Genomic DNA, 288,358 nt, shown 5'->3' on the forward strand with positions numbered 1-288,358 from the left:
TGATGTGATGTGCCGCAATCGCTGATTTTCTCGCTCGTTGTAAACGTGTGTACCGCTTATGATATACACAACGATCTCCTGCTATCCTTGCACTTACAGCGCGTCAACAACTCAAAGTGTTCACTGTCTGCCTCTGATTGTATCTGTTCTGGCAAAAAGTGAACTTCAGTCAGTTCACGTAATAGGTTTCAGAGTCTGAGGTGGCATGGGTCCTGTTCACCAAAATACGAAATGTCCCACCACGGTGGGTCAGTCACAGTTTAGTACGACTTCCTATAAACTTCATGCCCCAATGTCCAAGCAGCCTTGCTGGTAACTCAAGGAAAATGAATCCAGGGATAGATTATAGTTTGTAGGAGAAATTAGGTTGCCCCAGTATCCGCAAGACGAAAGTGTGCAGTCACAGTTTGCCAATTTCCTTACATTGTGTTTTTACTCTCAAGCGATGTTTGCTGTCATCTTTGCTCCCTCTGAGAGATTTTCCTGATATTCACTGCTGCTTCTGATATACTAGTTCGTCTTGGTTACGATCTTTGTTGTAAGAGTGGGCTCAGTCAGTGGGGACAGACGCGGTGTTACGGTCCACCTGGCTTACAAATATAAAGTGGAACATAGTTCTCTTCTTATTTCTTTCCGTTCGATTGTGTTAGGGAGTGAGAGTGTGCTTTTCCTTGTGTATGATGTATTTTAATGAGCTTGTCTGCACTGAATTGTACCGGGAAGGATGGCTACATGAAATCAACCTGCAGTTTGTATTCATAAAGTAATTCAGATAGTTATACGCAACATTTCCCCATGCACCTAATGTGGAAGACAAGGTACTGGCTTCTTTGTATATGAACTTGGTAAGCCGCGGTGAAAATGTAATAATCTGTGTTTAGCAAAACGGAATGGGTAGTAGAGAGATATGTGTAATTATGATTAATGTTACTTTTGCCTTCAGCTCAGTTGAAAGTTACGTGGTAACAACTTCTCATACTGAAAACGCTGTAGGGACCGTAGGATTTCTGTTACACTAATATTTTGTTTCAGATTCCAGAACGTACCTTTTGCCCGAAAATTCTGGACCAGCGTTGTTTCCTCGTTTGAAAACCACGTTTTGTGGGAACGATATACAAACATCCAAAAAAGTTTTTCACACCCCGGTTCCAAAAACTCCTGAAAATAGGCGTTGACTGTGGCTATTATATTACAGACACAGTCCCTTTGACTGTTCACAGATGTCATTAAACCCGCCCAAAGATGTAAACAAACATGCATGAGCAGCGCCTATTAGACGGAGGTGTTCCGAAAGCCGATCACTTCCAGTCATTCCACCAGTACGGAGGTAAGCGGCTTGTGTTGTCTGCAGTTCAACGATGCCTATACAGTCAATAAAGCGGTTCTATCGCGTCCGCGTTGTTACTTTGTGCCTGGAAGGGCTCCCAACAGGGGAAGTGCCCAGGCGTGTCGGAGTGAACCAAAGCAATGTTGTTCGGACATGGAAGAGATAGAGACAGGAACTGTCGATGACATGCCTCGCTCAGGCCGCCCAAAGGCTACTAATGCAGTGGATGACTGCTACCTACGGATTATGGATCGGAAGAACCCTGACAGCAATTCCACCATGTTGAATAATGCTTTTCGTGCAGCCACAGGAAATCGTGTTACGACTTAAGCTGTGCGCGATAGGCTGCATGATGCGTATCCATGGCGAGGTCCTTCTTTGCAACTGCGACACCATGCAACGCGGTATTGATGGGCCTGATAACATGCCGAATGGACTGCTCAGGATTGGCATCACATTCTCTTCACCGATGAGTGTCGCACATGCCTCCAAACCAGACAATCGTCGGAGACGTGTTTGGAGGCAACCCGGTCAGGCTGAACGCCTTAGACATATGGTCCAGTGAGTGCAGCAAGGTGGAGATTCCCTGCTGTTTTGGGGTGGCATTATGTGGGAACGATGTACGCCGCTGGTGGTCATGGAAGGCACCGTAACGGCTGTACGACACGTGAATGCCATCCTTAGACGGATAGTGCAACCATATCGGCAGCATATTGGCGAGGCATTCGTCTTCATGGACGACACTTCGTGCCCCCATCGTGCACATCTTGTGAATGACTTCCTTCAGGATAACGACATCTCTCGACCAGAGTGACCAGCATGTTCTCCAGACATAAATCCTATATAATATGCCAGGGATAGATAGAAAGGGACTGTTTATGAACGAAATAACGCACCAACGAGAGGGATCTACGTCGAATCGCCGTTAAGGACTGGGAAAATCTGTACCAACAATGCCTTGATGAACTTGTGGATAGTATGCCACGACGAATACAGACATGTATCAATGCAAGAGGACGTGCTGCTGGGTATTAGAGGTACCGGTGTGTACAGCAATCTGGACCACCACCGCTGAAGGTCTCGCCGTATGGTGGTACAACATGCAATGAGTGGTTTTCATGAGCAATGAAAAGGGCGGAAATGATGTTTATGTTGATCTCTATTTCAATTTTCTTACAGGTTCCGGAACTCTCGGAACCGAGGTGATTCCAAACTTTTTTTGATGTGTGTGTTACCACATACAAACAGTTAAGTTTTACAATTCTTAAATGAATCCAAGATTACGATACGTGCCTTTCCTACAACGCGCAATCTAAGAGATGCTTATGGGATCCAAGGTTAGCCTCAATGATGAGAAATTTGCTAAGTTAACTATTTTAAACCATTACAGATTCTTAAGAATATCCGTTGCGCTAAGTATGTTTCTTTGTATGGTTTGTTTCTGAAGGGCAGCCCGATAATATTATCTCACTTTCACTTCAGAAATACTAAAGGACACATCCAAGATATACGACAACATTCGAAAAATTCGACTGAGAAACGATAGTATTCCTCCATTTTTCTTTGACCTCTGTTGAGTTTACCATATACGCTTGGCATCAAACGTAAGTGTTGCAAGAAGGGAAACTTTTACTACCGAAAGTAGTTAATTAAATAAGTTGGCGTCCTTGTATAAGGCAATTATACATTCTCGTTACAAGGCCTAAATTAGTATTACAAACATTCCGCTTCGTAACTAGAGTCGGATCACAGCGCGCGTCCATGCAATGTTCACTTGCACTGATCTATGTCTGAACACTGGTGTAGACCTAGATACACTGACTATACCTAAATCGTTTCTAGAATGTTTAGTTTTACAGCTTCTGCGGCGACTGTAGTCTGCCGATTTTCATGTTCTACTGTGCTAATGCTTTTTGATCCTATTTGATACTGCTGCCACTGTCTCTTACTTTCTGGGTAGTGTGGTATCTCTGTTTATATCCGCGTTTCGCGGAGATGTTTGAGTGACGTCAAGCAGCTTCAGAAAATAGATCTTAGAAATAATAACGCATTTTCCAATATGCATACTACGAAGGCGTGTGGGGCGTAGAGTACTTCATTATACCACAAAAAAGTGAGAAGCACAAGTTTCGTTAATTGTCGTCGATTTTATACACAACATACTTTTTAAAGATATAGTGTGTGTTAGAAGGCTCCTCAACCTGAAAATATGAATATGATGTTTGTTGTATTAAGTCAAATCTGTTACGTAGACTTATATTTTTGTTTTAGGTTGTACTGAAAAACGTAAATCGTTTAAAGGCTTAGGTATGGGAATTCTTACGAATAAAAAATTATTTTTTAACATTTTATAATAAAATGTACAGGACTAGATTACAATGTTTTCAAAAGGTAGGCATAAAATATCCCTGTATTATTTGGTACTGCGCTCTTCTGTGAAGGCTGTGTTCTGTATCCTGCAGGGGACACAGCAATTTCTATAGTGGCATAGTCTGTTACCTTGATTACCTCCATTGTGGGACATCACGTAGACGATGTCCCTGATGTTGAGCTTCGATCGTTCGGACATCAGAAGTCCTTCTGGAAGGAGTGTAACGTAATGCTCTAGGTCTTAGCATCAACCTGAGACATCTATATAAATTCCCGGTAACTCGTATGTTTACGCTGTGCCCATAGATCGAAACTTCGGGTACTGTACATATTTTGCTCTCTTTCCGGAAGGTGTTCATCTGTCTGAAACTACAATGACGAGTTACAGTTACTGTTACCGGTAATGCGAAATAGGTGGAATGAGAGCTTGTTGTTTTTCATAAAAACTCCCCACAAAGATTTATACATATTTAGCGTATAATTAAGAGCCACTTCCTACGGTGAAAAATGATGCGACACGGTGTATTGAACGCTAAATATTGTAGGACTGAATTCAGTGACTGAATGGTTCGGAATTTACAAGATAAGATAGGGGTGAATTTTGTAGTGTAGGAGTTCGATTCACTCAAATAGTTGATTGCACGTGTAAAAATACTATGATCAGCGTTCGTCTGCAGGGAGGAGTTATGTACTGGAATCTGACTAATTTATTCTGACTTAAGCAAATTCTTTAACTATAAGAAGTGGGAAGTAACTATGGGCGGCTAATCTTATAGTTTTCCGAAAATTGAAAGATAATTAAAATAGGATTCCCGAAAGAAAACCTGAAGAATTTCATTCCTAAAAATATTTCAAAGTGTTCTCAAAACATTTTATAACTGAAAGTTTCGCTAAGCCTCCAAACATTAACGTCCGCGACAACGTGCAATGTGTCTGCCTCTCTCTCTCTCTCTCTCTCTCTCTCTCTCTCTCTCTCTCTGTGTGTGTGTGTGTGTGTGTGTGTGTGTGTGTGTGTGTGTGTGTGACAGAGAGAGAGAGAGAGAGAGAGAGAGAGAGAGAGAGTCGACAGGAACTCAACGCAGCACGAGTAATAATAAAAGGAAACAGAAATCAGATAAGAATAAAAAAATGCTGTGTAATCATTTTAGAATTTCGCTGGAGAGTTGTTTTCACAGTTTCACATTATTTTCTTCGCCATTTGATTCAGTATATTAAACGTTACTGTATAAAATGGTACTCCCATCGTTAATGTGATTCTGCAGATTCTGCTTCGGTGCTTTCTGTGACCGTTCAGTAAATAGACGACACTGGTCAACTAAAATAAATATTGCAACGAGCAGTTTTAATGTAAGAGGGTTATGAAAACTTTATTCCTGTGAGTGTTCGCATAACAGAGTACATCGAATTTTTTTAATTTTAATTGTTTTTTTTCTAGATTTATTCTACCATTCGAATTTTTCCCCTCCATGTTTCTTCTGCAATGTAGTGTTATAACTGCACTTGAAATGAGCCAAATAAATACGTTAATGTGTTAAGTACTATTGTCCGCCTCTAAAGAAGGGCAGCAACTAATTCGCAAATACACATTTAACTATACTGAAAAATGTTAAATTTATAATCGATTACTGACAATATAGAAACTGACCTATAGTCCAAAATTTGTATTTTTATCTCCAAAGAAAATATTGTCTTCTTTTCTGTCTTAGAATCTTCGAAAACAATGCTCAAGAAAAGCCCGTGATTTTCACCTACATTTCTAAAATTTTTTCTTAAATTTGAATGAAGGTATAACTCCACATGCCTGAAACTGTAGTGTCACCGCCAGACACCACACTTGCTAGGTGGTAGCCTTTAAATCGGCCGCGGTCCGTTAGTATACGTCGGACCCGCGTGTCACCACTGTCAGTGATTGCAGACCGAGCGCCACCACATGGCAGGTCTAGAGAGACGTTCTAGCACTCGCCCCAGTTGCACAGCCGACGTTAATAGCAATGGTTCACTGACAAATACTCTCTCATTTGCCGAGACGATAGTTAGCATAGCCTTCAGCTACGTCATTTGCTACGACCTAGCAAGGCGCCATTACCAGTTTATATTCAGAGTAATAATGTCTAAACAAGAGCGATGTTCTCCAATTGTGGATTAAAGTTAAGTATTCCAAGAACTACGTTCTTTTCTTTATAGGATAATTACTTTACCTTGTTCCAGACCTCACGCCAATCTGCGTGAGGTTAACGCGTGCCTTTCGGCTACCTCCGAGTGGCTTGGCTGTCTTGCCACGCCACTACAGAAACAGCTGATGCTATTTCTTAACGTATTGGTCTGAAACGAGATGCAATATTTAACGACGTATTAGTGGTTCACCAACAATTTTCTACAGAAGCTCATCATTTTTTGTGCCTTCTGCCAGAGAAAGTGCACTATAAGCATGAGATAGGTTGGTATAGGGAAAGCGTTTATATACTATTCGCCAACACACTGAAGGTACTATATGGCATCAAATGCTTGTTAATAATGTGATAGCTGGTTTATTTAATCAATGTAAAGGAAGATAAATGTACTTGTAAGGCGAGAACAAAAAAGCAGTTATATCTGAAGCAGATAAAAAACGTAAAGTATTCGTGAAAAATCTGTAGAATAATAATAATTTGCTTGAATGATTGCTAAACGATCACCAGCATTATACGTTTATGCCATTGTTGACATAATTACAATATCTGTACATGAAAAGGAAACGTCAGAGTTTCAATGTATCAGATTCAATTTATCACACAGGAACATTTCCTTTGTAAAGATAACGATGGGATTTGCCTCTGCGATCAGTACTTTATCCTTTTCGCAAACCGCTGCCATCACTCGCACCCTCCTATCCAGACAAAACGTTGTTGTTGTTTTTGTTGTTGTTGTTGTGGTCTTCAGTCCTGAGACCGGTTTGAAGCAGCTCTCCATGCTACTCTATCCTGTGCAAGATTCTTCATCTCCCAGTACCTACCGCAGCCTACATCCTTGTGAAACTGCTTAGTGTATTCATTCCGTGGTCTCCCTCTACGATTTTTACCGTCCACGCTGCCCTCCAGTACAAAATTGGTGATCCCTCGATGCCTCAGAACATGTCCTAACAACCGGTCCCTTCTTCTAGTCAAGTTGTGCCACAAACTCCTCTTCTCCCCAACTCTATCCAATACCTTCTCGTTAGTTATATCACCTACCCATCTAACCTTCAGCATTTTTCGGTAGCACCACGTTTTGAAAGCTTCTATTCTCTTCTTGTCCAAACCATTTATCGTCCTTGCTTCACTTCCATACACGGCTACACTCCATACAAATACTTTCAGAAACGACTTCCTGAGACTTAAATCAATACTCGATGTTAACAAATTACTCCTCTTCAGAAACGCTTTCCTTGCCATTGCCCGTCTTCATTTTACATCCTCTCTACTTCGAACATCATCAGTTTTTTGCTCCCCAAATAGCAAAACTACTTTAGTACTTTAAGTGTCTCATTTCCCAATCTAATTCCCTCAGCATCACCCGATTTGATTCGACTACATTCCATTATCCTCGTTTTGCTTTTGTTGATGTTCATCATATACCCTTCATTCAAGACACTGTCCGTTTCGTTCAACTGCTCTTCCTTTAGTGTGCTCTGTCTGACAGAATTACAATGTCATCAGCGAACCTCAAAGTTTTTATTTCTTCTCCATGGATTTTAATGCCTACTCCGAACATTTCTTTTGTTTCCTTTGCTGCTTGCTCAGTATACAGATTGAATAGCATCGGGGAGAGGCTACAACCCTGTCTCACTCCCTTCCCACCCACTGCTTCCCTTTCATGTTCCTCGACTCTTACAACTGCCATCTGGTTTCTGTACAAACGGTAAATAGCCTTTCGCTACATGTAATTTACCCGTGCCACCTGCAGAATTTGAAAGAGTGTATTCCAGTCAACATTGTCAAAAGCTTTCTCTAAGTCTACAAATGCTAGAAACGCAGGTTTGCCTTTCCTTAATCTTTCTTCTAAGATAAGCTGTTGGGTCAGTATTGCCTCAAGTGTTCCAACACTTCTACGGAATCGAAACTGATCTTCCCCGAGGACGGCTTCTACCACTTTGCTCACCAGATGGTACAGTTTTGTCAGGACTGCCTCTACCAAGGCCGTCAGTAGTTCTAATGGAATGTCGTCTACTCCCGGGGCCATGTTTCGACTCAGGTCTTTCTGTGCTCTGTCAAACTCTTCACGCAGTATCATATCTCCCATTTCATCTTCATCTATCTCCTCTTCAATTTCCATAATATTGTCCTCATGAACATCGACCCTGTATGGACCCTCTATATACTCCTTCCACCTTTCTGCTTTCCCTTCTTCGCTTAGAACTGCGTTTCCATCTGAGCTCTTGATATTCATACAAGTGGTTCTCTTTTCTCCAAAGGTCTCATTAATTTTCCTGTAGGCAGTATCTATCTTACCCCTGGTGAGATAAGCCTCTACATTCTTACATTTGTCCTCTAGCCATCCCTGCTTAGCCATTTTGCACTTCCTGTCGATCTCATTTTTGAGACGTATGTATTCCTTTTTGCCTGCTTCATTTACTGCATTTTTGTATTTTCTCCTTTCATCAATTAAATTCAGTATCTCTTCTGTTACCCAAGGATTTCTGCTAGCCCTCGTCTTTTTACCTACTTGATCCTCTGCTGCCTTCACTATTTCATCCCTCAAAGCTACCCATTCTTCTTCTACTGTATTTCTTTCCCCCATTCCTGTCAATTATTCCCATATGCTCTCCCTGAAGCTGTGTACAACCTCTGGTTCTTTCAGTTTATTCAGGTCCTATCTCCTTAAATTCCCACCTTTTTGCAGTTTCTTCAGATTTAATCTACAGTTCATAACCAATAGATTGTGGTCAGAGTCCACAAAACAAAAAATGGCAGGAATCAGCAATGAAGAAAGATATGAGGTTGCAGAGGGCGATGGAAACTACTGCATCATGACATATAAACTGTGTCCAAAGAACATGTAGCGCGTAGAAAAGATTTCGGATAAGTTCTGTCATACGCATCTCCGGGAGGATTCAAAATGGCTCAAATCGCTCTGTGCACTATGGGACTTGACATGTGAGGTCATCCGTCCCCCAGAACTTAGAACTACTTAAACCTAACTAACCTAAGGTCATCACACACATCTATGCCCGAGGCAGGATTCGAACCTGCGACCGTAGCTGTCGCGCGGTTCCAGACTGAATCGCCTAGAACCGCTCGGCCACAACGGCTTGCCTCCGGGAGGGGACCGCCAAGGGGGAGGTGACAATGAGAAAAAGATGGAATAACGTACGGAAGGATAACATACGACTAGTCAGAACATGAGAATGAAGAAGTCTGGACTTTGTAGGGAACCTGGAAAACCCGAAAAGAGAAAAGGGAAAGCTCAATCAGGAGGTGAAATGTAAATAAGATAAACATTTCTGATCAGACAAGTAAAGAGTCTTTTGAACAGCAACAGGAAATGGTACTACGAGAGTAGGATTCGTTACGAATAGAAAATTAGGACAGGGAGTGAAACAATGTAAACAATTCTCAGATTGGATTGTTCTCATCATAATCGACAGCAAACCAACACTGACAAAAGTCGTTCACGTGTGCAAACCGACGACGCAAGGAGAACACGAAGGATAATTCACAGGTAATGCAATATGTACAGAGAGATGGGATATTGGAATGCGGCTAGAGGGGAAGGTTGGTAGTAGAAATGTGAGGAGAAATAATAATTGAGTTCTGCAATAAATTTCAGATGATATTAGCGGGCTATAGGGGAAGGTTGGTAGTAGAAATGTAAGGAGAAATACAAATTGAGTTCTGCAATAAATTTGAGATGATATTAGGGAATGATCTGTTCAAAAATCTTGAGAGGAGGAAGAGTAGTTGGAGAAGGCCCGGAGACAAGGAAATATTACGGTTGTATTGCATCACAGTCAGAAAGAAATTCCGAAATCAGATATTGGATTGTGTGGGGTACCCAGGAATAGATAGAGGCGCAGATCGCAATTTAGTAACTGTGAAGAGTGGACTGAAATTTAAGAGATTCGTTCAGAAGAATCAATGTGCAAGGAAGTGGGATACTGAATTATGAAAGAGAGATGAGACGTGTATGACGTTAGCGAAGGTTGTAAATACTGTGTTAAGGAATACCGCTGTGGGAGGTTCACTTAAAGAGGAATGGAAATCTCTATAAACGGCAGTCACAGATATTGGACAGACAAAAACAGTGCAAGGAAGGCATCTGTGAAGGTACCTCGAGTACCAGAAGTACTTCATTTGATCAACGAAAGAAGTAAGTCTAGAAATGCTCAGGAAAATCCAAGAAGAAGGGACAGGATGACGGGACAGCTGTTAAGGCATCGGGGAACAATCTCCACGATGCTAGAGGAAATTGTAGAGGAAGGCAGAGGGAAGACAGAGACTGGAGTGCAACCAGCAAAGAGTTAAGGATGTAGGGTGCGCCCATCGTCTAAGGGCACAGTCTGCTTTCGGCAGGTGAGTGGCGAGGACGTTCTTGTTTGCGTCCCTTGCACAGAGTTGCGAGCGCCAGTAGTTTGTTTACTTGCTCGCTGCAGCTAGTACTTGCGGCCGTTGACAGTGAGTCGTTAAGGCTCATTCCTAAAGAAAAGCTTCCATCAACATTAGATTCCAGCCCGACCATGCAAGAACACGAATCTCTGAAGTCGAGAAATTCATCTGTGACGAAGTTCAAATACCACCACAATACATCATTAGTATCCACCTATCCATCACAAGTAGTGTCATGGTCGATGACGAGTTATGTCACGCTGTTGTGGGCAGATGTGCTACCACCCTCAAGTTCAAACACTCCGATGGTCACATCACGACGGTTACTGTCGACCATGCAGAAGCAGGATTACGCACACTAATAGTCATTGGACTCCCTTTCGAAGTGCCGTCGGACGTACCTATCGCAGCTCTCCGCTCCTATGGGACGGTAATCAGCCACATGGCCGAAAAATGGAACACCTTCGAGACATAAAGGAACACGTGTCATCCTGCTTAGTGACAGGTGGACGTCGAGCAATCGCAATGTGCGAGGGACAGCCTCGAACTTGGTCTGATGCGGACAGGAAGGGCATGTACGCTCTGCGTGTATTCAGTGTCTTGTTACACAAATCCTATTAGATTACGCGGCACCACCTCGTATTCTCACAGCCCTCCTCTTAAATTACGCAGGGGTGGCATGATCGACGGTCACGGAAGACGAAAGACCACTTGGAAGACATGAAGCGTTAGAATGCGTACCCGTCGCAAGTCCTGGGTTGACTAAAACCATTAAGGAGTCCACAGAGACTACAGATAGGCGCCCATCGACTCCACAAGAAGATTCGGACGAAAGAATGGGACTCGACGCCAGGGTGTTCCAACCTCTGCCCTGAGGGGGATCCAGTGCGGGAATCACACACTGTTTCTGACGCAGAAACCCACGTCCACACACAAAGGTCACCGAGGTAACATAAAAAGCGACATCGCACACACTCAGACGATTGCGTCCAGCGGACTTCTTCTCCAGTTGACGACCAGACGGCCGACGAGACGAGAAAAATGGATGACACAGGATCACCGTCACCTGTCACTTTCCGTGATTTGGACGCACTCGGTTCCGCTCTCTGGGACAAACAGATCACAAACACAGCGCCCGCCGCTGGTACATAACGAGAAACAACTGCTGATTTACCCTTAGTTATTCAGCTCACAAGTTCCCACCGCAGCCTCGGTTAACCTACGAACCTTGGGCAGACATATAGCGCGTAGAAAAGAGTTCGGATAAGTTCTGTCATTCGCATCTCTGGGAGGGGACCGCGAAGGGGGAGGTGACCATGGGAAAAAGATGGAATAACCATTCTACAACCGCTTGGTGGATGAGGAGAGGTGTCTTTCCTCCCACACCTCGGCTCCTACCGATTAGCAACAGATGACGGCGCGGACGCGGTCTGCAGATTCCAAGCCCCAAAATTTACGACGACGCTGAATGCGAACCCTTGCAGGAGACGATCTACAGACATATCTGAGCTGGTGTCCTGCTGGCGCCAGTCTCCATCGATTGTCATCCCAATCGTTGTGAGTAGATTTTCGATGCCTGCTTGTCTTCTTCGCCTCTTTGGCGGATGGCTATTTAACTGCGGCGCGCGCGCTCTGCAGGGGCTTTAGTTCGTGTATCAGCTGTGTGAGCGACAGTGACGTGAGGAGCTGGCGAGTGACTGAGTCGGTACGACGAAGGAGCGTGGGCAGCTGCTGCGGCGTGTTTCGCCATTGGAATGCAGATCTGCTGCCGATGGTGACTGGGATTTCCTGGAGATTTGAAGGACAGATTTCCTTCGCGTCTGTTACATGTTACTCAAAGTGAACGAACTGGAGTCGTCGAATTGTTTCTGTTCACGTTAATTAAATGCCCGAGTGCACTGAAAACTATCTTGGTTGTTTCAGTTATTTGTTACTGTACTTGGTCTGGGCACCTGATAAGTTTATGGAATTTAAGGGAGTGCTAGCCACGCACAACAAATAGACATGAAGCAGTGCTTGATGCGTAGTTAGAGGTCATGTCAAATAGTACGCAAGTCTGTGTCTGACGTTCAAGAACGGGCAGAAATAATTTTCCTATTTCCTGTTCCTATGTTATTGTTTTATTTCTTTGTTCAGAGAAAAGTGGCTAATCAAATTTTAAGAGCCGTTAAAGTGCTCATCTAGATAAATCAGACTGGGGTTCACTGGTGCCGTGTATAATCAAAGGTTTATTTATAACCAGTTGGGCAGATATGATTGTCTATCTGAGGCGCCTGGATGTTGTCTGCCGCTGATGTGATTATGTTTCAGATAATTGGCAGTGGTCGACGCGAGCAAACTCCAATCGGGGTATCACGGTGGAAGAGGGAAATTTAAGGACCTGCATCGGTGTATGTGGTTACGTTGTTAGTGTCCTGCATTTTCAACCCTTCCGGTCGAGAGTTCTGGTTTCCTGGAAGCATAATTGCAGCTCAAAGTTGAGTATAGCTCCATTTTTGTCTTCTCGTCCGTGAATATCCTCTATCTGGTGGCAACTTTCGGTCTGCTCGTTTTCATCACTAATTTTCAACGTGAAAGTTGTAATGACTACATGTTAAGACTATTTAATATCGTATTATTATATTGTGGCCATGAAATGTATGTGAACCTCGTACTAAAGAGGAGCTTAGTCGTGTGTATTAATCTGATAACACTTTTAATTTGTTGCAATTGCTTAAAATCAGTCCATGGAAGCAGTTTTGGAATTTGATATGAGGTGTGTGAAAGCCAGTTCCTATGCAAGTCATGAAGCCTTTAGTTATGTCAGTTAAATTTGATTAATGGTAGTTCGATGAACATTGTTATAATAAGTGAAAATTGCTTGAGTAGAATTTGAAAGAGTTGAAACTGCTCCATGTTAAGAGTATTTCATATGCTCTTATTACACGCTGGCCATGGGCCATGAAATATATGTGAACCCTGTACCTGTGAGTAATACTAAAGAGACGCTTAGTCGAGTACATTAATTTGATAATACTTTAATTTGTTACAATTGATTAAAATCAGTCCATGGAATCAGTTTTAGAATTTAATATGGAAGATAATTGCTATGTAAGTCACGACGCATTCAGTTATCTCAGTAAAATTTTATTAATGGGGTTTTATAGAACTTTGTTTTAATTAGTGAAAATTGCTACTGTAAATTTTGAAATATCTGGGTCTGTAACATTTAAATGCATTAATGTTCCAGTCTGAGTACTGCTGCGGGTTCTGTAGGACAGGTGCCTTTCATTACAATCGCGTTACTCTTGGTTTCATTAACAACATTTGTTTCGAATAAAGAAGTGTTTGGCACCTACAACTGGTTATGTGTTTAATTTCGATGTGCCGAAAGGAATGACACATCACTATCGCTTAGCGACAATCAGCGTTAACACCATTCGGAGACGTACGAAGTTGTCGTTGCGCCAAGACATGCTCAGTGATGCAGACGTTGACACTGTCTATCTTCAAGAAGTCTTCGTCTCCGATTTTCCGGGTGTGTATGGTTATACGGCTCAAGTGTCCCACGCTTCGCCAACTGTGGAGTCGCAGTTCTCCTCAGGGAGGGCCCCGAGGCGGAAGAAGTCCGATATCTCCCCGACACTAGAGGAGTGGCCGTAACAGTGCTAGGCGTCCACTTCATCAATGTGTACGCCCCTTCTGGAACGATAGCTCTTCTTCGCGGAAGGACTGGCACCGCTTTTTCAGGGCAGGCACGATGACTTGGTATTAGGGGGTGATTTCAATAGCACCCAAGCACCTAAAGATCACCTGCCAAGCCATTCACCGTGCCGCGAACTCTAGACACTCATCAGCGATCTTCAACTGGTAGATACATGGCAACATGTCCAAGGAAATCAACCGGGATACACTGATTTCACGAGTCACTCGTCTAGTCGCATAGACAGGATTTACGTCTCCCGTTCTCTGACAGCAACAGCGAGAGACGCGGAGGTGTGGCCAGTAGCCTTTTCTGATCACGAGGCATATATATGTGCCGTCATGCTTCGTCGCCAACGGGTGTGGCGCAGCCGACATCTCTGGAAGTTAAACCTTGCTCATCTCTCTTCTCCGGATTGTCGACGCGGTATCGAGGACAAGTGGATTTCGTGCGCCCGCCGCCTCCCGACGTATCCTGCAGGGATCAGTTGGTGGTTGAACTGCACCAAGCCGCCCCTACGGAGAACCTTGATTACGTATGGTTGTGAGACTGCTGCTTGGAGGCGGCAGACCCTCTATTTTTATTTCACCGGCCTTCGCAAATGTGCCTCATTGCCACCCACACCGGAAAGACAGAAGACAGTACAGCGTGCGAAGACACAGATCGTTGTCAATATGCGAGGACGCCTCGAAGGAAGGATCGTTTGAGCAAGAACACATGACAGAACGACCCACCATGCACCACTTCATTCGAGAACGTAAACTGCGAAGACGGGCGCTGAAACAGGCCATCATCACTGAGGACGGCCGTCGCTACACAATGCAGTGAGATACTGATGCAGCCTTCTTCGACCATTACGCACGTCTTTATTCTGCTCAATGTTCCGACCCGACGACAGTGACAGGAGTCTCACGAGTGGTTTACGGCATTGTCGCACAGGATTTACAAACTGAATTACTGAACGACAGTACGGAAGACGACTCTATCGACGCCATAGATAAGGGAATGGCGAAGTATTCTCCTGGCCCCGACGGGCTTCCTGTGGAATTTTCCAGTATTTACTGGCTCCCAAATTGACAGACATCTGTCGGGAGCTTATGTCCTCCCGCGGTGCCGCTCCCCGTGGCATTCGTAAAAGGAATGATTACACAGATTCACAAACCTAAAGGTTCGGCTCGAATACATGATTACCGCCCGCTAACACTCGTCAAATGCAACACGAAGATATTTGCCAGACTATCAGCAAACCGTACACGACCGACCCTGCCTCACGTCAGCTCACCAGATCAGATTTTCCTAGTTGGGGGTACGCTGCATCCCGGGAGTCTTGGCATCACTAGATTTTAGCCAAGCTTTCGATTGAGAGGATCACGCGTACCTAATTTCCGCTCTCCAACACATGCAGTACCCACAGCAATTCACAGATTTCGTGGTGCTCCTCTTTCGAGGGGTGACTTCTAAGGTGCTCGTTAACGGACAATCGCGACGATGTAACCTTCGCACTAGAATGGATTACCACATCGTTGTGTCTCAACGTCACCAAATCGGATCCCATGGCCATAGGAGACCGGTTGACCCCATCCTACGTCAAATGTCTCTGACTAGGGTTCCACGACGACATACGGCGCAGTGTGGCCCTTAACTACCGTCTCTTATTACAGCACTTTCGGGTCCAGATCTCCAACCTTCGTCTGCCTACCCTTGACATTCTTCAAAAGACACATTTCGTCAGTATTTACCTCGCATCGCCCCTTCCACACATAGCGCGTAACCCTCCAGTACCGCTACTGGTGGCTCGACGTCTATTAGAGGCAATCGGAGCCTATGTAAATACAGGCATGCTCTTCAAAATCATGAGTCGCTGACCCTTCCCCCAGAAAGGGGAGCTCTTGGCCTATTTGTCAGCTCGCACGTCAAGCTGTGGCGCCACCACTCGGAATGTTTGACAGGTTTGGTGCTGGAGTCCTTATCTCCATCCTCCCTTATGCCCCTGCTGACGGCGCAAGACGTACCCCACCCTTCTACTACTTGGGGCACGTTTACATTGAAAACAGTTATGTCCGTATCGCAGTACAACTGACGAAACAGGCGACAGTGCGGGATATATATCGCGTCCCACAAACATCGTGGAGGCCAAAAACCCTCTTGTTAGATGAAAGGTGGTGTGGCGGACGATACATGCGGTTACAGACGTCCTATCAACGTGGTACATCATAGTCAACAGTAAACGGATCACAAGATTACGCCGCCACAAGATAAACATGGCGGACTCGCCTGTCTGTGCAGACTGCAGAGAATCGGACACGGGCGAGCACCTTCTCACACGTGGCGCGGCAGAAGACGTATGACGCTTGGTGAGACAAATTTTATCGTATTTTCTACGACTGACTCCGGGACACATCACACCTCGGTTTCTACTGTTTCTGGATGTACAGTATTTCCCGCGCATCAAAACCAACGCAGTCACGTGGGTCCGAGGGCATGCGGTACAATACTTATTTCACGATGGACCTAAAGATGTACTGGACTTTTGGAACTACCTACAAGAACGTCAGAGGGTGATTGTACGGAAACCAACATATGGACAATATTTTTCTAATTACTTATGGAATGCTCTACGCGACCCTCCACGCAGCTGCGTCATCAACAGGTAGGTGAAGATCCCCATTGACTGAGCTGTCATGAACATGTGCGATTATAGGTGGAATAACATACGACATGCGTGAAGACGGACCTGCACGACGAAGCGTAAGGAGAGTAGCGACACGCCCTTCTGCGTCGTGTACGAAGCACATTTTTTGTTTCGCCATATGTATTACCACGCTGTAAGAAAGTACCGAGATATTTTCTTTGTTTACTTAGTGCACGAGCAGTGATAGGTACATTTACTTTCGGTGTGGTATAAAGGAAATACAAATTACAAATATATTAAAAAACATAATAAATAAATAAAAATAAAAAATAAGAATTTCCCACTATTGATTTCCCCTCACAGTCTCTCATATCCTGAAAGATGAGGGGGACACTTTGGCCATACCTCGGGTTACGACCTCTGTCCACTCTGCCCTCCATGCCATCCCTTCCAATCCACCCCTCCGTGAGAAAAAAATTAAGGAAAACCTGATATGAAAAAGGTCGTGGGATCGAATCTACGCAAAAAAAAAAAAAAAAAAAAAAACGGTAGCGTCTTCTGTTAGTAGTAAAACTCTCTCGCTCCCGGTTCGAAACCACCACCGCTTATGTAATTTTGATTAGTTATCAGCATTGGCGGCCGAAGAATCCCGGCATAATGAGTAACTCGACTCTGGGGTTGTACCGACCTCTGCTTTTCTCCCTGAGGGGAATGCGATGCGGAAATCACACACTCTTTCGGACGCAGGAACCCACTTCCACAAACAAAGGTCACCGAGGAAACATAAAAAGGCCAACGTCCTTGTAAAAGATGGTAGAGGAGCGGACAGAGGTTCAGGGCACTGCCTTTTCCTTGGGGTGGGAAATTGACCCTAAAGACGGCAGAATCGGCAATGATGAACGGCATGAGGATGTAGAAGGAAATGGAAACTATTGTACTGAAGACATATAACATGTATCCACAGGCCTGTAATTGAAAAGATTCCGGAATAGTCCCCCTTTTGGATCTCTCCGAGGGGACTGCCAAAGTGTAGGTATCATGAGAAAAGTATTGAAGAAGAAACGAAATCATAATGTTCTATAAGCCGGGGCGTGGAATGTCAGAAGCTTGAACGTCATGGGGAATCTAGAAAATGTAAAAAGGGAAATGCAAATGCCAAATCTAGATGTAGTAGTGACCAGTGAAAAATGGAAAGAAGACAAGGATTTCTAGTCATATAGGGTAATATCAGTGGCATAACGGGAGTCGGATTCGTTATGAACAGGAAGGTCGGGCAAAGAGTGTGTTACTGTGAAAAATTCAGTGAGGAGTTCGGCAACACCGACAACGATAGCTAAGGTCCACATGCCGACGCCACAAGCTGAAGATGAAGAAGTAGAGATAGTATATGAGGATATTAAAGAGGTAATACAGTTCATAAAGAAAGATGAAAATCTAATGCTGATGGGGGACTGGAACGCAGATGTAGGGGAAGGAGTAGAAGAAAGGGTTACAGGGGAATATGGGCTTGGGGCAGGGAATGAGAGAGGAGAAAGCCTAATTGAGACCTGAAATAAATTTCAGCTAGTAATAACAGATACTCTGCTCACGAATCACAAGAGGAGGAGGTATACTTCGAAATGGCTGGGTGACATGGAAAGATTTCAGTTAGATTACATCACGATCAGACAGAGATTCCAAAATCAAACACTCGATTGTAAGGCATACCCAGGAGCAGATATACACTCAGATCACAAAGTATTATTAATGTAGAGAAGGCTGAAGTTTAAGAGATTAGTCAGGAAGAATCAATATGCAACGAAGTCGGATACTGAAGTATGAAGGAATTACGAGATAAGCTTGAAGCCCTACAAGGTTGTAGATACAGCAATAAGGAATAGCTCAGTAGGCAACTACAGCTTAAGAGTAATGGACATCTCTAAAAAGGAATAAAAAAGGTACAAGGAAAGTAACCGTGAAGAAACCATGACTAACAGAAGAAAGAGTTCCGTTGATCGATGGAAGAAGGAAGTATAAAAATGTTCAGGGACATACAGAAATACAAGTTTCTGAGGTATGAAATAAATAGGAAGTGCAGGGAAGATAAGACAAAGCGGCTGCATGAAAAATGTGAAGAAATCGAAAAAGAAATGATTGTCCGAAGTAGTGACTCAGCACATATGAAAGTCAAAATAACCTCCGGTGAAAGTAAAATCAAGAGTGGTAACATTAACAGAGCAGCGGGAATTCCACTGTTAAATGCAGAAGAGAGAGCGGATAGATGAAAAGTGTACATTTAAGGCCTCTTTGAGGGGGAAGATAGGTGTGATGTGATAGGAGACACGTGTCGATTTAGAAGAGCCTGGGGGTCGAGTATTAGAATCAGAATTCAAGGTAGCTTTGCAAGACTTAAGATCAAATACGGAAAACGTAATAGATAATATTCCATCAGAAGTTTTAAAATCATTGGGGGAAGTGGCAATATGACGACTATTCACGTTGGTGTGTAGAATATACGACATACCATGTAACTTTCGGGAAAATATCATCCACACTATTCCGAAGAGTGCAAGAGCTGACAAGTGCGAAAATTATAGCACAATCACCTTAACAGTTTACGCATCCAAGACGCTGACAAGTATAATATACAGAAGAGTGGAAAAGGAAATTTAGGAAGTGTTAGATGGCGATCAGTTTGACTTTAGGATACGTTAAGGCACTAGAGAAGCAATTCTTACGTTGCGGTCGATAACGGAATCAAGACTAAAGAAAAATCAAGAAACGTTCATATGATTTTTCGACCTCGAAAAAGCGTTAGACAGTGTAAAATGGTGCAAGACGTTTGAAAGTCTGAGAAAAATAGGGGTAATCTATAGGGAGAGACGTACAAGAGCCAATAGGAAATAATAAGAGTGGGCGACCTAGAAAGAAGTGCTCGGATTAAGAAAGGTGTAATACAAGGATGTAGTATTTCGCACCTACTGTTCAGTCTGTGAATCAAAGAGCCAATGATGGCAATAAAAGAAAAGGTCAGGAGTGGAATCAAAATTCAGCGTGAAAGCATATCAATGTACCATTCGCTGATGACATTGCTATCCTGAGTGAAAGTGAAGAAGAATTACAGGACCTGCTAAATGGAATGAGAATTCTAATGAGCACAAAATATGTACTGAGAATAAATCGAAGAAAGACGAAAGTAATGAAAGTAGGAGAAATGAGAACAGTGAGAAACTTAAAATCAGGATTGATGGTCACGATTAGATAATGTTAAGGAGTCCTGCTACCTAGGCAGCAATGAGAACATGAAAAGCAGACTAGCACTGACAAAAATGGTATTTCCGACCAAGTGAAGTGTACTCGTATCAAACTTTGGCCATAATTTGAGGAATAAATTCCCGAGAATGTACGTTTGGAGCACAGCATTGTATGGTACTGAAACATGGACTGTGGGGAAACCGGAAAAGGAGAGAATCGAGGCATTTGAGATGCAATGCAACAGACGACTGTTGAAAATTAGGTGGACAAATAAGGTAAGTAACTAGGAGGTTCTGCGCAGAATAGGAGATGAAAGGAATATGTGGGAAAAACTGACATAGAGAAGGGATAGGACGATAGGACACCTGTTAATACATCAAGGAATGACTTCTGTGGTACTAGAGGAGCTGCAGAGGGCGAAAACTGTACAGGAAGACAGAGACTGGAATACGCCCAACAAATAGTTGGGGACGTGTGTTGCAAGTGCTGCTCTGAGATGAAGACGTTGGCACAGGAGAGGAATCCGTGGCGACCGCGTCAAACCAGTCAGAAGACTGATGACTCAAAAAAGAAAGAAAGGGTGCAACTTAACTGATAGTCGGAGATGAAGAAGTTGACACAGAAACTGAATTCGTGTGAGGCCGCATCAAACCAGCGAGAAGGAAAAAAAAGAAAAAAATTAGGTTTCAAATTATTTAAGTAAGAGAAGCTAATATAATTCCCCAATCGTTCAACATAACTCTGAATTTTGTAGAACAGCATGTTTTCTTTTGGTATCAAAATCTACGTATCGATCCATGATTACTGAATAAAATATTTTGCAGGTGCAAACTATGTCAATGATCACCTCGTATGGCTGATGATGAAGTCTTGGGAAATTAGAAATCGACAGCGATTAACAAACAGCGTTAAATGCAGTTGTGGGAAGTGGATATCGTAACAAAGAGAGTCAATAAATATTCCCGGCAACATACTTTCTGGTTTTGCCAATCAGGTACGAATTCCTAAGAAACAGGATCTGACACTGACGACGACATCAAATTCCCCTCGCATTTCTAGACAATGTCAGTACGTAGAACCCGCATGCGGGTCACAGGTGCAAGAAATACGATTGTTTTTCAGATGCGAGGCTTTACAAACATGAAAGTGTTGAGTTTACTGTAAGAGACTGACGCGCACAAATTATTGATCACGTTTCAAAGTTTCTACTAGGGCGTTAAGAAAGTTTTGAAGTATTTATCAACTGTAATGTGACTACATACAATCTTAAGAAAGTGCATTGCTTGATGTATTGATATACGATATTTGCGTGAGCAGAATTAACCCAGAAAATAGTATGAAATAAATATTAATATACAGTTTGTTGAAAATCACGTACTGGTTCTTATACCAATAACGAAATTTAAGTGGATAGAGAAAAGAGTATCACAGGAAATTTTGAACGTGGCTATATACGAAGGTCAGTTGCAATGTTATCAGACAGAAACGAGTAATTGAGGAAAGTAATGAACTGAGGAAATCTGGTATAGGGGAGTTTTTAACAGTCTTATAATCAATGTACAGAACATTTAAGTTATGTGTATCGTCTAACTTGCAGCAACAAGTGTCTGTAATCGACCATTTGCAACTTTCACTTGCTGCCATCCCATCCTTCGGAAAATAGGTGATGATGGGGACGTACAGCATTCATGTATCAGCACTGCATGGTACAATATACGTCTGCTGTCACTCTGCAAACTAAAGCGAGGCCCATTCATCAAAACAACGGTGCCCCATTGATCCGCACTCCAGCGTATATGTTCAAACGTCCACTACAAACACATCGCCGTTTCAGCAGTGTACAGCACACACACCCTCGACCGATACGGCCAGTATGGGTATAACTCTGCGCGGATGTGGACGTCCGTGTATGTTTCTCCGGGTATAATTACTTCGAAGGAAAATTCCATCTCTGGTGTGAGTGTCACCCGCTGATATCCGCAACTGCAGTTCCTTTGTGGTTGAAAGATATACGTTGCTGATAATATTAATATTGCTTTTAATTGGATTAGATAACATTGATAGTAACAATTAATATTGTTGTATTAACTTTTCAGAACAGAGAACCGCTATCTTGGAGAATGTAAATGCGTTGTTGATTTCTGTAGGATCTAAGGATGCTTTTTTTCCTGCTTTCCCCCGCAAATGCACGTGAATTCTATTTCTGTCATAGTAGCAGTTGCATTCAGTCTGAGTCATGCCTTGACCTTCACTTTCGTTAATAGCTGTCACTAATGCAATCACCGAAAGCCCACACAAAGTCAATTTAAGATCATTATAGGGCACTCCATTCTTCACTCTATGTTCTTACGTCAGTGTGTATTTCACGTAGGAGATAAAAATATTTTCCTTTATATACATTTACAAGGTCTCCATGATAGTGAATTAATGGCCATTTGCTAACGAAATAATTACAAACTTTTGACTGTATGCAGTATGTCACGAAATTTAACAACTTTATTTAGATTAGATTAGATTTACGTTCATTCAATCTGATCCGTAGTGAGGAGATCCTCCAAAATAGAGAAAATGTCAGAAACACAATAATACATGACAAACATTTACAACCGAAACAAATAATGTAATATACCTTTCACAGGTCCCAAGTTGAATGACCATCATTTTTTTAATGAGCACTATATGAAAGAATCATTTTACAAACACTCATTTAATAAGATCGCATTAATGTACTGAATTTAAAATTAATTTTTTTTATTATTATTTATAAGGTAATAAGCCCCCCATGAACCATGGGCCTTGCCGTTGGTGGGGAGGCTTGCGTGCCTCAGCGATACAGATGGCCGTACCGTAGGTGCAACCACAACGGAGGGGTATCTGTTGAGAGGCCAGACAAACATGTGGTTCCTGAAGAGGGGCAGCAGCCTTTTCAGTAGTTGCAGGGGCAACAGTCTGGATGATTGACTGATCTGGCCTTGTAACATTAACCAAAACGGCCTTGCTGTGCTGGTACTGCGAACGGCTGAAAGCAAGGGGAAACTACAGCCGTAATTTTTTCCGAGGACATGCAGCTTTACTGTATGATTAAATGATGATGGCGTCCTCTTGGGTAAAATATTCCTGAGGTAAAATAGTCCTCCATTCGGATCTCCGGGCGGGGACTACTCAGGAGGACGTCGTTATCAGGAGAAAGAAAACTGGCGTTCTACGGATCGGAACGTGGAATGTCATATCCCTTAATCGGGTAGGTAGGTTAGAAAATTTAAAAAGGGAAATGGATAGGTTAAAGTTAGATATAGTGGGAATTAGTGAAGTTCGGTGGCAGGAGGAACAAGACTTTTGGTCAGGTGATTACAGGGTTATAAATACAAAATCAAATAGGGGTAATGCAGGAGTAGGTTTAATAATGAATAAAAAAATAGGAGTGCGGGTTAGCTACTACAAACAGCATAGTGAACGCATTATTGTGGCCAAGATAGACACAAAGCCCATCCCTACTACAGTAGTACAAGTTTATATGCCAACTAGCTATGGAGTTGATGAAGAAATAGATGAAATGTATGACGAGATAAAAGAAATTATTCAGGTTGTGAAGGGAGACGGAAATTTAATAGTCATTGGTGTCTGGAATTCGTCAGTAGGAAAAGGGAGAGAAGGAAACATAGTAGGTGAATATGGATTGGGGGGAAGGAATGAAAGAGGAAGCCGCCTTGTTGAATTTTGCACAGAGCATAACTTAATCATAGCTAACACTTGGTTCAAGAATCATAATAGAAGGTTGTATACCTGGAAGAATCCTGGAGATACTAAAAGGTATCAGATAGATTATATAATGGTAAGACAGAGATTTAGGAACCAGGTTTTAAATTGTAAGACATTTGCTGGGGCAGATGTGGATTCTGACCACAATCTATTGGTTATGAACTGCAGATTGAAACTGAAGAAACTGCAAAAAGGTGGGAATTTAAGGAGATGGGACCTGGATAAACTGAAAGAACCAGAGGTTGTAGAGAGTTTCAGGGAGAGCATAAGGGAACAATTGACAGGAATGGGGGAAAGAAATACAGTAGAAGAAGAATGGGTAGCTCTGAGGGATGAAGTAGTGAAGGCAGCAGACGATCAAGTAGGTAAAAAGACGTGGGCTAATAGAAATCCTTGGGTAACAGAAGAAACATTGAATGTAATTGATGAAAGGAGAAAATATAAAAATGCAGTAAATGAAGCAGGCAAAAAGGAATGCAAACGTCTCAAAAATGACATCGACAGGAAGTGCAAAATGGCTAAGCAGGGATGGCTAGAGGACAAATGTAAGGATGTAGAGGCTTGTCTCACTAGGGGTAAGATAGATACTGCCTACAGGAAAATTAAAGAGACCTTTGGAGAGAAGAGAACCACTTGTATGAATATCAAGAGCTCAGATGGCAACCCAGATCTAAGCAAAGAATTGAAGGCAGAAAGGTGGAAGGAGTATATAGAGGGTTTATACAAGGGCGATGTACTTGAGGACAATATTATGGAAATGGAAGAGGATGTAGATGAAGACGAAATGGGAGATAAGATACTGCGTGAAGAGTTTGACAGAGCACTGAAAGACCTGAGTCGAAACAAGGCCCCGGGAGTAGTCAACATTCCATTAGAGCTACTGATGGCCTCGGGAGAGCCAGTCATGACAAAACTCTACCATCTGGTGAGCACGATGTATGAGACAGGCGAAATACCCTCAGACTTCAAGAAGAATATAATAATTCCAATCCCAAAGAAAGCAGGTGTTGACAGATGTGAAAATTACCGAACTATCAGTTTAATAAGTCACAGCTGCAAAATAATAAGGCGAATTCTTTACAGACGAATGGAAAAACTGGTAGAAGCTGACCTCGGGAAAGATCAGTTTGGATTCCGTAGAAATGTTGGAACACGTGAGGCAATACTGACCTTACGACTTATCTTACAAGAAAGATTAAGAAAAGGCAAACCTACGTTTCTAGCGTTTGTAGACTTAGAGAAAGCTTTTGACAATGTTAACTGGAATACTCTCTTTCAAATTCTGAAGGTGGCAGGTGTAAAATACAGGGAGCGAAAGGCTATTTACAATTTGTAGAGAAACCAGATGGCAGTTATAAGAGTCGAGGGGCATGGAAGGGAAGCAGTGGTTGTGAAAGGAGTGAGACAGGGTTGTAGCCTCTCCCCGATGTTATTCAATCTGTATATTGAGCAAGCAGTAAAGGAAACAAAAGAAAAATTCGGAGTAGGTATTAAAATTCATGGACAAGAAGTAAAAACTTTGAGGTTCGCCGACGACATTGTAATTCTGTCAGAGACAGCAAAGGACTTGGAAGAGCAGTTGAACGGAATGGACAGTGTCTTGAAAGGAGGATATAAGATGAACATCAACAAAAGCAAAACGAGGATAATGGAATGTAGTCAAATTAATTCGGGTGATGCTGAGGGAATTAGATTAGGAAATGAGACACTTCTAGTAGTAAAGGAGTTTTGCTATTTAGGGGGAAAATAACTGATGATGGTCGAAGTAGAGAGGATATAAAATGTAGACTGGCAATGGCAAGGAAAGCGTTTCTCAAGAAGAGAAATTTGTTAACATCGAGTATAGATTTAAGTGTCAGGAAGTCGTTTCTGAAAGTATTTGTATGGAGTGTAGCCATGTATGGAAGTGAAACATGACGATAACTAGTTTGGACAAGAAGAGAATAGAAACTTTCGAAATGTGGTGCTACAGAAGAATGCTGAAGATAAGGTGGGTAGATCACGTACCTAATGAGGAGGTATTGAATAGGATTGGGGAGAAGAGAAGATTGTGGCACAACTTGACTAGAAGAAGGGATCGGTTGGTTGGACATGTTTTGAGGCATCAAGGGATCACAAATTTAGCATTGGAGGGCACTGTGGAGGGTAAAAATCGTGGAGACCAAGAGATGAATACACTAAGCAGATTCGGAAGGATGTAGGTTGCAGTAGGTACTGGGAGATGAAGAAGCTTGCACAGGATAGAGTAGCATGGAGAGCTGCATCAAACCAGTCTCAGGACAGAAGACCACAACAACAACAACAACAACAAGGTAATAAGCATATAATAGAACTACTGCAATCCTTATTTACTATGAACACATTACTGGACGGAAATGGTGTAGAAGTTATGGTATATATTTGGTTCTACTGAGGAATTCATCAATGGAGTAGAAGGAGTTGGCCACCAATACATCCTTTAGGCTTCTCTTAAACTGAATTTCATTGGTTGTTAAGCTTTTTATGGCTGCTGGAAAGTTATTGAAAATGCGTTTTCCTGGATAATGCACATCTTTTTGTACAAGAGTAAGTGACTTTAAATACTGGTGAAGATTATTCTTATTGCTAGTACTGATTCCACGAACTGAGTTGTTGGTTTGAAAAAGTGATATATTTTTAATGAGAAATGTCATTAAGGAATAAATATATTGGGAAGCGGTAGTTAGTATCCCTAGTTCCCTAAACAGCTGCAAATGGCTCTGAGCACTATGGGACTCAACTACTGTGGTCATCAGTCCCCTAGAACTTAGAACTACTTAAACCTAACTAACCTAAGGACATCACACACACCCATGCCCGAGGCAGGATTCGAACCTGCGACCGTAGCAGCATCGCGGCTCCGGACTGGAGCGCCTAGAACCGCACGGCCACCGCGGCCGGCTACCTAAACAGGCTTCTGCAGGATGTTCTTGAGTTCACACCAGAGATAACTCTTATTGCACGTTCTTTTTCACGGAAAACTTTAGCTTGGCTTGATGAATTAGCCCAAAAAATAATCTCATATGACATTATGGAATGAAAGTGAGCGTATTATGCCAGCTTTTTCATTTTTATATCCCGTACGTCTGACACAATTGGCATTGCAAATAGAGATTTGTTAAGACACTTCAGCGTAAGTTCCAATATTACGTTCCAATATTGCAGGTGTGTTTCGCAAACAAAATTATAGTATCAGTTCAAAATGGCTCTGAGCATTATGGGACTTAATTTCTGAGGTCATCAGTCCCCTAGAATTTAGAACTACTTAAACCTAACTAACATAAGGACATCACAAACATCCACACCCGAGGCAGGATTCGAACCTGCGACCGTAGCGGCCACGCGGTTCCAGACTGTAGCGCCTAGATCCGTTCGGCCACCCTGGCCGGCGTAGTATCAGTTTCAGTAATCGTGGAACGTATCAAGACTATGTCAGAATATGTGGTACTAGAATGTGGTCATGATCGGCTTGTACATTATTAGTGAATGTGATATAAATTACGATGTCCGACTTCTAGTTAAGGCTACCACTCAATCCTGGCGCCAGAGTTTCGTCGTAGATAAGTAATAAAGTGGCTTCGTATCCACGAAGGCGGGTAAAAGGCTTTCGTATGCGTGTGCGTTTAAGTCACTTTTGGACATGTTGCTCGAAGGCTTCTGTGTACAGTGATCAAGGCTCTGCCGGCCGAAGTGGCCGTGCGGTTAAAGGCGCTGCAGTCTGGAACCGCAAGACCGCTACAGTCGCAGGTTCGAATCCTGCCTCGGGCATGGATGTTTGTGATGTCCTTAGGTTAGTTAGGTTTAACTTGTTCTAAGTTCTTGGGGACTAATGACCTCAGCAGTTGAGTCCCATAGTGCTCAGAGCCATTTTGATCAAGGCTTCAATCCTGTGGATATACCAACGGCTGTCGCTAACATGTTCCTTCCAAGTCAGTAAACAGAGGGAAGTGGCACAGTGGTTAGCACACTGGACTGGCATTCGGGAAGACGACGGTTCAATCCCGTGTCCGGCGATCCTGATTCAGGTTTTCGTTCATTTGCCAAAATCGCTTCAGGCAAATGCCGGAATGGTTTCTTTGGAAGCGCACAGCTGATTTCCTTCCGCATCGTTCCCTAATCCGAGCTTGTACTCCGATGACCTCTCTGTCGACGGGACGCTAAACACTAATTTCCTTCTTCTTCTCCTCCTCCTCCTCCTCCTCCTCCTCCAGTCCAATCAAGGAAATACCCACCGTTAGCCTGCGTCACGGCTGAAGCTCGTCGGTGACCGAACATTCTGGATGTCACATCTGTGACTAGATATTAATGCCACAATGATCAGTACAGGCACCATCCTCTACCAACCTGGTTACCTCTAATGTAGATATGCCTCCAATCATCCCGTGGCTCCCTATTGACGTTGAGACAGCATACTACTCTAACAATATTTGTATACTCGAATTCTTCCGATCCAACAACAATCCTTGTCTCCCTTGAAAAATGCATATGGCTGCTATGCAAGATGAAGCTACGCTGACCGCGGTGGAGTTTAAGAGCCGGAAATAATTTTGTGCACCACTCTTGCTCAACTAACATGCTTCAAGTACGGTTTTTTCTGTTTTGTTCTTTTTCCCTTTCTGGATTGAAAATAAATGTTGATCAACTTTTTCTCTATCTTTTGTATTAATTTTCAGAACTCAGACGTTAGGAGTAACAATTTTCTCTCGGTGCTACGGCAACGATAACAATTGCTGTGATTAAGTGTTTTCACGTACAAATATTGTGTCAACAAACTTCTTGAAATTTGTAAGAGAAACATAAAATTGCTATAATTCGTATTTTACCGGTGTTTAATTTACCTGTCTGCATTTAGGTCTGCATCTCCTTGTGGTGTATGGCGGAGGATTCTTTGTAAATATTTTTCACTTCCAACCATTCATCTTCCAGACACGAAACGTGCGCCGAGAGAACGTTTAACAGCGAGCCTCCGTTTGAGATCGCCTGCCTTTAATTTTGCGTTTGTGTCCTTCTAGAGAAAAATACACTGGAAGCAGTGCTATATTGGTTGACGTTTCTAGGAATGTAATGTATGGTATCGGAATTTTATCAGTAAACGACATCTTTCAGATGGTCCGCAGTCGATTGTGGGCTATCTTGCTATCGGCCTGTGATATCCATAACTTGACACACTAAACAATACGTTTAGAATAAGTCAAATTTATGGGAACAGATGTACTGCTGTGTATTATGTTTTTGTGATGTAGCAAGAAACTTCGAGACTAATGTGCATATACGTAAAGTGCCTAGTGCAAGAGAGCATATATATATATATATATATATATATATATATATATATATATATATATATATATATATATATGATCTTTTGCACAAGGCACTTTACGTATATGTACACAGACACACACACACACACACATATATATATATATATATATATATATATATATATATATATACTCCTGGAAATGGAAAAAAGAACACATTGACACCGGTGTGTCAGACCCACCATACTTGCTCCGGACACTGCGAGAGGGCTGTACAAGCAATGATCACACGCACGGCACAGCGGACACACCAGGAACCGCGGTGTTGGTCGTCGAATGGCGCTAGCTGCGCAGCATTTGTGCAACGCCGCCGTCAGTGTCAGCCAGTTTGCCGTGGCATACGGAGCTCCATCGCAGTCTTTAACACTGGTAGCATGCCGCGACAGCGTGGACGTGAACCGTATGTGCAGTTGACGGACTTTGAGCGAGGACGTATAGTGGGCATGCGGGAGGCCGGGTGGACGTACCGCCGAATTGCTCAACACGTGGGGCGTGAGGTCTCCACAGTACATCGATGTTGTCGCCAGTGGTCGGCGGAAGGTGCACGTGCCCGTCGACCTGGGGACCGGACCGCAGCGACGCACGGATGCACGCCAAGACCGTAGGATCCTACGCAGTGCCGTAGAGGACCGCACCACCACTTCCCAGCAAATTAGGGACACTGTTGCTCCTGGGGTATCGGCGAGGACCATTCGCAACCGTCTCCATGAAGCTGGGCTACGGTCCCGCACACCGTTAGGCCGTCTTCCGCTCACGCCCCAACATCGTGCAGCCCGCCTCCAGTGGTGTCGCGACAGGCGTGAATGGAGGGACGAATGGAGACGTGTCGTCTTCAGCGATGAGAGTCGCTTCTGCCTTGGTGCCAATGATGGTCGTATGCGTGTTTGGCGCCGTGCAGGTGAGCGCCACAATCAGGACTGCATACGACCGAGGCACACAGGGTCAACACCCGGCATCATGGTGTGGGGAGCGATCTCCTACACTGGCCGTACACCACTGGTGATCGTCGAGGGGACACTGAATAGTGCACGGTACATCCAAACCGTCATCGAACCCATCGTTCTACCATTCCTAGACCGGCAAGGGAACTTGCTGTTCCAACAGGACAATGCACGTCCGCATGTATCCCGTGCCACCCAACGTGCTCTAGAAGGTGTAAGTCAACTACCCTGGCCAGCAAGATCTCCGGATCTGTCCCCCATTGAGCATGTTTGGGACTGGACGAAGCGTCGTCTCACGCGGTCTGCACGTCCAGCACGAACGCTGGTCCAGCTGAGGCGCCAGGTGGAAATGGCATGGCAAGCCGTTCCACAGGACTACATCCAGCATCTCTACGATCGTCTCCATGGGAGAATAGCAGTCTGCATTGCTGCGAAAGGTGGATATACACTGTACTAGTGCCGACATTGTGCATGCTCTGTTGCCTGTGTCTATGTGCCTGTGGTTGTGTCAGTGTGATCATGTGATGTATCTGACCCCAGGAATGTGTCAATAAAGTTTCCCCTTCCTGGGACAATGAATTCACGGTGTTCTTATTTCAATTTCCAGGAGTGTATATTCTTTTGCACAAGGCGTTTTAGGTTTTGAAAGTATTTTAGCTACGACACAATTTTCATAATATGCTGATATTTTTCCACTTGGCAACTTGGCATGAGGGTCAACTTGAAAAGAACACGTTTTCTAGCAAAAAGGTTTTTAAGGCCGGAAGATGACAGCAATGTCTGTCAAAACCGGTTGTGTTACGGAAATATTCTATGCCATCTAGCCTATAGAATGATTTTTACTTAGTGTATATTGGGACAGTAATGGTCCTATAACAGTACCTTGGGGTACATGTGAGGTTTCACCTGAGCCTTCGACACACCTCTATAGACGTCCGAATGATACACACTGGTTCAAATGGCTCTGAGCACTATGGGACTCAACTGCTGTGGTCATAAGTCACCTAGAACTTAGAACTACTTAAACCTAACTAACCTAAGGACATCACACACATCCATGCCCGAGGCAGGATTCGAACCTGCGACCGTAGCGGTCCTGCGGTTCCAGACTGTAGCGCCTTTAACCGCTCGGTCACTCCGGCCGGCTTACACACCGGTTGAACACACCCATAACCATCACATGAACTTCACGGAAAAGGTATCATGCAACGGTTAGTTGACGATACATTGTAGCAAAGACGAGATATGGTTACTGTAACTCACACAAGTTAACAAAGGGAGTGGTCGTCTAACTATGAAATGAAACAGTTGACTACATTTATCAGTGTTCATTATAATATACTCTGGTGACATATGTAAGGTGCCTTTTACGTGAGGAAGATATTTTTACGAGTTTTAATAAATTATTGTCTCTCATTGAAGTATTCACGATAGTTAGGAAGTGCTGAAGTCCGTAGCCGGCCATGAGTCTGAGAGCATTTCCCACGCTGGCTGGCTAGGTGACGAAGCAACCATATGTCGCGCGTAGTGGGGTGGGGCTCGGCGCTGTACCGCAGCAACAAGCGTTAGCCTGGGAAACATAAATGACGGGAAGTACCGCCATCTTGGCGCCAGAGTCACCGATTTTGTTTATTTATATATAATAATTAAAGTCATTTATGACAACATGAATACTAGGAGGAGCGTCTGGATGTTTAAAGCTATTTATCATAATTTTGCCTCGTCAAAATTCATGCCCGTTCATTAACAAATGCATATCTTAGTAAGTACGAACTTGCTCAGAAATCCACGAACTGTGACGAAACTAGTATGAGATACGGACTGCGCGCCAAAGTCGGCACTCGGCGTTAAGAGTTCTTCCTGTCTTGTTCGATGGTAGCCATGCTCTCGGTTACGAGTAATTTGTGACATGAGTGTTTCATTACTGATCTAATAGGAATAAAAGTGATATTACGGCATTCTGAATGTTAATTTCGAGTAAATAGATACCCCAAAGTTGATCGACAGCAATTTCAGATAATTAGCTTCCACCGACAGAGACATCCAATGCGCCAACGAAGAATCTGCACGGGACGACATTTATGAGAACTGCACCGCGCACAGTTAGGAAGAAATCCGACGACACCACCCACCAAGGCGGATCAAGGAATGTCCGACTTACACTCGCAAATTCCGGGTGGAAATGCTGACCAGTTATACTGTACGTCACATATACCAACCTCTCCTGATTCGCGGCTAAGCTGAGTAATAACAGTATCAGTTTAGAAAAGTGGGGATCTTGCACATACTTGAATAACAAATGATTGTTGGATTAATTCGATCATAAGCAATGCAGTGAGTGATACAGGTATTAACTGTTAACCTTGGGTCACTATAAATCGTACACGTGAATACCTCAAGAATGACTGAACATTTATGGATGGTATAATCTGCCACTGATTTATTGAAAGAAAAATCCACAGTTATCGCTCAGCAAGTGCTGGTGTCAACTAAAAGAATTACATACGCAACTCACATTTCCGATTGATTCCTAACGCTTCCAGAAGTATTGGTTTCTGTAAAGTCTGTAGCTCCAACAACGTGTTAGTAACCGCACATCCACTTTCGCACCCTGCTCGCCAGTGCTGTATTTCTCACCATACTTAACTTTCTGGTGTGTGAAGTGGCCGCCAGGCTCTGCAGCAGATTTTGACATATCAACTGAAGTCTCTATGTCAAGTGTTCTCTTGAGAGAACCAAAGTGAGGTCTCCCCTCTATCGAATACCATAAAGAAGTGTGATGTGTTCCCTCCCAGGAAATGTGCAAAATCTGTCCCCTAGTGGGAACTGATATCTAGTGAGGTTCCTGTCTCTGTCTGAGTCCATTCTCTGCCAGGCTGTTCCAAACAATTCTAGGGTGCCAATGGTAACAGCTGTGCTAAACGCCTGCCACTCATATATTTATTAGCAAATCTACCACTTCCTCCTCATGAAAATGACTTACAATATTAACCAGTCATAGCGCACCTGGACCTGGAGCTCTTAGACAATTGTAAGTTTGTTTCCCATTTCCCACAATCTCAATTTTCCTCATATATACCTCACAAAAATTGTCGCCTGGGCTCTCCCACTCTGCAGTTACCAAATAATGAGGCCCTCACAAAATTTTAGGGCAGGGGTCATCGACCTTGCTTAAACTGGTGTCAGAGGTGACCAGAAAACAAAGGAAATTTGTCTGTTTTTCTTCATTACAATTGATAACCGTGACCAAATGCAGTGCTACATTGTCACCATCATGTCCACTATTTCCACAGACATTGACTTAATTCCTGTATAGAAATGTTTGCATAGGTATTTGATTTTTACTATTTCAATAGGAAGTGAGTTGGTACAGGTTTATGCTGCAGATACGTAGATCTGTCTTCTTGCACGTAAACATGGGGCAACATTACATATATCAGCAGTTTACAATTAATTTTCGGCTACTGCGACATTTCCTGATAATCTCTGACACTATATTTTTTAGTCTTAACAGCTTTGACTAATAGAACTTTTACTTCCGCCATTTATATAGACATTGGGCTACTTCTGATAAAAATATTGACTAACGTGCGATGTTCCCTATGATGTGCACGTCATTTTTACCCACAGGTATATACTTTGTGTTCAATACTGAGTCACTTATATATTTATTTACATCTTAACAATATACCATGACCTCAGTACCTATTTCATGTAGGCGTTGCAAACCATCACTTTTCTTAATTCATAAGTAAATGTCCGAGTGATTCTAAATGTTATTAACTTTACACAAAGAATAATATCTTCTCAGTACCCTTCAAATCGTGAGTAAAACACTTAATTTTTACATATTAAATTAGTTAATTTACTCATGGCAAGTCTGTTGTCTTTCCCTGTGGTCACTTTCAGCAATCTACTTACTAATCAAATTAATTAATTTAGTAAGATTCAACCTTGAATTGCTGATGTACCCTTGTACCACCACAATAAAATTAAAAAAAAAAGTGAGTAGTTGAGGCACTGTGACTGAGAACATTCGCGTACCTAAGTTTACAAAGTTTATTAATCGTTTTATATTTCATAACTACGATGTGTTGATAAATCTTACCAAAATCAGAAAAGGTTCTAATGGCTCCAAGCACTATGGGACTTAACATCTGAAGTCATCAGTCCAATAAACTCAGAACTACTTAAACCTAACTAAGGACATCACACACATCCGTGCCCGAGGCAGGAATCGAACCTGCGACCGTATCAGCCGCGTGATTCCGGACTGAAGCGCCTAGAGCCGCTCGATCACATGGGCCAGCTCAGAAAAGGGATTGTGCTTGAATGGCAAAGCATTCTTTTTGGTGGGCGCTATACAAATTCCCCCCTGAATTACTCCCTTTTACAAAGCAATCTGACAATGCTTATACAGGGTGCGTCACCTAACGTTACCGCTGGATATATTTCGTAAGCCATATCAAATACTGACGAACCGATTTCACAGACCGAACGTGAGGAGAGGGGCTAGTGTAATTGTTTAATACAAACCATACAAAAATGCACGGAAGTATGTTTTTTAACACAAACCTACGTTTTTTAAATGGAACCACGTTAGTTTTGTTAGAACATCTGACCATATAAACAAATACGTAATCAGTGCCGTTTGTTTCATTGTAAAATGTTAATTACATCCGGAGATATTGTAAGCTAAATTTGACGCTTGAAACCTCCGACGTTCAGTTGCGTGTTGTAACAAACACGGGCCACGGTCGGCGAGCAGCATCTGCAGGGACATGTTTACGATGACGACCGTGTTTACGAGTGTGGCTGTAGTGCACTGTTGTGGTTTGGTCTAGCTGTCGCAGTGTCCACATGAAGCGCTTGCTGCTATTGTTATTCTGCATTCGTCTACGCACGCAGACTAACTGTAGTACACCGTGTTACCAGACGTCTGTGATAGTGTAGTGTTGTAGGAACTGTGACCATGGTGTATTCGAACTCTGAAAAGGCGGAGATGATACTCATCTATGGCGAGTGCCGACGAAATGCAGCTGAAGCCTTCAGGGTGTATGTAGAACGGTACCCGGACAGAGAGCATCCAACGTGCCGCACATTGCAAAACATCTACCGCCAACTGTATGCAACAGGTATGGTCGTAGCACGCAAACGTGTCCGTAACAGGCCCGTCACAGGAGAAGCGGATGCAGTTGGTGTGTTAGCTGCTGTTGCCATGAACCCACACATGAGTACACGGGACATTGCGAGAGCCGGTGGACTGAGTCAGAGTAGTGTCATGCGCATACTGCATCGTCACCGCTTTAACCCGTTTCATGTCTCGCTACATCAGCAATTACGTGGTGATGACTTTAATCGTCGAGTGCAATTCTGTCAATGGGCATTAACAGAGAATGCGTTGCAGTTCTACCTGTTTACCGATGAAGCGGGTTTCACAATCCACGGGGCAGTGAATCTACGGAACCTGCTTTACTGGTCCGTGGACAATCCTCGCTGGCTCAGACAGGTAGAGCGACAGCGACCGTGGACTGTAAATGTATGGTGCGGAATCATTGGTCCTCACTTCACTGCAGGGGCCTAAACAGCTGCAACATACATCGCGTTTCTACGGAATGATCTGCCAACGTTGCTCGAAAATGTCCCACCGGAAACGCGTCGACGTATGTGGTATCAGCATGATGGTCCACCTGCACATTCCTCTATTAACACTAGGCTGACCCTTGACAGGATGTTCTACGGGCGTTTATTAGGACATGGAGGACGCATAAATTGGCCAGCCCGTTCTCCTGATCTTACACCTCTGGACTTCTTTCTGTGGGGTACGTTAAAGGAGAATGTGTACCGTGATGTGCCTACAACCCCACAGGATATGAAACAACGTATTGTGGCAGCCTGCGGCGACATTACACCAGATGTACTGCTGCGTGTACGACATTCATTACGCCAGAGACTGCAATTGTGTGCGGCAAATGATGGCCACCACATTGAACATCTATTGGTCTGACATGTCGGGACACACTCTATTCCACTCCGCAATTGAAAACGGAAACCACGTGTGTACGTGTACCTCACCCCTCATGGTAATGTACATGTGCGTCAGTGAAAAAGACCAATGAAAAGGTGCTACCATGTGGACGTAATGTGCCGTTCCAGTCTCTTCTGTACCTAAGGTCCATCACCGTCCCCTTTGGATCCCTACGTAATTCGGTGCTCTCCGATACACACGATCGAACAGCGGAGAAGTGGTACTCAAGCGTCAACTTTAGGTTACCCCCCCCCCATCTCTGGATGTAATTAACATTTCACAATGCAACAAACGGCACTGATTACGTATTTGTTTGTATGTTCAGATGTGCTAACAAAACAAACAGGGTTCCATTTAAAAAAACGTAGGTTTGTGTTAAAAAACATACTTCCGTGCACTTTTTATGGTTTGTATTAATCAGTTACACTACCCCCTCTCCTCACGTTCGGTCTGTGGAATCGATTCGTCAGTATTTGATGTGGTTTACGAAATATATCCAGTGGTAATGTTAGGTGACTCACCCTGTATAGATCCACAGTGGAGCCCAGCTCTATTCAAATGAAATGAATGAAGACCAGGTATACCACAAACTATGGTTCACCCGAGAACAGGGAGCTGTGAATATTATTTAACAAGCCTACACCGGTGCAGCAATACTTTACCCTTTCACCTTGTTTCAAGCTGCATCAGAAAACGGAATGATGTTACCGAGGAGCGGCGCCCTGTAGCAGATGTAATGACCTGTTGCATCTATGGAAATTTGCAAACTACACACTGCAATCCCTGCAGATTTTAATCTAACGTACACTTGTTCGCTGGTCTTGGCAAACGTATTTGACTCACAGGCACGATGGTGTGCGTTGGATTTGCCAAACGACAGATGGCTGACTCAGGATGAATAAGTTCATCCCTGTGACACGCAGTATGTCCAAGATGATATGCATTTCCACTGTGAGTTCATTTGGAAATCGTCACTGGCTCTCAGCCCACCACAAAATAGGGACTGCAAGATTCGCGCACTAGAAAAAAAAAAGTTCGCCACCAAGGGAGGACCAGGAGACAAAGAAGGCAAAGAATCACAGTCATTTTCCACCAAGCCTTCGTATGGGGAAATTAGCAAAAAAGAAATCTCCCCCATATTGCACAAATCAAGCGAACTATTCTCCATTAATTGAATCTCCCCTCGTGACTGTTCTGTTGCCAGCCAGATAATCAAGACACAGCAAGGAGTTCCCGCACTGGGGGAATGAGCCTCTGCTTTTCATATCCTGAGAGGGGCCAATCAGCGAATCAGAATCTCTCTTGAAAGAAAAAGAAGACCTTAGGATATGCAGGCGTCCTTCTCATGGTAAACTTGCCCATGTTTTTGGCAAAAGAAAGAAAGAGAAACATCTTTGTAGATGGGACCACAGTCCCTCATGTACAGAGAAATGTAATCTTTCTGTTTGACGATTTCTAACTTCTGAAAGAAGGCTGTTAAGCTTCCCAGAGAGTCATACCCATGAAACACATATGTTTTGCCGCTCGCTAAAAGAGCCTGGCAACCTCTTGGTGACCGGGTAGTTACGGTCTTGCCTCCACAAACATGTGCACCAGCCGCTATGTATTGTCTCAGTTTCTAATGTGAGAATGCATGAAATATTATGACCTTCCCACCATTTGCACGAAGGCTCCATTTACAGCAATCTTTCATAAATGGATTCATCCACCCACTGCATGCCAACTGGCTACCTGGCTCAGTAAAAAATTTTTTGCAAGCCTGCGCCCTTCTGCTCTAAACCTAAATGGAAAGAGGCAAATGCTACACACAGAACACCCTCTGTAGGTACGGTCCTCAGAGCACTGCTTCCCATAATCAGTCACACAGACAAGTATCTGCATTCAGCGTTTATAGCTCACAATCAATCTCTCTCCCTGTTCTCTGTCACCTCTACTATGGCCCCTTGGGCACAAGTTCTCTACAGGTTACACTCGCTGTTAAATGAACATTCTACCGATAATTTCCTCTTGTAAAAAAGTCAGGAACCACAAATACCAAATGTATTACTAGGAACACCGAGATCACGGCCTAAAATATGAACATTGTTGTGACTGACAGTGTTGACAAAGTGAGAGACTGGCATGCACCTCTCACTACCTCCCCATTGTCCAATAATTTCTAAATTGGGAGTGTCACACTTCAATCAAGAGTTTAGTGTGACCCCCAGCAGAAGAAATTATGTCACTCTACGCCTTTGTGAATGACATGCAGGACTGTGACAGCTATGCCAACCAAAAGCCATTTGTAACCACATCCTATCACAACTTTATTCAACTAGTGGTCATAAAACGCTCACTGCTGTATTAATCCAAGGGTTTTGTGATTTGCTGGGTGTCAGAATTGTTTCTGTGGATCCTCAGGTTTTTGACATAACACTGGACCGTAGATAGAATGATTAAATGGTTGAAAGGTCATGCAGACATTTAACTAACCCATTCAAATCAAAGCAGCGATCAGGGATGATTCGGTTCACAAACCACAATGCAATATCGTTGAGGATTGAGCTTCCTTTGGCTCCGAGATTTTGTTACTCCTGCCCAAGAATTCACAGTGATTCAATCTTCCATAGAGACAATAACATGAGAAATTCTATACAAGTATTCAGTTAATCCTGTTTCTTCAGTACGGTGGAGTAAATGGTATTAGCACAAAATAAATAACATTTAATGAAATGTGTAACACAGTGAGACTTTACGCAAATGTCAAAAACAAAATAAAAAACACGAATCAATTTCAAAAAATGGTTTGACAATAATGTATTTGTTATGTGTGATCTTTCGCAAGAGACTCATCATTCCTCTACTGGTGATAATCCATAAGCGATATCCACTGACGAAAGCATACCACCACCATGAAATATCGCACATCAGGTGATTATCCATAGTGTAACCATACTCGAAAAGCACCAACGACAACACATCGCCTCATTGGCTATAACTCTAATCGAACCACAGCGAGAAAAATAACCATACTCGAACGCGATCACGCCTCTGGCATGGACAACCCATGTCCATCTCGCACGATACCCCCAACGGTATCGGTGACATGATCCAAATCCCGCCAAGATCCACTATTGGATCACAAATCTACTTTTGGGTACTACTATCGCCTCCTCACTCCGAATGGTGGAACAGACCATGCATATGCCCCGCCGGCAATGCACACAATATCAAAGGAAGAGATAAAATCATTACCACATAACAATATGGATTCTGAAAATAATTTTGCTTCCAAGACTTGTGCTATTATTTATGGACCGAACATGTAATTTTCACGTTTTTTCAACGAATACCTTTGTACTGACGTGACAAGCGACTAACACAATCTATTAATACAGTAACGCGTTTTATCATAAACCCAAGAGATTTCAGCCGAGCAGTCGGCATATTCCTATTCAAGAAATAAATTTCTACCTGTGAAACCTGAAAGAATACCAGTACGCCACAGATCTTTGGTAAATTGTCAAAGTGGAAATGCTGGACTGAAAACTACGAAAACAAAACTCATTCACCACATGCGACAGGTGATCTTATCAATTAATTATAATAATAAATCATCCTAAATGTGTAAGTACAAGTAAATAAAGAACAATACACTAAGATCCTAAATAAATGCAATAGAAACAAATGATTCTTAACACTAACTTCACAATATAACGAGGCCACAGTGGCCGACTGTCAATTCCTATGCGGAATTCTGCTGCGGTTTTTGAGGATTAAAGTGGTCTGCTTTCCACTGCGACATTCTGGCGATCACGTTGCACTCTTCGACTACCAGGCCTTCCATTATTCCTTGTTTGCTCTGAATTGCAGATCGGCAACAGGGATGGGTTAGAATTTTCCATTTCCCTCCTGCTGCTATTTCCATTTTCATGAAACTTACCGCCCCCGTTCCCCATCTGCTTCTACCATTCCATTGAGGCTCATTATTAAATTTTTGGCCTTGACCCTGATTCCTTGTTGTCCAGTTTCTGCTTGTATATTGTCCATCAACTTTTCCGCCAGATACACCTTGAGAATTCCGTTTATTATAACTCATTCGGTTCCCCGTGTTTTGTGCTTTCTTGACGAAGTCTAACTCTCACAGAGCGCTTTCGAATGACGTTACTATCTCATTACACCTGCCAAAAAGCAGTTCTTGGTAGCCCAGTGACACAAACAATACATACACAGAAATAAAATAGCTGCAACATACCACACATTACTGAGATACAACGCATAGCACCAAAACCAGATCGGGAGGCCTCACTTTGGAAAAAAAAAAAAATGTGTATCTGTTCCGCTAGCTAACGCTCAAACTATCTCGCGAAAGGGCCATGATTCGAGATCCTGCCACAGTCGCGTACTGCAAGCCGTCGCTTGTTTTAAATCATAAATTACGCCTGAATGATGCTAAATGAACCTTGAATTGCAGGTGTACCCATGTACCACTACGACACAATAAAAACAGTGGATATCTGAGACAGTATGAATGAGTACAGTGGCTTACTTCGGTTTACAAAAATAAGTACAAGTTTTATTCATGGTGTTATAACTACAATAAGCTGATACATCTTACACAAAACGAAACAAACACAAATCAACATGGTTCAAATGGCTCTGGGCACTATGGGACTTAACATCTGAGGTCATCAGTCCCCTAGAACTTAGAACTACTTAAGCCTAACTAACCTAAGGACACCACACACATTCATGCCCGAGGCAGGATTCGAACACGCGACCGTAGCGGTCGCGCGATTCCACACTGAAGAGCATAGAAACGCTCGGCCACATCGGCCCGTAAACACAAATCAGAAAAGGGATGGTGCTTGATTGGCAAAGCATTCATTAGATGGAAGTTATACAAATTCTAGCCTGAATTAACCCCTTTTACAACGCAATCTGTCTTTGTTTACATGAATCCACTGTGAGGCCCAACTCTGTTCAAAGGGAAAGAACTGCAACCAAATACACCACAAACTATGGTTAACCTGAGAACGGGGCCTGTAAATGTCATTTAACAACCCTACACCAGTGCAGCAATACTTTACCCTTATATCTTGATTCAGATGGCGGCAGAAATCGACGATATGTGGAAGAGGAGAGGCGCCCTGCGGCAGCTGTAATATTCTGACGTTTCCATCAAAATTTGGAAACTACGCAGGCTGGTGTTCTGAGTATCAGATTTCCTGTCAGAGCCCTGAAATCACGGCAGATTTCACTGTGAGGTGCACCCGTTGCCTTGTGTGGCCAAACGAATTTGGCTCACAGGCACGGCGGTGCATGCTGGAAATGTCAAACGTCAGACGGCCAATTCAGGATGAATATGGTTCAAATGGCTCTCAGCACTATGGGACTTCACATCTGAGGTCAACAGTCCCCTAGAACGTAGAACTACTTAAACCTAACTAACCTAAGGACATCACACACATCCATGCCCGAGGCAGGATTCGAACCTGCGACCGTAGAGGCGCGATTCCAGACTGTAGCGCCTAGAACCGCTCGGCCACCCCGGCCGGCAAGGATGAATAACCTCACCCTAGTGACACATGACCGAGCGAGGTGGCGCAGTGGTTAGCATACTGGACTCGCATTCGGGAGGACGACGGTTCGATCCCGCGTCTGGCCATCCTGATTTAGGTTTTCCGTGATTTCCCTAAATCGCTCCAGGTAAATGCCGGGATGGTTCCTTTGAATGGGCGCGGCCGATTTCCTTCCCCGTCCTTCCCTAAACCGATGAGTTTGGTCTCTTCCCTCAAAACAGCCCAGCCCAGTGACACATGGTATGTCCGAGATGATATGCAGTTCCACTGTTGGTACAGTTGGAAACTGTCACTGGCTCGTAGTCCACGACAACACACAGACAGCAAGTCTAACCTACCAGGGAAAGAGCGGAAGCTCTCCACCAGCAGACGACCAGAAGACGAAGAAGACAAAGAATCACAACCACTTTTCACCGAGCATTGGTACGTGAGCCGAATGAGCAAAAACGAAACCGCCCCCACACTGCACAAATCAGTCGAACTATTCTCTATTAATTGAACCTCCCCTCATGACAATTCTGTTAGTCTGGTAGCTAATCCAGATACAGCGCTGGGGTTCCCACGCTGGGGGAGGAAGCCTCTGCTACGCATATCCTGAGAAGAGCCTATCAGCGACTCAAAATCCCTCGTCTGAAAAAAGAAGGGCTTAGTCTACAGAGGCATCAATCTTACGATGAGCATGGCCATGTTTTTGGGGGAAAAAAGAAAAAAGAAAACAGAATCATCTACCTACATGGAACCACAATCCCTCATTTACGGAGGGATGTAATCTTTCCAGTCTGACCATTTCCAGTTTCTGAAAGAAGGCTGTTAAGCTTCCCAGACAGTCGCATCTGTGAAATACGTATGTTTTTGCCACTCGCTAAGAGCACCTGGCTTCTTACAGTATTGCCTCCACTAAACAAATACACCAGCCGTTGTGTCTGTATCGTCCCAGCTTCTGACACGAGAATGAACAGAGTTATATGACCTTCCCACCGTTTGCACGAAAGCTCCATTTACAGCAGTCTCTCTTAAATGACTGCCTCCACCCACTTTCAGCCAACTGACCACCTCCATGTCAGACTACCACCTGGTCCTGTTCAAATATTTCGCGAGCGGGCGCTCTCATGCTACAAACAGAAAGAGGAGACTGCTACACTCAGAAGACCCTCTACAGGTACAATCCACATAGCGCTGCTTCCCAAAGTCACTCACACAAGCAGGTCGCTGCACTCAGCATTTATAACTCACAATCCATCTCTCTCCCTGTTCTCCATCGCCTAAACTACTGCTCCATGGGTTCAAGTGCCCTACAAGCTACACATGCAGTTATATGAACATTCTGCCCACCATTTCCTCATGCAAAAAAAAAGTCGTGAACCACCAAGATAATAACCATAAACATGAATGTTAATCTGTGAGACAGCGTTGTTAAAGTGAGAGGGAGGCGTGCTACCTCTCAATCTTATACACAATCAATGGGTAATCTTGTTTAATACTTCACCAGATGATACTGTGTCTGTTTTTTATGATGCAATTCTCATTTAGGACCAGTTGTAGTGCTACATTGTTTCTAATATTTTTACTATTCCCACAGATTACTTCTTCTAAGTAATGCATGTATGCCAGTGTTAATCACATGACACTTCTGACTTTTCAGTTGTGCTACTTTAACTGGTAGGTAGATGACATTGCTTCATCTTATGATCATCTGTATACAGCGTAATGTGTCTGTGTCTACAAACTCACAGAACTCGATCTACATGCCACCTAAGGTTGTGAAATATTATTGGCTAATATCACACTGATAATTTCTGCTACACTGTTGTTAGTTGCAACCTTGTCACATCATTTACGTAGATATTGAGCTACTTGCCGTAGACATATGGATTAGTGGTTCAAATGGCTCTAAGCAGTATGGGACTTAACATCTGAAGTCATCAGTTTCCTAGACTTAGAACTACTTAAGCCTAACTAACCTAAGGACATCACACACATCCATGCCCGAGGCAGGGTTAGAACCTGCGACCATAGCAGCAGCGTGGTTCTGGATTGAAGTGCCTAGAACCGCTCGGCCACAACGGCTGGCTTATGGATTAATGTATAGTGCTTACTGTTATATGTGGATCTAAGCATGATACTTCCCACTTATTTTCCGTAGTTGTTTACTAGGTTCTGATTCATTATGTCTCTTTTAATTTAATTGCCAAACCAGTTTTGTGTCCTATGATCAAATTTTACACTAGCCACTTGAAGCTTGTCATTATGTACATGTTGTTTTGCCACTGAAGAGTGTGGAGGTCTGTCATTTGCTTAGCTGATGTAGTGTTTATTAAATACAAATAAACTGCATAAGGTTTACAAGATATGTAGTCTACAAAACATGTATCAGCGGACACAGTTGCTAAGAAATCTGATGCAATAATCATGACATACTTCCAAATTGCTTGTGGCACCTCTTTACTACGGGACATATTACTGTGGGGTTCATGTCAATTTTACACTTTCATTTGATTAGGTATTCTATTAAACTTAAATATTTTTAGTTATTCATACTCTGTTACATAACACAGTTAACAAGTATTACTACTTGTACTTTCAGATAAATGTATACGCCACAGTGTGACAGTTAGGGAATTAATTTTTATTTGTAAGGAGTTTCCATATTGTTTCCTGAACAGTTTGTAATTCGTTGTAGTTCTGCTTCAGTGAATGTGAATAATGTCCAAGTAGTATTATTTGGAAGAACACTGCTTTCGAGTAAACTCTAATATATAAAATCTTTCAACATCCTCCCTTCAATACTGCAGGCGGGTCCTGGTTGTTAACCGATGCTAGGTGTAATGGGTAACACATTCTATAAACTGGATTGTTCGTGTATCACATGTGAAGTCTGTGAAATACAGTACTGTCAATTGACAGTTGATGATTGGAGTGCTGACATATTATCTGCGAATCCAGTAATGCTGGCAACTGATGGGGATCGTATCAACTTGTACCGCATCAAAACAGCCTGAAGATGACGAAATGAAGCGTCGAAACTGGTAGCGACAAAACAAAATAAAATCATAAGGACGGCTGTAGGTGTTTTAATTTTTGCCACGCTGGTAAACGGCCGTCTTCCCAGAGACGTCCTGCTAAAAGGATGGACAAAAAAAGGATATATCCCGAAGCAAATAAATGTAAACAATTACTGATCGCTTATATACAGTTTGACCACGCCAAGTAGCAACAGCTTCAGAACTGCATCGAATGCCTTGAAGGAACAGGGGTTAACTTGTTCACTGGTATCTATTGCCTGGTGGATTAACACAAAGTTCTAAGTTCCTCATTACTAAATCTACGTTAATTTCTACAGAGAAGAATTTGCGGCAAACGACTCACATCATCATTACAGACCAATAGTGATTTGTGTTTTTGCGCGACCTTTCTTGAAAATGGAAAGGATTCTATATTGTTCCAATCACATGGACTGCTCGCGTCCCCCATAGCCTCACCTCTGGCGGGATAGCAGCAGCTGCCACAAGGGCGGAAACTGCGCACCAGGCAGTCATAATGAGCATCCAGCATTTGTTAAATTTATGTTGGCCTTTCGCGTGCGCTCTCCAGCGGTGTGTATGGCTATGAGATCGTGTGTCTTAGTTTTACTTCACTGTCAGCACTTCTAATGACTTCAGACATTCGCAGCTACACCTTTCAGGGGATCTTTTCTGCTGGCTTGACACCTGAATTCATAAGTTACACTGGACCTAGCTTTCTTACGGACTGTACTTTGTCACTGGTATGACGGTATCTCTCGGTTTCCATGATGTGATTAGGATTCGCTTGCAGTCTTGGCCGTTCCTCCATGCTACAATAGCTTCTGTTTTTTTCGCAAACTCGCTAAGCATTTCCTTACAGTCCGCAGTCTGCTGGTCATTGACACCAATAGTTTGCCTTCTTTGAGTTTCCAGGTAGAAGATGGACCAATTTTAGTATCTACCGAGGTTTCTGCCCTGGGGCGTAACAGTTTTTCTGCTTAAATTGTTCTTTCATTCATTCATACCATTCAATAATTGCTTTTCCTACGTCCTTTTATGTATACTGAGAAAGATAATCAGCTCACACATATTTACGGTAAGACTCGTGACTGAACACGACAATTGATTAATGGAGGGCTGTAGTGAGGAGGTTAAATACGTTCCCCCACCCATTTTTAGTATTACCTGAGACACATATCTAGTAAACATAATTTAAAGTGATAGAAATTATAGAAAAATTTACTTTAGTTGCTCGCGATCACAGTATTAAGAATACACATACTGTGACGTTTTCCAGACTCACCAGTAATTTATTTTCAGTCATTTACAGCGTAGTTTGGGACGCGTAACTCACATGCAGTAAACAGACCTACAGGGAGCATTGTCTCGCAAGAGCAACCTGTAATGAGTAGATCTGATGCCTAACAAAGCGTCTTATTGGGTAGAGAATGGCCTGAATCACATGACCTGTCAATAGAGAGGTGACAACGTTCTAGAACACCTGCACAGGCGCGGAATACCTGCGGTAAGTTATTCATAAGTGTAGTAATTGTTTTTTTTTCAACAATAAAATGTGGAAAGCAGTTCACATCAAAATACAAAAGTGGAAGGAAAAGTGTTTTTTGAGTGAGCATGATTATGGGCTAACAGATGCAAACATTCGCAACTGTAAATGCTATTGTACATGTAGACATATGACTCCTAGACCTCATTCAGTAACACTTTCTTAGACACGTATCTTAGTAAAATGTAACAATTTTTCAATGTCTGCAAAAGTTTTGGAAGAATAGTGTAAGAGAGTGTTATAATTGCAATTAAAAAACTAAACTGTGACCAAACAGGCCTCCGAAGGGCCAACGGAACAGCCAGACCGCTGCGTCATTCTCAGCCTATACGCGTAACTGGATGAGAATTGGAGAGGCATGTGGACAGCACATAACTCCCTCGGCCACTGTCAGTTTTCATGACTGGAGACACTACTTTTAAGTCGACTTGTTGCTCGATTTCTCTCAAGGGATGAGTGTATCTCGCTTGCCAACAGCGTTCGGTAAACTCGGATGGTCACCCATCCAAGTTCTAGCGGAGCCCGAGAGCGCTTAATTTCGCTGATCTGATGGGAACCGGTGTTATCACTGTAGCAAAGCCGCTGGATTAGTGGCGATACAGGAAGTAGTAAATTCATATAATTAAACCGTATTTTCTTTAAAGTGATATCTTGAACATCCAGTAAGTGAGGACTAGTAGGTATGAACTGCAGAAACAAAAGAGAAAGTTTAACTCAAACTCTTGTAATTCTAAGGGAATGATAGTTTCTAGTCTCTACTCCCGTACAGTAAGTTTAGCATGAGTCAGAAACATAGTCCTGCGTGTGGCTCTATAGAGATACCGGGTGATCAGAAAGTCAGTATAAATTTGAAAACTGAATAACTACAGAATAATGTAGATAGAAAGGTACAAATTGACACACAGGCTTGGAATGACGTGGGGTTTTATTAGAACCAAAAAAATAGAAACGTTCAAAAAATGTCCGACAGATGGCGCTTCATCTGATCAGAATAGCAATAATTAGCATAACAAAGTAAGACAAAGCAAAGATGATGTTCTTTACAGGAAATGCTCAATATGCCCACCATCATTCCTCAACAATAGCTGTAGTCGAGGAATAATTTTGTGAACAGCACTGTAAAACATGTCCGGAGTTATGGTGAGGCATTGGCGTCGAATGTTGTCTTTCATCATCCCTAGAGATTTCGGTCGATCACGATACACTTGCGACTTCAGGTAACTACAAAGCCAATAATCGCACGGACTGAGGTCTGGGGACCTGGGAGGCCAAGCATGACGAAAGTGGCGGCTGAGCACACGATCATCACCAAACGACGCGCGCAAGAGATCTTTCACGCGTCTAGCAATATGGTTTTTTTTTTTTTTTTGTTCTAATAAAACCCCATGTCATTCCCAGCATGTGTGTCAATTTTTACCTCTCTATCTACATCATTCCATGGTTTATTAAGTTTTCAAATTTATACTGACATTTTGATCACCCGGTATGTGGCACCGGGTTGAGATAAAACTCGGTAAGTGACACTTGCTTCGGTAGTGCCTTTTTCGTGGACGTGAAGGTTAACTTCTGGTCAGAGCGCCATCCAAACTGGACTCAAAAACTAACTGCCCATAGATTTTTTTCTGTAACTTCCTGTCGAGTCCACCCACTCACGAAACACGCCCCTTATTGTGGTGGGGCAGCTCGTTTGTCTCAACGATACAGATTAAAATCTGAGTAACACGTCAGAGGGGTATCTGTGGAGCGGGCAGACTGTTATCTGATACCTTTCAGCAGTTGTAGAGGCAACAGTCGTGGTAACTGAACTTGCCTAATAACATATCTTTTTATTCAGTCTGCAGATAGAGCAAGCGTAAAATAAGGAGAATTTTGGAAAAGGAGTTGGCCGTTCGGGGAGAAGAAACAAAAAGTCTGAGGTATGTCCTGGATATCGCAACTATGGAAGAAATGACAAACGACTTAGAAGGTCACTTTAACGTGGTTCACAATGTCGCAAAAAGAGGTAATAAGCTCATAATGAACGAAACTAAAAGAAGTGCAAAGGACTGTAGTCGTATTACATTAGGAGATACTGAAAGAATTAAATGAGTAAATGTGACATTAAAAATAGTGAACAAGGTATTGCTTTTGGAGGAGCTCCGGGAAGAAAAATGTTGTCAGTAAAGGACACAGTCAAGAAGTGAAGCTTTCGTTATGTGGTCTACCGAGGAATGATGAAGATTAGGTAGGTACATCGACTAACTGTTGATGAGTTACTCAATCGAAACGGTGGGAATAGAGATAATGGCACAAGAACTTGACGAAAAGAAGGGTATGATTCATAGTGATATTCGTGAGGCACCAAGGAATGATTAACTTGGTAATGCAAAAAGTACAGGGTGAAAAATCCATGAGGGAAACAAGTAGTGGACTACTTGAGCTGATTTAGATGAGTGTCAGTTGCATTATGCCGAGATGAAAGGACATATTCAGAATATACTAGCGTAAAGGTCATCATCAGCCTAGGCCCCAAAGTGAAGATCACAACACAAACAAAAATTTAATCTAGAGGAATTACATCAATAAATTTGTCCTATACAGTTTAGTATTCTGGCCGAGGAAGCATAGTTTTAAAAAAATGTTGATCGCTGTAGCGTACTCACAGATAACGTTTCGGAAACGGATTGACTTACTATTACAAGCAGACGATCACTATTCACACAGTTGAAAAGAGATTACAGATTTCTTTAATGAATCAAAAGTTTGAGCGTCACCGTGTATAAGTGACAGAAGAAAAGAATGAAGACCTGAAGAAATTTTGGCCGGTTGATGTATAATGGCCTACAAACGTCGAGATTGTAGCGAAAGTGGGGTTTCATTTGTATGCTGCCTCGCAGGCAACACCGGAGCGTTAAGACAGGCATCAGCTTGGGTGAAAAGCGAACGGTAGTCCGAGGGCAGTCCCGGCCAGCTCTATTTCCTCCCCTGTCACTGTCCTGGCATCCATTTGTGTAAATACTGCACGGTACTACTTCACCACTCCTACAGTCCTTTCAGCGCAGCGTGGGCGAGGCTTAAACCGGGACACCATGTTCGTGGCGCTCCGTTTGGACTTGATTGCCGCGCATTACCGTCATTCCGACAGCCCGCCTAGCGGCGCTCGCTAACGTGAGTTAATGGCAGCTAATGGAAACAAAGTAAACAGAGGAGACAAGAAATACAGAAAATTAAATAAGATGTTAACTAACAGTCTTGTTCTGAGGGAAACAGATAAAGAAGTGAAGATAACTATAAGTTGCATCATTGTCAGAAGTGTACTATGTTTTAGCGATTGGAGAAATGAGATAGCAGCAGAGCAAAAATCCTAAAGGAAAGTTACGTTAGAATGCAACAAGCTAAATTAGGTTTCAACATGAGTAGTACAACTTCAGCGACTCTGGCCTATTCTCATTACATTTGTGAAGTCAACTGAGCAGGTAATTGCCCTATCCGTTACATCGAGAGCTCCGTCCTCGTCGGTGACATATTTTTTTATCGATGACATCATCAGCGTCATCAGTGACATCATCATGTGACAAGCCGCGGTCTCCCAACCCTTCCCTCGCTCCCCATTCCCAGCCCTACAATGAGGCTGTGAGTCAGAATGTTAGCAGTGAAATTATATACGCGTCATCTGAATTGTGTATAAATGGCGCCAAGTTCGAAGATATGCAGTATTTCCGAAATAATTATCGTAAGCTTCATTTGAACTGGCGTTATATTCAAAAATATTGTGTAAAATGACATTATGTTGAAAGCCACTTGCCTTTGAATTGCGTAAATTGTCAGCCTCATTCACTCACACCTCACACACACACACACACACACACACACACACACACACACAAGCGCGCGCGCACGCACACATGCAAGCCTCTGTATTTGACATCTCTGTGTTTTCATACTACAAATACTGTGCTCCATATCTCTCTTCCTCTCTCTCTCTCTCTCTCTCTCTCTCTCTCTCTCTCTCTCTCTGTTTGTCTCTTACTCTTAAAACACTTGATAATGGCACTTTGAAGTCGAAATCATGATTGTGTAAGTGTAAATGTAGCACTGTAAATAAACAACAGTCTAATGGCGGAATTGACTTGAAAGAAGTCTTACTGAGTAGTTCAGGAACATTTTGTTTTTATGAAAGCTTTATTTGCTTTGCTTCTCCATACACTGAATAACGTTCCACCATCGTAAGTACCGTTCTGTCTCATCATTACATGTCGTCTTTACATTTGACTTCCAATCAAACTGCACGCCTGTGGGCTGTCGTGTCAGTTGTGCTATTGTGGTCGTGATTTCCTGTCAGAAATGTCATGGTTCGTAGTAACTGACGAAAAGTCGTCGGGCAGAACAGACATAATATCCGGTGTTCCCCAAGAAGGTATTACAGGCCCTCTGCTCTTTCTGATCTACACAAAGGAGACAATGTGAGCAGCCCTCTCAGATTGTTTGCAGATGGTACTATCATTTACCGTCTTGAAAAGTCATCAGACGATCGAAACAAATGGTTCAAATGGTTCAAATGGCTCTGAGCACTATGGGACTCAACTTCTGAGGTCATTAGTCCCCTAGAACTTAGAACTAGTTAAACCTAACTAACCTAAGGACATCACAAACATCCATGCCCGAGGCAGGATACGAACCTGCGACCGTAGCGGTCTTGAGGTTCCAGGCTGCAGCGCCTTTAACCGCACGGCCATTTCGGCCGGCGAAACAAATAGCAAAATAATTTACAGAAGATATCAGTATAATCTGAAATGGGGCAATTGACTCAAACTAATGAAGTCATCCGTAAGATTATTGAAAGAAATCCACTAAATTTCAGTTTCACAATAAGTCATACCAACCTAAAGGCTGTCAATTCAATTAAATGCTTACAGGCTTCAATTATGAATTACTTAAACTGGAAAGACCACTTTGGTAATGACGTGGGGAAGGCACATCGAAGACTGCGATTTATTGACAGAACACTTAGAAAGCGTAACAGTGAAGCTAAAGAAACTGCTTACACTATGCTTGTCTCTCCTCTTCTGGAGGACTGTTGTAGGACGTGAGATAGGAAATAATCCAGACAAGGGCGTCTAGTTTTGTATTATCGCGAAACAGGACAGAGAGTGCCACGGATATAATACAGGAAATCGGATGGCAGTTATTAAAACGAGGGCGTTTGTCGTTGCAGCATGATCTTCTTATGAAATTTCAGTCAACAAATTCTACGTAAGAATGTGAAAATATTTTGCTGGCACTCATCTACTGAGGAAGAAATGACCGTCATAATCAAATCAGAGAAATCAGAGCTAGCACAACTTCATATTTCCCGAGCGTACTTCGAGAGTGAAATAGTAGAGAAATAGCTTGAACGTTGTTCGATGAGCCTTCCTCCAGGCACTTAATTGTGAACTGAAGAATAATCATGTAAATGCAGAATTACATGTTTGTACGAGACAGCAGTTCTGCTTCCTCATCATCCACCTCTCAGTTTTTTATCTACTGTAAATTTCCTTTTTCTCTCTGTATCTATCAATCATTCACTCTTTACTTCTTATTTGAATGAGACAGTCTCAGTGTGACATATTTCAGTGGGATTGAATGGAATACAGTTTCCTCTGTTAGCTGACATCCTCGAGTCACTCATACCGCTCAATCCCAGCAGCTGACACCCTAGACGTAAGTAGGCTGTTTACGTTTTTATGTGGCTGTTTAGGCTTTTATGTTGGTAACGCCACGTAGCGCTCTGTATGAAAATCACTGACTGTACTGTGTGCACTCTGTAGCTGGTTGGCATTGTTGCAGTATTCGCTATGGTCGAGTTGGACAGTCGGATATGAACAGCACCTAGCGTTGTGCAGTTGGCGGTGAGCCGCCAGCAGTGGTGGATGTGGACAGAGAGATGCCAGAGTTTTGAGAGGTTACTATAAACTGCCGATCTGGACGTGTGTCCGCCAGAAAAAGGAATTTTGTAAAGATGGATATCATGAACTGATAGATGTATATATGATGACCTTTGAACATTATTAAGATAAATACATTTTTTTTTCTCTATCAAAATCTTTCATTTGCTAACTATGCCTATCAGTAGTTAGTGACTTCGGTAGTTAGAATCTTTTATTTAGCTGGCAGTATTCGCGCTCGCTGTATTGTAGTAGTTCGAGTAACGAAGTTCTTTGTGAGGTAAGTGATTCATGAAAGGTATACGTTATTTTTAGTCAGTGCCATTCTTTTGCAGGAGTAATTGAAAGTCAGATTGCGGTGTGCTAAAACTATTGTGTGTCAGTTTAGTGATGATTAGAATAAGTAAAGAGAAAACTGTTTGAGTACGTTCAGTTTTGCTCAGCTGTTTGAAAATCAAATACCGTAGAAGTTTACCAGCACAGTTATTCTTAAATTTTCAAAGGGGGCGTTTCAAAGGTAGATGATATCTCCCAGCGACGAACACCTACTAAACCTCAGTTTCTTGCATCATATCAAACAATTATCAACGTGCAACATTTTTCATAAGTAGACACACACACACGCACACACACACACACACACACACACAGAGAGAGAGAGAGAGAGAGAGAGAGAGAGAGCGACAGAGAGAGAGAGACACACACACAGACCCACATCTTATGTCAGTTACTGCATTCCTTACACATGTGCAGCTTCTTCTTGGACAGGAGGAGTTATCTGTCAGCAGTAGAGGTGTCTTCAGCTCCTACGAGAGATGGCGCATGTCAGATTCCATATACCTCCATTCGACGATGTGCAAACAATATGATACAGTACAAAAGGGAGTAAATCTCTCAAACAAAAAGCAGTGTAGATATTAAAGTTTTTCTTAAATGAATTCATTAGTTTCATCTTCATCCAGATAATGATCAACAATGTGTTGCTCTTCCTTATGCCTGAGTGCCTGTTAATGATTTCAACATTAACTTCATCAGTTTTGTTTTCTCCAGATCTTCGCCTACATTGTCATTTTGCGAAAGATCGAAAGCCGTAAAGAGAGAACAACCAATAGCTTATGCATTTTCCAGTCACAATGTTAATACGTTACAAATTTCAATAAAAATGATCTCACTTTCACGGCATGGCATATTAATCTCCTGTATCTCCTTCTCCTCCTCTACCTTCATAACTTTATAGGGAATAAAATAACGCACAAGTGGGAGTAGGGCTTTGAGGGTTTCGCACACCCTTAGTTATGTTTATTGATAATAACAGTAATGTGTAACTGAGGCTCGGACGCCTTCTGCTGGACGCCACTTCGGCGACTTGCATGTCCATAACCTGCCCCAGTTCTCAAACCAGGGAGTGGAACCTCGAGTTCAAATTCAGTCAAATATGGTAACTCTTCATATCTGTGGCAGATGGAGGCTAGGTTAAAACTAAGACTGAAAAATATATGGGTTGACTGAGATTAGATTCCGTGACCTCCCAGTTTCCAGACAACCGTGCCTGACATGTGTGCAGACGTTCATCTTTATGTTTACATGAGAGTTTGCGAGTATGAAAATATGTGACATATATGGCCTTTTTTTAACACAATTGAATGAGAAGTTTCAGTAAGTTATCCCGACAAGTGAGCGTACACCACAGTATCTGATATAAGATTCTGCTTGGTACCTCAACCCGTTCCTGAGGAAAAGTGGTCTTAAAAGGTGGGCAGACAGGCAGACTGACAACAATTGACAAAAAAATACTTTTTTTAGATGATATAATTACGCATTAACAATTTTCAGATTTTTTTCTTTACATGTACTGTGAAATGTTCCTTTTTGTCAAATTTTGTGATTATAGGTCGACAGTAAGGACCTCTGAAATTTTAATGAGTGGTTTCGTGAACATCAAAAAACGAGGCACAAATGACCGTATCTTTTGACCGCCAATGATGTGGATCCTTAAAGTAACTATATTGCTCAGGAACCTTACACCTCTCTACCTGTGATCAGTTTTAACTTGATACCTATATCTGTTTCTGAGAAACAGAGCCTCAACATGGACAGACAGACAGACAGATGGGCAACAAATGGGAAAAAATATTTTTCTGTAATATAATTACAACATAAGAATTATCGGGTTTCGTAATTTACTTTCGCTATGAAGTCCCGTGTGTTGCCAAATCTTACAATTTTAGGTCAACAGGAAGCATCCTAAAGATTTTGATGAGCTATACTCAGAATATAAATATAAATGACATAAATGGCCTTACCTTTTGATAGCATTGACTCAGAAGCTTAAATTTTAAACGCCGCCAAGGGACTATGTGACATAGATTTTAACTTGATACCTCAACCCTCCTGAGAAAAAAAAGTTTTAATAGTCATACAGAGAGGGAGACAAAGAGAAAACAAAGAGTTCCTATAAGTGATCCATTTATATACAGGCAAGAGGAGAATGAAACGTACTGAAGTGTGGTATTCCTGAAGAATAGTGATTAATTACGTACATTAGGTAACTAATGAAGGTGCACAGCACAGACTGGTACATAAAAGACTGTTATAGCATAACGTAAATAAATGAAGTGTTAGGATGATAGGACATAATTATTCTGAATTGTCGGTGAATAGTAAAATTGCTAACAGAACGAGAGCAAATCCTGAATACAGTAAGCTGGTATAAAGGGACGAATGTCCTGGTAATCGTACAGGGATGATGAGGTTTTACTGGGTAGACTAGTGTGAGAAGCAGTCCATTGTCGTTAGTAACAGAACAGTTGGGCTTGTTGTCTAGACTACTACTTATGCTGTCACTACAGCAGTAATAGACCAAATACAGAAAACTCTGGGGCAAATGCTAGCGAAATCTGTGCCTCGAACTCATGATTAAAAGAAACTGAGAATATTGCATGATTACTCAAAAAGAAACTGGCCAAGAAATCTGAAGAATTTGAACAATGTAAGAGAAGTAAAAACCTCAGACTGTTCTCGATTCCAGAGAATAACAGAGAATTTACAGACGAGTTTGTGACATGTACAGTCTGTGAGAAGCTAGGCCTACAGGTGACGCTTATGTACTTTGACTGAAGTCGTAGAGTGGGATGTAGGGCACAGGGATTTACAAAACTAGACGAACAAAAGGGACGTTCTTGACGTTCATAAAAATATCTGAAATTTCCAGAGGGAAGAAGAAACTCATTATGTCAGCTCTGACAATACGGAGAATCGCATCTCTGGAAGATTAAGCGTTTCGGAAAATGTGTTTCCAAGATTTGGGTTACAAAACATACGGATAAAAGGTGGCATGATAATAGTGAAGACCGAATGCTGAAAAGGTCAACCTGCAGTGCAACAAGGCCCGTGCCTTAGTAGCTATGAATATGTCAACTCTTGCAGCAACTAGTTTGTGTGTTTGTATTATTATTGCAGATCATAACTTAACTAACGTGTTAACTGTTTTGATTCATTTCAACGCTAATTCCGGTTTCACATTTTTCTTATTTCCTTTGTCGCTTACCAACTTTGTCTTACTTCCATTTTTGTTTAGCAATTTATAGTTACACTGTTGTTGTCACTCATCATTAGTGCCATTTTATCCTGTTTATCTTGCTTTCAGTACTGTTGCTCACAGATTTTAACTCTGTTTAGCGAATTTCTTTTCGTGTTACCAAACGGCTGTTTAATGACTTCTACTAAGCCTGACAATCCTGGGCACAATACCTACCTCATTTCTGGGACCTTTCACTCCCTTACCTCAGCGACTTCGCTATGCGATGTTCCCTCACGAGCCCTGCCCCTGAGTCGCTAATGTCCACCAGCGGCATCCCCACGAACTTTGCACCTGAATTTACAAGTTCTGTATTGTACACGCAAATTCCGTTTCTCTATCAGCTCACCTCGACGACGTCTGCCATATATTTCAAGATATAGACATCCATGTGATACGTTGGAGACTTGGCTCAAACCAAGTACTCCTACAAGTTGGGTTAATCTAGAAGGCTACATCCTTCTTACACACAGTAAGTGTAACAGATGAACGAGTAGGTGTAGGGGCCTACATACGCTCCGATTTATCTCCTACTGTGGTACACACATCCAACAATGTTCGTATGGATGGAACCCCATAGCACAAAGTGCCCTCTACAAACCCCCTAATGTAGGCTTGTTTGCTTGCTTCGAAACTCCTATTTCAAGTCTCGACGTGACATACAAGCTTGTAATTACAGCTGGTGTCACTAACATAAACTTTCTATACAATAGCCCCTCTAGAGTGAAATTGAAGTGGATGCCACCTCCTTCAAAAGTGTCCCTACTTCAGCTTGTTTCTACCCATCATACGAACTGTGTCATACATTCATAGATATGTTTGCAACAGAATCCCCAAACAGACTAATTCGTGCCTCATAAATATCTGGACCTGGCGTATCTGCCCATGACGAAATTTTCATGACGTACTCGCTAGAATCTCCCAGAAAGAAACCACAAGTGATTTAGATACCGAGACTTCAAACGCGTTAATTTATCTGAATTTGCCACTGAGGCTCAAGAAATAGTTTTGGGACGTTTTCTTTTCCCATCTCGGATATAAACGAAAAACTATGGATTTACTAACGCCGGCCGGTGTGGCCGTGCGTTTAAAGGCGCTTCAGTCTGGAACCGCGTGACCGCTACGGTCGCAGGTTCGAATCCTGCCTCGGGCATGGTTGTGTGTGATGTCCTTAGGTTAGTTAGGTTTAATTAGTTCTAAGTTCTAGGCGACTGATGACCTCAGAAGTTAAGTCGCATAGTGCTCAGAGCCATTTGAACCATTTTTGATTTACTAACAAAATTTACTCAATTATATGAGAAAAATGCTCCCTTAGAAACCGAAGAGGTGAGGAGCAAACCTGCACCTTGGGTAACGGAAGAATTGAAACAGCTCGCGAATCTAAAGGACGCAGCATATAGGGCATAAAAGCTGCGCCCCACGTTTGGGCATCTATTACTAACAAGCAGAAGCGGAATAGAGTCAGTGAAGCTGTGAGAAATGCTAAACCCAGTTATGGCGATACGTTAACTGACATCAGGAACAGACTAGGTTGCCTAAGAAAAAATTTGCGTTGTCTTGATATGAGCAAAGTAAAAACTACATTTCATCCAATTGTGCCAGCCAAGGAAGAGCAACCAGTTCTTTCCACAACCTACAACGACAGTTGAACCACAAACGCAACAGAGACCCATTGATTACTTAATAGGGGTAAAGGACAGTAGCCACGAAAAATTCTGTCTAAAATAGTTGATGTTTTATTCTTCGGTGATTTTTCTTCTTCACACTCACAGGTATCCTGGCTGTGCGCAGACTAGCGTGCGAGATTTCCATGCTCTCTGTCTTCTTTACCGTCTTATCAACGTACACTTTCAAAAAGTGGCTCTGAGCACTATGGGACTTAACTTCTGAGATCATCAGTCCCCTAGAACTTAGAGCTACTTAAACCTAACCAACCTAAGGACATCACACACATCCACACACAGCGACCGTCGAATGTCTTTCTTCGGGGATCCAAAAACATGGATCTCACATGGTAAGGGACTGAGACTGTGTGAGGGATATGTAAGTGCTACTCAGCGCAACTTTTGAGATGTGCTGGAAACAACCTTGGTAACCTATCGGGTCTTTCTTTTGTTTGAAGCTGTTTTATACACCGGAGCTCAGTTCTTCAAAAAATTGGGTACGAAACTGCTGGTATACGTCTAAGAGAACATCATCTGGAACTCGACATTAACGATCTCCTGAACTTACCACATTCTGGTCCTCCTCGCCTATACCTACATTCCAGTTTCTAGCAGCTACTAAACGCATCCTGTCTAAGCTCCTTAAACTTTCTGGGCGTAGTAATTGCTGATATCCATCTTGAGTCCTAAGCAGGAACATAATGTCATCTTGACACAATATACCACCTGGTCGCCATCTTCAGGTAAGCCGTCGCACAAACTCGCTGGCTAGTCAGTGCGACGGCTTTGTCACCTGAAGATGGCGGCCAGGTGGACCACCGAAATAATATGTCTAGATGACATTACGTTCCAGCTGGGGACCCGATATGAATATCAGCAATCCTGTCTACATTGCTTTTCCTTATGATGAACAAGCAACCTTCATACTACAAGCAAATAAACACACGAGGCGCACGAAATATACGAAAGCTAGAATCGTATTAGGGTTATTGATAAATTGCTCCTATACGGGGGTTGGACGAAGAATTTCGGAGTACAGATAGACGATGGCGCATAGGGAGAGTTTCATTTGGAATAGTACTCTCGGGGTGTACACAGACCGTTACACTGTGGGGCTGTATTTTCCAGGTACACTGAGCGCAATTTTGCCAGATGTTTGTAAGAGTGCAAATTTCACTTGGCGCAGCTTTCACATATACATCCATTTCGGTATTTGCCTTCCGAAAAGTCTTAGTCAATACCTATGAAAGTATTTATTGGAAGATACATCCCACACAAAACATGAACGCCTTGCTAGGCACTGGAGATGGCAATTCATTCATCAGATAATAACCTTCTAAGAGAGGATGAAATAATGAAAAAGAAGTGCAGAACCGTGTTAGAGCTGCTGGTATAATAGGGAGGTTTTCATTTCACCAAAAAGAAAGTATCCACATTCTCATATTTGTGCTTTGCTGCATTAGATTCAGGGTTACCTCCGCGTCTGAGATAAAGTTTTACCTCCGAGGAATCCGACTCAGGTTGGTAGAAACAGGTGGTTTCCATCTCAGGGTGGGTCTCATAATTTAATTTACACCTTACGAACATGAGAGATGTTCTGCGCTAAATAATGATGTGCATGCATTTCGAGTCTCGTACCTTTCAGTTAACTGCAGTCGCTCTGTGGCATTTGGAGGGACTGCAACTGGATACTACATGATTTCATATAGGAAATAAATAATATCTTCTGACAATCAGTACTCCATTACCTTTTTAGTGCGTTAATTACGACACATTGAAGAAACATGTTCCAGTTTTCAATACTAACTGCTTAGATTATTAATTTTTTGTGTGCATTTTTTTCGGGGGAGGTATTGCATTTTAATGTTTTCTCCTGTGCAAAGGGAAGAGAACATAAGTCGTAAGCAGTAAATTGTAAGTGTGTGTTTACGACTATGTTGTCATTTACTCACCAGAGACGAGACATTTGGCGTGACAGTAATGCTTTCGTCATCATTATCACCACATAACATATACCGGGTGATCAAAAAGACAGTATACATTTGAAAACTGAATGAATCACGGAATAATGTAGATAGAGAGGTACAAATTGACACGCATGATTGGAATGGCATGGAGCTTTATTACAACCAAAAAGAATACAAAAGCTCAAAAAATGTCCGACAGATGGCCCTTCATCTGATCAGAATAGCAATAATTAGCATAACAAAGTAAGACAAAGCAAAGATGATGTTCTTTACAGGAAATGCTCAATATGTCCACCATCGGTCCTCAACAATAGCTGTTGTCGAGGAATAATGTTGTGAAAAGCACTGCAAAGCATGTCCGCAGTTATGGTGACGCATTGGCGTCGGATGTTGCCTTTCAGCTTCCCTATAGATATCGGTCGATCACGATACACTTGCGACTTCAGGTAACCCCAAAACCTGGGAGGCCAAGCATGACGAAAGTGGCGGCTGAGCATACGATCATCACCAAACGACGCGCGCAAGAGATCTTTCACGCGTCTAGCAATATAGGTTGGAGCGCCATCCTGCATAAACATCGTACGTTCCAGCAGGTGTTTATAAGCCACGCTGGGGACGATGCGAGTCTGTAACATTCCGGCGTACCTCCCACCCGTCACGGTAGCAGTTTTGCTGTCGAGCGCCATCTGTCGGACATTTTGTGAACTTTGTTTTCCTTTTTTTTCTTCTAATAAAACTCCATGTCATTGCAAGCATGTGTGTAAATTTTTACCTCTCTATCTACATTATTCCGTGGTTTATTAAGTTTTCAAATTTATACTGACTTTTTTATCACCCGATACATTACCGGAGAAACTCATGAATACAATCGATACCAATCGTACAGAAAACTACAAATTTACGACGTTACATTGAAAGTTCTTTGTCAAACAGCCACCTTTAGTTTTCAGTTACATTATTACTTAATTTCGTGAACTATGAGTTGTGACTGTAAATCTGTCGCGTACTGGTCGGCGTGCAGATGAGTCGTGCTGGGTTGAGTGCAACCGGTCGCTTCTTCTGCTTTTTTATGGGGTTTTCATAGGCGTCGCCTGTCTGCAGAGTTCTTTCATCAAGCATTGTTAAGAGATCCGGATTTAATGGTTAAATTTTCGCTGACTTACGTTGCGAAGTTGCTATGATCGGTGGGAGTAGAATTACGTTCCGCGTCCTTTTGCTTATTATTTATGAGGTCAACATCAACAATGCTTGGTACAGAGCCTCGGCTTAGTCATTTAATCCGAAGAGTAGTACAGTCAACTAAAGCACAATTCTATTCAGTTTAGCGTATCAAATGATTTATGCCGTGTGTAGAATTTTGGTTCATATGGTGTTACCACAAGTCTTTGTCCTGTTAATAGACTACGTGTTACCCCGTTCACGTGATTTTTGAATCGATTATATGACGCATCACTTAAACATTTTGTCTCATTTTAACTTTTTTGATCATTAACTTGGTTCTGAAGGAGCCTTGGCACAACTTTTATTCCGCCGGCACTGCGTAATGGAACTCTGTCTCTGATAACGGATGACTTTGACAATATTTTTGTGATATTTCATGTCATAAATGACAATATCCCCCACAAATGACCCATGGACCTTGCCATTGTTGGGGAGGCTTGCGTGTCTTAGCGATACAGAGGATGCCCTACCTAGGTGCGACCGCAAAGGAAGGTTATCTGTTGAGAGGCCAAACAAATGTGTGGTTCGTGAAGAGAGCAGCAGCCTTTTCAGTAGTTGCATGGATCAACGACTGAATTGACCATATAACATCAATCAAAATGGCCTTGCTGTGCTGGTACCGCGAATGGCTGAAAGCAAGGGGGAACTACAGCCGTATGGTTAAATGATGATGGCGTCCACTTGTGGAAAATATTCCGGAGGTAAAATGGTCCCTCGTTCAGATCCTCGGGTGGGAAATACTCAGGACAATGTCTTTATCAGGAGGAACAAAGCTGTACAGATGGAATGTGGAACGTTGGATCCCTTAATCAGGCAACTGGGTTAGAAAATCTGAAGAGGGAAATGGATCGGTTGAAGTTAGATGTGGAGGGAATTAGTGAAGTTTGGCGGCAGGAGTAGGCTTAATCATGAATAAGAGAACAGGAACATCTGGTCATGAGAACACAGGGTTATAAACACAAAATCAAACAGAGATAATGCTGGAGTAGGCTTAATCATAAACAAGAGAATAGGAATGCGGGTACGCTACTATGAACAGCATGGTGAACGCACTATCGTAGCCAAGATAGACACGAAGCCCACACCTACAACAGCAGTACAGATTTATATGCCTGCTAGCTCCGCAGATGATGAAGAGACAGAAGAAATGTATAACGAGATATAAGAGTGATGAAAACCTCATTGTGATGGGGGTTTGGAATTCGATAGTAGGAAAAGGAAGAGACTGAAACCTAGTATGTGAGTATGGACTGGGGTATAGGAATGAAAGAGGATGTTGAATGGTAGAATTTTGCACAGAACATGTTTAATCATCGCTAACACCTGGTTTAAGAATCATAAAAGAAGAATACATACGTGGAAGATACATGGGGACACCAGAAGGTTTTGAGATTGATTATATACTGGTAAGACAGGGATTTCGGAACCGGATTTTAAGTTGTAAGGCGTTCCCGGTGACAGATATAGGCTCTGATCCAAATTTATTGGTTACGAACTGTAGATTGAAAGTGAAGACAGTGCAAAAAAGTAGGAAATTAAGGAGATGGGACCTGGATAAGCCAAGAGAACCATGAGTGTCAGAGGGAGGATTAGGCAGCTGTAGAGTGGAACAGGGAAAAGAAAGACGAACGGGTAGTTTTGAGACATGAATGGCAGCAGATCGTCAAATAGGTAAAAAACAAGGCATACTAGAAATCCTTGGTAAAACAAGATATATTGATGAAAGAAGGAAACACAAAAATGCAGTAAATTAAGCAGGCTAAATGGAATACAAACCTCTAAAAATGAGATTGACAGGAAGTGCAAATTGGCTAAACAGGACTAGCTAATGGCCAAAAGCAACGATTTAGAGTGATATTTTGCCAGAAGAAAGATAGTTACGGCCTACAGAAAAATTTAACAGGCCTTTGGGAAAAAGAGAAGCAGCTGTGTGATTATAAAGAACTCGGATGGATAACCAGTCCTAAGGAAAGAAGGGATTGCTGACAGGTGATAGGAGTATTTAGAGGATCTATACAAGAGAGGTGAACTTGAAAGTAATATTACACAAAAGGGAAGTAGACATAAATGAAGATATGAGAGATATGATACTGCAGAAGAGTTTCTCAGAGCACTCTAAGCCTTAACTTGAAATAAAGCTCTGGGAGTAGACGGCATTCTGTTAGAATTACTGATAGCCTTCAGAGAGCCAGCCATTATAAAATCCTTCCATCTGGTGTGCAAGATGTATGAAGCAGGCGAAATACCATCAGACTTCTAGAAAAAATGTCGCAATTCCAATTCCAAGGAATGGAGTTGCTGATAGATGTGACAGTTACCGAACTATCAGTTCAATAAGTCATAGTTGCACTATTCTAACACGAATTCTTTAGAGAAGAATGGAAAAACTGTGAAGGTAGTAGGCATAAGATACAGGGAGTGAAATGCTATTTACAACCTGTACTGAAACCAGATGGCAGTTATAAGAGTCGAGGGGCATGAAAGGGAAGCAGTGCTTGAGAAGAGAGTGAGACCGGTTTATACCATATCCCTAATGTTATTCAGTCTGTATATTGAACAAGCAATAAAGGAAACCAAAGGAAAATTTGGAGTGGGAATTAAACTTCAGGGAAGAGAAACAAAAACTTTGATGTTTGTCGATGACGTAATTCTGTCAGAGACGGCAAAGGACTCTGAAGACGGAATTGACAGTTTCTTGAAAGGAGGATATGAATACCAACAAAAGCAAAACAAGGATAATGGAATGTAGTCCAACTAACTCACGTGATAGTGAGGGAATCAGATTAGGAAAAGACATACTTAACGTAACAGATGAGTTTTGCTACTTGGGCAGCAAATAACTGATGATGGCCAAAGTCGAGAGGGCATAAAATGCAGATTGGCAATGACAAGAAATGTGTTTTCGAGAAAGGAACATAAGAAATTTGTGACACAATTTGACTAAAAGAAGCGATCGGTTGATATATACATTCTGTGATATCAAGGGATCACCAGTTTAGTTTTGGAGCGAAGTGTGCGTGTGTTGTGGGGGTTGGGGGTTAAGAATAGTTGAGGGAGAACAAGAGATGAATACAGTATGCAGATTCGGAATAATTACTCGGAGATGAAGAGGCTTGCACGGGGTAGAGTAGCATGGGGAGTTACGTCAAACCAGTCTTCGGATTACAGACCACAGCAACAATAAATGACACCCCACTATTCTAAATATTACGTATTCCTGTCCTCTGCGTGTATTTCACAGCAAATGACGTTGCTGATGGCAGTGCTGCAACTTCGAGATTTGCTGCATGTCATTTTGCAGCAACATATATATTAAATGTTTCGTATTTGACTCCATCAATCACGAACGAGGATTTAGATCCGCAGTGCACTACGACTGTCTACCAGTCGAATTGCTGAAATGCATTAAGTACAGCTGTAGTCTTACAGACGATATTCGTGTTCACTTGCGTACAACTAACTGATGCTGTGCCAGTTATTTTCCAGCTGTGCTAATAACGTAAGTGTGTTTTAATCGCTAACTTTCATTGGTCTTGTTAAAGTCAGACTGCACTCGTTAATTAATTCTATAGGTCTATGTTGGGGCATATCTTGCCCAGTGCAGGGCATGCTGGATTCTGTTTCCACTATGTAACAAATTTCAAACAGAGCAGACTACTTAAGAGTTCTTTAACGATAGTGCAGTTTATTCTCTTTATATTGAAACTAACCAGGAAAGTACTTGGGCTCGAACAAACACAAATACACCAAAATCGTGTGAGAAATAATACAAAGGTACCTTATTGCACTAGTGATACTCCCGCATCTGCAAAATTCTGCAGTCGTCCGTTAGAGGCCTCTGCGTATGCCATGCCGCATTGCACAGTGACCTGCCGGTACACCAGTCGGACCAGTAGGGACGGTGTAGTGTGCCTCTGAAGTTGCGTTTTGTGACATTATTTGTGTATTGAAGCGTCAGATGGCTAGGCGATTGGTAATCAATCCTGCTAATGTATTGCTATTGTTGTGTCGGCAGCCGGGCCGACACTGTGAAGCTGAGGTGGCTGAAAATGCACGCGAGACTAACGCAGACGGACGTGAAGTACTGGAACAGGATACGTAATTAATGTTAGGAAGAAAAGTACGGAGCAGGTTTAATACTTAACTTTAATTAATCCTTGTGGTACATCGATCTTCAGAAACACAGGAGACTTTAAGTACAATCACTGTATGGCTGATGGCGCCTTGCTAGTTCGTAGCCATTAACTTAGCTGATGGCTATTCTGTCTCTCGGCTAATGAGAGAGAAAGGCTTCGTACAACTGGGCGGTAGCTAGGTTCTCGTACAACTGGGCGGTAGCTAGGTTCTCGTACAACTGGGGCGAGTGCTCTCTCGTATCACGAGACCTGTCTTGGTGGTGGCGCTAGGTCTGCGATTACACAGTGGCGACACGCGGGTCCGACATGTACTAAATGGACCGCGGCCGATTTAAGCTACCACCTAGCAAGTGTGGTGTCTGGCGGTGACACCACAGCTATTGGTTGAGATGAAGTTAGGAAGAACCCTTCTTCGTGAAGATGGTATTGGTGTAGAAGACGAATCATTCGCATGTTTTCTGGCATCTATTACAGTGCAGAAATACGAGCATAAATTAGAAACAGATACTGTTGTAACACTAACACATAATGATGATGATAGGGATGATAATGACGAACAACTCATTGCAAACGGTAGTGCTACGGCAAGTGCGGGAAGAGGCGATGGAAGCAGTGACAGTGAATACCAACCGTATCCCAAGAAGAAGGTTAAAGTTGCAAGTATCATCACGGCGTTTGATGACAACACACTGGAGAACATGTACGATGATTATTACTTAAGAGGTTTCGACACATACGACAAGCTTCTGAAAATATACTCTAAAATGAAGTCTAAAAGCAATATTAAAACATACTGGATTATGTGGCAAAGAAAAGAGAAGGAAATACAGTTTTCAAAGGAAATCGTACACTGCTGTTCAAGACCATCTAGGAGCGTGTAATGGCGAAATTCGATGAAGCGCGAGAATGCGGTTCCGCCGTTCATTATTGGCATTTACAACATTGGGCATTGGACGTAGCCAGAAATCTCGGGTGTACAAACTTAACAGCTTCACTAGGATTTATTACTAATTTGAAAAAGGAGTTTAGGATAACATCACACCGTATCACTATGCTCCAAGCCCGAAAAGATAAGGATGATGAAGAAGAGCTGATTGAAAGAGCTCAAACGTTTGTTGCTGACGTCAATGAGCATATCACGAGAGAAAACATCGATATTAGTTCTGTATGGAACTGTCATCAGAGTCGGTTCAACTATGAACTTTCTTGTGGCAGAACACTATCCATGAAAGGGGAGAAAAACACTGTCGCGATGTTGCAATCAGTTAACTGTGCAACACATAGTTTCACGATCGATGGTGCTATATCAATGGACGGGCGATTGGCAGACAAATCCTATATTTGCTTCCAAGAACCCAGTGGAAAGTTTGGACCCCGCGTGTCAAGGGAAATAGAAACGCGGTGCCCTCAAAATGTCGTCGTCGATACAAGTGTGAGTGGGAAGATGACGAAACAACATCTGAAGACGTTTTTGCTGTCTGTTTTGAATCCACAATTGCCGAGAAAGTCATTAGTACTTTGTGACTCCTGGTCTGAACATAAGGATGAACGAGTACTACTGGAAGCATCTGGGGGAAAACGTGTAGATTTAAAAATCATTCCGCCTAAAACTACAAATTATGCGCAACCTCTGGATATGTATTTCTTCAAGCAATATAAAATATATGCCAAGAGAATAACATACTTCACTAAACTACGTTCCAGTAATATGCAGCCGAAATTGCACGACAGATTCTTTATCATGAATATGCATTCTGTTATTTACAATCAGTTATCTGCGGGAGTATACAGACCAATGCTTCGTTACGCGTTGCAGAACGCTGGCTAAGATATTGGTGAACCAGTGAACAACTTCAAAAGTGTCATTGACGTGGCGTTCAACACTGATATTATAGAATGTGCAAATACGCCATGCGATCAACTTGCATTACTTCACTGTGCGTTTTGCAGTCATTCGTGTTGCTCGGAGCATTTTATTGACTTTCCGCATTTACATTTATAGTTAAGATTGCTGCATTGCGTATGACGTCTACAATTACATCTACAGTGATACCTAGAGCATGACAGCAGAGTTTTGCAGAAAAACGACACCCACCAGCACATCCAGAGGTACATAATGGTCCTGTAACCAAAAGTTCGTACAGACCTGTTTGTTCGAGCCCAAGTACTTTCCAGGTGAGACGAACGACATTACTTTTAAAGGCAGAGCTGAAATGTCTTTTTATAAACGCTTACTGTCGCTTATCCGGATGAGGTTAAACCCAACTGGTATTTCACTGTTTTAGTTTCGAAAGACGTGAGGAGCATGTAGCAGCAATTCAGTTCACACTTGAGTCTGTGAGTCTCTCTCTCTCTCTCTCTCTCTCTCACACACACACACACACAAACACACACACACACACACACACACACACACACACACACACACACACACACACACTCTCTCTCTCTCTCTCTCTCTATCTATCTCTCTCTCTATGTCTGTGTGTGTGTGAGAGTGTGTGTGTGTTTTACCGGGAGCGAGTTTCAACGAGAACATAGGAGGTAAAGTTTTATTCAGGATGCCGTAGGTAAAGAGAAATCCCTGATGACATTACTTGGATACATGTTACAATATGGAAAGTTTAGCTATTTGCGTCGTGTCTCGTGTATCAGGCACCAGATGATGAGACCAAGAATATAGTTTGCGTGAGATGAGAGCGGAATAAAGGTTTCTGTTTAGGTCTTAGCGTTTTGCGTGGGTGATAGGTACCTCATAGTCCGGGAACGCGTAGAAAGAAAAATGTCTGAATGTCAGTTAAGTCACCGAGGTACAGACACAACAGGGTCGCAAGAAACGAAGCGAAAATTTATTGTGGTATAACTCAGCCACGATTATTTTGTCATTATGTATCATAGATAAAATATATTTGAGGTCGTAGCATATGTGGAATTCTTTTCATAGGGAAACAATGAGTTTCACAAGTGAGGAATATGCTGAAGAGGTATTCATAACTAGCCCGTTTCCGAAAAGTAATAGCTTACCAGTTCGTCGTCCATTTTTTAAAAATCTGTTGTGCAGAAGTGGTCCACGATTTTTGAAATTTTGGACGCATGATGATGTATGTAAGTGCTTAGCTTTTCTCAGATTTTTCAAAGTGTACCTTTCCCATTTATCACATTTCTCTAATTTAATTATTTCGTACGGGCAACAACTCTTGTAGGCCTTCCAATTACAAACAAAAATATATCAGAGAGTAATTTCGCTTTAAGAAGGTAAAGTGTACTATATTTCATTTTGTATCATTACTTAGTAGATACATGGATGAAACTAAACTTTTTGAAATGCTGTTGTAAATCAGGAACGTTTCAAGCACGTATATAGTGGAGAGCTCCCTTAACTTATATCATTTCTGATTTCAGTATATTGTCGATTTTAATTTCTTTAAATTTGGCACCGTCCCTCATAATTTTAATCTGTTCCGTCAAGTAAATGACAAACAGTAATCATTAAATGCTTTAGACGAAAATTACTGTTCCCTGCATTCTGTACTGCAGTCTTTTTTAAAGTCAGTTTTCATGATTTTCGAATTTTTTTTTATTAGAGAATATACTAAAAGTGCAGTGAGGGATGTGGAAGAATTATCACTGCTGCAGAAGATGCATCGTTTTGCGCTGTGCAGGTGTTGTGATAATCGAAGAGAGATTTGGTAACGGTAATTAAAGTGTTCTGCGTACCCCTCGTCGACACAAAGAAACACGATTTATTTCCGTCCCGACATAACGATGCGTCAGTGACTTTTTAATAACAGTTGGAGTAGTTTCAATTATACCATAAGGTCAGTCATTTTAAATAGGGAATATGAGAAATTAATTTCGGAATGCATTACTGAAAGCTAGATAAACGTCGGGAGTGTATGAACTCCATTCACTAAAAAATTCCGAATGTCATTATGCCACTCATCAAATACTCGTATCTAATTGGGCGTCTAAAACACTGTTCTCCAGAATTCAAGAACGAAGTATGTAAAATAGCGTAACATATGAAGTGCTTGGTGGAAATGGGTGAAAGTGCGGGAACATGTTTCGAGAGGCTTAACAGACGTGCACAGAAAGCTTGACGTCAAATGGTGGGAGTGAGAGTGACTAAAGAGCCAAACGGAGACTGGCCCAGCAACACGACACTGTTGAAGGAAAGGGAAAAGACCGTGTTTGTCAATCAGCGAGGAGTTACGGAGCACTGTAGTATTGTTCATCATTACAGCGTAGCCTGGAGACACATTTGGATGACTTCAAGGGGGAAGAATCACAGAAAAACTGGAAGAGCATAAACCAGGAGTTTGGTATTGCTCACAGCATTGTTACAAGTGCGTGGGGAGAGTTACGAATCACAGGCACTGCTGCCCGAAAGAATGGAGTTGCTCGACGAAGGTCAGCTACAGCAGCAGATGATCTCTGCACTGAACAACAGACACGAAGGGACCTATGGCAAACGCAGAGAGCAATTGCTACAACATTTAACAGGACTGCAGGGCACGCAGTCGGAAGCCCCAAAGTCGCACACTAACTGCTGTGGGGTAGTCTCTTTGCCTGACAACCAGTACACTGCATTACGTTGGCAGCCTCACATCAGCGGCCCTGTCTGTGATTGTGACATACTGTAGAGGCTGGCCCAACGAAGTGAGGATAAGAGCAGGTTCCGTGCGAGTAACGATTCTGGACATGTCATCATGTGGAGAGAGGTGTGAACACGTAATGAATACAGATACATTGTGTAACATGATCGTTTTGGTAGTCCAGGTCTTAGGGTGCTGGGTTGCATAATGTTACGTAGGTGTATTGATCTCAAATTATGTGGATACGATACGTTCGCCAGTCAAAGTTACTGTGACACTGCACTCCTTGTATCTTTTCAGGGGTGCATTCATTCTTGGCTTCATTTTTATGGAAGACAGTGCGCGACCTCTTCGAACAGCACTGGTGGAAGAGATCTTGAAACCAAAGGGTATTCCACGAGTAGACTAGTCTGCCCATTCCTCGAACTTAAATTCCATGAAATACTTGAGGGATGCGTTTGGGAGACGTATTGAAAGACGTCCACATGCATCACCGCCCATCCAGCAGTTGTGTTGGTGGTGGAGTGAAACGCCCTGCCATAATGACTTCTTAATGACCTAGTGGCCAGCATGGGAACGCGCATTGCTGTCTGTGGTGATCACAGTATTTAGAAATATCTCTCGTATTTGAAATTTCCTGTTGGCTATCATGAATCACTGTGACTTCAGCGTAATTATCATCTTCGAATAAAAGTGTCAATTCTGTTCATCTCATTCTGCATTTCTTTCATTTACCTTTTGTACTGAACTGTAACTATTCTTGCTAAGTACGCTCCAAGTTCCAACAGGCTATGTTACATGGAATGACACGTCATTGGAAAGTTACTTTCATCCTTAAGTTTTGCGCACCAGTGATTTTGCTTTGAGAGTGACGCAAGCGTTGAGAGATGAGCATGATATCGCAGACGGAATTATTCTTTAATTTGAAAAAAGCTTTTAAAGAAACTTGTATTTTCTAACCAAAATATAGATTAGGGCTAATTAAAAATAACTTGGGTATCGTATCAACGTCAATAGCTCACGTATTCACTAGGTGTCCCTGTCCACCATCTGTGACTAGTTCCAAGCTGTCCATCCCAATTTCCTCTCCCGCGCACAATGGCTTCGTCTCAGTCTAGGACCTATCCCACTGTTATCAGTTCAAAGTGTACTCTATTCTGTGTCTTCCGGTACAATATTGCCCTTTATAGCTCCTTCCAATTCGATGGAAGTTATACTACATTATTTGAAAAATTGTCCTCTCATTCTATACATTCCAGTACACGCCTGTGGAGAACCTTTCTTATCAGCCCACTTAATTTTCACTATACATCTACACCACCACATCTCGAACTCTTTGATTGTCTTCATTTCTCGTTTCTCCACAGTCACTGAGTAATATCCATACAATTTAACTCCACTCTTAAACTATTATTTTACCGTCTTTTTTGCTCGTTCAATATGTAAGTTGAACACTAGAGACAAAAGTCAACCTCCTTCTTTTCTGACGTTTCGAAGTAGAACTTCACAGACTACTAGCTCCATATTATGTACTTCTTTGCTTTCCCCAACATCTCTGTCGATTTAAGTTTCCTTTAATTAATAGTGCTACTGACAACATGACTCGGACATATGATGTTATTTATACGTATTTGACGATGCTGGTGCTAATGTTTTTTCGCGACGCCCGCATCTCGTGGTCGTGCGGTGGCGTTCTCGCTTCCCACGCCCAGGTTCCCGGGTTCGATTCCCGGCGGGGTCAGGGATTTTCTCTGCCTCGTGATGGCTGGGTGTTGTGTGCTGTCCTTAGGTTAGTTAGGTTTAAGTAGTTCTAAGATCTAGGGGACTGATGACCATATATGTTAAGTCCCATAGTGCTCAGAGCCATTTGAACCATTTTTTTTTTTTCGCGACAATGTCGCAGCTTGTGATTTCTGTCGATTTCCTGTAGCCTGGAGTATGTGCCACAAACTGTGTTCGTGGTTGTAGATTTCATTTCAAGACCAAGATGAGGAAAAAAGGCTAATTAAAGTAACGTCTGCGTGAGTCACTTTTTTTAAATTTTGGTAAGGGTGTGGGCGATAGATGACATGTAAACTGCCAGACATAAATTTATTTGCTAGGAATATCGTACAAGATTGTATTGACAATTGTTTAATGCACAGTTACAAACATTTATATCCAAAATATCTACAGATAACCTTTCCAAATAACTGAAGAAAATTCCGAGATGAATACAGGAAACACAGTAGGCGTTGTAATACACATCTACAAAAATTTTTTAGTAAAAAGGTAACTAGATAAATTTTTAAAATAACTGAAGAAAATTGAAACAGGATAACAGACTTCACAGAAGGCTATCACGAAAGACAAGGCAGTGCAATACAGTCACCATTCGGCAAGACTGCACAGGAGGTGCATTTTAGAGAATAACACACTTACAAAAATTTTAGTCGAAGTGCATACACAATAACCAAAAAATTTAACCAACATGCCAGCAGATTAAAAGAAAACACAAGAATTGATCAGATAAGTATCCTAATTTAATCTATGGTACCGTTATTCAATTACAGTTTGCAAGGTATGCTAAAGTTTCACCGAAATGCGAGATAACTCGGATTACGCAGAAGCCAATTTACAGCGTTAAGAAATACTGTTACGAAAGTGAGAAATAAAACAGTAATACCAAAGATGGCGAAACGCCCAGTTCCAGCGAACTGAATGTCATATGCCTTGCATAAACGAAGGCAGATAGTAAAATTAATATTATTTCAACTGCAAGGACGATCAGTATCCGTCACCAACTTCCTGACTCCCTGCCAATATCCTTTCACGAATTCATCCGCTCTAGCAACATCAGATTAACTACAGTTGAATTGCCGACCAGCAAAATCCTCAAAACGGTGTTTTCAGGGCAGAAAACAACGACCTCTGACAAGCACTACGACAGATAAAACACACAAAAACATAGGCTTAAAATTTGCATTACTAAACTCTGTTGAACTAAGATGAGATGTCAGGGGAAGCACATAGATCCAGTTAGTATACATAAGTTTTATAACTCGACCCAGAAGGAAACAGGACTACCAGGATAGTGGAACTACAGCATTATTTCTTTGGTTTAACAACATAGCCTCTCGATATTGAAGGTAAATCAGCTACTCAGCCGGTGACGCCGTCTACAAACGTCTGCCATTCTGAACATTAAAAATCAGCCTTGTTAACCACTTTCGACAACAAAGAGAGTATAAGTTTCAAACTGCTCGCCATTCAACCTTTTCTTCGGTACAACCAGTCCACATTCGTTACAGCAGTTGAACAACATTCATAAGTCCAGGCTGTGTTCTTCCTGAGAGACACTTCCACACAAAAATAACCACTGCCCCTTGAAAATCAACATCAATGTAGATCCACGTTCGCTGCGCAGCCTCTTACACAAGCACGGGCCAAGCCGACTCACGGTGTTGTGACCACACGCCAGCAAACAGGAGAACTGTCCATAGCCATTGCAGGTGGCAACATCCTTCTCGTCGCTGGTGGAAAAGCATATATCGTCTACCCCGGCCACGCGCTCTTTTCTCTGGCCAGGGAACTCGTAAAATTCTCTGAATAAACTTAGGCGAGCTAGTAACTATCGATATGCGCTTTCGCACGGATCAGATTTAATGCTTATTTCTTAAGATTCATTTACACAGTTCTAACGCGCAAGTGCGTGTGTTTCCTTATAATGAATGTAGTCAGTTGTCTGCCACGTTTCATTTCGTTACAGGGGAGTTACTATGTGACCCTTCTCGTTACATATGTTATAGAGAATAAAGGAGCTGATATCAAGGCGTATACATTCGCATTTGTGAACCCAGGACTGCACTGAAACGCGAAAGCAAAACATCTCAGGGTTCATAGAAGCATAAAAAGCAAACAGGAGGAGGGAATAAGGCTATTGATGACTATCGTCAGTACAAGTGACAAGTTAGTGTGACGTCTGCTACGGCATTCAGCAACAGTTAGCTCGGTGTTTCAAGGAGCAGTAGAGGGGAAAAGATTGTCGGATCAGACAGAGACTGGAATGAACGAGACAGATGATAGAGGAAGTTGGTTATTGCAACTCTGTAGAGACTTCTGTTTTTCTATGTCAGTATGTTTTATAGACTGCCCTTGTTTTGTGTTTCTGTGGGATGTTATTTATTACAAATGTATCTATACGTAGTGAGCTTTCCATAGGGACATCTTGTAAAAAGCTTTGCTATGGATTACAATGACACGTGACAAGTAATTGGTAGTGAAATGAAACTTGAGGCGAACATATTGAGAAAAAACGTAGGCATTTAAATCACTACTCAACCTAATGATGACAATGGAAGAAAGAAACAAGTGACTGATATGAATAACAGTTTCAATTTATTTTTTGTATTAAAAACAGGCAGTTTCAATATCACAGTGCAACATGAGCGAAGGATCAGGGCTGACATCTCTCTGTGACCTTGACGATTTATGTTTCCAAAGTAATGCTGAGACGCTCCCTCCAGTAAGTCCACAGTTCACTTGCTGCACCGTTATGATGTGGCAGTGATAAAACACTATACTTAAAGCCTTCGAGCAATCAACAAATTATTACGTCGTCTATTTTAATTTCAGTGTGTAAAATTACCGATAATTTCCATATATTGAGCAGTAGTCATTGTGCAGACATGGATGCATGGAAAGTACAACGCTGATACTGATCAAGTTTACATACACTGATGAGCAGAACCACAGGCTTAAAAGCGTGTTGATACACCTTTGGATTGTGCGTGGCACGGATTCGACAAATCTTTGATAGGTTTTTGGAGATATGTGGCACCAGGTGTCGCGCAATTTCCATATATTGTGGAGCAGTGTTTGTGAATGCACAGCTGGCGCCCTACAGGTTGATTTGGTAGCCAAGATGTTAACATAAGTTCATTATCACGTATCTGAAAGAACTGTAGCACGGTTACGGCCTTATGACAAAGATAGTTATCGAGTTGGAAGATACCTCCACCTTCAAGCATCAGGGGGTCTATGACGTCCGTAACTATATTCATGTAGTACACAGCTGTTAATGTGCCTTCTCCACATGGTCTCATGGAAGGCCAGGTGAACGTCTCCAATAACATAGTGAAGATCCCACCAGCCTGCATCTGTGACACAGTGCATACTTCAAGCAGTCTTTTGCCTGTTTGCATATCCGGACGTGTCCATACATATGGTGTAGCAAAAATCGTCTTTAATCTATGTGTCATTAATCCAACGCCCAGTTTCGATTATCTCCTGCCCCTTCACTGATGTAGTTGTGTAAACATGGGAATGTGTGCTACACGATATACTCCCAAATATATCTGCATATATGAGCACTGTACTTTGCTATCAGATTTGCCACAAATCTCCACCTAGTTGACGTCTTGTATGTTATCTGATGAGACGTGGACATCCAACAGTCTGTAACCTACCCATGGTTTCACAGTTCTTCAGCTACTTTCTATAAACGCCAAAGATAGTAGCATGCCAACAATAAAGATTTCCAAGGTGCTGGGCCATAACAAACTGCTCTTTGTCAAAGTAGCTTATATCAGCCGATTTCACCATGTTTGGCCTGTATCTCTCTAGAATGATTCTCTACTTGTCTCGCTACAGGTATATATTTTACTTGTCATGTCAGTTGCACCAAGGTAGATTTCAGTTTTTCGATGGACAGTGACCACAAGGTTTTCGTTCGTCAGTGTAAAGAAAATGCAAGGACTGTGAGATGCAAAATGTTTGTAAGAAATAAAATTATGAGAGGTATAGATTGGAACTTATCATATAGTGATGATGTTGAGTAGCAGATAGGCACAACACAAAGTCTGCTAAACAAACGAGTTTTCGGCCAAATAACATTTTTCTAGTGTAGGCAACACTCACATATTGATGTAAACACAACTCACACCCACGTGACCACGATCTCTGGCCGCCAAGGCCGCACTGGGACCAACTCCGCGTCGTGGAAGAAGCAATATAGGTGATTGTGGTAAGGAAGAACCTGGGGCCATGGGGGAAGGGGTAGTAGGGTAGGGGTGGGGGATGGTAAATTACTGCTTGGGGGGGATAGAGTGATGCATTGCGAATAAGGTAGGGCACGTAGGTGGAGCTGGGTAGATTTGCCAGGAGTGGAGGAGTGGAGGATGACCGAACGAGGTGGCGCAGTGGTTAGCACACTGGACTCGCATTCGGGAGGACGACGGTTCAATCCCGCGTCCGGCCATCCTGATTTAGGTTTTCCGTGATTTTCCTAAATCGATCCAAGCAAATGCTGGGATGGTACCTTTGAAAGGGTACGGCCGACTTCCTTCCCCATCCTTCCCTCATCCCATGAGACCGATGACCTCGCTGTTTGGTCTCTTCCCTCCAAACAAACAACAACAACAACAAGTGGAGGATGAGGGAGTTCAAAAGGACAGGACTTGGTGCGCTGGTGAAACAGAAGGCTGTGAAGTGCTGGAATTGGAGGAGAGAGGGGGATAGATGGATAATTGACAATGATTAAGGAATGTTGAGGCCAGGTGGCTTACAGGAAAGTAGGATATATTGCAGAGAGAGTCCAGAAAAGCTGGTGTTGGTAGGAATGATCAAGAGGGAACTCTCTGTAAGACAGTCATTGAAGCGAAGAACGTTATGTTGGGCAGCACTCTCAGCAGCTGTCTCTTGGCCACAGTTTGTCAGTGGCATTCCATGTGGACAGACAGCTTGTTGGTTGCTGTGCCCATGTGGAATGCAGCATAGTGGTTGCAGCTTAGCTTGTACACCACATCACTATATGGGAATTTGTTACGCAGAGACTTGGGGTGTGCTCTTAAATTTCTGGAGAGGAAATTCGAGATGTTCCGTACCACGTGGTGGCTAGTGAACTCCAAGTCCTTTTCTATTCTTTGTAGTGATTAATGAGGCTACAATTTGTGAGGCCAGGATGTGGATGGGTTTTATGAGATAAAAAGCTCTCTTCTATGGTACCGGAACTTACGGTTACTCTAGTCGTCTTGGAAGTGTTTTAAGTCAGTTAATTGTGAGAAACAGAGGCCTTCATGATGAGTGTGTGTAGAATGCGACGAAGTCTGAAAGACGCCTTAAAAAATTACACAGGCCAACGATGGAATAACTTTTTTGCAAAAAAATCATATTCTTATGTTTTTTAGGGTTGGAAATTCAAATGTAATACTTAAAAAACTGTATCATTCACCTTTTCCTCACATTTTACAGTTAAATTTATAAAATTGAGCGATTTTTCAAGAAATTGAAAGCTTCTATATAGTTAAAATAATTTGAAAAGGATGTGTCATGAATGTAGATGACATTGGTAACACTGCTGAAAAACATTTACTGGGAAAAAGAAGTCGATTCCATTTTTGTGTTAACATATTGTGTTTTGTTTATTGTCAGCCTAACCTCACTTTCCCGTTTCCTGTACACGTACACAGTACAATGCCTAGTTTTGTTTGCAAGAACTCTCCTGACAGTTTTTGTTATATTTGTCGTGAATTTTTTATTAAAAACACCAAAGAAACATTACAGACTTTGTGAAAAAGGTTTATCTATCTCTCTTTAGATCTAAACTTGGTGATCAAGATAAATCTTGGGCGCCACATCAGGTACGTTATGTGTGTGTTGAAGATCTGAGAAAATGGTCCTATGATATGGAGGCCACCATGAAATCATTCAGATGATTGCTACTTTTGCAGTGTTGATATTAGTGTACATAATTCGAAAAACAAGACGGTAATAAGCTACCCTAACCATCCGTCCCCCATCCGACCAGTAGTGTATGGTGTAGATTTGCCGGTCCCTGAACCACCAGATGATTTAAATTCTTTTCCAGCAGAAATATTTTCTGGCGTACAATCTGATTTACATGAACCAGATGACGATGAATTCCATTGTAATACAGAAAGTCTAGAGCCCAAATTGTTCACTCAGATCGAGCTTAACGAAAGAAAAAGCTGAATTGCTTGGCTCTAGGTTAAAAGAAAAGAACTTACTGGCAGTTGGAACCAGCATATGCATGTATGGAAAGAGACAGCAGCGATTTTAGATTTTTTTGCTGCTCAGACATTCCCAGTCTAATGAATGAGTTTGATATTGAATACAAAAAGGAAGACTGGAGGCTGTTTATTGATTCATCCAAAACTAGTTTAAAGGCTGTTTTATTACACAATGGTAACATGTATTCATCTACAACTGTTGGGCGTTCTGTACATATGAAAGAAAGCTATGAAAACTTAGTGCTAAATTAAATAGACTATCCTGTTCATGGTTGGATGATATGTGGTGGTCTAAAAGTAAGATGCGTGCTCCTTGGTCAGCAAGGTGGCTCTACCAAATTTCTATCTTTCTTGTCAATGGGACAATATGGCTATCGATTAACACCGGTGCAGAAAGAACTGGCCTGCCAGGGAGTCTTTAAAACCTGTTGAGAAGAATATTTCACCCAAAAACATTGTAGATCAAAAAAACGTATTCCTAGCACCTCTACATATAAAGTTAGGCCTAATGAAACAGTTTGTAAAGGTTTTGCCTAAATATAGACCATATTTTAAGTATCTCTGCCAAAGTTTCTAAATCTTTCAGAAGCTGAGCTAAAAGAAGGCGTCTTTTTCAGACCTCAAATTCGAGAATTGAGGTTTGATGTCAACTGTGAATCCACAATAACCTTAAATAAGAAAGAAGCATGGTTATCATTCAAGTAAGTCGTTACAAAGTTCTTAGGACATGAGAAAGACCCAGGGTATGTTTCTATTATAGCTTCAATATTAAAAATTTTATACCTTTAGGATGTTTAATGAACCTGAAAGTTCACTTTTTGAACAGTCACATCCCGTACAATATGGGAGATGTTAGTGAGGAGCAAGGAGAGCGTTTTCATCAGGACAATAAAGAGATGAAAAAAAGGCTACCAAGACTGCTGGAACACCAACATGATGGGGTACGACTGCTGGTCACTTCAGTGAGAAGTTCAGAAAGCGACTCAACGTAGAACAAGCTAGACAAGAAGCTTCAAAGAAAAATAAAAAATAAAATACAAACCAATTCCAGCTGACAAGTGAAAGCTCTATTAACGTACATCACTGTTTTGAGTAGCTTACTGTAAATACAAACCATGCTTATGTTGTAGCAAAGCGTTTCATTAATTTCCCCCTTCCACTTTATAGCATAGGATTTTTATACTATATAATAAAGAGCACATTGTTCGAAATCTGTGGGTGACACAAAAAACTAAAGCTAGATTTGGATTCAGCTCATAAAAATCTGTAAAGATCAGATGTAGTTGTTGTTGTGGTCTTCAGTCCTGAGACTGGTTTGATGCAGCTCTCGATGTTACTCTATCCAGTGCAAGCTTCTTCATCTCCCAGTACCTACTGCAGCCTACATCCTTCTGAATCTGCTTAGTGTATTCATCTCTTGGTCTCCTTCTACGATTTTTACCCTCCACGCTGCTCTCCGATACTAAATAGGTGATCCCTCGATGTCTCAGAACATGTCCTACCAATCGATCCCTTCTTCTAGTCACGTTGTGCCACAAACACCTCTTCTCCCCAATTCTATTCAATACCTCCTCATTAGTTATGTGATCTACCCATCTAATCTTCGGCATTCTTCTGTAGCACCACATTTCGAAAGCTTCTATTCTCCTCCTCTCCGAACTATTTATCGTCCATGTTTCACTTCCATACATGGCTACACTCCATACAAATACCTTCAGAAACGACTTCCTGACATTTAAATCTATACTCGATGTTAACAAATTTTTCTTCTTCAGAAACGTTTACCTTGCCATTCCCATTCTAGGTTTTATATCCTCTCTACTTCGACCATCATCAGTTATTTTGTTCCCCAAATAGAAAACTCCTTTACTACTTTAAGTGTCTCATTTCCTAATCTAATTCCCTCAGCATCACCCGACTTAATTCAACTACTTTCCATTTTCCTCGTTTTGCTTTTGTTGAGATTCATCTAATACCTTCCTTTCAAGACACTTTCCATTCCGTTCAGCTGCTCTTCCAAGTCCTTTGCTGTCTCTGACAGAATTACAATGTCATCGGCGAACCTCAAAGATTTCATTTCTTCTCCAAGGATTTTAATACCTACTCCAAACTTTTCTTTTTTTTTCTTTTATTGCTTGCTCAATATATAGAGATTGAATAACATCGGGGATAGGCTACAACCATGTCTCACTCCCTTCCCAACCACTGCTTCCCTTTCATACCCCTCTACTCTTATAACTGCCATCTGCTTTCTGTACAGATTGTAAATAGCCTTTCGCTCCCTGTTCCCTGTATTTTACCCCTGACACCTTCAGAATTTGAAAGAGACTATTCCAATCAACATTGTCAAAAGCTTTCTCCAAGTCTACAAATGCTACAAACGTTGGTTTGCCTTTCCCTAATCTTTCTTCTAAGGTAAGTCGTAGGGGCAGTATTGCCTCACATGTTCCAACCTTTCTACGGAATCCAAACTGATCTTTCCCGAGGTCGGCTTCTATGAATTTTTCCATTCGTCTGTAAAGAATTCTCGTTAGTATTTTACAGCTGTGACATATTAAACTGATAGTTCGGTAATTTTCACATCTCTCAACACTTGCTTTCTTTGGGATCGGGATTATTATATTCTTCTTGAAGTCTGAATGTATTTCGCCTGTCTCATACATCCTGCTCACCAGATGGTGGAGTTTTGTCAGGACTTGCTCTCCCAATGCTGTCAGTAGTTCTAATGGAATGTTGTTTACTCCGGGGGCCTTGTTTCGACTCAGGTCTTTCAGTGCTCTGTCAAACTCTTCACGCAGTATCATATCTCCCATTTCATTTTCATCTAGATCCTCTTCCATTTCCATAATATTGTCCTCAAGTACATCGACCTTGTATAGACCCTCTATATACTCCTTCCACCTTTCTGCTTTCCCTTCTTTGCTTAGAACTGGGTTTCCATCAAGGCTCATGATATTCATGCAACTGGTTCTCCTTTCTCCAAAGGTCTATTTAATTGTCCTGTAGGCAGTGTCTATCTTACCCATAGTGAGATAAGCCTCTACATGCTTACATTTGCCCTCTACCCATCCCTGCTTAGCCATTTTGCACTTACTGTCGATATCATTTTTTAGTCGTTTGTATTCCTTTTTGCCTGCTTCATTTACTGCATTTTTATATTTTCTCCTTTCATCAATTAAATTCAATATTTCTTCTGTTACCCAGGGGTTTCTACTAGCCCTCGTCTTTTTATCTACTTGATCGTCTGCTGCCTTCACTATTTCATCCCTCAAAGCTACCCATTCTTCTTCTACTGTATTTCTTTCCCCCATTCCTGTCAATTGTTCCCTTATGCTCTCCCTTATGCTCTCCCTGAAACTCTGTACAACCTGTGGTTCTTTCAGTTTATCCAGGTCCCATCTCCTTAAATTCCCACCTTTCTGCAGTTTCTTCAGTTTTAATCTACAGTTCATAACCAACAGATTGTGGTCAGAGTCCACATCTGCCCCTGGAAATGTCTTACAATTTAAAACCTGGTTCCTAAATCTCTGTCTTACCATTATATAATCTATCTGATACCTTTTAGTATCTCCAGGGTTCTTCCATGTGTACAACCTTCTGTCATGATTCTTGAACCAAGTGTTAGCTATGATTAAGTTTGCTCTGCGGAGAATTCTACAAGGCGGCTTTCTCTTTCATTTCTTAGTCCCAATCGATATTCTTCTACTATGTTTCCTTCTCTCCCTTTTCCTATTCTCGAATTCCAGTCACCCATGACTATTAAATTTTCTTCACCCTTCACTTCCTGAATAATTTCTTTTATCTCGTCATACATTTCATCAATTTCTTCGTCATCTGCAGAGCTAGTTGGCATATAAACTTGTAGTACTGTAGTAGACGTGGGTTTCGTGTCTATCTTGGCCACAACAATGCGTCCACCTTGCTGTTTGAAGTAGCTTACCTGCACTCCTATTTTTTTATTCATTATCAAACCTACTCCTGCATTACCCCTATTTGATTTTGTATTTATAACCCTGTATTCACCTGAACAAAAGTCTTGTTCCTCTTGCCACCGAACGTCACTAATTCCCACTATATCTAACTTTAACCTATCCATTTCCCTTTTTAAATTTTCTAACCTACCCGCCCGATGAATGGATCTGACATTCCACGCTCCGATCCGTAGAAAGCCAGTAGTCTTTCTCCTGATAACGACATCCTCTTGAGTAGTCCCCGCCCGGAGATCCGAATGGGGGACTATTTTACCTCCGAAATATTTTACCCAAGAGGACGCCATCATTATTTAATCATACAGTAAAGCTGCATGCCCTCGGAAAAAATTACGGCTGTAGTTTCCCCTTGCTTTCAGCCGTTCGCAGTACCAGAACAGCAAGGCCATTTTGGTTATTGTTACAAGGCCAGTTTAATCAATAATCCAGACTGTTGCCCCTGTAACTACTGAAAAGGCCGCTGCCCCTCTTCAGGAACCACACGTTTGTCTGGCCTCTCAACAGATACCCCTCCGTTGTGGTTGCACCTACGGTACGGCTATCTGTATCGTTGAGACACGCAAGCTTCCCCACGAACGGCAAGGTCCATGGTTCATTGGGCGGGGGGGATATCGAAGTAAAAAAAGTTTTTCAAAAAAAAATTTTCATTGGCGTCTGTTGTCTGTACATTATGCACCATCTAATTTCTATCTTTTGATTCGTCTTCTTTTGAATACACAGTCTACAAGCATAGTTAGAGGATTATTGTTAGTGTTCTCTTAATCGTGAATGCTTTGTCTTTGGGCAAAGAAAGTGTGAGGGGTGACGAACACGACCGCCTTTAGTTTAAGGTATTTCGAATACACATTTAGGTGTATGAGGATTATGCAATCGTATTTTCCTCCTCTTGTGTTTTTATAGTCTGATTGAAGTTAACTTGCACTTCAACACAAGACAGCTATCTCAACAACGTCGATTTTGTTTCTAATCAGAACGTACATGTCCGAATATTTAATTACTATGCCCAGTGAGTATAAAATGATTATACTATTTTAGTAATAGCAGACGTTCTGATAATTACATGATCAGGACAAAGTTTAGTCCATTGCTCAAATACTGATTACGGGACGAAGTACAGAATCGTTCTCGTTTACCTTTCCGTTCCAGAATGAAGTACGTTGCGAGCAAGATTACAAATGAGTGCCGAACGTCCACTAACTCCAGACGGCTGCTAGAATGTTCCAGTTTTGGTTGGATACAGAACAATAGATCATGCTTTAGGTTGTCTTCAATGTAGTCAAAAGTGTTTATTTGGTTTAAACAACAGTGAATCAACCCTGTTACAGTTTCGACATCCGTTACAGCCAATTTCGTATTCGTTATCGCTTCGTTCGGCTGGTACATTTAGTCAAGTACTTTGCTTTGATATGTTCAGCAGTAGGCAGTATAAGACAAATTTGCTCGTCTAATCACTCATTATTCAGATAGGCGTAAATATCAAGGTTAGTAAGCTGCACTCCCCCCATGAACCATGGACCTTGCCGTTGGTGGGGAGGCTTGCGTGCCTCAGCGATACAGATGGCCGTACCGTAGGTGCAACCACAACGGAGGGGTATCTGTTGAGAGGCCAGACAGACATGTGGTTCCTGAAGAGGGGCAGCAGCCTTTTCAATAGTTGCAGGGGCAACAGTCTGGATGATTGACTGATCTTGCCTTGTAACATTAATCAAAACGGCCTTGCTGTGCTGGTACTGCGAACGGCTGAAAGCAAGGGGAAACTACAGCCGTATTTTTTCCCGAAGTCATGCAGCTTTACTGTATGATTAAATGATGATGGCGTCCTCTTGTGGAAAATATTCCGGAGGTAAAATAGTCCCCCATTCGGATCTCCGGGCGGGGACTACTCAGGAGGACGTCGTTATCAGGAGAAAGAAAACTGGCGTTCTACGGATCGGAGCGTGGAATGTCAGATCCCTTAATCGGGCAGGTAGGTTAGAAAATTAAAAAAGGGAAATGGATAGGTTAAAGTTAGATATAGTGGGAATTAGTGAAGTTCGGTGGCAGGAGGAACAAGACTTTTGGTCAGGTGAATACAGGGTTATAAATACAAAATCAAATAGGGGTAATGCAGGAGTAGGTTTAATAATGAATAAAAAAATAGAAGTCCGGGTTAGCTACTACAAACAGCATAGTGAACGCATTATTGTGGCCAAGTTGGACACGAAGCCCACGCCCACTACAGTAGTAAAAGTTTATATGCCAACTAGCTCTGCAGATGATGAAGAAATAGATGAAATGTATGACGAGATAAAAGGAATTATTCAGGTGGTGAAGGGAAACGAAAATTTAATAGTCATGGTGACTGGAATTCGTCAGTAGGAAAAGGGAGAGAAGGAAACATAGTAGGTGAATATGGATTGGGGGGAAGAAATGAAAGAGGAAGCCGCCTTGTAGAATTTTGCACAGAGCATAACTTAATCATACCTAACAACTGGTTCAAGAATCATAAAAGAAGGTTGTATACCTGGAAGAATCCTGGAGATACTAAAAGGTATCAGACAGATTATATAATGGTAAGACAGAGATTTAGGAACCAGCTTTTAAATTGTAAGATATTTCCAGGGGCAGATGTGGATTCTGACCGCAATCTATTGGTTCTAAACTGCAGATTGAAACTGAAGAAACTGCAGAAAGGTGGGAATTTAAGGAGATGGGACCTGGATAAACTGAAGGAACCAGAGGTTGTAGCCGGCCGCGGTGGTCTCGCGGTTCTAGGCGCGCAGTCCGGAGCCGCGCGACTGCTACGGTCGCAGGTTCGAATCCTGCCTCGGGCATGGATGTGTGTGATGTCCTTAGGTTAGTTAGGTTTATGTAGTTCTAAGTTCTAGGGGACTGATGACCACAGCTGTTAAGCCCCACAGTGCTCAGAGCCATTTGAACCATTTGAACCAGAGGTTGTACAGAGTTTCAGGGAGAGCATAAGGGAACAATTGATAGGAATGGGGGAATGAAATACAGTAGAAGAAGAATGGGTAGCCCTGAGGGATGAAGTAGTGAAGGCAGCAGACGATCAAGTAGGTAAAAAGACGAGGGCCAGTAGAAACCCCTGCGTAAGAGAAGAAATATTGAATTTAATTGATGAAAGGAGAATACAAACGACTAAAAAATTATATCGACAGGAAGTGCAAAATGGCTAAGCAGGGATGGGTAGAGGGCAAATGTAAGGATGTAGAGGCTTATCTCACTATGGGTAAGATAGACACTGCCTACAGGACAATTAAATAGACCTTTGGAGAAAGGAGAACCACTTGCATGAATATCATGAGCCTTGATGGAAACCCAGTTCTAAGTAAAGAAGGGAAAGCAGAAAGGTGGGAGGAGTATATAGAGGGTCTATACAAGGTCGATGTACTTGAGGACAATATTATGGAAATAGAAGAGGATGTAGATGAAAATGAAATGGGAGATATGATACAGCGTGAAGAGTTTGACAGAGCACTGAAAGACCTGAGTCGAAACAAGGCCCCCGGAGTAAATAACATTCCATTACAACTACTGACAGCATTGGGAGAGCAAGTCCTGACAAAACTCCACCATCTGGTGAGCAAGATGTATGAGACAGGCGAAATACATTCAGACTTCAAGAAGAATATAATAGTCCCGATCCCAAAGAAAGCAGGTGTTGAGAGATGTGAAAATTACCGAACTATCAGTTTAATATGTCACAGCTGTAAAATACTAACGAGAATTCTTTACAGACGAATGGAAAAATTCATAGAAGCCGACCTCGGGGAAGATCAGTTTGGATTCCGTAGAAATGTTGAAACATGTGAGGCAATATTGACCTTGCGACTTATCTTAGAAGAAAGATTAAGGAAAGGCAAACCAACGTTTGTAGCATTTGTAGACTTAGAGAAAGCTTTGGAACAATGTTGATTGGAATAGTCTCTTTCAAATTCTGAAGGTGTCAGGGGTAAAATACAGGGAACAGGGAGCGAAAGGCTATTTACAATCTGTACAGAAAGCAGATGGCAGTTATAAGAGTAGAGGGGTATGAAAGGGAAGCAGTGGTTGGGAAGGGAGTGAGACATGGTTGTAGCCTATCCCCGATGTTATTCAATCTGTATATTGAGCAAGCAATAAAGGAAAAAAAAACGAAAAGTTCGGAGTAGGTATTAAAATCCTTGGAGAAGAAATAAAATCTTTGAGGTTCGCCGATGACATTGTAATTCTGTCAGAGACAGCAAAGGACTTGGAAGAGCAGCTGAACGGAATGGAAAGTGTCTTGAAAGGAAGGTATTAGATGAATGTCAACAAAAGCAAAACGAGGAAAATGGAAAGTAGTTGAATTAAGTCGGGTGATGCTGAGGGAATTAGACTAGGAAATGAGACACTTAAAGTAGTAAAGAAGTTTTCTATTTGGGGAACAAAATAACTGATGATGGTCGAAGAAGAGAGGATATAAAATGTAGAATGGGAATGGCAAGGTAAGCGTTTCTGAAGAAGAAAAATTTGTTAACATCGAGTATATATTTAAGTGTCAGGAAGTCGTTTCTGAAAGTATTTGTATGGAGTGTAGCCATGTATGGAAGTGAAACATGGACAATAAATAGTTCGGACAGGAGGAGAATAGAAGCTTTCTAAATGTGGTGCTACAGAAGAATGCTGAAGATTAGATGGGTAGATCACATAACTAATGAGGAGGTATTGAATAGAATTGGGGAGAAGAGGAGTTTGTGGCCCAACTTAACGAGAAGAAGGGACCGGTTGGTAGGACATGTTCTGAGGCATCAAGGGATCACAAATTTAGCATTGGAGGGCAGCGTGGAGGATAGAAATCGTAGAAGGAGACCAAGAGATGAATACACTAAGCAGATTCAGAAGGATGTAGGTTGCAGTAGGTACTGGGAGATGAAGAAGCTTGCACAGGATAGAGTAGCATGGAGAGCTGCATCAAACCAGTCTCAGAACTGAAGACCACAACAACAACAACAACAAGCTGCAGTATAATCTCTTAAACCTTTCAGTGTTTCCGTGAACGAATGGCGTATAATGGGTTTGTAGTTTCAGTGTGTATAACAAATGCAACTTATTCTTATAAGACAACCGAAGCCATACTCTGTAAATCAATGTGAAGCGTACTGCAGATGATAATTCCAACTGTACCGCGTAACAGTGTTTCTTCCTACGCCATTCGCATATGGGCATGGGAAATCTGATTTCTTGAAAACTTCTGTACTGACACTAAGTAATTTAATCCAGCCATCACGGATTTCGGAAACGTCGATCATACGAAAACAAATCCACACGTTTCTCACATTGCATGAGTTCCAGAGAAGCTACAGAAAATCAGATAACAGCATGAAAATCACAACAAAGAAATGCATTCAGTAAAATTCGTATCATGTTAATACAACAAATATTATGAAATTTATTGACTCTATTGTGTATAACTGTTTACGGGAATAACTAAAGCAGCAAATGATACATATTAAATATGCATATCACAAACGATTGAATACGAACTGAAATCATCTACAAAATAAGCACATTTGACATACCGATGAGCAGAACAACAGTTTGTTATAAACAGAATATTGTATTATTACTACTGTGTAGCAAAACAAACAATACAAAATTGTTAAGGCTTTCGTGGCCACTTGTTGACAAACTGCCTATTGGCTTCTGTCTCGGGTTCTTCGGCCGACGTTCATCTAATGATTTTTCTGACGTTTCGCCAGCACGAGTGGCTGGCATTGTCAAAGCTTCACCCTCCATTGCCGGTGGTGAAGCTTTGACAATGCCAGCCACTCGTGCTGGCGAAACGTCAGAAAAATCATTAGGTGAACGTCGGCCGAAGAACCCGAGACAGAAGCCAATAGGCAGTTTGCCAAAACAAACAATCCTTTACACCTACACGTGGATGTTAGCCTCTGCATGGATCATTTGTTTATGATTATTTCATAAGAAATTTGTGAACTAATGTTCGTAAAGAAGTTACTTAAATAACATTGTGAGGAACCGGCAAGAGAGAATATAGCTTTACTAGCGACTGCTATTCGCTTTCATGCAATGTACAAAACTTATTTGAAGTTAATTATGTGGCAGTATTTGACTGTAATGAAATTGCTGAATCATATCTAACGTAAACAGGTTGTTGAGAATTTTTTCGTTCAAATTTATACAGGAAGTAGGGAACATCAAAACAAATGTTTCCATATCAAACACAGTCTCTGAAGTCAACTTGTAGTGTTATGGAACATATTGTTAGTGGTGCTGACATGAACTGCCGTGTCAGTGTCGTTGACTGGGAATTTGTACAGACATTCAAATATCCGTAATTCGCATGTATGGGCACAAAATGTGAATCAACAAGGTACTTGACCTCGTGACCATCAACAGCGATTCGGTGTTAATGATGGGCCGGCATTATCGCTGATAGGTTGGTTGAATCACACGTTCTTTCATTCAGCCTTAACAGATGGAGATATCAGACTTTGTGCAACACGTGATGCTAGAACTGCTGAAGGATGTGTTTCTGAACGTTAGACAAAATTACGTTGGGGCGCCAGCCCATTTCATCAATGCTATGCGGAGAAAGAGCCACCTTGAGAATCCTTGGATAGGACGAGGTGGTCCTGTTTCTGGCTATCTAGGTCACCTGACCTCACCTGTCTGGATTTCTTCTTCTAGTGACATACGAAACAGCTGGTGTGTGAAACCGTTGGGGAAACGAGGAAGGGCTCGTTGTTAGAATTGCCATTGCTGCTGGTATCGTTGCGAACATCCCAGTAAACTTGGGACATGCACGACTGTCAACGGTGTGACGACGAATTGCGTGCATACAGGCACTTAAATTCATTGCCGCTGCAGAATGCGGCCGAGAATAGTCATGAAGAACGAAATGCATAACAGTTATGTGGGCTGCACGGCTTCAGGCAAAATCTCTCACTAGGCCCACATACGTGGCGGGAGACACTAGTTTCTATACAAGTTTATTTGTTTAGTGCACTCAGACATGCTGCGATCGACGGGCACACTGGAGACCCTACCCAACACATCTTTGCAACAATTTATCGGATTTCTACAATGGTTTCCATTTCGCGATCGATCGGGTCTTCACTTTCCGAAAAGCCCTTGTGTTCTGACAAAGATAGTTGATCGTCCGACTAGAATTGGGGAAAGTTTTCCGTCGTTCATAGCTGGTTGGCTAAGTCTGGTAAGGTATTGTGCAGCCAATGTACCAAATGTAACTTAAGCGACATCGTGGTACTTAGTTCAGTTGGGCTCAGTAATTTTTAGGCCAACAGTTTGTTACTTTTGAAAGGTGTATTCACTATGTGCTAGTATGGACAATTGTTAATTAACATTGCTTTGGCTAGTTAGCAGATTCAAGTAGACGTGAGTAAACTGGTTAAATGTGAATAATCTGCTGACATAAACGGTTTGGTCCACTGCACAATGCCATTGTGATCAGTTAAACGTTATCTGCGTATGGAGTCCTTGCTTTTGTAACACTGCTATTTCAAATTACGTTTGTTCATCTGAGTATAATATCACCCTGGGTAACGTCTGCATAATTCTGTTATGGTGTATAACTGTCCTAAGGGACTATTCCTATATATGTTGTTTAATATTTCACATCTATTTGTGCTTTGCAGTATATTCATTGACCGTTCCTTAGGCTGGGATTTAGAATTCAATATTTTATTAAGGTCTAATGCACAGCGTATTACCAGACACCTAGGATTAATTAATATTTGGTTGTGTCCTCGCCATCCGATGGTTAGGTAGCACACGTTTATTTCACCTGACCATTAGTTTAGACTTCATTTATTAGCTACCATAAACTACCCAGTCCCTTTGCAACAGGGCATGTTGTTGTAATGGTTTTCGTTTTAGCTTGGTGCAGCTCTCCACGTACCCCTATCCTCTCCAAGCCACTACATCAATGCGTAACTACTGTTACTGTTTGAACCTGCTGATCGTAGTCGAAACTTGGCCTTCTTTACATCCCTTCCCCCCCTCACACATACACACAAACACACACACACACACACACACACACACACACACACACACATACACACACACACCACTTCCCTCCAGATGCACGATTCCTTGCTGCCGCAGAAAGTGTTATTCATTTTGTCAGATTATACCCCAGATTTCATTTTCCCTCAATTCCAATCAGTATCTCCTCATTAGTTTCACGATTTTCTCATCTAATCTCCAGCATACTTCTGCAGCCACACATTTCAAAAGCTACTATTCTCTTGTTATTTGAACTGCTTATCACTCACGTTTCACTTCCACACACGGCTACCCACTTAAATTCGTAATCAGTGTAAGGAAATTTCTACATTCCAGAAATTCTTTTCTCGCTGTTGCAATTTCCGACCTATATCCTTCAGTTCGGCCGTAATCAGTTATTTTGCTTCATATATAGCGAGAGTCATCTACTATTTGTAATGTCTCGGTTTCTAATCTAATACTACATCCATTATCTTTAATGATGTTCATCTTACCTTTATTGATATTCATCTTAGTACCAGCACCCATACTAGTAAACTGTACATCCAAGACCTTCACCATCTCTGACAAAATTACAATGACGCTGGGCAAGCCGCAATGTTTTAATTTCTTCTCCGTGAACTTTAACTCCCTTCTGTAATTTCTCCCTAGGGTCCATTACTGTTTCCTTGATGTGCAGAATAAATAACATCGGGGGGTTGGCTACAACTCCATTTCACGCTGTTGTCAACTACTATTTCCTTATCATGTCCCTCGAACCTTAAAGCTGCAGTCTGCCTCCTGTACAAATTGTGTGTTGCCTTTCACTCTTTGTATTTTATCCCTGCTACCTTCAGAATTTCATAGAGAGTAGTTGAGACAGGCTTTCCAAATACTTTCGCAAAATCTATAAATGTTATCATAGCCAAATGTTTTGCTACCCTAGGCGAGAAATGAAAAATGATGGCCCCTCTATTTACTACCATCATCCTCCCCGTTATCCTCCCACCTCGATCACCTCCAACATCCAATAGCACAACAATGCAGTTGTCCTATTATACTTTTAATCATTAGTCTAAAGTGACCAGACGTCCTCATTTCCTGTGGACAGTCCTCAGTTTTCATACTTTGTCCTCAATTAGGGACAACAAATGTCCTCAGTTTCTTATTTTCGTCCTCAATTTTCAAAATTTACCAAAATAACTAAGACAGGAATTTTAAACTAGAACTCAACTGAATACTCCAGTGCAACCAAATCTGGGACGCGTAAATGTGGTTTTTGGGCAAGATGACGGATGTCGTTTTGAAAATTCCATCTCGCCGTTCAGGATATCTGCGCTACCATTAAATGTATTTGCAAGTGCGAATATTGTCAAGCATCACCTGTAGAATGGAATGATGACAGTGAAAATTTGTGCCGGGCTGGTTCTCGAACCCGGGTTTCCCACTTATCGTGAGCGATTGCCTACATGAGCTTCTAACAAGGATCCCACAGTAAATGCGCCAAGGAATTAAAAAACTCTTTTGGCAGTGTTGGAGCCAGAGGACTGCGGTAATGTGATAGAATGAACACATTCTCAAGATACAGCTGTGGTGGTACATTTCTCATATATACGTGTTTTATTTTGTTGCAAGAAAATTGACTAATAAAGGCATGGAGCAATTTTCTGGTGCGAATGATTTTTTCCTCGAATTTATAAATTATGCTATACTGATAGAAGACATGCCGAAGCATCAAACTATGTCGTCTGGATAATTGTGGTGTTATTCAGTTATGATGCTTTGTTTTCATTTGCTATGGAGTCAGACAACTTGGCGCAGTGGTCAAAGTGATCATTCGTCCGAGATGGATTCCAGTTCGAATACCATTGAAGCATGAATGTTGTGCGTGTCGAAAGGCATTGCTCTTTCCCTTCCCTTTGGCACCCCTGAAATTTTGCCGCCCTATGCGGCCGTTTATTCTTGCCTAATTGTCCTGAGTGATCAAAAAATCAGCATAAATTTGAAAACTGAATAAATCACGGAATAACGTAGATAGAGTGGTACAAATTGACACACTTGCTTGGAATGACATTGGGTTTTATTAGAACCAAAAAAATACAAAAGTTCAAAAAATTCCGACACATGGCGCTTCATCTGATCAGAATAGCAATAATTAGCATAACAAAGTAAGACAAAGCAAAGATGATGTTCTTTACAGGAAATGCTCAATATGTCCACCGACATTCCGCAACAACAGCTGTAGTTTAGGAATAATGTTGTGAACAGCACTGTAAAGCATGTCCGGAGTTATGGTGAGGTATTGACGTCGGATGATGTCTTTCAGCTTCCCTAGAGATATCAGTCGATCACAATACACTTGCGACTTCAGGTAAATCCAAAGCCAATAATCACACGGACTGAGGTCTGGGGACCTGGGAGGCCAAGCATGACGAAAGTGGCCGCTGAGCACACGATCATCAGCAAACAACGCGCGCAGGAGATCTTTCACGCGTATAGCAATGTAGGGTGGAGCGCCATCCTGCATAAACATCGTACGTTCCAACAGGTGTTTATGAGTCATGCTGGGGATGATGCGATTCTGTAACATATCGGCGTACCTCTCGTCCGTCACGGTAGCAGTTACAAAACCAGAATCACACATTTCCTCGAAGAAAAAAGGCCCGATAACGGTAGATGTGGTAAATCCAACCCATACCGTGACTTTCTCGTCGTGCAATGGAGTTTCCACGACAGTTCTAGGATTTTCGGCAGCCCAAATTTTGCAGTTGTGGGCGTTGACAGACCTTCGGAGCGTAAATGAGCTTCGTCGGTCCACAACACATTACTCAACCAATCGTCATTTTTCGTCATCTTTTGAAACGCCCACACCGCAAATGCCCTCCGCTTCACTAAATCGCCAGGTAACAGTTCATGATGCTGATGTATTTTGTACTGATAGCATCGGAGGGTACGCTTAAGTGCCAACCAAACAGTAGTGTATGGAATGCCGGTGCGACGTGCGACTGCACGAGCGCTGACTTCCCCGTGCATAAACAAACCCGCTACAGTCTCCATTTCTTCCTGAACTGTCCCAGCAGCATTAACTTGGCCTCGGTCGGCCACTACGGGGTCTCTCGTCTAAACAACCCGTGGCTTCGAACTTTGAAATCATTCTCGCCACAGTTGCATTTGTCAACGGACTTTATCCGTTCGAATCCCCTTCCTATGGCGAAATGATGGTAACGCTGAACTAGCACATTCCCCATTCTGATAATACAGCTTCACTAAAATCGCGCCGGCCGCTGGTGGCCGAGCGGTTCTGGTGCTACAGTTTGGAACCGCGCGACCGCTACGGTCGCAGGTTCGAATCCTGCCTCGGGCATGGATGTGTGTGTTGTCCTTAGGTTAGTTAGGTTTAAGTAGTTCTAAGTTCTAGGGGACTTATGACCTCAGCAGTTGAGTCCCATAGTGCTCAGAGCCATTTGAACCATTTTTGAACTAAAATCGCCTTTTCAGGAAACGTCAATATGCTGCGACTGCTGGCGCATCTGATTCTCTCTCTCATTACAGCTTCTTTTATATACGATTGTCATGTGCAGTCACTGGCGTTTTGCTGTCCAGCGCCATCTGTCTGACATTTTGTGAACTTTGTATTTTTTTTTGTTCTAATAAAACTCCATGTCATTCCAAGCATGTGTGTCAATTTTTGCCTCTCTAACCTCATTATTCTGTGGTTTATTAAGTTTTCAAATTTGTACTGACTTTTTGATCACCCAGTAGAAACGACTCTGAATAATATAAGACAGGGCTTCCCAAAGTTTTCAGCAGGTGGACCCCTTCTTCAGTCGAAAATCCATGGCGGACCCCTAGTCAGTCAAGAGCACAGTAACTTCAGATTTCAAAGCGAAACCCATGGGAACGGAAAGCTTCTCAGTGCAAGTTTTATGTTCCCAAAGATCCTCCCTCCCCCCCTCCCCCCTAAAGTAGTCTTTGGTTTGGAGATGAATGAAAACAACTTGAAGGTCAAACATCGACTCCAGGGTTCCCGGGTTCGATTCCCGGCGGGGTCAGGGATTTTCTCTGCCTCGTGATGACTGGGTGTTGTGTGATGTCCTTAGGTTAGTTAGGTTTAAGTAGTTCTAAGTTCTAGGGGACTGATGGCCATAGGTGTTAAGTCCCATAGTGTTCAGAGCCGTTTGAACCAAACATCGACTTTTGAAATAGGTAGTGCACTGACAAAGCAAGTTTAACATTTAATGATGTCTGGGGCCGCATACATACCAGCGAGCGTTGTGATTCGTCGGCAACGCTCGCTCCGCGCATGCGTAAAAGGTTTCAGCGCACCTACCGCCGTTAGCCGGCGCTCAAACGACCTCCGTATTGTTGCGAAACAATCAGAGAAGCCGCATTCTCCGGCACTAAACTGTGTATGCGTTCTCACTTAGGAAACGCAAAGGCTGCTTGGGAATACGACCTGAAGTAAATGTACACATGTTTTTCACACGAAAAAAAGTGATTAATATGATTTTCGCATTTTTATTCAATAATTTTGCTCATTATTTTACACGATTTGGTGAAGGGTGGCCGCGGACCCCCTAGAAAGACCACATATTGGGAAGCCCTAATATAAGAGTAGGTCTGTCTTTTATCAAGCCCTGTTTTAAGGTATGTCGTAGGTACTGTATTGCTTCGCATGATGCTGCATTGCTGTGGGACACAAATTGAAGGCTCAGAAGTCTACTGCTATCAGATTTTCCATTCTTCCGCTAGGATACAAAAAGATGTCGTGAGTTTCTTGCTTGACCTCCTAGGTGGTAAGGACTGGCTGTGGCCTGGCTCGTTTTATTAGGCAGGTGGGCAGGCAGCTCTCTCCCCCTCAGTGTTTGGCCACCCGGGCCCGGACGGACACAACAGACTCTCTTTTTTTTTTTTCTTTGCCAGGCCCCGCCAGCAGGTGCGCCCGCCACAGGTGCTTGTTTACCCGCCCGTGTTTGCTCTGCCCGGCAAGAGGCGAACAAAGCGTGCCAGCGCGGCGCGCCGGGGGCTCGCAGACAGCTGCTCCGCTCCGACAACACGCAGCCCCATTGATCGACTCCACACGGCCCCCCAGGGAGGCCAGAGCCACAGCCACGCGTCCGCTGCCCGCTTGCACTGCTGCCCACACCTGGCTCCCCTAATGCCTCCGCAACCGCGTCTCCTTCTCTACAAGGTAGTAATTTTCTGTCACAAGGAACCTGTGCACGGCCCTCTCCACGTTCTCCTAATATTTCTTTTTCATATCTTCCTTTCCTTCTTATTGAAATCCAGTAATCTATTTCAGTTACATCTCCTCTAACGTATCAAGTAATTCCTCTTGGCTCCCTGTTCATGTTTTTCCAATATACTCACGCAACTTTTTCATCTCAGTTTACGTTTGTCCCCTTAAGGAGCGACGTTCGTGATTGAGATCGAAAAAATCGATTTTCTATTTATTTTTTATCTATCGGTAGAACTCATGGAAAATAAGTTTTCAAAGTTTCACTGATACAACTTCAACCGAAGTACCTGAAATATAATTAAATGTGCGGCGCAACCTTCCTGCCACGCCCCATTTTTTAAGCAAAACTTCTATACTACTTCATAGGTTCCCGGGAATAGCGCCGGATAATATTGTCAAAACCGCACAATATTTCAGCGAGTCAACTGCCCACCATCTTCAGGTGCTACTGTCGCGTCGCTAAAAGAAACGGGTCGCGGTCTGCGGAAGCGCGCCGCGTCGCGGGAAAATGCGGCCGGGAGCGACGGATCCCGTTCGAGCGCGCGAGGTGTTGGCGCGCGATTTAAGCATCTGCGCTAAGGTTTCCCATCAGCGTTGACTCGGTGCAGTTGCTAATCTGCGGCTGTCGATCCCTTGGTGCCTCCAAGGCTGACTCCCAGGCTTTGCTCAGGTGAAACCCCGTGTCTCTGTTTATCAAGTCACTCTTCGTACGTATTTCTACCGCCTCTCTGATGATCGAGTCCCAGTATGTGGAAGCATACGAGAGGATCTTGGTTTCTTCATAGTTCATGCCGTGTCCCGTGTCAAGGCAGTGCTCTGCAACCGTAGGTTTCTCTGGCTGACCCAACCTCGTGTGACGTTTATGTTCGTCGCATCTGTCAAATAGCTCTGAGCACTATGGGACTTAACATCTATGGTCATCAGTCCCCTAGAACTTAGAATTACTTAAACCTAACTAACCTAAGGACATCACACAACACCCAGTCATCACGAGGCAGAGAAAATCCCTGACCCCGCCGGGAATCGAACCCGGGAACCCGGGCGTGGGAAGCGAGAACGCTACCGCACGACCACGAGCTGCGGACTCGCATCTGTCGTTAACCGTACGACACGCCTGGCCAATATAAGACTTCCCACAATGGCACGGGATTTTATATATTCCTCGTCTCCTCAGGCCGAGGTTGTCTCTAACAGCGCCCAGCATTGATTGCACTCGGGATGGAGGCCGGAAAACACATTTAATCCGGTATTTCTTGAAAATTATGCCCATCTTGAAAGACACGCCACCGCCATACGGTAGGAAAACCAACCACGTGGTGTTCTCTGCTTCTTCAGCCTGTTCTTGAGGTATGGAGCGTGCTGGTCGAAATGCATTCCGGATCTGCTTCTCGGAGTACCCGTTCTGGGCAAACACAGAGCGGAGATGGCTAAGCCTTGCCGATAAGCTGTCCTGATATGAGATTTGCCGGCCGCGGTGGTATCGCAGTTCTAGGCGCTCAGTCCGGAACCGCACGACTGCTACGGTCACAGGTTCGAATCCTGCCTTGGGCATGGATGTGTGTGATGTCCTTAGGTTAGTTAGGTTTAAGTAGTTCTAAGTTCTAGGGGACTGATGACCTTAGAAGTTAAGTCCCATAGGGCTCAGAGCCATATGAGATTGCCCTAGTCCTATGCACTAGCGTCCGTAATACACCGCTGCGCTGTGAGGGATGATGACAGCTCGTAGCTTGCAAATACAAGTTTGTGTGCGTAGGCTTCCGGAACACACTGTGACCCACGGAGCCGTCACCTTTTCTATGAACCAAAACATCCAGAAACGGGAGCTCACCATCTTTCTCTACCTCCATGGTGGAACAGATGCTTGGATGGAGGGAGTTCAGATGTTCCAGAAAAGAAGGAGGCCTTTCTGTCCCATGCGGCCATACCACAAAAGTATCATCTACATATGTCCAAAAACATTTGGGTTTCAAAACCTCCGTCTGAAGTGCTTTGTCCTCGAAATCTTCCATTAAAATATTAGCTACTATGGGAGACAGAGGGCTACCCATAGCAACACCGTCTGCTCAAAATACTGGTCGTTGAATAAAATGTAAGTCGAGGTAAGCACGTGTTTGGAAAGGTGTAAGATGTCCTCTTCCAGCTTAGCTCCTATGAGTTGTAATGAGTCTATCAGAGGCACTCGTGCGAAGAAAGAAACCACATCGAAACTCACTAGTAAATCGGTAGATTCAAGGCGCAGGTTCTTCAGTCGCCGTATAAAATCTTCTGAGTTTTGAATTTGGTGTCCACATTTCCTCACCATGGGACTCAGAAGAGAAGCCAGATGTTTAGCTAGGTGGTATGTTCGGGCACCTATGTTACTGACGATAGGGCGAAGCGGAACATTCTCCTTATGTATCATTGGCAGGCCATAAAGTCGTGGCGAAACTGGTGCTCGTTCTCTTAAACTCTTCTTCAGATGGTCAGGAAGTTGACTAGATTTTTGGAGAGCGGATGTCTTCCGTTGTACAGCATCCGTCGGATCTTTCTGGAGACGACGATACGCTGTATCCTGTAGTAAGTCCATCATCTTGCCAAAATAAGATGTAGCAGGCGGAAGAACAGTGGCGTTACCCTCGTCAGCTGGTAAAATTACTATATCATTGTCTTCTTTTAAAGAACGGAGCGCTCTTCTTTCTTCAATGGTGATGTTCTGCTTGGGCGCAGGCATACTGGTTATTGATCTGCAAGCCTCTGGCCTTATTTCTTCAACAGCATCATTCGGAACTTTTGAAACACCTTGTTCGACGGCACTGATGAACTCCTTGATGGGCAAGGTCTTGGGAGTAGGCGCAAAATTAAGTCCCTTTTCTGACACTGACATTGAAGCGTCACTCAGTGGTTTATCTGTGAAATTAAACACAGTTCGTCTGCTAGATTTCTCTTCTTGCAATGACCGGTGTGTAAGGCATTGTGCGGTTTTTACAATATTATCCGGCGTAATTCCCGGGAACCTATGAAGCAGATTCAGCGCCGGGAAACCCACAAACAGCACATTTCTACACTATCTCGCCGAACAACGATTCCGTGGATTACTTTCAAGTAAACGCTCACGGGGAACTTTCAGTTGCGAAACTTGAATGCATTGGACATGTCCAGAAGAGAATGATCTATAGATTGAGGAAATTTGTCTGTGATAAGAAGGGCAATAGTTGGAATATGGTGAGGCCATTGGTGGACAGACTCACAAAGAAGATGACAGACACCCTTCAAGCGTATTACAACAAAGCTATCTCACAGAACCTATCCACTGCAAATGACATGAAAAGTGCAGTAAGGGGGTACATATTTCGACATGATGTCAACAGATGAACATCCCATTCATCGTCTGTGCCCCATTAGCTGGTGTAAGTATCTACAGGTTAAGAGGATTAACTACCCGTAAATCCACAAGGAGAGGTTTCCGAATTGTATGCTGGATGTTGTGAACTCCGATTACAGGTTGCTGGCCTATTCTGAGCTTCTGAAAAACTGTGTTCATGGTAAAACCCACCATATGTAAACGTGTTCCTAAAACCATTTTTTCAACTGCTAGCTGTCAGAATTGCAGCTAATGATGCAGTTATTGTATTTAATGATGGGAATGTATGGAAGATGAAGGCACTTGCGAGAATGGGCTTCAGGTTAGCAAATTTCACTCAAGACATCTACAGAAAAATAGATTTACAGCGCCTCTCTGCAGCTGAAAAGTCAGTTGAAGACCTGGTAAAGGAAAGAAGGCCGAAAACAAGAAACCAGAAGAGAAGCCTCGAAGGGAAAGAGACGATGTAAGGGGAAAAAAAACAAAAAATAACGTTAAGCTAAACTTCAAATTGCAGTTCCTAACGATTATATCTTTAAAATTTTATGTAACTTTTCCTCGTCGCCTATGGAGACTAGAATTATGAAATTTTGCTCACTTATTTCTATAAACCCAAAAAATGTCTCAAGAGTAAGTTTTAAAATTGTAAGTGTAATCTGAGATATGTGGGAAAGTGCCTGGAGTCTTCCATGACTTGCATGTTACCCTTACAGAACTGGAATTAAAAATTATTTAAGATCTCCTACTGGATATTATCAAAAATCCTCATGAAAGGAGCTCACTATATGCAAAGAGATTAAAGACAGGGAAATTTCTAGAAATACCTTGAGTATCTTCTGAAAAAAAATTGTAGGTATATTAATTTTCGAAAATATGTTATTTTAATTCCATAAAAATGGTAAATACTGATAACCCAAGCAACTTAACAGTAACAATTAATTTCGTGTAAAGCATGATACGAAATTTATTTCCTCTATCTTCAAAATCGTCGATTTGGTGCATATTTTAATTAGTCTGTTTTTCACGAACGTCCCCCCATAAGGGCATTTTTAATATGTTTTCACGTATACGAACGGTAAATAGGGACGCACTACTTAAACAGAATTCAATGCAATGTGCACCTCTATTAATAAACGAGATGCAGGCATTAACTTTTTTTTATTAGTACTACGTTATTTCTTACTACCAGAATAGATGATCTAGAAAGAGACATTCAGAGATACTACATCTAACAAGAAACCAGTGTAAACGTACATTTAACGCAGTGATTTCTGTGCTGTTGTTGCGGCCGTTGAATGTTCCTTCACCCAGAAGTTTATCTGTGCCGCGTATTTCCTGTGGCTCAAAGGACTAGTGTAAGTCTTCAACTTTAGATGCCAGTTCGGCAATCTGTGTGTTCCTAACCTACGAAGTAATCCTACTGGGTTAAGGGGACCCATAGATCGACGAGGAATCCGAATGGCGCATGGTCGCTGCAGCATCTTCACATCATTGAGAGATGATATCTGGATGAGAGGCAGACTGAAAAATTACCGTTGCCCGAGCGTGATACAGCCTCACGACTTCTTTGCTTCCCGGTACGCACTGTGCCAGTACTCCGCCAGACCTGTCACGGCATAGGTAATAGGTACGCAATGTTTACACTACTCTCGACAGAAACCTGTGTCGTCAAGACAAGAGAACTGTCTTCAGTTCTGTTGTCCTTTGGAGAAGAAATGAAATGCAGCTTAACCACTGTCTACGTCTCTGAGTCTACGGAGACTACAAAGGTAGGTTTGGCTTTCCTTATCCACCTTCTAAGATAAGCTAGAGGGTCAGTATATCAATTACTCCGGAATCCAAACTGATCTACCTCGATGTCGGCTTCTACCACTGTTTCCATCCTTCTGTAAAGAATTCGTGTTCGTAGTCTACAACGATTACTTATTAAACGGATAGTTCGGGAATTTTCGCACCTATTAGTAACTGCTTTCTTCGGAACTGCAATATGCAATATGCAATGCATATGCAATATGCCGAGCAAACAGTGCGAAAGAAATAACGCACAATAGATCTCTGAGGCGAGAACTTGGCAAAAGGCCATTCATGAGGGCTGCACGTCTTCAATGGGCTAAACAACAAAGGAGATAGACAGTAGCCTATTGGAAGCGCGTAGTCCGATGAGTTAAGATTTTACATTTTTTCGTATGATGTTTGGCGTCGTGTACTACGACGGCCCAATGAGACGTTGACCCTCATTGTGTGGAGGTGTTGGTCAAGCCGGAACTGCTTTCCGCAAGATCAAGTGGGCCCACTGTTAACAGTGAATACGGACATGAAACGTCATGTTTTATTCTACCTCTCTTGGTGGTCGACTGTGTTCTACATCTTCATGATGAGCATTCTTTGGAAGTCCACTCTCCCACTTTCTTCCATCAGAACAGCCGACTTCACAGGGCAGACGGAATTACAATCGTCCAGCTACAACTTGGTTCTTTGAGTGCTCTGGGAGATTCTTCATTTTTAACTACAACAGGTGAAATAATAATTGACTTTACGACATAAATGAGCACAAAATTTACTTAACTTTGACACATTTCATTGCCACGGAATTGTTTCATGATATACAACTGTCATTAACTATAAAATCATCACCTGATCCACGATGTACGTTACTTTCCTTTCGACGTACAATGATTGGCGTTTACAACGGTACTCGTTCATCTGAAACTTAAGCAACTCACTAGGGTGCTGACTGCTGTACCTGAGATCTCGAAGACGGCACACCTTTAGCACGCTTGAGAGAATATTGATATCAGCGTGAGGGAGATGCTCTTGGTAAGAGGGAGGCTGGAAACTCTGGAGCGCGCCCCATTCCATTCGCAACGTTTGCCCCAGTAATACATTCACATTCATATTTTCTCGTTCACCTTTAGGTCTACTCCTACATTACTCCAGATTGCTTTCCTACTGATAAACCTCTACTCACCTGATCAGAAACACTTTTCATTCTAACATCGTACTCAAAAAAATACCACAATATCCACCTTATCAACTTCTCTTGTCATGTTCTCTTTCACGCTTTGTGGACAGTACCCACCCAGAGATTGAGTGAGGGGCTGTTTCAAATTAAAAACATTGAACCCAGAAGTACGTCATCGCCATTACACCATGTAGTAGAGTTGTATGTCCTCGCGATATATGACTGTTCTAGTTTCCCCTCGTTTTAGGCGTTCGCAGTGGCTTAACATGGCCACGCTGGCTAGAAACCAAGTCTGTCTCAGATACTGAGAAAGGTGCTGCCCAATTCTGGGGAACCACATGGTACTCCGTCCTTTCAGCAGACATCTGTATGAAGTGGTTACAGCTACGGTACGACTATCTGTATATTTGAGATATCCTAGCTACCCCACCACAGGAACCTTCATAGATTATCGAGGAAGACTACATTTATATTTGGTCATTTTATACTGAACGTAATCCACTATAAACCGAGCTGTTGTTATTAAATAATTTATTGCCATCTTGGTTGTTACCTGACTCTGTTAATATTTATAAAGGGATCTACTTCTCCAGCATGCTTCTAGGTATGACCTCGTTTTTGAGAGAGCGTACACTTTATCTGTTGGTGTGTTCTCAACTCTAAAATGTGAGAAACAATTTAGTCGTCCCACTATAAACAGAGTGAGTAACTATTTACATTTTCGCGTTAAAAACATATCAGTAGACGGATGTAACGCTCTAACAATTGTTTTCAGTACATCGCATCTTGCAGTTTTCAAATGTTGCAGCAAAGACATTTTAACGACAAAATTGCTATTAATGTACTTCATTACTAGTTTTAATCTCTGTACTCTTTCACATCTCACGTATTTGCACCTGGGATACGGTTGGTGTTGACAAAACATCACCTACGATAAATAAATCACGTGACGCTCAGTGCAATCCAGTAAGAACAAATTTTCCTCTGTGTAAACAACATAGTTGACACTTGGATCACATCATGCTGGATAATGAAGATATGAGATACCGGTACATTAAGTGCGATGACTGATCACAAAAATAGAACTGTCCACACTAACCATATCCAAAATACCAGTATAATGTTTGTGAAAATGAAGAAAGCCAAAAACAAGTTAGTCATTATATAAACAGCAGCTTTGGTATTAAAATTTCTCGCCAATATTTGTCTTCTTTTCTCTAATAATCCTGTTATATACTTTGCCTTTATCTTCAGACAGTCTACATCACATGTTGAGGTTAAAACGTATTACAGTAACATGTATGTATATTGATACAAAATTTGTTACTTTGGCATATCTTGTTGACAGTGATATTACATTCCTAAATTACTGCAGATAGAAAATAATCTGTGGAGAACAACAAAGAATGGTGACCGGTAGTGTTCCCTGTAAAACTTACTTGTAGGTCTTAACAAAGTGTCCAGGTCGAATAACGGTCTGTATGGCTACAAAATGATTCATCATTCTACGAGTGGCTAAACTAGCAATTTTAAAATATTTAAAGACGGTGTTTCAGTGAATGCGGAAGCCACGAGTTCCCGTAGTAACGAATGAAAAAAAAAATTGTTAATTTATACATGACATGTCTTCACGGTGGATATTCTTACATAACTCGTCGACATGGCAACATCTGTGAAACGCGGCAACAGTGAGGTTTTACGAACTGTGTGTGGATTTGGGTTTCGGTGTCACACGGCTTACTGTCTGTAGTGCACCGTGCGAATTGCTCCCTCCGATGTTGTTTGATTCTGAAGATTCATCGATAGTATGCTGGAGATCACGTGTTTCTTACGAAACAGTATTGGTATTCAGACTAGTTAGTGACTGTTTTTATTGTCAGTGGCTCCATTAAGACTTGTCACTGACTGTTTTTAGGACGTTTCGGTGGCCGATGTAAACCATCCAAACATTGCATTCAAGGTTTGGGAAGAAGCTGGGGGGGGGGGGGGGCATATTGTGAACCCTGAAAGGCGTGGGGCACCCGCAGCCATCGCAAGAAAGCGTGAATGAGGTAAGGACACAATTGTAGGCGTCGTCCACAAAGTCTGCAGGTCTGTGTGCTTACAAATTTACAGTTCCATTTGAACTGACACGAAATGACTATGCCAAACCCCTAACATTCTGCCATTGGCTTAGTAAATTTTCGTTGAAAGCCAGTACATGTATAGTTATGAAGCATGATTCTGCTTGTCAGAACACGCGAATTCACAAAACACACACGACGCGCTTATGTACTAGTGACAACCATTATGTTCCCATGAGGGACCCCTTCATTCACAGAAGGTGGGTGCTTCTGTGTAGTACTACTGCCAACGTTTTTTCTTCTGTTTTCTTTTTCGCGACTGCTGTCAGCTGCGAAGTGTACCAGGCTTTCTTCGTGTATCAGTGGACTATCTGGATGACGAGGAATTGACATTTAGCTTTTACCAGAAGGATTGGGCAACGTGCCTCACTGATAAAATGAGTATGGCCGTGGTAAAATCATTAACTGCAGTGATTTCCAGTGATGTATGGTCCCCAAAGTCATTTAGCTGTATTTCACAACCTCGTCTTTCCTGAGCTTTTTATCCTACAGGTAATGTGTACAAGAACAAATTTATAATCATCGACGAGTTGCGTGCGAACATTCACCATGAAACGTAGACTGCCACGCCCAATACTCTGGCAGCAACATCCACGATCATGTAGCATCGTGTTGAGGTGTGTATACAGGTGCGGCAAGGTGTCTTCCAGCACCTCTTATAATGTACCTCCATCTCTCAACCATAAAGGTATGTAATGTACAAACTTGGTTCGATTTCTTCCTTTAATTATCATTTTTATAACGATTTTTCTGGGGCCCATACTAGTGGAATATCCCTTATGATGCTATTGAAATCAAAAGATTGCCACGTAAACATCAGTGTTAAATCGCCTGTCGGCAGTGTGCTATTTTCTACGGTACAACAGAATTGACTGTTCACTTCGACGGGCCGGCCGCGGTGGCCGAGCGGTTCTAGGCCCTTCAGTCCGGAACCGGGCCACTGCTACGGTCGCAGGTTCCAGTCCTGTCTCGGGCATGGATGTATGTGATGTCTTTAGGTTAGTTAGGTTTAAGTAGTTCTCAGTTCTAAGGGACTGATGACCTCAGATGTTAAGTACATTAGTGCTCAGAGCCATTTCAACCATCACTTCGACAGAGAATTTTTTACCTGTTTTAAGATATTTAATAAATCAGTATTTTTCCAGAGTACTGTGTTATAACATTTCCACATATCGTATGATACACTGGTACAGGAGCAGGTAACAGTAGGGCGAATGGGAATCTGGACACTGGTCTTTTACCAAATGATACACATACAAGTACTGGGTAGAACCTATGACCTAATAGTTTAATTATTATTGGAAAAGACTGGAAAAACCCTGCAACAATTGAGACGCTTCACACCCGCTGTTGAAGTATAGGAAACGTTTGAAAAATTTGCCTGCTGATATTAATAAAAAAAAATCATACTGTTGTATCACTACTTCGCAACACAATGTATGATTTTTAGCGGAGTATAGTGAGTACACCAATGTAATCACTCTCTCCTTTCCTACTCCAGTCGTTGGAGGTGGGCTGGGCGAATAACCGTCGGCTCCCCTAGGAATTTTTTTTAAATTTTTTGAGTCATCCACCTTCTGATTCGTTGGATGCTGACCACCACTAACTTCTCACATGCTCTAGCCTCTTTATTTTGGAGAAGCAATAGCATCCTGCGTCCTCAATTGTTTGGTGGATATATTCCAATTTCTTGTAACGAAGGGGAATAATTCTACCACCTACAACTGGTAAGAGGAAAGAAATTTTGTTAGCGTGGCTGATTGTAGCTGGCCAAGCAAGGCGACCCGTACGTTCCTAAGCAGGCACAAGGATAAAGAGTGCTGGGCCAGGAACGGGTAAATCCTGGACCAGATAGAATCTGGATGGTAGAAGTGGCAGAGGTGGAGGGAAAAAGGTGCACCAGAAACGCAGACTTTCAGACCATTTGAAATATGGCTTCTTACAACTCTTAGGATGTCCATAATAAAACACAATTAAACAACAGACCAAACCTAAAAACCAATGAAAACAATACTTTTAAAATCTTGAAAGAGTTATTATTTTACAGTGACTAAATATTTTGATACCGAATCTAAGAACTAAGAACTTTTAATGGTCCATGCGATCTCAGCAAACGATATCTGAGAAGATACAATTCTACATTTGCAAGTGGGCTGCTTCTGTATTGGCAGCGCTGCTTAGCGCTTTGCATTGGATCTCTGACTGCGCTTTCCTTGTAAGTGACTCTGTGGCTGGTTGGACTCCTTGTAGGGAGTTAATCGCCAGCAGTGCTGGAAATACTGTTGGGCAGGTGGAGGTGAACAGCCAGCAGTGATGGATGTTAAATGTGAGAAAGTAGCATTGATGGAGGGTAGAGGTCTGAAGTGTTAGCGTAGGCTAACGACCTAGAAGTATCCGATTTGGAGAGTGTAAATTATTCATGATTATATACCTTTGTACTGGATGTCAATGTCGCTTTATATTCATGTTTGAACTGGATGTCACATTATTAAGGTAAAAAATACATTATGTGGTTTGCAATAAAATCTTCTCTATGCTAACCGCATGCCTATTAGTAGTTAGCGGCTTTAGTAGTTAGAATCTTTTATTTATCTGGCAGTATTGACGCTCGCTGTATTGCAGTAATCCGCGTAATGAAGATTTTTGTGGGGTAAGTGCTCAATGAAATGTATAGGCTATTGTTAAGATTTCTTTTTAGTCAGTGCTATTCTTTTGAATTAATTATTTTCAGTCAGGTTGTAATGTTTTTGAGCAGACAGATTGCATTGCGCTAGAATATTGTGGGTCAGTGTTGACATGATAAGAAAAAGTAAAGAGAAAGTAGACTCAGTACGTTCAGTTTTACTCAGCTGTTTCAGAATCAAATAACGCAGAAATTTAATTTTCTCGGTCATTCAGCAATTTAAGTATAAACACACACGTTTGAATAAAGAAATTTCAAACTAGCTATCATCCGTGAAAGTCACTTATCTGTATTTGTTTTATTTATTGATTTATTACGTTTCATGTCTTTTTCCTTGTGCAAACGTTTGTCACAGCATCCTCCATAACAACACAGCAGCTAAAAGCTGCATGAATACCTCATCGCTTGATATACTTGTGTAGTTGTTTAAGGAATATAGTAATATTTTCGCCATTAACTTTATTTAAATATGAAAACGATCAATATTTAAAATTTGTCAATCACACGTGTTATTTGACACGCCCGTGGAATACAGTGCTAAAAGACGATTCTGTCACGAAGACTTGAGTAAACGTTTAATCAATAGTTAGCTATCATTTAGCGTGAGCGCCCTTGTGCGAAAATGTTGTCTTGTTTATTTGTGAACAAATTATTACTAATATCTGCTGTAAATGATCTGAGTGTAACCGAATCTTTATAAGATTAATTTTATTTACATATGGTTCTAGTATGTTGGTTTAATGCAGACAACGGTCAGGTTGAATCAAAAACTTCTCTGGACAACGTAAGAATTATGTATGTTTGGTGCGTATGGTCTTCAGCCAATTGAGAAGTAGGCAGTGGCGGAACACTGCTGGAATCATTTGGAAACTGACACTTATGAATGGTGCGTTCAAGGGGGCGCATCTGGACACTTTACGTTGAGATTTGCTGGAAGGAAGACCAGTCTGTATTAACGATACTGCAATGCAGTACCTGTGTTATTCTCATTAGGATACAAAGATCCTACGGACATGCATGCATGTCCAGAGGAACAGGCACTGTAGCGACTACAGTTGTTATGAAATACATTAAATGAATTCGCAGTTGCGAATGGGTACAACCATCACCTGTAGAATGAAATGACGACAGTGAAAATTCGTGCCTGCCCGGGTCTCTAACCCGAATTTCCCGCTTATTGGGAGCGGTCGCCTTACCATTTGGCTATCCGTACACGACTCAGTGCCACATCCAAACTACTATATGTCGTCAACCACGCGTCAGCGGCCCGTAGTCGTACATCCATTATGTATATTTTACCGTACAGGTCAGATGCTGCACTTGAAAGTTCATTGCTCGGTATAGGCAGATAAATCCGATATTGCAGTGCCTGTGTTATTCTGATAACGTTGTTTATTTGGTCGTGTGGGTTATAGACTCTCGGTGTCGCACGACCCCTGCATTATTTTAACTTTTGAAGAGACGCTAGCTCTCAAGAGGTCTGAATTTGCTCCAGTGCAGAACTTTAACTTTCCGCTTGCATTTCGGAAATGAGAGTAGATAGGGTATGAGTTTTTCCTCGTCATTTTGCGTATGTTAATTTGTAAATCTTCATGCTGAACTATGAACTATATTGAGCTAGAGAACATTTGGTGCATTGTGATCACGAAGGCGCCTACCCCTCCAGTTACAAGGGATGTGAACATACCAAAACAAGCTAAAATCTACACTCCTGGAAATTGAAATAAGAACACCGTGAATTCATTGTCCCAGGAAGGGGAAACTTTATTGACACAATCCTGGGGTCAGATACATCACATGATCACGCTGACAGAACCACAGCCACATTGACACAGGCAACAGAGCATGCACAATGTCGGCACTAGTACAGTGTATATCCACCTTTCGCAGCAATGCAGGCTGCTATTCTCCCATGGAGACGATCGTAGAGATGCTGGATGTAATCCTGTGGAACGGCTTGCCATGCCATTTCCACCTGGCGCCTCAGTTGGACCAGCGCTCGTGCTGGACGTGCAGACCGCGTGAGACGACGCTTCATCCAGTCCCAAACATGCTCAATGGGGGACAGATCCGGAGATCTTGCTGGCCAGGGTAGTTGACTTACACCTTCTAGAGCACGTTGGGTGGCACGGGATACATGCGGACGAGCATTGTCCTGTTGGAACAGCAAGTTCCCTTGCCGGTCTAGGAATGGTAGAACGATGGGTTCGATGACGGTTTGGATGTACCGTGCACTATTCAGTGTCCCCTCGACGATCACCAGTGGTGTACGGCCAGTGTAGGGGATCGCTCCCCACACCATGATGCCGGGTGTTGGCCCTGTGTGCCTCGGTCGTATGCAGTCCTGATTGTGGCGCTCACCTGCACGGCGCCAAACACGCATACGACCATCATTGGCACCAAGGCAGAAGCGACTCTCATCGCTGAAGACGACACGTCTCCATTCGTCCCTCCATTCACGCCTGTCGCGACACCACTGGAGGCGGGCTGCACGATGTTGGGGCGTGAGCGGAAGACGGCCTAACGGTGTGCGGGACCGTAGCCCAGCTTCATGGAGACGGTTGCGAATGGTCCTCGCCGATACCCCAGGAGCAACAGTGTCCCTAATTTGCTGGGAATTGGCGGTGCGGTCCCCTACGGCACTGCGTAGGATCCTACGGTCTTGGCGTGCATCCGTGCGTCGCTGCGGTCCGGTCCCAGGTCGACGGGCACGTGCACCTTCCGCCGACCACTGGCGACAACATCGATGTACTGTGCGGACCTCACGCCCCACGTGTTGAGCAATTCGGCGGTACGTCCACCCGGCCTCCCGCATGCCCACTATACGCCCTCGCTCAAAGTACGTCAACTGCACATACGGTTCACGTCCACGCTGTCGCGGCATGCTACCAGTGTTAAAGACTGCGATGGAGCTCCGTATGCCACGGCAAACTGGCTGACACTGACGGCGGCGGTGCACAAATGCTGCGCAGCTAGCGCCATTCGACGGCCAACACCGCGGTTCCTGGTGTGTCCGCTGTGCCGTGCGTGTGATCATTGCTTGTACAGCCCTCTCGCAGTGTCTGGAGCAAGTATGGTGGGTCTGACACACCTGTGTCAATGTGTTCTTTTTTCCATTTCCAGGAGTATATATAACAGCTCACTACCAAAACATGGCCTTACACGTAAGGTCTACCCATAAGCTGAAGCACAAAGGCCACAGGAGAGAACAGCAGCCCTCCAACTCTCAGTCAGGCAACAACAGCTAATAATAACCGCACCATCGACAATGGAGGCGCCTACGCACGAACACACGTTCGCTCGAGGCTCGCGGGAAAGGCAGGCCGTGGCTCGTTCCTCACGAAGGTAGGTCTCATTCGCTCGCTCGGTTAGCTCAGCAGACGAACTACGCTTCTGCACCTGTTAACTCGTAATTGGTGTTTACGTACAAACGAGACCTGCATCTTCTACTGGATTCCGCTATTATGGAGTCATTGTTTATTAGTCCTACAACGACTGAAAGTCCATATGGCTACTAACAATTTGTTACGGTTGAACTGGGCACAATAAAATTTTATCGGCTGGATGAGAAATGTTAAGCTATAGAGACTAAATGCTATAAAAGAGCTGTTATACCATTTATGCAGAGCACAGATTATAAATTACAGCTACTGACAGTTGTGTATTTTGTTATAGTACCAGTAATCAGTAGGACTCTATAAAAGCAGATCACGGTAGAATACGCAATGCTCGTTAGTGCGGAAAATCCCAGCTACGACTTAACACGATTAGAAAAGCATTTCGTCTGCTCAAATGAGCATGCGAGCTACGCTATGTGATCAAAAGTATCCGGACATCTGGAAGAAAATAACTTACAAGTTCGTGGCACCCTCCATCCGTAATGCTGGAATTCAATATGGTGTTGGTCCACCCTTAGCCTCGATGACTTGTTTCCACTCTCGCAGGCATACGTTCAGTGAGATGCTGGAAGGTTTCTTGCGGAATGGCAACCCATTCTTCACAGAGCGCTGCACTGAGGAGAGGTATCGATGTGTGTCGGTGTTCCAAAACAACCCATATGTGTTCTGTAGGATTCCTGTCAGGTCTTTGTGCAGGTCAGTCCATTGGAGGGATGTTATTGTCTTGTAACCACTCCACCAAAGGCCTCGCATTGTGAACAAATTTGGAAATTTGTGGTAAGGTCTAATGGGACCAAACTGATGAGTTCATCGGTCCTTAAGCTCACACACCACGTAATCTAACTTACGCTAAGGACGACACACACACCCATGCCCGGGGGAGGATTCGAACCACCGACGGGGGGGGGGGGGGGGGAGGAGGAACCGCGCGGACCGCTACGAGTCGCCTAAGACCGCGCGGCTACCCCGCCCTGCGCGGCCATTGGCCATTGTGAACAGGTGCTCAATCGTGTTGAAAGATGCAATCCCCATCCCCGAATTGCTGTTGTACACTGAGAAGCAAGAAGGTGCTTAAAACAGCAATGTAGGCCTGCGCTATGATAGTGCCACGCGCAACGACAAGGTGTGCAAGCCCCCTCCATGGAAAACACTACACCATAACACCACCGTCTCCGAATTTACTTTTGGTAATACACACGCTGGCAGATGACGTTCACCGGGCATTCGCCATACGCGCACCCTGCCATCGGATCGCCACATTGTGTACCGTGATTCGTCACTCCACAGAATGTTTTTCCACTGTTCAATCGTTCAATGTTTACGCTCCTCACACCAAGAGAGGCGTCGTTTGACATTTACCGGCGGGATGTGTGGCTTGTGAGCAGCCGCTGAGCCATGAAATCCAAGTTTTCTCATATCCCGCCTAACTTTCATAGTATTTGCAGTTAATGCTGATAGAGTTGGAATTCCTGTGTGATGGTCTGAATGGAAGTCTGCCTATTACACATTACGACCCTCTTCAGTTGTTGGCGGTCTCTATCAGTGAACAGACGAGATCGGCATGTACGCTTTTGTGCTGTACGCGTTCCTCTACGTTTCCACTTGTCCGCTCCCGGTAGCTGAGTGATCAACGTGACAGAATGTCAATCCTAAGGGCCCGGATTCGATTCCCGGCCGGGTCGGAGATTTTCTTCGCTCAGGAACTGGGTGTTGTCCTAATTATCATCATTTCATCCCCATCGACGAGCAAGTCGCCGAAGTGGCGTCAAATCGAAAGACTTGCACCAGGCGAAAGGTCTACCCGACGGGAGACCCTAGCCACACGCCATCATCATCACCACGTTTCCACTTCAGTATCACATCGGAAACAGTGGACCTAGGGACATTTAGGAGTGTGGATATCTCGCATACAGACGAATGACATAAGTGACACCTGACCACTTTCGAAGTCCCTGAGTTCCACCGAGCGCCCCATTCTGCTCTCTCACGATGTCTAATGACTGCTGAGGTCACTGATATGGAGTAACTGGCAGTAGGCAGCAGCACAATGCACCTAATATGAAAAACGTTTGTTTTTGGGGGTGTCCGGATACCTTTGGTCACATAGTGTAGCTCAGGACTACCCTCATGACGTACGCATCACGTCCTGTTTGTCTCGTAGGCATCGCGTCCGCTGAAGTGACCTCACCCCAGCAGCAATCTCCAGTGACCAACAGATGCGAGCCACCAAGACTACAGACACGGGAAAGGAATCGAGAAGGTCCCACTATAAATACACCACAGCTCGGCGCAGCTGCTGCCGAAATCTTAAACACCCAGCAACTATTCAAGAGACAAAACACCACAACAATTATCTCGACAGTAATAGTGCTGGAAGCCGCTATAACTCATTAAATTAAAAATGGCGGGCCACAGAACTCCAAAACGAGCCGTAACCATTTGCATGTGGAACGAAAAGGGACTTAACGATAGGGTGGAAACGTAGACATTGAGAACACCTGCTGCCGTCCAACACATTACGTCTTGAACTAACACTCGCGAAAGTAAATACCAGCAATGTGGTGGTATTGATAGGGGGCATACATATTTCCCCAAATAGCCAAATTTTAGAGCACTATTGAAACTAGACTCCTCCCGAACAGGCCATGAAAGACCAGCGGTACCGACCTGACGCCATGTCATCTTCAGCCCACAGGCATCACTGGATGCGGATATGGAGGCTCTCTCGGCCGTATGTCAGTTTCCGAAACTAGAGCCGCTACTTTTCAATCAAGTAGCACCTCAGTTTGCCCCACAAGGGCTGAGTGCACCCCGCTTGCCAACAGCATTCGGCAGACGCATACGGTGACCCATCCAAATGCTACCCAAGTCTGACAGCGCTTAACTTAGGTGATTTGACGGGAACCGGTGTTACCACTGCGGCAAGGCCGTGGGCTTCAGAGGACGAACTACAAACAATATTGGTGCTCCACCGAAGTGTGTTTCTCGGGTGAAACCTGAATGCAAATCACCTGTTCTGGAACTCTGGAATGCCGAAACCGAAACGTAGCTGCAGATGCTCGAAGACACAGTTCATCATGCAAGTACCTGACGACTCGACACATACTACTCCTACCTGAGCACAGACTATACGTCCTGAACATCGATCTAACAAAATCCCTACATAGAAACGTGGCCATGGAAGTCTGTAACACCAGTCGATGTGGCCGAGCGGTTCTAGGCGCTTCAGTCCGGAACCGCGCCACCGCTACGGTTGCAGGTTCGAATCCTGCCTCGGGCATGGATGTCTGTGATGTCCTTAGGTTAGTTAGGTTTAAGTAGTTCTAAGTTCTAGGGGGCTGATGACTTCAGATGTTAAGTCCCATAGTGCTCAGAGCCATTTGAACCATGTGAAGTCTGTAACAACTTATCCTGAGACTACCATCCACTTCCGAAAGATCGCGCCACCACCTCGTCCACCCAAAAAAAACCACAGAAATAAAGTGAGAGCAGATCCGCGCTCACTGCTTCAACACGACCACCCCCTGACCTAGCCACCAATGTAAAGATCGATGAAGAAATACAGGAACTCACAAGTGGCATGCAAAAGGCAAGCAAAAACGCCGCCACGAAAATGACGCGTAAAACGCCAGACATATCTCCAGAACTTGTCACACCCTCCGCAATCGGAAAATAAATACGTAATCGGAGTGGCAGAACAGTACCTGGCCTGGAGAAAATTAGACATATGCACCTCAAAATCCTTCCAAGGAAATCATCGGTACTCGCAAGCAGATGCTTGCAACTAAGCTACTTTCCAGCAGTCTGGAAGAAGGCCAAAATAATAACTATTCCTAAAGCTGGGAAAGACCCCAGTCTCCTGGCCAGCAATCGCCCCATAAGTCTCCTCCAAATCATGGAGAAAATCCTGGAGAGAGTTGTTCTCAACCGAATACAGAAGGCCCTGAATGAAGGCAACAACTTACAGATGAACAGTTTATCATTCATCGCAAGCTTCCCACCGAACTTCAAGTGCTCCGGTTAAGTGAACACGTATCTCAAAACATGAACCTCGAAAATTCAACACCCGACACTTTCTCGATTGACTAAGGCCTCCGATAAGGTGTGACATGGACACCTAATCTCAGTCAGACAACCATTACCGCCATGTACACAAAACTTGATATCTTCCTGTCCAACAGGTATTTCATGGTGGAAGTCGACGGAAAATATTCATCTGCGAGCCCAATAAACGTAATCATTCCACAAGGATCTGTGCTCTCCCCAAACCTGTTCAATATTTACGCCAACGACATCCCGTTAGAATCAGGTGCAAAAATTGCCCGGTTTGCGGATGACACTTCCTTTTCTACAAATGGAAAAAGAAACCAAATAAAGACTGCAAAGACAACTTTGTCTCGCGGAGAAATGATGCCGAGAGAACAGACTTCAGCGAAACGCTGGAAAATAAGCTGCAGTCAACTTTACTAGGGAAAGAGCTATCCTGGAAGAAGGACTTTGACTCAACTCCCTGGAGTCCGCCCCCGCTAGCTGAGAGGTCAGCGCAGTAGAATGTCAATCCTAAGGGCCCGGGTTCGATTCCCGACTGGGTCGGAGTTTTTCTCCGCTCAGGGACTGGGAGTTGTGTTGTCCTACTCACCATCATTTCATCTACATCGACGCGCAAGTCGCCGAAGTGGCGTCAGATCGAAAGACTTGCACCCGGCGAACGTCATACCCGATGGGAGGCCCTAATCACACGACATTTAACTCCCTGGAGGGACGAAGTCAAGTACTCTGGCGTTATACTGCACAAGAAGCTGCTCTACCTCCATCACGTCAGAGAAAATAAAGTGATAGCCCGTAACCTCTCCAAAGCTGTCTTCCCCATCTTCAGAAGCAACAAAGTCAAACAAGAGACAAAAAGTACTCTGTACAAATCGACAGTTATTGCCACAATTACTTAAGACTGCAGTTCCTGGGGCGCAGCAAGTATAACAACGTGATACTAGCTACAAATTGTTGAAAATAAAATAATACGCTGGATACTAGGAGCTCCGGGTTGGGCACTAACCAGAGACTTCCGCGAAACATTGGAAAAGGGCTTCTAAGACGATGTAATAGAAAAAATTGTAATTAAAGTTTATATAAATTAGACAACATTTTAGATAAACATAGATATCTCACCGACGTAGGTACAAGCATACCTAAACGCTGGCACAAGTATAGAGTTCCACGCAGCTTGATAGAAGACATGCTAAAATAGGCTCATGTCAAATTGCGTATGATATATAAAAGTCCCCTAGATTGAAATCATTAGGATAGAAGGGATTGCAACATCAAGACTGTAGCACTATTAATGGTATATAAACGTCCCCCTAAGTTTAATCATTAGAATAGACAGGATTGCAACATTAGGACTGTGATACATCACACATCTACATAAATTGCACACCAACATAAGCTGTTAAACTTTAATGTTGGATATAAATGAATCTCATATATTACTCATATATTAGACAAATAGGGCACATATTACAGCAGGTTCAAAATGGTTCAAATGGCTCTGAGCACTACGGGACTTAACATCTGAGGTCATCAGTCCCCTAGAACTTAGAACTACTTAAACCTAACTAACCTAAGGACATCACACACATCCATGCCCGAGGCAGGATTCGAACCTGCGACAGTAGCAGTCGCGCGGTTGCGGACTGAAGCGCCTAGAACCGCTCGGCCACCGCGGCCGGCTATTACAGCAGGCACTCAGGGTATTTCACCACTGTCCACTCCTGTGGACCAGCAAAGATGGAAACGGGGCGACAACCTAGCGACAACAGACTAGCAAAAACGAAGACCACCTACCGAAGAATAAGTTCAGATTCCTAGAAGAAAGAATAAACCACTACCTACAGAAGCGGTTTGGCGGAAACCTGTGTCTAAAATCAATAACAATCATGTTCCCCTAAAGCCAAAGCCAAACAATTTTCAGTCAGCACTAAACGCCCTACACACACAACCATACACGGTGAGTCGGCGAAGTCATCAACATGTTACACATACACACAAAAAAACTTGAATCTTCGATCCTGAATGACTTTTACATTGGGATTATGCTACCATTATCGTAATGTTATCGGACGCTACTTTATTGCATTTAATAAAGATACCTTTCTGTTTCTATTATAAATGGGCCACATTCCGTTTATTTGAGATTTTCATTCTTGAATGAAAATTATTCAACATAATTCTCTGGTGTCATCTACATCAATTACTGACGTTAGAATAGCACCCCTTTTATTAATTCTTCAATATTATTTTATTTAACACGTCTCAATTATGGTCAATGCATAGACTATCTGACTGCAGGATAACAGCTCCAGGTTACTATTTGCAGTTAGTTAGCTACAGGTTATGAAAGGAGACGTGCACTGCTCGATCTTATGGTATTATCGAGATATTCTTTTTTCAAACACAGCCCTGCGTAGCCCAATTAATGAAGGTGCGAGCAACACCTGGTTAAGCCGCAGTTGGCTTGCTAATATGGAATGCTGGTTAGAGAGGCTACCGTTAAGCAGGATTTCTCATCAGGTAACGTCGCTCTCTGCCTTCTCCTACATATTTTAATGTCTACACTTCTCTCTGGTACCACAGATGTTATTACACCACTAGCCATTAAAATTGCAACACGAAGAAGAAATGCATATGATAAACGCGTATTCATTGGACAAATACATTATACCAGAACTGACATACACTCCTGGAAATGGAAAAAAGAACACATTGACACCGGTGTGTCAGACCCACCATACTTGCTCCGGACACTGCGAGAGGGCTGTACAAGCAATGATCACACGCACGGCACAGCGGACACACCAGGAACCGCGGTGTTGGCCGTCGAATGGCGCTAGCTGCGCAGCATTTGTGCACCGCCGCCGTCAGTGTCAGCCAGTTTGCCGTGGCATACGGAGCTCCATCGCAGTCTTTAACACTGGTAGCATGCCGCGACAGCGTGGACGTGAACCGTATGTGCAGTTGACGGACTTTGAGCGAGGGCGTATAGTGGGCATGCGGGAGGCCGGGTGGACGTACCGCCGAATTGCTCAACACGTGGGGCGTGAGGTCTCCACAGTACATCGATGTTGTCGCCAGTGGTCGGCGGAATGTGCACGTGCCCGTCGACCTGGGACCGGACAGCAGCGACGCACGGATGCACGCCAAGACCGTAGGATCCTACGCAGTGCCGTAGGGGACCGCACCGCCACTTCCCAGCAAATTAGGGACACTGTTTCTCCTGGGGTATCGGCGAGGACCATTCGCAACCGTCTCCATGAAGCTGGGCTACGGTCCCGCACACCGTTAGGCCGTCTTCCGCTCACGCCCCAACATCGTGCAGCCCGCCTCCAGTGGTGTCGCGACAGGCGTGAATGGTGGGACGAATGGAGACGTGTCGTCTTCAGCGATGAGAGTCGCTTCTGCCTTGGTGCCAATGATGGTCGTATGCGTGTTTGGCGCCGTGCAGGTGAGCGCCACAATCAGGACTGCATACGACCGAGCCACACAGGGCCAACACCCGGCATCATGGTGTGGGGAGCGATCTCCTACACTGGCCGTACACCACTGGTGATCGTCGAGGGGACACTGAATAGTGCACGGTACGTCCAAACCGTCATCGAACCCATCGTTCTACCATTCCTAGACCGGCAAGGGAACTTGCTGTTCCAACAGGACAATGCACGTCCGCATGTATCCCGTGCCACCCAACGTGCTCTAGAAGGTGTAAGTCAACTACCCTGGCCAGCAAGATCTCCGGATCTGTCCCCCATTGAGCATGTTTGGGACTGGATGAAGCGTCGTCTCACGCGGTCTGCACGTCCAGCACGAACGCTGGTCCAACTGAGGCGCCAGGTGGAAATGGCATGGCAAGCCGTTCCACAGGACTACATCCAGCATCTCTACGATCGTCTCCATGGGAGAATAGCAGCCTGCATTGCTGCGAAAGGTGGATATACACTGTACTGGTACCGACATTGTGCATGCTCTGTTGTCTGGGTCTATGTGCCTGTGGTTCTGTCAGTGTGATCATGTGATGTATCTGACCCCAGGAATGTGTAAATAAAGTTTCCCCTTCCTGGGATAATGAATTCACGGTGTTCTTATTTCAATTTCCAGGAATGTATGATTACATTTTCACGCATAGATCCTGAGAAATCAGTACTCAGTACAACCACCTCTGGCCGTAATAACGGCCTTGATACGCTGGCGTGTAGGTACAGCTGCCCATGCAGCTTCAAAACGATACCACAGTTCATCAAGAGTAGTGACTGCCGTATTGTGCAGAGCCAGTTGCTCGGCCACCATTGACCAGACGTTTTCAATTGGAGAGAGACCTGGAGAATATGCTGGCCAGGGCAGCAGTCGAACATTTTCTGTATCCAGAAAGGCCCGTACAGGACCTGCAACATGCGGTCGTGCATTATCCTGCTGAAAGGTAGGGTTTCGCAGGGATCGAATGAAGGGTAGAGCCACGCGTCGTAACAGATCTGAAATGTAACGTCCACTGTTCAAAGAGGTGACCGAGACATGTAACCAATGGCACCCCATACCATCATGCCGGGTGATACGCCAGTATGGCGATGGCGAATACACGCTTCAAATGTGCGTTCACCGCGATGTCACCAAACACGGATGCGACCATCATGATGCTGTAAACAGAACCTGGATTCATCCGAAAAAATTACATTTTGCCATTCGTGCACCCAGGTTCGTCATTGAGTACACCATCGCAGGCGCTCCTGTCTGTGATGCAGCGTCAAGGGTAACCGCAGCCATTGTCTCCGAGCTGATAGTCCATGCTGCTGCAAACGTCGTCGAACTGTTCATGCAGATGGTTGTTGTCTTGAAAGCGTCCCCCGTGTGGACTCAGGGACCGAGACGTGGCTGTACGATCCGTTACAGCCATTCGGATAAGATGTCTATCATCTCGACTGCCAGTGATACGAGGCCGTTGGGATCCAGCACGGCGTTGCGTATTACCTTCCTGAACCCACGGATTCCATATTCTGCTAACAGTCATCCGATCTCGACCGACGCGAGCAGCAATGTCGCGATACGATAAACCGCAATCGCGATAGGCTGCAATCCGACCTTTATCAAAGTCGGAAACGCATTTCTCCTCCTTACACGAGGCATCACACCAACGTTTCACCAGGCAACGCGGGTCAACTGCTGTTTGTGTATGAGAAATCGGTTGGAAAGTTTCCTCATGTCAGCACGTTGTGTGAATGCTCTGAAAAGCTAATCATTTGCGTATGAGAGCATCTTCTTCCTGTTTGTTAAATTTCGCGTCTGTAGCATGTCATCTTCGTGGTGTAGTAATTTTAATGGCCAGTAGTGTACCTGATGACTTGACACTTATCATGTCATCCTGTCCCTTATTATTGTCAGTGTTTTCCACGTGTTCCTATTTTTCGCCTATTCTCCAGAGGACCTTTTCATTTCCTGTCTTGTAAAAGCAAATGATTTCAGCGTTGTTCTGAATACGGCACCTCAAGCGCTTCGATTGCCTGTCTTCTTCTCCGGTTTCCCCATTGTGCGTTATTTACTGCCACACAATGCCGTGCTCCAAACGTATTTTCTCAGAAAATTCTTCCTCTAATTAAGGCCTACGTTTCATGCCGATAGGCTTCTCTTAGCCATGAAAGCCCTCTTTGCCTGTCCTACTCTGCTTTTTATGACTTCCTTGCTCTGTTTTTCACTTGTTATTTCGCGTAGAAGTTGGAAAAATCTCTTAACTTATTTTACACAGTGATCAACCATTCTGATTTTAAATTTATTACTATTCTCATTTTTGCTACACCTCATTACTTTTTCCTTTTTCCAGCTTATTCTCAATCTGTATTCTAAACGTATTAGAATGTTCATTCCATTTAACAGCTCATGTGATTGTTGCTCGCTTTCTCTGTGGGTGGAAATGTCATCACCGAATGTTATCACTGATATATTTTTAACTTAAATTTTACTGCCGCTGTTGAACCTGTCTTTTATTTTTGTCATTATTTATTCGACGTATAGATCGAACCGTAGTGCCGAAAGACTATCACTGGCTTACACACTTTTTGAGCCATTCTTGGTCTCTTTGGTTTTTGTACGTATTGTGAAACACTCGTCTTTCTGTGTACCTTACTCCTATTTTTCACAGAATTTCGAATATCCTGCATAATTTCACACTGTCGAACGCCTTTTCTAGGTAAACAAATCCTAAGACTGTATCTTGCTTTTTCTTCATTCTTGCTTCTATTATTATGGACAAAATCAGAACCGCCTCTTTGGTGCCTTTACCCCGCCCCCCCCCCCAAATCCAAACTGATCATTGTCAAACAAATCCTCATTCTTTCAATTCTTCTATATCTTATTCTTGTCCTCAGCCTGAATGCATGAGACGTTAGGCTGACAGTGCGATAGTTTTCGCTCCTATCTGCCCTTGGTATATTATGAATTGTGAGTATGATATTTTTCCATAAGTCTGAAGTTACGCCACCAGTCACATAGGTTCTACACAACGAGTTGAATTTTCTTATTATATAAATGCGAGGTGTCTGTTCATTCGGACACGTCTCAAAGAACAGGCATCACGCATTCATATAGCTGATTCACCTAGATGGGCAATGGATCCAAGCTCTTCACTGCGGATGCACAAGTGCGTTCAACCTCCTGCGGGAATCTCTGACAAGGGAACCTCCCCATCGCACCCCCATCAGATTTAGTTATAAGTTGACACAGTGGATAGGCCTTGAAAAACTGAACACAGATCAATCGAGAAAACAGGAAGAAGTTGTGTGGAACTATTAAAAAATAAGCAAAATATACAAACTGAGTAGTCCATGTGTCAGATAGGCAACATCAAGGAGATTGCAAGCTGAGGAGCGCCGTGGTCCCGTGGTTAGAGTGAGCAACTGCGGAACGAGAGGTCCTTGGTTCGAGTTCTCCATCGAGTGAAAATTTTACTTACTTTATTTTCGCAAAGTTACTATCTGACCGTTCATTCAATGACGTCTCTGTTCGCTGTAATAAGTTTAGTGTCGGTGTTTTGCGACCGCACCACAAAACCGTGCGATTAGTAGATGAAAGGACGTGCCTCTCCAATAGGAACCGAAAACATTTGATCGCAAGTTCATAGATCAACCGATTCCTCCACAGGAAAACACGTCTGATATACGACACTGGTGACGGCATGTGCGTCACATGACAGGAATATGTTGTCGACCCACCCAACTTGCACACTTGGCGAATGGGTAAAAAGATTCTTCTACCTTGCTCGATTTAGGTTTTCTTGTGGATGTGATAATCACTCCCAAAAAAGTGATGAGAAAATAAGAGTTTGTCACATAAACTGCAACAAATGAATGCAACAGTTTCACAGTCTCACAGTTTTCCCTGTGCTCTGTCAAAACATATGTTTTTTACGTTTTCAAATGTTTCCGTGTGTAGGCCGCCAAATCCTGCATATGTCCAAGCAAATCTGAACATGTCCTGGAATTTTGGAGAGCGAAGTTGATTATGTGTGAGTGCCTGAACTTTGATAATTGTCTGAAAATAAAAAATTAACCTTTTCACTCAAGAGAAGATTTGAACCAAGGACCTCTCGATTCGCAGCTGCTTACGCTAACCACGGGACCACGGCGCTCGCAAGCTAGAACTCTCTCCTTGATGTTGCCTACCTTGCGCATGGACTACTCAGTTTGTATATTTTGTTTATTTTTTTCATTGTTCCACATAACTTCTTCCTGTTTTCTCGATTGATCTGTATTCAGTTTTTCAAGGCCTATCCCTTTGCCAACTTATAACTAAATCTGAGGGGGGTGCGATGGGGAGGTTCCCTTGTGAGCAGCGAGCATTGAGGAAATATACGGGGAATGCGAATAGATGGCGCTCGGCGGAAATGTGCGTCGACCGTGAGGCGTGCTAAGAAAGTCTAACTCAGTTGCGATGACACTGTGTCCCTAATGTCGCAGTGGTTGAGGCACATGCCTAGCAAGAAAAAGGCCTCGGGCTCAAATCCTGCTCCGGTATACATATTCTCGTCGCCGCTGATTACGCGTAATGTCCCGATGCAGCAGGCATGAGTAATCCATTCCCTTTCCTTTGCTGCCCCCTTCCTCCCTGCAGCTTTAACTTCCATATAACTGAATTGTCGTTTGCTTGCCATTTCACCCACTGAATTCAGAAACTCAGATGCAAAGCTCTCTATCCTCACAGCTTTGTTTGATCACAAGTGTTACAGAGAACTTTTTTAACTTCTGGCTAACACTGGATCCCATATCCCATTATTGTTAGCTACAGTTTCTTCTTCCACTAAATTGTCAGACGTCCACCACTCATACGGTCATTGAACGTACTCTTTCCTCTCCCCTCTGCCTTTAACACTGGAATTCCCACTGTAGTCTTAATGTTACCATCTTGCTTCTAATTTCATAGAAAGTTGTTTTGATATTCCTGTGTCCTGTTTCAGTTGTTCCACCGATCATTTCGTTTTCGACCTCTTCACATCTTTCCCGCAGTTGTTTCGCCGTCGCTGCCCTGCACGTCCCATTTATTTTATTTACACTGCTGTATTCCTGTCTTTCCCTGGACAATTTGGTACTGTCTCCTTCCGTCACTCAGTTAAATTATTTCCTGTGTTACCGAAGATTTTTTACGGAGTTACCTGCCTTCTACCTGTTGTGATTTTGTAGGCTTTCCCGGCGTCGTGAGCCTTGAAAGTCTCTTCGGGTTTGCTGCCGGATCCTAAATATGAAACGTCCCCTTAGAAAAATTATACAAGACTGTGCTTTAACCGACATACAATATTTTTAGCGCAACGCAATCTGACTTTCAAAAATCCCTACCAAAAAAATGGCACTGACTAACATTAACCTATACCTTTCACAAATCGCTTACCTCACAAAAATCTTGGTTACTCCCACTACTGCAATACAGCAAGCACCACTAATGCCACCTAAATAAAAGATTCAAACTATGGAAGGCACTAACTACTGATAGGGATAGTTAGCAAATGAAAGATATTAATAGAGAACGAACGATGTATTTACCTTAATATCATCATAATATATATAGCAGTTCATGACAAATTACAAAACTCCGCCATTTCTCTCCCCACATCCACCACCGCTGGCGGCTCACCTCCAACTGCGCAACGCTACGCGCTGTTCACATCCAGCTGCCGCTGCCCAACACTACAATGGCAGACAACAATGCAAACTAGCCACAGACTGCACACAGCACAGCCAGTGATTTTTATACAGAGGTGGCGTTACCAATAAAAAAACCTAAACAGCCTACTTACAAAGTCTCTTCGGGTTTGCTGCCGGATCCTAAAATCAACTCGAGTCGATAGTTCGCCGATCCAACTGTTCGCCATCTTCAGGAGAATGCTGCGTCTGCTGATGAGTCCCTCTGAGAACTGACGCCATGCTGCAAATCGACGTCCTATGTATCCCACCGTGCCGTAAACGGCGCATGCGCCACCTATCACGGATGCTGCCCTCCAAGACTGGGCAGGTGGCGCCGACCGTAGTAAAACACTGGTGGTAATGATATATCGCACTCATGGACGATATTCGATTACTCGGACTGGCCGCACCAAACAACGTTCTATTTTGATGTGGAATAGAAAAGGATTCCACGTCCTGCGAAGAGAAAAACCATTGTCTCTGATAATTAAATTATCCGCCAACCTAATTTCAATTGCTTCTTTGTAGACACTGTTCCAAAAACAGGAAGTGTTGGCAGTTATCACAGTTTCGTCAAATTTCATACCGTGTCCCTCATTTAAGCAGTGTTATTCTACTGCCGATTTTTCCGGCTGTTGTAGCCTCGTATGACGGCGATATTCCACATACCTATCATGAGCTGTGCGAGTCGAACGGCCGATATAAGCCTTCCCACACTGACACGGAATTTTATACGCACCGTGTTTCCTAAGCCCCAAATCATCTTTCACAGAATCGAATAGTGCCCTAAGCTTAGAAGGTGTACGGAACACACTCTTAATATTAAAATTCATCAATTTTACTGAGAACAGCTATCGTTCAGATTATCTTATCATTGATTTTCACCTTGAATTTTAATTCCACTCTTAAACCTTTCATTTATTTGCATAACTATTTCTTCGGTGCGTAAATGAACAGCAGGGGCTAAAGACTACGTTTTTCCCTTACACCCTTCTCAATCCAAGCACTTCGTCCTTGTTCGTCCGCTCTTCTTATCTCCTCTTGGCCCTTGTACATATTGTACATTACCCGTCTCTCTCTATAGCTTTAACTTGATTTGTCAAATCAAATGTTCAAATGTGTGTGAAATCCTATGGGACTTAACTGCTAAGGTCATCAGTCCCTAAGCTTCACACCACTTAAGCTAAATTATCCTAAGGACAAACACACACACCCATGCCCGAGGGAGGACTCGAACCTCCGCCGCGACCAGCCGCACAGTCCATGACTGCAGCGCCCTAGACCTCTCGGCTAATCATGCACGGCAACTTGATTTTTCTTTAATCTTGCTTCACCTATCAACCGCAACCTCAGAATTGTTTATCTGGTGTCCTTAAATTTCCTAAAGCTAAACTGATCCTCATTTACCACATCCTAAATTTTCTTTTCATTTTCTCTGTATATTATTCCTGTCAGAAACTTGGACGCATGAGCTGTTAAGCTGATAGTGCAATAATCCTCGGACTTTTCAGCTCTTTCAGTCTTCGGAATTGTGTTGATGATGTTTTTTCCGAATGTCAGATAGAATATCGCCTAACTCATACATTCTGAATAACAACGCGAATAGTCGTTTTGTTGTCACTTCCCGCAGTGATTTTAAAAGATTGTGATGGAATGTTACCAACCCCTTCTGCCTTATTCGACCTTAAATCTTCCAAAGCTCTTTTGAATTCTGTTTCTAGTCCTGGATCCCCCCGTCTCTTTTAATCTACTTCTGTTTCTTCTCCTATCACGTCATCATAAAAGTCTTCCGCCCCATAGAGGTCTTCAATGTACTCTTTCCATCAACCGGCTGTCTCCTCTGCATTATGAGTGGAATTACCATTGGACGCTTAATGTTATCACCCGTGCTTTATTTTCATCGAAGGTTCTTTCGACTTTTTTGTGTGCTGAAACAGTCCTTCCGACAATCACTTTTTTCTGTTTGTTCTCATTTTTCCTGCAGCCATTTCGCCTTAGCTTCCCAGCACTTCATATTTGTTTCATTCCTAAGTCACTCGTATTTATTTATTCCATAATTTTCCTGAACATTTTTGTACTTCCTCCTTTCATCGATCAGCTGAAGTACACTTCTGTTACCCACGGTTTCTTCGGAGTTACTTTCTTTGTACCTAAGTTTTTCTTCCCAACTTCTGCGATTATCCTTTTTAGTGATGCGCATTCCTCTACAACTGAACTGCCTGCTGCACTATTCCTTATTGCTGTACCGATAGCCTTAAAGCACATATCTCGCTATTACTTATTTCTTCCGTATCTCACTTCATTACGCAGTGATTCTTCCTGACTGTTATCTTAATCTTCGGTCTAATCTCCGTCGCTTCTGAATTGTGGTCTGAGTCTATGTCTGCTCCTAGGTACGCCTTGCAATCTAGTGTCTGATTTCGGCCTCTCTGCCTGACTATGATGTAATCCAACTGAAATCTTTCCGTGTCTCATTGCCTTTTCTAAGCACACTTCCTCCTTTTGTGGTTCTTGTACACAGTATTACTAACTGAATTTTACTGCAGAACTCAATTAGTTTTTCTCCTTTCTCATTCCTAGCAGCAAGCCTGTATTTTATCGTAACCCTCTCCTCTATTCCTTCCCCTACAACTGCATTCCAGTCCGCCTTGACTATTAGATTTTCAACTCCCTTTCCTGTTCAGTATCCTGATATACTTTCTCTGTTTATTTATGTCCGGCTTGTGACATCGGCAGGTACACCTGAACTAATGTTGTTCGTATTGGTTTGTTGCCTGTTATGATGAGAACAAACCTATCACTGAAATGCTCAAAGTAACACACTCTCTCAGCTACCCTTCCTGTTCACAATGAACCCTTCTTCCGTTATACTACTTTCCGCTGCGGTTGATATTATGGTAGACGTACGGAAATCCAAACAACAGTCGAAGCCGCAGTAACAGGACATTACATATGTGCCCAGAATGAGATTTTCACTCTGCAGCGGAGTGTGCGCTGATATGAAACTTCCTGGCGGATTAAAACTGTGTGCCCGACCGAGACTCGAACTCGGGACCTTTGCCTTTCGCGGGCAAGTGCTCTACCAACTTGCCCGCGAAAGGCAAAGGTCCCGAGTTCGAGTCTCGGTCGGGCACACAGTTTTAATCTGCCAGGAAGTTTCATTACATATGTGCTTTCAGTCTCTCATGCACCCCTATTCAGACGGTTACTTTGTTAAACGTTATGTAAACCACTTTCAGGTATTTGCATACAGCATTTAGTTTAGTTCAGCCAATACTTCTGTCTCATGAGTTACCCCCGAAAATTATTCAATAAGACCATAGTGATTCCAAAAATTAATAATAAATTACTGTTTTCAGTTACGGAAATCAACAATATTGTTGGACATATACGTTTGAGCAGGTCAGTAATGTGTTTCAGTTCGTCAATATGAAAAACAAAAAATTTTGAAACACCTACTCTTTTTACAGACTCCATGTGCTTCATAGTTTGATGAAGTTATGATAATTGCTGTACAGAATTTTATGTTCTTTGTTTTCCTCACCTTCAGAGAAAAAGTTAATTATTTGAGCAACATTTTCTACAAATTATTGTGTTGCTAGCGCTATAAGACGTTCATTATAGCACTTCCATACTTTGCTCGAAATACTAACTCTGATTGGGGCTTGTCAAGTGAATGATGATACACAAAATTCATGAAATACTAGTATACTCAAGATTGAACACTGTCGTACACCATGATTTCTCACCAGTTAATGTAAGTAAAAGATCTCCCAGAGTTAAAATCTGCAATACATATTTCACTGTAGAGCCTGTCAGTTAAGTAAGGACTCAGGAATAGTACGCGTTGTATATAATATAAAAGACATTCCATTCAGCATGTGTTTACTTTTTATTGGTTGTGGAGATACAACTGACTACAGAGATAAGATTTCACTTTGCGTGTGATGGGTTATTTCTCTTACGCCATTTCTGTTCTGATGTCATGTTATGAAGTTGTGCTTGAGTTTACATAATAGAAGTTTCCAGACTTGTGTTTCTTGACCAATCCTACTGTGACTTCTAAACATGCTACCCATATTTACAAATGTTGAATATCCTGATATGGCAGTTGTATACGTGTTTTCTAATGTTTACTGATGAAAGCAGTTTTACGTGTTGTGGTATCAACCCAAATCGGTGGTCGCCTTTGAGGTGGTATATTTTCAGGAATGGTTCTCTGAAAATGTGCAGTGTGGTATGATAACCAGCCAGATGGAGGGCAAATGTGTGTGTTTTGTAAGGGACCAAAGAGATGGAGAGCAAGCTCGGATTGTTCAAAGAAAGCGGAAGGATGAATTAGAAAAAACCTATTTTGTGTGATGAAAGGCAGCTTGCTATAAATGTAGAGATGTAACTTAATGCGGATGAGTAGGAAAAACAAGCATTTAGAATTCGTATACAGCAGGGTGCAGCTTGACACAGTTAATGAGATTAAATGTATGGCGTAACGTTGGAGAACGATGTGAAATGGAATGAGCGCGTCAGGTTGGTAGTATGGAAAATGGATGCTCGCCTTTTATTATTAGGAGAATTTTGGAAAGTGTAGTTCATCTGTAAAGGAGGCGGTGTATAAAACGCTAGTACGGTCCTTTCATGACTACTGTTCGAGCGCTTCGGAACTTCATCAGATCGGATTTAAGGAAGACATCGAAGAAATTTAGAGGTGCGCTGCTGGATTTGTTACTAGTGGTTTCGATCAGTGTGGAAGTATTGCGAAGCTTACGAAGCAAATGATAATCCCTGGAGGGACGACGATGCTCTGTCCCGTAGGTACTGTAGCGCACATATATAGAGGACCGGTATTTCAGGCCTACTGGCCGCTGTCGTGCATGGCGCGTAAGGACCATGAACATAAGATGCGAGAAATCAGGGTTTGTATGGAGGCTTTTAAACAGTCCTTTTCCCCTCGCTTATTTTCCAGTGGAACAAGAAAGGAATCCTCCCGAAAGAAAATCCATAAAACAAGAGAGGAAGATAAGTAAAGCATATTTTGTCAGTAATTATATCTTTCCAGTGATAATCAAGTAGTGCAAGAATGATGAATACTTATACCTAAAATGCACTTACTTTGTTTGATATTTGGATTAGTTTATAAGGATTGGGGTGGCGTATTACCAACCGTGGATTTAAAGTGGCTCTGCTTAGCCCCTCCTGTGAGTTACATTCTAACAGCTGGATATCTACAGTCAATAAAAGTTGGACACATGTTGTAGAGAATACTTTATTCAAATTGAACTCTTCTACTACCTCCTAGAATATTAACTACAATTGTCGTTGTTTTCATTCTGAAAATTTTATATTAGAAACGAAAACAAAAGGAAAAATGATGTATGTTTGTAGTGAAGTATGTAAAAAATTTCATTTCTATGTTTTCGTGGAAACAGCTTAGAAAGCACATAAGGGACGTACAGAGAAAGATGCATGATGTACGGAAATACAAGTACAGTATCCAAATTAAGAAACATAAAATGCAAAAGCAAAAATTCTCTGTACTGTTTACTTAACGTTGCACTTGCTTATAAATAGTATTTATAGTTACATGTGTAGGCAGCTGGACGCAGCTGCTTCGCATGTCTACAGTACGATTTTATAAATGTTTCCGTGGCAAAGCGTTGTTATAGCTCTGAGGAGGCTACTGTTTTCGCCAACAGCTGTTCGAGCTTCACTGTCAAAAGGACTGCCAGGTGTCAGTGATTTCCTTGAATTGACTAGACTGGAGAAGTCTCTTACTTCTAAAGAATAAATGTAATAAAACTTCATGCATGAAGCAGCATTTTTCTTACGCGACTCATTGTTTATGTCATATCTCCCGATCTTTGTGTCATAAAGTTACATAATTTTGTAAGTTAATTCAGCGTAATGTGAGGGTACTTTTGGAAAGTCTGTTGTGAACAAACATAGAAGCAAAGAAGCAATAAAAATGAAATGATTGTGTGGCAGTATTGGCCGGGAGACCCCATCCGGGGAAGTTAGGCCACCAAGTTTCAGGTCTTAAGTCAGATTAAGCCGCACTGGGAAACTTCCGCGTCGGTGATGATGAAATGATGATGAGGACAACTCAACACCCAGTCCACGAGCGGATAAAATCTCCAACCCGGCCGGGAATCGAACCCGGGCGTGCTGACACATTTCCACTCAGCTAAACAGGCAGAAAAAGAAATAAGGAATTCAACGTCATAGATGACACAGCAGAATTTCACGCATCTCAGTGTTTATGAAGTCATGTCTCCTTAACTATATGTGGTACCACGATACAATGCATACTGTCTATGAAATTTGAAGCGAATAGAGTTAGTAGAACATAAGTAAAAAACTTTAAACGTCATCCCCGATGAGCAGTTTTCCACGCATTTAATTGTTTACTTCACGTCACCTGAACTATGAATGGTCGGTGGTTCTCACCCACACAGCGATTGTTGTCTGACAGAAACGGATACGTGTACCATGTTTGGTTGGATTCAGTCCACTGGTTGAGAAAGATGTCTGCAACATACACACATACATACATCAATTATGTATAATATGTGTGGATTCCCCCTGGAAAACGTTGTGTGTTTGGATGTCATCACTTTATTATAGTGCAATTTAAGTTTCACGACCTCTGACGGTTTGCCTTTTAGACCGTGTGAGACAAGAGCCAGCTGTGAACGGAGAAGATCCCAGCAGAATCACTCCGCCGGGGGTGGAGTGCAGGCACGCCTTGTGTTTGTTTCGCCCTAATCTAACTTCCCGGCGATCCGGAAAGACCTGGTGAGCCACACCTCCGCCTCCGGGCTCCAGACTCCCGGCCTGGAGGCAACCTTGCCCTGCCTGGTCCGGTAATCGCATTGGCCGGGCCGCCGCCCCATCTCCGCCTAATTAACGTCTCCTGTCCGGGGAGCGGCAACGCGGCACCGCGGCTCGTAAGGGCAGAGAAGAAGCAGTAGGCCGAGTGGGGGCGGCGCGCCGACGTGTGTGATTGGGATCTGGCGCCAGGGTTAACGACTTGCTTCCGGCCAGGGCGGAGGTATAAGCGCAGTCCAATGAACAAAAGGGGGAGCGTTATCTGTAGCTCAGTGACCCGTCCTAACATTCCCATCACTCGACACGTACAACAATGAGGAGAACAACTTCCGATATAGCCTCAGTGATTGCCTGTTGAAGCACACCCTTCTACAAGATCGTTAACCGTGTACGTACAAAAACCAAATACATTGTTTTCTGCCGTTTCTCTTTTGGTGTAACATACCTGTATATACACAAGTGCTTATACTATACTTCAGCAAAAAAAGCATACAAAGTCACTACACAAGGTTAAATTATTACAAAAAATGATTACAGTACCGAGTGAATTTACACTTATTCTGTGAGACAACTTAATTACTTGTATTAAACACGTCAAATATTTGAGTTTTACTGACAGTCTGTGTTTGAATGTAGGCTGGCACTCATTTACATATATTATTATTCTAGATAACTGATTTGACCTTACATTCATCACCCTTCTGTACCTCGATATAAGGTCTACTGTACATTTTTTTAGTTCTGGTGTAAGCATTCACTGATGTGTTGAGAAAATAGCTGCCTCCCAATATCTATTGCTATGATTTCGTTTTGCCTTATGTGTGGATAGAGATGGCTACCAATCTTTGGTGATCCCTGATCAGCAGATATTCTTGATGTAACAAGAATCTGCAAAGAAGGAGACAAGTCATCTTGTGCAAAACTGAATCAGAATTACTAATGAAAGTGCTGAATTTAATGTATGCAACGAATTTACTGACACTGTATGTTATTTAGGCCGTAGCAGTAAATGATATTACATCATTCAGGGCGAATGGAAAATATTGTTGAAATACAATCCCTCTTTCTTTCCCAAGTGAACGTCGCTTTACTTGATGGATTTCTAGTACCTAAATTCATTGTTACTGTCACCACGCTATTGTCATTTCATGAAGCCACCAATGTACTGGCTGAATTGTCATATCTGAACTGTGCCTTTCTCATTCACTTCTATTATTCTTCACAATTATTTACTTCTTACTAGCGCATTTTATTTTCTTAAAACAATATAAGACTAATCCTATAGTAAATATGTAACTAAGGCAACTACAGTTGGCGTATCGACTTTTTGTGTTTAGGTTCTCAATTCCAGTATAACAAACAATGGAAAATCCTATGCCTTGAATGATTATAATTTGATCATGAGCGTGTTACGCACATTTTAAGGACTTTGTACGCTTTGGTTGCTAAAATATAGTATAATCACTTGTGTATATATGTTGCAACAAAAGAGGAATAGCAGAAAACATTCTAGAAGAATGTGCTTCTACAGACAATCATTGAGGTTATATCAGGTACGCAAATACCCGTATTATCATTCACTATGCTAATATGACGCTATGAGAGAATATAAGAACAGTTGTTTCCCTAATACTTATGTACACAAAGAAGTTATACTTACTGGTATGCTAGAAGGTCAGGCAGAGAATCAATTTTCAAGAAATCAAGTTTTCTCATGCACACAGAATAATGCTGACTCAACAATGAAAGCTAAATGTTGTTTTAAACAACGGTATATATCAGGAGGATGAAGTGTATACTAATCTCATCAGCTGGAAGAAAGAATAAGGAATTAGCATGATAACTTCTAAGCTCCTCTGCAAAAATCCTTCCTGAAGGACAACAGCCGTACCCGATCTTAAACTCCATGCAACACTATTTGTAGCACGTTTTGGTAGTGTTATATCCACCAGTACAGGTATGAAGATGTGAGTGTTGAATTACTAAGTATCTCTATCAGCGACCAACACTCAACTACTTCCACCACCACCTTATCCGGTTTCGTAAAAATAATTAACACATGAGCAAATGTGCACTAAGATTTCCTGTCCTGCTACTATTCGTAATGCTATCTTCCACGGGTTACGTAAGTTGTAGCTTGGTGTAACACTGTTAACATACTGACTCTCTTCCTCAAAAGCCTCCCACACCTTAGGCGGTGTATTCTAGATACGACAAAATTGTGTACTCTTCCTTCAGATGTACTAAAATTCAATTAATGTTCTTGAAACACTCTTTCCAGTAATGTTAATAACCATGACTATCGTGAAAGCATATCTCATACGAAAATTTCTTTTTAAATAATTTTATACCTTCATTAATAAGAAACATATTTCGATTTCTTTTTACATCAGGATTGTTTAGTCTCCCTGGTTGAGAAGAGGCTATCTTTTAAATTTCCAATAAATCGTCGTCACCATGAAAGTTTTGCTTTTCCGTTTCGGTAAAACAATGACACATTAACTTCATAAAATTCGGTAGGTCACAGATATTCCTTAACTGCTGTGCTGTGTAACACAAAAGTATATCATTTTAAACTGTTTTATTCTCAAATGTCGGTTAATAACTAATATGATAATGTTAGATCTGTTACTCTTTCCAGTACCTACGTCCACTTTATTGTCAAACACATCTTTAATCGTAAAATGTTAATAAGTATGCTGCATAAATTCTATTACAGGATGAAAATTTCACGTAGCAGCATTGCACAATGATTACTTTGGAAATACTGTCAAGATCAAGCTTTCACTTAAGCAGTAAAATGAAACTGTTTTACTGTATTGCTGCAGTCATCCTGTAATTTAATTTCTCCCAAATCTAATAGAGGCACTTCTTCACAAATCGGAAAATCTTTTACTAATGTTCCGACGTGCATCATATTAACTAAACTAACATGCTCGTTACTGTCTTCAAAATTGATTTCAGTAATCAGCACAAGATTAAAGAACAAGCTCTATCCCTCCATCAAAGCACGGGTCATGGACTTTTAGGCGCTGTCTTATTGTAAGTCAGAATCCCATAACTTGAGTACAGTTCAGTGGTATAGTTACTACGCTAATCAATAGACATATTAATACATTTTTAACTAACACTCTTATTATTTGCAAACATTGACAACATACAATGGTCATACAAGCTTCAGACCATCTGAAGATCTGATGCGTATTCATATATTAATTTCAAACGTCAATTTGTAACAATCAGAATGATGACCCGATCTTCTCGCCATTGTGAACCGTCTTGTCATTAATGATCCGCATTTCCGATTTTCAGCGTCTGTGAAACACTAATGAATCACCTGCCAGGATCTCTTCATTACAACATGAAACAGACGAAAAAAAGCAGTTCAGTAGACATATCTTAAAATCTTATACTATTATGAATGTCCTGATGTCGCTCAAGCGGAAAATAAACGATTACTGACTAGAATCCGGAGCACCACATTGCGCTGAACTAATTCGCGGCATTGTCTCATTGGTTTCCCTTGTCGATAATAGATGACCTAATACCACACTCGTACACTTAGTCACACAAAATACATACATATTTAAGTTGACAATAAGATTTATAGTATTGAGTAGGCAAACTACGTCTGTTTTTCGAAAGAAGAGCTGTGTAACAAAGCAACTAGACTGAATTACGTTGTGTGGAATGAAGAATGTGTGAACTTTTATAAATTCACAGAACAATTTTAGTGACCAGAATAGCAAAACAATGACTCGACATAAACTTTAATGTGAAATGCCTTTCATAATATCGTGTTGGTCTGTATTTCTCAGGTGCAGTCTTGATTGATATACCTTGACATGAATATCACAATTTGCTCAAAACTTCGGACACAAGGTTAAATTATTACAAAAACTGATTACAGTACCGAGTGAATTAACACTTCTTCTGTGAGACAACTGAATTATTTGTATTAAAAAGTCAAATATTCGAGTGTTACTGACAGTCTATGTTTGAATGTAGTCTAGCACTTATTTACATATATTATTATTATTATTATTCTAGACAACTGAGTCGACATTAACAGTCATTACTCTTCTGTACATCGATATAAGGCCTACTGTACCTTTTTTTAGCTCTGGTGTAAGCATTCACTGATGTGTTGATAAAATAGCTGCCTCCCAATATTTACTGCTATGATTTCGTTTTGCCTTATGTGTCGCTAGTGATGGCTACTAATCTCCGGCGTTCCCTGATCAGCAGATATTCTTGGTGTAACAAGAAGCTGCAAAGAAGGTGATGAGTTATCTTGTGCGAAACTCTATGTGGGTGAGTGAATATAACTGAATCAGAATTACTCATGAAACGGGTGACAAAATGCTGAATTTAATATATGCTACGAACCTACTGACACTGTATGTTATTTAGGCCGTAACAGTAAATCGTAACATGAGGAACTGACATAATATTTTTCACTGAAAAGGAATAAATGTAAAAACAAATTAAATATTTAAATGTACTGTACAGGTTATCAAAAAAACTTTTGGAACCATACAACATTCAAAAGAATATGAAATTAGCAACGTTACAGTGACATAGCCTCCGATGAGAATAAGCGAAACTGAGACTATCAGTTGGCAAAGTTACTGATTCTATCTGACGCTGTGAAATGTATCGCAGCCTGACCATACGACGACTACAGTGACCGTTTATCGGAATCATGGACTAGAGAATCCCAAGGATTCCAAAGATATGAGGATGCACCTTGCACCATCTTGCTTAAAGTTGGCAATGTGATCGGTTGGCTGAGGACTCGAACACTGGATCCCAGACGGCTGCTCCAGTTGACAGCACAGCCGGCAGAGCGGCAGTCTGTTCATCTCCAAGCCCTGCGACAAAGTCTTTTCCCATCAAGACCATAAAAAGCTGCTTCATCCACTCCTACCACCAACAAAACGCGGCCACCAACGTACTCTAAGGTTACTACAGCCCACCAGTGCCGTAACTGGTTTTCCTTTCTTCCTTTGTTTACCAGAAAATTCCACCATTAACGGCAAAACATTAAAAGCCTATAAATTTAATTTCCTATGTGCTTCTCTAAAAAATTTTATTCAAAGGGTTACATCCTCCTGAGATGATTTCTATCGCACTAACTGCTGATCCAACAACTACCAGCTAGCCTCGCATTACTGGTCTTGAGAAACGTTACAAAACTGTGCAACAAGGCTAGTCTCTGACCCTGCTGCACCTTCTGAAACTTTAGGAGGCCAGGACCCTTTTGCTATGGTTTTAGGATGTCAGGAGATGTTTATCCGCTAATTACTCTCTTATCATGAACCTTAAGCCGATCACCCCTGACACAATTCCATCCTCCGGAACAAGTGCCTTTACCTCGGCTGTCCACAGCAGTCTCGTGCGACACAAAAAATGGCTCTGAGCACTATGGGACTTAACATCTTAGGTCATCAGTCCCCTAGAACTTAGAACTACTTAAACCTAATTAACCTAAGGACATCACACACATCCATGCCCGAGGCAGGATTCGAATCTGCGACCGTAGCAGTCCCGCGGTTCCGGACTGCAGCGCCTAGAACCGCACGGCCGGCTCCTTGCGACACACAACACAATAGTTCCGGCGTCAGCACAGCACATAGGAAAGTGACTTTCTCTTCGACAAGGAGAGTCGGTCTAGCCTGCTGCTCTCCTCCTCTATACTTCTGAGAAAGCCAGCGTGCCCTTAACTTTCCAGAGATTGTTTCACTGAGCTTCACTACACATCACCTGTGTCATATTCATAACACTCCTCACTTCCAAAACCTTCCCATAAAGGCAGACTGACAAAGCCAGTACCACGTTAGACTACACGATGTTAATGAAAAGGAAATCAAATCAGTACAAACATTGTAATCTCATTAATCCTGTTAAGATAATTCAACTGCCCTCCACTTCTCTTATTAAAGATACTAAAATGAAAACAAGAGAGCTAAAGGGCTTGTCATATTTCACTGACAAATTAATTGCAACATTTTAATGACTTTAAATGCCACCCCTCATCATGCTCCAAACGATAAAACCTCTTTAAAATGCCTAAGAAAGGTAGTATTGAAGGGCTTAATTGAGAAAATCCAAAGACACAGAGTCTTTGATAGCAAAAATGGGGACTGACACAATAATATATTTAACTTGAATGGCGTTAATATTTTCAAACCTCCAACAATTTGAATAAAGTATGCTGTGGTCGTCACAGCAAATGTGTTTATAGTTGACAGGTTCATAGTCCCATTCCTGAAACACGATGCTGTAAAATAAGAATCTCTCCTAACAATGCCCTTATCTATTTCCTATACAGTCTCTGTTACTGCAGCAAATGTTTGCATTTTGTGATGAAAACTGCCCACAATTCTCGTCCTCTCAGCATCTTAAAATTTCAGCTCTCGCGTTCCTTCTGCGCTGATCTTCTTACTAAATATTCAGTATTTGGTCATGACTGTCGACTCGTTGCTCTCATAATCTTCTGTTTTGTGACTTTTCCCTGCATAGTATAGAGCAGCATGGAGAGCTCGTTAAGACCAGTCTCTTGACTGAAGACCACAACAACAACAACAACAACAACTTCAAATCTCGTTATCTTTTCCTACAGTTTGTAGATTCCGATCAACAATGACGTCGTGACAAGCGTCTGGCAACTTTCGTTCGTCTTCACACTAAAACTGCGTTCACAGTCCTTGTGCTGTAACTATCTTTCCCCCTTCTTGCCATCCAGCCATTAGCACTAACAAGGGAACCTCCCCATCGCACCCCCCTCAGATTTAGTTATGAGTTGGCACAGTGGATAGGCCTTGGAAAACTGAACACAGATCAATTGAGAAAACAGGAAGAAGTTGTGTGGAACTGTGAAAAAATAAGCAAAATATACAAACCGAGTAGTCCATGGGGAAGATAGGCAACGACTAGGACAGCACGAGCGCAGGAGCGCCGTGGTCCCGTGGTAGCGTGAGGAGCGGCGGAACGAGAGGTCCTTGGTTCAAATCTTCCGTCGAGTAAAAAGTTTAATTTTTTATTTTCAGTTTATGTGACAAACTCTTACGTTTTGATCACTTTTTTGGGAGCGATTATCACATCCACAAGAAAACCTAAATCGGGCAAGGTAGAAGAATCTTTTTACCCATTCGCCAAGTGTACAAGTTAGGGGGGTCGACAACATATTCATGTCATGTGACGAACATGCCGTCACCGGTGTCGTATAGAATATATCAGATGTGTTTTCCTGTGGAGGTTTCGGTTGACCTGTGACCTTGGGATCAAATGTTTTCGGCTCCCATTGGAGAGGCACGTCCTTTCATCTACTAATCGCACGGTTTTGCGATGCGGTCGCAAAACACAGACACTAAACTTATTACAGTGAACAGAGACGTCAATGAACGGACAGATCATAACTATGCAAAAATAGAGAAAGTGAACTTTTCACTCGAGGGATGTCTCGAACTCAGTACTTCTCGATCTGCAGCTGCTCACGCCACCACGGGACCACGGCGCTCCTGAGCTCACGCTATCCATGATGTTGCCTATCTTGCCCATGGACTACTCAGTTTGTATATTTTGCTAATTTTTTCACAGTTCCACACAACTTCTTCCTGTTTTCTCAATTGATCTGTGTTCAGTTTTTCAAGGCTTATCCACTGTGCCAACTTATAACTAAATCTGAGGGGGGTGTGATGGGGAGGTTCCCTTGTAAGAAAATAATTACTCTCGTGAAAATACCATCTTTTTACACTAATAAACTAAAAGTCCTTTTCGTTCACCTTTACCCTTCAGCCTTTTCATTTCAGCTTCAGCTGTTCATCCACAACAGTGATTTTTCTCATAATAAAAATTTCAGAGATGAATTTTTACTTACCGGACGCAAGCACTGTCTTTTACACATGCATGACATAGAAATGACATGTAACATAACATACATACATTAATGTGACGTTTTCTTTACGTATAAGTTGATACATACATAAAACATGAAACAAAAGAAAATTTTTGTTTTGACAGGTTTCACTAAAATACACTGCTATGATCAGCAGAGGAGAACAGATCTGTTACAGTGCAAAGATTGTGAAGTAACGTTACGAAGAGACTACAAACCTAGTAATTCCTTCTCGATGTAAAAATTATTACTTCATTGTTTCAGGGTAAAAGAAAAAATGTCCTGGAACCTGTAGTGCAAAGTGGAACCTGGACCAAATGTCGTAGACGATGAAAGTTAAGATCGTTGAGAGGGAAAGGCTGAATAGCTGACTTAAACATATTTTAATCTGGAGAGCTTTCACTGTCCAAGTGTGCTCTTTTCCACTGGATCACCTGGTCAGTCAGATTAGGGGTGCAGATGAAGAACTGAATTTTTACATTTTTCTGAATTTGCGTGAATACGAGAAAAATTTTCTTGCTTATTCGAAACACTGGAGTTTGTTTCTCTTATTGTGCTATGTGCTGCGTTTAAAAATACTGAATTTTTTCTGCCAGGAATGTTAATTTAATATAGAGGAACGAAAAAAATGTTATTTGCATACTGTGTTTTTGTAACGTGATTATACAATCAGAGCGCTTTTATAGAAACTGAAAAGCCCTGCTTAACCTGCAGGACAGGACAGGTAGTTCACATTGTGGAAGGGGGCCAAAATAACAAAATAAGGGGCTGTCAGTTATACTCGAACATGCAACTGTATTATTTGATCAAACATTACAAGGGCCAAATCATTGGAATTTAATTACCGTCTGAAGGCCACTTTAATTTAAAAACGGCTGAAGGCCAATTACTTAAAACGGAAGCATAATCAGAAATATAAAAGGCAAGCCTTATCTGACAGCAGTTCTTTATTTAAGTTGAAGACCCGAAGAATCTGAGATTTTCAGAGCAAACAATTTGAATGCAAAATCGGCTGAAAACCCAACACTTAATGCTAAACAACATTAATTTTTTTAAAAAATGAAGAAAGGGCTTACGTAAAACAGTTCTTAATTAGGCAAAACTCAATCAAAACAGAAATTTAAAATGCGAAGCCTTATCTTTAAACATTTCTTTAGTTAGGCTGAGGGCCCAAAGAATCAGACACTTCAAGAGAAAACAAGTTAAATTCAAATCGGCTGAAGGCCTAAGACTTAAACAACTCCATAACATCAATTTTTTAAAATACCAAAGGTCTTACGTGGAACAGTTCTTTAAATTAGGATGAAGGCCTAAAGAATCTTACGCTTTAAGGGCAAAATAACCTCAATTTAAAAAAGAAATGGGCCAGAAGCCATACAGGTACAAACAACAGGAACAAATATAAAAGAGGAAGTACACCCAAGGCCGCTCAGATGTTCGAGGGTCGGCCTGGAATTTTCGCTTAGGTGAGGCAGGCAGTCGGGCCAACCATTCACGCTCGGACGACAACCCAACCGACCGACAGAGCAACAACACTGTGAGGTGATTACACTGCTTGAACGGCCAGGGCAGGTAACCGGAATGTTAACGGCCACAAGGCAGAAGATTCCGTTGGTGCACTTCAATTCAAATAACCAAAAACAATTAAACTCCACGGGAGGGTTGTTAGAATTTTCCAACTTGAAAACCACGTTGTTGATCGCGGGAATATCCCTACACCCGACAACGAACTCCAAACGACACAATGTGAACAGTCTTAACTTGCTGGCAGATTTAATCAAAACTCAAGTTTCGTGTCCAGGGTCAGTGAGCCATGGACCTCGTAGCGATGGGAACAGCCCCACACTCCGACACTGCGTAGAGACCGCCAGTGGCCGCGGCCAAACAACGTCCCACGGAGAATTCCTCGCTGCTCTGCTCCAACCGACCGACTGCCCAGGCCCGGAAACGGCGAAAGGAGCAAGTATACGTCGGTCGATGAGACGACCAACCGAGCGACCAACCAACGGTCGTCCCACTCCAATCTCCCTCCGTCGGACAGTTCATGTGTGTCGCCAGCGGTCGGCGAGCACTGGCTGTCGGCGCCTCACGGGCTCTCCGTGCCCCGACTTCAGACCTGCTGCGTCCCGACTGCACTGTTGGTCCGTTCAGAACTGATTGCCAGACACACGAGGACCTGGAAATAATATCGGTCTTTCCAGAGATGATACGACAGTGTACTTATCGGTACGCGCTACGCTGCCACTCACGGGCAAGTGAGGCAGGAAGTTAGTGACGCCAGTAAATGGAATAAGAGAACGAGGCGGCAGTACCGTAATAAAAGATGACAAGCAATAAATGGGATAAACGCGAGCCGTGCACGGCTCATAGAAACATGAAGAGCTATTGTTATTTTTGAAAGAAAAGTGTATTTTGCAGCTTGAACTGTCTGTTGTACAATTGTTATTTTAAGCATACTTCACATCACTCTCTCACTTCAAATTTTTTTTCACGTTACGTACAGAATTTAAACACTGAATGTAGGAGGCTCAGTCATTAGTTTACATGCTACCTCAGTGGCAACATAATCCTCACTTTCTGTTCCGGTCCGATCATCACTGTTACATGTTAGTAAAATCCCAAATACATAGCATCTCTCCAGTTACTTCCAAAATGCTATTTCAAAAATGAATCAACTCTGTCTTTGTTCTGTTTCTTAACAGTATCCCCTTATCACCATCTTATCTGTACGAATATTACTGACTGATGTTAAAGGTTTCGCAATGCGTATAATACCCATTCACTGCTCTATAAACTGAATCCCATTATGACCAATATAAATTCACTGCTCAGAAAAATTAGGGGAATATTAGTTTGGGCATCTACCATGCTCCACTGAGCAACAAACTGAGGATGGGTATGTTCCCAAATTATACCTTTATCTTTCAGAAATTACGTACACAACAAAATTCATCACATCCTCGAGCAGTTACGTGAAAAGAGCTGAAAGGTCCTAGAGGGGTCAAAAATAAAGTGGAAATAATCATTCACCTCCTCATCTTGGGTGCTTTTCGTAGGGTTTTAGGAGTTTGAGTACCGTGTATGCCCTCCACGACCGCTTATCACAGCCAGATATTTACGTAGCATGTTCCATGTAAGTCTACACAGGTCACCCAGTTCTATCCGTTCTCGGCGAGTCTGTGAAGCATGTCTGTGAAGCATGTCTGTGAAGCGTGTCTGTGAAGCATGTCCCACATATGCACGAAGGGGTTCTGGTCGGGACTCACAGCCAGCCATTCCATTACTTCAATGTCCAGACTCCGCAGGACATCCCTGCTGACGCCCGCCACATAGGCCCTGGCATTACTCGTAGAAGAAATTCAGGGCCACCATCGTATGCAACAGCCACCATATGGTCCAATAGGACCTGTTCCATGCCTGAGGCTAAACTGACTATGGACAACGAAATGATTCATAAGGGTGTCAACAATGGAACTTTCCCACTACATCACAGAATCAACGTTTGACAGGTACCGCTGCACTCGTCTGTGAACAACACATTTCGTCAGTGACGAAGTTGCCAGTTTACATGGGAAACGCAGAACAGAACTTGAGCTGCAAGATGTTGTTGTGTCAAGTGGGGTACTCGAACGGAACGTCTAGGTGGTAAGATCGTTTCTTGTAAACTGTTCATTATTGTCTCATCGGACACAGTGCCTCCTGTCGCCCTTCTGTGAGCGTCACTTGATACGATTATGTAAACTTCGCTATAGATCTGATTTGTAATATAACTCGTGCTGCTGTATCTGAAGTACTGACTTGTGATATACTACATTCAAAACAATGAGTCCCAATACTGAAAAAGTTCTCATGTTTAGCCGCCATTTAAGAAAGTCTGGTTCATTACTAGTAAACGTTAGTGTTATAGTTTTCAGTCCGAAGACAGGTTCGATGCAGTTCTCCAAGCTGATCTATCCTGTGTGAGCCTCTTTACCTCTGCGTAACAACTGCAGTCAGTACCCCTTTGCCTGCTTATCGCGTTCAAGTCTTGTTCTCCTTATACACTTTCTACGCTCCATTACCAAATCTACGATTCCTATAACGTGGAGGATACGTACTATCAACTATGTACTACTTTTAGCCAAGTTTTTGTGTAGATTTAACTTTTCCATTGTTCGATTAAGCACCTCCTCTTTATTCTATTCATTCATCAAACCATTAGCATTGTTCTGTCGAACTACATTTCGAAAGCTTCTGTTCCCTTTTTGACTCAATCTTTAATCGGCCATGTTCACTTTCGAATAAGCTGAACTTCTACAAACACCTTCAGAAAAGATTTTGTAATATTTAAATTTGTATTTGGTGAAAACAAATATTTTTTTCGAAGATGTTTTTCTTGTTGTTACCAGCTTGCCCTCTGTATCCTCTCTACTTCGGCCATACTCAATATTTTGCTGTAGAAATAGCAAAACTCAGCTACTATTTTTCGTGTCTCGTTTCCTAATTTCATTTCTTCAGCATAGCCTATATATTCGTTGAAACTACTCCTGTATGAAACATTATCCATTCCTTTCAATTTCTCTTCCAAGATCTGTTTAAGCTAAAACCTCTTTCCGAAAATTTTTTTTGTTTTCTTTATTGCTTTCTCGATGTACGGATTGAATAACGTTAGAGATAATCTTTGTCCTGCCTCACTCCCTTCTCAGTTACTGCCTCTATCACAAACGCTTCGACTGAGAATCTGTTTGGCTTCTATACAATTGGTAGATAACCTGCTCCTATCCCCGCCGACTTCAGAATTTCCAAGATGATGTATACCAGACATCACTGTCAAAAGCTTTCTCTACCTCTAAATGCACTATAAACGTAGGTTCGCCTTTCTCCAGTCTATCTTCTAAGCTACGCTACAGGGTCTACAATGCCTCACATTTACAACAATTCTCCGAAACTCAAACTGATTTACCCAATGTTTGTTTCGTTGAGTCTTTACATCTCTCAGCAATAGTTTATTATCAGTATTGTGTGACAATGACTTACTGTACCGGTAGTTGGATGATTTTCACACATATTTGCACCAACCTTCATTAGAAATGATTACTTCATTCTTTTTTAGATCTATCAGCACTGGATCATTCCAAAAATTTCCCGTCTTTGCTCTGCAGTTGTATTGTTTGTAACGATTTTTGGGCTTGTGTTATTTAGTTTTATGTAGAGGTGAGAGGAGTGACAAATATATTGATATTGGGACAAAGAGAGAAGCGTGACAGCCTGCAGCACCCGTCCTACAGCGGCAGGCACTACCTGTATCCGCTGACGATGACCCCAGCTGAGAGGTGACGGCTAAGGGCTATCGTCAGGCACCAGAACGGCTGGCCCAGCCCTCGAGGCTGCGCGGGTTGCGTCGTCACCTGCTGCAGGCGCGCGGCGTTAAATGCCTGTGCGTGTACCTGCGCCGCTACACGGCAACGCACTCGACGCGTGAGCCGCCGTCTGGCATACATTAAAACCCTCAGCCTCCGCTTCAGCCTCAAATAGCTATTAGCGAGCAGGCAACACCTCCGACACCTGCGTCCACACTGCCCACTATCTGTCAAGTCCCTCAAGAAGTTGACATCAACAGACACCACATTTGGTGCGCTGTGCATCTCGCAATATTCCGCAAAACTTGAGGTCTAGTTCCATATATCTTCTGTCCCGGAGGTCATCCACAGGAAGAAATCCTACCTCACCTTGCATGCTCCACAGCAACAGGAATGCGAACGGAGCTGAACCACATTTGCGATACATTTTGAAAGCTGATAAGATACTTACTAATTTCGTCTTTTCTGTTGCTGACTCCTACCCTCCTATAAACTCTCTGACAGAAGAGAAATCTTTCCGATACGAGTGTATACGGTCTAAGTAAGAATCGGCTACAACAGATCCACAGAGGCACGGAAGACGGTACAGCGTATTAGAACTAATTAGGAATGGAAGAATAAGACACGGGAAAAACAGCAAGGAAAAATGTGAAAAATCCTGTAAACAGGGCGAAAAGTAATGTCGTTCCTGATACAGAAAATAATAGAATGAAACTCTTGAAATATGTAGGGGAAAAGACAGTAAAACATTTAATTGTAATTTTTTAATGAAAGAGAAAGGGGATGATGTACCTAAACAGTAGAACGTGTCTTTTCTCAGTAACATCTATAACTAAGGGAACAACGGGTCATAATGCTGTTACAGTCAAATTGGCGTAATACATTCAGTAGCACAACTGTTATCCAGAAATCTTAAGTAAAAGATTGAACTAAATATCAAAAACTTCTCAGAGCACAAAAGTAGATTTAGGGCTGGTGCATCATGTTTGCATAACAACCCCTGTCTCAGATTAGCAGTAGAAAAAATCAGAGATAGTAACAGGAAAATGCATATGACTTTTGTCGATTTGCAAAAAAGCATTCGGCAACATCCCAAGATCTGAGGTACCACGTGCCATGAACAGACTAAAAACATGATATCAATGGATTTATAAGAATGCAGAAAGAAACGGGAGAAAATGAAAAGATGGGAAACAGAATAACAGGAAGCATTTAAACCATCAAAGGCCTTAAGAAAGGTTGCAGTCTATCGTCATTACTTCTCACCTATACATAGACCACGTGCTGTAGGCACAATGCAAAAATGTTCTGGTATGACTATGTAAGCTGGACAGAAAAGAATGCAATTACTACCTTTTGCAGTTGAGCAAATAATTTAGACAAAGAACAGAAAAGATACAAAATATCCTGTAGGAGGAAGGCAAGATAGGGTCTAAACTACGTTTAGATAGGACGGAATATGTGTTTATTGGTAAATAAGGAACGGATTTCGTTCTCTAAGAAGAAAAATTCAAAACATTAAAAATTTTAAATATTGGAGTTGCTTTACAACAGCTATGGAGACGAAAGTTTTTATAGGTAATAAAACGAATAAAACGACAAAGAATATAGGTGGACTAATTTGGAACAAAAGGATTACTCATCAAACAAAAAAAAAACGTATCCCATAGTACTATTCAGAATAAAGTAACCATTGACAAATGAAAGAAGGGACAATATCAGAACACGGACTTAGAATTTTATGGGAAGATGCCTTTGTTCCCCCGACCAGATAAGATCGATACTGTCACAACATGGGAAAAATTTGAAATAGCGCAATCCATAACGATCAGATTAGATAGTAAGAGTATTCAGTGGTTTGGGCATGCGAAAAGAATGAGCAACGGCAAGATGTTAACATGGAGCTTGAGAAGAACTTAAGTGGGACGGCCACCTTTGGCATGGGAATTAGATATTGATTCAGCAACTGATGAGAATCGATTACAGATCTCGTTTGAGCAGCCGTGATTACTGGGAGGAGAAAAACGCCTAGCCTATAATGGGAAAAGTCAAAGAAGAGTGAAAAGGATATGATTATTCTGCACGTGAAGAACTCGACCACACATAGAACTCTGCCAAGCCATGAGTACCTGTATTGGCTGGTGCTGCCTTGTGAATAGCTGGAAACATAGCGATATTAACGTCACTGAACGTCGTCACTACTCTCAGCTTCCCGTTGTTGAGTTACGAAGCACTGGCGGAAGTCTGCACCTACAGTCTTGTCTCCTGTTAATCAGCCAAGTGAAACCGTCAAAAGAGGGTAGAACTGTAGATGCTCGTGTACTGTGGGAACGTTCGATTACTAGATTTTACAAAAGAAATCGTCTCTAAACGTAAAAATTATATTTGAAGATTTTTATACTTGAAGGGACTATTATAGTCAGCGGTAGCCTATCAAGTATAGGTAAAAAACTATGAAAAGAGCTCATAAGGGAGAAATAACGCTCTCTTTCGGGACATCGGCAGGCACGTTCTTCCTACGAGGTGTCCTGCAGACAAAATGCAGCGCAAGAAGGCATCAGTGAATATTGCCAAGGTGCTACACGGAATTTCAGGGGGTAAAATGTGTAAGAGGAGCTTGAATTTGGAATTGACACAAGAGAGGATTTCGTGGCGTTCCGCATCGAATCAGTCAGAAGACTGATGACACACACACACACACACACACACACACACACACACAAGCTTTAATGACCAATAAGATCTTCCATATTTACGTACTACTATGTTAAGTATGAATTTGTGTCTGACGTGTTAGTAACACCTTTGTTTAATGAATTTATGTGTATACACCTAATTACTCTTCTACAGAGCAGAGTTTCATCATCACAATTGGTTTATTCTTCCCAGGGGCCAATGCTTCCTCGAACTCTACATGATGTCTTGTAGATTATTTAGATGTGGACATAGATGACATAATACACTGGCGTGCAAAAGTAAGTGACGAAAATAAATTTCGTAGAATGTATCACTACCAAGTAACATGGGTCGATGAAATATACACCATACACATAAAGAACTGTACAATACAGAAGGTAAATGAAACAAACGTGCAATGAGACAAACAGATAGGACACTTTTATTCCAAGACAATAATTACACTGAAGTTACCGAGATTTACGATGGTCCCCTTGTCCTTACACCACGCGAAGCATGGTACTTAATATGATGTGTGTGATCACCACGAACGGCAACGCTTGCTGTGATACCGGCTTCTGTGCTGACCACAAGCTTGTTAAGGAATTCTTGTATAGAGCTTTCCATTTCTCCACAGCGCGTTTGACATTTTCTGGACGGTCGTTGGTTGCGTTGTAGTTTGTCTGTCCACCGAAACCCATACGTGCTCAATGTGAGTTAAGTCCGGGTAGCAGAAAGCCAACGGCCCAGTTCGGTGACAAACTTCGAGAACTTTGGCATGGGAATTGGATATTGATTGACCAAAAGTGATAATCGATTACAGATCTCACTGGAGTAGCCGAGATTACTGGGAGGAGAAAAACGCCTATCTTACTGAGGGAAAAGTCAAGTAATAGTTATAGGAAGACTATACTTAGCCTGCGTTCTGTGAGTAGTAATAGAGAGTAAAGTACTTGCACGTAGGAGGCACAAGAAGATAAGTTTCTTTTCTCTTTAGAAATAAAGTGTTTATTTGTGCTTCAAGTGTTTTGTACAGATCGTTTTGGATTTCTGTGAACGGCCGTCGCCAGTTCTCTCCTTCCTTGTTTATGTCGGTGCTGACTCCCACAGTAGCTGACACAACACCTGCTACATACACTTTACAGTTTTTCTTCATTCCAAACCTCAACTTACACACCTTAAGTTCTGGCCAGTTGTTATCGATAATAGTGAATGGACAAGGTAGCTTCCACGAGGCACCATCCCAGACGGGCACCTTCAGATAGCTATGTGTATGTGTGGACTTCAGTTTTTGGCGATCTCTGGACACCATGTGGGACATCTTACAAACAGGATGTCAAGTCCGTAGGTTTTCAGACGTATTTAGACCGATATACAATTTTTGTTTCTCCAACAAACTCCGTATGCATTGTTTCGATCAACGTCTCTGATGAAACCCTCGCGTTTCTTTAACTGTGTGTGATATCGATTGAGATCCATTTTCCCCTTTGGTCCATCAGTCATAACTAAAACCAGCTTATCCACAACTTATTATCTAGTGTCATCCGGCTCTACAATAATTCTACCGTCGTTTCCTATTCTCGGAAAGTTTTCTTGTACTTTTTAATGAAATATTTGAACATATTGACTATCAAGATCTCTTCTGCTGTCTCCTCAAAGGGGACGGTTTTTCTGTCGCTTCTGGTGGCGTAACCATCATATTGCATTAAACGTTCAATAACTAACGGTTCACTGTGTGTAAGCGTACCGCATCCAAAGGAGTGCTCTTTGGAGAACTGGCTTTCAAAGCGTGTTATAGTCTCTGTGAAGCGATTGTTCCGAGATGAGAGCAACTGTGTTTGGTAGCTGCGGAACATCGAGTAAGGGAGCAATGGGGCAGCGTAGAGAGCCTTACGGCGTGCTAAATTTCTTGGTTCTTAAAACTGAGATAAATTTTGAGGCGGGTGAGAAGTGGAAGTGCGATAAAATGAAACAATAATTAAAGAATACAGGTGATAGTAATGCAAGGGAATTCATGAATGAAAAGAGAGTGAAGTTTAGTGGCTCAAATATTTAAGATTAACAGTCGCCCGCGCTTGATGAGACATGGTGCTAACCTGACACGGTATTTATTTTAAGATTCAAATAAATTACATGGGAAATTCCTGAATGACAATTAGAATGACACCACTGTTGTTCATTCACGACTACGAGGCTGAAGAGAAATATTGTTATGTTGAAATTTTGCAATGAACAGTGACTTCAATTAGAAATCACGTAATTAATTATTAACTATAATCAAGGGTATTATACTTTTTAATAAATTTAAGTTTGAAATTGCCAACTACGCTCATGTTCATAAATTAAGGATAACTGCAGAATGTGGTGCCACATAATTTGACACTACACAAAACTGACGCTAATAGCATAGGTACATAGGGAACACAGACGACACAGATCTGTAAGTCCACGGTATTGGTGATAAGTTGAGAAAACCGTCCCAAAACACACGTGCTACAAAACGTCACTGTCTCCCGCGCATGTACAGTCGTGGACAAAACGAGCGAGACCCCTCGCCTTTCCGTTATGCTGATCCGCACGGCTTTAAAGTCTGCTACACAGCATAACAGGAAAGGCGACGAAGTGCTACCAACATACTATACACAGGCGTGAAGTTGAAAAGCTATCCGTGCTACCAACATACTATGCACTGGCGTGAAGTTGAAAAACTATCCGAAATTTATCAGACTTCAATCATGTGTAAGACTATATTAATGTTGATTAGTGTGTTAACCACAACACCTAAATATAAGATATAAATGAGAGAAGAAACGCTAATTAGTATGAACTGTACCAATAAAAATGAATTTCAGCCTATGGGTATAACATAACCGTTTTAGTAAGACAAGGTATCCCAGATCGTTACGAATTAGCAAAATATTATGAGCATTCGGCCGCGAAATGGTTTGTGTCAACGATTAGGTCAATCATACTGGATTATCGTTGCTGGCCTACCATGAAAGTGTGCAAATGTAGCAGTGCGTGAAAATTCATAGCCAAATTCAGTTAAAAATCATTCAGTGCTACACTTAAGTCAATTCAATTATTGACAGAAGCGGAAAAAGTAGGCAGTAACAAGTACGAAATTCTACAAGAGTTTCATATCGACATCCACAGGGAGCCGGTAAAGAATAAAGGTAGCAATAAAACGTACTGGGGGCGTGAGAATTTCTTAAAATTCCTTTACTGATAGTCTATCTGCCTGTATCGAGATCAGAACCGAAAACAAACCAAACCTCCCTTGCAGTAGCAAACACCTTTCACTACGCTAGCAGACAACCCAAGCAAACAGCCCTCTATTATTACCACAGACATGAATAAGCCGGCAATTTCGCAATGAAAATGGCAAAATCATCTGCAGTTTCTGTTACAAAGAGCTTCCTGGACTCAAAAACATGAACTGTCTACCTTTATGTCACCACTTATGTGACAATCATTCGGGATGTTTTTCCAAATAACAAAAAACTGTTATTAGCGAGTAAATTTAGTAGGATAATTCTGCACCACCCCAAGAAATAAACGGCGACGTAGTTGCCAAACGTATTCTACAGTGTTTGGAATTCTCTATTAGACGTGCCACAGCCAGAAAACGTTCATTAGCCTAAGTGCTCCTTAAGGTAGCTACCAATGGGAATGCTCGCACATCTAAAACGCGGTGGCAGTAATTGTGGGATCTGAATTACCACGTGTGTAGGCAAATGGATTTTATTTGCTTTTCTGTAAACGTGATTTGGATAGAAAGTGTAGCTACGATTAATATGCTGATATATCGACTGCAACTGGAACATTTCGAATAAAGAGTAGGGGAAATTATTATGCGGCCCGAATCTTCAGTGACTGTGGTAGCTATTTTCGTTGTTAGAATTTCGTCACGTAAATCGGTAAAAATTGAACCCTACTAGTCTCACTTTCTTGACCGTCTATCTGTCTACCCAACCCTTAAAACCCGTTTACCTCGAGTACGGGTGGACATAATAAGCGGAAATGCATCGCACTTCCTGCGGTATACGGTCCCTTGGTTGTGTAAAAAAGTGAGCTATGTCAACGCTATCTAAAGATACGGCCGTTTATGTAAAGAAAATTTACGCGAAAGGTCAAAAAATGGCTCTAAGAACTACGCCACTAAACTGCTTAGATCATCAGTCCCCTAGATCTAGAACTACTTCAACCTACCTAACCTAACACACATCCATGCCCGGGGAAGGATTCGAACTAACGGGGCAACCAGCCGCGCGGTCAGCGATATGACGCCGTTAAGAGCACGGCTAACCCGCGCCGGCAAGCTGTTGATATCATCTGGTATTACTAAAAAGTTATTCACTTCTAGTGAATGATTTTCTGCGCAGTCCATTTAAGAAAGAATAACTAAAATGTATTTGATGTTAGGGAAGAGGAAGGACGCCTAATTCATTTCCCCTTGTCTTTATTCATGATGTTAGATTCGCAATCTGAGCATACGTACTATCCATAAGCACACTTTGGATCCAAGTGATAGTCACAGATAGGCCAATACAACACATTAGCTTATACTTGAGGTATTTCGTTTCCCACGAAGTGGTGGCAGACGATGCTGTGGCATTTTCGAAGCGCGAGCTTCTCCAGTGCTAGCTATCTCAGACATCAGCTGAGCGAACTTCCATAGTATGTTGGTAGCACTTCGTCGCCTTGCCTGTTATGCTGTGTAGCAGACTTTAAAGCCGTGCGGGTCAGCATAACGAAACGGCGAGGGGTCTCGCTGGTTTTGTCCACGACTGTACCTCGACACCAATATGGGATATGATCACCATGCACACGTACACAGGCCGCACAATGGGTTGGCATACTCTGGATCAGGTGGTCGAGCAGCTGCTCGGGTATAGCCTCCCATTCTTGCACTAGTGCCTGCTGGAGCTCCTGAAGTGTCCTAGGGGTTTGAAGACGTGGAGTGATACGTCGGCCGAGAGCATCCAGGACGTTCTCGATGGGGTTTGGGTATGGAGAACAGGTAGGCCACTCAATTCTCTTGATATCTTCTGTTTCAAGGTAGTCCACCACGATGGCAGCTGGATGGGGCCATGCGTTATCATCCATCAGGAGGATGGTGGGACCTACTGCACCTGCGAAATGGCGGACATACTGGTGCAAAATGACATCCTGATACACCTGACCTGTTACAGTTTCTCTGTCACAGACATGCAGGGGTGTACGTGCACCAATCATAATTCCACTCCACACCATCAAACCACGAGCTACATACAGATCCCTTTCAACGACGTTAAGGGGTTGGTATCTGGTTCCTGGTTCACACCAGACGAAAACCCGGCGAGAATCTCCGTTCAGTCTATACCTGGACTAGCCCGTGAACATAATCTGGGACCACTGTTCCAATGACCATGTACTGTGTTCTTGACACCAGGCTTTACGGGCTCTCCTGTGACCAGGGTTCAGTGGAATGCACCTTGTAGGTTTCTGTGCGAATAAACCATGTCTGTTCAGTCGTCTGTAGACTGTGTGTCTGGAGACAACTATCAAGTGGCTGCGGTTAGGTCCCGAGCAAGGCTACCTGCAGTACTCCGTTGCCGGCTGCGGGCATTCATGGTTAGATATCGGTCTTCTTGTGGTATTGTACACTGAGGACGTCCCGTACTGTAGCGCCTGGACACGTTTCCTGTCTGCTGGAATCGTTGCCATAATCTTGAGATCACACTTTATGGCACACGGAGGTCCCGTGCTACGACCTGCTGTGTTTCGACAGCCTCAAGTCACCCTAGTATTCTACCCCTCATAACGTCATCAATATGTGTTCTTTGAACCATTTTCAATACACAGTCACCATTAGCACGTCTGAGAACGTCTGCACACTTACTCGCCGCACCGTACTTTGACATGCAGCAACATACCTATGCGTATGTGGACTGCTGCCAGAGCTACCGTGCGACGACCGCAAGTCAAATGCACCGTATGGTCAAACCCCGAGGTGATTTAAATCCGCATGAGTGTATATTAACATGGGAAATGGAATTGGTAAAAGGCACATGCCGACAGTTGTAAACCACCATTAATTGGAAGGAATTTAAGGTGTAGTCAAACTGTTAATTTTATTCACGGGTATCGGTTTTCGGCTGTTTACTCATCATCGGTCCATCACCCTGCTGTCACAGTGAATTGGTGATAGTCGTTTGTAAGGCACCTCCAGGTAAGCGTCGTGCGACTGCCTCGTTGTAAACCCACCAGAACATCGCTGAATTGTTGCCAGCCGAAATATCGCTGAAAACGTCGACGTAATCCAGCTGCAGTCTCTAAACGTTATGGAATACCTAGGTAATAATTTACTTCCATCAAAATTGCCACCATGCAGATCGTCTGATGATGACTGAATAACGGGAACCGGTTACCAATGAATAAAATTGTCAGTTACTCCACTAGACTTATAAGTGGCTCGTATTTTAAACCAATATCTCCTATTCCGCTGCAAATGTACCAAAATTTTATTCTCTTGTTCATCTGTGTGTACGAAGACTAGCTCTGAAATAAATACTTTTTCTTCGTCACTACTTCAACAGTGTAATATTTGGCGAACTTCTTCAAAGCCCTCCACAGCCAACTTCAGTAGTAGTGCACTATATCCACAGTTAACGACACCGTATAAGTTAAGAAAATGGCAGACAATGATGTACTTATAAATCAGAGTTCTATGACTAAATCCGTTACTGCACAAGATGAAACATTCAGTCACATTCATGAAGGCTGAAGAAAGTGTGTGGAAATCCTAAGGTGGACGTGAGTGACATTACACGAGCGGTTGGCCGCTGTAGAGAAGCTGAAGGGCGAACACTGGTGGCTGATGCAATGCGGAGCTGCAGGGCAGTTCCAGCAATGACATCGCATAACATTCAGATTGTCGACTAAATCACTCATGGCGACCGCCAGGCATCAACAAATGAATTGCGTCGCCAGTTACTCATCGGTAAATGCAGAGTGATGACCATTACTGAAAAATTGGGCTACTCCACGATTTGACCGACCATAGTAAAGAAGCAAGGAAAACAACTGCATGCAATCTGTTGCAGTGCTGCTATCTGTAGGGAGGGGTTGCGGGAGTGGTAGCAGTGGGGGGTGGGGGTGGGGGCAGCGGGGAGGGCGCTTCTCTTCGAATGTGTAGAGACCCTGAAAAATTCTGTGCTTCAGAAGAGCGCCCATGAATATACACGCTTTTGTTTCAAGATGAAAAAATTATATGGACAAACAAGGCGACTATATTGAAAGCTGGTAGGCTAATCATAAATGTTGTATCCGTTTTCCGACGTATGTGACATTCACTTTACTTCTTCTCCGTATTCTTCTTCTTCGTCTCTTCTTCTCGCGGGGTCCCTACAACTGTCGCCGCATGCCTCATCTCTGTAATCTAGCGCCTCGATCTCGGTATTCATCATCATCATCCTTTTGTATTACTCTTATTCCATCGTTTCTTGGAATCTTTTTGTCACCTTCTCCGCGGTGTTTCTGTTCTTCCCATTTTCAGCAGTTTGTCATGAAAATTCTCTCTTTGGCCCTGTCTCCTCCGCCGGTCGAAGTGGCTGTACGGTTCTAGGCGCTGCAGTCTGGAACCGAGCGACCGCTACGGTCGCAGGCTCGAATCCTGCCTCGGGCATGGATGTGTGTGATGTCCTTAGTTAGATTTAATTAGTTCTAAGTTCTAGGCGACTGATGATCTCAGAAGTTAAGTCGCATAGTGCTCAGAGCCATTTAAACCATTTGAACCTGTTTCTTCCATTCTTTTGACGTCCTCCAACCATGTACTCTATCTGCAATAGCGTAATGGTTTTGTGTCCTCTAATTTCCTCTTTTCTTATCCAGTGAAATTGGGAAATTCTTGTTAAATCATCCATTTCTAAAGCTCTCAGGCTCTTTTAGTTTCTTTTCGTCACTTCACAATATTTGTGTAATCGCACTTCTACCCTTAAACTCAGTTTTGAGGACAAGTGTAAAGCAAGCGAAGGAATCACGCGTAGAGAGCCTTACAACTTCTATCTGTCCTTGATCTGGAGCTAACTTTTCCATACCTTATTAGAGCTCGAATTCAAACGAAACCATGGGAAAATGATCTGCACAAGGATGGCAAGCCGGAATACATGGGCGGAAAAAATATCTCAACATCAAGAATGAGTAAGTGCTACATAAATGAAAGCTCGTAGGCGTGTTTCTACACCCGAAACATGATGTCTGTTCAAATTTCACACCATACACTTAAAGAGTGGCACTAGTAGTGCCACTATGAGGATTCAGATCATGTTTGCTTTAAATATCTGCTGCAACGGTCGCGAGCTTTCTTCCTTTGAGACTAGACGAGGCGAGTTTGTGTAAGCCAAGAATGCCTTGTACGCGACATAGACGCCATTATCAACACCTAACTGTGTTTGAACGAGGTAGTGTAACTGGTCAACGAGAAGCTAGATATTCCTCCTGCGATACTGCAGAAGGACTTGGCAGGGATGTAGCCGCTCTACATGACTGCTCGCAGGAGTGTTTGAGGTGAATGTACAGTTGCCAGAAGACCGGTTTCCCCACGGTCATATGGCAGTCCCGAGGGCGAAGACCATCCTGTGCGGCGTATAGCTGCGACGTATAGTACAGCATCTGCCGCAGCAATATGACCAGCAGTTGGCACCACAGAGACACAACGAACTGTTACAAATCGGTTACTCCACAGATAACTCCGAGCCAGACGCACTGTAACGTGCGTTCCACGGACCCTAAGCCACCACCATTTGTAACTTCAGTGGTCTAAAGCGAGAGCTCATTGGAGGGCGTGGTAGAGAACTGTTATGTATTCTGATAAAAGGTGATTTGCCTTGGTGCCAGTGATGGCCATGTGTTGATTAGAAGGAGGTCGGTTGTATGCCTGCAATCAATCTAACTGTGTGCTAGACACAATGGACCTAAACTTGAAGTTATGGCCTGGGGTGGGATTTCGTCTGACAGCAGAAGCATCCCCGTGGCTATTCCACACACCCTGAATACAATACGGTACGTCAGTCTGGTGATTCTGGCTGTTGTGCTGCCATTCATGAATAGTATTCCGCGGGTGTTTTTCAACGCTCGCCCACATATCTCTGTCGTAACCTAACGTGATCCTACAACTTTCCTTGGCCTGCTCTATCAGCAAGTCTATCTCCAGTCGAGAACATATAGGATATCATCGGACGACAACTCCAGCATAATCCACGAACAGGATTAGCCGTCCTTGTATTGAGTGATTAAGGGGAACAGGCATGGAATTGTTTGGCACAAGCTGACATTCGGCATCCGTGCAACACAATACGTGCGTATTTGCATGCTTGCTTTCATCATTCTAATTGTTATGACGGTTAGTAATGTACTGGCATTTCACAATAACACAATAACTATGCCTTATCTCGTACTTACATTGAAATGTAGTCTAACAGTTTTAATCACTTGAATATATTTTTAATAACTCTGCATGACTTTTTTTGTGTTGCAACTTTTTACACTACTTGGCTATTAAAATTGCTACACCACGAAGATGACGTGCTGCAGACGCGAAATTTAACAGACAGGAAGAAGATTCTGTGATATGCGAATGATTAGCTTTTCAGAGCATTCACAAAAGGTTGGGGCCGCTGGCGTCACCTACAATGTGCTGACATGAGGAAAGTTTCCAACCAATGTCTCATACACAAACAGCAGTTGACGGCGTTGCCGGGATTTTCTCTGCCTCGTGATGACTGGGTGTTGTGTGATGTCCTTAGGTTAGTTACGTTTAAGTAGTTCTAAGTTCAAGGGGACTGATGACCATTGATGTTAAGTCCCATAGTGCTCTGAGCCATTTGAACCATTTTGAACCGGCGTTGCCTGGTGAAACGTTGCTGTGATGCCTCGTGTAAGGAAAAGAAATGCGTACCATCACGTTCCCGTCTTTCATAACGGTCGGATTGTAGCCTATCGCGATTGTGGTTTATTGTATCGTGACTTCGCTGCTCGCTTTGGTCGAGATCCAATGACTGTTAGCAGAATATGGAATCGGTTGGTTCAGGAGTGTAATACCGAACCCCGTGCTGGATCCCAACAGCCTCGTATTACTAGCAGTCGAGATGACAGGCATCTTATCCGCATGACTGTAATGGATCGTACAGCCACGTCTCGATCCCTCAGTCAACAGATGGGGACGTTTGCAAGACAATAACCATTTGCACGAACAGTTCGACGACGTTTGCAGCAGAGTGGACTATCGGCTCCGAGACCATGGCTGTGGTCACCCTTGACACTGCATCACAGACAGGAGCGCCTGCGATCGTGTACTCAACGACGAATCTGGGTGCACGAATGGCAAAACGTCTTTTTTCGGATGAATCCAGGTTTTGTGTACATATCATGATGGTCGCATCCGTCTTTGGCGACATCGCGGTGAACGGACATTGGAAGCGTGTATTCGTCATCGCCATACTGGCGTATCATCCGGCGTGATGGTACGGGGTGCCATTGGTTGCACGTCTCGGTCACCTCTTGTTCGCATTGATGGCACTTTGAACAGTGGACGTTACATTTCAGGTGTGTTACGACCCGTGGCTCTACCCTTCATTCGATCCCTGCGTAACCCTACATTTCAGCAGGATATGCTCGACCGCATGTTGCAGATCCTGTACGGGCCTTTCTGGATACAGGAATTGTTCGAATGCTGCCCTGGCCAGCACATTCTCCATATCTCTCACCAACTTAAAACGTCTGGTCAATGGTGGCCGAGCAACTGGCTCGTCACAATACGCCAGTCACTACTCTTGATGAACTGTGGTATCGTGTTGAAGCTGCATGGGCAGGTGTACCTGTACACACCATCCAAGCTCTGTTTGACTTAATGCCCAGGCGTATCAAGGCCATTATTACGGCCAGAGGTGGTTGTTATGGGTACCGATCTCTCAGGAACTATGCACCCAAGTTGAGTGAAAATGTAATCACATGTCAGTTCTAGTATAATATATTTCTCCAATGAATACCCGTTTATCATCTCCATTTCTTCTTGGTGTAGCAATTTTAAGGGCCAGTAGCGTATTTTCCACACTCAAGATAAGAATCAAAAGCGCTGGGAAAATAAGAGGACTGGGTTATCACGGAAACCAAAATGGCTATGTTTACTTATCTTGTAAAATAAAAATTAAAAATGTGTTAGTTTCCGACCGTCTTCGACTCCATTTTACGACTGCTAAATTACAATTTTAAATAAAGCTGGAGGTTACAAGAAATCAGAATATTCGACTGCCATACCATTCCTTTTACCGTTACTGTCTTTGACAGCACTGGCACCAAAATACGTAGTGTTCGTAAGCTGGAGAGAATATTCTGCTTTGTTTATAGATGTGCTCCCGATCGGCGGTCGCCTCTTTTTTATGTGTACCGGCGCCCTGCAGGGCTACCAACACCGGCGGTCGCTACGGGTGGAGCGCGCGTGATGCTGGTGAGCGGATTGCCATTGTAATGGGGATAAAATGCCGGGCCTGCCTGCACGTCTACGTGGCAACCCTGATGAATGCGCTCCCAGCCAGTAATCCCGTAGCTGGCCCTTCATCAAGTGGGATCTAAAAAACTAGCGGCCGGCGCGGCAAACTTTAATTTATTGTTAATTCACCAGCTCGGATGAGAAAACTCCAGTCAGCGCTTTTTGTTTCACTCTGTTTGTCTGCCTGTTCGTTTGCGTTTCTCTGTTAATTTTTTCACGCAGGTTAAGCTAGGTTTAAGCGTTGCTGCGTTTTCGACTTGGTTGGGATACAAAACGCATGTAATCGGGTCCTTAATGCGCCTCATTTTGCTCTCATAAAAATGCTGGTTCCCGAGCAGTTGCCTGTTATGTGCAGTGCACGAGGTAGGCACATTATCACATTATAACGTCCACGTTTCTCGATACGGAAAGTAAAATAAAGCATGGCATGAAAGGTTTTAAATACACTAATGCGATAAAAATTATCCCAGATTTCTTCCTTGAATGTAAGCTGAATAGCATCTGAACTGTGTGTCATGTCCGTGATGTCGTCAAAAGAAGGAAGTGCCAAAACAAGGTTGGCCCCTCGTAACGAAACCACGGAAGAGTATAGTCATTGCATGCCACAACGACGAATGGGCAACGCCGGCGTTGACACGCAGTCTCCTCCTAGAGCCAACCAAAGAATTCTCCGTCGTACCGGCGAGTCCGTTGTCGTCCGGCAGAGCAATGTGTTAATCACTACACCATCACATAAAGGTATATCTACCGTTATATCTGATTAAAAATATTCATAATTTTGAATGTCTTTGTTATTTATGTATTAGGTACTCTCCCTCGATCTTTTCTAATGTTCACAGAAAACAATATTTGTGTATGCTGTGTAATCCAGACACTCAGTAACAGAAGTTTTTCTCAAATCCGTTGCATCGACATTTTCAAATGAAGCAGCTTTACGAAGAATAGAATGAGATCCTTTATAGTGATGCAAAGCTGTAGGAAGGCGCTGAAGAAGAAGCTGTGACGTCCCCTCTCCGCCGCGTGCTGGAGTTGTCGACGCCGTGGAGCTCTTACTGCTACAGCTCGGTCGGTGGGGTCGAGACGCGATGCGCGAAGATGGATGCCTCCGTCGGTTGACGAGAGACAATATCTGAAAAAGCTCTTAAGAAATCGTTCCTCGCTTAGTGATTAAAGTTTGATTGCGTGTCCGCACAGTTTCCTTATTAATGCGAACTGCGCACTCTGATTGTCTCTTATGGTTTGAAGTTGAATTATTATGTGCCTGCTTAACACTTTTGTGCAATAATTGATGATCTTCCCTCATGCGCATCGTCTACATCACCAAAAGCGAGGAAAAAGTTCAATTGCAGATCATATTAGTCGTTTTTTGTTCGTTTCTAAGTAAAATTGTTCGCTCTATATGACGCGAGATCCACAGATACTCTTTAGCAATGTCTTAATTAGCTTGCGTCGTAATATTATGTATGTCCAAACCTCCCTTGTCACAACTAACAGTCCACGAATTTACTTCCAAGTTTTAATAGTCACCGTTCATTAACTTTTGATGAGCAATGACCAAATATTCATAGAATGATGGAGGCGACCCGTTGTATTTCCACTTTTGATGAACAATGTTATTGTTCCTTTTCGCTAAATACTTTATAAACATCACCCCACACGCACACATGGTTAATTAGCACTGGAAGTTTCGTTAGTTTCAAGTATCGTGACAATTACGACAGCTTTAACCCTCTGCGTAATTGTATCTTCTTCGTGTATTCGTGTCAATGTCTCCTACTCGAGACTGAACGTGTATTATAGTCTTTGGAAACTTTGTCCATTTCTTTCTATAAGTTCAGTTATATGAATGTTGAGTCCAATATTGCCTACTTCCGTCAATAAAATCCAACAACTCGGTATACACAATCAGCATACTATCTGGGTCCAAGTCTCCAGTCTGAATATCAGTTCACAATATCCGTGCGCCTACGTCACGCAACAGCGACTCTTGAAAGTAAAACGATCACGTCGCGCTCCGTTAGCTCAACTATGGCAAGAGCTGCCCTCGTATGACTTGATAACACGATAGCCAGCAAGCGACTTACTTTTTTCGTGAATGAGTATTTTAGACGCACTGAATTTCTTCGACAACTCCCTTCGACATAAATGTTATCTCTGACCGACATTTCTTTCGACTTAACTTTCAAGGTATTCATTTGCAATTATTACTTACATGTTTGGCAAATAACTAAAGATGACCTTTCTTTCTTCTTTCTTTCTACCAAAACACACTCTGTAATGCTTAATGTTGGTGTTTATCAAGACTTTCTGGTGTCATATCATCGGCAAAGTTGTCGTACCTGTCAGGATATCTTTTCCCTACTTTACATCATGATGGTCTTTCCTAATTGGTTTTTGGGGCTCATTAGGGTGTTACAAAGCGTAACGCGGAACTTCAGTTGTGAATAAAGTACGAGGCCTATCCGCAAAGTAAGATCCGATCTGTCGCGAAGTGGAAACCACAGTGGAAATCGAAAATGTTTTATTTTAAGCAGTTATCTAAACCGTTCAAATACTTGTCAACATAGTCTCAGATCGGACTTAGACAATTGTCGTAGCACTGCACCAACTTTCCAGTACCCTCGTCATAGAAGCCAGCCGCCTCTGCTTTCCACCAACTGTCTACGGCCTTGGCTATTCTACAGATCGTTGTCTTTGCCAAAATGTTGTCTTCATAGCCAGCGGTTCTTGTGAGTAGAATGAAACTCAAGGTGAGACAATTACGGTCTGTATTGTGGGTAATCAAACACTTCCCATCGAAAACGCTTCAGGAGCGTCTTCATTGCCCCTGCGGAGTGCAGCCGAGAATTTTCACGAAGATGAAAACGCATATCAGTTACATTATGAGGGCTGCATGACATCAGGCGAAATCTCTCGCCATGCCCTAATACTTGGCGGGAGACACTATTTTCTATGCATCTTTACGTGTTCACAATGGGCTCAGAACTGAAGAGAACGACGTGACGAGTCAGACGAGAATACTAGAGGCACTGCCCAGCACATCTCTGCAAAGCTTCATCGGCTTTTCACTATGGTCTCCATTTCGCCCCTAATGAGACCTTACTTTCCGAAGAGCCCTCGTATGAAAGAAAAGTTGTAAATGGAAGTTATCAGAAGGCGCTTTGGGGGACAAGGGCTGGTTGACCGACTACTGCTCTTGATTTTTTTCCAGCTTCTATTTTAAACGTTTTCATTGATCTTTTTGAGTGGAAATGCTGGTACACTGTTTAAGCACCTTTCCAGCCAAGTAATTAAAGCTTCCCCCTATTTTTCAATTCACGAAACAGTATTTAGTACAGTAATACCATGTGGACCAACACACTCCAAGTTGGCCCAGCAGTTGGCTCAGGCTGGACCATATGATTTTATCATTTAATTTAGTTACGACATTTGTTACTTAATTTAAATGATATCGACTCGGAGTATTATAGATTTTTTAACAGAAATTCCTTATAGTCCAGTAACATTGTTCTTTGATTGCAAGAAATGAGGCAGAAGATTTTTTTATTTTATCTTGTGTACGTAGGTGAGAGTATGTTGAATCCAAATTTCAGACCTCCAAAACCCTCCGAACAAATTTGTGGCCAAAAAAACAAGAAATTTTGGCACTTGCTGAGGCTTTCTGCTATTACTCGGTAACTAAACATCCTATTGAAAAGTGAGCTCGAAGGCCCGCAACTCAAAAACGCCCAAACCAAATGAAGAATGTTCAAATGGTTCAAATGGCTCTGAGCACTATGGCACTTAACTTCTGAGGTCATCAGTCCCCTAGAACTTAGAACTACTTAAACCTAAGTAACCCAAGGACAGCACACACGTCCATGCCCGAGGCAGGATTCGAACCTGCGACCGTAGCGGTCACGCGGTTCCAGACTGAAGCGCTTAGAACCGCTCAGCCACTCGGGCCGGCAATGAAGAATGTCAAGTTATCAAAGTTGTGGGGCATGAAATTTCATTTGACAGAAGCTTCTGATTTTTCAGTTTTAAGCATCATTAAGCGTCATACACTTGGAAGTCAAACTTATTCAATGAAATTAAATTTTCAATGGGAAGACACAAATCTGCCCCACCTGTAGAAAGGCATCTACAGATCTCCCTCTATTGACATGTCGTAAACAGCCAAGGCTGCCATCCCCTCTGTTACTTTGTTATTGTTTCCGTTGTTAATCTCGCCCAGTCTACTTGCGTTGGCGAAGGGACGCATTCAAAACTCCTTTGCCTTGCAAAATTCACGTTCCTACTTTAAGTTTACTTTCATTTGTGCTGTCACATCGTATGGTGGGTGTGATTTATGTGTGACGCCAACTTGGCAGATGTTGATGTGGTTAAGTGAAACTGAAATGACTAGAGACGTTAGCTTAGTCCAGTAAGGATAGCAAAATCCCAGCACATCTTAAGTTATTTACTGGTCTGGCTGAAGCTGAAGTGCACAATGCTTGGCAGAATACGTACAGTAAAAGATGTACAGTAATCCAAAACTGATTAGATCGTCTTTGGCAAAAGGCCCGGCACCCACAACGTCGAATCTTCGATCATACAAGGTGGTATTTGATTTTAATAAACACTGTTTTTTATTGTGGCGAGGAATTGGATGTTGATTGGGAGAAACTTACCAGCCTTCCTTATGCAAAGGAAAACATTGTTCGTAAAGTGTTGAAACTTGAATCAACTGGTACAGTTATTGGGGTTGCTGAGAGGGGAGGTGATGACCGGACTCACGAAGTCATGGAATGTATCCGTAATGAGGACCTTTGTGCTAAAAGTGCTCAATACCACAGGTTTTGTCAAAGGGAATTTTACCAGCCAGTCAGGGGTGGAGGCAAACAAGGATATCCTGGATCCACACAGGCAGATGAAGCAATGGAAATGATTTTTTCCTACATCGGACAATCAGAATAGTTCCAGTTTACTTTGTAGGATTTAAAGTACCAAATCATGAATGGCTGGAAGGCAGATGTAAGGATCATAGAAACCTGACTCGTCCGGAAGTTTTCTGAAGAAATATAGATTGTTGACAGACATAAAAAGAACACAGTACTAAGTTTCAAAAGTACGGACTATTAGACGCCGTCTGACAGTTTCGGTCACAGCAACTTATCAGATCCATGAGAAGAGCGTCTGAGAATTGTACGTCCTGCTACACTTCTTGAGGACATCCGAACACAGGTCAATGATACATCACTAACCGCCCCCCCCCACCCAACCCAATGATTTATTGCCAGATTTCCAAACAGTGACCCCTGAATCATTGCTCTATTTTTCTGCGCCGTTAATTTTGAAAAACAGACAATGAACTGTAGATAAATGGAAAACAATGTGTTGCTTTCTCACACGCAGCGATTTTTGCAGTAAGGCTACGGTCATTTCTAACTTCACTATTAACTTCTAACTTCCCTACTGACTGAGCACAGTACATTTATGTACAAACGATTCGGATCAAGACTTATTGTTGAGGCTAATAGTGCAATTGGATTCGCAGCTCCATATATGAAAGTTTCCTTATTTTAGATGTCCTCGATTGCACTACCTGAGCATCCCAGCGTAACCAGTGAAGGATTGATCCAGCTCATCTCTGATAATGTCAATTTTAGCATCTGCATGATTGACAGGTTGAATAGTTTCCATTCTATGGGAGGAATCATGGAAGTTACTCCTTGCTCAGCAATGCAGTATGACAAGAATATTGATTTGGAAAAGTATCTAGTTTTTCGGTTTTAGGTGCCATTAAGCGTTCATACACTTACAAGTGAAACTTATTCAATGAAATGAAATTTTCAACAGGAAGACACAAATCTGCCCCACCTTCAAGTATAATCTATAGATCTCTACCAAAGTGATGCTTTGCAAAGGGTTGGTTGGTTGCTCGATTTAAGGGGGGAGGGACAATGGCTTTTGAAATGTCTCGTTGTTTAAGGACTGCAGGTTCTTCATCCTATACCATTTTCCATGAAGATATAAATGCTGCAGTCGCACAGGGAAAGTTTGTAGCGAATATATACAAAAAGAACCACCCCATGATTTTTATACTCAAGAATAAATCTGAGGATGAAGGAATCCAAGTGCTATACGAGAAGACGATACAGACTCATTAACTGTGGAAACAGCTGTTCCCCAATCTGCTGAGTCTTGTTGTTCCATAAACCTGGAGGAGAAAAATCAGCAGAAGTGTGATACTCCGGTAATTCTTTCAATTTCGATCCTGCATTTGCCCTTTTCAGCAATGCCTTCACAGGATATGATAACACGTCCTCCTTTTTTGTCCAAGGAAATGGAAAATTATTAAACCTTACTGAACAACAGCAACACCACAAATACAAGCTGCTGAATTTGCTAAACCCTCAGTCTCTCAAAACTTCATAGGACAGGCATGAGAACAGCTGATGTTAGCACTGTAGTGGGATTCCAGCTGCGCAGCCTTGGACGAGCTCAGATACGAGCTTTTTGTGAAATCTGCCCCGTTCTTCAGTATTGCTGTGCGGTGTGGGATCCACATCCGACGGAGGACATCGGAAAGGTTCCCAGAAGTGCAGATCGGTTTTCATTATCGTGAAATGGAGGAGAGAGTGCCACGGAGATGATTCGAGAGGTCACTGAAACAAATGCGTTTTGCGTTGCGGCACTATCTTCCTGCTAAATTCCAAACACCAGTTTCCTTCTCCGATTGCAAAAATATTCCGTTGGAGCCCAGTTACGGAGAAAAGATAGTCAAGTTAAAATAACAGAAAACTGAGCTCGCACGGAAAAACACGGTATTTAAGTGCTTATTTTTCCTGCACGCAGTCCAAGAACACAACATTGGAGAAATAGCTTGGAGGAAGTTCGATGAACCGTCTGCCAGGGCCTTAATTGTGAACTGCAGAGTAATCACGTTGATGTAGCTGTAGATACACGTAGAAGCCAGATAGTACAACTCACACAAGACTAGTTCAATGTGGGCAACATTCTGTGGTTTGTATCAACAAACGACGTACATTGACTATAGTGTAATGAGAAAAAACCTAGCTGATACTACACTGTAAACACAGCAGCCAAACTAATCTTAAATCACAAAAATGATGTCTTTCAAGGTACATATTTTAACTTATGGTAGTAATATTACACTATGTGACCAAAAGAATCCGGACATCTGGCTGAAAATGACTTACAAATTCGTGGCGCCCTCCATCGGTAATACTGGAATTCAGTATGGTGTTGGTCCACCCTTAGCCTTGATGACGGCTTCCACTCTCGCAGGCATACGTTCATTCAGGTGCTGGAAGGTTTCTTGGGGAATGACAGCCCATTCCCCACGAAGTGCTTCCCTGAGGAGAGGAATTGATGTCGGTGAGGCCCGGCACCACGTCGGCGCTCCATAACAACCCAAAGATGTTCTATAGGATTCAGGTCACCACTATGTGCAGGCCAGTCCAATACAGGGATGTTATTGCTCTGTAACCACTCCGCCAAAGGCCGTGCATTATGAACAGGTGCTCGATCGTTTTGAAAGACGCAATCGCCATCCCCGAATTGCTCTTCAAAAGTGGGAAACTAAAAGGTACTTAAAACATCAATGTAGGCCTGTGCTGTGATCGTGCTAGGCAAAACAACAAGGGGTGGAAGCCCCCCTCCATGAAAAACACGACCACAGCATAACACCTCCGCCTCCGAATTTTACTGTTGGCACTACACACGCTGGCATATGACTTTTACCGGGCTTACCGTAATTCGTCATTCCACACAACGTTTCTCCACTTTTCAGTCGTCCAATGTTTACACTCCTTACACCAAGCGAGGCGTCCATTGGCATTTACGGGCGTGATATGTTGCTTATGAGCAGCCACTCGACGATGAAATCCAAGTTTTCTCACCTCCCGCCTGTCATAATACTTGAAGTGGATCCTGATGGAGCTTGGAATTCCTGTGTGATGGACCGGATGGATGTCTGCCTATTACAGAATACGACCCTCTTCAACTGTTGGCGGTCTCTTTCAGTCAATAGATGAGGTCGGCCTGTGCGCTTTTGTGCTGTACGTGTCGCTTCACGTTTCCGCTTCACTATCAAATCGGAGTGGACCTAGGGATGTTTAGGAGTGTAGAAATCTCGTGCACTGACGTATGACACAAGTGACACCCAATCACCCGACCACTGTCGAAGTGCGTGAGTTCCGCGGAGCGCCCCATTGTGCTCTCTCACGGTGTCCAATTACTACTGAGATGGCTGATATGGAGTACCTGGCAGTAGGTGGCAGCACAATGCACCTAATATGGAAAAGGTATGTTTTTGGGGGTGTCCGGATAGTTTTGATCACACAGTGTATATAAATGACATTTTTATACAGTAATTACAGTCATTGAACTTGTCATCTGAAGAAGCCAGTGACATAAGCATATGTTTAAGGTACAATATCACATGTCATTCTTCTCACCAACGAAGAGTAAATAACAATGGTAATCCATAGTTTTACCGCCAGTTCACCGTAAATCTATAACTGAATGTTTTGCACCATAGTGACCGCACAAAAAATTTTCATACCGTAAGCATCTAATGCTCAGAGAGTTCAACCACAAGGTTTTTCACTTATAGAATCGAAACGTATCAGAGAAATAAGATATGGATCTACATTACACATCCGTAATAAAACCTGGATGCAACAAAACAAAGATCTCTGACTATCGATAAGATAAAACCTCGATCTGGGGCTACAGATGACAATACGTATATCTGAATGTAAGTTTAATCTATACTATTTACATTTCAACTCATCATACAAACAGGAACATTGCAACGCAATTGTATACAATATGAACATACATTGGCTGTCAATAAAATAAATGCTACAAACCTAGGCCTCTAAGTTCTAGGGGACTCAGAAATTAAGTCCCATAGTGCTCACAGCCATTTGAACCATTTTTTGCAAGAGTCTCAAGTCCGAGTCTCCGTCCGGCACATAGTTTTAATCTGCTGGGAAGTTTCATATCAGTGCACACTCCGCTGCAAAGTCAGAATTTGATTCTGAAACTGTAAAGTTTGAAACTAGTCGCCCAATATAATACTACAAGCGTTAACAGAATCGTTAAGAAACGCTTTAAGGCATAATATCAAACACTGTATTTATAAAACAGATATCATCATGTAAATTGTCTCATATACACACGACACTGATTTTATAGCAGCATAAAAACGTCAAATAATAAAGGCTATCGAATGATAATACAAGTCAAGAGTACACAGAAAATATCAGCTTACAAATGACAAAATTCGGTAGTCATCACATTTTTATATCACTTTACACAATTCCACTGATGTTTCTGCGTGAGTGATTAGTTGCAATGTACACAGTGTAGATTTAAGTTATAATCAGTCGTACCTAACGTCATCCATGACATGAGGTCTATGTTCTATGTAGGCCATAGCCTGAGGTCTGAGGTTTATGAAATATGTAGCTTTGTGTCTACGTTTTGTTACATTCACATTTTATTATTGGTTTTTAGGTCATATCTTACATAGATCACTGGCATGTTTTCTCTACAATTTTAAAAATGTTCTGTTTTTATTTACACAGTGGTTGATGTTACCATCTTCAGCACTAGATGTTTTAGATACAATTTTTTTATTAGTTAATTACTATGTTTCATAATGGTCTAGTTACAGATTTAATGGCGACCTGGCTGTGAATCTGTGCATTATATTTCGTGCTTCTAATTTGTTACTGAGCAGAGTGACGATACATTTAGGTGTAAATACAGTACACAAATGCCTTCTGTATAATGTTATTACTATACTGTAAAATATGTTTCATGCAAGATATCGCTTTTATGATTTACAATCTAATTGGTTGCCATATTTTGTGATGTAGCGTCATCCATGATCGTTGGCGTTGTGCTATATTCGATGTATGTCGTTAGTTAATTGTAACCACTACATGGTGCCAACATTTAACTAATGTTGTATCAGTTGTACTCTCTAACTTGTTCCAATGATGGTATTGCAGATCTTCATATATTCTCACCCTTTGATATAAGACTCTTTGGTGATGCCTTTCATGACATTCACCTGTTACCTGTCAGTAGTCGATATGGAACCTGTCTGTGTGGTTTGTGACGTAGACTAAGTTATGTGTATTTTACATAGCACTGTGTGACATTGTTATATTTCGTATGCCAATGAGTCTTCTACGAGTAATGTGCATTTTTGAGACATTTGATGTACAGCTTTTATAAGTACTGACTGTAATTTCGACCTATTCTTATATTTTTCGTTATTTTGGTCTCTGTATGCTACTTATCGGTTTCTGTTTAGTCTTCCAGTGACGGTGTTATCAAAACCGGAACCAGTAAATAATATAATCGAGTGCACGCAGTTGAAGTCTATAATGATGCTTTTCTTCAAGTGTTGAACAGCTGTAGCAAGTTTCCAGCACAAATTAATATATTCAAATAATATTTGACCAACCGTGGTGATGAGGGAAGTGCATTGCGCATGCGCACACTGCACATTGGATGCCTTCGTGCGGTTCACTGTGAGCTTGTGGTATCCATGTGGCTATGGACAAGCGCGTGACGTCTCCGCGGACGATGGTAAGCGTTCACTCGCTCCGAGGCAGCATAGATCATTTTCAGCAACTTCCGCCGACATTTTTTAAACCTATTTGCGCTCCCACTCACACACTGCTCGTTTGAGCAGACCAAGCGGTTGGGCCACATTCTTGCAGGGCTCTAGGACACACCTCGAGTTTCTTGAGTACGCCAACCAATCCAAAAGGAGCGTGACACGTGGCCTGAGGACGATCGATGTGTTTACAGGGACTAAGCGTGATGATTCACAGAGGCAGAGTAGAGCTGCTCAGATGCGGTAAGATGTTCCACAATTGTGTAAGATTCGAGTACAACTGATTTTATTGCATATAATTAAACCGCAAATATCTCTTTATTAATGCATGCCTATTTTCTGGTTAAAAATACAAGGCTTGATGTGAAATTAACATCATTTTCAGAATTTTAGCGTATGCTTACTATACTGAGTTGATGAGTTCGTAGGTCTGCGTGGTGGATGATCTTCCAAACAAATAACTGACTCTGGTTTCCATTGATGCGTCTGAATATCAGGGCTCTTAAATGTATCACATTTCCATTTTTTTAGCTTCTTTCAGTATATCTTGAGTTATATAAACATTCTTTTGCCCAAAAATTGCATGTGTTGTGCGTTATGGAGACACGTGTTATACAGGATGTTGCCCAAAGATAGTGCTTAACTTTCAGGAAACATTCATCATATTAAGTGGAAGAAAATATATTACTTGACCAGAGATCCAGACATGCTCTAGTTCCATGCTCCCTTGTCGAATGTGATTATGAAAATAAGTAGAAAATGAGCCCCAACATGGAAACAGTTCGTGTCCATATAACACGTTTCATTTCTCTTTGTATGAGGAATGTCTCATGAAAATTTGGCAATACTTCTATCTTACACCTTGTGTTCATCTGCATAACATGGTGGTTTGATTAGCCTAAAGGCAATACGTATTTTTCGACTCAAGCATTCTACAAAAACATTCGTAACCTCTTGCCATAATTTTCAAAATATTATATCTTTATGGCCATCTTGCACTTTATAATTGTTATCAAGCTATTCCTGAGATGTGCATTTTGCTTTCAGCAATGATAGAAACTTTGTTAATCATCACTGCGATCAGTATTGGGCAATTCAGTAATTACGGTGAGCAATTCCCTCGTCGTTTTCTCTTCGTGGTTTCTACTGAAATAAAGGTAAGTCGTATGCTGTGGTTCATAATTAATATACGAAAGCGTGGTTGCTTTACGTGTCACATCTGCAGGTCTCAGGACCGTAAGATTATGCTAACAGACTGGACCAAGCATGTCCACTGCACAACTGATTACATATTTTTCATGTGAATGCATGTGTTTATTGCTATAGCTATTCAAGGTTAATGCAGTTCAGTTGCCTACTCATTTACGCTCACTATAAATACTTTGCACAAGGTAAGTTACTCCTGTCCTTTGTCATATTCCTTTAATGGTGCAGTCAGATAGCGTTATTGTTTAAATTCGTGGCTCTGAACTCTATATATGAGGGTGCATTTCAATTCGGGGCGTATTTCAGTATACACTTTTGCATGTAATCCGAACTATATAAAAAGAACAGGAGACAGTCTTCAACGAGTCAGAGTCTTCCATGCGTAGCCCCGAGGAATCAGTTCAGAAGGCTACTCGTGATATTGCAGTTCCAGTGATGTGTTTGTGGAGACTTTTAGGGAGACGCCTATATTTGCGTCCATATCGTTGTGGAAATATGAGACTACTTAGAGTTACTTGAGTTTCTGGCCGTTACTAGCGTTTCCTCCTCATCTGGTCACATGCAGGATGTCGCACTGCAACTTGTCTTATGAAACGTAAGCACATTTTCACGTTACGGACATTTTTCGTCGCAATTTTCACGTTCTTTGCGCTACTGCTGTGGAGCACAGAAGGCTAATAATGCTCCACTGCAGTTAGGGTAAAGAACGTGAAAATTGTGAAGAAGCAGGTTCGTAGCGTGAAAAGGTGTTTACGTTTGTAAGTGAAGTAGTAGTGCGACCCCCAGCATGTGACCAGATGAGGAGGGAACGCTAGTAACGGCCAGAAACTCAAGTAACTCTAAGTAGTCTCATATTTCCACAACGATATGGACGCAAATATAGGCGTCTCCCTAAAAGTCTCCACAAACACATCACTGGAACTGCAATATCACGAGTAGCCTTCTGAACTGATTCCTCGGGGCTACGCATGGAAGACTCTGACTCGTTCAAGACTCTCTCTTCATCGTTCAGTAGTCTTCTCTTGGCGCACAACTATACGAACAAAAATGTTTGAGCTGCTCTTTCATTTGAAGTAAATGAAATGCATGAGAAAAGTAATGTGATTAACACTGCGAGTGATCTGGCATTGCTGCCTTGTTCTAATTGTGCAGGCAGGTGTGTTAATCCCTTCCAGATTCTCTGTTCGAGCTTCAGCTCCGTGCAGCCACTGTGTGATTTTTGAGAGTGCCTTCAGTGAGATTGTGAATTTGTTGTATGCTACGAAAACGGAACAACGGAATTTAAAGTAACGTTATGTGATCAAGCTTTGCACTAAACTTGGGGAATCCGAGAGAGTTACCTTTGAAACGTTTAAACAGGCCTATGGGGAACATTTCTTATCAAGAGCACATTTTCGCTGGCACCAGTCATTTTTGGAAGGTCGCGAACACGTTGAAGACAAACCACCCTCAGGTGGACCTTCAGCTTCAAAAACCGACGAAAACGTCGAACGCGCGCGTGCTCTTGTGAAATGAGACCGATGTTCAACAATAAGGATGATGGGTGACCTGCTAAACACTTTCGCTGTAAATAAAATTTAAACGAAGTATTGCAGACGAGAAAGGTTTGTGCCAAAAAGGTGCCAAAAACCTCACACTGAGCAAAGGACAATCTGAGAAAACTGTGCACTGATCTTCTTGACAGAACTGACTATGATCACGAATGGTTCAGTTTTGTGTGCACAGATAATGAGTCCTAGACGTATAAGTACGACCCAAAGATGAAGTGTCAAAGAGAGGAGCGGCACACTGAGGCATCTCCTCGTCCGAAAAAAGCTTGAATGGGCAAATCAAAGATCAAAACAAAGCTGATTTGCTTCTTTGACAGTAGAGGTATCGTGCATATAGAATTTGTTCCTCCAGGACAAACTGCCAACAAAGTGTTTACAAACATATCCTTGAAAGGCTCAGGAAAAGGATGAATCGAGTAGACCGGACATTGCAGCCAACTGGATGCTGCATCAGGACAACACCCCGAGTCACACGGTCGCTTCCATCAGGTAATTTTTGTCGTCAAATGCATTCCTGTTGTTCCACAGCCACCCTCTTCCCCTGATCTGAGTCCTTGTGATTTTCTTCCTTACCGGAAACAGGAAAATATCTTGAAAGGCACCCCGCACTCGTACTAAACCTTCATAAATGTCTCAGTTTAGCCGGTGAGTCCGTAGATGGTGGTGTAAGGGACACACAAGCTCTCCCACCAGAGTTTTGGGGTAATTACCCGTCTGTCCTTTAACAGGGCAGAGTGAGACGCCGCGTAGGGATTCTTCCTACCTGTTATGTGGAGATGTTCTCGTAGTTTTATGTCCCCTTGCAGAGCCGTAGCAGAGCCAAAGTGAAATACTGCTGTCTATGTTTTACGTAATGAAGCCGGAAGAAGATATTTCTGCAAGTAATTTTTACGCAGTATACCATTATGGTGTGTTTTTTTAAGGGGGGTAGGACGTGAATCGGGCCGACTTGGAGCAAGAGAGGCACCACAGGACATTTCAATTCCACTGTCTATACTCTTACTAATAAATTCATAAACTTTGTCAACATGACCAGAAAGGATTCAGGATTCACACTCATAGCAGTGGAAGTGCAAAAACATAGCAAAATATATTTTTTTTTTACGTGTGAAGTTTCATCATTTTTTTCACTTACTATTGGCTACGTTTGATCCTATAGGTACACTTTTCTTCATAAGTAAGAGAGATTCCTCGATGAACTTTGCACAGCATACAAACCCTACTTACTAGTGTATGAAACTCTAGAATTTACTTAATTTACAAAAACAAAAAATGAATGAGCTGCTATATTTTAAACCTCATGGTTATAAGAAACTCAAATTTTATAATTAATTATCTCAATTTTTACCACAGTTTTTAATAGATTTGGAAATTTCTAGAGTTTCATACACCGGTAAGTATGGTTTGTATGCTGCGCAAAATTCATCGAAGAAAAGTATACCTATAGCAACAAATGCAGCCAATAGCAAGCGAAAATATGATGACATTTTACATGTAAGAAAATTATTTTGTTATGTTTTTGAACTTGCACTGCTGTGAGTGAGAATCCTGAATCCCTCCTGGTTATGCTGGCAAAGTTTTTTGAATTTATTTGTGAAAGTATAGACAGTGGAATTAAAATGTCCTGTGGTGCCTCTCTTGCTCCAAGTCGGCCCCCTTTGACATCCTACCCGCCTTAAGAAGCACAATAAACTGAATTTCTTCGCACTGGTTGTAAGCTAACTATTAACCGTACCAGAGCATGACCTACCGCATGACTATATCGAGATGTACCCAATCGACGACTGCTGACTATGGTGCCCAGTCTGTAACTTGAAGGTATATTCGGTGTACTTCGTATAAAATCGTATACCTTCGGATATCGCAAAAGTTACTCATTTATTTATGGATATCAAAGTTTCCTGCTGAAAATAGAATTTATAAACCGTAGAATCGTCCTAATTTCTCCTAAAGTCTGAGTAGAAAAACGCAGCTTCCATAGTACATATTTATTGATAACGAATATTTGATTCACGCCAGAATAAATGTACTTTCCCTACGGATCTATTTTGCTTACGCCACGAGCGATTTCTGCATCGACACCTCATACCACTGACGCTGAGAACGACAGATTGCCAACCACCTCTGCCAGCCAGCGTGGGAGCCTACTGCTTGCTCCTTACTCGTACATACTGCAGGGTTGACACAGTCACCTCACGTATGTGAAATAGCAACACTGGAAATAAAGTAAAATGCCCTCTTATCTGCAAATAAGGGGTTCCTTACGAAGGACATCTTTCTGGCACTCTGCGAAACATCCAAAAGAATGTGACCGACATTTCAACGGCGTGGCCGAGTGATTGTAGGCACTACAGTCTGTAACCGCGTGACCGCTACGGTCGCAGGTTCGAATACTGCCTCGGGCATGGATGGTGTGATGTCCTTAGATTAGTTAGGTTTAAGTAGTTCTAAGTTACAGGGGACTGATAACCTTAGAAGTTAAGTCCCATACTGCTCAGAGCCATTTGAACCATTTGTCAATGGCCCTACCAGTTGACGCCTTTCAGCGATGGTATCAAGACTGGGAACAACGTCTCCACGTCTCCGCCAGGCTATAGCTACCGAGGAGGAAAATATTGTTGTTTGAAAAAAAAATATTTTTAAACTTCGTTAGATAAAAAAACAAAACATTCTCACTACTTTTATCACACACCTAGTTAGTTGAATGTAAATAAATGATACAAACCCTAAAAAGTCCAATAATCATTTCGTAACACCCTGTATTGTTGTGAACACAGTAAAAAGAAAGAGTTACATACCTAAATAAGAGCCTTAGCAGAATTTGCTTGAAAACGATGCACCACGGAGCTTAGTCCGGACGTCAAGAGGCACACGGAAAGCGAGAGTGTCCCATTCGTCAGCGGCGATCAGCAGCGGCGCTGTTAATGTCGGGCAGAATCCGTCGTGTACACAGCAGGGTATGAACAGCGGGGTGTGGCGGGCTGGGATTAGTCTGAATCAGGCGGCCGTGTAGCGGCGGTGATGAATGAGGGGGCGACGCGATGAATGCGCGCTGGGCGGCCGCCTTCTAAACGCATCCCCAGTGATAAACACTGTGCGACTAAAAAAAAATAGAAAAAACACCGGCGGCGCAGTGCGGGAGGAGGCCAGCCAACGCCGGCGGGGACGGTGCAGGGGGCAGGAAAAAGAGCGAGTGGCGACTTCAGAGGCAGCAACCGCCGTGATGAATACGCCCGCTGGTTCACTGGGCCAACTGAAAAGAACTTGCGATACCGCCAGTCTCCCTCCAGGAAAGTCGAAAACCCTTGCCCCCGGATGTCCGTTCGTGTGGGTTCTATAAATCACCTCAATGCCGCCGACGAGCCAATTCGTTTCACATCATCTTGTGAAAAAACTACTCGTAGAGTCCGAGTACTTAAAATTTACTAGACGACAGTCGTAAATATGTTTTCTTAACCTTTGTGATCTCGCTCAGGCTCTTATGTAATGATCTGTAAGTAGTTAATCTCCTCTGAATTAATATGTGCAGTAGTTATCATTAAAGCTGGAAGTCTCAATTGGGGCAATACGTAGGACTATAGGTAAGTTCAGGCGGACCTAAGGGAAGCGTACTAGGTCGCTGGCTATTCATGTTCTATAGCAAGGATGGCTATAGGGGCCTAGGTTCAAAATGGCTCTGAGCAGGATGGGACTTAACATCTGAGGTCATCAGTCCCCTAGAACGTACAACTACTTAAACCTAACTAACCTAAGGACATAACACACATCCATGCCCGAAGCAGGATTCGAACCTGCGACCGTAGCGGTCCCGCGGTTCCAGACTGTAGCGCTTAGAACCGCACGGCCACACAGGCCGAGTGGCCTAGGTGCTTAAAGTGTCCACTTCCTTTTATTCTTTTGGACAGTGCTGCAGCCTGGTGGCGATCACTTAAAACTATTCAAAAAGACGTCTTTTGTACTGTCATCGACTTTCATGGCAACAGCTTCTCGCGCTCGTCTGCAGGGAAATGTGTCGTCTTTCCCATATGTCTGACGTAAGGTAAGTGACAAATTCATTTGCATTTATTAAAATAAAGGGTGAAATATATTTAAACAGACATACTCTGGGAGCTTTCACGGGATATCAGAACAAACATTTTTCTCTGATATCATACTCTCCTGCGCAAATTTTGAAAGCGGTAGAATACCTTCCTCTGAATGAAAATTAATTAAACCAGCGAACTTTGAGAGGTGGCAGGCGATATTGAAAACAACTAATCTAATGTGTTATCCTGTGAGGCAGCATTTTACGAAGACATCAGATCTTTCTTACGGTAGTCAAAAAGGAACACAAATAATTTTTAATTCTTTATTACCACGAGACAACAGCAGTAATAATACACCACAATTACTTCGGTTGCAGTAGAGGTTACAAAAAGCATCCATTGATTTGTAAACGAAGGTTATTTCGGCGAGACATGTTCAGTCTAACAGGGTCAAAGCTTTTAGGGATGTCCTTAATTTCTCCTGTCGCTGCTTCATCTGGGCAACCAGATCCTCTGCTGATCCAAAAGAAGTTTTGTAAACAAGCTTACATTTTTCCCCCACACCAAAAGAGTCCAGAGTATGCCATTGTACACGACCACCTCTGCCAGTCCACTTTTCTGGAAACTTTCAGCTCAAGAATCGACGCATATGACGACAGAAATGTGACGACCACCATAATACTGGATCTACATGCGCTGTTCTGTAGCGAGTGGTACGTCATCTAACAATTGTGGCAATGCTCTGGCGAGGAAATTGCCATTATCGCTGGCATTTAATTGCCTGGGTAGGAGACATGGCCCGATTAAACAGTTACCAATTACCACAGCCAACATATTCACGTAGAGCCGTAGCCTATGACCGCGAGTAAATGTGGAAAGTGGATTATGCTCGTTACAGACGTGTGAATTGTGAATGTAGAAGACCACATCGCTATTTAGGAAGCACTAGTCAAATCAGTGTAATCACTCTAGCTGTATCGCTCCATTAGTGAATAAGTACTGTGCTGGGTACAACTAAAAGTTAATGTGATACAGCTGCTACATCTGAAGAGTGAAGTATGCCTTCTGCCGATGCACCAGGAACCGTTACAGCAGGTCAGCCACAACTGAAGAATTGCCCAAGTCACGTGTTTAGTAAGCATACAAAATTTAAGGCAATTCAGTCAGGTCGGTCAATGTGGTCACTCGTTTAACAGGGAGAAGTGGTTAGTTTGGCGAATTTCGATGAAGATTTTTTTTTAACACGTTTACCTTTTTTCAAGACAACAAAGCTGATTGTATGACAACAGTATTTCATAAAATATGTGTACTAAAGGTATTACTGTATTAACAGGTTGGTGAGGAGGTACGTTCTTTTATAATGGATGTAGCCTACGTTACAATACTGTCATATTATTTAAGAAAAAACGCTACAACAGACATGTGCTTCACAATCTATGCAACGGGTATAAGGTGTTTAACAGTAGAAAAGACGCCAAATGAAAATGTAGTTGTGCATAAGGAGAAGAGAGAGCCATTGCCAACAATGGAAGCCCTGTTCGTCACTGCTGTAAATATGATAATAACTTCTCCAAAATTAAAATATAAAACAAGAAAAGGACAAGGCAATATTAACTATGTCAAGCTCATGAAATGTTATGAGACAAACTTAAGACTGACAACATATCGGCAAGAGAAGAAGTTAGCAAGTGGAACCGGAAGGAACTATTAAAATGTAAGAAAGCTTCGAAAATAGAAGTTTTATTGCCCAGATCGCAGCTGATACATATCCTGATTAGCAGTTTCAAAGTTATATTGTCATCTTCAGATCACATGCAGTGGCTTCGATAGTAAAAGCAAAGTTCCCGTAGCATTCCCTTAAATACCCAGAATATCCAACAGTTATTCTCTCATACTTGTTGCCATTGTTGAAAGGTTGTAAAGGTTTCCTACGTTTATTACATAACCTCAGCTCACAAAAGTTTATTATAATTCAAGTGGTCACGTTCCGTGGGTTACTGAAACGAAACATTGTTCTCTTCAGACTACGTTTGTTACAAGGCCATCACGTGCATTCCCGGAACTAGCATACACATCACATTAAAAAAAAAAAAAATCGAAACAAGATACACGATTACAGAAAATGTTAAAGGGTGGCAAGGTTATTAAAAGGGAAAGGGGATGAAGTTAAAATGACGGCTCCCTCAAGGTAATAGCAACAACGTTTTCTGACTGTGAGGTACTGACCGAGATTATAAACCACTAGCTGAACGTCAGCACGACATACATGAAGATGGTATCTGTTCTTTCGGACATGTCCGAAAGAACAGATACCATCTTCATATAGTTAAGGGTAACCGTGTGTGCGGATGCACACGCATTGCCCGAACTCTTACGGGACTCGGCAAGATTGTCTGCCGCGAGTAACGAGTGTAATGGGCAGGGGCACTACGAATTAAGTGTGTGGAGATTAAGTTGGGAATGTGGGTCTTACAGGGAGCGTGCAAGGGATGAATCCCTGCAGTCGCACTAACCGCTGTGCCCTCGGTGGCTCAGATGGATAGAGCGTCTGCCATGTAAGCAGGAGATCCTGTTTTCGAGTCTCGGTCGGGACACAACGCCTGTCGACAGCTTATGGTCTTGATTTAATTATCATTTCATTCAGCAAGACATAGGTCGGTTGAAATACTTTGCTGAAGGTTAGGGGGACTCGCTTCATTGAAGACTAAGTCCTCAGACAATGGTTGCTAATAGGCCCGTGCTGTCGATACGCTCGCTACTGAACTGCCCAACGGATGAGAGATTGGCAGTACGTCAGCAACTGTCAAGGCAGCAGCTGGCATCCCTCGCGTCGGGATGTGCAGAGAATCATATGTGGCGTGCCGAAATAACCAAGACTCTCTTCTGTGGCGGCTCTCTACCAATTTTCCGAGCATACTACGTAGTTCGGACGAACTGCCCAGACCGTCCTCTACGGTGGACATCCACCCTCCTCGACACTAAATCCTAGTGGAGTCGCCAAAAGTTGCCCCATCCACTTGGTGAGCTACCGCCGCAAATTGCCTCAATTACAATACCGCATCAGCAATCCCGCCTAGAATGGCATAGCTGTATTCCTCCAAGGAGAAAGTTTACCCCCAAAATCTATGCTCTTCCCTGCTAAACTTGGTACCAGAGAAACGCGCGTGCATCATTCCACATTTGCGGCGGACAATACTCTCCTTCCCAGGGCACCTCATAAAACTGTCGGTCGCACACCAGAGATTGACAGTACACCTCCAGAATGCTGGCTGCTGGTCAATATTCTGCTGAAGATCGTTGCCGCCCTCGTGGGCCGACTTTACGGCGAGATGCGATAACCTGCGCTCACAATCAAAGCGGTCACGGTATTGTAGAACCCCGGAGACTTTCCTGGAAGAGACTACGGCTGTTTCACTTCTGCCACCCTCGGCAAGTCTCCCTGCCGTCCTCAATTACAAAAAAAAAGTCTAGTCCCACAACTGTTATAGCTAGCGGCAAAAAGCTCTGTCATTTCCTCTCTTAGCTAAGGTATAATTACTCGTCCTATCGGCTCGCTACGTACTGAGGTGCTTGCAGTGCATCCGCAGAAGATTAGGTAATAATTTTCACTTTCACTACTTCCCAGCGGCAGAAATTTTTCTCGCTTAGGAAGTGCCACTTATAGATTACAGTAGTGCGACACAGGAAAGAGGTAAAAAATTAAATGGCATAAAATCAATCTGGTTGGTTTTAACTAAAAGGTAAAAATGTGGGGAAAGCTTTGACCATAGTCTGATCCTACTAATATGTAAATCTCACACAATACATATACACATGAAAGGAAATCAATGCAGTCATCACTTTCAGACATATTCTTTGAACACGTGGGCTGAAGGCCATACATCTGCAGAGAATTAATTCATGGACCTCGTGGTCACAGTAAATAGTTCTATCGAGAATTTTTTTTTTGTTGACAGTCAAAATTAACATGGGAACACAAACCTGTCCAGCAAGGCAACACTAACTCACTTACTGAGATCAGTGTTATTATTCCAGTACAATCTGACGCACTATATTTATTAAACCCTTTGACCATGATCTCCCTGCAAAATCCATATCTGTACAAAAATTTATCCTTGATTGAAGGTCCATTCCTGCCAAATACTTTACACAAATGCGAGATGGAAACACCATGTATCACACATACAAATATCTTGCAATAAAAATGATGAAGAAAACGACACGAAACAGTGCAAATAATAATGAATATTACATGTGAAGATAATCTGTCACTGTGTCGCATGTGTGAAGGAGAGCGTAGACACAACAGATAAAGAACAAGATTTACATGTTTACTTCATAATTAAAATGGACTGTTCGAAATAATTAACACGCCAATCGTTGTCACATCAATATCCTAGGTATGTAGATAAATCTTACCAACACACGATGTTTTCGTCACTCGTTAGCACACCACACAACACTTTTTTTGGTATCTGACTTACTTCCACCTGTGGAAGAAAGTTGCCCCTGGATGCTGTGTCGAAGGGAGAGTGGAGATGTCACAGGTGGAGGCAGGATTATCTGAGAGAGCGTGATACATTCATAAGCGTTGCCGGACATCCTTCCTCCAGTCCTGGGAGTTGATTCGCCTTCGCGATGCGGCTGTCGGCGGATACAGGGCCTCACAAAATTTCAGCAAGTAGCGATGCCGACGATTTGCGAGGTAGCATAGAAGGCTCAGCATAAGGGCTAAGTGCTTCTTGTTTCATGATGATGTCACTGATCTTGTCTGGGAGACTGGTGTTACTTTCAACTGTCAGATGACAGCGAGAAGGAATGTCTCTTGTAAGTTGAGATAGGCAGTGGGTATCTGGAATAGTTCTTGACGTGTCAGGATACTAGTTTGATATATGTGTTGATAGTAGTGATCAAAATGACCATCATTGTGGGCGACAGTGAGGTTTTCTTCTCCCAAGGAGAAAGTTCGATACTATGGGAATTCTATTCTTCGTAAATGTCTGTGTAAAAGCCACAGACTGGCTCAATGACGACTTGGATACAATCTCAGTGTAACGATGTAAAGCTGTTTCTCTATTCACCTCAGTCCAGCCACTGTTCCTACAGTGGAAATTTAGTGGAGAAACCAGTCTACATTACAGACCTTCCTTGTCGCTGCTCCCTGCTCGTTCTTGTGGTGAAAGGAGTGAAGCGTGTCTCCCCATCCTCACACGCGGCAGACCATTTCCTGTCGTCTTAGCTGCTGATAAGAATCTGTCGGTGAGCCGGTTCGGCACGTGTCTGCGGACGTCCCTCAATAGGCCTGCTAGGTAGAACAGCGGCTTTCAGACCTCCATGAGGGCTGCTCGTTGCAGAGGTCTCCGCGTGTTACTGTTCCCGCGTCCTTTGCCTCACACCGGTCTCCAGGAAACCAATCGCGTAATGACTTCTCGTGTCTCCAATCTCCTGGGCTCTGCCTGGACAAATCTTTTGCACGTCGCTTAAGCGATGCGTCTCTCAAAACTCGTATAAACAACATACATGATAACATGTCGAATACCCACAAATAAATTCCTTATGGGAGAATCGAATACATACCTCCATGATTTAACTGAGCCGAATTGCGGGTCACGTAGGTGCTGTTTGCAGGTTTCCGCTCTCTGTTGGTGGCCAGAAGGTATCGTTTACTTGCCATGGTTGCGGTTGTTTGTCTTCTTCTCATGTTGAATGACGCCACTCGGTTTCGCAAGCGTAGCCTGTCCGCTAGTGGCAGCAGCCGCGGTTATCGATATGTAGTAACTGTTGCCCTATCTTTGGAGCGACGTCATTGATTTTCTCGGTCGTGTGAGTGAGCCAGTTTGTTTGGGGTCTCAGGAGGAGCAGGGTACGCGCAGTGCGAGAACACGCCGGGACCGCTGGCGCCACACATGGACTGCCAGATGGAAGGGCTGTGGTCACGAGGGTGCACGACCTCGTCGTAAACCGGATCCAGCGAGCTTCAAGATGAGTGCATTTCAATACAAGTAGGGAAACCTCGACCATTGTGATATCTCCCGATTCTCCAGTTACTTGGATTCGTGTTACTGCTCTTAGTGTAGCCAAGGCGAAGAGCAACGAGTGGAGTGCTTGGGGAAGGCGGATCTGATTAGCTTTCCTCAACTTCTTATTACTATTTACTGCTTTCGACTTATTACAATTTTTTAAGTTCAAAAAATGTTCAAATGTGTGTGAAATCTTATGGGACTTAACTGCTAAGGTCATCAGTCCCTAAGCTTACACACTACTTGACCTAAATTATCCAAAGGACGAACACACACACCCATTCCCGAGGGAGGAATCGAACCTTCGCCGGGATCAGCCGCACAGTCCATGACTGCAGCGCCTAAGACCGGTGGGCTAATCCCGTGCGGTTTGTTAAGTTCAACCAGCGGTAATTTTTCTTGCCTTTTGGCTGATAACGCCCCATTTACCTGCCCTGGGGGCCGGTTGGTGATTCTTCTACTCTGTTGGTAGTGATTCCTTTCTCATTTCGGGCGCTCTAAGCACAGTATTCTAGGGACGTAGTGCAGATCGCGGGTTCCAGCTTTGGCGTACTGTCCCATAGTTGCCTTTAGTTTATCGGACGTCAGGTAGCTTCGGCAAGATTATCATTAGTCATTCGTTAGACTGACACTAGTCTGAGTTAACATCTTGTGAAGAGAAAACAACTCTTGGCTGCCTATCACATCGCTCGCGAAAGTGCTTGTTGCCAGACTTTCTCAGAGGTAGATTCCTGGAGCACCGTCTGTGGCCCCTTGGTTCTAGTAACACATGTGTGTTCTGAAAGAAGGTCTGATGGCCAGTAGTTCAGTGTAACTCTCCTTCATTCCAATCCTTATGCGGGTATAACCTGCCTCAGTACCCTCTAAGGAGCTTATCTACTGGTCCTTGTGTATTATTATTGTATTATTTATTGCAATATGTTGTTATGCCTATATTAAAGGTTACATGTGTCTAGTTAATAGTTCTGGTTGCTTTCTGGAATAAATATAGCAGTGTAGTGTTCAGTGGCTGTTAAGGGTTGTGTTACAAATTTTACCATCATCTTATTTCACCCGTTTTGTGATCAGTTGCTTGTTTCTTTAATTAACCTTTGCTATTGTATTTGCTGTTTTACAGCAGGTTTCTAAATTCTTTTAATTTATTGCCACTCTTGGCGTGTAAGGCCTTCAGCCGTGATTGTGTTCAATTGAATTAAAATTCTAATTTGGCATTTCTATTTACGCAGTAAGTCTTTAAAACCTTATTTACTACCATTCCTGGCGTCTGATGCCTTCTGCTGTGTTAGTGGCGAATTACCTTTAATATTTCTATACTTGTAAGTTCCAGAGAGTTTTAACCAATTTTTAATTCAATGTCATTCCTGGCGTGTAAGGCCTTCTGGCTAGATCACAGTGGCTTGCTTTTAAAACATTATCTGCTGTGATTTGCTAAATTGCAACTCACTGAAAACACTATTATTTACACCGTTGTTTATTCTCTCATTAATAACATGAGGCATTTTTATTTGTTGTTGAGTCTGGAATTACTGGTTTGAGATAAATTGTATGTAACTGTAAAAGGCAACCAATAGTAAGTCATTACGGCCCCGTATACAATCGCAACCGGATCCTGCGTTCCCTTGACTACCAGGTTTCATTAACTTCTTACTATTTACACGTTGTAGTATTAAACCGGTGCACAAGTGAAAGCTTTTACGTCGTACAAATAATAATACTTCAAGTAAAAATTTGATGTGGGAGTAACTGTGTATGGTGTCAGAGTCTGACAGAGTCTGATAGTCGGTTACTCCTAACTACGCTACCTAATAGAGCAATATGGATCCAAATAATCCCAGTCTCACATACCAATAGGCTAGTCATCACCACTGAAGCACTGGTGCCTTCACTAGGAGAAAAAAAAAGTTGTTCCTCTGACCAATACGCATGGCAACTTCGCCTAACATGCACAAAATCAACTAAAAGTATTACTAGCTGGGATCCCAGTTACGCATGTTTCCCCTCTGTTCACCAACTCGTCGTTGTATTCCTTGTGTAAGTACAGATGATTGCCTTGGTCCCTCTGTGATCAAGATAGGGCACACAAAAAATACCACGTGTCATAATTGGCCTCGTAGGGTCTGATCTACATTCTACTCCTACCTCCTACCCTTCAGTGCATAGTTACCGGTTAAGGTGGATGTTATCATGCGCCTTGGATTGACTGTCCTGAGTCCACATCGTTGAAGTGCCCATTTCTCTATAAGTTAACGATTTCCCCATCATCCCATCGCTCCCCCTCCCTCCCTATTTTTGTTTCTGAAACACAAAAGCTACGTTAACCAAATGCTCCACATTTCTAGTTCAACACGGCAAAATACAGTGATCAGACAACATTACATGCGTAACGGTGTTCATTTGTGCTATACAGTAAATGCTGCTCCTTCCATGGGAACCACGCCGTCGTATTCCCTCTCTTGATCGACCTCTTTTTTCGTCCTTCTTGTCGTGGAGTCGTCCTACACTCAGTGAGAGATAAAGGACGTCTATAGCGAGAGAAAGAGAGTCAGTGCGATTGCCTTGCACACGTATTGAGACGATGGGCGTTCAAAGATCTCTCGCACATAAGCAAAAAATGGCTCGGAGCACTATTCTTGAGGGGACCAAGAGCTTTAGGATCACTCGAGTAATACGTGCTCCCATGGCGCGGGCACATCAAAACACCCACAAGAAAAGGAAGTACAGTGACACAGCGCCTCAGCAGTGTGGCCAAACGCAGCTCGCAGCGACACAAGGGGAACATAGGGCTGTCTCTCTGCGGAAAGACGATCGAGTCATGGAACATAAACAGTTTGGGACACGGAACTTTGATAAGGGCTGAAAATTCATTCACGTAATACGTAATGTGAGTAGAATGTAGTAGTCCAGCTGACTTTCCTGAATCATGTCTCTAGAAGTAATAACTATAACGTCTGTTTCTGATTTATGGAACCTAACTGTTTCTTTTCTCCATATACAATTGCCAGATTAGTTAGCCACAATTCATGATTACCGTGCTGTATTTAGTACACTGGACAAATACTCAATTTACTAATGACACAATTACACACTGTCATCCATAATGCTCTAAGGAGAATCCTCAATTTTCTTTTGATCCTACACAAGCTTGCACTACAACATACCTTAAAACTCTTCAGTCTGCCATACTAGCAAAAAATCGCATCTAGCACCTTCTCCCTTATTTTATGAAAAGTTTTATGTGACTGACATGATGGACGTCGATCGACTTCCTAGACTTTAATGTTTCAAGTTCAACAGCTTTGCGGTGGGTAATTCTTTTGATGCATATTGGTACTGAGAAAACTTACACCCCATGGAAACTCTGCAGAAACTCCCCTGATTTCTTGGGCCTCTCTGGTCAATATTTGTGTTGATTTGCTGCGAGTCCAACACCAGTCAAATGGAATCATCCTTCCTTTCTGATACAAGTAAAGGGCTGTTGTACGTCGACCTTACAGGCTCCATAACCCCGTCTTCCAATATTCTCCGAATTTCTAAAAATACCCAAGGTCTGTTTGCAAGTGGGAAATCGTGCAGAGGCACGAAAAATGTACGGTGCTCTCTAAGAAAATATCACGCAATTCTTCCCATTTTTCGTTCTCCCCCGTGTTTTAAATAGACTGAGTTTTCTACTCTACTGCAACGTTAGCTTCTCGTCTCAAAAATTCTGTCACTGCTCCGTGAACGTCCCGATCATATCGCAACCGTTTCGCTTTCCCTTCTTCTATTCTGTCGTAAAAACTGAGTTTCAAACAATTCTCTGGAATTAGTGCCTTGATTGCTTGCTCCACAAATCGAAATCGAATTAAGGATCCCTTTTGTAGGACGACCTCACCTCTACCAATATATAATAAGGCCTTCTGTTCATTAAGGAAGTCCATTCTGATTACGAGGTTAACCACCAAATGTCACACCACCAAAATATTGGCCTCCAGTGAATGTTCCTTGACATACAGATTCCAGTCGCGATTGCAGAGAAACTTCAGTATGTTTACCCGGTAACGTTCCGTTAATCTTCGTTTCCTTCAGACACAGAGTCGGCCATGAGCGATTACGAGAGCGTCTTTCAAATGCCGATTCCGATAATGCGCAAACGCGACTTCCGCTGTCCACAATGCTGCTAAGCAATAAGCGTCCTACTGTAACTTCAATTAAGGGATGTACATCGGCATGATCTCCTCTTTCTCTTCCTACAGCGATCTTCGTACATCTTCATACTATAATAGGTTAAGCCGACAATTTTGCACAGATACAAATAAAACCCTTGTGGTCGAAACCCAGGTCTCCAGTTGCGTTTTTACGCTCATTCCTCGACACGTGGTACCAAGGAAGGCAGGATTGGGTTACGATTGTGGACGGGGCCATAATCAATTACTGTTGGTTAGCTTATTTTTCACCACATACACTTTATTTGGAAACACCAACAATAAAAGGTGACAACAAATTAAGAAGTGTTCCACGGCTGAAGGCCTTAATGACAACAAATTCAAAACTATTTCTCGGCTGAAGACCCCAATAGTGACTATTTAAAAACTGTTTCACGTCTGAAGGCCTGAATAGCAGTCTTAAGAACCAGTTAAACTACTTCAACCTGCAATTACACTTATTAAATATGTTTTAAAGAACAGTCATCAGAATCTCACTGCTTGACTACAATTGTGTAATTAAAATTTTAAGACAAGTGACACTCGGGTCTGAAGGCCTTAATGAATACAAATTCTACTATTTCTCGGCTAACGGCCCCAATAGTAATAATTTAAAAACTGTTTCTCGGCTGAAGGCCTGAATAGCAATCTTTTACGAACCAGTTAAATTCCTGGGTTCAGTTGACAACGAGGTTGTACCCCTCGCGACTACATCCTTTCCAACTGGCAGTACATGTGTGCCACCAGCGGTCTTGGCGTGTTCACGCGCTGTGCGGACCTGGCTGCTCGTCCGTCGCCAACCGAACTGCCGACTCACACCACACGGAAACACGACAACATCGCCGCAAAGATAGTTCAAATGGTTCAAATGGCACTGAGCACTATGGGACTTAACTTCTGAGGTCATCAGTCCCCTAGAACTTAGAACTACTTAAACCTAACTAACCTAAGGATATCACACACATCCAAGCCCGAGGCAGGATTCGAACCTGCGACGTAGCGGCCGCGCGGTTCCACACTGTAGCGCCTAGAACCGCTCGGCCACCCCGGCTGGCTGCAAAAATAGTACTACCGTTACTAAATATCGATAACCGTTGCTGCTGCCACTAGCTGACAGGCAATGCTTGCAAACGGAGTGGCGCCAATGAACACAAGAAGAAGGCGACAATCGTAACTATACCAACTAAACAATGCCAACCTAGCAATGGCAGCAACGCGAGCCGCAGCACAACTCATTCCTGTCTCTCCGATTCTTAAACGTTCGATATTCTGTGAAACATCGTCCCGTCGACTGTTATGTTAGTGCATTTCACTGTTCCCATCGCAGATCTGCGCATCGAAACTTAACTGCCACGCAATTATGCAACTGTTCCGCTACGGTGGCGATGCCCCTTCGCTTGCGTCGCGCACGCTCATGGCGGGCGAACATAAGTAAATGTCTGCTGCGGGGATTCAACGATATTTACCGGTTCAGTAATATCGGTGTGAGTTTCAGTCCTACTCGTCTCCGGTTTCGTTCGTGTCTGATGTTCATCGTCCACCTTCTGTCTATTACCGCCCTGTATTTAGAACTGTTTTCTATGGCCGCATGTGTCCGTAATATCGTTCATGTTCTCAGCTTATTGCTCGGCGACACGCCCATGGTCTTGCTCCAGCTGTGACAATTTTTTCTGCCGGTCTTTCAGTGTCTTAATGTGGATTCTGTGAATGAGTTTCCCAAATTACCTCGCGTTCTTGTTCCTGGGTCGTGCTGAGAACATTCCGAGTTTGATGGGTGAGCGTTTGGCTGTGCTAGCATACTACGTGCACCAATTGCCTCCATTGTAGCAACACAAGCATCCCTCTTTGCCTCAGATGCGACCTCTTTTGCATCGCCTGCTCGCCTCTTGCACTTAGCTACCTCTCCTACGACATCCTTGAGAGCATACCTTCGAATTCTGCAATTGCTCTTTTTGTCTCTTCTGATTCTTTGCGTCATTCTTCTGCTTCCCTTCTCAAAGAATCGTGGATGCTGTCCAGCGCAATGCTACTTGCGGTATTTTCTCTCACAGATGGTACCGCCCTTCTGTCGTCGGCCACTGACAGTTTTCTGCTGTAAAATACTACTCCGACATGACGTGTGTCTTCCATATCTTCATCCTCCAATACTTCACTGTCAGATTCAGAGTCCCTCTGAATTCCACTTTTCCTTGGAAAAAACAACCGCCTCGTTTCCTGATTCGTCTCGACCTATACTCTAATTGTTCGCCATGTTAAGAGAGCGCCCACTACTTCGTGCTTTGCATTCAAAACACTCACCCTGCTTCGAGTTGTCACTCGACGTGGAACAGAAAGCTACAGTGAACATAATTCCACCAAACACCTCCGTTACTGAGCCACACAAACACATTAGCAAAATAACCCCAAAAATTCACAACGCCGCTGTCAAATCCAGTAATCAAAGAACACACAAGGTTCAGAAACCACAAAACACAATCATACAAAAAATTAAATAACAGAAAAGAAATTGCATACATTAGTACATATCGCGCCAGAAACATAAGGTGATCATGAGACTAATTTGTTCTCACTCTTTTTCAGACATGAAGTATTAAAAACCCAGTACTGCCTATCAGACTGCCTATCATTAAATTATACCAGTAAGATCGTGGCAAGGTCGCCAATTTGTAAAGGTTTCCTACCCTTATGAAATACCCTCAGCTCACAAAAATTTATTGTATTTAAAATAATCAGGACGAATAGGGTACTGAAATTAAATATTCCTCTTCTTAGAACGATTTTACCGCAAAACTGACACATGTATTCCCAGAAATAGCATTACAAATCAAATTTTAAAAAAAGAACATCGCATAAAATACACAGTAACAGACGATGTCTCCGTCAGTTAAAGTTATTAAAGGGGAAGGGGGCTAAGCTAAAAAGCTTTCTGACAATATCTGAGCCACTGACTGAGATTGTGAACTGCTAACTGAACATCAACACGACATACGTTGACTGAAATACAGTGCTGAAGGCCAGATGGACGAGCTGCAGTGAAGACTAAGTCATCAGACAAAGATTTCTAACAGGCCTGGGCTGCCAATATGCTCACCACTGAACTGCCCAACGGGTGCTGTGGAGACTGGCCGTATGTGCGCAGCTGCAAAGGTCACAGATAGCGTATCATCACAACGAGATGTGCTGAGAATGACGGCTGGCACGCTGAAAAAGCAAGACTGTGCTCTGTGGCAGCTGTCTGCAAATTTGCTGATCATACTACATGCCTCGGCCGAACTGCACAGACTGTCCTCTGCAGTGTAAGTCTAACGGATGCCACAAAAATTTCTCCTCTCTTTCCTCCTCAGCACCAAATCCTCGTGGAATCGCCGAAAGTTTCCCTTCCACTGGCCAACCTGCCAGTGCAAATTGCGCAAATGGTGTACTTATAACGCCCTGCCAGAACTCCCTTCTAGACTTGGCATAGCTTTATTCTTCCAGTGACAAAGTTGGCCGCCGGAATCTATGCTCTCCCCCCTCTGAACTTGGCACCAGAGAGAAGTGCGTGCATTCCATGCCTGGGAAGAAAGGGCTCTCCTTCCTAGGGCAAAGCGTAAAGCTGTGTCGGTCTCACACCCGAGGTGGACAATAAGCCTCTGGAATAGTGGCCGCTGCTCATCGTCCTGCTGAAGACCATGCCTCTTTCGTGGGCCGACCTTATGGCGAGATGCCACCTCCTGCGCTCACAAGCAAAGCGGCCACGCTTTTGTAGAAGACCAGCTGGAAGAGCGTACGACCGTTCCTTTCACTTCCGCCGTCCTGACCACGTCTCTCTGCCGTCCTCCCTGACACAGAAAAAAAATCTAGTGCCACAACTATTATTATTAGGGGCATACATGTAATTACTAGTCCCGATGGCTCACTGGCTCACCACGTAGCTCAGGTGGCTGCAATGCCTCCGCAGGGATTATGTTATTATCATGGGATGAAAGATGGCGAGCCCAAAGAGTTGCCACCTTTCAACGTACTCCTTTAGAATTTTTTTGATGAGTCTATGAAGTGTCTGTGGCATATCACTTTGCACTTTAAGTTCCTAAAAGTCCAGAAATATCACTGCAGAAGATTATCTTACTTTCAATGGAAAGGAATAATCTTAACTGTTGTTTATCGATACATTACTATGAAATAGAGGTTCTGGGAGTCTTAAAGAGATTCACAACACTGACAAAGCAATTTAGTATGATCTGTGCCAATCTCCTTGGTTTGTTGCTGTATGTAACACCTTGGAAGTCGCCATTATTTAGGAGACATTATTTTCAAAGGGTTCAAGAGAATCTAGTGAGCCATGGAGCCCGGACGCATAACTGATCGCACATATTGATAAAACATCTTCTCATGGATGTGATTGGAGAGACTCTTGTTCGTTTCCAGATCATCGTTATCCAAACTAGAGAGTTCCTTTCCTGTCTCGATACCAGTGTCGGAGTTGTCTCCCACATGTAGAACGGTTATTACGCGGGAAACATAATAACCATGTTTTCTGTCAAAATATGGATTAAGCACTTTCTTCGCTGCAATCACTGCAGTTTACTTCTTCTGTAAGTTTACGTTTCTATAGCTTGACCAAAAATGTATTACTGATGAAACAATTGTGTCAGGTAAATCAAATGAATTTGTAGAAATCACAAACTGAGCAATGATTGAATTTGTATAGTAACTCGATGCAAAGGTCAAACTAGAACTGAATCTAACCAAGCAAAACAATCAAGCAATTTCTATACTGTAATGAATGAACTGAGCAAAAAAAGTGTGTAAGTCTCCCTTTGACAGAAGTAATAATAATTAATCACATTTTATATCTTCATTAATATTCCTGAAATTTCAGTTCAAGCTAAATGGGAAACAGATTTTTTGAGAATATTGAGAAAATATGGGATGGAACTGTTCTACATATTACTGGAATAGGTACTCAAAACTCTTATAAATTTTCAGAACGTGAAGTCATATACGCCAACAAATCATGAATATGTGTCAATATACCGATTAGTTCCGCTTCGCATCGAAAGCTTTGAGGAATTAACCCATGAAACAAGAATCTCTTTACCTCACAAACTAAATTCCATAGCTGTCCATCAATTTACGTGACCTGTTTGTGTCCGCTCTCTCGCTTCTTGTCGTACTCAAGCAATGACAGCTGCTCAATGACTGAAACAATATTGGGAATCGGGTACGGCATTGTGGTTTGCATTTGGTTATTGTAACAAACTCCGGAACATTTATTGGAAAGTATAAGCTTGTTTGGTGACTAGAATATTACTTATTTGTCTTGGTCGAATGCTTATTATAATTTTTTTAGATGTATTAAAGTCATTTTTAATTCGTTTCAGTGGGAAGGTTTGCATGTTTTCCGTATGATTTATACTTTCTTGAGTCCAAGCAATGTTTCGTAAATAAGACAGAGTCGGCGAGAATCGAAAGTTCCTACTCGTAATGGGCAGAGAAAACCTGAAAACTATGAATACTGATTTGTGTAACACCTTGAAACACCAGATGATTTCCATACACACATTTCGATTTTGTATAAAAACGTTTTGAACAATTCATAGTGTTTGAATAAAAATGTGCAACTTATTCTTATACCGGTGCCATCAACGAGGAACACGCATCGATGGCGGTTATCATACGGCACAACCACAAGTGGCTCGAACATCGCCACACGACTGCCGGCCATGCAAGTCGACTGCTTGAGGGAACTAATAACGTGGCGCTGTGGCTGGCTCTAGACCAGAGGGAAGCTGTGGTCTCCTCACAAGAGTGGAGAGCCAAAGCAAGGTTTGCTCCTCGCAACGAAACCACAGTAGAGTATAGTCCCTGCTTGCTGCATCGATGGGTGGGTAACACAGGCGTAGCCAACCTGGTGGAGCTTCGCTACTTCTCCGCATCGATGATCTACTTACGACTGGGCTGAGGAACGCTCTCCCGAGTTCGCAGTCAACAGACAAGACGACAGCATTTTTTTCAGAAGTCACACGAATGTAGTAAATGTCTTAGACAGAACTTAATGTGAACATTATGTCGGTTATTCTCCTAATGATAAGTCTCGTAAAACTGTCTCGGATAATTCTTTAATATTCGGAGACACCTTGAAAGATTACAGTCCTGTGGGAATTATTGGAGAGGAGAAAAAACTATTCTTTTGCCTGTGCTTTCTTAAAACTCTCTGGCAACGCTCGTATTTTTGCTTTACGCAGTCCTCGTGATTTTTGTGGATTTTCTTGTTTCTATACTAGTCCACAACCAAGGGGAAAACGACACCTGACATCGGCAATAATAAAAGAGGTAGTCTTTGCTACTAGCACTGAATGGAAATGGCGCATCGGATAACTGGGGGAGGGGTACATGAGAGCGTTACCTAGAGAACAGAGCGTGTCCTATTTTGCACGTTACTAAGCAAGGGACTGAAGGGCTCATACGCTGATGTGTGGGTCCCTGCGTTCTATATCTTTTTGTTATTTTTAAAACTCTTTTCCTTCTATAAATAAATTCACTCACTTCATTGTGATTTCAGGGTATGTTAAAGATTGAAGATCATTCATAACCTATTTTAAACATATTCATTCGACTTTACAGCAATTACAGTAATTATTCCACTTTAGAGAGATTACATTTTTATAACTTATATTGGCTATCTTGTATGCTAATCTCCACGTACATTATTGTTTTATGCTCAACACGGAACTGCGTTTGGCCAAGCGTGTACCACCAAATTCTACTATTACATTACATGGAACGTCCACTTTGTGAGTGCGTGACCGCTACGGTCGCAGGTTAGAATCCTGCCTCGGGCATGGATGTGTGTGATGTCCTTCGGTTAGTTAAGTTGTAGGGGACTGATGACCTCAGATGTTAAGTCCCATAGTGCTCAGAGCCATTTGAACCACTATGTGATAGGGGGATAAAGGACAGACTGGGGACCAGACACATTAACACAGGGGCTCGAAGGAGTTTAGTTTCGTCACTATTTGAAACTCGTGCCCTCCGGCAACGAATGATCGACAACGTGGAATTACAGTACATCCAACTACAAAGGAAATGGAAACGACAATTAATCTATGCCGTGAGGCGGCACATAATGATGTGACCGTTTGATGTTATAATTTGGCTACCCAATTATCAACCACGTTCACTATTACAAGCAGGGGTATACCACGTGTTCTAAGACCCCCTTCACACAAAGAAACATTTTTATAGTTCAATTTTTTGACCATAATATATCACTCGATTTGCAAGTTACAATTTATACATTGTAAATACTGATGAGACTTTGTAGCTTACGACACCATGTTCCTTTCTACAAAGAATGGGAGCAAACTCTGTTTCCAAATAAATTTCCGAAATAAATGAGAAAGCAATCATTACATACACTCATTTCCTTACATAATCTGAAGCATGAAACAAAAAGAATTAATTCAAATATTCAAGTTATTTCCTTCCTGTGAACATCGAGACAGACGCACTGAGTGCACGTCTGCTCACTTACCCGTCTTCTGTAGAACTCCTAGTACATGGCGGGGACCCGGAGGTCTTCTTGGGCCCCGGCGGTGGTGATGGTCGAACCAGTTGGCCGTGACCAACCTCTCCAACCCAAATCTTACGATACTGGAACGTCTTTCACTTCGACCTGCGTGTGCTCTATCTCTGATCCTCTATCCAGGAGTAAGGTAGGCACTACTATACCACGGAACTACTTCTACTGTTTCCCAACTAGTATTTGGCCACGCTTTATGGAAAGGTGGAAGGAGGATTAGGAATGTTCACGTGCATGATTTGCATTAAGTACAAGTAAAACACGATACTCGACATATATAAATATGTATAATGAAACCTAACACACTCTCGATCAGTTCACATGGGGTTCCGCTGCACCCGCGGCCGGCCACGTCGTGCAATAAATTAGTGTCGGAGCCGCCTCAGTTTGTATTCCCGGTGTGAGCGAGCAACGAAACCTGCTGCTTATGGAGCGGTAACTACTGTACCGTTTCAATTATTAATACTCAGAAGATTGCTGTGGAGAAGGATTACACAAAGTTAAGTAAATATTTATATGTAAATTTTGTTATAGTGGACAAGTATTTTATATGTTACAGTTCCGCTCAGTCTCCTCCTGGAGGAAACCAAAAAACCCACCGTTGTGGCAGTGAGTGTACTTTTATACGGCACAGTGGAAGCCTTTTCTCTTTGTGCAGCAGCCTCAATCAGATTACCGCCAGCTGCGCTAATCCACCGTCTTTTCAACGCCACTCCCGGTGGACTGTGACTGCCCAGCTCACCGTATCGCCATTTTGTACTGGTGTAGGGACTTGTCAGCAGTGTTCGACTGAATGTGATACAATCTGAAGCGTTTCCTTTGGATATCTGTGCTCCCATGGGGCATGTCATGTGGACCACAAAAGAAACTTTCTAACCTTACTATCAAGTGTTATTGAAGTATCCTGAGAGTAATGGCGAAATTCTTGAACTTCAAAGGTCAGTTCCTCGTCCTCCAATTATATTCTCGTATGGGCTTTTCTGATGTAAGGATCCAGCAATTTAAGTTATATGACAGGTGTTCAATAAATAATGAGACTTTTTTTTGTTTCTGGAAGCAGGTGTTTTTTATTCACGATTCCAGTACACCATGTTATTTCTCACTCTGTTGGCTGCAAAATCCTATTTACCTTCGTACAATGCGACGGCCTTAACCCACCTTTCTCTGAGGGTCTGTATGCCTGAGTTGTGCCACTCTACTGGTAGCATTAGCACACTGGACTCTCATTCTGGGGGAAAACGGTTCAAACACGCGTCTGGTCATCCAGATTTAGGTTTTCCGTGATTTCCTTAAATCACTCCAGGCAAATACCGTGATGGTTTCTCTGATGAGCAATATCCGGGCACATATATTTGAGTACCGCAACTGATGGACAAGTATCTAAGCATAACTAACCGAGACAGCAAGTTGAACAGCGACGTGATTGATTGTGATCCATCCATCACCTCAAATGAGAGTTTCTGCACATTCCAACATTGTAGGAGTCACAGATGTGTGCCGACACCGGCACGCGGGAAATCGGACATTTATGAGCGACCTTGTTGTATTGATGACAGATCCTACGAGTCAAAGTGTTTTTGTTCACTGTCAGGTCTCTGCACACTATCTGTAAGATTCTATGAATATATGTGGTGCTCTGGTTTCCCACAAAAGGAAACTTACAATGGAAGGCCACGACTTTTGGAACACGGATTTACTTCAAACTTCGTACACTCGTAGTACTCCATCGGGCAACAAAATGTGTAAGAAGTAGCGCGTACTTCTCAAGCGTTATTGAGAAAATCGCAACATAATTTTGGTCGTCGTGTAGATACTTGTGCCTGGCCTTTTATACCAGGAAGCGGCGGCAGCCTAGTCGGTAGCGTTGATGCCCCATAATCGCTGGATCGAGTCCTGTTCGTCAGCTTTTTCTATTTTTAACGCAGTCATTTTCTTTACTATTTATATTAAATTGATATAATGGGAAAAATACGTGTGATCGAATGAACTTTTATTAAATTTACAATGTTATTTGGCAGTCTACAAAGTTTTATTATCACAAATACTATAATGTTCATAACTATCGACTAGTAAACGACCAAACGCATAACGTGATACTGAAAATGTATGAAAAATCCCTTATACCTGGAAGGATCCCGGAACTACTCGTTACCTCCAAGTTTTGTCCGGCACAGACGGCTTTCGGAAGATGTACACTTAATCGTCGCTTTCGACGTTACGAGTACAGTGGCAGGATGGTAAAACATGAAAAACATGATGTTAAACGGCACCAGCTGCATTGAATAAATGCTGTTTCCGCATACGCAAGGTCTTTTGAGGTTTTTCGTGGAAAAACAAACCTCGTTAACATTTTCAAAAGCCTCTCTTTCAGCCGATAATTTGGAAGCAAACAATGCATAACGCAGCATTTCATCAAATATCGGCGCTGATAATTCATCATGCAGTATCGAGTGTATTTTAATAGCGTCTTCACGAGAAGCAATTTCTCGTTCTTCTCCGATTAATTACGAACAGTTTTGAAGACACAGACAAGCGTACATTTCTAGTGTCACTTTATGCGTTTGGTCGTTTACTAGTCGATAGTTATGAATATTATATTATTTGTAATAATAAAAATTTATAAACTGTCAAATAACATTGTAAATTAATAAAAGTTCATCCGATTACACGTATTTTTCGCATTATATCAATTGAAATATAAACAGTAAAGAAACAGACTGTGTTCGAAATAAAAAAAAAACTGACGAACGGGACTCGATCCAGCGATTATGGGGCTTGAACGCTACCCACTCGGCTGCCGCCGCTTCATGGCAGAAACGGCCACGCACAGGTATATATTTGACGACCGAAACTATCTTGCGATCTTCTCAATAACGCTTCAGAAGTACGCGCTACTGCTTACACATTTTGTTGTCCTAATGGAGTACTACGAGTGTACGAAGTTTGAAGTAAATCCGCGTTCCAGATGTCGTGGCTTCCCCTTGTCAGTGATAGCTGCTTGTTTCGAACGCACCTCCGTTACGAACAGCATTTCGCAGGGTCGTATAGCGCTGCCACCTGTCGGAACTGCACGAAACTGTAAGGGCTGAATATTCTATGATGAACGTCAAAAAATTCTTCGTTTTTTCAAACAAAATTAGCTGAGATAAAATGCGTTGCATTACTTATTGAATGCACCTCGTATAATTGTTTAGTAACCACTAAATAATGTAACTATATATGTTTTTACTTGAAGATGTAGGATATACCACTTGCTATCACTGAAATACCTCCAACTCGCACTACAACAGAACGTTCGCTTCTCGTACACAAAATGAGATTTTCTGGTAATTTTGTACCGACGGGTGATGCATTATTTGACGATAGTACTTAACTATTTGTAGTAACTAAAAACTCTTAAATTATAGAAGGGCACAAACTTATTATTATCGTATACAATTTCATTAATAGATTGGTAGTGAAAGTTATAGCAACATAATCGATCAGTAAACTGAAAAAAAGTAGAATAAAAGGAAACGGTTGATAGACTCTTTCTTGTGGTTGGCACGCTGTTTGCCAGTATCGAATCTAACAAACAAACACCGAAAAACTAATTCATTTAAAAATTAATTGAAAACTCATTTCGAATTCCGAATTGGGTCCCATGATTGAGTAGCTACGAGTGTGCGGGGACACGTCGGGGCTCCCACTCGTTTGAGTTGCAGCCCGTTGTGAGGCGTATTTGCATTTAGATATACAACAACAGTGTGTCCGCACGCCGCGTCGAATAACACGTGGGGGACCGACTCTCCTAGCGACGAAAACAACACACCGGTCGCAGGGCGGGACGGGCTGCGCAAAAATGCGGACGTTTGTTGGGGTGGCGAATTTGGGATGGTGTAGGGGCGGGGTATGCAACCCCGCGAGACGCGGGGCCCCTGTCGCTAGGCACAGTTGCACGCCACGCCACGCCACGCAGAGCCGTCTTATTAACAATTCAGCGAGCCGGCAGCGAAAAAGAGGAGGCGATGCGAGCCCCGCGCGAGTACTAAATATTTCAGTTTGCGAAAAGCAGAAAATAGGGGGACGCGAAATATGAGTTACAATAGGAATTACTGCGCAGTTCTCCCCCGAGAGACAGCGACGGCTGACGGATGTCTGAGGATGTTCGGAGGCGGATTCGCATCACCTGCCTAAGAAAAGAAAAATGCTCTATCTGAAATACTTTCGTAGAGCATCCTCTCCAATAAACCTGCTGTTTTCTGTTACAGAAGCACCGAAGCTGATTTATGATTTTTCTTGTCTGCCTTGGTAGCATGGTCGTATACACTTGGCAGAATTATTTCTTGCAGATTTTACTGTAATCCATCGGTCTCATTTCAAATCTGGAATGAACAGTTCTTAATTATAAGACATAAAAGTCTTACCATATCTAAGCTAGGAATACAGCAATTACCCGCATTAAGGGGGATAGGACGTCAAACGGGCTATCTTGTAGCAGGAGAGGCACCACAGGACATTTTATTTCCCACTGTCTATACTCTTACGAATAAATTCATAAAACTTTGTCAGCATGACCAGGAAGGATTCAGGATTCACAATCATAGCAGTGGAAGTTCAAAAAAAAAAAAAAAAAAAAAAAAAAAAAACAAAAAAAAATTTACATGTGAAAATTCATCATTTTTTTCACTTCTAATGGCTGCGTTTGTTGCTATAGGTACACGTTTCTTTATAAGTACGAGAGATTCTTCGATGAATTTTGCACAGCATACAAACAATACTTACAGGTGTATGAAACTCTATAAATTATTTAATTTATGAAAAAATGAATATGCTGTTACATTTTAAACTCCATGTTTAGAAAAAACTCACATTTTAAAGTTAATTAACTCAATTTTTACCACAGTTTACACTAGATTTGGAAAATTCTAGAGTTTCATACACCTGTAAGTATGGTTTGTATGCTGTGCAAAATTCATCGAAAAATCTGGCTTACGTATGAAGAAAAGTGTACCTGTAGCAACAAATGCAGCCAATGGTAAATGAGCAAAAGATGAAATAGATATGTAAAAAAATAAATTATTTCCTTATATTTTTGAACTTACACTACTGTAAGTGTAAATCCTGAATCCCTTCTGGTCATTCTGACAAAGTTTTATGAATTTATTTTTAAAAGTATAGACGGGATTAAATTAAAAATTCCTGTGGTGTCTCTCTTGCTCCAAGTCGTCTCGTTTGACGTCCTATCCCCCTTAAGTCACCATTTCTTTCTTCGTCAGGTACCCGTCAGCCAGTAAACTTTAAAGTAACACCAAGACTGCTGATAATTGAACATTCATTTGTAACCAGCTTGCAGTGCACTTATCATCATCAGGCAACCCGAATTTGTTACAACAGTCTACATGCAATGACTCCTACTGTGGCGGTAAGAATAGAAGTGAAATAAATTTTTATAGTTTGATGTTTTCATTTATTTACTTATTTACGTTGCTGTTACAGTTGCATACATATTCCTTAATAGTGACTAGTTTCGAACAAGAGCGTTCATTTCCCGAAATTTGCGAAAAATTACATCGTTAACGAAAAATATTAATACAGCCCATTAACACGTATAAAAGTTCTCAAGCGTCCTGCATGTACATATTACCAAAGTTCATTATGACGGCTATGATTAACTTGTGTATTCCAATGTGGTATATAAAAACATCCAGTGTTGCAGATAAAAACTTTCGTCTGTCCTTACAATATACATTTTATCTGCCAATCCTTGCTACAACTGACCTCTATACACTAAATCAACTTAACAAATCAATGTGACTGAGTGTACTTGCCGTGCATCATTAGTCTTCAGTACGTTGTCCATGCATGCTGCCATCATGCTGCAGTACTGATGGGTCCTCACTTATGTCAAATAGAACCTCTCTGCATGGGCCTCTCAGTTTCACAATTACATTCACATACAAACATCACACACCTAACTTTAGAAATGACTTTGAAATTTATTTCAGTCTTCAGAAAGTGTTTGTACGTTACACATTTGGTCAAAATTAAAACTTAATTCATAAAAACACTGTACTGACAATACCTATAGGCACAGACTGCTTTCCAAATTTTACTGTTTTTATTTGTAAAAGTATTTAACCATTTGAAATACCGCAGAAAGCCTTTTATATTTTTTTAAATGTTAAATATTTTGTACTGTATTGACAACAGTAGGAGGTGCTGCCACAAATACTTGCAACCTGTAGATCCCTGTGCCATTACACTACGCTCTGATGAAAGTCTCCATCATCAAAAGCTTAATAATCTTCCTCTGACGAGGAGTGCGCCCACTGCAATGGGGTGGTCTGCACTTTAGGTACTCCTTGTCTCGTCAGTGGTGTGTTATTTTGCTTCCAAGTCAACAGATCACTTTTGATCTTAAGATCATTTCAAATCTCATTTCTACTACTCCTCATTATTTTCGTTCTTCTTTCATTTACTTTCAATCCACAGCGTGTGCTCATTAAACTGTTCGTTCTACTCAACGGACCTTGCAGTTCTTGCAATTTCGCTAAGGACTGCAGTGCCATCGGCGAAACTTATCACTTATTTCCTTTCACCCTATATTTTAATTCTGTTCTTGATTTATTATCTTTCCGCCGTTGCTTCTTCGATGTAGTGACGGAAGGCTGCGTTCATCCTAGCAATTCGTTCTTTGTCTTCCATTCTTATTGTACATATTGTACCTTATCAGACTTTCCTTACACACACACTGACGGAAAAGAATCGCAACATGAAAACCTAATTATGTAGTGTAATGAAATTTCGGAAATACATATGCCAAGGAACATATTTAAGTCATTAACACTGCAAGGTGACGGGTTAATCTAAGCGCGATGTAAGTCACTGAAAATTTGGAATATTAGTATATTAGCAACCGATATAACAATCAGAATTTTGAATAAATCACGCAATAGTGCATGCATGGTGTTGTATAGGTTCTGGGCGTCAAGTTTGTAGGATGCGGTTCCATGCCTGTTGCACTTGTTAAGTCAATACTGTTAAAGACGGTTCATGATTTTTGTGGATGACGCTGGAGCTACAGCCAATATATGTGAGACTGGAGACAGATCTGGTGATTGAGCAGGCCAAGACAACATGTCCACACTCTGTAGTGCATGATGGATTACCACAGCGGTACGTGGGCAAGCGTTATCGTGTTGGAAAGTACCCCTGCAGTGCAGTTCACGAATAGCTGCACAACAGGTCAAATCACCAGATTGACATACAGTGTTGCAGTCGATGTGCATGAGAGTACCACGAGAGTGCCCCTGCTGTCATACGAAATCGCACCCCAGACCGCGGCCTCACTCGTAGATCCAGAGTGCGTAGTACGCAGATAGCCTGGTTGCAAGCCCTGAACTGGCCTTCCTCTAACCAACTCATGGCCATCACTGGCTTCGAGGGAGAACCACCTTTCGTAAGAAGAGACAACCGACCTCCGTCCTGCCTTCCAATGATATCTCGCTTGGTACCACTGAAGTAGCAAATGGCGGTGATTCGGTATCATCACTTGCACGGTACAGAGCGTCTGACTCCGAGCTGTCCTTGAACTAACCGATTTGCAACGGTTCGTTGTGTGACTGTGGTGCCAAGTACTGCTCCAATTGCTGCTGTAGATGCAGTACGATGCGTCACATACGCCGAGCACGATGGTCTTTCCTCTCGGACGTGCCACATGGCAGTCCGGAGCCCAGCCTTCTTGCTACTGTACGTTGCCGCTACCACCGCTGTCAGCATTCATGTACAGTGGCTACATTCCTGCCACGCCTTCCTGCAGTAAAGGAGAAGGAACATCCACCTTCTCATAGCCCTGGTACACGACCTCACTCAAACTCAGTGATGTAGTGGTAATGGCGTACTTGTCACCTTAGGCCATTCTTCGCTAACGTCAACTCACCAAACTCAACACATCCAATCTCAAAGGTATTTAACACTCACGACCGTTACAGCGTGTATTCAATGCAAACCTGATCTACATCCTCACAGTGGCGCTACTAACACCATTCTTATCTACTATCACGAAATTACAGTAGAATGAACAGATGTACAAACATGCCTATTAACTTTCGTCTATATCGTACATATCCTTCTTGGCCTTGCGTCTTTTTCCGTCCGTGTATACTTTCCTGGGAATTTCGAAAATAATGGACAATTTTAAATTATCGGAAGCATCATCCCTCTAGGTCAACAAATCGAATGAAATTGTTTTGATTTTTTGTAGGTTTTGCTTCCATTATAATGTGCATCATGAGAATTGCCCCACTGGTGCAGTTAACCTTTCCTACAACCAAACTGATCGTCATCTAAATGGCTATGGTTCAAATGGCTCTGAGCACTATGGGACTCAACTGCTGAGGTCATTAGTCCCCTAGAACTTAGAACTAGTTAAACCTAACTAACCTAAGGACATCACAAACATCCATGCCCGAGGCAGGATTCGAACCTGCGACCGTAGCGGTCTGGCGGTTCCAGACTGCAGCGCCTTTAACCACACGGCCACTTCGGCCGGCGATCGTCATCTAACAGATCTTCATTTTTCATTTCCATTCATCTGGTATTATTCTTCTCCGTAATATAAACGCGTGAACTGTAGAGCTAAGAATGCTGCAGTCCCACAATTTATCTGCCTTTAATATCTTTAATTTACTGTGGATGATCAGTCTGACGGTATGCCTCAAATCTAAATTATTCTGCATATCAACCTGAAGAGTGAACTAGATTTTCTACACTCTCGGCCTATTTCATCCCTAAGTGACTTATATTGCTGTATTTTTGACTGTTCCTGAATATTTTTGCACTTACTTGTTTCGTAGGTAAGTTGAGGTGTTTCTTCAATTGCCTCACGTTTTTTCCGTCGTTACCTTCCTCGTACCTATGTTTAATCCGTCCAACTTGTATGGTTGCCATTTAAATATGCCCATTCCTCTTCAGTTGAACTGCCTGCTTCAATATTCTTAACAGCAGCAGAATTGTAGACGCATTTCATCATTCTTCAGTAGCTCAGTAACCTTCTTTCCACACTGATTCCTACGGATTCTCTTAAACTACTCTTCGTCATTAGTAAGTAACTAAATTTGGGTATGAGACTATAACTGCTAGTGGGTACACCTTGAAATCCAGTATTTGAGCCGGTCGGGGTAGCCGAGCGGTTCTAGGCACTACAGTCTGGAACCGCGTGACCGCTACGGTCGCAGGTTCGAATCCTGCCTCGGGCATGGATATGTGTGATCTACATCCGCATCTACATACGTACTCCGCAATCCACCATACAGTGCGTGGCGGAGGGTACCTCGTACCACAACTAACATCTTCTCTCCCTGTTCCACTCCCAAACAAAACGAGGGAAAAATGACTGCCTATATGCCTCTGTACGAGCCCTAATCTGTCTTGTTTCATCTTTGTGGTTTTTCCGCGAAATATAAGTTGGCGGCGGTAAAATTGTACTGTAGTCAGCCTCAAATGCTGGTTCTCTAAATTTCCTCAGTAGCGATTCACGAAAAGAACGCCTCCTTTCCTCCAGAGACTCCCATCCGAGTTCCTGAAGCATTTCCGTAACACTCGCGTGATGATGAAACCTACCAATAACAAATCTAGCAGCCAGCCTCTGAATTGCTTCTATGTCCTCCCTCAATCCGACCTGATAGGGATCCCAAACGCTCGAGCAGTACTCAAGAATAGGTCGTATTAATGTTTTATAAGCTGTCTCCTTTACAGATGAATCACATCTTCCCAAAATTCTACCAATGAACCGAAGACGACTATCCGCCTCCCCCACAACTGCCATTACATGCTTGTCCCACTTCATATCGCTCTGCAATGTTACGCCCAAATATTCAATCGACGTGACTGTGTCAAGCGCTACACTACTAATGGAGTATTCAAACATTACGGGATTCCTTTTCTTATTCATCTGCATTAATTTACATTTATCTATATTTAGATTTAGCTGCCATTCTCTACACCAATCACAAATCCTGTCCGAGTCATCTTGTATCCTCCTACAGTCACTCAACGACGACACCTTCCCGTACACCATAGCATCATCAGCAAACAGCCGCGCATTGCTGTCCACCCTATCCAAAAGATCATTTATGTAGAAAGAAAGCAACAGCGGACCTACCACACTTCCCTGGGGCACTCCAGATGATACCCTCACCTCCGAAGAACACTCACCATCGAGGACAACATACTGGGTTCTATTACTTAAGAAGTCTTCGAGCCACTCACATACCTGGGAACCAATCCCATATGCTCGTACCTTAGTTACGAGTCTGCAGTGGGGCACCGAGTCAAACGCTTTCCGGAAGTCAAGGAATATGGGATCCGTCTGATACCCTTCATCCACGGTTCGCAAGATATCATGTGAAGAATGGGCGAGTTGCGTTTAGCAGGAGCGATGCTTTCTAAAGCCGTGCTGATGCATGGACAGCAACTTCTCTGTCTCAAGGAAATTCATTATATTCGAACTGAGGATATGTCCGAGAATCCTGCAACAAATCGATGTTAAGGATATTGGTCTGTAATTTTGAGGATCCGTCCTTCTACCCTTCTTATATACACGCGTCACCTCCGCTTTATTCCAGTCGCTCGGGACTTTACATTGGGCAAGAGATTCGCGATAAATGCAAGCTAAGTAAGGAGCCAATGCAGTAGAGTACTCTCTGTAAAATCGAATTGGAATCCCATCAGGATCTGGCGATTTATTTATTTTCAACCCATTCAGCTGCTTCACAACCCCAGGGATTTCTATCACTATGTCCTCCATACGGGAATCTGTACGAGACTCAAACGGCGGTATGTTTGTACGATCTTCCTGCGTAAAAGATTTCTCAAATGCAAAATTTAAAATTTCAGCTTTCGTTTTGCTGTCTTCCGTTGCTGATCAGTGAGTGACTGGATGGAAGCCTTCGACCCGCTTACCGACTTTACGTAAGACCAGAATTTCCTTGGGTTTTCAGCAAGATCTTTAGCTAAGGTATGACGGTGGTAGTAGTTGAATGCTTCGCGCATCGCTCTTTTTACAGCAGCACGAATCGCTACTAACTTTTGCCTGTCCTCATTCTCCCGATCTTTCTTGTACCGCGAGTGCAACTAACTTTGCTTCCTGAGCATTCTCCGAATTGCGCTGTTAAACCACGGTGGATCTTATCCGTCCGTAACCCACCTTTTCGGCACATACTTGTCCAATGCGTGATTTACAAAGTGTTTAAAATTTGCCCATAATCCTTCCACGTTCATCGCACCGGAAGTAAATGAAGTCGATTCATTTACTAAGTGGGATGCTAACAACTGCTTATCTGCTCTTTCTAGTAAGAATACCCTCCTAGCCTTCTTGACCGCCTTTTAACTTTCGTAACCATAGTCTTAATGACAACATCATGATCACTAATCCCTGTCTCAACTCTGACACCGTCGATGAGGTATGGTCTGTTCGTGGCTACCAGATCTAAAATATTTCCATTACGCGTTGGCTGTCGATTTAGCTGCTCAAGACAGTTCTCGGATAATGTTTTCAAAAGTAATTCACACCACGGCTTGTCTGTACCACCTGTAATGAATCCATAGGCATCCCAGCCTATACTAGGTAGGTTGAAGTCGCCTCCGACTAATATAGTATGATCCGGGTACTTCCGCGATACAGAATGTAGACTCCCTTTGAATGATTCTAGAACTGTCACGGTGGAACCTGGTGGCCGGTAATAACACTCCACAATTAACTTTATTTCCCATAGCGCTGTTAAACGTGTCCAGATAACTTCACAATCACGCTGTACTTCGGCCTCAGTAGAGACAACATTTTTGTCAACTGCAATGAAGACACCACCTCCTACGGTGTCTAATCTGTCTTTCTGATACACGTTCTAACTCTCACTGAATATTTCGGAACTTCCTATCTTAGGGTTCAGCCAGGTCTCAGTCCCGAGAATAATTTGCGCACCACGCGCTTCCTGGAGGGCAGTAAATTCAGGAGCTTTACTCCGAACACTGTGAAAATTTAGTGATAATATCTTGATAGCTGAAGTGTCTTTAGACTGAGCGCGTCCTGATTTCCCTGCCTGCACGCCGAGTGGCGAGTGTTCATCGGGACATCTCGCACTATCGCCGAGCCTAAAAAAAACCCATGTGCTCACCACAAGTACTCTGCTACCCGAGTAGCCACTTTCTTTGTGTAGTGCACCCCTGACCTATCTAGGGGCGTCCTACAATTCCCCACCCAATAGCGCGAGTCTAGAAATCTGCAGCCAAGACCGTCACAGAGTCGACGAAGCCTCTGGTTAGACCCTCCACTCGGCTCCAAACCAAAGGACCCCGATCCACTCTGGGAACGATGCTGCAAATAGAGAGCTCTGCTTGCACCCCGCGTGCGAGGCCAGCGGTCTTCACCAAATCCGCCAGCCGCCTGTAGGAACTGAGGATCACCTCAGAACCCAAGCGACAGGCATCATTGGTGCCGACGTGAGCAACTACTTGGAGACGATTGCACCCCGTACGCTCGATAGTCGCAGGCAAGGCCGCCTCCACATCTTGGATGAGGCCCCCCTGGCAGGGCAGACAGACTGAGTGCACGTTGGATTACTTTCCAGCCCTGTTCGCTATTTCCCTAAGGGGCTCCATCACCCGCCTAACGTTGGAGCTCCCAATAACCAGCAGGCCTTTGCCCCAGTGTGCCTGCTCTGGCCCTGCTGAAGGAGCGGCCACCTGCTTACTGACGGGCGAGGCCAGCCGGCCAGCCTCCAAATTGACCCTCCGCCTCGAGAGACGCGAACGCGTTGCAGTCCGCCACTCACCCTGAGGTGAGTACACTAGAAGGTGCCTCGGCGGCTGAGTCAGCGGACGCAGCAAGCGACACCTGGGGTGTCTCAAGGGACGCGTCAGACCCTACGGCGTCGCTGCACCTCGAGGTAGCAGCCTGAAGGCGGCTGACCGTGGCCAACAGCACGCTCAGCTGCTCGCGAACCGCGGCCAGTTCCTCCTGCGCCCGCACACAGCACGCACACACCCTATCCATCCTACTGCTAATATCTAACGACTCCTCGAATTTATACTCTACGGCTATCAATAAGCAATATTACTCCTCTCAGATACGAGAATACGCAAGGATTTTATGTAATTAAATATGCAAGCGCATAAACACTCGGAAACAAATTAAGATCAAACTACAAAACAAATATGAAAGCTAAATATGCGACTCGCTACTGCACTGCTACTGCAATGATACTTTACCAGCGGCTGCTCAAGGTTCACTGAGCTGTGTCATAAGCGCACTGGCTGTCAAAAACAAACAACTGACTAACGACTGAGCGAAATTATACTCTACAGCTATCAATAAGCAATGTCCTTAGGTTAGTTAGGTTTAAGTAGTTCTATGTTCTAGGGGACTGATGACCTCAGATGTTAAGTCCCATAGTTCTCAGAGCCATTTGAACCATATGTCCTTACAACTGAGGTTTTCATCCCCATGACTTTGATCACTGTTGACGGGTTCGTCTTTTGGGGCAATTCTCCACCACAAAGTGAAGAGGTTGCCCTGAATCTTTATCCACTGCTTAACCCCCATTCAAAAGGTCATTGTCAGAATGAGGGTGACTCGCTATAACGCAAGTCTTTGGCCGCCATTGTTTTTATTCAAAATTTAATCGGCTACTGATATCGAAATCGGGCTGCAGGACGTATAGATTACTCATCATACAAATCATCTTTGTTGTTACCGCTAGACAAAGAGTGCTACCATATAGCGACAGCATAAAACTTCAGCTATTATGACAGACAGTGAAACCCAAAACATTTTGCTTCTTTCCAAACCTTTGTAGACTGGCACCTCGGCTGAAAGCAATTTAAATCGATCAGGTCTTGCCGTTTTGGAAAAAAGAAGTGTTTAAAATGCGAATGACACTCTGCTTATAGAGATTTATTTGGTAAAGTGCTCACCAAAACTGTTTACTGTAAGTTTGCATTAGTTTTCTTTCATGGAGGTATGGGATAACATATATGTAATTATTATTTTTTAAGAACTTAAAGAAAACATGAACTTCCAACTTCCTATTTCTTGCTTCTCGAGAATATTAACCCTTTGACCCACGACTTAATTTATTGTCCAATACTTGGTTGAAATTATTTTTTGTTATACAGTGACATCAGATAAACTGGAATACAATGAAGTGATAAAAGTCAGGTGATACCTCCTTTCTCCCTGCGTAATGGAGAAACCCGGCGTAGACTCAACAAGTCGTTGCACGTACCATGCTGAAATATTGAGCCATAATGCCTCTATAGCCGCATTTATTTGCAGAAGTGTTGCCAGTGCAGAATGTTGCTCACGAAATGACCTTTCCGCTGTGTCCCGTAAATGTTCGATGGAATTCATGTCGGGACGTCTGGATGGCCAAATCATTCGCTCGAACTGTCCGGAATGTTCTTCAAGCCAATCGTGAACAGTTTCGGCCAGGTGACTCCTAACGTTGATAGGGAACATGTAGTCAATGAATGGCTTCAGGTGTCTCCAAGTAATCGAACATAACCATTTCCTGTCAATGATCGGTTCTGCTGGACCAGAGGACCCAGTCTATTTTAAGTAAACACAGCCCATACCATTACGAAGACACAACCAGTTTGCACAGTGCCTTGTTCACTACTTGGGTTGTTAGATTCGTGCGGTCTCCGCCGCACTCGAACGCTACCATCAGCTCATAACTGAAATCAGGACTCATCTACAAGACCACGGTTATCAAGTCGCCTAGCGTCCAACCGATATGGCCACAATCGCAGCAGAGGCGCTGCAGGCGATGTTGTGATGTTGCTAGAGGAACTAGCATTGGTCGTCTGCTGCCATAATCCGCGTCCAAGCTCTGTTAATTCCCGTCGTTCGGGCATAATCAAGTCGGAAACCTTTTCACGTGACTACAAATGACGGATCGGCCAATGCGTTGGCCTTTTATACCTTGTGTACTCGATAATACCGCCTTCTGTATATGTGCATATCGATATCCCATAACTGTGCCGCCTCTTTGAATAAACTTTACTTTTAATTTTAACATTCCATTGAGGCATAAACAGGTGTTTCAGTGTGAAACCTCTGTGGTGGTACCAGATTGGGTAGATGAGTATATAAAAACTGGAACCTTTTATTAATTACCAAGATTTTTAATTATATCAACGAGGGGTTAAAGATAAATTCAAGGTAGGTGGAGGGGCAATATCAACAGTAATTTTTTTCATCTCCTTATTGCAGATCGGTTTCAGCTACTGTTTAGCTATATTCAGGAGCAACAATATCCAAGTCATGATTCATTGAAAATAAAATCGCATGTGGTACCAAATTGACATTAAAGATGACAAACAAATAAATGGTTTAACTGTTTTTTATATGTAGTGTCAATGTGGCATTAAAAATGACAAACAGATAAATTGTTCAACTCTTTCTCATCGGTGGTGTCAATGTGGCACCATGAATGATTTTACTTAGGATGTGTCATTATGATTTGGATACAACTGAACAGATGGTTATTCTGATTGTTACATAGCTTTGGTTACTGATAATAACTTCACACAGTGCCTATGAGTGTAATTTGTACACTACAGCACTGAAGGTGATCACTATGTGGTTGAAAATCGATTTTGCTCTCAATAAACCAAAATTACGGCCAACGCTGACGTTCCTTCTAAGATCTGGACAAACGGATTTAATATTGACGATCAAGGCTGCCCTTCCTCGTACCTTATAAATCATTTATTGGGTCAGGGAGCACACTGTTCCTGACGAAAACAAACTTTAAAGAGTAATGTTACCGTTCTCCAAAACAAACACATCTCAGAACACAGGCAGAAACTCAGTACACAGCTCACACGTCTGCGAATGGAATCAGAAAAGCATAATTTTATGCTAATATTTCATTTCAAGGATACAAAAAGTTTTAATAAGTCGTTCCAGTACATTCTCAAATTCTGTGGCACTGGTACAGCAACTGTGGTATTGTTATACAGAGAATTCAGTTGTGATTGCAACAATGATGGATTTGTTAGTTCTTCAATTGCGACTCGTTTCGCCTGAATTAAAAGACATCTTGAGACAATCTAGGAAAACTGAAAAACCCGGTAGAAATATAATGGCCATACACAAAAATTCTAAAACAATAAATAACTCAAAAAATAATTTAATCCTACAACATACAACATAAAATTTACAGGTCCCAAATTGCGTCTACGGTGTGTGTGTGTGTGTGTGTGTGTGTGTGTGTGTGTGTGTGTGGAGGAGGGGGTTGATGGTAACAAAAGAGTGTACTAGCTCCCACAGCATGAAATACCAAAATTAACACTTACCGAGCTATGGGTAAATAACCATCTAGTAAAAAGAGGAGTCAAATGCGCATAAAATTAAACCCAAGAAAGAATGGATCAGGCGCATGTATAACGAACAATGTAGATCGTCGCAATTTGTACCTAAAATAAGAACACTTTAGGCAGTACACAAGATTATTAGCAATACTCATAGACGAGCAACAGGCAAAAGCCTATCTTGTGACGGTTTACAGTAATGTATACACACCACAAGCCAGTAATGGTAATGAAAAAGAACTCACTTCTTCTTTTTTTCGAATCATCGTCTTCTGAGTGGTTCGATGCTGCCCACCACGAATTCCTCTCCCGTATCAATCTCTTCATCCAAGAGTAGCACTTGCAGCCTACGTCCTCAATTATTTGCTGGATGTATACCAATCTCTGTCTCCCACTACAGTTTTTGCCCTCTACAGCTCCCTCTAGTACCGTTGAAGTCAGTCCCTGATGTCTTAACAGATGTCCTATTATCCTGTCCCTTCTACTGGTCGGTGTTTTCCAGATATTCCTTTCCTCTCCGATTCTGCGGACAACCACCTCATTCCTTACTTTCTCAGTCCACCTAATTTTGAACATTCGTCTATAGCATCTTATCTCAAACGCTTCTATTCTCTTCTGTTACGGTTTCCCCACAGTCTAGGTTTCACTACCATACAATGCTGTGCTCCAAACGCACATTTTCAGAAATTTCTTTCTCAAATTAAGGCCTATGTTTGATACTAGCTGACTTCTCTTGGCCAGGAATGCACTTTTCTCCACTGCTAGTCTGATGTACTCCTTGCTCCGTCCATCACTGGTTATTTTATTGCCTAGGTAGTAGAGCTCTTTAACTTCATCTTCGCGACCATCACTTTTCATGTTAAGTTTCCCCTGTTCTCGTTTCTGGTACCGCTCATTACTTTCGTCTTACTCTGAATCTATATACTGTACTCAGACTCTTTATTCCATTCAGCAGATCTAGAAATTCTTCTTCACTTTCACTCAGGATAGCAATGTCATCAGCGAATCGTACCATTGATATCCTTTCACACTGAGTTTTAATTCCACTCTTGAACTTGTATTTCCGTCATTATTTGATGTACAGATTGAACAGTAGTGGCGAAAGACTAGATGTCTTACACCCTTTTTAATCCGAGCACTTCGTTCTTGATCGTCCACTCTTGTCATTCCCTCTTGGCTGTTGTACATATTGTATATGACCCGTCTCTCCCTATTCCGTACTCCAACTTTTTCTAAAATTTCGAGCTTCTTGCACATTTTTACACTGTCGAACGGTTTCTCCAGGTCGACAAATCCTATGAACATGTCTTGATTTTTCGTTAGTCTTGTTTCCATTGTTAACCGCAGCGTCAGAATTGCCTCTCTCGTGCCTTTAATTTTCCTAACGACAATATGATCGTCGTCTAGCGCATCCTCAATTTTCTTTTCCGTTCTTCTGTATATTAATCTTGTAAGCAATTTGGATGCATGAGCTGTTAAGCTGACTGTGCGATAATTCTCACACTTGTCAGTCCCTGCCATCTTCTGAAGTGTGTAGATGGTGCTTTTCCGAAAGTCAGTTGGTATGTCGCCAGACTCATACATTCTACACACCAACGTGAATAGTCGTTTTATTACCACTTCCCCCAATGATTTTAGAAAATATGATGGAATGTTATTGATCCCTTCTGTCTTATTTGACCTTAAGTTCTCAAAAGCTCTTTTAAATTCTGATTCTAATACTGGAATCCCTATGTCTTCTAAATCGACTTCTGTTTCTTCTTCTACCTCATCAGACAAACATTCCCCCTCGTAGGCCGGCCGGTGTGGCCGTGCGGTTCCTAGGCACTACAGTCTGGAACCGCGTGACCGCTAAGGTCGCAGGTTCGAATCCTGCCTCGGGCATGGATGTGTGTGATGTCCTTAGGTTGTTAGGTTTAAGTAGTTCTAAGTTCTAGCGGACTGATGATCACAGATGTTAAGTCCCATAGTGCTCAGAGCCATTTGAACCCCGTCGTAGCGGCTTTCAATGTATTCTTTCCACCTACCCACTCTCTCCTCTGCATTTAACAGTGAAATTCCCGTTGGACTCTTAATGTTATCACCCTTGCTTTTAATGTCACAGAAGGTTGTTTTGACTTTCCTGTATGCTGAGTCTGTCCTTCCGACAATCATTGCTTTTTCGATGTCTTCACATTTTTCCTGCAGTTATTTCGTCTTATCTTTCCTTCACTTCCTATTTATTGAATTCCTCAGCGAGTTGTATTTCTGTATTCCGAGTTTCCCGGAACATTTTTGTATTTCCTCCTTTCATCAATCAACTGAAGTACCTCTTCTGTTACCCATGGCTTCTTCGCAGTTACCTTTTTTGTGCCTATGTTTTCCTTCCCAACTTTTGTGATTACCCTTTTTAAAGGTGTCCGTTCCTCGTCAACTGTACTGCGTATTAGACTATTCGTTATTGCTGTATCTACAGCCTTAGGCAACTTCTATTGTATGTCATTTCTTAGTACTTTCGTACCCGACTTCTTTGCGTATTGCTTCTTGCTAACGAATCTCTTAAACTTCAGCCTGCGACGGATTTTTTACGTGCGTGCTTGCGATGCACCAATTGCGACGGATTATATGTTGCTGCTGCAATGCAATTTCTTTTACAATTTTTTGTTCACTTACCTCTTTACAGCGGTAGATCTTCGGACGTAAACTCCTGACTGCAGCTACTTACGAGATCACAGAAAAGCAGTGTTGAGGAAACTGTAACCTCGTAGTTACACGCCGGAGGCCGCTATAAGTAAAATTTGCTGAAAATTTTCTATGTACTTTAAAGAAATGATTCGGAAAGGGGATGTCACTCGTACTTTCAATATTATGTTCAAATTTAAACCTTCAATAGATCTTTATTGCCGTTAAGCAAGATCATCAGCCCACATTTACGAAAATTACTAAAGTTTCTGCTCACTGTTATCACCATACCTAAAACAGCCAGAACTTTTACCTTCCCAAATTCCGAAACCAATTACTTGTAACACATTCAATGATCGGCCAATTACTTCTGCACACGATATTCAGTGGTTGTCTTTAGTGAAAGTTTATGCTCACCATAAAATACTCAGTTAGAATATACTCAGTAGCGCCACGCTATATAATTCAAATTTTACTCGCGATTTTCGCCGGAACAAATTATCACAACACTCTAAAGATTTCATAAACAGTTTCTGGTCACTGCTAGATACCATTAACACTGGACCATAACGCGGAAGTCATCCCAAGACTTCATCTTACACATAATACGAAAAGTCACATCCAGCATAACCGCCTCCAATCAAAGCTAGCTCGCGACTCTCCTCTCACTCTCCCCCACTCAAAACTATATCCCGTCGCTAGGCGGCCAACCGTCTCGCTTCTCATTGGCTGTCAGCACTTACGACCAATGAGAACTCACTTCTACGGCGCGGCTGACGCCAAAATCTAGCAAGCACCAACCACTTCTCTTGGCTCATTGACATCATCAAATTAAGTAACACAAACCTCTCTAATTAAATAAACAAAACAAAATGAACTATAAGCTTTACTCTACCTCTGGAAATTTATTATGTAGTCGCGAATGTTCTGGCTGTCTTATACATAAGCATACATACTTGGACATCCGACACTCACTAGTAGGGGAACCACTAGTGGATTCGTTCCCACGTTACAGAGTTGAAACACTTGCCAGTTCCTGTAGAGAATTACATGAATGATTTTTTATAATGCCGAACGTCCGACGTGCTCCCATGCACGCATTCTCATTTACATGCACCCTAACACATAATACACATATTTACTTAGAATTCCTGAAATTATTATTATAGAAAAGTCACAGAGGTTTTCTGAAACTAAAAACTTTCCAAATTTATGTATGAACATTGAAAGTGTCATCAGATCATCGTACATAGTCACTGAAGGAGAACTGTTACATCACTGTATTTATTTAAATTCTTGACTGTCGGAAAATTGCGTTTTTTATGGAATTTTACTAACTTCCAAAATACAACCATTTTTGATCTCAGACTTTGACATACTGTTTGTTTTCACAACAGAAGGATGTACATCAAATATGACGTTCCTCAGGTTATTTCTTTATTAGTTATTAATATTTTTAGTTTCGTATAATGTAAGTGGCCTGCCAGCACTACTCCACTGCTTTCACACGCACAGCTGCAACAGATGGTCGTGACGTCAGTCTGCAGGACACAACTCGTCCGTTACTGACCGTATAATACTCTACCGGCTTACATTGCAGCCCACATACATTCTGAAGTACAGCTTTTAATAGACAAATGGGCGATCGCGCACTAGTTGCGACGCCACAAGCCTGCTCTTCATCACTACTACATTGCTATCTGAGTCTGTATCTTCTCCTGGTTGTGCCTTACAATCCAGTATGTAATTTCGGAATCTCTGTCTGGCCATGATGTAATCGAACTGAAATCTTCCCGGATCACCAGGCGTTTTTTCAAGTATAGCTCCTTCTCTTGTGATTCTTGAACAGATCATTCACTATTACTACACTCCTGGAAATGGAAAAAAGAACACATTGACACCGGTGTGTCAGACCGACCATACTTGCTCCGGACACTGCGAGAGGGCTGTACAAGCAACGATCACACGCACGGCACAGCGGACACACCAGGAACCGCGGTGTTGGCCGTCGAATGGCGCTAGCTGCGCAGCATTTGTGCACCGCCGCCGTCAGTGTCAGCCAGTTTGCCGTGGCATACGGAGCTCCATCGCAGTCTTTAACAGTGGTAGCATGCCGCGACAGCTTGGACGTGAACCATATGTGCAGTTGACGGACGTTGAGCGAGGGCGTATAGTGGGCATGCGGGAGGCCGGGTGGACGTACCGCCGAATTGCTCAACACGTGGGGCGTGAGGTCTCCACAGTACATCGATGTTGTCGCCAGTGGTCGGCGGAAGGTGCACGTGCCCGTCGACCTGGGACCGGACTGCAGCGACGCACGGATGTACGCCAAGACCGTAGAATCCTACGCAGTGCCGTAGGGGACCGCACCGCCACTTCCCAGCAAATTAGGGACACTGTTGCTCCTGGGGTATCGGCGAGGACCATTCGCAACCGTCTCCATGAAGCTGGGCTACGGTCCCGCACACCGTTAGGCCGTCTTCCGCTCACGCCCCAACATCGTGCAGCCCGCCTCCAGTGGTGTCGCGACAGGCGTGAATGGAGGGACGAATGGAGACGTGTCGTCTTCAGCGATGAGAGTCGCTTCTGCCTTGGTGCCAATGATGGTCGTATGCGTGTTTGGCGCCGTGCAGGTGAGCGCCACAATCAGGACTGCATACGACCGAGGCACACAGGGCCAACACCCGGCATCATGGTGTGGGGAGCGATCTCCTACACTGGCCATACACCACTGGTGATCGTCGAGGGGACACTGAATATTGCACGGTACATCCAAACCGTCATCGAACCCATCGTTCTACCATTCCTAGACCGGCAAGGGAACTTGCTGTTCCAACAGGACAATGCACGTCCGCATGTATCCCGTGCCACCCAACGTGCTCTATAAGGTGTAAGTCAACTACCCTGGCCAGCAAGATCTCCGGATCTGTCCCACATTGAGCATGTTTGGGACTGGATGAAGCGTCGTCTCACGAGGTCTGCACGTCCAGCACGAACGCTGGTCCAACTGAGGCGCCAGGTGGAAATGGCATGGCAAGCCGTTCCACAGGACTACATCCAGCATCTCTACGATCGTCTCCATGGGAGAATAGCAGCCTGCATTGCTGCGAAAGGTGGATATACACTGTATTAGCGCCGACATTGTGCATGCTCTGTTGCCTGTGTCTATGTGCCTGTGGTTCTGTCAGTGTGATCATGTGATGTATCTGACCCCAGGAATGTGTCAATAAAGTTTCCCCTTCCTGGGACAATGAATTCACGGTGTTCTTATTTCAATTTCCAGGAGTGTAGCTGACATTTATTACAGAACTCAATTAGTCTTTCTCCTGTGTCATTCCTTGTTCCAAGCCCATATTGCCCTTTAACTTTTCCTTCTACTCCAGCCCCCCGTAACTATTAGTTTTTCATCTCCCTTTGCCTACAGTATTACTCTTCCAGTATCCTCATATACCTTCTCTATGTCTTCACCTTCAGTTTGCGATGTCGGTAGGTACGCCCAAACTATCGATGTTGGTGTTAGTTTGCTGCCGAGTCAAATAAGAACAACACAATCACTGAACTGTTTCATTTCCATTCATCTGGCACTATTCTTCTCCGAAATGTAAACGCTGAACTGCAGAGCTAATTTTGCTGTAGTCCCCCAGAGTATCTGCCCTTTATATCTTTAATATTACTGTGGATGATCCGTCTGACGGTATGCCACAAATCTCAATTATTCTGCATCTTAACCTATTCATAACGAATCCTACTCCCGTTATACTACTTTCCGCTGCTGTTGATATTATCCTATAGTCACCTGACCAGAAATCAATGTCTTCTTTCCATTTCACTTCACTGACCCTTACTACATCTAGATTGAGCCTTTTCAGATTTTCTAGTTCCCTACCACATTCCCACTTCTGACATCCTCGCTTCGACTGGTGGAACTTTATCTTTTCGTTGGTTGCTCATGCTTTTCCTCATGATCATCTCTCCCTTGACTTTCCCTCCCAGAGATCCGAATGGGGGTATCCAGTGGTTCTCATTTCCTTCTGCATCCTCATTCCGTTGATCAGTGCTGATTCTTTCGGCTTTAGGGGCAGTTTCCCACTCCAAAGGCAAGAGAGTGCCCTGAACCTCTGTCCGCTCCTTCGCCCTCTTTGACAAGGTCATTGGCAGAATGGGGTGACTTCTTATGCCAGAAATCTTCGACCGTCAGCGCTGATTATTAATCAAAATTTAAAAAATGGCTGGTTTCGAATCCGGGACTGACAACGTTTCAATTGCTGATCAAAGACGCTACTCCCTTTTGTTATTATTATTGTTTTAATCACTGTTTGTTCGCTGTATTTGTTTGGGGCCGACGTCCTTGTAAACTGCTGAAGGTTATTGTTGATTTAGTCAATCAGGTCTTTTTTTTTTTTTTCTCTGACCGCGGTGTTGCCACCTGGGGAGCTTCCCTGTACTACGATAACATACGCCTTACTTTTCGTCTAGTCACATCAGTGCTAGCACGTAAGTTTGTGCATATGTGACACTTATTTTGTGTTTAAAGAGCGTCGTCTCTCTACAGTAAGGCAAATAATTTCTATGTCTTAGCTCTTTTGACATGGAGACGGTTTGCTTCCTCGTGCTGTATATAGTCAGGCTGTTTTGCAGAAGAAAATTAAACTTGAGCTGATTTTGTAGAAACATATAAAACGATACCTGACTGACATTTCATATCGAAAAGCACAACGTTGCTAAGGTGTTGTGTATAACGTTATATGTTTATCATGCCTTTAATCAAAGAGATATAAGCAACCAAAATTTAAACCATTCGCTGTGCGAGTTTTCCAGGTACTTTGCTTCAGTACATTTAGGATTGATAGCCCCTGTTGGAAATTAAACCCACATTTCTCGGTTGGAGGGGGCTTCAGATAAGTTACTTCAAATGAGACTGGTTTTGAAGCTTTATTAGAAAACGGCATTTGTAAAATGTGTCTAACACACACTATTTTCACCTTTTCACAAAAATAGTCATATCTGGACGAATTTGTAGAATATGGAAAACAGTTGATGAATGAAATTTTTTATTCCGCATCCTTGTGCTACCGGCCTATGGCGTATTATGTTTCAGGTTTAGCTATCGCATGCTTTACGAGATATAAGGATCCGAAGTTTACTTTTTCTTCGTGCCACGATTTTCTCAGTCAATTTTGTTTCAAAATATCTAGCATTTTTAGTCCGCGTTGGATATATTTAAACACACTTTCTCACTGGTTAAAACCATGTTCTTTCTATTGAGCCCTGCTTGGGAGTTTGTTTGAGAACAAACGCTCGCAAAATCAGGTAGAAAACCGTTTCTTTTATCTTTTTACAAAATCTTCAACTTTTGATTTTGTATATTTAGTACCGGTAAGTGGTACATAAATGAAACTCAGTATCGGAGAACTTCAAGTCGTTAGGTTATTACATGTCAACTTTCATGTTCGTCATGCATTTAATCCCCGAGAAAGAAGAAGCCAAACTTTGAACTTTTTCGGGGCACTGATTTTTTCGCGTGACTTTTTCTAAAATGTTCTGGCACAATATGGCTCGAAAATTGTTTTTCACTACTAATCTTAAGAAAAGGCATACTTTTTTACTATATGGCAAGATTTCATTTCTTTCGACAAAATGTTCCCAGAGATATAACAGCTTAAAATCGCCAGAAACACACACTAGCTCTGCGCTAAGTCGCACATGGAGTCAACCTAGTGAATATTTCGCCGCCATTATCATTTCGACGAAAGTTAAAGTTTACCAATTTTCATTGGGAACATGAACAAATGTTCCCATAAGATTTATCTAATTCCGTGATGATCGAGCAGGAGAAAATGTTCCGAAATTTGTTGATTTGAGATGAAATGAGCCTTTAGAAAAGTATGAATACATTTTTGAGCAAAACTGTTGCTTGTCCCAAGAAGCCAGTGCATTATTCGTTCTTGCCAAGACAGAAGAATGAGTTGATGTGCCATAAACGGATGTTAAACTCAAACACGTATATATGATGTAAAATCTTAAAAATGACATAATATATGGAAACTTGCTTCGAGAAACGCATGATACACACTTTGCTGACTTACAATATACTTAATATGAGGATGCCGCATTATCGAAACCGATAGTGAATAAATGTGTTGTAAGACAGACAAGGGCCGCACGGGATTAGACGAGCGGTCTTGGGCGCTGCAGTCATGGACTGTGCGGCTGGTTCCAGAGGAGGTTAGAGTCCTCCCTTGGACATGGGTGTGTGGGTTTGTCCTTAGGATAATTTAGGTTAAGTAGTGTGTAAGCTTACGGACTGATGACCTTTGCAGTTAAGTCCCATAAGATTTCACACACATTTGAATTTTTTTTTTTTTTATAGACAAGTGTGTTTCATACATTTCTTACGAAAATTGCAAAATTTAATTGACATTTCTGTGGCCAAAAATCCAAGGTTTTAGTACTTGTAAACAATGCGCAGCTCATAAGTGACCGAAAATTAAAATCTAAACAAAACGTCCGTTATTACTAATAAGCTACACTAAAATGAAAGGCAGCTGCCGATAGCCTAAGTGATGAAACTACTACATGTGTACGTGGTCCCACGAAGAACGATATCAGTGGTGAGAGTTCCATCTTTGGAAAGTTGCCTGTCTTGGGAGCGAAAGAGTGACCGTCCCAATTCCCCTCTCAGTAGGTCCACCCACTTCGTAAACCAAAAATGCTTCTTGTTGTAACAAATCAAGTTGCACGACGAGACACACTTCACACAAGCAAATGAAGTTAACAGCTCTCAGGCAGTAATTTAAAGTAGCTTATTGTGTTATAACTGGCTGGCTCTGAGCACTATGGGACTTAACATCTATGGTCGGCAGTCCCCTATAACTTAGAACTACTTACACCTAACTAACCTAAGGACATCACACAACACCCAGTCATCACGAGGCAGAGAAAATCCCTGACCCCACCGGGAATCGAACCCGGGAACCCAGGCGCGGGAAGCGAGAACGCTACCGCACGACCACGAGCTGCGAACTATTGTGTTATAAAACTTCCTGGCAGATTAAAACTGTGTGCCCGACCGAGACTCGAACTCGGGACCTTTACCTTTCGCGGGCAAGTGCTCTACCAACTGAGCTACCGAAGCACGACTCACGCCCGGTACTCACAGCTTTACTTCTGCCAGTACCTCGTCTCCTACCTTCCAAACTTTACAGAAGCTCTCCGCTGCAGAGTGAAAATCTCATTCTGGAAACATCCCCCAGGCTGTGGCTAAGCCATGTCTCCGCAATATCCTTTCTTTCAGGAGTGCTAGTTCTGCAAGGTTCGCAGGAGAGCTTCTGTAAAGTTTGGAAGGTAGGAGACGAGGTACTGGCAGAAGTAAAGCTGTGAGTACCGGGCGTGAGTCGTGCTTCGGTAGCTCAGTTGGTAGAGCACTTGCCCGCGAAAGGCAAAGGTCCCGAGTTCGAGTCTCGGTCGGGCACACAGTTTTAATCTGCCAGGAAGTTTAATATCAGCGCACACTCCGCTGCAGAGTGAAAATCTCATTATTGTGTTATACTTCCTTCACTTGCTGAAGGGGTGTTCATTTCTATTGTGTCACTGCTGATCTGCATTTTTTTGGCAAACGTAGGAAGTCATCGTCTTTGGAATTGCTGTCAACATATGCGATCTAACCGTGGGTGGCGCTCTTTGAGTAACTGTTCGACAACATCCATCATCTAGATAATGTCATAGTCACTACTGAAAACAAGCAACGCTTTTGAGCAGGGACGTCTCTATAATATCCGTCCACGGAGTTAAACTGATCAGTAGGGTGCGAGTATGTTGTTACTAGCGAGATTATTAATAATAAATGACCTGTAAGTTAACAGTGGGGGAGTGTTGTCACCATGAACGATGTTCTCAGTTTATCAACAATAAAAGACCTGTAAGTGAGTACTGTTGCATGAATGTGATTTACTTAGAATTTCGAGAAATGTGAGGTATAAAAGCATAGTAACTAGACTGAAAAAATTACCAGTATTCATAAGGTTTTGTACCTCGGAAACGAATGAAAACTGAAAATAAAAGCGAGGGAATCAAAAAATATACAATCCGCAATAAAATATCACAAGAAAAGGGTAAGTGAAACTCAAACATCTCTATTAAAATCCAAGTAATTGTACTGACGGAGAAAATATAGACATAGCCATTGCCTTTGCTGATTTAAAGTGCTCTGATGAAAAGGATAGCAGTTTCCTGGCCAGTATGTCCGACATCGGAAGCTACGTTGCTCTAACGCAATAGATTTTGTTGATTCCACGTGACAAAAGTTATAATTTCAAGACGGACGTAGGTACCATAATGAGATCATATTTACTAGACTATTCGTCATTATATACGAGGATTGTCTATTCTAAAGCAGTTAAAGGTGCGCCTTGTAACTTGTGTGCGTTTTTTCGAGTATTTATAACGCTTTGCAGTCATCATGGGTCATTAACAAGCTCTCCGTTCACCAATTTTGGAATGCTTCACGAATCTGCAAAAATGTGTACGAATTCCAAATGGAATTAAGATGCAGTCGAAAAATTAAGCATTTCTTGGTAATGTTATGAGAATGAAATACAAAAGCGTAGAAGAACACATCAATCAAAACCCTGCGAAATTAGTTCAAAGTAATAGCGTTAGACTGAAATCACTTATTTCTTGAGTGCATCACATGGCTTGGCTTTAAGAGGACAAACAACTTCAAGTGCTGAATTGGATGTTTCATTGCAGTTCAGTCAGCGGACAAAACGTTGTGGAAACTTTTCGATAGAGCCCCTAAAATAACACCTATACGTCCGTTAAGCCCAACGTGATTGATATTTTGAAACAGTCTGGATTGTTTTATATTATGCTTTATCCTACAGGTTGCGCGAGGGTGAACACGATGTAGTTTCATATTAATTGATATGAAAACTGATGCTGAAGGTTGTGGTGGTGGTAGTGGTTAAAAGCGCAATATGCGTCGGAAATTTATCGATACGGCATTTGTGGTAGTAGGAAAAAAATTAATTCAGAGAATAAAGCTTACGACAGAAATTATGCTGTTAGCGTGTGTATTTTTGTAACATTGAGTGGGTACGAAAACTGCTCTGCATAAATCAATTGGAGAAAGTAATGAGGGAATAACAGTCTCCTCAAAATTTCTAAATCATATATGTGAGGGAAGTGTTTGGCACCTACTGATGTAAACTTGTGGGCGCTCCTGTTTCTAATGGGTGTATTTTTTACTATATTTCGTTAAAGCTCTTATATGGAAACGCAAAAGTACTAACAATAGATTATGCTTTATAATAGCTTATGTAGCTATAGATTATTCTACTCGGTTTTGTAGGTTACGTGAAGCTTTAAGGATACAGTGTACTTTTGCGGCTCAGTATTTTGTAAAAATCGACACCTGTTTCTTTCAGGCACTGTTTATAATGTATTTGTTTTACAGATCTTTTGTTGATATCAGGTAATGCAGCACACTTTCTAAATACATTAGAAGTATTTTGAATATTTTCAATTTTCTTTTCAAAAATTTTCAAAAAATTATAAGGAAACTGACGCATTTTTTTCCAAAAAGCTTCCTCAAATTTACGTGCAATTCAATCCAATGTAATACATTTGAAGGAGACCAAACTTTTACTGGATATGCATGACATGATGACTGAGGTGTTAGAACTATTTAATTCCAGCTGTTATGCATATTACAAGTATAAAAAATATCACATCATACACTTTAGCCGGCCGTTGTGGACGAGCGGTTCTAGGCGCTTCAGTCGGGAACCGCGCGACCGCTACGATCGCAGGTTTGAATCCTGCTTCGGGCATGGATGTCTGTATTGTCCTTAACTTAGTTAGGTTTAAGTAGTTCTAAGTTCTAGGGGAATGATGACCTCAGATGTTAAATCCCATAGTGCTCAGAGCCATTTTTTACATTTTAACTTTTATAATTTTTTTCCTAATAAAAATATTTTCTATAATTTAGTTGATTCTGCAATAAAGCTTGGGCCTACTACGTAAGTATTGACTATTCCAAGTTCCAGAAAAAATTAGAGCAATGCTTTATGAACTTTAGAAAATATTTGTACCAGAATTCTGAAAAATACAATTTGCGGGAAATTGGGAATGAAGATATGTGTCCAATTAAACTGTGCCTCAGAACTTTCCTGAAGCATAGCCTTCATCCTGCAGCATTTATTCACCTTAAAGCTTCCTCTTGGCATTCCTTTTAGCACTTCTTGCTTCTTTGGTATATCGAAGAGAGAATTTTTCTGCTTCATGCTCCCATTGTCTGTCACATGGAAGCAATTGATCTTCCATATTACAGCCACATTTGATACCTAAATTTCTCCGGAATTCCGACCTTCGTATCACTCCATCATTGAAACATATCACTGCATCTAGTACACCAACTTTTAATTTATTTAGTCCTACAAAAACAATCTTGGGTAATCTTTTACATATGCAAAACTTGAAACATTCATCTGTATTCTGAGTGCCCCCATGAAGACGTTTACTAAGCAAAACAGGGTCACTCAGGTCTCCATAAATTGATTTTATTTCATTCATAATAGGCTTAGGTAGAGAATGGTTACGATGGTATATTTGACCACTTGTTTTGCTTTTTGGTAACCATACCAAGAATCTTCTCCTTTAGGGCAAAGTCTGTAAACAGGGTGGTCATCTGTGGACAATTTGTGACAGTAGGTGGCCCATACAGATTTTCTGATTGTCGTAACATCATTCACAGGTGCAGTTCGTCTAATGGCCAGTTCATAATAACTCAGTTTCTGTCAGTCGCCTCGGCCAGACAGATGTTTTTCCCTTACATAGCAGCTTTCCTTTAATTTCTCTTCGTAGCTTCCTCAATCTAGCACCCATCCTGTTTTGAACATGTTCACAACACTCCCGTTTTGTTACCAAGGTATCACTATAAACATTGAACCTAAGTACTTCGTATATCTAGAGATATAAACGGGCACCGACCTCTGAAATACTTTTAGAGCTCCATCACACTCCATTCCCCCATTTTAACCACCATAATTCTTAGAACGCTGATGTTCAATATGTCCTTCAGTGTTACCATGGCAAGTGTGGCCGTACTCAGATAAGCACTCAATATCAACAACTTTTCCATTCTCCAAAGAAATAACACACCATTCAAAGAACGATGTTCCCGACATTTCCATGTCCCATCAAGCGCAACAGCAATGTCCTTGGTTCCACTAATATTTACAGTTTCTTCTACTGCAGGTCTCATAGGTGCTTTAGACACAACCGTCAAGGCACCTAAAATTATTTTTATGTACTTGCTGAACCTATTGGGAGGAGGCGGAAGGACCATCAAACCACAAAACGTCTGAGCAGCCTTTTTTCCTTTTCCTATTGCACGCATTGCATACACTAACTTCAATTCCACATCATATGAATTATGCACAATGTTCGAAGTCATATTCGGGGTGGATTTATTGCAGGATCTACACAGAGCAACTAATTTTGAGGCTAAACCCTTCCTGCTGTATTGTGGTTCAGTTATTTCCAGACAGCCTACACCATCACATTGTTTACATTTTGCCACTTCCTTAATCAAAGAAGATAAGGTGCCAGATCAACATCAACAAATCCACTACAGACTGTCATTGTTAACAGAAAAATTTGAATCACCAGTAGGCGTGCTATGTGGGAGTTTCTTTCCTGAACAACTGATACATAGGCTACATTCAACAGCGTGGCTTGCTTTGTTTGTGAACTGGATTCCATGGAATTTCCTTTTATTGAATTTCTAGATGTGTGGCGTAGTTCATATATATTGCATACTAAAGGATACGTACTTCCACAAATATATGTAGCACTTGTGCAACAAACATTCAGAAACACGTGAACAAACTGGGTCAGCGAAACAGAAGTAAATGCTAGCAAAGATAATCGTTTATAGGCACTAGAAACCTGCACCGTTACCAACATATACAATGTATCATACGTATAATCGCTGGAAACAGAAAGTTCACGGTTCTTCTCGAGATATTACTGGTTTGTACAATAGAAATAAAGGGGGCGTGGAGGCATTCATGGCTGTAACTTTAAAATTTGGCATATATAACACATTTTTAATTTGAAACCCTATAATGTCTATATCAATGTAATCAGGTTAAGGCTATAGAATTTAATAAAGTCATAAAAAATTTCGATTTTTTCCACCATTTATAAGTAACCTGTATCCTTAAGGCTTTTCAAGATATATACGAGATGAACGTTGCAGACGTGGCACACGGAGCGAGTGTTACAGCCGAAGTCTGGCCGCAGCTCGCGAGCTACTGCGCCTTGGCTGGGCTCGTCGGTTCTGTCTCGTTCTGATATAGACTTCGCTGATTGGGGCAGGTTAGCGTGCCGTCAGGTGGCCAGACACACCGAATTCCACAGCGAATGGCTCTGATCACGGCATGCTGGATGTGACTTAATTACTTTGATGTACATGCCAAGCTCATCCACCTCCAGTATGTACGAAAACAAACCTTGGGCTAATTACACAAGCAGATTTCTCTTTACTAAACATCGAAGTACTTAACACAACAGTATTTATGGGCACAGCTCAATACTATATATTGTTGTCACGAGCTAAAAGGAATTATTTTTTTACTTATATTTATAAATATGAGTGTTTGCATCCTACACGGAGTAGAAGAATTTCTAAGGGAGTTGTTTACTCCCGTCGAGTGGTTTTTGCGAAACACTGGACGCATTTTGAGAGTGAAAAATATTCGACACTTACAGCATAATACAAAATTCAGTTCTTTTGCTCTTGAATTTTGAAGCAACTGAGGAATGACGGAAAATTTAAAAATGATGATAATACGGCCATGCCAGGCCCATCCAGTCAGGTTGTACAGCTGTTTCGAGAATATGCATGCATTTCAGAGTCCACAATGCCATTCAAAACGTGAGATTCAGTCGTACTTGCAAGACATATAAGAGAAAACGTAATACAGTCTCGTAATTGTTATATGAAGGGACGTATAGCTCATTTTGAGAAACTAAACGTTTTATGAAACATTGTACAGAAAAATCAGGAAAGCCAAATAAAAATTCATGTACGGATATTGAGTTCAATAAGGGGTAGTATTAACACTGGAGCAAAAATTATACGAAGTAAAATTAATATTATCACCATTATTATTTATTATTTATCATTTTATGAATATTATTATTATTAAACATTTTTGCCCCCAGGTCAATGGTTAACTTGAACGTTAGATGATTATTCATTTTTTTGTTCCCTTCTTCTTTTCCCCTTCCCAAAACCTCTTCACTCTTTGGGTGTGTTCCTGTTTCCTTTGCTCTGTCCATATTTTCCCGCATTTATTCCTTTCTTTGACTTCAAATTTCGTTTTCCTAATCTTGTTTCTGAATTCGTCTCTTTCGCCTTTCATTTCAGTACTGATCCCTGCTTGTTTTTTGGTCTTCTCCTATTTCTTGAAACCAGTTCATTTTATTTTACTGTTTTCTACATCAAAAATCCTCTTTGTGAGTCTGTTGTTGTTCATTCTATGTATGTGTCCATACAATGTTAGTCGGCGTTTCCTTGTCATGTCTGTGAGCCTGTCTGTGTCTTCCTATAATTCTTTAGTTAGTCTCTTCATTCATATACCATCTTGTGTATTGCTCCAAATACATTTCTGAGGTTTTTGCGTTGTGTGTTTTCTGTGTCTATGATCCCTTACGCTACGATTATGGTCGTTTCTGATGCCTAGAGTGCTTCTGGTGGCACAATTGTACTGTAGTGTTTTAGTTTAGCCTGTCTTGAAATAATTGTTTTATTGTAATGGGTCCATATCAGTTTGTAGGCTTTCAGGTGTTTTTCTGTTCTTTAGTATGTTGGATGCCTTGTTTGATCCTCCAGCTTGTAACTGAATTTTTCCACTATGTTAATCTATCCGAATTTTGTGTACATGGCTTGGTTGTTGTTCTTTCTTTCCATGTATAGCTCCTTCTCATACGATATCTGTAGACTTGTTTTTGCAGAGACTTCATGTAAGTATTCTAGTGCTTCTTGCGCTTCTTGTCTATTGTTACTGAATATTGCCATGTCATCTACAAATGGCGGGCATTTTATGATAGTTTTGTTTGCACACGTTCTTCCTAACTGAAATTCTTTCACTTTTCTTCCAATTGTTTGATAATTTTGTCCAAGACAATACTGAATAAAAGCGGTGAGAGACCACTCCTTGTCTGACCTTTGTGTGTATCTGAAATGGGTCTGAGGCTTCTCCCAAAAACTTTTTTTTTGATGTGGTGTCTGTAAGTGTCTATTGTATGAGTGTCCTAGCCTTTTTGACTATTTCACATTCTTCTAATATGTCAAAGAGAAGCTGCTTGACTATGGAGTCGTAGACCTTCTTAAAGTACGAATGTGACTACAGTTACAGGTGCTCGTCTGGCGGACTTTCAGGAGTCTTTGCAGGTTACAAATTTGTTCAAAATAGGACCTCCCTTTCCTGACGCCTGCTTAGAATTCACTTACCTTTGCATCAGCTTGTGGTTCTACTCTGCTGAGTAATGTCTTGAAGAAAATGTCGTAGGCAATAATGAAATATCTCTTTGGGTATTAGGGTCTGTCTTCTCGCCCATTTTGTAGACTAAGTAAATCAACGTACATTTCCATTCCTGTGGAATGTTCTCGATATTCCATATTTCTAAAAGATTTTCATTGATTTTATTTGTGATGATTTGGTCTTTATGTTTCCAAATCTCGAAGATAATTACGTCTTCTTCTGGGCATATGTTTATTTTAGTTTTTTCATAATCTGTTCTACCTCTGTTATTGAAGATGGATTTCAATCAGAATTTTATACTGTCTTTGATAAGTGTAATTTTTCTTTACGCGTCTCCCAGTTGAGGAAGCAAATCTTTGAAGGCTGATAATCCTTTATATTTTCCCCGAAAATTCTGTAGAAATTTCTCGTGTTATTTCTCTTGAAGTCTTCGTCGATTTCATTTAGTGTATTTCTGTGGTATGTCCTTTTCACTCTTCTAGTATCTTTCGAGAATTGCTTCTGGACTTTATGGAAAACCTGCAATTTCTCTTTTGTTCTGTTGCTGTAAGACTTCTTCCAGGCCTGGATTCTAGATTCAAAGGCCTGATTACAAATTGTGTGTCAACCATCTATGTTTTCGTTTTTTATGGGGTTGACTCCAACGAATTGCATTCTGAATTGCCTTTGCGATATGCTTCTAGATTTCTATAGATATTTGATCATTTTTTTCAGTAGTTTTGTCTTTCTTTGTCTTCAAGTATTCTGCCTGCGGTTTTATAAATTTTCTCTGTGTTGTCTTTCTTTTTCCTGGGATTTGTCGAATTTTCACTTGTAGCAAGTGACGGTCGGATTCGAAGAATGCTTAGCGTGTTCTTACATTCAGAAGTTCGCTTTCATTTTTGCTTGTAATGGCTATGTGATCTACCTGAAATTCACCCCATACTGTGAATTTTCGTTTTGTATTTTGAAATTGCGTTGACATATCTACATCTACATCTACATCTATACTCCGCGAGCCACCTTACGGTGTGTGGCGGAGGGTACTTATTGTACCACTATCTGATCCCCCCTTCCCTGTTCCATTCACGAATTGTGCGTGGGAAGAACGACTGCTTGTAAGTCTCCGTATTTGCTCTAATTTCTGGGATCTTTTCGTTGTGATCATTACGCGAGATATATGTGGGCGGTAGTAATATGTTGCCCATCTCTTCCCGGAATGTGCTCTCTCGTAATTTCGATAATAAACCTCTCCGTATTGCGTAACGCCTGTCTTGAAGTGTCCGCCACTGGAGCTTGTTCACCATCTCCGTAACGCTCTCGCGCTGACTAAATGTCCCCATGACGAATCGCGCTGCTTTTCGCTGGATCATATCTTCTATTAGTCCAACCTGGTAAGGGTCCCATACTGATGAGCAATACTCAAGAATCGGACGAACAAGCGTTTTGTAAGCTACTTCTTTCGTCGATGAGTCACATTTTCTTAGAATTCTTCCTATGAATCTCAACCTGGCGCCTGCTTTTCCCACTATTTGTTTTATGTGATCATTCCACTTCAGATCGCTCCGGATAGTAACTCCTAAGTATTTTACGGTCGTTACCGCTTCCAATGATTTACCACCTATGGCATAATCGTACTGGAATGGATTTCTGCCCCTATGTATGCGCATTATATTACATTTATCTACGTTTAGGGAAAGCTGCCAGCTGTCGCACCATGCATTAATCCTCTGCAGGTCCTCCTGGAGTACGTACGAGCCTTCTGATGTTGCTACTTTCTTGTAGACAACCGTGTCATCTGCAAATAGCCTCACGGAGCTACCGATGTTGTCAACTAAGTCATTTATGTATATTGTAAACAATAAAGGTCCTATCACGCTTCCCTGCGGTACTCCCGAAATTACCTCTACATCTGCAGATTTTGAACCGTTAAGAATGACATGTTGTGTTCTTTCTTCTAGGAAATCCTGAATCCAATCACAAACCTGGTCCGATATTCCGTAAGCTCGTATTTTTTTCACTAAACGTAAGTGCGGAACAGTATCAAATGCCTTCCTGAAGTCCAGGAATACAGCATCAATCTGCTCGCCAGTGTCTACGGCACTGTGAATTTCTTGGGCAAATAGGGCGAGCTGAGTTTCACATGATCTCTGTTTGCAGAATCCATGTTTGTATTATCTAAGAACGTCATAATACGAGAACACAAAACATTCCATTATTCTACAACAGATTGACGTAAGCGAAATAGGCCTATAATTATTCGCATCTGATTTATGACCCTTCTTGAAAATGGGAACGACCTGCGCTTTCTTCCAGTCGCTAGGTACTTTACGTTCTTCCAGCGATCTACGATAAATTGCTGATAGAAAGGGGGCAAGTTCTTTAGCATAATCACTGTAGAATCTTAAGGGTATCTCGTCTGGTCCGGATGCTTTTCCGCTACTAAGTGATAGCAGTTGTTTTTCAATTCCGATATCGTTTATTTCAATATTTTCCATTTTGGCGTCCGTGCGACGGCTGAAGTCAGGGACCGTGTTACGATTTTCCGCAGTGAAACAGTTTCGGAACACTGAATTCAGTATTTCTGCCTTTCTTCGGTCGTCCTCTGTTTCGGTGCCATCGTGGTCAACGAGTGACTGAATAGGGGATTTAGATCCGCTTACCGATTTTACATATGACCAAAACTTTTTAGGGTTCTTGTTTAGATTGTTTGCCAATGTTTTACGTTCGAATTCGTTGAATGCTTCTCTCATTGCTCTCTTTACGCTCTTTTTCGCTTCGTTCAGCTTTTCCTTATCAGCTATGATTCGACTAGTCTTAAACCTATGATGAAGCTTTCTTTGTTTCCGTAGTACCTTTCGTACATGATTGTTATACCACGGTGGATCTTTCCCCTCGCTTTGGACCTTAGTCGGTACGAACTTATCTAAGGCGTACTGGACGATGTTTCTGAATTTTTTCCATTTTTGTTCCACATCCTCTTCCTCAGAAATGAACGTTTGATGGTGGTCACTCAGATATTCTGCGATTTGTGCCCTATCACTCTTGTTAAGCAAATATATTTTCCTTCCTTTCTTGGCATTTCTTATTACACTTGTAGTCATTGATGCAACCACTGACTTATGATCACTGATACCCTCTTCTACATTCACGGAGTCGAAAAGTTCCGGTCTATTTGTTGCTATGAGGTCTAAAACGTTAGCTTCACGAGTTGGTTCTCTAACTATCTGCTCAAAGTAATTCTCGGACAAGGCAGTCAAGATAATGTCACAAGAGTCTCTGTCCCTGGCTCCAGTTCTGATTGTGTGACTATCCCATTCTATACCTGGTAGATTGAAGTCTCCCCCTATTACAATAGTATGATCACGAAACTTCTTCACGACGTTCTGCATGTTCTCTCTGAGGCGCTCAACTACTACGGTTGCTGATGCAGGTGGTCTATAGAAGCATCCGACTATCATATCTGACCCACCTTTGATACTTAACTTAACCCAGATTATTTCACATTCGCATTCGCTAATAACTTCACTGGATATTATTGAATTCTTTACTGCTATAAATACTCCTCCACCATTGGCGTTTATCCTATCCTTGCGGTATATATTCCATTCTGTGTCTAGGATTTCGTTACTGTTCACTTCCGGTTTTAACCAACTTTCCGTTCCTAGTACTATATGCGCACTATTTCCTTCAATAAGAGATACTAATTCAGGAACCTTGCCCTGGATACTCCTGCAGTTTACCAATATTACGTTAACTTTTCCTGTTTTTGGTCTCTGAGGACGGACGTTCTTTATCAACGATGATAATGTCCTCTCTGGTAAGCCGTCAGGTATTTTATCGTTTCGCCCAAGGGGGGGTCCTTCTAACCTAAAAAACCCCCGTGTGCACGCCACACGTACTCTGCTACCCTAGTAGCTGCTTCCGGTGTATAGTGCACGCCTGACCTGTCTAGGGGGGCCCTACAGTTCTCCACCCAATAACGGAGGTCGATGAATTTGCAACCATTATAGTCGCAGAGTCGTCTGAGCCTCTGGTTTAGACCCTCCAACACGGCTCCAAACCAGAGGACCGCGATCGACTCTGGGCACTATGCTGCAGATATTAAGCTCAGCTTGCACTCCGCGTGCGATGCTGGTTGTCTTCACCAAATCAGCCAGCCGCCGGAAGGAACCAAGGATGGCCTCAGAACCCAAGCGGCAGGCGTCATTCGTTCCGACATGTGCTACTATCTGCAGCCGGTCACACCCAGTGCGTTCAATAGCTGCCGGAAGGGCCTCCTCCACATTACGGACGAGACCCCCCGGCAAGCACACCGAGTGCACACTGGCATTCTTCCCCGACCTACCCGCTATTTTCCTGAGGGGCTCCATAACCCGGCTAACGTTGGAGCTCCCTATAACTAATAGGCCCGCCCTCTGTGACTGTCGGTACCTTGCCGGAGAATCGGCCACTGGCCCAACAGGCGAGGCATCCTGTGGTGGCTCGGAAACGATGTCATCACCACTAGGAAGCACCCCGTACCTGTTGGGTAAGGCAGCTGCCACGCGGCCAGATCCCACCTTCGCCTTTCGGCCAGGCACGCGCGAGCCCACCACTGTCCGCCATTCACCCTGGAGTGATGGCTGACCGGTAAGATGCTCACTGCCGGAAGACACAGCGACATCAGGGGTTCCATGTGATTCCAAGGCCACCGAAGTAGGCATAGGTCTCACCACAGTTGCCCCAACGCCACTACGAGCCGACGCCTGCGCCTCGAGCTCGATGAGCCTAACAGACAAAGCCTCCACCTGCCCCCGAAGAGTGCCCAATTCTCCTTGCGTCCGCTCACAACAACCACAGTCCCTACACATGACTATGTTTACCCTACTGTATACGGTGACAAATTCCCAAGATAATCTTCTGATGAGCTACTCTGATAATCAAGAAACACTCACTGAAATACGAGACGCGAAAACTACGCTAGGTTTTCCCAGAAAAACTATTTAAAAGCTAAGCGCAGCAAATAAGTACAAAAACGCTTTATACAAACAGTACTCGCTGCTGCTGGTGCTCTCGCTCTGGCTGTCACAAGACAACTGCTGATTCAAGTGACTAGTGGCTAACGGCCGCGAAACAAACAAAAGACGGTTTTAGGGCGCTTTCTGTTCTAAACGATCAAGAAAACACTAAGAAATCTAACACGAAAACTACGTAAAGTTTTATCAAGAACTGTTAGTTACTATGCAGAGCAGATAAACACAAATAGAATCCTTTCCTTAGTGGAAGGTCGTAAACAAAATGCAAAATAAACGCTTTATACAAACAGTACTCGCTGCTGCTGGTGCTCTCGCTCTGGCTGTCACAAGACAACTCAATTCTTAGGCTAAAATTTTGATAATAAGGTATGAGATGTTCCCCATTCTTGATGGTGCATTTGTATGCTGTGTATGGGCCTGTGATTTGCTTGTTCCTTTTCTCTTTGCCTAGTTGTGCACTTAAGTCTCCTAATATAACTTTAACAGGTCTTTCTGGAATTTTATTTGTTATTTCTTCCTTGTATTCCTAAGAGCCTTCGACTTCTTGTGGTTTCATTCTGTTATGATCGTTTGGCGGTGCATGTGCATTGATGATAGTGTATCTTTTGTTTCCTGATTTGAAGGTTATTGTAGAGGTTCATTGTGATACTAAACTGAAATGTAGAATTTTGCCTATGACTGGTCCGTGAATAGAAAATTCCGTGCTAAACATCGTTGGTGTTCCTCTTCTTACAGCAAGTTTTCCTGTGTATATTCTGTAATTTTCTGTGTTGAAGTTGTTATCGTCTGCGAAACGCGTCTCTTGTATTTTGATAGTAAAATTTTCCAGAACGTCACCACGTGGGTAGCGAACGTTTTCCCTGTTGTTCCATCATGGTTTTTTCAAGTCGAAGGTGATTGCGGTGATCTCTTTTGGAGATCACAAATGTTAAAGAGCTGTTAGTTGAGACCAAGACTATATTTGTCGCAGCCGCAGCAACTTGGTCTTTACCTGAGCACAGTTAAGTGTAGCAGTATTCATATCATCATCATAACTGCATTTAAATTGTATGAATTCAATGTGAATCAACAGAAAATTACATGCCAGCCATCTTTGCCCTCAAAAGTTTTGTTCAGAGAACGAAAAAACACGTGGTGAAGAGGAGGGATGGATGGCAATCAGTATAACATGTCCCTTTAGTTCAGACTACTGAGTGGGCTTATTTCATCATAAAATGGTTCCAGTTTTATACCGTTGAGCTGGGCTGGACCCCTTTTTCTTTTTGTCAAACGTGGAAAACTTCATATCAAAATTCAAAGTTTTCTTGTAATGTAACTTCGTAGGTTCAGATCTTCTTTAATGTGTTACACTACGCGTGATGAAATTTCCTGCTATTCTCTCCAAAGAATGGTTTCTTCCCACACATACATCAAAGCAGAGTCAGTTCTGGGCCCATGACAGCCAAGCTTATAACAGTATAAATTCTATTCCTAATATGCTACTGAACATGTTAACTTTGGAAGTGCCAGGGTTTCTTCCAAATCAAATGTAAAGGCATAAACATCTTCACAGGTATAATTTGATAAATCCTTATGAACTTTCATGGAATTTCGTCCAGACTCTCCTCTACTTGAACGTAGTTCACTTTGCAATTCTACCTTTATTTCATGGCATTTTGGTGAAGCCAGACTTACTTCACTTTGGCATAACACGCATCTTACAAACCAGCAGTAGAACATGTGCTACCGTCTGTGACTCTATTGTGCATACAGATACACATCACCTTCCATCCAGTACATAACGTAATATCTAAGTCATATTCGTCAACATCTGACTTACACCATTATGCCATAAATACCTCCTCTCAAAGCATTTATTTCGTACTTAAAACAAATATATATTACAGGCCACTGAAGATGCTTCACAAATAAAGGAAACGAAACGCGTATGGCAAGAAACAAATTACTTTCCATTTAACTGCAAAGAGGGAATACACCTCCCCGAAATATTACAACTGTCTCTATTGTTTACATGTGTCGTACCAAAATCTAGCAACCGCATTTTCGGTCGAAAGCTTGGAATATGTTATTTCATTAATTCTCAAATGTTAATTTAAAAGAGATGGCTGCTGCAATCCGTTAACTTTTCATGCATTTAATTGCACTATGATATATTACTCAGTAAATAAATTTCAGTTGTAAGAGGAGACATCCACCTTCATTTCATTCAGGTCCATTGTTGGTTCAAATGGCTCTGAGCACTATGGGACTTAACATCTGTGGTCATCAGTCCCCTAGAACTTAGAACTACTTAAACCTAACTAACCTAAGGACATCATACACATCCATGCCCGAGGCAGGATTCGAACCTGCGACCGTAGCGCTCACGCGGTTCCAAACTGAAGCGCCTAGAACCGCACAGCCACACCGGCCGGCGTCCATTGTTGGATAAGGCCTGTAAATAGTGTGACTTTTCTTTAAACTCACTGCTGTTCGTGGTAGATGAGAATGGAGTATCATAATAGTCGTTTTCTGAAATAGAGGAAGAGAAAGAAAAGGAAAGTGGTATGTGGGAAATCATGACTCGTAACAGTACAAATGGTTCAAATGGCTCTGAGCACTACGGGACTTACCATCTGAGGTCAACAGTCCCCTAGAACTTAGAACTACTTAAACCTAACCAAGCTAAGAACATCACACACATACATGCCCGAGGCAGGATTCGAACCTGCGACCGTAGAGGTCGCGTGGTTCCACACTGAAGCGCCTAGAACAACTCGGTCGCACTGGCCAGCTAGGTTAGTTTGGCTTACATAGTTACACGTCTAGGGGCCTGATGACCTCAGATGTTAAGTCCCATAGTGCTTAGAGTTATTTGAACCATTATAAAAATGCTAAGTTATGACTTACAAGGTTGTTAAACATTCGTGAGGTTTGTGATACCTTAGATGTCGCCTCTGTACAGTCTCTTCCTTCTTGAAACATCTAACAACAATAGGTAGTTTTTTTAGAATATCGTCTTATCCGTGTGTGCACCTGCCATTTAGTTGTAGTTCTAGTTTACCATTTCTGATTGCCTGGTAGGATTTAGTGCTAACTTACCTCTTTTTTCAGGTGAGGGCTATTCACAGACCACTGACTTCATTCCCGTACAATTAATTTCAGCCGGCCGCGGTGGTCTCGCGGTTAAGGCGCTCCGTCCGGAACCGCGAGACTGCTACGGTCGCAGGTTCGAATCCTGCCTCGGGCATGGATGTGTGTGATGTCCTTAGGTTAGTTCGGTTTAAGTAGTTCTAAGTTCTGGGGGACTGATGACCACAGAAGTTAAGTCCCATAGTGCTCAGAGCCATTTGAACCATTTTTGAATTAATTTCAGAAGTTCTTCACGTCGCACTTTATTTACCTATTTAATTTTTAATAGGCAAATATCTTTTCGTTCCATCTGTTTTTAATTTTTTTCCGTTTTACTTCCTAGCACACTTGTTTTCGAGTCATACAGTCATACACTTTCAGTAACCTCCCTCTCAGTTTCACGTAAGGATTAAATTCTTTTTTTTTCTGATTCGATTTAAGCCTTCTTCCGTAGTATCACATTTTAAAAGCTTCTATAGTCTGTACCGTTGTACACTTCTGAATAGTGTGATGGCGATCTCTAATCTTACGAACACTGAATAAATTCTCAACTGCCAAGATAGCTATAATCATTTATTCATATAGATGACTGGTTTCGGCTATTCCCCGTTGCCATCTTCAGATCTATATTTACATAATTACATAATCTCCTCCATCAGTACAGTAAGAGGTGCTGCACAATGTGGTGATGTAATCGGCGCGGTAATATGTGTGTACATAGCCGTTATATTAAAATTGGCATGCCGCCTTCTAGAATAGCTCACAAAACCAACATACATCGTATAGCATTACTTGCTACATTGACCGTGGAGATTATGTAATGATGTAAACATAGATACGAAGGTAACATCAGATTTGCTTTAAATAGACGCTTTTTCGGTCGTGAGTGTTCATTACCTTCTGGTAGGACATGGTGAGTTGATGTCAGTCAGTAATGCATTTAATGCGACAAAGACGCCATTATGGGCACATCACTGGATTTGAACGAGGTCGTGAAATAGGGCTACAAGAAACTGGATGTTCCTTCTAAAAATGCCTTTGAGCACTATGGGACTTAACTTCTGAGGTCATCAGTCCCCTAGAACGTGGAACTACATAAACGTAACTAACGTAAGGACATCACACACATCCTTGCCCGAGGCGGGATTCGAACGTGCGATCATAGCGGTCGCGCGGTTCCAGACTGTAGCGCCTAGAACCGCTTGGCCACCCCGGCCGGCCGGATGTTACTTCTGTGATATTGCAGAAAGACTCTGCAGGGATACCGCCACAGCACACGATTGCTGTTAGCGGTGGTCACGAGAATCTACGGTGGCAAGAAGACCGGGCTTCGGTCGGCCCCGTGGTGCTGTTTGTCGTATGACTCTGGTGCATCGTACTGCATCTGCAGCAACAATCTGAGCAGCAGCTGGCAACATAGTGACAAGAACGAACTGTTACAGACCGATTACTTCTGGGCAGCTCCGAGTCAGGTGTACCGTAGCATGCATTTCACTACCCGCAAATCACCGCCATTTGCTATTTCAGTGGTGTCAAGCGAGAGCTCTTGGATAGCAGGGTGGAGTTCTGGTGGTAAGTTCTATGGGACCAAACCACTGAGGTCATTGGTAGGTGGAGTTCTGTTGTGTTTACCGAAGAAAGCTGGTTCTACCTCGGTGCCAGTGATGGCTACGTATTGGTTAGTAGGTGGCCAGTTGAGGGCATGCAACCAACCTGTTTATGTGCTAAACACACTGGATTTAAATTGGAGTTATGGACATTGGTGCAATTTCGTACGACAACAGTAGCACGTTGTTGGTTATTCCACGCACACAGACTACATAACTGGGCATCAGTCTGTTGATTCGACCTATTGTGCTGCCATTCATGAACAGCGTACCATGGGCTGTTTCCCTACAGGATAACGCTCGACGACCTACATGTGTTGTCATCCAATATGCTCTACAGAGTGTTGACATGTTGCCTTGACCTCCTCAGTCACCATATGTGTCTCGAATCGAGCACAAATGGGACATTATAGCACGACAGGTCGAGAGGCATACACAAACAGCATTAACCGTCCTTCAATTGACAGACCAAGTACAACACTCATGACACTCCACCCCATAGACTGACATCTGGCACCTGTAGAACACAATACAGTACATGTACGTTTACATGCTTGCATGTAATATTCTGGTGGCTACGCTGGTTATTAATGTACCAGAATTTCACATTTGCAGTGGATTATCTCGCACTTACATTAGCCTGTCATCTTGCAATGCTAATTAATAAAATATGGTATCTAGACAATGTATTCTACAAATTACTCTACATTAATTACTTTTTGGTGTTGTAAATTTTTGCCATCAGTGTATATTTGTTTTGATGTTCTCTACCTCCTGCATTGATTTGAATGAATAGTTTCGGAACACCCTCTATACTATACTTGATCGTATGAATCGATGTTTTAATAAATTGGGGTCCATTACGAGATAGTTCCCTGGTACGTTACCTAGAAAGTGCACCGGAAGTCCTCGAATTTAGTATATAACATTCAGCCACTTAGCAGTTTTGTTTGGCCATTAGCTTCTAATCGATTTTTCTTCAGACAGTAATATTTTACATTTTACCGTTTTATTTGCAGCAGTTCGTCAATTACTTTGTAAAATATTATGAGGAAAATAGAGATGAATGAATATAAAACAATGGCGACTAAATTCCCTAGTCGCACGTATGGGACACCTGGAAACGTCAATCAAAACTTCATTTTTAAACTGGTTTGAACACAGTAATGTTTTTAGTGACGAAATTCGTATTAATTACTCTCCTTGAAGGTTCTGCTAGAGTAGCATCCTTTGAAATTGTGTATAATATGCACGGAATGAGAAAGACTCCGAACATATACGTTATTTTCGGATGAACCTTGTTCAAAATGCCACAGATGGGAGAGCAGTATGCTTCCGAAAGTATCTAGCACTTCCTTCATAAAAATGTTGCCATATAATCGCGAATCTTACCCCTATTTCACTAACTTTTATTACACTGTATCTCGATATTTCTCAAGACATAAAGCAACTCTTGGAAGCTGATAATCCATACGTGTTATAAAAATGTATATGTGTATGCATGTTTGTATGTATATTACACATCTCCTCCTAAACCAATGGAGCGTTGTCAACAAAACTTGGCACACTATACCACTTACTGCCTGGAAATAATCGCTCTCGAAGTGAGAAACACCTACATACCGAATGAGTTGGGGTGTGAGTGACAAATAAGTGCACATAGCTCATGTAGTTCAGGAAGAGTGGTGTCATAAACATCGAGCAGAGTGAAAACCAAGCTGCAGGGGGAAATTCGCTAGAGATAGATGTGAACTGTTTGTCCAGATACACTGATGAGCCAATTCATTATGACGACCAGTTTAATGTCTTGTTTGTCTGACTTTGAAACGAAATACCTCGCTGATTCTGCGTATCAGGAATCCGACAGTTTGTTGGTAGGTTTGTGGAGATATATGGAGTTAGATGCCTATGCACAGATCTTACAATTCTAGTGAATAACGGGAAGCTTGTTTGTGTATGCGGTGATGCCTTCCGATAGCGACCCAGATGGGTCTCATGTAATTATATCAGAAGAATGTGGTCGACGACACGTTAACTGCAATGCTCCTCAAACCACTGCAACACGATCCTGGCTCCGAGACATGGACAGTTTTACTGCTTAAGCACGACATCACCGTCGGGGAAGACATCAAACATGAAGGGATGCAGGTGGTTCACAGTTGTCAGCGAATGTTTGATTACTACCGCAGTTCCCATGCAAGGGCATAATACTGCTCCCACCAGCCTTCCTCCGTGGTGCGCCGCACGTTTCTAGCCGCTGTTCACTTGCATGACGGCATTTTCAGAAGCGACTTAGTGTAGCAAAATGTGATTCACCCGAAAAACAGATATGTTTCCTTTTATAGGCTGTCGGATCTCGATGGCCTCATGCCCATTGCAATTGTAATTGACAGTGTCGTTAGGTTAACGTGTAAACACGTAAGGGTGGTCTGCTGTGGAGCCCAATGTTCAGCAATGTACGATGAACGGTCTGCTTTGGAACACTTGTGCGTCCACCAGCAGTGCGCTCTTCCGGCAGAGATGCCACAGATCACCATCTGTCCTAATTTACAGACGAGGCAATCCTCTGAACCATTCGTTACGTTAAGAGTCGTGGACGTCCAATCATTTAGCGCTTAGTAGTAGTTTCACTTTCCCTCTACCTCTTCCTATATCAGCTCATGCCGCTAGTACGTAAACACCGGGGCACCTTGACCGTTTTGCGAAACTCGTTCACAGACTCAGCTTAATAATAATTTGCCCGTTGTCAAAGTTGCTTGCCTGAATCGATTTCCCAATTGGCTGCTCATATCTTGGCTATGGTGATCCCCCATTCACGTCTGTTCTATTTACGTACTTATTTTACCGCGTCACCTGCCCGCAACGCCACCACGCGGCATCCAGGGGTCGCAGTGTGCAATGGTCATTATGTTTCGGCTTTGGATGTGTGTGTGTGTGTGTGTGTGTGTGTGTGTGTGTGTGTATGTGCTTGTGTGTGTATGTGTGTGAATGTATGTGTGAAATGTATGTGACACATGCATACGTGAGCAAAGCCACAGGAAAAGTGCTTCTCATAAGCCCCTGGATTAATACATGAAAGGAAATATTGTGGGGGTAATAACCAGCAACCTCCCTCTGTGGTAGGGTTCTAGTGTGGAGAGAGTGGGGTAGGAGGAGATGCAGACTGATAGGAAGGAGATGGAATGTGTGGGGGTGAGGTGGATATGGCAGAATAGGAAGAAGAGGAGACTGACAGAGAGAGGTGAGGAGGAAACGGAGAAAAGTAACAGGGGGAGACACACAGAGAGAAGGAGGATTAAGAGATGGACAGTGAGGGGGGTACAAGCGCGATATAAAGATGGGGGAGGAAGTATTAGGAGGAGATGGAGAGAGGTGAGAGGGAAAGAGATGGAGAAAGGAAAGAGGAGGAGATAGACAGAGATGGGATGACGAGATGGATAGGGAGAGGAGAGAGGAGGAGAAAGTAGCAGATTGACTCAGGAGGAAGAGCAGATGGGCAGAGACAAAACGGGTGGGTAGATGGACATGGGAGAGGAAGAAATGTTGGGAGGCAGGGAGGAGGAGGGGGAAGAGGATGACATGGACAGAGTTGCTGGCAGAAACGGACGGGGAAAGGGTAAAGGATAAGATAGGTTGAGAGGGGACGAGGAAATGGACAAAGACAGGGAAAAGAGGCACATGGACATAGAGGTGGGGTGTATGCAAAATAGAGGAGGAGGACGAAATTGACTTACAGGGAGCGAGGAGGAGATCTGCAGAGGGGGAAGGTACAGACGGACAGAGGACCAGATAGACATAGAGGTGTAGGATAAGATGGTCAGAGCGTAGAGGAGATGGAGAAAGATGGAAGGAAAGGACTGACTAATCGAAGACCGGACTAAATTCGTACCTGGGCAGCACTGGATACAAATCAAGCTAAGGTGAATAAATACAGTTGCTTTTATCTGTGAAAAAACTTTCTGGTTTTAATATACTCGATCTGCCTCCGTAGCAGGAACTGTTTTTCAACACTGATCTTATTGATAATTAAATAATTACATATAACCCACAGTCACATCTCCAACTGCCCTTCGTTGCTGCTGAAGGGATCTCGGAGTACTGTCATGAAAAATACCGTACTTCATGAATACCTGATGTCAAACTTGCCTCTTCAAATAATGAACTCTCAGGATTGCTGCATCAGAGTGTTTATTTGAATTAATTAGTTCTCTGAAGCTTTTCATTAGTAAAATAATATATCTTTGCGAAACGGTCATGCAACTAGCACCATCAAAACTACCGTAAAGCTGGTGTATGGTGCAGTACATTCTGCAAAGCAATAATGCATAAGCGACAATATCTGCCATAAATACGGAGATGATATCTTATGTCTGACACAATGACACGCTATGAAGAGTTCCAGTCTCATCACAAAACATAATCAGACAGTTGTCGAGGTGCAGTTAGTATATAGTGGCATTACATACGACAATGGTTGCACTACTTTAATGTGGAGGCTTATGTGGATATGTAATACCACTTTCTTTTGAGACGGAATATACAGATACATGTCAGTCTGTATGAAAATTTTGCACAGAGTCCGAAGAAAATGCATCGCTGGCCTCGGGTGAATAGCGAAGAGGTCCAGAAAACTCAGCGATAGAAGGTTTGACGGAGCTAATCATAAAAATGACTTAGTATTATAAAAGGAGAAATAACGCTCTTCATTTCCTCATGTAGCTCTCTATTCTGATAGTAATTGCGAGATAGCTCAATGCGCAAGTTCAGTAGATGTCAGTAGAAAACACAAAACGTTTAAGCTTGTTGTTGTGTGGTTGTGCCCTACGATTTTAAATGAAATGTCTCGTACCAAATTTGCGCAAGGAAGAAATGAAACTGTAGTTGATGGTAATTATATTCGTCATTCAAATTGTCGTAAGTGGAGAATATGAGCTCATTTATTTCATGAGACATGTTTGGAGGATATACATAGACGCGAACCACTAGTTTCTTATTGTTATTTTAATACCTTTCCTACAAAAAAACGGAAATAACATTTGAAGTGACTTCGTGAACACCGCTTACATACCACGGTACAGGCGAAATAACTGGAAATTTTTCGAACCTTTTTTGACAACCATTTAAAGCCATGTCAAAGTAAGGCAGTTCATCAGTTATTTTCTGATAATAACGGCACCTGTAGCCGTATCCAAAGATAATCCTACTGTATGCCGTAATGGGAGGCAGACTTCAAATAATGCAAATTTTGATAGCTAATATTGTTCATTAATCTAATACATGGCCTACTATACTATTTCACATGAGTGATACATATTTGCGTTAAATAAAAAAGCACGCCATCTTCAGGCCATGAGTGGCCTACCGGTACCATTCGACCGCCGTGTCACCCTCCGTGGAGGATGCGATTAGGAGAGGTGTGGGGTCAGCACACCGCTCTCCCAGTCGTTAGGATGGTATTCTTGACCGAAACCGCTACTGTTCGGTCGAGTAGCTCCTAAATTGGCATCACGAGGCTGAGTGCACCCCGAAAAATGGCAACAGCGCATGGCGGATGGATGGCCATCCATCCAAATGCCGGACACGCGCAACAGCGCTTAACCTCGATGATCTCACTGAAACCGCTGTATCCCCTGCGGCATGGCCGTTGCCTACATTTGAGTTTAACAATACTTAATTTATTTTAGATTTATTTTCGTGTTAACTTACAGATAATACAAATTACAGACACGAGCAAATAATAACGACTGTACACTTCGCACAGTACCTAAGAGAGGAATGGTAAAGCTCATGTCAGACAAATAATACTGCCCCACTTTTCTTCATAGCGTCTTGTATACTGATATTATCTATTAGACTATTCGTTATCAGTGTTTGTCATTGAGTCATTAACATTTCGACAGTTTGGATTTGCTGCAATCTTAAAAGTTTTTTTTAACGGCATTCAAAGAGACGGCACACGGCATGATGCGGCCAGAATGTGCAGTATGCTATGTTCGTTTGATGAAAATTCCAGCTCTGTAATCGAGGCAGGTGATATAAGATATCTGTTCCAATCTTCATCTTCGGTTAATAACGGCAACTGTGGCCGTGTTCAATCGAAATGCTGTTGTATGCTCTACTGGGAGCCAGCTGTCGTATAACGCAAATACGCTAAAGGGATTACTTTTGATAGCAAATGTTGTTCATTAATCTGATTTATGTCATGGGATACTATTTCATGTTAATGAAACACAATTACGTTTAACAATAGTTAATAGGGGAGACTGGGTACAGTTGAAACACAGTACGGTTGAAACGACGCTAATATCTCTGGAACTTTTATTCAGGGAGTGGGGGGCCTAATGGAACAAAAGAGAGGACGACAATTCCGAACACGAATCTCAGTGTTGCGCTGCTCCGCGTGCATTGTCGTCGCGTACAGGAGGCAGTATTGTATTTCTACATAGAAAAGTAATTATTTTTCTTCTGGCTTTTATGCTAATATTGTGTATTTTATTTAAATCAAAGTACTGAGGGTGAGTTTGTGCCTTTAATAAAGCTTGTAGAATTCGGAATGATGACTAGTTTTAATGCGTTATTATTACTACCGTTCCCATAAACTCTCTTGTTCCAAAGGTGGGGTTGGGGACGGTTGAAACAATTTTTGTGGGTACGGTTGAGACAGTAAATAAATTATTTCGCTTTGTTTTGTAGATGCCGAGGGTTAGGGTGAGGAAGACTTCCAGAGGGCAGGTTGATTCGTCGAAGTATGAGGATGCATATGAAGAGGTGAAAGCAGGGAACTAACTACATAAAGCAGCGGACAAGCATGGAATAAACCACTGTTCTCTACTCCGGTACATACGAAAGCGAGACGGGACTGGCCAGGACGAGGAAGGTATGGGATACAGAGCCCCCAACAAAGTTTTTAAATAAGAACAAGAACTACCAAAATATTTGATGCAATGTGCTGATATAGATTTTGGTCTGTCTAAAAAAGAGGCAAGAAAATTAGCTTACGAACTTACAATTAAGTATAATTTATCACGGCTTCCAACTTGGGACGACAACGAAATGGCTGGTGAAGAATGGTTTCGGATGTTTATGAGAAGAAACCCTGAACTGTCCGTACGCGCTGCGCAAGCTACAAGCCTATCAAGGGCGACTAGCTTTAATAAAACCAACGTCGATGCTTTCTGTGACAATTTGGCCATTGTCATGGACCGTCATAACTTTGACCACCAAGACATATATAAAACCGATGAAACAGGCATGACCACTGTTCAAAAACCAGACAGAGTTGTAGCCAGACGCGGTGATCGTCAAGTAGGTTCAGTACCAAGACCATTTTGTTAGGGGTGGGCCAGTAGGGTCTGCTGGAAATGCAAATCCCTCTGGTTGGATGCAGGATGAACCATATACGAATTTCCTGGAACACTTCAAGAAGCACGCGAATGTATCTCCGTCTCATAAAGTGTTACTAATACTTGATAACCACTCCTCACACATTCATATTGAGGCACTGGATGTTTGCAAGAACAATGGCATTGTCTTACTGTCTTTCCCTCTCCATTGTTCTCACAAACTCCAGCCGATCGATCTGCATATGGCCCTTTCAAGAAGGCTGTAAACTGGACCTGTGATGCGTGGATGCGAAACCATCCAGTAAATACAATGTCAATCTACGACATTCCTGGGATTGTAGCGTTGTTATGCCCCTCACTCTGACATCTTGCAACATTCAACCCGGCTTTCGCAAAACGGGAATTTACCCATATAACCGGCAACTGTTTAGTGATCTCGATTTTGCTCCTGCATTTGCAACGGATAGACCCAATCCTGCAAATACAGCTGAGTCTGCAGTTTTTCCTGTAATTAATGAAATTCACCTGAAGATGAAACGCCACCATTAGGCCTGTCGCCTTCTCTTTTAACTGAGGAACTAGGCCTAGTAGCAGAGACAACAGTTCAACAACAGGCTGTTAATAGCTCACCAGTTCCATCAACCCAGCAAGAAAACGTTGATGAACATCAAGAAACTTCGAATTGACCTAAAACACCTACACTGTGCAGCAGCATTCGGCCTATCAATCAGGAAACTTCACCGAGACGCTCTACAAGCACACAAGCAATTTCTAATGATGCTATTGTATTTACACCGGAAGCAGTACGGCCTTTACCGAAAGCACCCCCGAAGAAATGTAATAGGCCGAAAGGGCGAAAAACTAGGAAGTCAACAATTTACACTGACACCTCACAGAAAGAGGAGATAAGAATAGAACATGAAGCAAGATTGAAACGGGGAAAAGCTAAGCAAGTGAAGAAAAGATGGGATAGAAGAAACGGAAAAAAATATTTCAAAACGAAGAAAAATAATACTCAACAGGAAATGTCATCAGAAGAGGAAGACTGCTACTACATTGTTTGGTTATCGCCATATTCAGAGAGCAGACCCAGATTCAGTGTATTATTTTTAAACATTGGGCTCACGAAGAATGCACAGAAGGTTGACCTAGCTTGTAACCTCCCAACAAAAATAATGTTTAATAATAATGCAAAAATGGAAACCTCCCCACAAAAATTAATGAATGATAATTGAACATAAACCACACAATAATATTGATTAAATAATGAACCATGAACGAAATGTAACCTCCTAACAGAAACAATAATATCTGGTAAATTTTATAAGGACAGCAGCGCTGACCTTCGGCCCTGTATTCTGAATAAGAAAGCAAAAATTCTTACCTCAATAAAACTGCGAATATATCGCTCTTGTGTAAAAAATTTTTAGCACAGCTTCGTGCAATGCTGGCGTATATTTTTTTCTAATTCTTGGAAGGAATGATCATGCAATTGAAATATTCTTTAAATTGAAATGAATGCTTTTCTTTAAAAAATTACTTTAATTAACGTACATTATTAATTATGCGCAAGGCTGCTTCTTTACCTTCTACAACAATACTCATCCTCCAGAGTCCTGACCAGAGTCGCGAGCAGAGCACACAGCCGGCGCATGCCGACTCCCGCAGGCTACTACTGTCCACTCGCTACTGAAGCTGACCGACTACTATATCCAACTGACTACTACTGTCGACTCGCGCAGACTAGCGCAGACTCGCGACAAGCAACAACTAACAATAAAGCACTCTCTGGTCAGAGATTCTGTCATGCTTCGCCCATCGCCAGCAAAGCATACTCCTTAGATAACCCTCCACTGGGGGGGGGGGCAAAAATTTGGCAGCGATGGTGAGTCAATTGGAGTTGTCATGAGCAACAAATTTTTCATAATTAATTAACTTTACAATCACAGAATATATACATATATATATAGGTGCAGAACACGAAATAAAATGTAGTGCACATGCACTGAGTACAGACCATATCAAGCAAAGACAAAATGTATACACAATGAGTACTAATGAAATGACATAAAGTGCACGCGCACTGTAGTTCAGAATATATCAGCAAATCACAAAATGCAATTAATACAAATCATGTTAACAAAATGACGAAAGTGCACACGCACTGTAATACAGAACATATCTGGGAATCACAAAAAAAAGTATACGTAATGAGTACAAATCATATTAACAAATGGCATAGAGTGCACACCCACTGTATATGTCTTTATCATTTTACAAGAATTAGGAAAGGAATGGGAAGGATTGCGTCATGGTTGTAGCACTTTAGGTTGCACGCAGCTTCACTGAAAGTCCATATCTTTCTACAGAAGCACAACACCAAGTGAGACAATCTGAAGCTCTTTTCCTTGAAGTATTAATCGGTGTAGCCAAGACACTGAAATGTCGTAATAATATTCCATGCTATCATTTTGGTAGTACACTAGGTACAGGGACCATAATAACATCTCCATCGCTCAAGGTGGTGGACAGCATGTCGTGTCAACACCATGTTCTTGTAAAGTAGACCAACGTAGAATTAGTGCAAAAACCAAATATAGTGCTCCATGATCATGAGGATAGACAGGAAAAATGGATATTGCAGTAAATTCTGGTAATTAGGTCAGACGGTGAAGGACATTAGTTCACATAGTAGTCTTCATTGAGAATTACACTAGTCTAACAACTGATTTGAGTAATTGGTGGCACCCATCGCCCAGTTACTGAACATTTCTGTACCATGTATGTAGTATTACAGAATAATGTTCATAAATTATCTGAATATATTAATTATTGGCACTCATTGCCCAGTTACAAACCATCAGAAGTCATCATTCAAAACAGAAGCTAATGAATGGGATAATATTAACATAATTCACTTAATTATAGTAATCATTGGCATCATAGGTCATCTTATTACAGTAATCAATGGCATTCATTGGCCAGCTACAAAGCATTTTTTTTTATTTTTCAGAAGTCATTATTCAAAATGAGTTAATTATTGGCATAGCATTTATACATAATTAGTAATCATGGGCATCATAAGTAATCTTATTACAATAAACAGTGGCATTCATTGGCCAGTTACAAAGGTTTTTTTGTATTCTTCAGAAGTCATTATTCAAAATGAGTTAATTATTGGCATAGCATTTATACATAATTAATCTAATTATAGTAATCATTGGCATCATAGGTCGTCTTATTACAGTAAACAGTGGCATTCATTGGCCAGTTACAAATCTTTTTTTTTTTTTGTATTATTCAGAAGTCATTATTGAAGTGACATACTATTCAGAGCTGATCAGTATTACTCAGAACTCTCTTAAACTAGTAGCATTTTTTGGGACTGGTAATTTCTTTGTTTGTTTTTGAGTTATTGCTGCAAATGGAGATGTGTAACGTCATTCGTCATGAGTCAGCTGTAGCAAGGTTATGAAACAAGTAGAGTATATGTGATCACATTCATAAACGACATAAGTTTAATAAACAACTATTTATACCACATTAATTTCATGAATAATTTCACCTGCAAAATATACAAAAATGGATTATGAAACGGAAAGAAGAAACGCATATTATGCTGAAAAGTAGTGAACTTCGAATTAACAGGTAGTGAAATGTGTATAAAAATATACATGTTCTATAGCTGTCCTTTCCAAAACCTTCAGTCATCTATAGACACGGATTTTTAGGTCGTCAAAAAGTGTGGTCTAGGCACCTAAAATAGGCTTCTTCAGTAGTTCATTTAGGCTATATAAAACCTAAAATAGCCTCTAATAAAAATGATGCAGAGAAAATTAAAATAAATTAAAATACACAGTGTTGACAGTATCAACATCTTATTAGTCATTAAAACAAGGAGAATGAATATTTACACAGTTACAGAGCACAGCAATCTACAAGATTAATGTTGAACATAACTCCAAATACTTTTGAGTTCCTGCAAGATAAAGATCTCCGTAAAAAATATGTGGCAATGGTGTAATTAATAATTCGTAGTTTCACATATTCTTACCATAGTTGGCATCACAATAAATAACCAAAATCTTTTCTAGGTTTTCTAGTGAAAAACTGTGACGCTTGTCAGTCAGAATCAATTTATACGCTGAAAAAGAACTTTCTACATCAACAGATGTGACAGGGGTGTACTTCATTTTCGGCACATGATGGACAGGAATGCTGCAGTCAGGAGTCCTGGATTTTCCACTAAGTATGTCGGCAGCTGCACACAACTCCTTCAGGACAGTGTTCTTCTGCAAAACCGTTTGCATTTTTGCCCATTCAAATGGCTCTGAGCACTATGGGACTTAACATTTATGGTCATCAGTCCCCTAGAACTTAGAACTACTTAAACCTAACTAACCTAAGGACATCACACAACACCCAGTCATCACGCATTTTTGCCCGTACTTTTTCCCCTACTTCACCTGTCGCTTCATTAATTTTCATTTTGACTTCTTCAAGCAAAGAAATATTGTCGTAGATAGGTCTCCCTGAGCCTTATAATTGTGAAATTATTCTTGCCATAAATGTGTAGTGGGCCCTAATGTAAGGTAAGTCCCGCTTTAAAGAAGAATCTTTGAGTAGCTCCATTGCTGCAGTTACGGATGCAGCATCCTCTGGTATATTTTCAACCACCTTCTGGACTGCTGAGAGATGCGTACTATAGTATTCTGCTGCTATCAGCCACGTGCCCCAGCGTGTGACAACAGGCTCTGGCGGCAATTGGACATCTGGAAGCTGTTCTTTGAATGCCTGTATTCTTGATGGTGCCTTAACAAAAATTTTCTTCACCATAGATATTACTTTATTTCCTTTAGGAAATTATAGCCTTACTTATTCTGCTATGTGGTTGACCCCAAGCACTACACAAGCTACGTGCAGCATCAATGGGTATAATACTATTAATAGTTGAAACGCTGCTATCATAAATGCAGCAGCATCAGTGACGGCCAGAAGCACCTTATTCTCATCCACTCCGTTTGGGTATAGCACCTTAAACCCATTGTTCACAAACTGTGCTATTGTTTGTTGGTTAGTTTTTGCAAGCTGTTTTGAGCAAATCAAATGAGCCCTGGATGGAGCATCTGCATCTAGCTTGTCAAGACTGTCAGTAGTTTCATCCACAGAAATCCATATACAAGAAACTCCAACATCTTCTCGGATTCTGTGCAATGCAGCATTGTAAGCTGAATCCACACAATTATTACGTACAGTTGACTCTGCAGGAATAGACAGATGGCAGTACTTCTCTAGAAAACCTCTGAATATAGGGTTTTCTAGTTTCCGAAAGGGGATGTTTGCTGCCACAAGTGCATGACACAAATTCCTGCAGAACTTGTTTTTTTTTTTCGGAGGATTCACCAGATTTATTGGTTAAAAGAGTTTGCTTCAATTTTGACTTTCGTTCAACATTAGCTTTATGTGCGATTCCATCTGAATGCCGAATTAAGTGAGATTTCTTAACACTCGAAACCTAATACGAGAGAAAAGGGAAATATTTTCCCATCTGTTGTATAATGCGGAAAATCTTGCAGCCACTGCCTTATATGAGTAGACTTTGAACTATCTGTTTTCGGCATGGCGTAGTATTCTCACACAGAAACTAGAATTTATTTTGCACTTGGAACGTCAGTAACACTTAACACGTCGGTCGCTACACAATGTACTGATTTGTTTTCGCTAGGAAAAAGTGACCGATGACCTGTTTGTTTTTTCCTTTTACTGCGGTGCATGGGAGCGGTAGGGGAAGTACCATACTCGTTGCTGGACATATGGCACCTGACAAATGGACGCCCCTTCTCAACAAGCGAATGGAATCTACCGGTGCTTCAGATGAAAACATCTCACTACTGGGAAATTATTTTCGAACCGGAAAATTCACGTATAATACCTTTCATGGAACAGAATAGTTTGATAGGACTGCCTGTAGACAGCAGCGAGAAAATGCGCGGAGGGCAGTAATTTAGCTGTAGAGGGCGTCTACGATTAACATTGCGATTTTTTAATCCGTGCTCAACTTAAGGCCTATGAAACCGTTTCTTTGCGAAAATACACAGCTGGCCAGAATCCTACGAACGAAATATTTTCATATATAACATTTATTACTCCCACGTTCGATTCTAATGTGTAACTGAAATCTTTGACCGGTTCCCATTCGCTCACCGAAGTTAAGCACTGTCGCGCTCCGCGCGTACTTGGATGGATGACCATTCAACCGTGCCGAGTGCTGTTGGTAGTAAGGCAAGCAAAGGAACTGTAAACAGTCTCTAACGACCTTCGCCTTCGACGAGACGTAAAGCCCTAAGTTTACTTCTTTTTTCTAATCTTTGAAAACACAAGAACTCTATGTCAAATTAACGAAATAGGTCCTTTTTAGGATTTTGATGCCGAAATAGGCATAATTAGGCGTCAACGTCAAAATACGCAAATTTACGTCCTATAGAACTAACGGTATTCAGTTTAGTTAGTTATGAAACGCATAAGTATCAACTTATATGCAAATTGGAGCTTAGGAAAAAAATAGGTTTTAACCTGAAGATCCGTGATCTATTTTTTACATATGAATAATAAAACACCTGTAAAGAGTATTTGGTATTAACAGGGATAGCGATACAAAAAAATAAAAAAAGACCGAAGTGTTAGGCAAATACGAAGCATGAGCGCCTATCAACTAGCCACCTTGCTGCACGCTGGGCAGAAAATATTTTTTTCCATCTGTCGTATAGTGTGGAAAAACTTGGAGTCACTGTCTTATATGATGAAATAGACACTTTTTAGGATATTAAAGCCGAAATAGGCAAAAACAGGCACTAACGTCGAAATAGGCTTTTTTAGGTCCTATAGAATTAACGCTATTAAGTGTAAATAATTATGAAACGCATAAGTACAAATTTTTATGCAAATAGGAACACAGGAACAAAATAGGTTTTTACCTAAAATCCGCGGTCTAGTCATCATACCATGCGATATAAGACATACTGTCAAAACGAACTGCAACAAATACTTAAATAACTACATAGCATCTCTTAACTAACAGAAAATATATAAACTTCATCATTATTTTCATCTGCAAAGAAAAACTTCATTATCCATATCACCATAACTCCATTATTATCATCACCTGTAAAGAAAAACTTCATTATCCATAGTAGCATATTCTTCAACATTATTCATCACCATTCATTATCATCTGCAAAAAAGTCACTTCATTATTCATTATACAACTATTCCTTATTTCTAGCATATTTCATCACTAAAACTAAGATGTGTAGTTCTGTCTGACAGCCTGCATCAATCGCCTCGTATTCTGAAAGAAAAAATTAGTTAAGACTGCTATCATACGATATGTATAGTATATTCTTGTTAATGCTTGTTAAATCTGATCCATTTACTCTTCGTCACGAAGTATTGCATCTTCTTTCGTTCATTCCGAAGGTGAAATTCCCATTTCTGTTTAATTTATTTCGTACACAGTGTATCACAATGTATCAGCAAAAAAAAAAAAAAAAAGTACTCACGATGTTGAGATATCATAAGGCAAAATGTTAAAGTCAACTGGTGTTTGTTATATCTTAAATATTTCGTAGTGCATACAAACAAAACAGGAAAACAATCATACATACATAAAAAAATGGAAAATATGCACGGTCTGATGTGTAACGACAACAAAAGCGACCTGCTAACCTTACCTTGCCGAGCACTTGCCAGTTCTTCAACTGAGTAGCATTGTCTCGCGATCGGTCTCATACAAGTTGCCGGTTCGCCTTCCAAAAAACTGCAAATAAATTTAAGTTTGTGCGTTACAGGCCAAGTCGGTGGAAAAGCGAAGCTAAATTGTTGTATCCAATCCAAAGGGTAAAACTGTGTTCTGTCATTTTTAAATACTTTAAATTTTCTCATGGATAGAAAATGCTTGTAATTAAAATTATCATCTCGGTATGTCTGAACAGGTTCACGATTGTATGAGAATCTATTTGTCTGTGACTGTTCAGAATCTATCTCACGTACTCTCTGTAAATTACCTAAATTATACTGACTGTGTAAGTGTGACAAATGATCGGAATGTGCCGTATGCTGTGACGTGTTATTAACTGAAACATTTTTCATCTCTGTCACTTCTTGCTGTAAAGTTGACAATTTTCTACGTAATGTACTATTAGACGAATATATCTCACATATTGTCTGCTGTAGATTTTGGAATTCAGGTGTTTGATTAAACGAAATCGGTGAAGTATTGTCTGATTTGCTGTCATTATTACTTTCAATAACGTCAATACGACTGGCGAATTCATCATATTTTTCAGTCAGTATTTTTATCTGATCATCGTTTTTAGTGTCAGAAGCATTAATTTGTTTTTGTATTTTATGTGTGGTTTCGTTCAATTTTTTAACGTCAGCTTTGATGACATCGGAATCCTGTGTTAGTTCTAATTGTTCGAGTCTGTCGGTCACTGTCAGAAAGTCTACTGTGTATGTATCTGTTTTTGTTTTTAGATCGGAAATTTCATCACGCAATTCGGTGTTCAACTGTTTGATTGTTTTAATTTCGTCTGATACAGTAGCAATATTGTTGTCTACGTATGTTTTTGCTTTCGTAAACAATTTACGTTTATCTTCCTGTCTCTGTGCAGTAATTGTTTCCATAACTTGTCGTTTTACTTTATTCTGTTCCTGTATCAATTTACGGAAACGCGTTTCACTGTTTTGTAGGTGGTGATTAAAGCGTTCGTCGATTTGGCTGTTCTGTTGGTCGAATTTCGCGTCTACTTTTGCATCCAGTGTGAGCGAAAGTTCTGCTGACATTGATTTAAACTCCTCGCGTAACTGTGTTGTGTTTTCAGAGCATTGTTTACCAACTGCACTAATTTCGTCTCTAAGTGTTTCTGTTGTAGCTGTTTGCGTATCCCTTAATTCTTGCGCAACAGATCTAACTTCTTCACTACTTTTCCTAGCACAAGCCTCAATTTCCTCACGTAACTGTTCTTTAGTATCACGACATTGCGCGACAATGGCTGTAATCTGTTCATTAAGCTGTCTGGAATTGTTGTCTAATTTTTCATTAAGGTTGTCATGTTTTTCATTAAGTTGTTAGAAATTTTCATTAAGGTTGTCTTGTTTTTCATTAAGTTGTTTCATCTGTTCACTAAGTTGTTTGTGATTGTTCTCTTGCCTTTCATTCTGTTGTTTGGAATTGTTGTCTAGTTTTTCATTAAGGTTCTCATATTTTTTATTAAGTTGTTTATTCTGTTCACTAAGTTGTTTGAAATTTTCATTCTTAAACTGTAGCAATACTGCCATAATTTGATCCAAGCCAAAATTAGCAACTCGATTTTCTATGCTGTGTGCTGGTGTATCTACATTTGTCACGTTTTCTGTAACCATTTGGTTATTCTGTGATTCTTGAAAATGTTTGCCAATCGGATGTGCACTGTTAGTCACTACCTCGGAATTAAATAAATCTGTCGTACTCTGAATATACTGTTCATTTTCGTTGAAAACAATTATCTGTTCGCTACGCAAATTTTGCAAATCATGCGTGTCGAACTGGGCAGCGTTCATTGTAACAGAACGTCCCTCGTCATCAATTGTCGTTAATTAACAGAGGACACAATTGAATTCGTCTGTTCATAACTAGGATCAAAATCAACATTAGTGGTCGGTACACACTGATTGTTTGTAAATAGAGGACTGTCATTAAGACACTGAGTGTCGCAAGTACTATCGGTCAAGTTATTTGAGTCGGCTATTTCACTCATTATACATCGCGATGTACTATTAACAGTTTTTAGCGCATATTTGCACAAACCACAATTATTCACAAATGAAACAAAGACAATACAAAATGCAACAAACACAAATACAACAAAGAGCAACAAATTGCCGATGATCTGTGGAAGAAAGAGTGACAAATTAGAAAATGCGTTGCGCCAGATGCAAACAACGTTTAAGTAATTAAGAGCAGATATATGAGTACTTACCAGAAGATATCCAAAGAAATACGATCCTGGCCAGATGTCGCCAAGTGTAACCTCCCAATAAAAATAATGTTTAATAATAAAGCAAAAATGGAAATGGAGCCAAGCGTAACCTCCCCACAAAAATTAATGAATGATAATTGACCATCAACCACACAATAATATTGATTAAATAATGAACCATGAACGAAATGTAACCTCCTAACAGAAATAATAATATCTGGTAAAATTTATAGGACAGCAGCGCTGACCTTCGGCCCTGTATTCTGAATAAAAATGCAAAAATTCTTACCTCAATAAAACTGCTAATATATCTGCTCTTGTGTAAAAAATTTTTAGCACAGCTTCGTGCAATGCTGGCGTATATTTTTTTCTAATTCTTGGAAGGAATGATCATGCAATGGGAATATTCTTTAAATTGAAATGAATGCTTTTCTTTAAAAAGTTACTTTATATTATGAAAATTATTATTGGGGCATCTTTTTCTGAACAAATTAAATTACAATTAACGTACAATATTAATTATGCGCAAGGCTGCTTCTTTACCTTCTACAACAATACTCATCCTCCAGAGTCCTGACCAGAGTCGCGACCAGAGCACACAGCCGACGCATGCCGACTCCCCCAGGCGACTACTGTCCACTCGCTACTGAAGCTGATCGACTACTACATCCAACTGACTACTACTGTCGACTCGCGCAGACTAGCGCAGACTCGCGACAAGCAACAACTAACAATAAAGCACTCTCTGGTCAGAGATTCTGTCATGCTTCGCCCATCGCCGGCGAAGCATACTCCTTACAAGCTATGTTTGCCACAATTGTGACTCTGAATATTCAGATTGATCCCAAGCAAAAATTTTATTCTGTAAGTTTATTTGAGTGAAGAAATGTTTCCTTTTAGCTTTTTCGTTATGTTCATTACTTGTAAAATGTTATTTGGAAATGTCTTTATAGGTATTAAAACCTTGAAGACCGATTAATTTTATCATATAGTGCCATATTTATGCTTATCACTAGAGTTAGGCTACTTTTAAATAAAACGAGTTGCAATATTAATCTATATTTTGTGTTATTTGCATGTGTTTCAACTGACCCTAATGACTGTTTCAACCGCCCCTGGTATAGGGACGGTTGAAACAAACCGGATATTTTCTTTGTTTAATTTGTATAATGTAAAATATGCTTTCCAGAAAGAAAAGTGCTATAGCCGTTTTGTAAGTAGAACCGCGCTCTAGCATTTGACATATAATTACTGTCGATTGGTTTACAAACAACAATAATATGAACGATAAAAGCCAAATCGTTTCAACTGTACCCACTCTCCCCTACTTTTTCATCTTAACTTACGGATAACACACTCTACAGACCTGAGTAAATAATAGCGACCCAACACTTCGCACAATACCCGAAAGAAGAATGTCAAAGCTCATATCAGGCGATTGATATCACACCTCTTTCCTTTATGGCATCTTCGTATAGAGATATTATCTGTTAGACTATTCGTTTTCACTATCTGTTATTGGGTCTTGGACATTTCGACATTTTCTACTTTATGCTGCTGCAGGAGACGGTACACAGTTTGATGTGGGCAGCCTGTGGTGTATGCTTCGCTTATTGGATAAATATTACGACTGTGTAATCGAGGCAATTGAGTTGAGATATCTGTTTCAATCTAGACGGCTTTCACTCTCACTTCGTGCAGTGTAGGAAGTCACTGAATTTGTTAGGAGAAAAAGTCAACGAACGAAATAGAAAGAACAGTTTTCTGATATCGGACCAGGCCTCCGTATCTCACGGATACTGAATGTCCACTCCTGAAGTGGCCCTCTCTCCGGAAACTATAAATACGTGTAGCGTTGAGTGGTGTCGTGCGGGACGCTGTCCTGCGCCTGTGAGCCAAAGAGTGTCGGCCGTGTGCCGCCTGGCAGCGCTGCCGGATTTCCGATCACGCGGGCGACAGCGCGCCGCCGGATTTAATGCACCTGCCAGTCCGCTTAGCGGCGGCGGCTGCTAAAAGCAAAGCGCTGTCTGGGGACTTCCCCGAGCGTCCTCGGAGCGTCCATCCGCCCGGCGACGCGCTGTCCGGCGGCGCAAATGAGCGCCTGTAGCCAGCAGCCCGTAGCAAGAGGGGTGAGTGCTGGGTGGACGCTGGAGGACAGGTCGCGGTGGAGGGTGGCAGTCTAGGCTGTCAGCTGCGGTGTGGGAGGGTGCCCGCAGTGCCCTGCGCGACAGCAGCTAAAGGCGTCACCCACTCGCGGGCATTACGCGCTCGCTGGCAAGATTTCGCCTGTCAGACGATGGCACGAGTACATTCCTGGATCCACTGTAGAGCCTAATAACTGGACACTGGAACTATGTACGACTATTGCATTACATTCTGAATACAAGTAAGTAAGATATGTGAGCATAGTCAGCCACACACACACACACACACACACACACACACACACACACACGCAGCGAGAGAGAGAAACACACATACACACTTATTTCACAGGAGAGACTAAAATCCCTTGGTAAAGCCTGGAATGACAATTGACGTTCAGATACTAAAATGAAGCATTTAGAATGCATCACAAGAAAAGACTCTTCAGGAAGCATAATTAACACTTACCATGCTAAGCCCTTAACTGCATACCACTCGCTCTGTGCTGGCTGATTTTTGCTATTTTCAACAGACTTTAAATAGCTGTAAAGGACGTTTAGTTAGAGATGCATAAAAACTATAGGTATGGTTTAAAACTTTAAAGTTTCAACTTCATATGGGATAACAGTCATGTGTATGGGGCATATACTGTTTCCAAGAAGTGATTCGGATTTCTCGTCGATTTTGCGAAAATAAATTTTCGTCAAAAATTTATTTTTACTACTTTATTCAATTTTAAGAAGAAATAGATTTTGGAAAGTGCTCATTTGACACTGAAAAGACATTTGTTGTACCATTTGCACATAAAGCATAGCTACATACACATAAGCTATTTTGCATAGTGAACCACAGTGTGATAAAGCTTGAAGTATGGAGTGACACACAAACCTACATTACACTCACTGCACTCATAAGAAGTATCTTTCCTCCCAGCTTTCCCAGTGATGTTCTTCTGTTTTCCACTACACACTACACAACGTCTTTGTGCTTTCTTCTTCCCTTCTGCCATTTGCACACGGTTCGGAAAATGTTTCTGCGACAATCGAGCAATTGTTGCAGATCCATGAGAATCCTCAAGTCTCTCTCCTCTCTGTAACACTAACGCAGTGCAGACCTCCTGTATAAACTGAGGAGTGCTCAGTTTCTTCTCATTGATGCAATTGTGCAAAATACAACCACTGGAAACTGCCATAATTATACAGTGGAAGGCTTCTCCACCACTTCACTGTTTTGTGATCAAGTGCTCCATATGAAAGACGCTGATCAAAAAGGTCTACACCAGCTTTATGTTTGTTGTAATCCAGCACTGCCACTGGTTTCAACTTCTCATTGCCTTCTCTTGTAGCAACAGGCAACATTGATGATGTGTGCCTGGTACTTGTCATCCACACATCCCTCTTGTCTTTCCATCACAATGCTAGCACATCGTTCTTGCGGCGAAATATTTGTTCACCCTTTTTGAGTTTACCCTCTTTGAGAGCCTTGGGAAATCCTTTTCTGTTTGGCATTACAGTCCCTACAAGACCAGTGTTGGCTCTAGTCAGTTCTTCGGCTAGCTGGACACTGGTGTAAAATCTGTCAACATATACAGTGTGGCCCTTACCTCGGAGTGAGCCGAGCAATCGCTTTACCACTGCAGAAGCACTGTTGTCCAGTTTATCGTCCCTTCCGTGGTAAACTTCAAAGTTGTGTATGTACCCAGTTTTGGATTCTGCAAGAATGTATAGCTTCATGCCATATTTCTTTGGCTTATTAGCCATATAAACTTTGAAACCTACACGCCCTCTGAAAGGACACATCCCTACATCAATGGTTAGCGCTTCACCTGGCTGTAACTTTCTTTGAAATTCCTTACCAAATCATCCAGAAGAGGCCTGACCTTATGAAGGGCATCAAAGTCTACTTCACCTTTCTTTTTTTGCTTTGAATTGTCATTTAAGTGGAACATAGACAAAATATTCTGAAATCTGTCCCTTGGCATAATATTGGGGCAAAAATTGCAGCTAGCCACTGGATCACTACACAAGTTACTGGCCATACTTGGCCTCTCACTGATTGACATTTGGATAATAGCCAGAAACGTCTTTGTTTCAGCAATTGTTAGCGTCCTCCACTGCTTGAATCTAGAATTGGGCCCTAATTTGTTTTGTGCTCTCAGTGTGGCCAGCTTCTGTCTAGCATATAGGTTTGTTTGTTCCTTCATAATTGAAATAACCCTGTCATTTATAAATGAGAAAAAAAATCTAAATATTCACTAGACTGACCGAGTCCTGCATTATTTAACACACCATGAGACCCTGTAAATAACAAAATGTTTGGTGTTTGATCCACTATAGTCCAGTCATCCTGTGTAATGTCATTCAATCTTGGCCTCTTTCGATGATGAGTGGGGGGGAACACAGGCGGTGGCTCATCTTCATCTGACGACAAATCTGTGTCTGAAATAATACAGAACGTAACAGAACAAATCGCAACATGAACTGTCTTGTTCTGCATCGATTTAGTAAGATGTTAGACTTACCTGGACTATCGTTATTTTCCGGCATTTCGTAATCGCTGTCATTATCGAAATCCGAGAAATCACTATCAGTAGGTTCAGCAAGTACTTCTTCAATAATTTTTCGAAGTTTTGCATCATCACTCGCCATTGTGAGTAAAAAGAAGACAAACAAGCTAAAACCAAAATATTAGCAACAAAACCAACGGTAAACAAACGACAGGACACCACAGAACACGTATCATACGAGTGAAAAACACACCTGAATTCGTTCGGAAATATATACGGATATATCGCATTACCTCACTAGGTTCTGCACTAATATGATGAACTACAACCATTACTGGACCTACAGGTTGTAGCGGGAACGCTAACAATGCTTTTGAAACACTAAAACAATGTGGAATGCGGCGAGACGTAATATTACGTCGGCCGCATTTTCTTCGTTTCCGCCCGCGACGTAAAATTACGGCAGCCGCACGGTAAGTGTTGTATGACGGACAAGCACAGAATAAAGACTTGAGAGTAAACCAAAGAAAGACGGAACTGATCTATATTACTATACAGGAGCAGGGACGCTGCGTTGCCCTGGTATTTTTTATAGCTGTGCGTCCACGCCTGTAGGACGCTGCATCTGGCCTTCTGCTTAATATTTATGATGGCGTATCCCCTTAACTAGCTTTTGTATAGTGATATAATTTGCTAGGTACATGCAGTGACATATATGGGTTCTGTCAGCAAAATGTGTTGCAAATGGAGTTACTGGCAAAGTTGTTGTGGTTGTGGTCTTCAGTCCTGAGACTGGTTTGATGCAGTTCTCCATGCTGCTCTATCCTGTGCAAGCTGCTTCATCTCCCAGTACGTACTGCAGCCTACATCCTTCTGAATCTGCTTAGTGTATTCATCTCTTGGTCTCCCTCCACGATCTTTACCCTCCACGCTGCCCTCCAATACTAAATTGGTGATCCCTTGATGCCTCAGAACATGTCCTACCAACCGATCCCTTCTTCTAGTCAAGTTGTGCCACAAACTCCTCTTCTCCTCAATTCTGTTCAATACCTCCTCATTAGTTACGTGATCTACCCATCTAATCGTCGGCATTCTGCTATAGCACCACATTTCGAAAGCTTCTTTTCTCTTCTTGTCCAAACTATTTATCGTCCATGTTTCACTTCCATACATGGCTACATTCCTTACAAATACTTTCAGAAACGACTTCCTGACACTTAAATCTATACTCGCTGTTAATAAATTTCTCTTCTTCAGAAACGCTTTCCTTGCCACTGCCAGTCTACATTTTATATCCTCTCTACTTCGACCATTATTTTGCTCCCCAAGTAGGATAACTCATTTACTACTTTAAGTGTCTCATTTCCTAATCTAATTCCCTCAGCATCACCCGACATAATTCGACTGCATTGCATTATCCTCGTTTTGCTTTTGTTGATGTTCATCTTATATCCTCCTTTCAAGACACTGTCCATTCCGTTCAACTGCTCTTCCAAGTCCTTTGCTGTCTTTGACAGAATTACAATGTCATCGGCGAACCTCAAAGTTTTTAGTTCTTTTCCATGGATTTTAATACCTACTCCGAATTTTCCTTTTGTTTCCTTTACTGCTTGCTCAATACACAGATTGAATAACATCAGGGAGAGGCTACAACCCTGTCTCACTCCCTTCCCAACCACTGCTTGCCGTTCATGTCCCTCGACTCTTATAACTGCCATCTGGTTTCTGTACAAATTGTAAATAGCCTTTCGCTCCCTGTATTTTACCCCTGCCGCGTTCAGAATTTGAAAGAGAGTATTCCAGTCAACATTGCCAAAAGCTTTCTCTAAGTCTACAAATGCTAGAAACGTAGGTTTGCCTTTTCTTAATCTAGCTTCTATAATAAGTCGTAGGGTCTGTATTGCCTCAACTAGCAAAGAAGGAATAAATTTTAGATATCGTGGAAGATGCGGCAGTTCGTCACACAACTCACTGTTTATGACTTTGTGTCGTGCAATGGTATGATATTGCAGGTACGTTCAGCGGCATATGTGGATACTGTCTGCAAAAGTTATTGCGAATAGAGTTATTAAGAAGGAAGAAATGAATACAAACGTCACGCATGATGCAACAGTTTTCCACGCATCTCATTGTTTACGATGCCACATCTCTGGAACTATGTGCCGTGCAGTGATATAATTTTGCTCTTACATTCCGTGGCATACGTGCATGCAGTGTGCATAACGTGTTGCCAATGCAAAGAAGTAATAAATTACAACGTCATGCCTCATGCGGTGGTTTTACTGCATGAACAGTGGCCAAATAGTAAGCGATAAACATGTTTTCTTTGAACATTTTGTAGGGGTTGTTTGCGGGAAATAATCTCGTAAATGTTTGAACTTATTTGTAAAGCTCGTTGTAAGTCGATATTTGGATTCGTTCGTAAATCGTGGACACATAAAATATGGCAATTGACGCGTCGCTGGCTACTATTATTTTTCTCTCTTACCCCCAACCTTTGATAGGTAGGTGGTTCTTACCCTCACAGTGATTGTCGCCTGACAGTAAGGTACATCTGTACTAAGTTTGGTTGAAATCGGTCTCCTGGTTTAGGAGGAGATAAGGAATACTTGCACACACACACACACACACACACACACACACACACACACACACACACACACACACACTCACGCACCCGCGACCACACACATTAACTTCTATAAAATGCAATGATCACAGTGTGCAATGGTCGGAAAACTGAGGTCACAATGGAAGAACGTATTATCAGTGGTCCTACAGGGATCAGTATTGGGGCCATTACTTTTCTCATTGTATGTGAATTATCTGTAAACTACTATCTCCTATTGTAAATATCATTTAAAAGCTGATGACGTTCAGTTACACCTAAGTGCAAGCCCAACAAACACGCATACAGCCGTTTAGACTGTATATGCTGACGTAACGTGCTTCATCAGAATGAAGAACATGGGTTTGAAACTTAACCCATCTAAAACTGAAGCAATCTTAATCGCACACGAAAGATTTATTCTTCCAGAATTCAGAGAATCTACTCTGCCATTAACCCTAAACAGCATGTAAATAACCTTTCTTTCATCTGCAAAGAATTAGGAAATAACTCTGGCCCATCACTTAAACTGGACTCAACACGCAACTGAAGCCTAAGGTGTCGGGATCACTTCGCTCATTACAGAAATATACAGAAACATATCTCTCTTACTCGAAAAGAAGCCCCCTATCCCTATCTGTGGCTATCCTATTCTCCAAGACCTTTCTTCTTAGAGCTCACGTCGGCTGGAACTGGCGATGAACGCTTGTGTGCAATACCATTGTGATGTTCGCTGTTTCGACCATATCACAGCTGCCTCTAAACAGTTATCATGGCTACTTGCCGATAAGCGTAGAGATTATCATACTCTGTCTTTTCTATATCGTGTTCAGAATAATTGTACCTCTTCCTGTTTATCTTCGTCCCTTACACTACTGTCTGAACAACACAGCAGAAATACTCGTTTTTAACGAAGTTAAGTCCTCTGTTTACCACTTCACAACACTGCATTTTCTCTAAATCATTTTATATATCAGGAACCCGACATTGAAACAATCTTCCTTAAGATATTAGAGAAATTAAAGTCCTTCCAGATTTGTCAAGACAACAATGACCCACATTCTGTCACAGTAGCTACTCCATCGCACTAGTTGTTTCTTCTGCACTTCCTCGTCAACCACTGCTCCCACCACTTTTCTCTCCGTTTGTCTACAGATTTATCTATTGAAAGTCCCTTGTTTACTAGCAGCCATTGTCCCTTTCATTTCATCCGTATCCTGTTTTATTTTCCCTTCCACTTCTTCTAACGTGCTAAACTAAGCAATACCATTCTCAATACCTCCGATATTTTGTTATAATTGATAGTGTCAGTATTATTACCATTCTTAATGCTTCCATTATTTTATCCTAAGTAACAATGCTAATATTATTATCATTATTGCGAACTATTATATTTTATTAACAATATAAATTACTATTATTGTGATTTTAATGCATTGTTTTATATACAGGTTGTTCAGGTCAGGTGTAAGAGAAGGCCTTACAAGTCTAATCTGATAGTGCTAAATAAGCAATAAATAAATTAACGTCTAAGATGGTCACCCACTGGATTGAAGGTTGCCTGTCTAATGGCTTCCAGGGGCACCAAAATTTAATTTTCAGATTCTCATAAAATTTTTGGCTGATTGAACAATTTCAGATGCTGTCATAATGTACTCGTTATAGGATTAACAAGTAAGTAACGCATTACATTTAGAAAATGTATATGTCATGTCAACGTAACTAACAACGCACAAATTACGCGAATTATATCCAACAAACTTAGCATATAATTTCAAATCATTGTGAGACTTCTTCTATTTGGAACTCGACACAATGTAATGAGACGGGAAACGTTTCCGCCGACATCTTATATGTTTTCGCTGTTTATGCTGTAAGTTCAACCTCAAGAATAACGTTTTAATTTATTACTTCTTTACTAGTAACCCTCTCAAAAACACACCTTGCATACATTATCCACATATATCACTGAATGTATCTGCAAAACTACACCATTATACAACCGATAGTTAATCAGATATGACGCCTTAAACATTGGATGCGTGATAAAGTAGCTTCCCTTACAACGTAGTGTTAATTACCCACACTTTACTCATCCGGTACTTGATAATGAGAGCACTTAGCGACTTCCAACCAACTTTATGCATGTTGTTTTATACAGAGAAGTTCGATTTCTTTAATGAATAGGATGGCGGGGAAGGATTACAGGGTGCATTATACCTGGAGAAACATAGACAAACAGTGGAAGTACTATCGACCACGTGTACACACACACACACACACACACACACACACACACGCACACACAAACACAAACACACACACACACACACACACACACATACATACATACACATACACACACACACACACACACACACACACACACACACACACACACACATAGACTACTAGAATAAAATCTAACGTGTGGAACGTAAAATTTGTGTTCTAACAGCAAAATGAAAAGAGAAAGAGAAAACACTTCAGAACGTATTACTACGTCAGGAATGAGCACTGAATAAGAATCAAAGCAATTCAGAGAAAACCTAAGCTGTAAAAGGATATTACCGATGAACGTTACGTCAAAACTGATGTCTCCTGTATTGGAAGTAAAATGACGCAAAACGGACCTAACGATATTATTTATTATATAATTTGTTACATAATAAATAACATCGTAAGGACGGCTGTAGGTATTCCATTTCATTACATAAGTGAACGGCCAGAAGTGCCTCAAACCTCCAGTCAGATAGATGAACATACAAAACTTAATGAACTATTCCGTTTCTGAGAGACACTCCATCAGTACACTCCAGCCGTTTCGCACCAAACACGCTAACCATATCTCGGGGAACTTATGGCTATCGAATACGGCAAACTGATGGGCTAACTTTCTAGCTTCCCTTACGGATAATACGCAATACACTCTGGAGGAATGTTCTATGTAGTTTGAAAATTTCTTCTCCTAGTAGGTTCTGAATATATGATTGTAGCGAACTTTTCGACTCAGGTTCTTCCTCATATTCTGGAAACATTTGTACAGTGAGAAGTGAGATAATCCATATTTTCTCGCAACACTGCTCACTGATTTTCTCAAGTTTGAAATCCGACAGCAGGTATTCCCATAGTTTACCGTCTTCTACCATTCACAGTTCCTCAGCAATATATAAAAGAGAGTAAAATAGACCAGTTTAGGAAATATACCTTGTAGCTACCACTCAAACAAATTAAACTGTTCGGAGTCAGGTATCCAGCCACAAAAACCTCTGATCATTTACTTGAAACCGAAGCTCTAATCTTATTTGCTTGAAAACTCTTTCTGTTCCATTATAGAATTTCAGTTTGTGTAATAAAAATGTGTGCGTCTGTGATAGAGAGAGGGGCCAGGGGAAAGAAGAAAGAATTGGAATAGAGTTGAATGTAAAGCACTATATTTGGAAAAAAAGAAATGTTTTAAAATCAACATGAGATTGGTCATCATAATGCCGTACTATAATGATAAAACTGTCTCGCTTCACGCCATGGCAAGAGGTTGCAATTACGATCCCTGAAATTCTCTAACAGAGCGTGTTCTCGGCGAAGGTTAGGAGGGGCTATGTTACTGAGAACGGGCAGCCACACTGTAGGAGTTGGCCTGATTGTGCCTGATATAATACGCATTGTTGAATTAAGTTGGCTATCTACCATGTTTGTGCGTTTGCTGTTGAGCCACACTGGGGCACAGTATTCTGCCACTGGATACACCAAGCCAAGTGCGGATGTTCTTAAGGTAGATGCTGTGGAGCCCCAAGTGGAGCCACAGAGCTTCTGCAATATGTTGTTGCGTGTTTTAAGTGGTGGTGTCCTTATATACAAACTGCTATTTATTGTTCTGTTTATACATATGTGATTTTTTTTATATCGTGTTGTTTCTGTAATTTTTACTGTGATGAGCCATACGCTAAATAAATGAGTAAGATCCATGAAACGTTCAAATAACTAGAGTGATGGAATTATTTATTGCATCATCTTCTGTAATTTAATACTTTTGTTATAATCGTTGAATGCCTTAGGTAAATAGTTTTGGTTATTCGCTAATGCAGCATTACATATATAGTGCTGAAATTGCGAACAATGTATCAACTCTTTACAGTTTCTATTTACATGTTTAACGCTTGATATGCCTAGTTCTGTTAAAGTTGTTATACACAGAGGGGCAAAATAAAATTAGCTCTATAAATAGTTCACTCTCCTTCAGAAAGGCAACCACACTTACATAATCAGCAAGTGGCACGAAATTTAAGTTGTCTATGTTAAGCAGCACGAAATATTTGCCAGACCAGTTTTATTTTTCCGAGTCTGTATGTCGTTATTGCTGTTACAAACGTAGTGGAACTGAAAATTTCAAGCTTTTTGAAGCCTCCACTAGTAAAGCGTGAACCTACATTTTCGTAATTACAATGAGTCCCCAGAGGGTTAACTAAACTCAGCCAAAAGATGATACAAGAAAGGCACTACCCTCTGACAGAAATTGGGCAGTTCTTAGCCAGAGGAAGTTTCTGCTTATTGGATCAAAGGCTGTGTCATAATCCATATATTCAATAACGAGTGCTAAGACAAACGGTTTGCTGGCTTCTCCAGTAGCACTGCAGCGGATCGACACGAGGTTATGGTCTGGACCAGCGGGGCGCGGCTCTCAGTGACCGCATAGCACAACATGTCCGGCCGGCCACTGGTCGTTATTTCTAACAAAGGCCTGTGCAGCGCTAACAAGTGGTGGCGTGGCACCTTGTTAGCGGCCAATGGCCGAGCTGTGGCGCAGGGAGAGCCATCCTTCTTACCCTCGCCTCGCGACACTGGCGGCGCCAACGCCTGGCTCATAACGAGTCACTCCGCTGCCAGAGTTTCCTCCAGTAGGGCGCACTTCTATTTGCATGCGTGCATCTATATTCCACTGAACAGAATCGTTCATATCTGCATTGACCTCGTTACTCTTCGACATTCGCTGCCGGCCACTAAAATTGCAATGTCAACAAGGCGCATTCAACAAACGTCAAATTGGCATCAAGTGCACCACAGGCTTTTGTTTGGAAAGTGGTTGAGTACCTTGCGTTTCAGGTTTATGAATTTATTCCAGTCTTCTATTAATCCTTCTCCTTCTTCCCTCTCTCCCTTTTCACCTCCTCCTTCGCCACTGTCTATCGATCCCCCTCCCACCTTCTCACTGTCTGTCTCCTCCTCGTCTTCTCCCTCCAATCTCTATTTCCTTCTTTCCTTTGTCTGTCAATTTCCTTCTCACCCACTCTCTGTCCGTTTCCTGTTCCTTCCTCTCTTCAACTCCTTGTCTCCATCTCCTCTTCTTTCCTTTCTTTGTCAATCTGCTCCCCCTCTCTGTGGGTATTTCCCTTTTCTCCTCTGTCCATATTATCCTGACTCCCTCTCTATGCATCTCTTCCTTCCCCCTCTCTCTCCCATCACCCCATACCCCTCTCCCTGCCCATCTCCTCCTTCCACCTCTCCAACTCTTCCTCTTTCCTACCCCTGATCATCACTTCTTCCTTTCCATAGCTCGTGGTCTAGTCGTTAGTGTTGCTGCCTGTGGATCATGGGTCCTGGGTTCGATTTCCGGCTGAGTTGGGAATTTTCTCTGCCTGGGGATGGGTGTTTGTGTTGTCCTCACCATTTCATCATCATCATCATCATCGTAGCTATCATTCGTGACGATGGCTACATTGGACTTTGTAAAAATTGGACTGTGCCCAAATTGGGACATTGTACTGACGCTGATTACTGGGCAGTTGAGCGCCCCATAAACGAAACATTATCATCTCCTCTCCCCTCTCTGTATTCGTCTCCTCTCCTTTCTCTGTCCATTTCCTCCTTCCCTCTCCCTGTCCATCTCCTTCCTCTTTCCTTTCACTTTCCCCATTCTCCTCAGTTCCTCTCTCTGTCCACCTCTTCTTACCGCTTTCTGTATCCATCTCCTCCAACCCGCTTTTCTCATCACGTTATCACACCTACACAAATACGATATTACACATTGCAGATAGTAATAGTATGTGTCGCAAGTTTGGTTGAAACTGGTCCTGGGGTTAGAGAGAAGCGTTTTACTCGTGGCTTTGCCCGGGTACGCATATATCACATGCATATTAAATATGTTTATCATATTTCACGCATATTTGTGCACATAGTTCACATGTATCTCTTTCGTTTTCACGCAGGTCAATGTTTACGACGTCGTATCTCCTAAACCATATGCTGTAAGAGTATATAATTTTGTAGGTACATTCAGCGGCATATGTGGATGACGTCTACGAAATGTGTTAAAAAAAATGTTCAAATGTGTGTGAAATCTTATGGCACTTAACTGCTAAGGTCATCAATCCCTAAGCTTACACACTGCTTAACCTAAAGTATCCTAAGGACAAACACACACACCCATGGCGGAGGGAGGACTCGAACCTCCGCCGGGACCAGCCGCACAGTCCACGACTGCAGTGCCTGAGACCTCTCGGCTAATCCCGCGCGGCACGAAATGTGTGAATACAGTTAGTAACAAGGTAATAATGAATCTAATCTTCATGCATGATTATCTAATTTCTCACTCACCTTAGTGTTTATGGAGTCGTATACGCTCCACTATGTTTTACAATGATATAATTCTGCAGGTAAATTCAGTGGCATATTTGAATACTGTCTGCAAAATGTGTAGAAATGAATACAGTTGGTAGTAAGGAAGTAAGAAATTAAAACGTCATGTCTGATGCAGCAGTTTTATTGCAAGAGGAGTGAAAGTATAGTAAGCGATAAACATTATTCATTTAACCTTTTTGTGGAGCTTCTCAACGAGAAAAAGTTTCGCAAAGGTTGAGACTATGTGTGAAGACAGTAAGTGCTCCCATTCTCAGTTAGTAGATAAATCAACTCTGGCTATTCGCGCTTCATGGGCTACGCTTTTACACCTCCACCGCCAACCCTCTGATAGGTACGTTGTTCTTACCCCACAGTGATTCTTTACAGACAGTAGGTAATTTGTGTTCCAAGTTTGGTTGAAACCGGTACAGCGGTTTGGGAGAAGATATGAAACATACATATGTACCTAGATTTTTAAAATATGTGCGGATTATAATCATTTCAATGCAACTGCTCAAAGTTGGTAGGAGTATAGATATAGACCGTATGTATCTAAAGGAAGATCACACAGTGGGTTCGTCATTCAGACATAGCATGTCAAAAAGTTGGTTCGTCATTTAGAAATAGCACCTCAATGTTCGTTTTCTGTTAAAAGATCGTGTTACACATCGTGTAAGAAGGAGAAATAATTACCAGCATGTTCCTGAATCCGACAGCCGCCAGATCATAGCCTACGGTTTGCTGTAAGCGATGCATTCTGTACTGTTGCCCTGGTCAGCATATTCCCCACATTCTACATCTCACTATTTTAAAACTTTTGTCATGGCATGCTGGGAAATTTGTACTTCATTACTTATCACCCGCTAAGATTGTTTCCGGCGTAAATCTGTTCCACTTTAACGCGTCAGCACATATACCAAGTATGGCTGCCATACCACAGTCTAAAATAAACAGTCGGGAAACTTATAGGCAGAGTGTGCAACCTTTTGCCAGCTGAAGCGACGCTAGCACCCAAAGCAGCGGAACTGCAGTAACAGAAGAATGGCACATTATAAACGGAGAACTTGAGATTTTTAAGGCTGTTAATTCCATATTTCCTTGTCACTAAACGTAGAGGTGAATTTCCAATGCGAATAGGGAAACGTAATTAAAGTAATAAAGTAATATTCCATCTCTTGTTACTTCAGTCTTTACTAATAAAATACGGACGGTTCACAGTAACAGCAGAGTTGTAAGTGTATCGTCTAAAATCGTTTAAGGCGGGAAATGATATGTAACCGGACGTGTTTACGTTTAAAAGGATTTGATTATGTTTATATCCATATACTTCGGGCACTTTGTGATGCTGTGCGCCGATTGTAATTAGTTTCACGAGTTTTTTTAGCGGATTTCAGATTCATTTTAATACATTCAAAACTAGTCGCGATATATTTACGTTCTTATCTTAACCTAGAGCTAGCATATGTTTCCGTAAGTTTATCATAAGTCTCATTTCCTACCCACTACCTGTAGAACCCAGACACACAGCAGATACAGAAATACTGGAAAAATATGGGCACCAAATGAAAATCGCAAGAAAAATGTGAAGTGACACCCTGTGACAGTTACAAATGTAAGGAATACTGCAAGCAAAAACTGATATTTCCAACCACTATGCCGTATTTGACTATGTCATATGTTAAAAACTGTATAAAGGTAACAAACAACAGACATGTTACACAGTCATGTACCTGAACTGTGCAATTCAAGTAGTTATTCTGATAAAAATTGTTGTAACATGTTTCAATGAAAATGGCCAACATTTATGCTGTTTTACAAACATGGACAAAAGACATTAAATAAATCTACCCTTGACATAATCCCAACCTCTATTATTCACTTGTATTTCACAAAAATTTAGGTACACACCACATGTAATCTGACAAATCGTTTAAAACTTATCCATCCGCTGACGTGCCTCAGTGCCATTTAAAAAAAAAAAAAAATCAGCAGCATTAAAAGAACAGGAATAGGACTTACGGATTCAAATAAACAGTTACATAATTGGCCGCGGCAAACAGATTTAATTTTGCTCCCAAAACATTTGTGATATCAGTTAGCATCCTAAATGCCTAAACTGTAAGTATTTTATATTTTTCCTCTTGTTTTGTGACAGCTCATCTTAACCGAATTCCACAATGAAAAAAAGTCTTAATCTTACAAAGTATTTTATAATCAGCAACTTTGTTCCCTCAGCACAGTCTGAAAACCTGAAACTTCCATTACATGCTTAACTAACATGATGCCACACTGATATTGATGAGCAAACATCTCTACGTTTCTAGCGAATACAGTTGCACACTCAGCCAAAAAAATTGAATAGCTCTTCACTGCACATAGTTAAAGTAGTTTTTAGTTCCTAAAATAGCTGAAGAATTTATTACTGCTATCCAACACATTGCTACCATCAGTTAGAAGGGCAGAACATACTTCACATTTATTGATTGACAATATTTTTTCACAATATAGCCACAAACATAACTATGACTGGTTTCTTCTCCCAAGTCTACTGGTTTGGCTACAAAAGCCAGTACTGGGATCTACATCTACATTTATACTCCGCAAGGTAGTAAACGGTGTGTGGCGGAGGGCACTTTACGTGCCACTGTCATTACCTCCCTTTCCTGTTCCAGTCGCGTATGCTTCGCGGGAAGAACGACTGCCAGAAAGCCTCCGTGCGCGCTCGAATATATCTAATTTTACATTCGTGATCTCCCCGGGATGTATAAGTAGGGGAAAGCAATATATTCGATACCTCATCCAGAAACGCACCCTCTCGAAACTTGGACAGCAAGCTACACCGCGATGTGGAGCGCCTCTCATGCAGAGTCTGCTACTTGAGTTTGCTAAACATCTCCGTAACGCTATCACGCTTACCAAATAACCCTGTGACGAAACGCGCCGCTCTTCTTTGGATCTTCTCAACCTCCTCTGTCAACCCGACCTGGTACAGATCCCACACTGATGAACAATACTCAAGTATGGGTCGAACAAGTGTTTTGTAAGCCACCACCTTTGTTGATGGACTACATTTTCTAAGGACTCTCCCAATGGATCTCAACCTGGCACCCACCTTACCAACAATTAATTTTATATGATCATTCCACTTCAAAACGTTCCGTACGCATACTCCCAGATATTTTAAAGAAGTAACTGCTACCAGTGTTTGTTCTCCTATCATATAATCATACAATAAAGGATCATTCTTTCTATGTATTCGAAATACGTTACATTTGTCTATGTTAAGGGTCAGTTGCCACTCCCTGCACCAAGTGCCTATCCGCTGCAGATCTTCCTGCATTTCGCTGCAATTTTCTAATGCTGCAACTTCTCTGTATACTACAGCATCATCCGCGAAAAGCCGCATGGAACTTCCGACACCGATGCCAGATTTCTCGAAACTGTAGCACTGCAGGAGATTCAATTCTCTGCAGAGTCTTTACATCTAAAATTTCTTTCCCCCAATCCACTCCTTCACAATTACTGTTGGCTGATGGACATGTCATTAACTTCCCCCGAGTGGCATTATTAAATGCAGCAGTAAATTGCTTTGGAGAGGCATTGCTACAGATACCTCACTTATTCCTGATAGTTGCAAGACAGTTCTCCAACCCAACTTGATTTACTTTCTTCATTAACAGGTACTTGTCATTTTCTGCTATGAGCTCATTCACCATCAACTGCAGTGAAGAGAGATTTATTAGCAAACCATTTTTGCATTTGATTCTTCCAGTACAATCTTTACCACTGTTGTCAACAAATTTCGAGGATTTAATCAACGGTTTCAATCTCAATAAGATTTTCAAATGCTCTGAATCACTTTTAATTCCATTTTTAAGAGTTACAGGTCCTTTAAAATAGCAACAATTAAAAATGTCAATCACTGTGTTCATTTCTTTACCAAAGTCTGCAGTGCCATAAGTGGTTGCAGGCATAAGACCACAAGATACAAGTACCTCCCTAGCAGCTGCTACTGTGTGACTCAGCACACGTGCAGCAGTGCTAACTTTCATCTTTGAAAATGCTGGCAACTCTACAGCTATCTTAGTTAACTTAGACGCTAACCTGAAACTGCATCTACTGTCACTGTCATACAGCAACAGTATGTCTTCCTACGAAGCTGTGTCGTGGTTGCCATTATCCATTTGATGCAAAATATTGTACTAAAATAAGTTATTTCTCACCTTCTTCAAGAGATGAGGACTGTCATAAAAGAAATAAATCTTTTCTGCTTCGTAAGTAACAAAAGCTCTCTTTACTCACACCCAGACATTTCCTCCACTCAATGATATTTGACAGTAGGTCAGTCACACAGCTTTTAACTGTAATACCAACCTCTCTTGATCGACATACAATTGCAAAAAAATATTTTACTTAAAACATCAGCTGTCACACATTCATTACAACAATAATAATGCCAATGGCTGCCTAAATTTGGAAAACAAACCATTTATCATGGCAAGTAAAACACTGTTGGCAGTTTGTGGGGTTCGTGTGTCAGCGAAATCTTCAAACCCAGTGGCAACATCTGATGAAATGTTGCATGATAAATTTGACACTAATGTCATTTCATCCATACATAGATTTACAAGTTTTACACTTTCAGAAAAATACTTAACTTTTTCCTTTAAAAAAACGAAAATTTTTTTCATTACTTCCACATTTTAGTTTTATACCTTCCACATATTACTGCAAAGTCCCAACTGACGGAAGATGAATATATTCTGACAGATATTTGTATGCAAGAGTACTGCCAATACAGCAGATTCAGAGCAAAGACCATTATTTCGTCGTCAAAACGAATCCCACATTTTCCCATAACAGGCACCCTAATTTGGCTTAAAACAAGATGTAAGTCTTTCTTTGTAAGATACCGACAGCTTATGGTTTTTAGTATCTCCCTGTCTTTAGCCACATTTGCTGCTGTCACATTTCTTCTTGTATTCCTTGGATGGTAAATGTACTTTTTAAACTGTCTGCACCGTTTACCCACACGATCAATCTCAGCAGCTTTATGTTTAATTTGCTTCTTCAGCAGATCAATTGTTGCATTTGATTTACCTACTTCTTCTTCACATGAACTTACTGGCACACTTGAAACAACTAGTGCAGCCTCTGTATTGGAGTCTGTAATCACGGCACTCACTGATGCAATCGATTCACCTTCCTTACTGGCAACCACAGAGCACGAGGCTTTTTGCTCTTTCTGCACTGGCACAGTGCATCTATTCGGCAATTTACGCTTGAGTGAAACAGCTGGGGGCTCGTTTGGAACATCAAACTATGTTGGTACTGCATTCCATACTAATTTCTTCTTGTGTGAATTCATGAACTGGCTTGCCTCAAAATGAAGAGCACAAATTCTAATGTTCTTGTACAGGTACTGTGTATCCTTCTTCATAAGGTCGACCCATCTCGTATTAATTAGCAGCTTCTTGCTTCTGTGGAGTGAAAATAACAGATTACCTTATGAAACAAAATATACCACTTACATTAGTTCCTTGTGACTAAAATTTCCTCACTTAACCTGCTAGTAACTGGAAAAATATACCGTTATGTAGGCCTAAAAATTTTGTGTAAAATTCAAGTACGATACTAAGTGGACCCTACTGAGAAGTTGCTAATTGCTTAGCTGCAATCGGAAAACGTCCAGGTATTATTTTTATACAATAATGACATCATGAATCGGTGGTAAAGATTTCGCAATTCTTATTAAGAGCCGAAATTCTGATTATGAGTGAATGGAAATGCTGAACATTTTCACGTATGCCTAACACTATAACTAGCCATCCTAAAATAAGTATATTATTAGTAACATTATTTACATACCTCTCAGTATCCTTTGGAAACCGGAAGAGAGAGATATATGCATTATATTTTTGGTTGGTGTTACAATTTTTTAGCGCCACAATAAGAGCCGAAATACGACAGCGTTTTGAACACGCTCTTTAAGTCCGTATACACAAAAAATACACAAATCGTTTCGCAGTATCTGCTGTAGCAGTACTTTGTTTATAGAGCCCTGTCGCTTGAATACGTTTCAGTAACAAAGTTGCAGAAAGTCTCTCCAAGTTTCGTGAATCATACACAAGACACTGCCCGTGCTACAGTTTCAGCCCACATTTTACCTCCTTGCGCAGTTGTACTTTAATTACCAACACGCTCTTTAAGTCCGTATACACAAAAAATACATAAATCGTTTCGCAGTACCTGCTGTAGCAGTACTTTGTTTATAGAGCCCTGTCGCTTGAAGACGTTTCAGTAACAAAGTTGCAGAAAGTCTCTCCAAGTTCCGTGAATCATACACAAGGCTCTGCCCATCCTACAGTTTCAGCCCACACTTAACCTCCTTGCGCGGTTGTACTTTAATTACAATTCAGTAACCGCAAGTCTCACAAGACTCTGCCCGTGCTACAGTTTCAGCCCACACTTACCTCCTTGCGCAGTTGTACTTTAATTACCAACACGCTCTTTAAGTCCGTATACACAAAAAATACACAAATCGTTACGCAGTACCTGCTGTAGCAGTACTTTGTTTATAGAGCCCTGTCGCTTGAAGACGTTTCAGTAACAAAGTTGCAGAAAGTCTCTCCAAGTTCCGTGAATCATACACAAGGCTCTGCTCATCCTACAGTTTCAGCCCACAGTTTACCTCCTTGCGCAGGTGTGCTTTAATTACTATTCAGTAACCGCATTTGTCCTCTGCTTTAGTCTAACAATGTTCCCGAAGCTAAGTTCGGGTGCGACGAATTGATATTGTGAAGAATGGCATATACCGACTGCGAGAATCAAACGTTCCGAGCTACGAACGAAAGATTTGTTTTGTTGACTCTTTGTGGAGGAAATGGATAGGTCGGACGTGTGAGAGGAGCACGGAAACAGAATTGTTGTGAGACGCCATTACGGCATATAGTAAATGTTCAAAGAGTTTTTGCACAAAATAGAATCCAATAACTGATATCAAGTATTCAAGGTGTGTTTTTTCGTACCGAAAGTAGTTAATTCTCAGGGTACATGTATTATGAGACGTAGATCGCTCAGAGGGGAAGTTTGGAACGATAGAGCTAACCTGCATTTTCCTTGGTCAGAATTCGTCGAGAGATTATCTCCGAATTAATAAACTTTAACTTGCTAAATTGTTGGACCTATCAACCAGAAACATCAAACAACATAGGAAACAGTTGTGCCAAACGATGTGCGTAGCGAGTAAAGGCTTTAGAGATTTCAGGTGATTCAGATAACGACGAGGAATTTCCATGAGGTCCAACTGCGGAATACACCTCTTGCTCTCCTGTGATATTTAAAACGAAATATTTATAGTTTCCAGGTTTTCAGGAGGCGAAAGATAAAAGAAAATAAAGGGCTAAGCTAAACCATCTAAAACCAATAACTAAATCAAAAATTAAAATAAAAGCACATACTGTAACACCATAATAGGTGTTGTTACAAGACTAAATGAGTGCCAAAACAAATCTCCATACTACCTGTCATACAAAATTGTAAAATTAATTCAATCTTCATGCAACTAATTAATCTCTGCTCCAACAACTGCATCCCTGTAAAAACAATATGGGTAGATACATTTCTTTTCAGTCTTATGTGCATGTCCTGTGTCCTGATTTCCATTTCTCACCCTTCCTGAAAGTGTGTGGTCAAGTGTGAATGAACTGAATGAAGTAGGAGACGAACCAGAGAAGTGGTGGGTTTCTTAACCTTCTACCAACCTAAACGGTGTCGGTGGAAAGCAGAGAGCAGGAACAGGAGGGCTTGGCCAAAGATGAGCAAAGCAAAAACGTTTACGTAACAGACGTTGGTCATGGGCCTCCCCCACCACCTCGGGAGGTTCGGAAAAAGCGACGGTTACAGGGAGTTGTTCGGAAGACAGTTAAGCGACCAGACGGTCCTTAAGAACGTCTGTGTTGAACGAAGGACAAAGAGGTATTTGAATGTGTTAATTGATTCTAATCTCATCAATTTCTTTTCCTCGTTGTTTTTGTATCACCATTTAGGTTCTGGTTACAATTTTTGGTTCAGTTAATCAGTGGGATTATACGATGATTTCCGTTAGGCGCGACCACGCGGTCTAAAGACTCAAATCGTAGCCCAAGCCTTAACAATTTCAGCTTGCGGTATTATTTTATCTGTGGTGGACTTTTAAATTATCAGTAAAATTGTATTGAGCGTACATTTGGCGAAGAATGAGACGATTTAATTCGAAGCGCTTCACGCAAGGCTATGCAGCCACCCAAAATCCTGCTCGATGCCAACCACAAGGTACGTACAATAATTCTTACAAAAATGCTATCAACATTTTGTTTGGCATGCGTATTTAGTGCACGTAAGTGTGTTTGTTTCGAAACTGAGCAGTGACCACGAGCTCCCCAGATATCACCACCCCACAGGACTCGCCAGCCTAAGGTGAACGTGAGTCCATAGGCTCGTTTATAAAAATATATCAACAATGTTTCGTCAATCTATTAAATACAAAAGACTACTGTCAACATGCGAAAACTTAGCCAAAATAAACATTTCATCATTTGAAGCTATTTCCGTGTTCGTTTAATTTATTGTTTCCTATACGGCAAAAAATAGTGTCACTTTTGTTTCATTGATAATCATGCTACTAAAATACCTAGTTCCTGGGACAAGTGTAGCTAACGGGACGTAGTGTTCTCTGACTGCCCCATAGTAAAACATTGCGTTATCCGTTGCGACCTTTCCAAACTCAATCTGTTAAGGGATTGTTTCCTAAATTTTAGATGGGCCTAAACCTATATTCAAACAACGGGCAATGTTAATCAGAGAACCTACCGTCCGGTTACAGTATAAAGCTCATTTATTTGTAATAGTACATAAATAAAAATGCTTTTATCTAACTAACTAATAATAATAAAGTATCAAATTGGTGACGTGACAGGATATTCAACAAATAGCAGTTGTTGCATATATTATACTTCACTATTACGTGCAGGTACTAATCCATAAATTGTGTGTGTATTACATGTACAATAATTAATATTGGTGGTCGTGTGAGCAGAGTGGTCTAGATCCCCTCTGCAACATTATTAAAACGTGCTTATTTAAGTTCAGTGTACAATTAAGTTGCAGTCACCTTTGTTGCCATAGGTGGAATCTCTTTATAGCAAATTGCACACCCTTTGCACCTCCAATCGCCCATAAAATGAATTATATAGTCTTACTTGTATACTTTTATGCACAACATGTAACATTTCGTTATTTTCTGTTCTTCCTGGTGTTGAAATTTTCAAGACAAAAAGCGTATATCACAAGTATAGCCAACAAAACCACTGGAGCGTATTTATTGCCTAATTAGCTCCAAAATATCTAGTAAGGTTATTTAGATAAATAATGAGAAATAATCTCTGTTGCGGTACGCAACAAATGTCCGTCAAACATGTAAATAGGATCCCTTTACAACCACCTGCCTCTGGAGCCTGGGAGGACCCTATATCTGCTCACATTAGAATAGTTTTTATTTTTCGCCACATTTTTTTGTAACTTAACTGATTAGTGTCAAAGCGGAGTATGTGTTATATTCCTGCAGACAGCGATGGTTTTGCCGTGTCCAGAAGTTTAGAATAATATAAGGGGCGATAAAAAGAGTTTCCATTTGAAGGCGTTGCTGCAGCGTATATGCAACATATCGCGACTACGACACGCGCATATTATCACTTAAATATAGGACAGGGATTAGTGTGGCGTTAGTGTCTTTCCGACGTGCGTGCGGTAAACGCGGAAGGTTGAACTATGGCTACTTTATTATCAAATGTGTCCAAACAGGACAATGTGCAGCCGAAGGAGAAACACATGTAGCCAACCATGAGAGAATGGAGAATGTGTATGGAGCAGCATGTCTTTCATAAAACGCCGTTGTGTAACGGCACGCCAACCTCCGTGATGGTGGCTATTCGACACAAGACGCTGGTCACTCTGGGAGGCCAGTCTCAACGGGGAGACCCGAGTGGGTGACACTCGAATACCCAGCGTACAGTCGTGATCCTTTCCCGTGCGAATATCGGGTCCTTAAAAAAGGCCTCGTAGTGTCGACGATTCCTGTCGGACAGGAATGTGCAGCAAGTGGTTACGGACGTGTTTATGCAGCAGGAAGCGGTGTTTTAACAAACGGGTCTCTTCAACCTGGTGTGTCGGTGGGATGATTGCCTCACTGTTCAACACGATCTTGCAGGACTGACATACAGATTATGGACTGCACGGGCTTCGAAAGGAAACTTTTTGATCACTCCTTATATTATTTGCTAGCTGCAAACGTTTTCTGTTATAGTGATTGTTGCTTCATGGACACACTCGCTAATGCGTCCTCCTTTTAAGTATCCGCGTCTGGTTTTGACGGTCTCAAGGCTTCAGTGTGAAGTGACTGGAGTCACATTGTGGCGATGTTGTTGCTAAAACTGTGTGTAGTTAAACTGGTTTTGGTATGGGCAATAACTTCCATCAGTTGCTATTATCGATCGAACCTGTCATTGTCTGCTTCTTAAAAGTTACCAGCAAAACATCATATATCATCAGATCATTAAGTTGAAGAGCAGAGGGGCCGTACCGTTTAATGTAAGTCTCTGCCAGGACGTCACCTTCGAAGCCGCCGTGACAGAGCGAATGCGAGGAAATGTCCTGATCTCGTTATTCAAGGCTGCAGTCGGCTGCTTACGGAGTAGGAGAGCCATACGAATTTAAACGTTGTGAGAGACAGGGATTATGTCGGACTGTTCTAAACGATTTCCCAGTTCAAGCTGACTCTTTACGGCAACGTCTTAAAGTTCCTCGTAACTGACAGACTCTAACTTAGCTAATCAGTTAATGCTGAAACGGGTAGAAGGGTGTAACCAATGTCAGAGATGTTTAGAAATCATTGGTTGCATGAACTACAAGGAATTTAAGAGACAAGGGTAAATATTTTCTTCTTAGCAATAGTAACAAGGAACAAAATGTAGAGTAGTACAAGGAACAGAATGTAGAGTAGTACGAAATGCAGTGAGTTTCATCATTGGATCGTATAGTAAGGACGAAAGCGTTTCGGAGATGCTCGAGATACTCCACTGACAGATGTTACCAGGAAGGCAATGAGTATGGCAGTGCGCATTGTGAGACCTTACATTCCACGAAGAGTTTGGCAACGTATTACTTTCTCCTACATAAACCTCTTGAAATCACCACGACGAGACAATTAGGCTCATCAGAGATCGTACGGAGACCGACTACCGCTCTTTCCATCGGCGAATGGAACAGGGAAGACGTAATCGTTACTGGCACCAGAATTACCCTTCATCGTACACCATAATGTTGCTTCCGAAATATAGATATGCAGAAAATACTGAAAGTTGGTTGAGCTGCCCTGTGGTGTAACTGGTGGTTAAGCTCTTGAAAGCTGTCAGCACAAATCCTGTTACCGTACCACGAGGAAGCACTAGTATTGAAAATCCATAAACAGGATGATTCAGCTGCCATCATTAATGTATTTTATGCACCCTGCAACACCGTCGGAAACCATGCGCTATGTGTTCATATTCTGTCGCTTGCTACGTGAGAATCAACAGAAAAAATGAACAGGAACTTAGAGTAGGAAATTTAATGTAGCTAAATTTAGTACCGGATTACGTTTTCGCTGGGGGCCACAGATTTCGAGCTATTCAAGAAAAACACATTTGTAGGTCACTTTTGTACAGTTTTCTTGAATAATTCTAAAACTACAGCGTCTAGCGGAAACGTATCCCAGTTCAGAATTTGACTACATTAAATTACCTACAAAAAGTTTCCGATCATTTTCTTGTAGAACTAATATTTTGCACATAGCGAGTGAAAGAATATGAACTTCTTGTGTAGGTTATATGGAGGCGTTGTATGTTGTATAAAAACCACGGCAAAGACAGCAGACTATCCTGAATGTTAGCAACTTGAAGCAACATCTCTAAAGAGCAACACAAAATAGAAAGAGGACTCTTGTGTTGACCACAGTCATACTAAGTGAATACAATACTTGAAATTAAACAAGCGGTCACATACTGTTGTCAATAGTGTACGTTACAGTACCTGGGAAAAAATGTGGACCGTAGTACTACTCAATTCTTTAGAAAATCTAAAATTACGGTCTCACCACAGTTATTTAAAGGAAATAGAAAGCCCGGGATCACTGGTGATGGAGAAGCTTGTGATTGTTTTACAATTTTAATTTGAATCAAAACAGACTTTATTATAAACTTTAATTCGGACATTTGCCCTCTTATTGATGCAATATACAAATCTTCACTTTAATTGAACTACACAAAAACGATTAAGAATCATATTTTACGTTCGCAACCAAAATCATATATAATCGGCACGCTGAATAATCAATCATAAACAATGTCTTGTTTAACCATATCTGAAATGTTAGAAGGAAGGTCGGCGTTGGTCGTAATATTGGTGGTTTATTGACAGCAAAATCGATTTTCAATCACATAGTGATCATCTTTAGTGCTGTGGTGTACAAATTAAACTCATAGGCTCTGGTGTCAAGTTATTATCAGTAACCAAAGCTAAGAAACGATCACAATGTGTTGTTGTGATCGTTTCTTATCTTTGGTTACTGATAATAACTTGACACCAGAGCCTATGAGTTTAATTTGTACACCACAGCACTAAAGATGATCACTATGTGATTGAAAATCGATTTTGCTGTCAATAAACCACCAATATTACGACCAACGCTGACCTTCCTTCTAATTTCGCTTATATGGTCGTTGTGCACACAGCACTCTTTGGAGTCGCCAATCAATATCTCAAATGGCTAGTAACACTATACAGCCGGCCACGGTGGTCTAGCGGTTCTAGGCGCGCAGTCCGGAACCGCGCGACTGCTACGGTCGCAGGTTCGAATCCTGCCTCGGGCATGGATGTGTTTGATGTCCTTAGGTTAGTTAGGTTTAAGTAGTTCCAAGTTCTAGGGGACTGATGACCACAGTAGTTAAGTCTCATAGTGCTCAGAGCTAGAGCCAGTATACACTTCCAACCCAAAATCACACGGCCACATAATACCACAACTTCATTAAAAAACAAAGATCTTAAAGCTTAATAAAACTGAACAGCACACATAAAGGTCCACAGTGAAACATGCTTTTACTATAAATGCACAATGGGTCAAGCAAGGTCGCAAAACTGGCACACAGGAATAATAACAAGTTGTACATTCATTAAAGATACACAAATGATTAATATAAGTGTTAAATAAGAATGGCTAGTAATAACTGAAGTAGTAAAATGACTTAGAGAAACGCCAATATTAATAAGGTGGCCTCACGTAACTAACGGACATAATGACTTAATGATTCGCAAATTGCACTTAACTTTGGACAACAGCGTTAAGGTCCACAGCAGTATTTGGAAGCAGTAATGCTACGGCTGGCAGGCAATACCAGCGTTCACTCCCCACGGCTTGTGCACAGCCTCACTAGCATGGGGTATATATTTCTATACAGTCCGACCGGCCTCACATTGAGCGGTCCTGACAAGAATCCATAACCGCTCCCTGTACAGGAAACGAGCTGACTTGACAAATGGCCTGCAGCACAAATAGATTGCAGTGAAAACAAGGTCAAATCACAGCCACACTAGAATATATAATAAGCATGCCACCAAATTCTTATGGAGCAATACTCTAACATTACCCGTCCCCCAGTAAATTAGCAGGAAACTGAGAGATCACTTCCAGGTGCCTTAAGGCACTTTCAACATTAAATAAGCATACCAAACCCTGAAGTGACAGACGATTAAACCATTAACTCTATAGCTGCCGGGCGTGTACACAACCACAACCAGTCCCAATGCGCTGAATATGTCCTAAAACAAGTTAAAATGTGCATGAAAATCACTTAAAACACACTCCACAGGTGATGAGAAACGAAATGAGGAACATCAGCCTCCTTAAAAAAAGCCGCTGTGGAACCAAGTTCGTCATGTTCTGTGCTGCTGGTCCCGGCGGAGGTTCGAGTCCTCCCTTGGGCATGGGTGTGGTGTGTTTCTCCTTAGGATAATTTAGGTTAAGTAGTGTGTAAGCTTAGGGACTGATGACCCTAGCAGTTAAGTCCCATAAGATTTCATACACATTTGAACATTTTTTTGAATCAGGTTCAGAACCATCTTCGGCAGCTACCCATGCCACAATAAGTTTCAACAATCTTTTTAGTTAAACACAGAATGAAAGTCACACGTAACTTGGAGCTTGAAAATTACGAGCTGGGAAGCTGTTCAGCGTGAGACGACGAACCTACCACAACTTTGCACATGAAGGCGTCCAATGATCGGCACCGCACATCTGGAGCGACAAAAGACAAGTGCGGCGAGCACGGCGAAGCCCCATGCACCACGGGTAGGGACGCGGGCTTGTTTCCAGTTTCCAGCACAAGTTGGCTCGTTGAACGCCGACCGGAGGCTCACTCGTCACACGTTCACCCGGAAAACCGCCGGGGGCGGGGGGGATTCAGAGATAGGAAAACAGCCGAATATCGATGTCAGCGATGTGAGTAGAACACCCTAGCGCCAGCCGCCACGGCCCAAAATGATAATTAGCTTAGCACACCAAACGGCTTGCAGTTTTAAATAACAGATCAGTTATCAGAATGACGACTGGATCTGGAGCAATAACGCAACCAATCCCTTTCCAGTTACCAATGAATGACAATGATAGGCGGCTTTTCAAAAGTATGACTGTAAACAGGGAATGAATGAATGGTGAATTTTATCACAAACTGTCCGCTTCATAGGAGTTCCTCGTTTTTTTTCGGCATTTTCTGTGATAATTATTAATTTGTTGCTATTTGATGAATGAAGTTCATGTAGTAATAAAATTTCGAGGAGAAAATTTCTAGTAATTGGAACTATAACGTTAGATGTTCGTTATCTATTACCACACTGTGATGTTTTTGCTTCCGATTATTATAACAATAGAAAGCAGTATATTGTGTCTCCAACAGAAACTCTAAATATTATCTGAGAACTAACGTCTTCACTAGTATACTCTTAGAACGGACAGAACTGTTTATTCTACAACCATAATTATCAACCGAAAAATAAATGCAGTCTCAAAACGGACGGAAATGTTTCGTGAAACCCAGTTACATACACCAAATTAGTTTGAAATTAAATGATATCAAACGCCTTTGTCAGAAAAACGCCAAAGGAGAGAGATGAAATTAAAGTGAGGGAAAGTAGGCAACTGTAAAGCGAATCCCAATACGGAGAAACAACTATCTCAATGCATACATAGGACGTCAGGGCAACATGGTACAAAGTAGTCAAAAATATAGTAATCACAAATGAAAGACTTTACGAAATCGGACGATTTCTGCACATTTTCGACCTGCAAGAGACGACCGTCAGAAGCTTTTTTTGGGAGTGGGGGGGGGGGGGGGGGGGGAGAAATACGAGGTATTGAAAGGTGACTGAAATATATTTTATTTATACCTAGTAGCAAAAGTTTAGATCCAGATATTCTGATAAGCCCAGAAGCAGCATAACGTTGTGCTTCATTCTGGAAGGTAGGAAACGAGTTATTGCTGCACGTAAAACTAGCGCTCGAGTAGCTATGTTGGTAGAGCACTTGCCTGCGAAAGGCAAAGGTCGCGAGCTCTAGTTTCATTCCGACACACAGTTTTAATCCAATAGTGAGTTTCATCTGAAGATTGTTGATCAATCATAACCAATCAGCCCACATAAATTTATGATTCAGACAAAATAAATTTTATGTTGAATGATTGCAAAACTGACTATGTCAAATCTTATATTTTCTAAAGGAAGACATATCAAAAGCTTCCCATTTCTTCTTCTTCAGATTTCCGATCGGCCACAATTTTCTTCCTTACAAGGCTGCACTGCGTGTACGCACTTTCAGAAACTACTTCCTGAGTTACATATCAATATGATGTTGATGATGAGTCCCATACTTCTTTTCAGAGCGTAGGGGAGCGACGCGGGAGACACGCGCCGCCTTACTAGGCAAGGTCCTAGTGGAGGTGGTTTGCTATTGCCTTCCTCCGACCGTACTGGGGATGAATGATAATGATGAAGACGACACAACAACACCCAGTCATCTCGAGGCAGGAAAAATCCCTGACTCCGCCGGGAATCGAATCCGGGACCTCGTGCTCGGGAAGCAAGAACGCTACCGCGAGACCACGAGCTGCGGACACATATCAATATACGGAACCATAATAGCTCTTTCCTTGATTAACTTTCTTCACCTGTGTCAGCGTACTTGTGATAGTGTACTTCTGATACATTCCTTTCTTCAGCCAACCTAATATTATGTCATATGTTCTATTCTCCTCAACTATTACTCTTTGTCGCATTCGTCTTTGGGTTCCAATAGTATTTTAATTCAGTCTAGAAGGATTTATTCCCCATCAACCTACAAATACGATATATATCCGTTTCTGACGATAATGACCTTAACGTACAGCTAAACTCAGAGTCTCGTCACGGGTAACAGCTCATTAGAATGTTCACTCCATCAAATATGTCCTGTAATTTTTCGTCACATTAGCGTCATCAGAGAATCTCATCTTTGAGATCCTTTCACATTGAATTTTTAACCTATTCTGTATCCTATCTGTTATTACAATCATTGCTTTTACAGATGGAACAGAACGTGCGAAAGACTGCAACCTGTCTTACACCCTTCTTATTACGGGCACCTTTCTTGGTTTTCCCATCTTACTCCTCCCTCATTCTCGTATTTAATGTATATTAATCATCCTCCCCAAAATCATACTCCTGATTTACTAAAAATTTGGAACATCTAGTAGCATCTTACACTGTCGAACGCTTTTTCTAGGCCGACGAATCCTATGTGAACGTTTGTATTTTTCTTTATCCGTGCTTCCATAATCAACCACAACACGAAAACTGCCTCTCATGTGCCTTTACTATTCCTAAAGGCAAACTGATCGTCATCTGATCCTCAATTTTCTTATCCGTTCCTTTGTATATGGTTATTGCCAGCAGTTTATCTGCATGAGTTGTTAAGCCGATTGTGTGATGGTATCTGCCATTTTCGGAATTGTGTGGATGATATTTTACAGAAAGCCTGATGATGTATCGCCAGTGTCATAGCTCCTGCACACCAGCATGAATAGTCACATTTTTGCGGCCATTTCTTTTTTATATTATAATTATAAGTCTTGTAACTGGTTTGATGCGACCCGCCATTAATTATTCCTTTTATTTGGCATCTTTTTATCTGATAGTACTACTTGCAACATACGTCCTAAATTATTTGCTGGATGTATTCTAATCTCTGTGTTCCTATGTAGTTTTTATCATCTCCAACTCCCTTTAGTACCACAGAAGATATTGCATGATATCTTAATATCTTAACAGATGTTCTATCATCCTGCCCTTTCTTATCACTGCTTTCCATATATCCCTTTCATTGCCAATTCCACGTAGAACCTTCTCATTAATTACGTAATCAGTGTACCTAATTTTCAACTTCCTTCTGTAGCATCATATATCAAATGCTTATATTCGTTTCTATTCCGGTTTTCCCGCAATCCATGTCTCATCACCATACAATGCTTTGCAGCCAAAGTAAATTCTCAGAATTTTATTCCTTCGCCTTTCTTCGATTTACTCTTATCCATATTCTGAACTTATGTTCATTGCACTCAACGAATTCTGTAATTCTTCTTCACATTCATTGAGGGTAGCGGTGTCACCGGCGAATCTTAACAATTTCTCTTATATTCACCTTTACTTCTTCGACGTAGGGAGTGAACAGTAAGGTCGAAAGACTACATCCGTGTTTTGCTCCCTTTTTAATCCGTGCACTTTATTCTTGGTTTTTCACTCTTATAGGAGTGCTTACCAACGCAGACAAACGGACAACTTATTGATGACGCATATTCCGCCCGATCGCTGCAGAAGGAGTCGACAGATAGGCCTGAACAGCAACTGCCACTGCTTGGAGATGGCTCTAAGCGCAATGAGTGGATGGATGTTGATCCACGAGCCATTCCAACCGAAGCTTTCCTCTCGGAAACCGAGAGGGAGTCGGATATACACACACATTCGACACGGAGACGCCAATTCGGAACAAGTGTTAGCCCCGGAAGCTAAAGAAACTCAGATGGACGCCGTCTGAAAACTGTCTCTTGCGCTCCGCTCAGATGCACCCTGTCATACTGATCTCGGTTGCGTTGAGGACGCTTCAGCGATGGAGACGTCGATCGACACTGCTTCACCATTCTGAATGCAGAAGATGGACGATCATCGTCTAACAAGTCTTCAGTTTTCTTTTTGGTTTTCCGTATAGTATTTCTGCCAACAACTTGAATACATGAGCTGTTAAGCTGATTGTGCGGAAAGTCTCGCACTTGTCCTCCCTTGCAATCCTCGGAATTGTGTGGATGATGTTTTCCTGAAAGCCTGATAGTATATCGCTAAATCTCATACATTCTACACATCATCGTGAACAGCTGTTTTGTTCCCAATGCTAATAGTGACTTTAGGAAATTGATTGAATGTTGTCTGTCACTTTTGCTTAATTTGATTTTAAGCTTCCAAGAACTCTTCTAAATTCTAATTGTAATACTGAATCCCCTATCTCTTCCCTATGGATATATGTTACGTCCTCTATCACGACATCAGATAAGTCTTCCCCCTCGTAGAGGCCATCATTGCAACCTTTTTACATATCTGCTCTCTCCTCTGCATTTAACAGGTGAATTCCCATTGCATTCTTAATGTTACCACCCTTTTCGTCAGTTTCACCAAAGGTTCTTTTAACACTTATACATAGTGAGTCCGTCCCTCCGACAATGATTTCCTTTCCTATTTCTTCACATATTCATGCAGTCATTTCGCCTTAAGTTCGCTGCACTTCTTATGTATATCCTTCCAAAGTGACTTGTGTTTCTGTATTCCAAAAATTGCCTGAACATTTTTGTACTTTCTTCTTTCGTCGATCATTTAAAGTACTTCTTCTATAACTCATGGTTTATTCACAGCTACCTTGCATGTATCTACGTTTTTTTTTCTCTAACTCTTGTGACTGCCCTTATTAGAGACGTCCATTCCTCTTCAATGGAACTGCCTACTGAGCTATTCCTTATCGCCTTATCTATAGCCTTAGAGACCTTCAAGTGTATCTCTTTATTCCTTAGTACTTCCATGTCCCACTTCCTGGCGTATTGATTCTTCATGACTAGTATCTTAAACTTCAGCCTACTCTTCATCGCTGCAAAATTGTGATCTGAGTCTGAGCTCGCCTTACAATCCAGTATCTGATTTCGGAATCTCTGCCTGAGCATGATGTAACCTAAGTGATCACCTTCCCATATCTCGCGGCCTTTACCAAGTGTATCTCCTCCTTTTGTGACTGTATTCGGTGTTAGTAGCTGAAATTTATTACAGAACTCAGTTAGTCTTTCTCCTCTCTCAATCCTCCTATGAAGTCCATCTCCTCCCGTAACCTTTTCTTCTACTCCTTCCTCTACAACCGCATTCCAAACCCCCACGGCTGTTAAATTTTCATCTCCGTTTACATACTGAATTATCTGTTCAGCGTCCTCGTATACCTTCACAGTTTCTTCACCTAATAATTTCGACGTAGGCATGTTTACCCGAACTTTGGCTGTCAATGTTGGTTTCCTGTCGATTCTGATGGGAACAACGCTATCACTAAACTGTGCACAGTAGCTGACTCTATGTCCGACCTTCCTATTCGTAGCGAAACCTACTTCCACTGTTCCATTTTCTGCTGCTGTTGGTATTACCGTATGCTCGTCTGTCCAGAAACATTTTTCTTCTTTCCATTTAACTTTATCGACCCCTGCTGCATCTTGCTTCCCATTTCAGATATTTAGCTTCCTTACCACGATCAAACTTATGACATACCATAAATAGTAGAACGTTATCCTTTCGTTCATTCTTCAATCTTTTTCTCACAGCTACGCCCTATTAGCAGTGTGCTCCTAGATATCTTAATCGTGAACTAGACCGGAATCTCTTGCCCATGGGGAGATCATCATGACACTTTTTCAATTACAAGTCACATTTCCTGCGGATACACGTTATGTATCTTAAATGCAGTAGTTTCCATTGCCTTCTGCATCCTCATGCCGCTGATCATTGCTGAGTCTTCGGTCTCCTAGGGGCAGTTTCCCACCCCAAGAGCAAGAGAGAGCCCTGAACGTCTGTTCTCTCCTCCATCCTCTTTGACAAGGCCGTTGGCAGAACGAGGGTGACTTCTCATGCCGGAAGCCTCTGGTCGCCATTGCAGATTATTTTTATTCAAAATTTAAGCCATGAGAACTTCTGTTCTCTCCTTCGCCCTGTATGACACGGCTGTTGATATTAAGAGCTCTATTTATAGTTAGATACAACTGAAACTTCTCTTATCAAGAAAAATAAACACGAAAATCAGTATTTTCTATTATAAATGAAGCTGTACACTAAATTGTCGTAGGAGGTTATCTACATGAATGAAAACAACATATTTAACCCTCGAGCGGGCGCACCTATGTATAAAGTGCGCCAATCTCAAACAAAACTATCATACACATTTCCATTGTTGTTTTACAATAGCAAGCCCCTACCTATTCCTGCATTGTTGTTTCAGCTAGCACAGTGAGACGTTGTGTTGTCATAGGTCCAGTTGAGCTACAGTAATTTAAAATAAACAGCAAGAGTGACATCTTAGTATACAAAGTACGCCACGCGCCCTCTCGTGTAAGTAATTTTTCCTCCACTTTTATGTCGTTCCTTTTAATCGAATAAAAAGATAACGCGTAACAAGCGGGTATATTACTGTGCAGGGCGAGATTAAAGCTGACAGACAACTAGTTTTACTGGTTACTTGACGTGAGCCAGAATTCAGTTCTGTACCAGACAACGAAAACGATGACGACTCTGAAGGAGAAGAGGAATTTATCACACGAAGTGACCACGATTCAGATTCTGATCCAATCCACGATTCAGATGATGACTGAAAAGGCACTCTCCGCTGATGGTGTCTTTATTGGGAGGTACAAAACGTGTAAATGAAATAAAATATTTCATATTGTGATTTGGAAAACAAAAAGAAAGAATATTTTGAAAATATCCCATGGGCCTACACGTGTTGCCAGAGAGGTCACAAGTGAAACAGGGGCTTTATGGACAATACTTAGCCTGGAAATGATTGAAGTCCATTAGCATATACATTCAATCTAAGAAAGAATGTGTACAATATTCCAGGGAAAGCGACGCTAACGAAATTACAAGGTGTGAAATAATGGCATTGATGAGACTGCTGTATCTGATGGGGACTAAGAAAGCAAACCAAAGAAATTTCATTGAACAGTAGACAGTAGATGGTACTAGTATGGAGATTACGAGAGATGTGATGAGCTACCGAAAATTTCTGTTCGTTTTACGATGTATTCGTTTTGACGACAAGAGTAACTGATAAACTTGCTGCAATAAGGCAAATATTGGCTGCCTTTGTGGTGAACTGTCATGACTCTTATAGTGTAAGGCAATTTGTAACAATAGACGAAAAGCTGTCAGCTTTCAAGGGTCACTGTTCTTTTGTTCAGTATATCCCGAACAAACCAGTGAAGTACAGGTTAAAGATTTTTGGTTAATCAGATGCTAAAATGTTCTTCACTAGTAATATTGAAGTATATTGTGGAAAACAATCTAACGGACCACACGATGTTTCTAAATCTCCCTGTGATATTGTAGGAATGCAAGTTACTCACACTGAAGACTCAGGAAGAAACGTTACATTGGATAATTGGTACACTAGTTATTTCTTAGCCAAATCCCTTTAGAAAAAGCGACTAACGTGCATCGGCACTTTGAGAGAAAGCAAATGCGAGATCCCACGAGAATTTTTATGTGAGAAAACTAGGGCTATCCAGTTCTCTTTATTTGGTTTTCAGAATGTGTGACACTAGTTTCGTATTTGCTGAAACAAAACAAGGCAGTTACACTACTTTCAACTATGCACGATTTTGGAACCATTGACGAAGTTACAAGTAAACCATAGATAGTTTTAGATTACAGTATAATGCGTATCCCGTAGCAGGGTGACAAGAAGATGGCCATTGGTTGTATTCTATGCTCTAGTGGATACAGCAGGAATCAATGCTAACATAATTTTTCATGCAAATAAGACAAATCCAAAAAAGAGCAGAAGAATTTCCTTGAAAGATTTAGCACTGTCCCTTATGAAGCCTCAACTAGTGGAAAGAGCTAATATTCCTTCACTTCCTGCCGAAATAGAAAGATCAACGTGTTGAAAGAACTGAGGAGCCTACCATAAGGTGTAACTCATACCATAGCTTTGTTT

This window comes from Schistocerca piceifrons, chromosome 6, assembly GCF_021461385.2.
Source record: "Schistocerca piceifrons isolate TAMUIC-IGC-003096 chromosome 6, iqSchPice1.1, whole genome shotgun sequence".
Lineage (NCBI taxonomy): Eukaryota > Metazoa > Arthropoda > Insecta > Orthoptera > Acrididae > Schistocerca > Schistocerca piceifrons.